The sequence below is a fragment of the Monodelphis domestica genome, chromosome 1, assembly GCF_027887165.1.
Source record: "Monodelphis domestica isolate mMonDom1 chromosome 1, mMonDom1.pri, whole genome shotgun sequence".
In the NCBI taxonomy this organism is placed as follows: Eukaryota; Metazoa; Chordata; class Mammalia; order Didelphimorphia; family Didelphidae; genus Monodelphis; species Monodelphis domestica.
The window spans coordinates 291,541,951-291,830,308 of NC_077227.1; the positions used below are offsets into that span (position 1 = coordinate 291,541,951).

Here is a 288,358-nt window from a genome sequence, read left to right on the forward strand (position 1 = left end):
GCCAGGCATATAACCAACATGCATATGGTGGAAAAGCCTTTGGGGGACGTCCTCTGGCTTACACACCTTTTGAACATCTACAGATAGATTTCATAACGATGCCAAAGGCTGGACGTTATAAATTTTGTCTAGTAATTGTAGATCAACTAAACAGATGGCCAGAATCACTTCCTGCGAACCGAGCCACGGCAGATTTTGTTGCAAAGATACTTTTAAAGGAAATTATTCCTCGTTTTGGCCTGCCAGCACGTATTGACTCCGATAGAGGGAGTCATTTTACCGATTCTGTCTTAAACCAAATATATTCTTGCTTGGGGATAACTCCAAAATTCCATGTTCCATATCACCCCCAGAGCTGAGGCCAAGTGGAGAGGATGAATAAAGAACTTAAGACTATGATTGGAAAATTATGCACTGAGACCCATTTAAAATGGCCTGAAATTCTCCCTCTGGCCCTATTTTATCTTAGAAGCAGGCCTAGAGGAGACTTACATATTTCACCATTTGAGATGCTTTTTGGACATCCGCCTATACAGGCTAAGCCTTTCTCCCCGGCATACACCTCACTATTAGGGGGAGATATTACTATTGCTTCCTATATACAGGAGTTACAGCACAAACTACGTGAACTTCATGAATCTAGAGCTGCAGCACAAGCCGGACCATTAGACTTTTCTCAGCATGACTTGAACTCAGGAGATAAAGTTTATATCAAGAATTTCAAGCAAACTGGAGCAACTCAACCTTCATGGGAAGGACCATTCCAAATATTATTAACTACTCCAACATCTATAAAGATTGGAGAAAGGGACTCTTGGATTCACTGCTCACATGTGAGGAAAGCATCTTCTGCCGAGACTGATTGACTGTATCCTATCATATGAATTGTGACTCTATCTTATCATATGAATTGGAGATAATAATCCATAGACAAATGGATGCTGTTTTTTCAAGAATATATTGAATTACTGATTTTTTCTTATTTTTCTTATTTCTTTTCTTTTTTGATCATGATATTTGAATTTTTTCTCATTTTTTGTACTGAAGGTACACATAATTAATATTAATATTATTTTTTCCTGCAGTAATACAAGTTAATATATATACTCTTGCTATAATATCAATATATGCCTAAAAGCTTTAAACTATGGGAACCTGCCATTTATTGATAAAATATTATAGGACTGTGATTAATGTTTGTGTCTGATTCCAGGAAAAGGGATAAAAACAAGGAGCACAGACTAAACCTGAATAGTGCCAATAGAGCACACAAGAAATATTAAAGTGAGACTCGAGGTTGCGACGCTTAACTTATGTTTAAGTCGTAGGACTTCCTTGTATCTACACTCTTTACGAAGTACTCAAACAAGTACAAAGCTTGACTATCATGCTGGCTCCCTATATCCCTGAGAATGAAAAAAAAAATCAGCTGAGGGAATAACATTTCCCCATCAAAATAGAATTCTAATTCTTTAGTTCTTATATTATGGCAACTTCCTGTAGTCTTGGCTACAAATGGCTAAGTGAAATATTACTGCATTCTGTCCTACATACTTGTGGGATAGAAATTACTTTAAACTGGACCTATACAAGGCCTATTTTGAATTTTTCTTATGTCTTTGATTATTTTTCTATTCTTTTGATAATTGACACATACACCCCCATAACTGAACATTGCATTTTGAGCTAAACTTGATATTTTTTAATACGTCAGGGGGGATTGTATTTTAATTTAAAATCTAAGAATTTTTGAATTTTTTTGTTTAAGATTGTATTTTTATAAAAATCCAAGAATTTTGAATTTTGTTTTAGATTGTACTTTTGTAAAAATCAAAGATTTTGATTTTAAGAATTAATACAATAGAGATACTTGGAATGACAGAACCAGGTCTTGGAAAATACAATCCACCCTACTCAGAGTAAAAGGATTTAGGAAGGGCTGCAGCAAAGGATCAAGATTTAATTATTTGAGAATATGACCTTCAACAGACATGTGCAAAGGGGCAGACCTCTGGGTGGTCCTGGGTTAAGCTAGAGCCACCATTGGCACAGGGAAGACATGGACAGTGATTGGTAGATGTGAGAACTGAGGGGAGGGAACTTAGATGGTTTCCTTAAAGATAGCGAGGTCTGAGGACTGGAGGGGTTGCAGAGGTTTTGCTCTGAGAGGTTGTGCTCTGAGAAGCTTGCTCTGAAGGAGGCTGGAGGTGGAGGCCCCTGAGACTGTTTCTCCATTTTGGTCACATGAGTGATAGGGACTGATCTCTTTTCTTTGCCTCAGCTATCTAAGGGCTTGGGCCTTTTGGCCCAGCCTAAATAGAGGGGGTATTTAAGCCCTATTCCCTTCTCTCCCCTTTCTCTCTCTCTCTCTCTCTCTCTCTCTCTCTCTCTCTCTCTCTCTCTCTCTCTCTCTCTCTCTCTCTCTCTTTCTCATACCTTTCTTCCTCCTGTTTGTAATTAAAACTCCATAGAAGGTTGACTGCTGACTTGAGTTTTCATTTAGGAATTACATAGCTGAATTCCTTGGCGACCTTAAATATATATCAGTCTTTTAAAGTGATTTCCTTGTCACAGGTGTGAGGTATTGATCCAAACCTAATCTCTCCCACAATGGCTTCCAGTTTTCCCAGCAGTTTTTGTCAAATAGTGGGTTTTTGTCCTAAAAGCTGGGGTCTTTGTGTTTATCATAGACTGTCTTGCTGAGGTCACTTACCCCAAGTCTATTCCACTGATCCTCCTTTCTGTCTCTTAGCCAGTACCAAATTGTTTTGATGACTGCTGCTTTATAATATAGTCTGAGATCTGGGACTGCAAGGCCACCTTCCTTTGTATTTTTTTTTCATTATTTCCCTGAATATCCTTGATCCTTTATTCTTCCAAATGAACTTTGTTGTTTTTTTCTAAATCAATAAAAAAAAATTTTGGAAGTTCAATGGGTATAGCACTAAATTGATAGATAAGTTTGGGTAGGATGGTCTTTTATTATATTAGCTCGCCCCACCCATGAGCAATCAATGTTTTTCCAATTGTTTAGTTCTAGTTTTAATTGTGTGGAGAATGTTTTGTAGTTGTGTTCATATAGTTCCTGTGTTTGTCTCAGCAGATAGATTCCTAAGTATTTTATATTGTCTCCGGTGACTTTAAATGGAATTTCTCTTTCTAATTCTTGCTGCTGAGCTGAGTTGGAAATATATAGAAATGCTGATGGCTTATGTGGGTTTATTTTGTATCCTGCAACTTTGCTAAAGTTGTTGATTATTTCGACTAGATTTTTGGTTGATTGTCTAGGATTTTTTAAGTAGACCATCATATCATCCACAAAGAATGATAACTTGATTTCCTCCTTGCCTATTTTGATGCCTTCAATTTCTTTTTCTCTAATTGCTAATGCTAGTGTTTCTAGTACAATGTTAAATAATAGAGGTGATAATGGGCATCCTTGTTTCACTCCTGATCTTATTGGGAATACATCTAATTTATCCCCATTGCAGATGATGTTAGCTGATGGTTTTAGATATATACTGTTTATTATTTTTAGGAACGACCCTTCTATTCCTATGCTTTCTAGTGTTTTTAATAGGAATGGGTGTTGTATTTTATCAAAGGCTTTTTCTGCGTCTATTGAGATAATCACGTGATTTTTGTTGGTTTGCTTGTTGATATGGTCAATTATGTGGATGGTTTTCCTAATATTGAACCAGCCCTGCATTCCTGGTATAAATCTTACTTGATCATTGTGAACGACCCTCCTGATCACTTGCTGGAGTCTTTTTGCTAGTATCCTATTTAAGACTTTTGCATCTATATTCATTAGGGAGATTGGTCTATAGTTTTCTTTCTCTGTTTTTGACCTGCCTGGCTTTGGAATCAGTACCATGTTTGTGTCATGAAAGGAATTTGGTAGAACTCCCTCTTTGCTTATTATGTCAAATAGTTTGTATAGTATTGGAGTTAGCTGTTCTTTGAATCTTTGATAGAATTCACTTGTGAATCCATCAGGCCCTGGGGACTTTTTCTTAGGCAATTCTTTGATGGCCTGTTGGATTTCTTTTTCTGATATGGGATTGTTTAAGAATTCTATTTCTTCTTCTGTTAGTCTAGGTAATTTATATTTTTGTAAATATTCATCCATATCGTCTAGATTGGTATATTTATTGCCATATAGTTCGGCAAAGTATTTTTTAATGATTGCCTTAATTTCCTCTTCATTGGAGGTGAGGCCCCCCTTCTCATCTTTGATGCTGTTAATTTTGCTTTTCATCTTTCCTTTTCTTAATTAGATTGACCAGTACTTTATCTATTTTGTTTGTTTTTTCAAAGTACCAGCTTCTAGTCTTATTTATTAGTCCAATAGTTCTATCACTTTTGATTTTATTAATTTCTCCCTTAATTTTTAGGATCTCTAGTTTGGTTTTCTTCTGGGGGGTTTTAATTTGTTTGCTTTCAAGTTTTTTGATTTGCATTTCCAATTCATTGATCTCTGCCCTCCCTGATTTGTTAACATATGCACTCAGGGATATGAATTTTCCTCTGAGTACTGCTTTGGCTGCATCCCATAAGTTTTGAAAGGATGTCTCACCATTGTAATTTTCCTCAATGAAATTATTAATTGTTTCTATGATTTGTTCTCTATCTAACAGATTTTGGAGTATCATATTATTTAATTTCCAATTAATTTTTGATTTGGCTCTCCATGTACCCTTACCCATTATTTTTATTGCCTTATGATCTGAAAAGGTTGCATTTATTATTTCTGCTTTTCTGAATTTGTATGCCATGTTTCTGTGACCTAGTGTATGGTCAATCTTTGTGAATGTGCCATGTGGTGCTGAGGTGTATTACTTTTTGTCCCTATTTATTTTTCTCCATATGTCTATTAATTCTAATTTTTCTAAGATTTCATTCACATCTTTTACCTCTTATTTATTTTTTTATTTGATTTATCTAAATTTGATAGTGGTTGGTTCAGGTCTCCCATTAATATGATTTTACTGTCTGTTTCCTCCTTCAATTCTCCTAGTTTCTCCATTAGAAATTTGGGTACTATACCATTTGGTGCATACACGTTGATCAGTGATATTTCCTCATTGTCTATACTCCCTTTTAACAGAATATATTTACCTTCCCTATCCCTTTTAATCTCGTCTATTTTTACTTTGGCTTTGTCAGATATCATGATTGCAACTCCTGCCTTCTTTCTATCAGTTGAGGCCCAAAAGGTCTTACTCCATCCTTTAATTCTGATCTTGTGAGTATCTACCCACCTCATGTGTGTTTCTTGAAGACAACATATGGTAGGGTTTTGAATTCTAATCCATTCTGGTATTCGTTTACGTTTTATGGGTGAGTTCATCCCATTCACGTTCAAAGTTATGATTGTCATTTGTGGATTTGCTGGCATTTTGATATCTTCCCCTAATTCTGAACTTTATTCTTTAGCTATAACCTTTTAAACCAGTGATTTACTTTAAATCAGTCCCCCTAGTCCCCTCCCTTGCTATGCTTCCCTTTCTAGCCCCTCCCTTTTTGTTCCCTTCTTGTTTGTTTGTTTTTGGGTTTGTTTTTTTTTGTTTGTTTATTTGTTTTTTTAGGGTCTGTTAACTTCCCTCCCTCCTCTCCTTCCCTCCCTTTTTATTCTCCCTCCCTCAACCCCTCCTTAATTTCCCCTTCTCTCTTACCCTGTTGGATAAGATAGAATTCAAGATCCCAGTGGATTTAGATGTCCTTCCCTCTCAGAGTTAATTTCACTGAGAGTAAGGTTTAAGTAATACAAATAAGCACTCTCTTCCTCTCCTTCTTATAGATTTCTTCCCCTCCCCTTCCTATGTTTATCTTTGTGTGAGAAAAATTTTTCTATTTAGTTTTTTTCTATTTCTTGAAGTATATCTTAGTACCATCAATGATTCCCCCCTCCCTTTTTCTTTCTCCCCCATCTCCATATCATCTTAATGTCCCACTCTTTCCCGATGCATGATTCTTATAACTACTCAAATGATGCATACAATTTTTGAGTTACACATTACATTTTCCCCACATGTTACTATATATAATTTGATATAAATGTAGTCCTTATAGAAGAGGGTTTGAATAAAAGAAAAAGATAACATTTTTCTCCTTTTCCCTTTCCTTCATATTTACTTTTTCATGTTTCTCTTGCTCTTTGTGTTTGGATGTCAAGCTTTCCACAGAGCTCTGGTATTTTCTTTACAAATACTTGGAAATCTTCTATTTTGTTGAATGCCCATACTTTCCCTTGGAAGTATATAGTCAGTTTTGATGGATAGCTGATTCTTGGTTGAAGACCCAGTTCTCTTGCCTTTCTGAATATCATGTTCCATGCCTTACGGTTGTTCAGTGTGGAAATTGCAAGGTCTTGTAAAGATTAAAATTTAGGGGAGACTGAGGCAGGTAGAAATTAGTTTCTCTCTACAAGGAGTATTATATTCTTTAGAGGTTTATTAAGGGTTAAGGATTAAAGAAAATACAGAATAAGAAAAAACACGTGCCTAGGCCAGAGGTCTAGACAAGATAACCTCACATCATGGAAGAGACACCTCTGCTCCAAAACGGAAGTCCAAAAGAGACACAAAAGCCTTTGCAATCAAGTTAAATCCCTTCTCGATCTCGGCCTACTTCTGAATTCCCGTGAGATTACAAAGCATTTTGGGGAAGTGGAGCAAGGGCTTGTGGGGATTGAAGTCCAGAGTTCGAGTCTATTTTTACATTGTGTGACCCTGATTGGCATTCCTTTATATCTAAATTGTCTTTTTCTGGCTTCTTGTAAGACTTTTTCTTTTGCTTTAAAGCTTTGGAATTTAGCAGTTACATTCCTGGGAGTTGTCTCTTGGGGATTTAGTGTGGAGGGTATTCTATGAGCTCTTTCAATGCCTATTTTGCCCCTTTGTTCTAGAATCTCCGGGCAGTTTTCTTGGATGATATCTTGTATTATGAGGTCGAGATTACTGTTTATTTCTGGCTTTTCTGGTAGACCAATGATTCTCAGATTGTCTCTCCTTCCTCTGTTTTCCAGGTCTGTCACCTTGTCAGTGAAATATTTTATGTTTTCTTCGAATTTTTTAGTCTTTTGACTTTGCTTTATTAATTCTTGCTCTTTTGCAAGGTCATTGTCTTCCAGTTACCTGATTCTGATCTTTAAAGACTGGTTTTCCTTTTCAGTTTGGTCTGTCCTGCTTTTTGAGGCTTCAAGCTGTTTCTGCAATTGCTTGTTTTCATCCTTCAGATTGCTGAGTTCCTTTTGCATTATTTCCCATTTTTTCCTGCCAGAAGGCTTCCATCTTTTTGATAACTTCCAATTTAAATTTTTGAAGACCTTGTGGACAATTTCCATTTGTTTTGGAAGGTTTTGGAGCATTTGTTTGTGTTTCCTCTTCTATTTCCTCTGTGTTCTGTATTTTCCCTCCATAAAATGTATCCAAAGTCACCCCCTTCTTCTTGCTTTTCTTGGTGTTGGGAGGCTGTACCTAGGCCTTGTTTGTCATCTCTATTGTTTTTTTTTTCTTCTCCCCTTTCCAGTCAGAAATCTGAGTGAGGAGGGCTTGCTTTCAGTGTAAGGGTCTAAAGTTCAAGGCTTTAGCCTCAGGCAAATTCTCGGTTCTCTGCAGTTGCGCTGTCTTCCTGGGGTAGCCCAGGGTCTGCCCTCCCCTGCCTGCCGGCGTTTTGGGTGTTACTGCTCTCAGGTGTAGGTCTTTGGTGGTCTTAGTTAACTCTAAAGACCTGTGGGTGCCCCTTGCTCACTTCAGGGGATCCCTTCGCGCACTCGTTGATTATAGCGCGCTAGTTCTGGGCGCCCGTGATCTGAGTTCCCCTTGCTCGCCTGCCGGGGTTTCGGGTGTTACTACTCACAGGAGTGGGTCCTCGGTGGTCTTACTCAGGTCCCCAGACCTGGGGCTGCCCGTTGTTCAGTCCTGGAGTGCCCCTCCCTCACTTGTTGATTCTGGTTGGTGCTGAATTTAACTCTGGCTCCAGATGTGTGGTGGGTGGGGGGAGGGGAATGGGTCAGCTTTTCGTTCCCTTACATTGTGGAAAATGCCAGAATCCCACCTACCTTCAGTGCTGTGCCTTAGTGTGGGGTCACTCCGATCTTATGAGGATGGTTGGGGTTTTTTTGGGGGGGGATGTCTTTTGAGGTCATGTGTCATTTCTGAGGTTTTCTGAGGAGAGGAAGCGAGCTGTGTCTACTCTGCAGCCATGCTTACCCAGAAGTACCGAGCTGAACTCTTCAATGGGGAGGAAATAACCTGGGAGGGGGTTACAAAAATTTTTCAAAGAGGGATCCTGAATGATGGTCACAGCAAGGTTTGGAAGTGGCAATGAGGAACATAAAAATATCTGGGTATACAGTGATCCCTTAACTATCGTGGGAGTTACGTTCCAGAGATCTCTGTGATACATGAAAATCCATGAAGTAGCACGTTATATTTATTTTATTGTTTGTATATATTATAAATCTTTATAAACCTTTCCCTCTCTTCTATAAACCTTTTCCACACTTATTAACCCATAATCACTGAACCAGTAAGCACCCAGGATACAGAACACAGCACTGTGCTTGGTCACCTTTCATTCTATCAGCCAATAGTGTGCCACAATGTGTAACTCTGTGATACAGAATTAGATATATATTTTTTTAAAGTGAAGCCATGTTAAGTGAACCGCAATATAGCAAGGGATGACCGCACTTTTATTTTGTTCAAGTTAAAGGAAAAGAATGAATGCTAGTATAAAAGATTCCTTAAAAGTGAAGAGGATCTAAAGCACAATTGTAATTGTAAAAAAGGAGATGAATTATGGATAGAAACAAATGAATTTCAGGTTCACGTAAAACAAATAATTTAATTAATAATCATTTTCACCATTTTAAACAATTTGCATCAACTAAGTATTTACATATTAAGGCACAGTAAATATATTAGATATAAAGTTAGGACAACGACCTGCCTGATCATGATTAATATAGTACAGAAATATAGTTCTGGAAGTTTCAAATTTTAACACAATTCTAAAGTCGCAGTGCAATTCCTAACTTTATTCAATGGGACAAACACTTGCCTACTCATGGTACTATAAGTTTAGAGGGTAGGAAAAGGTTTGGAGGGGGAGTGGTGGAAGAAATGCAGAAATGACTAGTAGGAAAATTTTAGGTAGGTTAGGTGGTATTTTAGTAATCTCTACCCTATAACTAGGACTTCAATGGAAAATTTGCTTTTGAGTGTATGAAACTGTCAAATATAAAGTTAGTCATAATCAGCTGAAAGGGAAAGTGCCACATACCTGCTAACAACATGCTTTTAAAAAATTATTCTGCTAAGGGGCTCAATAGATTGATAGCCAGGTCCAGAGACAGAAAGTCCTGGGTTCAAAATCTGACTTCAGACACTTCCTAGCTGTGTGACCCCAGCCAAGTCACTAAACCCCCATTGCCTAGTCCTTACCTCTCTTCCACCTTGAAACCAATACACAGTATTAATTCTAAGACAGAAGGTAGGGGTTTAAAAAAAGTATTCTTCCAGTAAATGGTAAAAGATTATGGGAGAGGAGGAGGACTGTTTTTAGATATTTTGATTTTCCCTCTTTAATCAATTAAAGGCTACTTTAAAAAGTTGCAAACTGAAATCAGATACAAAGATCTGATTTCTACTCTTTTTTCAAACTAACGTGAGCTTATGCTTTGTGACCAGATAGAATATAAAGGCAGGTTTTCACAACAGATGTAGTTGTTGTAAACATATATACTTATTTAAATGGAAGACTGAAGATTTGGTTAATTTTGTTTAAATGGCTTTTAACAATTATCTCTCATTTTTGAAAGCTTTGGTACCTTTTTTAGTGTGTTTCTTACTGTTTTAAAAACAGCACTTCTAAAACATTCTTCTGATTCTTCCTTGCCCCTATACTGCTTAAACTTACAAATGGCCATCACAAACAAATGTCATACCTGTACTGATTATGTACATTTAAGCTCATTAAAAATATATATATATATGCTATTTTGAAACACTTATCACACTTCATTTTATCCACTAGAAAACAAAGAATGATAAAGGCAAAAACTTCATTGCCAAAAGTAGGAATCTTTTTGAGCAATTTTTATATCTTTAATTTGAATATACTTTGTAAATTATTCAGTTGCCAACTGGATTTTTATAGCTTCTATAAAAAGGATTTTAAAAACTGAAAATGAGTAAAAATTTTATTTGGTCCCTAATCCCACTATTAAGAAAAAGTCAAGATTAAACAGGTCTAAATAAACTAAAATTAATATTACAAAATAACAGTTAATTTGAAAAGAATGGAACTGGACAATTCCATTCTTCCTATATCATTTTCCATGACTAATTGGAATACAAGTTTTTCTAAATTAACAATAAAAAATGTTGTCCATCTTTTTTTAAGACCAAATTTTAGGCACTGAGGAAAGTCATGTTAGTATCAGTCAACATAAATATGTCTACAAATTAGAAGATATTTTTAAAAATCTTATTTTGTTTTGAAAATTTAATGTCAGTTCAGTTTCATTTTTCCATATACTCACCCAGTTTTATAAACATAAAATTACATGTTCTTATATTGACTGTCATTGAGACATTTAGACAACAGATCTTTTACTGCTTTTAATATAGATCTAAGCTTTAGCTCTAGGCTTCTCATACCTGTAAGCAAGTCTTTGTTTGAAAGAAAACTGCTTTTTACTAGATAGATTTTTTACTTTAAGAGGCAACCTGAAGCTGCTGAAGGGGAATTACTCATTTCAACAAGTTTAAATACAAATAACCAATAAGTTCCACTGTAAGTTTCCCTGGATTAAAAAAAAAATACCTTGGTGTTTAAAATTTAAGTTATTTTATTCTAAGTTGTGGTTAGGCTTTGTTTATTTTCAATAGGTACTCCATCCATTTCAAAATTGAGGTTCACAAATGAACTTGATGCCAAAGTTTCTGGCTGGTCTGTCTGAATAGTGGAATCTGTCTGAAGCTTCTTCTGTTGTTCCTGATACTGTCTTTCTGCCTCTTCGGACATTCGATTTTCTTCTTCTTCCTCTTCCTCCTAAGAGGAAATATAATTAAATGCATGGAAATTTAATGGCAAGATGTTTTCTCTGAATTGTTCAACTAAGCCAAAAATAAAAATGGCTATATAGGTTATAAAGAGAAATTACTAAAGCTGGGGTTATCTGAAAGGTACTTGAGAGCAGGGAACAAGGCTTTCAAGCATTCATTCAACAATCCCTTATGACAAACTTACTTGTAAAAAACTGGGTCAGGCAATATAGACTCTATCCTCACAGAGTATATAATCCAGCCCAGGAGACATGACATCTATGCAGTCACATTTTTGTAAAAGACAAAATATGTTTTGTGAAGTCAAAAACTTCCTGACTATGTAACCTTGGGCAAGTTACTGTTGTCTTCCTCGGTTTCCCTCAAATGTAAAATGTGGATAGCATGTATCTTCCAGGATTGTTTTCAGAATCAAATGAGATATTTGTCAAGATCTTAGCAGTGCCAGGCACATAGTAGTTGATTAATAAATGTTTGTTCTCTTCCCTCCAAGGAAATTCCCAGCTTGGTTTGGGGAAACTTATGATCCACTCTAGGGCTCCCTATTGCTCCTGGTATCAGATATGAATGTTTTGCTTTTATAGGCTGACCATTTCCACTTTCATTGGACATTACTCTCCCTCTCACACTCTTTGATCTGGTCAAACTGACCTATTTTTCTAACAGGACCATGAATTCCTCTCCTTACCACAATCTCACAACTACTTTTTAGTGAGTCATTTTTTTTTTGGTGGGGGTTTGTTCTGTATGTACTAGTCTCTCCCATTAGCATATAAAGTCCTTGTGAATGGATACTGTTTAGTTCTCTGTACTCATATCCAATTCACATGCAAGTCAAGACATCACCCATTACCCATCAGAACTCACCTAGCGCCTAGCACAGAGCACGTGTTTCATTGAGGTTAAATTTGAGTCAGATGAATGATTTGTACAATTTCACAAAGAATGACATGATTAATATGAAAGGCATAAGGAAGAGAGAACTAGAAAGAACAGAGTAGTAGATTACAAAGAGCAATGAAAGCCAGACTAAGGACACTTGACTTCATCCAATATATGAGAAGTTACCAATGATGAGTTTTGAATAGAGGAAGCAGCCCAGGGTAATGTTATTGAATAGAAGTACTCTAGAAATAGCAATGGAAAGTAGGAAGGGGGGAAATTCCCGAGATAATATAGAGAATTTAGTAGAATTTGGTAAATGGCCTAATGGGATGGGTAAGGGCAGATGAATACTTGAGACATTCAAAAATACCCAAGAAATCTTGGGTATAATGTACTACATGATACGTTACATGACAGGTGCTAGAATTAGAGGAGTCAGCTTTTGTGAGATAAATTTTGAATATACTGTTGATGTTCTCATATGAATAGCAGTAGCAACATTCTAAAAGACAAGGTAAGACTGGAGATAGGAAGAGGTCGTCAGCATTGGCAATACAGAATAAGGAATCATCGGCAATCATGTTAGGTTAACTTCATGGGAAAATGAGATTGTGAAATAGACATATAGAGACAGAAGGCCACATTATGTAAGTTACCTCATTTGACCTTCACAATAGTCCTGATTGTATAGTAGGTGCTGTTTTCTTCATTTTTTAATTATTTAGTCCTGTCTGATTCTGTGTTCCTATCTGGGCTTTTCTTGGCAAAGATACTGAATACAACTAGTAAATGTCTGAAGTCAGATTTGAACTCGGGAAGATGAGTCTTCCTGATTGCATGCCCAGCACTCTATTGTGCCACCTAGCTGCCTCATCTTCATTTTATAAATGAAGAAATTGAGGTTCAGTGATGTTCCCCGAGTCACAGAGCTAGTAAGCATCTGAAATAGCATTCAAATTTGAATCATTCTGTTTCCAAATCCAACATTATCTTGCATGCCAGTAGCAGCCATTATACTTAAAGACAAAAGTGAAAGTCCCTGTCTTCAAATGCTTACACTACATTTTGGGAGGAAACATACATATATAAATAATATAAAACATACAGGCCAACTTTCCTGCCCTTCAGCCAAAGTATGCAAGACCAGGCCAGAATCAGAACACTGTACCCATCTGTGTTTATTATCAGTGCTCCTCTCAACTAATGATAACATTTTGGTAAACTCCCTCGTTTCTACTGTCCTAACAAACCCCTGCTTTCTAACCCCTGTTGCTCCTGCTCTCAGACCCATCCACCTCAACCTTTCTGTACTGTCTGAGTTGCCCCTTTCACTAGGTCCTCTGCAATTCCCAATTGACAATTGTAAGGGTTAAAATATTTGGTTGAGACTGAAAAGTCTAAATTTAAGTGGTTGCCAAGGGAAATCCCAAATAATAAAATACCCAAGTCAGCTGGAATTTTTTTTATGGTGATTTAATTGATAGTGGAGAAAATTAAGGAGGAGTAGGTTTTTTTTCTCTGCCTCTTCCCCGCCCCCCCCCCCCCACCTGATTAGTATTGGGCGGGGAGATCAGGAGATAAGGGAGTAAGGTTTTAGAGTATGAAGGAGGAAGGAATCAGCCTGACCTCCAAAGGGGCTCAGCTAAGATGACCAAACCTGAAATCAGCTCCAGGGCAAAACTCACCACCCAACTCCAAGATGTCGGAACTCTTAGCATGCTGCCAGCCAGAGTCGTTTCTCCAGGGAAAGAGGAGGAGAGAAGAAGTGACATGCCTTATATAGGCAGTTTTACATCACTTTCCTGCATCTCCTCTGTACCAATGATGACTTAGCTTGACTTAGGACAGCCCAGAGGTCTGTCCTTTTTTTGCACATATCTGTTGAAGGCCATTTTTTGAGATAATTAAATCTTGGAGTTTGATGCAGACCTTCCTAATCTTGTTAAACTAAGAAAGGTGGAGAATTTGGTTTCTAAGACCTGATTCTGTTATTCCAAATATCTCCATTGTTATTGATCAGGAAATAGCTAAATCAGATCTTCTAAAGAATGGTCTGGACCAAACTTCCTGGTAATCATGGCTGCAATCTAGACACCACACGCTTCCTCACCCCGGCACCAAACGAAATAGACTACATCAAAGGAGCATAAAAATCACCTTTGGAGGAACAGAAGGACACCCCAGTACTCCCAGTACTCCACAGAGGCGAAGGTACGTGGGGCTTGAACATTTCCACACTATAATAAGGAGGAAAAGCTTGCACAGAAAAGTGAACTGAGCCACCCTTCCCCCACCTCACCTCCCCCACCAAACCAGAGTGAGCTACCTGAGCGCTCACCGGGACAGCGAGTGAGTGGGGAACGTCTCTGTCGGGGGGGGGGGGGGGGCACTCCAGGGTCCTTGGGATCTGGGGACTGCCAGGAAAAAACGTCTCAGGGCGGTTTCACTGGAGAATCCGGCTCTGATTACGGGGGTCAGCGGAGCTGTACTTGGGGCGGCTGCGCTGAACATCTCCTAGGAGCTAAACACCAGGGGCGGACAACACCCTGATTAGCTGGGTGGAGCTGAACACCTGGGCAGTGTGGCTGTGATCAGGGACCCAGAGCTCTAAGAAACCTCAGAGGCTGGGAAGAACTAGTCTGAAGCAACCTAAATTCACAGAAAAACCACCCATATAACCCAGACCCCAGACCAAAAAGGAAAGGGGAATAAAACCACCAAAGGGATGGCTCACATGGCCCAAAATCAAGCCTCCAGGAAGAAAGGGAAAAAAGTGACTATTGAAAACTTTTATGGTGGAAGTACCCAAGGAAAAGAGGAGAATGAGGAGGAAATCCAAAAAAAAATCAGAACATGCCTCCCAAAATGGAAACTATCAACAAGCTCTGGAAGATCTCAAACTGGAACTTATCCAAAAGATGGAAACCTGGAAAGAAAAATGGGAGAAAGAGATCAGCAGTCTGACAGATAAGACTGCTCAATTGGAAAAAGAACTCGAAGCATCCAATAGAAGGGCAGACAAAGCTGAAAAGCAAAACCAGTCCCTAATGACCAGAATTATTCAACTCGAAGAAAACGAGATGATAAAACAGCAAGAATCAATAAAGCAAACCCAAAAAATTAATGAATTAGAAGAAGACATAAAATATCTCACTGAGAAAGTCACCGATCTCAAAAACAGAGGGAGAAGAGAAAACCTCCGAATTATCGGTCTCCCAGAAAAACCAGAGATAAACAATAAACTCGATATTATTCTACAGGAGATTATAAAAGAAAATTGCCCCCATGTTCTGGAGCAAGGGGGCAAAATAGAAATAAAAAGGATTCATAGAACACCTTCTATATTAAATCCCCAAAAGACAACCCCTAGGAATATAATTGCCAAATTCAAGAGCTTCCAAGAAAAGGAGAAAATCCTACAAGAAGCCAAGAAGAGGAGCTTCAGATATAAGGGGGCTCCCATAAGGATCACACACGACTTAGAGGCTAACACACTAAGAGACCGCAAAGCATGGAACACGATATTTAGAAAGGCAAGAGAGCTGGGTCTCCAACTAAGAATCAACTACCCAGCAAAACTGACTCTATACTTCCAGGGGAAAGTATGGGCATTCAACAAAATAGAAGATTTCCAAGCATTTGCTAAGAAAAGACCAGAGCTCTGTGGAAAGTTCGATATCCGAGCACAGAAAGCAAGAGAAACATGAAAAGGTAAATATGAAAGAAAGGGAAAAGGAGATAAATCTTATCTTTTTCTTTAAGCCAAACTCTCTTCTATAAGGACTACATTTACATCAAATTATATATATTAATATGTGGGGAAAATGTTTTGTGTAACTCTCATACATTGTAGCATCATAAGAGTAGTTAGAAGAAACATGCATAGGGAAAGATTGGGGCATTAAGGAGATTTGGGGAAAGTGGGGGCAAAGAAAGGAAAAGGGAGGGGGGAACCATCGATAATACTAAGATTTACTTCAAGAAATAGGGGGGGACTCAATAGAATAATCTTTCCCATATAAAGATACACATGGGAAGGGGAGGGGAAGAACTCTCATATGAGAAGGAGAGGAAGAGAGCGTGAAGTGGTATTACTTAAACCTTACTCTCAGTGAAATCAAATCTGAGAGGGAAGAACATCTAGATCCAGTGGGATCCTGAATTCTATCTTACCCATTAGGGCAAGAAAGAAAGGAAAATTAAGGAGGGGGAGGTGGGAGGGAGTATAAAAAGGGAGGGAAGGAGAGGGGGAGGGGAAAGGAGCATAAAAAGGGAGGGGCTAGAAAGGGAAGCATCTCAAGGGAGGGAACTAGGGGGACTGACCTAAAGTAAATCACTGGTTCAAAAGGAGAAAGCTAAAGAAGAAAGGTCAGAACTAGGGGAAGATATCAAAATGCCAGCAAATCCACAAATGACAATCATAACTTTGAACGTGAATGGGATGAACTCACCCATAAAACGTAGACAAATAGCAGATTGGATTAGAACCCAAAACCCTACCATATGTTGTCTTCAAGAAACACATATGAGACGGGTTGACACTCACAAGGTTAGAATTAGAAGTTGGAGTAAGACCTTTTGGGCCTCAACTGATAGAAAGAAGGCAGGAGTTGCAATCATGATATCTGACAAAGCCAAAGCACAAATAGACCTGATCAAAAGGGATACGGAAGGTAAATATATTCTGCTAAAAGGGAGTATAGACAATGAGGAAATATCACTAATCAACATGTATGCACCAAATGGTATAGCATCCAAATTTTTAAGAGAGAAACTAGGAGAATTGAAGGAGGATATAGACAGTAAAACCATATTAGTGGGAGACTTGAACCAACCACTATCAAATTTAGACAAATCAAACCAAAAAATAAACAAGAAAGAGGTAAAAGAGGTGAATGAAATCTTAGAAATATTAGAGTTAATAGACATATGGAGAAAAATAAATAGGGACAAAAAAGAATACACCTTCTTTTCAGCACCACATGGCACATTCACAAAAATAGATCATACACTAGGTCATAGAAACATGGCACTCAAATGCAGAAAAGCAGAAATAATAACTGCAGCCTTTTCAGATCACAAGGCAATAAAAATATTGATCGGCAAGGGTACATGGAGAGCCAAATCAAAAATTAATTGGAAATTAAATAACATGATACTCCAAAATCGGATAGTTAGAGAAGAAATCATAGAAACAATTAATAATTTCGTTGAAGAAAATGACAACAGCGAAACATCCTTTCAAACCTTATGGGATGCAGCCAAGGCAGTACTTAGAGGAAAATTCATATCCCTGAGTGCATATATTAACAAATTAGGGAGGACAGAGATCAAGGAATTGGAAATGCAAATCAAAAAACTTGAGAACGAACAAATTAAAAAACCCCAGAAGAAAACCATACTAGAGATCCTAAAAATTAAGGGAGAAATTATTAAAATCGAAAGTGACAGAACTATTGACCTAATAAACAAGACTAGAAGCTGGTACTTTGAAAAAACAGACAAAATAGACAAAGTACTGGTTAATCTAATTAAAAAAAGTTAAGAAGAAAGGCAAATTAACAGCATCAAGGATGATAAGAGAGATCTCACCTCCAATGAAGAGGAAATTAAGGCAATCATTAAAAACTACTTTGCCCAACTATATGGCAATAAATATACCAACCTAGGTGATATTGATGAATATTTACAAAAATATAAATTGACTAGACTAACAGAAGAAGAAATAGTTTTCTTAAATAATCCCATATCAGAAAAAGAAATCCAACAGGCCATCAAAGAACTTCCTAAGAAAAAATCCCCAGGGCCTGACGGATTCACCAGTGAATTCTATCAAACATTCAAAGAACAGCTAAGTCCAATACTATACAAACTATTTGACATAATAAGCAAAGAGGGAGTTCTACCAAACTCCTTTAATAAAACAAACATGGTACTAATTCCAAAGCCAGGCAGGCCAAAAACAGAGAAAGAAAATTATAGACCAATCTCCCTAATGAATATAGATGCAAAAATCTTAAATAGGATACTAGCAAAAAGACTCCAGCAAGTGATCAGAAGGGTCATCCACTATGATCAAGTAGAATTTATACCAGGGATGCAAGGCTGGTTCAACATTAGGAAAACTATCCACATAATTGACCACATCAACAAGCAAACCAACAAGAACCACATGATTATCTCAATAGATGCAGAAAAAGTCTTTGATAAAATACAACACCCATTCCTACTAAAAACACTAGAAAGCATAGGAATAGAAGGGTCATTCCTAAAAATAATAAACAGTACATATCTAAAACCATCAACTAATATCATCTGCAATGGGGATAAACTAAATCCATTCCCATTAAGATCGGGAGTGAAACAAGGATGCCCATTATCACCTCTATTATTTGACATTGTATTAGAAACACTAGCAGTAGCAATTAGAGAAGAAAAAGAAATTGAAGGCATCAAAATAGGCAAGGAGGAGACCAAGTTATCACTCTTTGCAGATGACATGATGGTCTACTTAAAGAATCCTAGAGATTCAACCAAAAAGCTAATCAAAATAATCAACAACTTTAGCAAAGTTGCAGGATACAAAATAAACCCACATAAGTCATCAGCATTTCTATATAATTCCAACACAGCTCAGCAGTAAGAACTAGAAAGAGAAATTCCATTTAAAGTCACCGGAGACAATATAAAATACTTAGGAATCTATCTGCCGAGACAAACACAGGATCTATATGAACACAACTACAAAACACTTTCCACACAACTAAAACTAGACTTGAACAATTGGAAGAACATTAACTGCTCATGGGTAGGACGAGCCAATATAATAAAAATGACCATCCTACCCAAACTCATCTATCTATTTAGTGCCATACCCATGGAACTTCCAAAAATTTTATTTACTGATTTAGAAAAAACCATAACAAAGTTCATTTGGAAGAACAAAAGATCAAGGATATCCAGGGAAATAATGAAAAAAAATACAAAGGAAGGGGGTCTTGCAGTCCCAGATCTCAGACTATATTATAAAGCAGCGGTTATCAAAACAATTTGGTACTGGCTAAGAGACAGAAAGGAAGATCAGTGGAATAGACTGGGGGCAAGCAACCTCAGCAAGACAGTATATGACAAACCCAAAGATCCCAGCTTTGGGGACAAAAATCCACTATTTCATAAAAACTGCTGGGAAAATTGGAGGACAGTGTGGGAAAGATTAAGTTTAGATCAACACCTCACACCCTACACCAAGATAAATTCAAAATGGGTGAATGACTTGAACATAAAGAAGGAAACTATAAGAAAATTAGGCGAACACAGAATAGTATACATGTCAGACCTTTGGGAAGGGAAAAACTTCAAAACCAAGCAAGAATTAGAAAGAGTTACAAAATGCAAAATAAATAATCTGGATTACATCAAATTAAAAAGTTTTTGTACAAACAAAACCAATGTAACCAAAATCAGAAGGGTAGCAACAAATTGGGAAACCATCTTCATAAAAACCTCTGACAAAGGTTTAATTACTCAAATTTATAAAGAACTAAATCAATTGTACAAAAAATTAAGCCATTCTCCAATTGACAAATGGGCAAGGGACATGAACAGGCAGTTCGCAGCCAAAGAAATCAAAACTATTAATAAGCACATGAAAAAGTGCTCTACATCTCTTATAATCAGAGAGATGCAAATCAAAACAACTCTGAGGTATCACCTCACAGCTAGCAGATTGGCTAACAGGACAGCTATGGAAAGTAATGAATGCTGGAGGGGATGTGGCAAAGTGGGGAAACTAATTCATTGCTGGTGGAGTTGTGAACTGATCCAGCCATTCTGGAGGGCAATTTGGAACTATGCCCAAAGGGTGATAAAAGAATGTCTGCCCTTTGATCCAGCCATAGCACTGCTGGGTTTGTACCCCAAAGAGATAATGGACAAAAAGACTTGTACAAAAATATTCATAGCTGCGCTCTTTGTGGTGGCCAAAAATTGGAAAACGAGGGGATGCCTGTCAATTGGGGAATGGCTGAACAAGTTGTGGTATATGTTGGTGATGGAATACTATTGTGCTAAAAGGAATAATAATGTAGAGGAATTCCATGGAGACTGGAACAACCTCCAGGAAGTGATGCAGAGCAAAAGGAGCAGAACCAAAAAAACATTGTACACAGAAACTGATACATTGTGGTACAATCGAAGGTGATGGACTTCTCCATTAGTATCAATGCAATGTCCCTGAACAATCTGCAGGGATCTAAAAAATACTACCCACAAGCAGAGGATAAACTGTGGGAGTAAAAACACCGATGAAAAGCAACTGCTTGACTACAGGGTTGGAGGGGATAAGACTGAGGAGGGACTCTAAATGAACACTATAATGCAAATTCCAACAACAGGGAAATGGGTTTGAGTCAAGAACACATGTGATAACCAGTGGGATCGTGCGTCGGCTATGGGAGAGGGAAGGGGGGGGGGGGGCGAGGAAAAGAAAATGATCTTTATTTCCAGTGAATAATGTATGGAAACGACCAAATAAAATAATGTTTAAAAAAGTAGCACCAAAAAATGCAAAAAAAAAAAAAAAGAATGGTCTGATTAGGGTGGAGTAGTTTTAAAATTCACCCAATTAAGAAATTTCTCTTCATTTTTTATCTCTTTCATGCCCCTTTCATCTTCTCATGGAAACCTGACTCCTCTACCTTCCATGATACTATATTCTTGTTCTCCTTTTCCAATAGCAAAAGCACCTTTCATATCACTCCCTCAGTTCCAGAAGGGGAGCAGCTAGAATGAACTTTGTTCCTCATTGCCACTTCCAGACTTCCTCGACCACCTTTACTTGACATAGTTTCCCCTCTCAAGTTCACACTCCACTCAAGTTCACTTTCCAAATTTATTACTCAGTCCAGATCTTGGTGGCTGTTATATGCTGCTCCCCAGGACATTTCCCCTCCTTTCTCAATGAGTTTGGAGCCTGGCTCAGGCTCCCTTTTTTCCATGACAACTCCTGCTGTCATACTAAGGGGACTCTTCCATCATCATCCAAGTGTTCCACTTTCATGATAAAAAATTCCTCACATCATAATCACCTATCCGTAACTCCTATTCCTTATTACTCTTACAACTATGTTTCATTCTCACTGTGATTTTCAATGCTTCTACCCTTCAGTACTTTGCTAGGTCACGATCCTGATTCTGATTATACTCATCTCTTCCCAATCTTGATCTCCTAGTGAATAAGTTAACTTGAAACTATACTCTGAAATCCCTTGCTCCCTTACTCTATGCCTTGACTAACCCCAACTCTGGCCTATTCCCACCATCTACCTCCTCTGCTCTTTATCATATACTGCTTAAGTGGAGGATGCCACAGCACTGGGGCTGAGTTCTTCACAAATTTATTCATCTTAACTAGGCCCTCATTGTAGCAATCCTTTATTCCATTCTCCACAACTGAGATTTCCAAACTTTCGCTTCTCTCCTTGTGCCTTCCAAGATACTTCCTCTCCCTCTCATCACAATTGAAGAACTAATATTTTGATAAGAAAGCTAGAAACCATTCAGTTTCTTCTCCTATGCCTAATTTCAGAGTCTTGAGATCATCTCCAATTTTTTTCCTTTTACTCTCATGAAAAGTCACATGACCCTTCTCATCAAGGTCAACCACTCCACTTATGCCTTTTATCCCATTCCCTCCCATTTTCCACAAACCCTCTCTTTCATGTTCAATATTTTCCTTCTACTGAATCCTTTCATGCTACCTACAAGTCCACATCTCTTCATCCTTAAAAAAAAAAAATCTAACAATTCCATTAGAGGGAAGGTACAGGGGATAGAGTACAGGGTCTGAAGTCAGGAAAACCTGAGTTAAAATCCAGCCTAGCTGTGTAACCCTAGGCAAGTCAACCTCTGTTTGCTCCAGTTTCATTTGTAAAATGAGCTGAAGAAGGAAATGGCAAACTACTCCAGCATCTTTGCTAAGAAAACCCTCAAAATGGGTCATGAAGAGTTGGACACAACTGAAAAATGATGAAACAATAAGACTCCATTATGTTTGATTGCTATCATCCAATCTCCTTTTCTTAAGCCAAATTTTGGGGGAGGTAGGAAGGGAAGGACTTTTCTTGTAAGTCTTAACTGCAGATCTGAACTGTGCTAAGCAATGAGGAGACATACACGCAAGACAATTTATGTTCTCAAAGAGCTTACATTCTAATGGGAGAAGACAACACATAAAGAGGAACTGAAAAGGATTAGAGGTGAAGTGGAGAGGGAAGTGGCATGACACACGGATGGCTGGGAAGGGGCATGGAAACCTGGTTCTAAGTGAGATAAAGGGAAAGTTCACTCTAGTATAGAGATGATGGAAAGATAGTCTGGATCTAGTAGCCAGAAGTGCCTTGAAGGGTTGTTCTAGGCAAAGTAAAGTGAAAGTTCATTTGATCCCAGGCTGGTTTCAAGGGCTGAGTCCATGGTTCTGGTGGGGAAGAAGTGGGAATGATGGCTGGAATGGAGGTGGCATGGTTTGAAATAGTTTTCCTCAAAGCTACCAAGAACTTAATAGCCTCTTTTAAATCCTCATCCTTAAATTCTCTATAGCCTTTCACACTGTTGAGCTGAATCTCTCTCTGCTTTGAATTTTCATAACACTGATCTCTCTCATAGTTCTCCTCTCTAATTGCATTTTCTTAGTTTCCTTTTCTGGCTCAGCATTCATGTCATGTCCACTAACTCTAGGTGTACCCAGTGGTGTGCTGGTAAATGTTTAGCAATTAGTTCTCCCAAAGGGTAAAATATACTTTTAAAAAATACCCTTAACTTCTGTCTTGGAACCAATACATAGTATTGGGGTTAAGTGACTTGCTCAGGGTCACACAGCTAGGAAGTGTCTGAGACCAGATTTGAACCTATAACCTCCTATCTGTAGGCCTGGCTCTTACTGAGCTACCCAGCTGTCCCCTAAAATATATTTTTAAATTTAATTTGCATTATCAATATTTTATCCATTGCTTTAAGCCTAGATAATCAACAAAATAATAAATCAAGTCCTTCCTTCTAGCCTTTACCTATTTCACATCGAAAATTTAACAATCAATAGCTAGTAGAAACTGTTTTCGAAGTCTGTTCCAAAGCTCTATCCCCTTTCTCTTTGTCCTCTACATTCTTTTTTGGTAACCTCATTTACTCCAGTGGATTCAATTATCATTTCTGTATGGATGATTCCCAGATTATATATCCAGCTGAGTTTTTCTTCTAAAGTCTTACATGTTTATTTATTTTACATATATGTATTTCTGTTTCCCCAATACTGTTAAGCTCCTTGAAAGAAAGAAAAGATTATTACACTATTTAGGTTTATATTTGCACTGTCCAGCATAGTGTGTCTGGCACACAGAAGGTACTTAAATAAGAACTTGTGTATGACTGATCAATTATGAACTGCCTTTGGGATTTTTCAAACCAGATGTCCCTGAGACATCTCAAACTTGAGACATCCAAAAAAGAAGTACACTTTCCCCTAAAGGCTTTTTAGACATATTGTTACCCTCTGCTTGCTCTATGGTCTATCCATACTGACCTACATGCTGGAAACACAATGCTTTATCTAGTATCTCATGTCTTTTGCACTGGAATGACTCAACAATTAAACTCCATATGAGATACTGGGGATACAGAGAAAACAATGAACTAGTCCTTTCTACTGGGAAGGAGATATCATGTACATCTATAAGTACAGGGTAATTAAGGAGAAAGAGTATAAGCAATGGAGATCAGGAAAAGCTCCTTTACCTAAGTCTTGCAAGAAATGAGTTCTATGAGGTGAAGGTGTTGAATGTATTTTAAGCATGAGGACATGACCAGAGCAAAGGCACTTAAGAAGATAAGAGACAAGTGCATGAGGAAGAGCAAGGTCAGTCTGGCCTGAAGAGTAAGGAAAGGAGAATCATGTATAATGAGGCTGGAGGCAGGTTGTGAAGGGCTTTAAAAGCCAGATTTGCTATTTAATTCTAGAGGCAACAGGGAGCCACTAAAATTTGATAAGTAGTGGAGTGATAGAGTCAGATTTAGATTTTGGCAGCTATGTGGAGGATAGACCTGCAGAATTGGGAGTGCTTGAGGAAATGAGATCAATTTAGAGGCAAATGCAATTGTCTAGACTAGAAGTATTAAGATGGTGAGTAGAGAAAATGAAATGTTGCAGACATAGAAACAACAGGATTGAGAAACTAATTGAAGGGAATTAGGATGGGGGAAAATGAAGAGTCAAGGATAATGGCAAAGTTGCTAGAATGGCAACCTTGACAAGAATGGCGATGCCCTTGAGAGAAATAATAATTCAAGGTCTGAGTGCTACCCAGGGAAGATACATAAAGTTAGGAGATGGAGTGATATTTGTTTGACAAAAAGCAAGGAAGTTAATGACATTTGAGGGGAATAAAATGCTTGAAGACTGTAAAAAGGAAGTAGGTTATGAGAGGCTTTAAAAGTGAAACAGAGGATTTTATATTTGATTATATGGGTGATAGGGAGCCACTGGAGTTTATTGAGGGGGGAGGGGAGTGATATGGTCAGACTTAGACTACAGGAAGACCAGCTTGATAATTAAGTGGAGGATTGAGAAGAATGTTACAGAAGTGTCAAAAAATATGAAGACTGAGAAAAGACCATAAGATTTGCCAATTAAGAGATTATTGGATTACACTTGGTTGATGAGGTTGGAATAAGATAACAGAAGGCTTAGAAGAGAGTGAGAGAAGTGGAGGCAATGGGTAGACAGCTTTTTCAAAGAGTTTAGCTCAAAAGAGGTGATAAACAGGCAAGAGCTTGAGGAGATGGTCTTGAGGGCCTAGTAAAATTTTTTTTAAGAATGGAGAGATTTCAACATTTTTGTTAGCAGAGAAGGAACCAGGAGATACAGAGTAAAGATTAACGGGATGGGATGGGATGGGAGGGAAGAATGAAAGTGAGGATCTCTTAAAGAACATGTAAAGGGGTTGGCCTTGACAAAGACAGACATCTTATTAATAGACATTGGAGGAAAGGAAGAAGGAACTGGGCATTTATTAAGCACTTAATATGTGTCTTGCACTGTGTTAAGCACTTTACAATTATTATCTTATTTGATCCTCACAGCAACCCATGAAGCAGGTGCTATTTTTATCCTAACTTTACAACTGAGGAAACTAAGGCAGACAGAGTTTAAGTGACTTGCCTGATGTCACACACTATTAGGTGTCTGAGGCTATATTTTAATTCAAGTTTTCCTGACTCCAGCCCCAGTGCTCTATATATTGAAGAAAGAGACATTAGAGGACATCAATTCAAGAGAACAGAAAGGAAAATGAGTGAGCTCATGGCAAGAGGCCTCAATTATCTAATTAATTCCAAAGCACTCCATTTTGGAATCTTTGGTTTCTTTTGTCTCCATCTCCCTCAGTTGCTTGTCCGTGCTGCCAAAACTTCCTTATATTTATTTCTAATATATTCTACACCTACCTATATACATTAATGTGATTTTCTTTTATTAGAGTATTGGTTCCCTGAGGGCAGAGATTATTTCATTTTGTATCCCCTGCACTTAGCAAAATGCCTAGTTGACCGAAAATAAATACAAGATAACTTAAATAGGGAAAGGATTAGCTGCTTGGGGAATCAAGGTGATACTTGAATGGGGTTCTAAAGGAAGCAAGGCCTAAGTAGGGAGAGAAAATACATATATATGAGATCAGTAGGTGTTTGCTTATATCTGTGGTTTCAGCCATCCAAGGCAGATTTTGGAATGAATTCCCTGTGGATACAGGGTCCTACTGTACATTTACTGTGAATGAAATGAAATTTATTTCAAATTTTACTTTCAACATTCACCAATATGGAAATGTGTAGAGAAGTGCAAAGAGGGAGAGAGGGGATGAAAGGCAGGATTTTTAGATTGACAATAACAACACCTAACATGTTAAAAGCATTGTTCTTATACTACTAGTACAAAAGTACTATCCTTTCCATTTTATTTATTTCAGTTGTTGTTCAATTGTTTTCAGCTGTTTTCAACCCTTTGTGACCCCATTTGAGGTTTTTTTGGCAAATATATAATATATATATATCACATATAATCATATTATATATATTATGTTATATTATATATATCCTTCTCCAGCTTATTTTATGGATTAGGAAATTGAGGCAAACAGATAGCTATGAATCCAGAAAGATAAATGTTCCTGCCTGTAGATGCAACATTCTATCCACTGCACCACTTATCTGCTCCAAAGTTATATAAACAGAAACTTAGAGATTGGCTTGCCAAAGCAAATAACAATACAGCAGAGATACAAATTCAGGTTTTCCAATACCAAGTGAATCAGAGAGGTGGCTGTGACCCATTATTGCAAAATCAAATAAGTAAACAAGAGAAGTCAGAGTAAAGGATCAGAATAACAGAGAGGTTCAAGTTCATACAATGTGGGTGAAGAATAAGTAGTATAAAAGTAGGGAGGTAATTATGGCATTCTGTGGATTTGCAAATGCAAACAAGAGAAGGAGGAGGAGGTTATAAAGCTGGCATTTATACAATGCTTTAAGGTTTACAAAGTTCTGTTCACATTATCTCATTTTATCCTTTCAATAACCCTGTTGCTATTATTCCCTCCATTTTGCCAGGGGCAAACTCAGATTGATAAATGCTTATTTACTGGGCAGGTTCAAGTGGCTTGCCAAAGTCAAACAATTGGTAAGTGTCTTCGGCTGGATTTGAACCATGGTGTTCCTGAATCCAAGTCAATCTATCTTCTGTGCCACTTAGCTGCCTATAAGATGGATAAGAAGACACAAAAGGTTTGCTATCTTCAAAACTAGAAGGCATCAGTCTATCTTGATAGCTTAGAGTCAAAGTATTCATGAAGGAAGAAACTGAGTGAGTAAAAAGTTAAACAACTTGTTCATAACTGGATTCACTGCTGACTCTCAAGTTAGTGTTCTTTGTTTTAAAAGTGTTTCATGAGCAAAATTGCAAACTTTTGGAAATGATCCTTAACCTTTTGTACTAGCTGTATAGGATTTCAGACTTTCATTGAGAAAAGAAAATATTCTGATTCCTTCCCAAAGTTTATATGTAAAATAATAATAATAACTGGCATTTATATAGCGCTTTAAGGTTTGTGAAGCACTTTGCATAATTAACTTATTTAAGTGTCACAGTAATCCTGAGAGGGAAGATAATACAGATATTCTTACCCCAATTTTACAGATGAGGAAAATGAGCTTCAGAGACACCAGTCAACAAAGCACTTTACATGTGCCAGGCACCGCGACAGGTGCTAGTGGTACAAAGACAAAAATGAAGCAGTTTCTACCCTGAAATAGCTTTCATCGTATAAGAGGATACAATATAAATGTACATATAATTATCTACAACATAAGTCCAAAATAATTAGGGGAATACTAGCAGCTAGGGAATAAGGATCAGAAAAGGTTTCCTGTATAAGGTAAACCTGAAGCTAAGTTTGAAAGTACAAGGGATGCAAAAAGCAGAGGTGAGGAAAGAGAACATTCCAGGCATGAGGGGACAACCTGTACAAAGGTACAGCTACATATATCATGGATAAGGAATAGGAAGAAAGCATAGAGGGTGGCCACTGGTTACATAACTAATAAGTATGAAAGGCAGAATTCAAATTCATGTTTTGACTCCAATGCCAGTACTCTTCTCTTCAATGTCATGCTGCTATCTTACATGTGTATCAGAAAAGGGCAAACTTCAGAAATTTCAGAGCTAGTTCCAAAGAGGAAATGGTGTGTTGTTTAAACATCTTCCAAGCTTCTGTGATATTTATAAATTACAGAATAGAGTATGAATAGTTAAGAATGAAATTAAGGTAAAAAGCACAAAAATAGGGGCAGTTCATGTGGATTAAGAGCCAGGCCCAGAGATAGGAAATGCTGGGTTCAAATGTGACTGCAAACACTTTCTAGCTGTGTGGCCCTGTGCAAGTCACTTAACCCCCATTGCCTAGCCCTTACCACTCTTTTGTCTTAGAACCAATACACCTAGTATTGATTCTAAGATGGAAGGTAAGGATTAAAAAAAAAAAGTATGAAAATACAGTAAATTTGAGTCTGAAAGAGAAATCACTAATTCTAGTCTGATATTCCTAGTGCAAATGAGATGGCTTTTTAAAAATATAGGTGAAAGTTAACTCCATATAAACCTTGAATTTCAAAAAAATATAAGCAGTAAAGAGAGACACACCTCTTTCTTCATCCGGTAATACTCATCAATGGCATATTGGTACTTTGGGGTGCTGATACCCAGAAGTGATGCAATCTTCTCTCCAAGAAAGTCACAAACTGAGGGCACAAAATTTAAAATAGTAGAAAATTCTGAATAAAAACTTGAACTTAAATTTAATTTTTAATTCAACAAACATTTTATTAGCTATTTACTGTGTACAGAGTAAGATAAAAGGGAGGTGAGGTAAAAAGTTTAAATAAGACAACTTTACCCACGTGGACTTTGTTAAGGATTTTACATCCTTAACGAAGTTAAGATATAAACATCAAAGGCATGAGAATTATGAAAGGCTCCATGGAGGAGTTGTCATTTGAGTTTTTATTTAGAGGATGAGTAAGGATTCAGTGAGGGGAGGGAGGGAGAAGAAATACTAGGTAAGGGAAACAAAATAATCAAATGTATCAATATGGGAAAATGTATATGTCTCAAGGACAACTAGCAAACCATTTTGGCTTTGGTGTTCCCTATGCAATAAGGAACAGGTTTGAGCAAAGAACTAGATTAATGTTTAAGGAAAATTTACTTTGTAGCAGTGTGTGGGATAGGTGAACTGGGAAGAGTAGAGGCAGGAAATTATGTTAAGTGGCTATTGCAGGGCAGCTAGTAGCTCAATGACTAGAAAGTCAGGACTGGGATGGGAGATCCTGGGTTCAAATATGCCCTTAGGTACTTCCTAGCTATGTGACCCTGGGCAAGTCACTTAACCCCAATTGCCTAGCCTTTACTGATCTTCTTTGGGACTGATACTTAGTATCAGTTCTAAGACAGAAGGTAAGGGTTTTTTTTAAAAAAGGCTATTACTATTAATCTAGCAGGGTGGTAGGAAATAAGGACCTGTACTAGGCTGTTAGTAGAAATAGAAAGGAAAGAGTAGATGGAGATTAATCCCATAGAGCTTTGAAACTAGAGAGGTGAGGAAAAAAACAAAGATAAGAAAAGTTTTGAGCATGGGAGACCAGATGATTAAGTAAGAAGGAAACACTTGATGAGCTATGCTGAGTTTGAGGTGTTAATAGGACAAACCATATGTAGATATGGTTTGGGGGACATATGTAGATAGTTGGAAATGTAAGCCTCCAGGGAGCTTGGGAGAGAGGTTACTGCTAGATAGTTGGGAATTATCTGCTTGAAAAGTGATGCTATGTAAAGTCAGAATAATGGATGAGATTACTAAAGGAGAAAAATATAGTGAGAGTACAAAAAGAGCCAAATACAGAACCTTGGAGAAATCTCACCTTAAAGAGTAGTAAGAGGTTGAAGAATCAGTGAAAGAAAAAGAAGAAACAGATGGAGAGATATGAACAGAACCAGAAGAATGTGTTATTTTGGAAGTCAAGGGAAATGGCCAGTTATCCATCCAGAAGGAAGAAATAGTCAGAGCTGTCAAATGCTGCAAAGTAATCAAAGAGATTTCAAAACTATAATTTTTCTAACCTTATCTTCATTTAAATGTAATGTCAATGAAATATAATAGCTGATATTAGCAAGTGCAAAGAGAATATAATTCAAATCTAGGAAGAGACAGTTTAACATAATAAAAAGAATAATAGTAAAAATCCAACAGAAAGCAGATAGGTTCATAAATGGAATGCCATATGGATGTTATAGTACTTTATTAACTCTAGAGGTTAAAACTTAAAGAAAGCAATAAAACAAGCACTTATTAAATACATACTTGTGTGCAAGGCAAGGTGCTAGTGCTAGGAATACAAAGACACAAAAAGGACATTCCTGCCCTCAAAGGACCTTTTGTACTATGGGAGACTGGGCATAGAATGTGTGTGTGTATATATATATATATATATATATATATACACAAACATATAAAGCAATAAAAAAATAATTAGAAAAAGGTAAAATTTCTAGCATATTTAGGTTCTTTTATGAGGGAGAAAAACATTTCTGGCATGAGGATCAAACAATGCAAAGGTACCATGACCAAAGATGGACTGCTATATGTGGGAAGAATAAGAAGGCATGAATAGTTAGAATGTAGATGGCTTGGAGGAGAGCAATGCAAAAAAAGTTTGGAAAAGATGCCTGGAGCCAGACTGAAAAGGGTTTAAATGCCAACTTGAGCATTATTAAAAATGTTACCCTCATAGAAACAGGAGCCACTAAAGATTCTTAGGGAGGAACAGGTTTTGGAAGTTGACAATTGGTGAATGACAGACTAGTGAGAGGAGAGATTAGAATGAGGGAGACCAATATTTATTAATAGCCTACAATGTGCCAAGCACTATGTTAGTTGCTAGATACAAAATACAAAAGTGAAATAGTCTCTGCCCTCAAAGAATTTACAGTTTATTGGCCAATTAGAATGCTACTGCGATACCCTGAAATTAAAAAACATAAAAATAGATCATGCTAGATTATCAAAATCCAGAAATATACAAAACAAGAAGCTTAATTCTTGATATAGTCAAGAACCTCAGTTAATAGATAATGTTAATAGCCTTTTTGATAAGAACTCTTAAGAAAACTAGAAAGCAAGCTGGCAGATATTACATTTAGAGCAATCACACCATATGCCACTATATATCAAAATGGTTATGTGACCTAAATATAAAGTGTCACACCATAAAAACAGAATAGAACAAGACCATGTATCTTTCATCATATAACTAGGGATAGAATCCTTAAAGTCAAGTAGTGATAGAAGATACCATAAAAGATAAAAGACATAATTTTGGCTTCATGAAATTAAAATATTTTAATAAATAATAAGATAAATGAATAAGTAGGAAAAATATCTGCAATCAAATATAGCTGATGAAACTCCAATATGAAAACTACATAAGAAAGTGACAAGAACACATCAAGAGATGTTCCCTATTAGATTAGCGGTTAAAGGATATGAAGTTTTCAAAAGAACTGCAAACTATAAAACAAGTTTCACACTAATAATAGTAAGATAAATGCAAACTAAAACAACTCTTACCTCACACCAAGCCAATTGGCAAAGATCACCAAAAAACGGCAATAATCACCACTGGAGGAGCTGTTGGAGGTGAGGAAGTCAAATGTACTCTTGGTAGAGTCTAATCATTCTAGACAATAGTTTGAAATTATGCAAAGTAATTAAACTGTCAATATGCAGCAATCTTATTATTCTATTTGGGGAGGTGCCCCAAAGAAATTAGACAAAAACAAAGATCTGATACATATCAAACTATTAACAGTAGCACTCTATGGCAGCAAAGAACTGCATATAAAATGGGTGCCAATCATATTACTAGAAATCTATGATACAACAAATGAAATGGAATATCATTATATGGTAAAAATTAGTGAATAGAAAAAATAATGAATAATAGGAAGTCAGAAAAACATGGGAAGAGTTTTCTGAAATGACAAAGTAATTAGTAGACAACCCCAAGAAAGTAATATGTTGTTGCCTGTCCAAGTACCAGAATGATGTAAATGTTCTCTAAGTCAAATTGAACTCTGCGTAACTGAAAATTTAATGAAGATCTGAGTCAGATAATGAAATAGAGGTCTCTCAAGTTTCCCATTATGGCAGAAAGGTGGAAAGGGTTAGGGCTTACTACGATATAATTCTGTATAAATTTTTAGATGTAGTCACTGCATTGGGTATACTGACTTAATTGTTTTTATTTGTCATTAAGAAAGAATTCACAGGTAATGTGTTAAGACATGGGGTAATAATAAACCATGTTTTTCCACTGAATTGAAACAAGAGGTGATAATAGCTATAAGAGTTGAGGGATGGGAGGGCAGAAGCAAAAAATACTGCAGGAGCAGAATTAACGAGATGAGACAACTGAGTAAATAGAGAGAAGTGTGGAAATGTGAAGAATGACTCCAAAAATGTGAAACTGAGTGAATAAAGGAAACAGAGAAATAAATCTATGGGAAGAGCAAGTGTAGGGAGTAGGGAAGTTAATTGATTCTGAGATGCTTATGAGATCATGTAAGTAGAGATGTCAATCAATCAACAAGCATTAAGGGCATACTATATTCCAGGCACTGGATATTCAAAGACAAAATGAAACAGTTCTTGTCTTCAGGGAATAGTGGACAGTTAGTGATGCATGACAGAACTTACGAGAAAGAACAGTATTATATATGTAGTTTGGGGAGTCAGATTCCTAGAGATAGTAACTGAACCCATGAGAGTTAATGAGATATCCAAAATATGAAGCTTGGAATTGTCAAGAGGGTCCTAAGCAGAGTCTCATTCTTTCTACGAATACATGAGAGAAAGGAACAGAATATGGATGATGATATGGCAAATTAGAATGAGAAGGAACAGGCAGAAAATTGGGAATAGGGCCAGAAGGTAACTGTCATGAAAGCCAAGAGAAGAGAAAACATTCAAGAGACAGTCAATTATGGCATAAATGGCTCAGAGAACAAAAAGAGTAAGGAGAAGCAAGGTTAGCCATTAAGATGTCATTGGTAGGTGAGGAAATGATAGGTGAGAAAGAGGTATGGTTTAGCAGGTAAAATAGGCAGAAGCTAGAGAGAGGTTGTTTCTGATTATACTCTTTCCTTTATTTTTGTCCCTGTATTATGGTTTGCTAAATCAATGTTGCTAGTCACCTGCTATTCACAGTACTTAAATATAAAGCAATACCTGAAAGGGTTGATGTGGCAGCACGAAGCATGTAAAACCATAAGTAGGGACCCCAGGTAAGTTTTGTCTGTAACAGTAAGAATTCAAAATAATTTGTAGCAACATTCAACATTGTAACATTGTTACTATATATACATGGCAGGTAAGGTCAAGTTAATCACATACTTGTTAACTGAACAGAATAAAAATCTGTCTAACATCTAAGTAAGTTTCTAAAAGCTTTTTGGAGATAATTCTAATGAGAACATTTTATAACTATAAACACTTGAAAGGAACTCAATAAACTTATTTGTACAGTATAATGCCAAAATCTCAGAGCTACCCTCTTATTAATAATGTTTCTTACATCATCATAGTTATCCAAGTAACTTGTTCCTTCTCCCCTCCCCTTCCTTTAGAGAAGGGAAAAAAATTAACAAGTTACTGCTGGATATCTGGGAATCATATTTATGGAAGTGATGCTATATGAAGTCATTAGAATGAATTTTAAATCTTGATGACTGGAAAGATGAGCTTCAAGAGAAATAGGCAAGTTAGGAAAAAGGATGTTTTTTTTTTTAAATAAGTTCTGTTTTACATATTTTGACTTTGATGTGTCTACAGGAAACTCAGTTCTAAATGTCTACTAGAGTTAGTAAAGCAGGACTGGCACTCTCGATGAGAGACAGATGTCTCTATTTGCAGAGATAACTGAACATATGGCTTCTAATAAGATTACAGACTGTAGAGAAATAAAAAATGGGTTCAAGGCAGAGGTGCCTACAGCTAAAAGGGAGGGGGAGCAATGTGTGTGCAGACATCAGAACTATTAAAGATGTTGAAAAGATAGGCCTTGTTTTCCCCAATAAGTTGAGTCATTATGTTTTTGTATTTTTCCAACCGTAAACTAACCTGCTCTTTTCCTCTTCAATTTTGACCTCATTGTCCTTTAACTATGTCTATTCAAAAAAATATGCTGATGGAGAAAACTCTATACATTGTCAATTCAACTCTATATCATTATTTGTAAATCAGACATTCTTTATCCACTTGGTTTTCCCTGTGACAATAGGCCAAATTCTTTTGAGTTATTATGAATTTTATTTAGAAGGTCCTGTAATGATTCAGACCTAATAAGATACAATCTGTGCAGTATCTTCCATAAACAAGAGCCTCAAGAAAACCTCAAGATCTCTGGAAAATACCTCTGACTTGACTTCTTCCATGAGCACTTACAAGACCACTGTGTTTCATGAGTGATAATTACCAATTACAAACATTTCCATTTTATGCCTCAATTGATGTTAATAATCAGAGGGTTGAACAAAGTTTCCTGTTATATATTTCAAAGAACTTCATATAATTTTGATAATCTTGGGACACTGGAAGAAAGATTTCAAGGCCGTACTTGACACTACTACATCAATTGCTCTTTTGTAATCAAACTACACATAATAGAGAAATTTTGTATACTCACATCTTTCAGGTAATTTTGTGATTGGTTAAGACTTACTCTACTATGCTCATTAAAGTCTGTTTTCTAATATACTTATCAAAAATAGCCTTGATGCCTGTTTGATTATCCTTGTTTAAAAAATTAATATAAGTACAAAAGTAGTTACAAAAAGGTAATTACTGATGCTTTCTTAGGCAATACTGTAATAATGTACAAATTTTTTCTCCCTCTACCTTTGGTATATACTTCTTTAACATATCTTGAGATGTCTCTTTCATAGATCTTGAGAAACAATGCCTCAATGCCCTCACAACTGTGCCACTGCCAGCACCGATTGTATATGTTTGGTTTTTACTCATCTGTTTTCTTCAGTGCCAAATTTATTTCATCATGAAGAAAATCAAGGACTATGATGTTAAGAGTTCAAACACTGAAGGAGTGGAAACAAGTTTCTGTGGGTGTGAGGGTGAAAAAAATGTTATAAAAATTTTCACGAATGGTTATTTCCCATGTTAGTTGTCCTTTTCTTCCAATTTTACCCTTAAAGGACCAGGGTATGAATGGATTTAGTTGGGCATCTTAATAAATAAAGCTTTTCTTAGCACCTAAAGGACTGGAATTTTAAAATAATCCAAAGGACCAATCTTCATCAACTGATGCAATTAAGTTTGTTTGTTCATAATCTATAGGGCAAAGAAATAGAGATAACAAGAGGAAGAGGAAGATTTTTATTTCAAAGTATAGTAATTTTTGTTTCACGTAACATACCTGGCTTAACACCTCTTCAAGTGTTAAACTTATCTTCCCTCCCTTTTTCCCTTAATATTATAAAAGGCAATGGTACTTATCACCTTCTATGACTCTTAGCATTTTATGGCAAAAGTTTATATAGAAAACCAGTGTTGCCCTTGGTTGCCATCTATGCTCGAGAATCAATTGTTCACTGCCTTAAGATGCTGATTAAGTTCTTTTGGTCTCCTTATGACAACTGACTTAGATTAGACTTTTGATTTGTGATATTACTAGAGTTAATATCCTTTTCTTCATTCATCTTCTACTTTTCAGTGTTAATTTGTTTAATTCAGTCAAGTCAATAGACCAGCCAAAAATTCCAGAGGACTGATGGTGAAGCATACAATCCAGTATCAAAGAGATTCAACATTCAGGATAAGACATGTGTTTTCATACACAGTGCGGAAATTTGTTTTGCTTGACTGTATTTGTTAAAAAGTTTGTTTTTTTTTCCTTTTTTGTCAAAGCGAATGTGAGTTGGTGGGAGAAAAAGGGAAGCTAAGTTTAGAGTTGCCAAAACAAAACAAAAAGAGTCACTGAAGCATTTTTGAATGCATAGAATAAAAGAGAATTTAATCTAGAAAGAATCACAGACAAGTAGCACAACTTTGACAGTAACACATTAAATTTATTATATACTTAAAAAGAAAAGCAAGTTCTAAATAATAAAAGACCATATCATAGTTTCATGCATAATCCATTTTCTATTCTACATCTACAAGATCCTCACCCGTGTTATGTTATGACTCCTGTCATCTGTTTCAGAGCAGAATCTGCCTGAATCACAATGTGGCTTCCGACCAGATCGCAGCACTATCGACATGGTCTTCACGGTGAGGCAAATGCAGGAAAAATGCCTTGAGCAGAACCTGAGTCTCTACATTGTCTTCACAGACCTGACAAAGGCGTTCGACACAGTGAACAGGGACACATTGTGGGTGATCCTCAGCAAGCTTGGTTGCCCATCAAAATTTGTCAAACTGATCCAGCTCTTTCATGTCGTCATGACAGGGGAAGTCCTATCTGGTGGAGAGACTTCCGACCGCTTCAACATCTCCAATGGCGTGAAACAAGGCTGTGTCCTTGCTCTGGTACTATTCAACCTATTTTTCACCCAAGTATTATGACATGCTGTGATGGATCTAGACCTGGGCATCTACATCAAATACCGACTGGATGGCTCACTATTTGACCTTCGCCGCCTGACTGCAAAAACAAAGACAACAGAGAGACTCATCCTGGAAGCTCTCTTTGCAGATGACTGTGCTCTCATGGCCTACCAAGAAAATCATCTCCAAACCATTGTGGACAGGTTCTCCACCACAACAAAACTGTTTGGCCTGACTATCAGCCTCAGCAAAACAGAGGTGCTGTTCCAACCTGCACCAGGGAGGCCAACTAACCAGCTGTGCATTACAATCGACAGCACGCAGCTTTCTAACGTCAACACTTTCAAGTACCTGGGCAGCACCATCGCCAACGACGGGTCCCTAGACCACGAGATTAATGCCAGGATCCAAAAGGCCAGCCAGGCACTGGGGCGGCTGTGCTGGAAAGTCCTCCAACACAGAGGTGTAAGCACTGCAACGAAGCTCAAAGTGTATAACGCAGTGGTCCTCAGCTTGCTCCTGTACGGTTGCGAGACATGGACACTGTACCGGAAGCACATGAAACAGCTGGAACAATTCCACCAACGCTCCCTCCGGTCAATCATGAGGATCCGATGGCAGGACCGAATCACCAATCAGGAAGTCCTCGACAGAGCCAACTCCACCAGCATCGAAGTCATGGTCCTCAAAACCCAGCTACAGTGGTCTGGACACGTCATCCACATGGACCCACAGCGAATACCAAGACAGGTATTCTATGGTGAACTGTCAGCTGGACTCAGGAAACAAGGCCAACCAAAGAAAAGATTCAAGGATCAGCTAAAGTCAAACTTGAAGTGGGCTGGCATTACACCAAAGCAACTAGAACTTGCTGCCTCTGACAGAAGCAGCTGGCGAACCCACATTAACCATGCCGCCACCACCTTTGAAGATGAACGACGTCGACGTCTTGCCACTGCATGTGAACGCCGACACCAGGCCACAACTGCACCTCCCATAACAACTGGAGTCCCATGCCCCCTCTGTGCCACAAACTCTGCGCCTCAGCCTTTGGACTCCAAAGCCACATGAGGGTACACCATAGATGAAACTGCACAAAAAACACACTCTCGATCACCGAGAGACTAATATATATATATATATATATATATATACATATATACATATATACATATATATATATGTATATATGTATATATATATGTATATATATATACACATTCTACATGTATATGAAAATATGAAAATGTCTATTTCATTTGGTCTCTGTTAAGCCAAGAATTTAAAAAAACAACACCTTTAATATTAAAAATCAAGTAAACTAAGGTGGAGTTATTATGAATTAACTCCATATCTTCTTTCATTTTTATTCTTTTCTAGTTTTGTACTGATGTTTTTCTTCTCCACAAATAGTTGTTTGTCTTACTGTGTAGACAAAAGATTCAGGTACTTTTCCACATTTAAAAAAATCATGTCTATATGTCAAAATAGAATCTACTTTAACTTTTCAATGTTGGGCTTCACCATATCTAGTGTTTTCTAATTATTTTCTTGAAAAGTTTTTGTGTATGGGCCTGAATTATCTATGTGTCAGACAAAGAGGCCTTCCCTCTTTCATCCCTTACAACTGAACTATATATGTAATGTTTCTAACATATTTTTCCTTGTATGCACACTTTACACTGGAGACTTCAAAGATCAAAGTATATATTGATTTAATTGCAGTTTTTCCAATGATGCCCTTGTCCTTCTTTTAAACATCTGTTGTTTCCCACCCAATAAATATATCCTTTGTAAAATAACTATAGTCAATCAAAACAAAATACTGGTCATGTTTGATAATACATGACTTATTCCTCACCTTGAGAAAACCATACCTCTTGCTAAGAGGCAGAGGGCATACGTCACAAAGTATTACAATGATTAGAATTTTAACAAGCTCTTTGCAGGATTTTTCTACATCTTCTACCTTTGCAAGACAAAATCATGTAAACTACAATTATTTTTATAGCACTCCTTTGAGAAATATTTACGAGAAATCATTTTGGGGTATGAGTAAGACTAGCCTCTAGGTAGTTTAGAAACAATATTAGAAAAAAATGGGACAGTGTTTTGAAGTGGGGCACTTCATAAAGTGAGTCTGAACACCCAAAAATTCAATTATTAGATCCATTATGTATTGATTAATAAAGAATCTACCAGTTGGGACAGACTTCCCTAGTGGAAGCTGCATGAGACTGACATTATAGGATAGCTTATATATGTTACAAGATACAAAGTTAATCCCTTTCAAATACAGGTTCTCATTTGACAATCAAACAAACCTTATCTCAAACACAGGTATAGTTAGAGACAATATTTAGGTTATCCAGGGGCTGCTAACTTTTACTGGCACCTTAATACACTTATCCCTAGTTTACTATGTGTTATCTTGCATTCCATCCTGACCTCTTTGATATTCCTGAAATTCCTTTGTTTCTTGCCCTTCCTAATTCTCATCCCCAAGTTAAGTAGAGTCTGGTCTGTTGCCTGCATAAGCAGCTTGACCTCCTGGGGGGAGGGAAGCCAGGTCTGTTCCCTAAAAAATGCTGTCATGGATTTATCTGCTTTATCTACTTCAATTTTACTATCCTCCCCTTTTGGGACTACTTCAGTTTAATAAATTAGTGACAATTAACAAAAGGAGAAGTACTTAATTATAGTAGAATATGCAACAAGAATAGGTATTAAGATCACTGAGTTGACTCAGCTGATCAAAACTCCCTTGCCTAAGTTGACATTCATAATCAACCAGGTAATAATCAAAGAAGGGGACTAGAATTTTTTGAGACTGTTTGTAATTAGGCAACTAGGAAGTGATACCAACAGCCTTAACTTTTAGTCTCATTTAGTCTCAACCTAATTTCAAAAATGGCCTCAATACCTTTTAGGCTAAATTAAAGGTAGCCTAATTTGCATGATAACAGTTAGGCTATTGCTCTTACCATAGCAAGGTGATATATAGAATGACTAAATGTCTCATAAAATGATGCTTTTAGTTGCCTCTTGATATATGATACAACCAGTTCTTATACTTCTTTATCTGCTTCTCCAAAGAAAAAATCTGTAAACCCACATTCCATTTAGCTAATCTAAAATGATAGTCCATGTGGTTCTTAGTACTTTCTGTCATTTCTGCCATTATCACAGCAGTAGCAAGAGGGAATCACATGAGACTGAGGGGCTTTTCATTTTTTGGCTCAGCTATCATTTCCTGAGCTGTATGTCTGTGAAAATAAATAACCTTTTATTAGCTAAATGTAGTCAGGTAAAAAAATAAACATTTTCTAGTGGTACTCAGAAAATGCTCATTTAACGAGTCAAAAAATGAAAGGAATATTACTTTGGTTGGAGGCATAGGTGACTTTTTACAAAGATCTTAAAAAGCCTTTTGGAACAGAAATTACCCAGTAAATTAACTTAATTAAAATGTATCTTCTTAATTTAGGATGGTACCTGGCACATAGTAATAATGCATTAATGTTTTTTTAATGACTTACTGACAAAATATCACTCACTGATAAGATGAGGAAATGCAGCTTTTTCTCCTTTCAGAGGTTGTATGATGGTTGTGAAACAAGGCAACTAAATTGTTATGTTGGTTAGTTTTACTTTACCATTCCCCGCCACCCCAGCTTTCTTTTTTAAATTTTTGTTACAAAGAATGATTTGTGGGAAAGTACATATATTTAGAAATTAATAAAAATATCAATAAAATATTAAAATAAGTAAAATTCCACTTATTGAATAATATTATTTAACTAATACTGACCATAAACAGTTATATTTGAAATTTTTGTCTTTAAAATAACTCAGTGATATTTAAAAAGTTACCATATTCCTAAAATCCACATTCAAAACAGCACACTTCTAAAAACATTCAGTGTTTGCATACTGTTTCAAATTAAGGAGTCATTTGCCAAATAGAGAGCCCTAAAAAATTTAAGAGATAAATTTGGGATCTTTTAGAAAACATATTTCTAACTAACCATTGTAAGGAATGATTTTTTTTAAACATATAAAATAGGGTTCAAAGAATGAAGAAATATTATAAACTTTTGTTGGTTAGTAAGCCTCTAATCTGAAGTCTGGGAAAAAAGCAATATTTCACAAACTATTTAAAGCATGTGCTCAAAGGAAAACCCTATGTATTTTAACATTTTATAACAATCACTTAAAAAGTTTGCTAATTTTATACATACCAGTTCTTGTTCCGTCAGTTCATATAAAGTGCAGAAAAGAGGGGAAAGACAAAGTAAAGATATTCATGGAATTTCCATTAAAAATTTTTTTATTTATAAATATTATAATTCACATTTATTTATATTTTTATGCAACTGAAGGTTGGCAAAGTATGTTCTTCACAATAATCCTATAAAGTAGAATCCCTTGAAAGGTTTTCCCCCATTCCTTTCAACAACCACAAAAGCAAGGGAAATAGGAACAGCATAGGCACATTCTTCTGTTCTAGAAATCTACCACAATATCAGTTTGGCTGAAAAAATCAAGAAGGTCTTAATTTGAGGCACATCACAAAAAGTCTCTCAAATAACCATTGTTAAATGTCCTGCTGACCCTTAAGTAGTGACAAGAATGAGAATCCTTGACCCTTTGATTAATCCAAGATGTTGATTAATAATTATGGCAGTTTCATAGGGTTATATAGCAAAATGAGTGTAATGTATTTAGCTGCTTTTCTTTGTAACTCCATATTAACTATAATTTCTGTAGTAAGTTCCCCTTTTTTTATAACTCATTGAAAGCCAGCATTTTGCAATAAGGTGTGGCCTCACCCAGCCTATATAGGTTAAACTGAAGGAAGTGACACATAGAGCAGCCTCCAAGTTCAAGGTTTAAAAGGAAGTCCTCTGGCTGAAGGTTTGTGCCTGGTTCCCGGCATTTGTAGACCTATACTATGAGAAGGAAGTTTTTTGGGGGCATGTGTAAGCATGCCTGCCTTCTGGAAGACAGAAGACTTACCATACAAGGCAGTTCCTCTTTACCACTTGGGCTTCCTTTTAACCTTGAATTTGGAGGAAACTGAGACAAAATCCAGAAAATGAATTAGATCCAAATTGAGTTGTTTGCTCCATTCTTTCCAAGGAGTCACTACTTAAAGTGTTTTCTACCTTATGTTATAAAGCCATTTTGTCTCCTGAATATTTTCCCCCTCAAGAACTCTAATTTCATTTTTTCTCTTGCCTTTTTTTTTACACTGATAAGAGTCCTAGAGACCAAGTCAATTATTTTGAGGCTCTACTTGTACTTCTGGAGTTCTCTTGGCTTCTCTCTAAACCTGCTGTATTTCCTTACTGTTCTTCGAGTTCTCTTCCATTTACTCACCCTCAATTCCTATATTAGGACTTTGTACTATATATATTTCGTTTTGGACTCTGCTCCTTCTACTCTTGGATTCTGTGGGTAGGCCCTCACTATTCCTGCCCCTTCTGTAATATGGATGCCACTTCCTCTGCCCCAGACTTGCCACAGTTCTGGAGCAGGTGCTGGTTCTTGCTTCTAAGTTTCAGTACCAGTTTAGAACAGGAAACTGGTCTTAGAAATGGGAATGAGTCCAGGAATTACTCTCTCCTAAAATTCCTGGTTTTTGCCTGTTTCCTGGTGGCTCAACATGGGGCTTGCTGTTTTCAGTCTGTGGCTCAACACAGTGCTGGTTTCACTATTTCTCTTTCTCACAGTCATTTACTGGGCTTATCCCTTACAGAGGTGAGGAGAGGCTTTTGGCTTCCTGGAGGATTATGAGGAACTTCTGCCTCAACCTTTTCTCTTCAAGCCTGAAGCTAGCCACTAAATAGAGACCCCATAAATTTCAGACCTTGGAGATGATCTTTATCCAATTCCTTATCCCCTATCCCCACCCTGCCTCCAGGTTATGTAGATACTGTATTGTAGAAAGCTAGCTCTGCCTCTTGAATAGCTCTAACATATAAGAAATCTTAACTTTCCCTTTTGGAAGGCTCTAAGGCAGTGTTGGTGAAACTTTTAGAGATCATGTGCCCAAACTGTACCTGCAAACTGTCTGTGAGCCCCTTGCATTACCCCAAGCAGCGAAGGGAGGAAGTACTCACATCGGGCTACTGGGTAAAGTGGTAGGGCACGTGAACACTGTCCTTAGGGGCAATGGGGAGAAGTTCCCTCTGGCATGCTGGGGCACACCTGCCATGCCTTCACCAACACCACTCTAAAGTATACATGAAAGGCTGGGGGTGGAGCTATCTAACTTCATCTTCTTTTGAGTTCTCCCAGGCCAGCAATATACAACTTGCTTCAGATTCCTTTAGTATATTCCCTCTAGTCATTTTCTTATGAAGTCCTGGTTTCACATGATTTCATATATGGATCACTGTTTCATCTGGTTATCTTTTAAAACTTTCTTAGAGATGGAAAACTACTGCTCCATAAGAAATGTTGAACAGCATGAGTTCAGAAAAACCTGGAAAGATTTATATGAACTGATGCAAAGTGAAGTGAGTCAATTCAGGAAAACAAAGTATACAGTAACAAAAATATTGTATGATGACCAACCATGAAGTACTAAACTGTTATTAGAAAAATAAAGCTCCAAGATAATACCAAGGGACTCATGATTTAAAAAATATGCTATCCACAACCAAAGAAGGAATTGTTGGAATCTGACTGCAGATCAAAGCATGCCATCCTTCACTTTATTTCCTCCATAAGTGATATGCGTCTTCAGTCACAAAATGGGGAATATGGAAATATGTACTACATGAAAGGACTAATATAATGGAGTGGGGATGAAAAAGGGATGGAAAGAGAATTTGAAATTCAAAATATCTGAAAACAATTATCAAAAATTGTTTTTATGTGTAATTGAAACAAAAAAATCTTTTCTGAAGATTTTATTCTGAAATCTGAAATCAGAATCTGAAGATTCTGAAGAATTTATAGGAGAGGCAAGTCTACAATCTTTCCCCTTATATTTATCAAAAGCCAAACTATGTTTTTGAAAGCATACTCTGGAGTAGCTAGCTAGCACAATGAATAGAAAGCCAGGTCTAGGGTCAAGAAGACCTAGGTTTAAATCTGGCCTCAGACACTTCCTAGTTGTGTAACCCTAGGCAAGTCAATTAACCTCAACTGCCTAGCCCTCAAAGCTCTTCTGCCTGGCCTTAGTACTGATTCTAAGACAAAAGGTAAGGATTTTTAAAAAGCATATGCTAGGACAGTAATGGTGAACCTTTTAGAGACTGTGTGCTGTGTCCCACTCCTCCAGACTGCATGTCATGCTCTGCCCCACTAGAGACTGAGTGCTGCACCCCTCTCCCCAGTTTTACCTTCCACCCTACCCAGGCAGGAGAGAAAGGGAGGGGAGGTGCACAAGTATTCTGCTCTGGGGAGTGCATGCTTCTACTGGACCATTGGGCAGAGGAATGGGAAGGTATGGTGGAGGGGAGGAAGGGAGAAGCATCGCTTGAGTCCTTCTGCCTTTCTAGTAACTAACTCTGGCAGGTGACAACATGTGTGCCCACAGAGCATGCTGTGTGTGCCATTTTTGGCATGGTGTCATAGGTTTGCCATCACAGCTCTAAGAAGATTACTTTTGCTAACACTATTTTTCAATACAGAACTTTGTTGGACTTCCAACATTGGAACATTCCAACATTGGACTTCCAAGTCAATAATCCTAAGATTCTATGAATGTTATTTTTTTTTTATGCTTATATCTTCATAGGCCCTAGTAAAATGCCTTTTATACTTGTTGAACTTTAATGCAGGAGAGCTATTCAGGGTAAATTTTCCTCAATAACTGCTTTTACTGACTACCTTTGTGGTTAAATTAGATGATATGATTGTGAGGTAATTCCTTGCCCTGCAAAAAGGAGTATTAATCATCTGCCAATTCCCCAGGCAACCTTCTTCATCCCTCTGGGTTTTCCCCTTCCTAACAAGAATCAGCTTCAGTTCTGAAATTCAAAATCCTCACCTTGTCTGCCTAATGCTTGTCCTGGCTCAGTTCAGATAAGAATCTTATAACCCCACCAAACTCCTGATTCTGGTGCCATCTCTTCTACCAAACCCTCAATGAACCTGACCTGTTTTCATTCTCCCTGACTATCGTTATTTTGAATATGACCCCTTAATAAAACTGGCTTGCTTTAATTTTTCTGGCTTGTTGTGTACTCCATGTTTCTTACGTTGCATTTTGGAAACTCTAAACTTGCTGAACCTACATTAAGACAAACTGATTTTCTTGTATGTTGTAAACTAGTCCTTCAAAATGATTACTTTGAAAGATAATGCTTATATGTACAAGTTCTAGTATATTTGGTTTATTATTAAAAAAAGTTACTTTATAAGTATACTTTAAATAGGTACAAAAATGATCAAATCCAACTTTGAGAAGTAAACACATGCAAGCTATATTCTTAAAAATAAAATCCTCTTATTCTCTAAAAACAGTATGATAATCATAATCATATATGTGATAAGAATAATGATATTCATACCAACATAAGCACTCCTTTCCATAGGAAACTTCTCTTCTATTTGTTCTAGCTTTCTCCCTACCCTCTCATTTCTTAGTTTTACTTATATCAAAATGCATTCTTAGGATATTATTTCCTTCCCTACAGAATGCTACTTTTTGCCTCCAATACTATACTGATTTGCTAACCAAGGCTTAGGATATCCTTACAAAATATTCTTTGCCTTTGACACAATTTTCCTACCTCCTTCAAGACCCTGAGCCATTCATCATCCCCTCTCTCTCTTCCATCTTCGATTTCTCCTCCTCTACCTACAAATTGAAATAAATTAAATTCAACATTTAATAAGAGCCTACTATTTGCAAAACACTTTGCTAGGGATTATACATAAAGACAAAGAAAAACAAAATATTTTTACCCTTAACAAAAATCTATTGGAGGTGACAAACATAGTCAACTTTTCACATCCTTAAAATTTTTTTTAATTACCTAATCTCTCAAGATTCTAAAGAATTCTCTGCTTCCCTTCACAGCCAAACTTGTAGAAAAACTGATCTATACAAAATGACTTCATTTCATTACCACCATATTCATTCCATAACCCCATATAAGTCAGTAGACTCTTTGAGAGAAGAGACTGTCTCATTTAAATTTTTTTAGCTCCTTCACTGCCTAACATATACAGTAGACATTTAATCCTTGTCTATTGTATTGTACTGTGATTGGGTTCTTTCCCACTAACAAAACAGTCAAACACTCCTTAGGATTGCTAAATTTAACGGTTTTTCTCCTTTTCTAATCCTGTGTCTCTAAAGACTCTAAAGACTTTGATACTGATAATCACATCCTCTCCAGTCTTGTGATCTTTGACTTACCTCTGATTCTCTCATGTCTTTATAACTGTCTTCTTCCTCCAGTCTCTGAAATGTAGGTATTTCCTTAAGGATTTGTTCTTGGCCTTTTTCTCTCTTCACAATTTCATATACCACCAAAGCTTCAAGTAATCATCTCAACACAAATGACTTCCACATCTATATCTCCACCCAAGACATCTATCAAACCTCATTTGCAAGTGCTTAATAATCATCTCTACCAAGATACCCAACTCAAACCTGATATGTCTAAAATAAACTCATTTTTCTTTAAATCCTGACATTTTCTCATCATGGTAACAATTTTATTGGCTCTATTTATAAACAACATATATAAATTTATAAATATGTTTCAAAATTAGACAGATCTAACTAGATGGAACAGCAAGATGCATTGAGAGGACATGGGGCAGACAAGTCAAACTATCATAACACTTCCTTTAAAGTCCCACCTGTCACCTAGCAACTGCTTCTGAGGGCACTTTTGGAATCACAATTACTGAAGACTCAGAAAAGAAAGTTCTTGCCACCATCATCAATATTATGTACACTTTATTGTTACATAGTTGCTATTATTATTATTAGATACAAACTTGCAGAGACAATAAGACCATAAAAACGTATAATCTCACTTCAAAAATATTTACAAACCAAATAATAGCATAGCATCCTCATTAGCAGGGGGTTTCATATTAACTTTTTTTTTTTAATCCTTACCTTCTGTCTTAGAATGAATGCTATGCATTGGTTCCAGGGCAGAAAAGCAGTAAGGTCTAGGCAACAGAGGTTAAGTGACGTCCCACACAGCTGAGAAGTGTCTGAGGCCATATTTAAACCCAGGACTCCTCTCTAGGCCTGGCTCACAATTCACTGAGCCACTTAGCTACCCCTGATTTCATATTAAATGACTTTCCAGTAAGGCACTGGAAAAAGAACCTTTGGTATTAATATTGCTATACACAAAATCTCCATATGATAGGAAGCACATAAACTAACCTCTCAAACAGGTAAGATAACAATAATAACTGACTTTGTGCCTCATAACAACCTTAGGAACTAAATTAGAGAGGTATTATTATCCCTATGATTCAAATAAGGAAACCAAGGCTCAGAAAGAGGTTTTGTATAAAGCTACTAAGGGTTAGAGCAGGCATCTAGTTCAGAAAGCTATTAACTGTGTCACATTGCATCTTAAAATTACATGAATAGTACATAGACCTAAGAATATTAATAATTTCATGAATATTTACAAAATAAATATGGACTAGTTTTCCTGTAAAAGACTATTCTATGATATTTATCTGGTTAAGAGAAAGGTAATAAAAAAGAATAACAAACTTACAGGATCAATAGCCGGTAAAAGGTCTCTTTTCTCTTGACCATCACTTTCATCTTCATCTGTGCTATATTCTTCCATGGTTTCACCACTGACAAAGTGAATGACTCTTCTGGGAATTTTCTTTTTTTTCCCTAGGACACCCAGCTCTACATTTTCAAAGTTTCCATCACCACTCATTTGTACCTGAAAGACATTACATTTAAAAAAAAAAAAGATGATTTTGTTTTTCCCCCCATTCTTGGAATGCACAAAAAGTTTAGTCCCAAGAAATTGGACCTAGAAGGGGCCAAGCCTTCAATCTCTCTGGACCTCAAGTTTCCTCACCTGTAAAATTAAGGGACTGAATTAGATAACCTATGAGAAAAAACATCTTGAGCCCCATATTTATGAACCTATCATCATTTCAGAGACTAAAACCTAGAAAGGTTTTGTGGTTTGCCCAAGGTAACAGAGTCAGTTAGTGCAAAAGCTAGCATTAGAAAAGGAAATTAAGTCTCATGACTCAGTCTAGGGCTTCTCCCATTCCTTTTCTCTCAATAACAGGGAGGGGAAAAAAAGAGGACAAGAGAAAAACAGAAAGTAACTTTTTAAAACTGATGCTGTATTTTTTATGTATTTTTTAGATTTGTTAAGGGTAAACAATTTGAAAAATAAACTAGAAGGCAATAGAGAAAAAATATGAATTTGAGGTCCTATTCAATCAGCATTTATTGAATGTCTACTTTGTTAGGTGCTAGAGATCCAAAGGTAAGAAGAAAAATAACCCCAACCCTCAAAGAACTTTCTACTGAGTGAGTAGGGATTTAGAGAGAGGGAAAGAACTACAACATGTAAATAAACATATATAAGGTCATTTGAGGAGGAAGAGTATACACTGCTAGACCATTCTCAGGTGGAAAAGAAATAAGAAAGGTAAGACTCATAGTCTTATATAATGCTGTTGCATTATAGATGTAGACATAGTTAGCAGTAGAGACCATAAATGAGGCCAAGGTTCTCTTGCAGGTCAAAAGATTGGAATTCAAGTCATAGCTCAGTTAGATTTACTTAATGTGTGATTCCTCATCTTTAAAATGAAGGGTTGGTCTTATACCTATAATCTATCACCTTATACATGAATGTGGTCAACAGCACAGATTCAATGGAAAGTATACTACACTTTAAAAAAGAAATTATTTTCTGAAAGTTATGCATAAATCTAGTTTTTTAAAAAATTCTTATATATCATAGATCTTAATAAGCTATAAAAGTAATTATTTTAGGGGAGTCCAATAAAGGAAATCTTTTCAAATGTAGAGAGGGTGAGGAGAATAAAGACTGAGAAAAAGACACTGGGGATTTAGCAATTAAAAGACCAATGGACTTTAGAGAGCAGTGTTGGTTGGAATGTATTAACTTTGGAGTTTCAGGTGTTGCTAAAGATCTGGTTTGTGCCAATTGAAGATGTTTTCTCATTAGTTAATATCATCAGAAAAAGAGGCCTTTTCCAAGACAGAAATAGGCGAGACTCATCCTATTCTTGCCAGGCTGAAGAGCTAATTTACACAACTCTTTCTTTAGAAGTTTCTTTTGATTTCAAAGATTACTTTTTGGGAGAGATTACATATCTTCAAAATTTACAATTTACCTCTTCCATAATTCTTCCTTTTGATACCTCCTCAGAAATATCAACAAATTTGGCTTACTCAAAGTATAGCAAATAATTTATTTATACAGCAAGATAGCAACTTAATTCAAAGAGGCTTATGATGGTGACAAAACAAAAATATGGTGAACAAATTATACAAAATTCAGAACATTCTCTTAAACATTGATCAAGTAGACAACATTAATCAATGGTACTACAAATCTGGAAGGTATAAAATGGAGCTTGAACAAACCAGATCTTGACTTTCCAAAAGGATTAGGACAATATTAAAAGAAAATGGACAATAAATATAACTTTATAAACAGGGAAGACAAAAATAAACAGGGAATGCATATTAATGTCCATTTAGGGATCAAGTTTCATGTTCTGTTGCCTTAGAATTAATTGCATACTCCGTGAAATTGAGAAACATTTTCTGTGGAAATTCTGTGTTAAAGGGTCTGTCGTAGACCACTATCCACAAATTGTCTAGTGTCATCTCTTACAATGGGATGAGTCTATGTACTTTTTTTCTGTTCTTAGGGCAGATTTGCGGAGGAGTTGCCTCTTTTGTAGATTCCCTAAGTAACACTGCTCAAACCTGCTAGTTAAAAAGACAGTATAGGGGCAGCTGGGTGGCTCAGTGGATTGAGAGCCAGGCCTAGAAAAGGGAGGTCATAGGTTCAGACACTTCCCAGCTGTGTGACCCTGGGCAAGTCACTTGACCCCATTGCCTAGCCCTTACCACTCTTCTGCCTTGGAGCCAATATACAGTATTGACTCCAAGACAGAAGGTAAGGGTTTAAAGAAAAAAAAAAGACAGTATAATGACGGCCTGACAAAACATTGGCCTTTCAGTAATTAGTTCTCAGGGTATAAACCAGTGCAAATTTTATGGAGTTAAACCTTGTAAAAAATCAGGAAGAATATCAAACCAGTGTACATGAAATTCACGTGAAAGTTTTGAGTTTCAATATTCATAAGCCATTTTTTCTTTCCACCTTGTCCAAGCCCTGAAGAGGATATTGATAATACTGCTAATAGATTAGAATAATTTTTTTTCTATTTAAATTTTTTTAAAAACATTTACGCTTTTACATTTTGAGTTCAAAATTCTCTCATTTCCTCTAGCACCCACTGAGAAGTCAAACAACATAATAATTATCCATTTGAAAAAGTAGGTTTCTGTCTTTACTCGAGTTCATTAGTTCTTTCCTGGAGGGGAATAGCATTTTTCATCATAAGTTCTTCAGAACTGTCTTGGATAATCATTGAATTGATTATAGTAGTTAATCCTTTCACAGTTGATCATCTTTACAATATTACTATTACTGTGTAAAATGTTCTCTTGGTTCTGCTCATTTCATATTGCATGACTTCATATAGTCTTCTCAGGTTTTTCTGAAACCATTCTGCTTGTCATTTCTTATAACACAATAGTATTCCATTACAATCATATACAACTTGTTCCCAATTGATGGACGTCTCCTCAATTTCCAATTCTTTGTCACCACAAAAAGAATTGCTATAAATATTTTTGTATGTATATTTTCATTTTACTCTGAAACCTACTACGGATCTTGTTGAGTCAAAGATAAGCCCTTCAGGCATTGTTCCAAATTGTTCTCCAGAATGGTTGAACTGGTTCACGATTTTGCCAATAATGCATTAGTGTCCGAAATTTTCCATTTTCCCTCAAGCATCTTTCATTTTTCTTTTCTTTCAGGTGTGAGGTGGTATCTCTGAACCATTTTAATTTGCATGTCTTTAATAACTAGCAATTTGGAGCATTCTATGACTATTAATAGCTTTGATTTCTTCTGAAAATTATTCACATTATTTTCCTTTACTGTCATAATGGCCACTCTGCTAGGTATAAGGTGGTACCTCAGAGTTGTTTTGATTTGCATTTCTTTAATCAGGAGGGATTTAAAACATTTTTTTAATTTTGATTTTGATTTCTTCATCTGAAAACTGCCTATTCATATCCCTTGGCCATTTGTCAATTGGGGAATGGCTTGGTTTCTTAAAAATTTGACTTAGTCCTTTGTATATTTGAGAAATTAGACCTTGGTCAGAGATTTTTGTTATAAAATCCCCCCCCCCCGCCCCCGTCACCCCAGTTTGTTGCTTGCCTTCTAATTTTGGTTGCATTGGTTTTGTTTGTACAAAAATCTTTTAATTTAATGAATCTAAAATTACTCATTTTACATCTTGTAATGTTCTCTATCTCTTGCTTGGTCTTAAATTTCTCCTCCATAAATCTGACAGATATAATATTCCATGTATAATATTCCATGTTCACCTAATTTACTTATAAAATCACTCTTTATGTTTAAGTCACATACCCATTTTGAACTCATTTTGGTATAGGGTGTGAGCCATTGATCTAAACTTCATGTTTAAGTATAGTATAAATTCACTTTTTTTATTCCTTAAGGTCCTAATTTTTAATGCTGAAACTTAAATTGCTACTTAAATTGTTACTCAAGACTTTCTGGTCCTAACAGGTTTTTCCTAAAACTATGATATGTAATGGCACAAACTGGGCATGTTGGCTTAGTTAGAGCCTCAGATCTAAATTAATTTTCTATCTTGTTTTCAGACTCTCTTAAGCAGATTGGCATTCAAAGTTCACTTTAAAAGTTATCAATTATCTTGGACTCAGTATCATTTTAAATGAAACTGCATAATGAGACATACACCTTTGATTGAAATAAGAGATCTGCTTCAGAAGAAGCTACTTTACTCTATTTTGTTTTATTTTTAAATCACTGTCATTTCTAGATATATTTCTCAACCCTACAAATGAACTTTTCCTCAACAATGAGAAATAGCTAAATAAAAATAACTAATAGAGTGACATCATTACCAAACTGGCACATAAGAGATGTCAGCACAGTAAAAGGAAATAAATACTGACTCTGTAGTCAAATCGAAGGGGATCAAATCCTGCCTCTGATTGTATGTAACACACTAAATTTTGCTCAATTTGCTTATCTAAAAAATGAACTAGATCGCCTCTACAGTCCCCTCTAGCAGTATGATCCTATGAATAGTATAGTTTGCTTAAATTTTAGATTTGTCTCATGCTACTCTCATGGAAGAAATGTAGGCAGAGGATAATAAAGAAGAAGAATTCTTAACTAGCTGAATAGACAACAAAGAGTAGTCATTAATGGCTTGATTTGTATATAAATTCTCATTAAATTTATCCTATATATGCTTATCTCCTGTATATATTTTGTCTCTTCTTAGAATGTAAACTCCTTGCCAGTAGGAATTATTTTACTCACTGTAATTTTATATATTATTCCTCAACAACAAACCTCTTGTTGACTCACTACAAGTTGATAGGTTTCCAGTGAAATGTCACAGAGACCTGTGTTTGGCTCTATGTTGTTCAACAGTTTTATCAATGACTTATCAATGTTTATCAGCATTTTAATCAATATACAAAGAAATACATGACATGTTTATCTGACTTGTAGATGACAGAGCTGAGAGGAATAAACACACCAAAATGCTGAGTCTGGAGCCTAAAAATTATTAACATAAAACAAATAAAATGAAATTCAAATAAATATATTATACTTGGGGTTAAAAAAATTGACCTCAAAAATACAAGATGGAAGAGGCATGCTATAGCGGTAAAAATTAGTTTCTCTGCTAGAAGTATTATATTTTATGAGGTTTATTAAAGGTTAAGAAATAAAGAAAATACAAAATAAGAAAGCACGTGCCTAGGAGGGCCAAATGGCCCATTCGCTTACACCATATCATGAGAGACTCGTCTGTTTGGAAGCGGAAATAGGAAGAGAGACCCAGTAGGCTTTACAGCCAGTTTAAATAGAAATGTTGATCTTGCCCAGGTAGGGATCTCAGTGAGATTAGAGGGCATCTCAGAAACTAGAGCAAGGACTTCTGGGGATTGAAGTCCAGGGGTCAAATCTCCATTTTTACAATGATTAGACAGTTTTTCTTAAAGAAAAAAAAAGTTCTGGAGGTTAACTGACTGACAAAAACTTTAATATAAACAAGTTAACTGTGACTTTAAGTAAGAGATGCACAGCTTTCAAGTTACAGGTTCCACTATTTGGTTGATCTCTCATCAGATTACTTCTGGAGTACTATGTTCAATTCTGGACAATTTAATTTAGGCAGGACACTAATAAGTCAGAAATGGTGAAGGGCAATCAAGTATATTAAGATCAATGGGAAGAACTGGGAATGGAGAAAAGCCTGGAGAAAAAAAATTCTTTTAATGGGAGAGGTAATAACTGCCTTCAATTATTTGAAGGGCTGTCAAGTAGAAGAGTGATTACAGACTTTTGGCTACAGAAGAGAATCAAAAACACTGGGTGAAAACAGCAATGATGAAAATTTAGTTTTGCTTACAGGAAAAACTACCTAACCAAAAGAATTGGTTGCTTTGGGATTCAGTGGGTTTTCCCTAAAAGAAGGTCTTCAAATCAATACTTAGACAGTCATTTCTAAGGTATGTTTCAATGGACATTTCCTTATATTGTAGGTTGGATTGGATGGATGTTTGGGTCTCTTCTGACTCTAAAATCCATGATTCTGGGAAACAAGTATTATGTTTACATCATAGAAAAAATAAGGCACAACCAAGTTCTAAAATTTTTTTAGAATACATTTTCAAAGTCTATCACTTAAAATATAAAAAGCAATTTTGGAATATTTGTAACCCAAAAGATAATAGCTGCTACATTATAGCAGATCTATGATATATTTCTAAGAGTCATACTCTCACATATACCCTATGTATTTATGAAAAATAAATGGCTTTTTAAAAAAAGCAATAAGAGAAAATTAGAATTCAATTACTAGGCAGTTAGGATAAAGAGTCGGGCAATCCTGGGTTCAAATTCCTTACTGCTATTGTGCTTTGGAACTAATATTTAGTATTGATTCTAAGGCAGGAGATTAAAAAAAAAGTCAATTACTGATAAACTGCAACCAAGTACCAAATGAATTAGGTGACAAGCCAGAGAAAGAAGAACAGATGATAAATTAATCTGAAATGAATCTTATGATATCAGATCTTGACAAAAAGTGACAATTGTGCCAAAGTTGGAAATATAATTAAGTATACAGCAACAATGACTACAAAGAAAGAGCTAGAGATTTATTAAGAATGGTGCTACCTGGGGGCACCTGGGCAGTTCAGTGGATTGAGAGCCAGGCCTAGAGATGGGAGGTCCTAAATTCAAATCTAATCTCAGACACTTTCCAACTGTGTGACCCCGGGCAAGTCACTTGACCCCCATTGCCTAGCCCTTACCACTCTTCTGCCTTGGAACCAATACAAAGAAAGTATTGATTGAAAGAGGGAAAGTAAGGGTTTAAAAAAAAAAAGAATGGTGCTAGCTAAAAAAAAGAGAACCTAAATAAACAATACTTCAGGAGCCAGCAGGCTAGGATGAACTTCAAAGAAAAACTCTGATATGAGGAAAAACTTCTAAACAATCATAGTCCAAATTTAGTAGTCCAAAAAGCCTTTGAAAATGGTGGATTGGGAAAGATCTTCATTGTAGGTCTTGAAACAAAGGTTTGAGTAACCTTTCTCAGCTGAATTGGATTAGATAGTAATTGATGACAACTTCAAACTTTAAAATTTTGTGATTCTGATTTAACTATCTTTCCCACAATAAATTTATACAAAACCTGCCACAACCATCCTAAAAAAGCAAAATATAACCAATGGAACTGAAAAATTTTAAAATTAAAAACATTAATGATAATTCCTATTTTAGAAATGATTCTTTCCTTTATAAAAATATGAACAAAAATGTGTTCTGTAAAATATTTAGAACTTTAAAAGAAACTGAATTTCATTTAAACGAACTGAATTCATTCAAGAAAAACAAAATCCCAATTGAATCTTTCTGGAAACTCATATAGTGCAAGCAATGTAATATATGTATCTTTATTTTACTAAGGTGGGGAATCACAACATAGGGACTCCCAGTGCCAAAGGGAGAAAATGAGGAGGCTCAATTTAATAACTCCTATTTAAAAAAACGATTCTTCTTTTTATGAAAATATGCACAGATCTGTTCTTTTAAATACTTTAAAAAAATAACTGCTCAAAATGCACTGCAGAATGAAGTGGCCCCCTAAAAGTTATCAATGATATGGCTTGAATCCTGTTTTCTGGATATTAGTAGGCAGAATTCTTACAAAATCAACTAGCCCAATTTGCTGAGTCTATCCCCTAAGGGGAAAAAACCCTTAAGGGAGAACTGTAACCGCATCTGAGCGCTCAATCCACTTAGACCACCGTCCATCTACATTTTAGTGGATTAGTCTTAATTGGTTGCTTGGGAGTAAAAAAAGCCGAACAGCCAGCAAGGTCAGAGGTCATTGAAAGTCGGGTAGGTCTGAAGTCAAACCCAGCGCTCTATCCACAGACACAGTTAATTCCAGTCATTTATGTTTTTTGGCTATGACTTATAATTAACTACAATTCACCAGGAATTTGCCGTTTTTTAAGACAAATACACTGAGTAAACGCAGGCACTAATGCTCTGAACCCATCTTTTGTCCGGTTTTCAGGAAGGGATTGTGGATAATCCACAGTTCTCAGAGAAAAAGGTTAGGAAGTTTCTTTAACGGGGGTGGGGGTGGGGTGGGAGGAAAAGTAATGTAATTTGAGGTTTTTAAAGACAAAGCGATTCTTAAAAATCCTAGTTCAATTCTCAACTACGATTCCACTTAATGTCATTTTTCCCGGTGGCTTTGCGGGTGGAAAGAGTTCCCGGGGGAAGGGAGGGGAGGCGGAACCCCGGAGTAGAGCGCTGAGACAACACCCTGGCACGGGCACCAGCCCCCCCACTCTTTCACCGACTACAGTCAAAGCAGCCAGGCCTGAGAAGCACCGGAGAGTCTAGGCGACGGGCTGGCAGAAGCGGTCAGCCTCCCCTCCCTAGCAGAGTAGGACTCCCGGAGGCGAGACTGAACAGGTTGCGAGGCCGGGGTCCGCCGCCCATCTGGGAACTAGGCTCCACTAACCTGTCCTGTCGGCTCCCCGAGTCGCGCTGCGGCAGCTGTAGCTCCCAGGGCGGATTCTCCCCTCGAAGGATCCCTGTCCATGGCGTCGGAGCTCCTGGCGTTGGTGAAATTGATCGTAATGGCAGATAAATCCGCATCCATCCTCTGCCTCCCAGAGCCTTCAGTGCCTGGGCCACTGCGGCACCTAGCAGCAGCAGCCACAGCCGGGAGCAGAGGTCCCTCGTTCCTTTGTGGGCGTGGCCAAAGGTGAGGGCGCAAGCCTGTGGGAGCAAGTACGGAAGCTGTCTTTCCCAGCGTGTCCTGAGGCTCCGCCTCTTCCGAGGTGCGTGGCGGGTCACTGCTTCTCTTCATGTGACTGACTTAATACTAATTTGTACTTTTAAAAATGCTGTTGTCTGTTTTTAATATGAATGGTGTCCATATTCTGCCCCAAAATTTCGTGGGTGTATTTGGTGGAGCAAATAGAAAATGAACCTTTGCCATAAATCCTCTCTGGGCCTATTTTTTCACAGGGGAGTCACCAGTAGTTGCATTTCTCGCCAAATTTCCATTAAATGTATGGCATTACTTTTTATTATTAAAATTTTTAAAGATCAGTTTACTATTTGCATTAACTCCCCAATTTAACAATTCATAGCTAAATGAGCTTTGTTTCCTTTCAGGGAAATGATAGTCAATATTCCATTATGCCTACAACAGTCATTTTTCTGCCATGCAAAAGGTGTCTATTTCATTCTTTTTGCCTCATCTTCCTACAAGCCATGCTTTCACATAGAATATGTTTGTGAACACTAAAAGATTAACTGTTAAAAGACATAAGAGAAATTAGATGAAGATTGAAAAATGTTTCTAAATGGCAAATTTAAAGTTAACATGGTGGAAAAGACTAGTGTAAACCTTAAAATTTCACAAACTTATATATGTTAAAAATTTTACTCCACATTGAGGAATCCTCCAATTCCCTACTTAAAATAATTCCCTACCAGATAGTGAGAACTCTACTTGAATGTGAAAACTCCTTGCTATGGGAGTATCCCTATTCCACCCCTACTTAAAACTGCTTTAGGGGAGAAAACTCCTTGCTAAACAATGAAAGTACTTGAAAACCATACTTATAAAGGAAAGGAGTTCTTTGAGCCAGGCCTGTTTTTGGAATTGATACAATGGGATGCTAGGTTCCTATAAAGGTAGGGCAACTTGTAAACTACTTAGACCTAAAAGGTGAAAACTTACTCAGAGGTTTTCTCTTAATGAAATTAGTTAACATAGCAGCATTTTTTTTCTGACTTACTAAAGAGATTAATCTACTCAACTGTGAATTCAAAATGGGCTGTCTTTTGGAAAACATCTACAGTGATTGGTAGATGGAAGAACTTAGGGGAGGTGACATAGGAGATTTTGCCCTTAAAAATAAGAGCTCAGAGAAGAGCTGGAGGTCATTCTGAAACATTCAGATGGAGGAGGGAGCTGATAAAAGCAGCTGAGATGATGCTGGCCTGGTGTCACTAGAATCCTTGCTTCGGCAGAGCTTGTGGTGAGTGTTAAAAGACTGACTGACTGATCTCTCTCTCTTAAGACTCTGGTCTAGGCCATGTTGGCTTAAGGCCCTTCATACTATTTCCTTTTTCTCTCTTTCTCTCTTTTCTTTAATTCCACATTTGTATTAATTAAAATCTCTATAAACCCAGTTGACTTGGGTATTTGAATAATTGGGAATATTTCCTTGGCGACCACCTTATATTTGATTTAAAAACCAAGACACTGTAGTGAAACATTTCTGTGGTCAAATTTACTCACCCTCTCTTATATCTATCACAATTTATATCTTCCACCATTTTAACTCACTAACAGTTTATGGGCTTCACTATTTTAAATCTCACAGTTTATGGCGACCTCACGAAGTTGGTGAGAAACCCTCCAAAGACTTCTGTGAAATCTCTTTCCTTTATCACTTGCCTATTAGTCAGTTTTGTTTTCTTTTTTAACTTGACTTCAAATTTACAGCTGCAAGAACAGGCGAGTAAAAAAAACCTTTTTGATTCTCCTTAAATTAAGCTGTTTTAGACCTTAGCAACAGGGCCCTAAGATCCTGGCTAGCAATTGCCTAAATTAGGATTAGAAAAACCTGGGAAAACTTTTTGGCCTTGTCCTGCTTCCCACATTTTTACGTTAGAAATATGGAGTCACAGACAGTTCAGAACTTAGTTAACAACTGGAGTTTCAGTAAATACTTTGTTCTTTTCTTAGTACAAACATTGGTCTGCAGCTTACTTAGCAGCTGGCTCATCAGCCCCATGACCAATCTTATAAATACAGAATTCCTTGTCTCTCTGAAAGGGCTCATCCCATGGAACTTATGACAAAATCTAATTGACATACTACTTTCCCTTGAGTTTTTGATTATTGTAATTTTAATATTGTATTTCCTTGAAGAACTCACTTCTCAGTCAAACCAACCAATTGCTCCCTCTCATATTCAACAAATTGAAGAACTAAATACTCGACAGAAGCTTATAGAGGAAGGTCAGGGAGAGATTGTAACTTTTATAAGAAGCATTAACAGAGAGTTAAGAACATTATCAGAATCTCTGTCCCACCCTGCTCTGGACACAGCTCCTCTTGCCAACTCGGCCTTACAACCCCCTGCTTCTAACCAACCTACCTCTCCCCCTGCCCCCTTGGCCTCAGAAAACTCTAATTCTAATCAACCCACTCTGAGTACACCCCACCCACACTTCCGACCCAACACAATCAACTCTAAGTTCATATCCTACCCATACTTCTGATCTTAATCCCTCTACTTCACACCTTACTGATTCCTCCAATCCAAACACCTCTGTATCCTTTCACACTTCTTCCTTGGCTCCTCCTCCTCATCCTACACAATCTACTTTAAATTCACATTCCAACCTAAATTCACACCCTACCTCTGAATTTTCTGGCACTGTGGGATTACAATAAACCCTTCCTTTTAATGTGCCCAACTCTTCTATGTCTCAGACTTACCCAATTGAAAATGGAGCAAGAAGTCTAGAAACAGGAGTACCAAATAATTTAGAAAGTTTATTTCCTTTAAGGGAAGTATCTACTTTTAATAAAAATGGAAACTTGGTGTCTGTAAGACATCATACACCTTTTACCCCTGAGGATTTAAAAAAATTGAAGGAAGATATGCCACCATTTGAGGATGAACCAATGTTAATTATAAAAAAATTAGAGAACATATTCAGAACTTTTGACCGCACTTGGATGGATGTTGAGAATTCATTAGAAGCATTATTGACAAAGAGAGAGAAAAATAATATCGTCTCTCTGGCTAATCAAAAGCGAGGTAGAAGAGGACATTATTGGCCAACTGAAGATCCACATTGGAACCCCAATGTTGAATTAGATTACACAAAACTAAACCAGGCCAGAGAAGCATTATTGACAGCCATGAGAGATTGCTCTGATAGACCTGAAAAATGGTCAAAATTTGAAAAAACCCGACAACATATTGATGAAACACCCTCCCAGTTTATGGACAGACTTATTTTAAGTAAGGAATTGGAGGATTCCTCAATGTGGAGTAAAATTTTTAACATTCATAAGTTTGTGAAATTTCAAGGTTTACACTAGGCAGAAAAAGAAAACCATAAATATCAGCATAGGGGCTACAACAAAGTATAAAAACATATAGCCAGATTAAATTTATAACAAGGATGTAGGATTAGAATAATCTAAGGAAAAATTGTCCCTAGTTTTCCTAGTGCTGATATCACTGATAACATCTTTGGACTCATATAAATTGGGTTTAAGTGAAGGAAAGTTGCACATGTAATGTTGCCTCTTAATTTTAGGTGGATGCTATTGTTGTTGATCCTTCATTTTTGAAGAGGGCCAATGATATCACTGGGTGATGACTTGATTTGTTCCAGAACTGGATTTAAGTGAGGTAGAGTTGCATGAAGTTGTCTTCCAGTCATCCTAGTCCAGTGGCAAGACAAAAATCAAGAGGGCTGGTGATGACCGAGTATGCAGTAGATGACTTTTGATGTGCTTTAAGTGCTCCACAGCAGCGGCTTGTTCTAATCCACCTATTCCACCAAGGAAAGTCTTCAGACATACTCTAGCTCATCAATGGGTTTGTGGCTCATCATTTACCCTCAACCTAGTTTAGCCCATCTGCTGAAATGGTTTACAAGGGTGTGGCTATTGTGAAAGCTTCAGAGGTGTCTAGGTGAGAATTGTCAGGTGGACACCAAAGGAGCCCTGAAAAGGATACAGCAAGCCCTAACACCAGAGATAGTGGACTTCTCTGGACATCCCATACACCCCAGCAAGGTCTCCAATCTCAATATTGGCTAGTGATTGTTGTGAAGATGGGATTAACTCTCCCCTGGTCTACTTTTAAATTTAAGCAACAGAAGTGAATACACGCATACTTAATTCTAAAGTAGGGGAAATTGACAAACTAGTTACTAAAGGGGCTATATAAACAATTACATAACTTTGCCATAGTTAAATTACAAGTTCAATTCTTGTATATCTTAAATGCCATATCCTATACAAACAGGTTTCCAAGACGCCACATCCCCTATTATAGAAGAACTTTATATATTTCCATGATCACACACTAATAATTGTATTCTTAATTAGCTCCTTAGTATTTTATATTATTATTCTAATATTGACTACTAAATTAACTCACACAAGCACTATAGATGCCCAAGAAGTAGAAACCATTTGAACCATTATACCAGCAGTTATTTTAGTCCTAATTGCTCTCCCATCACTACGAATACTTTATATAATAGATGAAATTTATAACCCCTATCTTACAGTTAAAGCAATAGGACATCAATGGTACTGAAGTTATGAATACACTGATTATGAAAACCTAACATTTAATTCCTATATGGTCCCCACCCAAGATCTTATGCCAGGACAACTTCGGTTGTTAGAAGTAGATAATAGAGTTGTTCTCCCCATAGAACTACCAATCCGAATACTAATTTCTTCAGAAGATGTTCTACACGCATGAGCAGTTCCATCCCTGGGCCTAAAAGCAGACGCTATCCCCAGGCGCCTGAATCAAGTTACTCTAACTTCATCTTGCCCTGGAGTGTTTTATGGTCAATGTTCAGAAATCTGCGGATCAAACCACAGCTTTATACCTATCGTACTAGAAATAACCTCCCTAAAATATTTCGAAAAATGATCCTCTATAATGCAATCATATTTAAGCAATTAGTTTATACTTTTGGTATACATGGGATATAATAATCTCCTTAAATAAAATGCCACAACTTGATACTTCAACATGAACCTTAACAATTACACTCATAATTATTTCACTATTTTGTATTTATCAGCTTAAAATAATGAATCAAGTAATTATTCAAATTACTCCTTCAAATGAAAAGAAAAAAACTACAAAAAGCTTCCTACCTTGACAAACAAAATGAATGAAAATTTATTTGCCCCATTCATCACACCAACAATTATAGGTATTACAACCCTACCTATTATCATTATATTCCCCTGTATTATACTATCGTCCCCCAAACTATGACTACCGAATAGAATCTAAACTTTACAAATCTGACTAATTTGCTTAATTACTAAACAAATAATGACAATGCATAACAAACAAGGACGAACTTGAACTCTAATACTAATCTCTTTAATTCTATTTATTGCCTCTACTAATCTTCTAGGACTACTCCCATACTCATTTACCCCTACAACTCAACTATCAATAAATATTGGAATAGCTATTCCACTACGAGCTGGAACAGTAATTATAGGATTCCGAAACAAACCTAAAATATCTTTAGCCCACTTCCAACCACAAGGCATTCCAACACCCCTAATTCCAATATTAATTATTATTGAAACAATCAGCTTATTCATTCAACCTCTAGCATTAGCTGTGCGGATAACCGCCAATATTACTGCAGGACATCTTCTAATTCACTTAATCGGCTCAGCCACTTTAGCCCTATCATCAATCAATACAACCCTTTCAACCATTACATTCTCAATCCTATTCCTTCTAACTATCCTTGAACTAGCAGTAGCTATAATTCAAGCTTACGTATTTACGCTTCTAGTTAGTCTATACTTACATGATAATTCATAATGACCCACCAAACCCACGCATATCACCTAGTAAATCCAAGCCCATGACCATTAACAGGAGCTCTTTCAGCTTTACTTTTAACCTCTGGGATGATTATATGATTCCATTATAACTCAATACTTCTTTTAATAGTTGGACTGATCTCGATATTTCTAACAATATATCAATGATGACGAGATGTTGTCCGTGAAGGAACATTTCAAGGACATCATACCCCCATAGTACAAAAGGGGTTACGATATGGAATAATTCTATTTATCCTATCAGAAGTTTTCTTTTTCATTGGCTTCTTCTGAGCATTTTATCACTCAAGTTTAGCCCCAAACCCATGAATTAGGAGGTTGCTGACCCCCAACTGGAATTCACCCACTCAATCCACTTGAAGTGCCACTACTAAACACGTCAATCTTACTAGCCTCAGGAGTATCAATCACATGAGCCCACCACAGCCTAATAGAAGGTAATCGAAAACAAATAATTCAAGCACTTACTATTACAATCCTTCTAGGTCTTTACCCTTCTTCAAGCTATACCTTCCAAAGCAATTGACTGCCCCCTGGGCAGTCCTAAATAAATTTAAAGACTACAATTGTTTCCCAGGAGGAATAGGAAATGACACATAGAAGGGTCTTTAAAGGTGGCTGAAACTTCATGTTAGGTTTTTTGAGCTCTTTTGAGATTGGTGGAGGACCTTCTTGAGCTTGGACCTGGGACTAGAGCATTTGTTAAGACTGCTCTTGGATCTTCCTCTTTGGACTACAATGTGGGTGAGTGAAAAAGCCAACTCCTTTTCTGACTTCTGGAGAGATTAGGTTATTCACCACCTGGTCCTCTGGCTAAATGGCCTAACAACCCTAGCCTGAGTTGAGCCAAGCACCAGAGAAACATTTAGGGTGATAAGCTAGACTGCTTACTCTACCCTCTTTCACATTTCTCTACTTTACTCTTTCTCTCAATTTTGTTATATAATATCAGTGACCACATTTCTCTTAAATTTAGTCAAACCATATTAATTTTATCCCCTACAAATTTTATTTAAGCATTTTGCTAGCCTCCTTGGACATAATTTTTTTCTAGTTCAAATATGTTTTTTGAATGTTAATCTTTTTTATACTTTTTTAAAAGGTAAGATCAAAACTACTGTGTGGCATAGGCTAAGGAAATCACTGCTTAAATAATTGTTTCTATGAGAAAAAGACTTGCACAAGTTCTATTTGCCTAGCAAAGAATGGTATCAATTTGTAACACATAATAAGATTTTTTTATTTATTAATATATTATTGCTAGAATTCCCATGTTATCAGATTTAAGTAATTAATTTTCTTTCAGATAGCAAGACTACAATATCAGAAATATCAGTGTTGTATTATTGCATCTTGTTTAATTTTGTTCCACTTGGAGATTTCTGAATTAAACAGACATTAATAGCTAAGGAAATCAAGTATAATTAAGATACTACAAAGGAAAATTTACCTAAATATCTACAAAGTATTTAAGTTTTATAGTGTTTCAAATGACATTTGTACAGAACTGTCAGATTACCATCAGTTAAAAATAAACAAACGCTTAAAGAAACATTAGAACTAGATGAGACTTGAAATAATTTCATCCAGAAGTTCCCAAACTTTTTTGGTCCTCATACACTCTGCCTACCAGTAAACCTTTTGCCCCCTTATTCAATATGAAAGTAAATTTTTCTGGAGTTATCATGCACATAAGAAATAGAGAAATTTTTCATAATGGAAATTTTATTGAATACATAATATTTTAGTAGCACAAAGTCAATATTTGAGAACAATCTAATAAATTAGTGAAATGTTTGATTCTATTTCCTGGCAATCAAAAATTTTATTCTGTGGAGTCAAATGCAGACATATTACATTCAGTCTTCAGTTTGTCTCGCTTTAGATTTTGAGAGTCCTATACCACAGAGATAAATTGTTATGAATGGAATTAAAACCTTTTAAGTTTAGTAAGAATGCTTCTCTAACAATATGCCAAAAATTTCATTTCACTAAATAGAAATCAATTTGGAATTTCTGGATATTTTGGAGATCAGTTAATCACTTACTGAACTGTTATTCATTTCTTCTAGTTCAATATGAAAAGGGGTTTAAATCTCAAAACTCAATTTACTGTGGGTCAGTAAAAATTACCGTTTCTTCAGTTATCTTTTTCAAAAATTTTAGACAACCTAAAAATTCCTTTACCAGCTTACCTTAACATACTCTCTCCAGTCTACAATTTTTCTTCACAAACAATGCTATTTTTTGAATATTTCAATAGAATAATATAGTTACTTAGTGGTCACATGAGGTAGTGAATAGTTACCCTCAAAATCCAGAAAACCTAGGTTTAAATCCCATCTCTGATATATATTGTTATGACTTTGAGCATATGATTTAAACTCTATAGACTATAATTTGCAGAAAAAAGTACCAAAGTGAGTTTCCTCATTTAGAAGTTACCTCTACCAAGAATACATGTCCAGTCCCTTTCCTGTAATAATTCCATATATCCCATGGTGGTATGATTAACTCAGGTTAGGAACCCTTGATCTAGTTCAACCCTGTCATTTTACAAAAAATGAGGAAAATGAGGTCCATCCGTTAAATGATTTCTATATGATCACAGAGTTAGTGGCATGGCCAGAATTCAAAGTTTCATCTCATTCTTAGAGGAATCTTGGCTCTTCCCTCTACAGATTATTGTTCTTTCCTCTGCAAATCCAGTTCTGCCCTCCTTGAAAAACAAAAAAATTAACTAGAAAAATCTTCATTATTCCTAAAATTTACTATGGAGAAAAGAAAAATTGGGCATTTTCCCTTCATTAATATTTTCCTGTTGTAAAAAAACATAAGGACAAAAACTTTCACAAAAATGCATACACAGAAAGGACCATACAGCTTAAATATATTTCCTCGAATTTGTTCCTTTCTTCAACATATTTGTTGTTGAACCTCTTTAAAATGCACTATATAAGGGGTGGGAGGAGGAAAAGAAAATGATTTTTTTCCCCCAATGAATAATGTTTGAAAATGACCAAATAAAATGTTTAAAAGGGAAAAAAATTTAAAAAATAAATAAAAAATGAATCCCCTCCTTAAAAAAAAAATTTTAATGCACTATATATAGGCAGACCAGCACTTGACATTGCATAGATGCATTAGCCAAAAGATTTTTCCTTCTTCCTCCTCCTTAATAAATTGAGTCTTTGTTTTGAATATCAGACTAATCCTAGTTTGAAGCTCATTAATCAAAATATGTTCAAGATCTCCATGTTATCAATATATAAGCAGGGACAAGTGAGTATAGTGATACCAAAAAAATAGCATTTAAAAACATGAAAAAATTTAAAAATATACAGAAGAGAACAGGAAGAAGTTTAGAAAAGGACACAGGCAGTTGATAAAATTGTATTTTAATAAATACCTACAAAAACTTTAAACTATATGTAAGATTCATGGTTTCATATAGAATCCTCTTTCCATTCTGTGTATATAGAAATATTCATGTTTATTAAGCTCATGATAATTTTTAAAAAGTAATGAATAGGCAAAGAAATTTTCTGATAGTCTTATCTGAATGAATGAACTGAATGAACCTCAACTGACCAAGGCAGCAATTCCAATATGGTAACCAAATGACCAATCAACTGTGTTCTAATAATATTTTGAGTACATATGTGTAACTCCAACTTAATAATTCATAAATATTTTTACACTATAAAGCATGTATTTTAGCTATTTACCTTCAAGAGTTTTATTAAAAAAGTATTGTAGTTTAAAAAAGAAACTATGGTTAAGGCTTAAAAACTAGAAGAAATCTTAGTGATTCACTGGTGTTATCTCCTATCTAATCTGGTAAATGGTCATCTATTCTGGTTTGGTTTTTTTTTGGAAACACTTTCACACAAGGACTGGTCTTTACAAGAAAAGTTAATACCAGATGACAATTATTATACTGTTTTACAACTTTATAACAACCAACACTTCACAATTATGTTATGAAGCAATTTAGTGGATAAAGCACTGATTTTCTCTGGTAAAATATGTCAGTTATCCCGTGTTACATGTAACTTTAGAAATTCATGGTTAAGGCACTGACCATCATTCCCACAAACAAGATGCATTCTTGAGGCATGGCATTAGCTCTACATTTTGTCTTTTTGCATGGCATTTTTTGAAAATTATGCTTTAAAATCATAAAGAAAGTTAACAAATCTTTTGATTACAACCACTTTAAAGTTTATTTACAGATTTTCCTTTCGACATCATGTTAACAATTGACCTAGACTGTTTACAAATATAATGGTTACCTTTTGAGACAAATAATTAAAAATTAAGTACTAAATTTTACATCATGATTTGTTTCACTTAAGTGAAATTCTGAAACAGAAATTAATGAGAGCTGTTCTCTTAAGCAAAAATATGTGATTTCCAGAAAATCCCAGAAACTCAAGAAGCTTGAAAAGAAGTTTAAAGAGATCAAACTCCCAAATATTCTTCAACCCCCTCAAAAAAAAAGTGGGGGAAAGAAGAAAAAGGGAAGGGAGAAAACATCTCTTTTGTCTTACAAAAAGGGGAGGGGAAAAAAATCTGAAATCTCAGCAAAGAGTATCACCAACTGAGTCAGTTTATATTAAAGAATCTTCTTCACATATTATTGAATCCCATCATGCCTTTCATATTTCCAGCAGCTCCTTGTTGAAACTGCCTCATCATTGACTGTAGTCCTGCCATACCTCCTAAAAATAAAGAAAGGAAGAAAGAGATGAATAAAGACTAGAAGAAAATGAAACTAGAGCCGGTATCTTTAAATAAGATACATAGCATACAGAGGATATGAAGAGGAATGGTAAAGTTTTATAAATGTACATTTTTAATAAAATAAAATTATATTTGCAAGTGTCTGTAGATACTTGTGAAGTCAAATCACTTTTATCAGGATGATAGTTCAAAGACTCAGTAACACAGAAAGTACAACATTGAAAACTTGTCTATTATAAAAAAAATATATTCATTTGTCTCTAATAGGAAGTCACTCATTAACTACTACACATGTATTCAAGAGAATCTTGGAAAAGAAGAGCCCTTATAGCTATAGGCTTTTAAAAACTTGGGATTTAGAGGGGCAGCTGGGTGGCTCAGTGGTTTGAGAGCCAAGCCTAGAGATGTGAGGTCCTAGATTCAAATCTGAACCCAGATACTTCCTAGCTGTGTGACCCTGGGCAAGTCACTTACCCCCCATTGCCTAGCCTTTACCATTCTTCTGCATTGGAACCAGTACACAGTATTGATTCTAAGATGGAAGGTTTAAAAAAAAAAGAAAAAAAACACTTGGATTTAAAAGTTCTTTGTCTCACTTCTAAACCAATTTTGTATTCTCACAATCTTTATTTCAGTCACTAATTCCACTCCATCAATTTTGTCCTGGGCTTGTTTCTCTTATATATTGTCCCCTACCCATAATCTCTTGCCCACTAATATTATCACCCACAAGTCAATGAGAAGACAAATATTTATTAACCTTCCACCTTGGGCCAGACACTGTGCCCTTAAGTACTGAGGATATAAAGAAAGGCCAAAAACAATTTCTATTCTCAAATAGCTTACAGGCTAAGGGTTCCAATTCTATGTTCATATTAAAACATATATTTTTTAAACATTCTATGTCTTCCTCTAACAACACCTAAGCCTGTTCTTCATTCTTACCAAGACTTTCAATCCCCTCACCAGCCAGTTCCTTCATAGGCCATCAACCCTGTACTGGATATGTTTCATTCCATATCTTATTTCCTCATTAAATCATTTCAAATAAATACGAATTGTCCGTTGACTCATTTGGCTCATGCCTTGCCAAACCCCAATCTTCAATTGTCCATTATGTACTGCCTTAATTCACATTCATGTGATATTGAACAGAATTGAAAGAAGTAAAAAAACTGTGCACCTATACCTGTCTGCTCCCACAGGCACCAAACTCAATATGTCCAAAATAGAACTCAGTATCTTCTTCCACCAAACCTAGCACCTTAAACTACCCTATTTTTTTTTATTGAAAATGACCATTACAAATTTATATTACATAATCTGAACTAGGTCATCATTGTACCAAGGAAACCTTTCAAGATCTTGCTATCTCTGCTAGCTATCATTTATATATATATATATATATATATATATATATGTATATATATATCCTCTCATCACAACTAAACTCCTCAAGAAAGTCTTCCTATACTCACTGCCTCTATTTTCTGTCTCTCTTGCACAGTCACTATCTTAGTGACCTCATTACCCCTCACCTGAATGTGTTGCTAGATTGTTCTGTTTCTAGTCTCTCCCCTCTCCATGAGGGCTAAAATAATCTCCATCTTTCATATGACTGCTAAAATAATCTTCTTGAGGCACATTTCAGACTATGCTACTCTTTTGTTCAAAAATCTCTTCCACTGTCTCAAGGTTAAAACACAAAACAGGGAGGTCCTAGGTTCAAATCTAGCCTCTGACACTTCCTAGCTGTGTGACCCTGGGCAAGTCACTTGACCCCCATTGCCTAGCCCTTACCACTCTTCTGCCTTGGAGCCAATACACAGTATTGATTCCAAGAGGGAAGGTAAGGGTTTAAAAAAAAATAAAAAAAATAAAAAAATAAAACAGAAAACACTTCAATTTGGCATTTAAAAGCATACACAAATCCAATCCTATCTGATTTTTCCCTTTAAGTTTTATGTCTTTTGTTTTCTCAAACATAGACACCTCTTGATACCTTCCCTCAGACCCCTAACTCCACAAACCTACTTTCTAAGAAAAACAAATACATAAGCAAATACAGCTGATTTTTGACTAAATATGAGAGCATCTGACACTCATAATTGCCCCCTTCACTACTGAGAGGAAGGCGTTTTCAATATTTGTCTATTGAAACTAATATTGATCATGGTAGTTAATTTGAGTTCAACTGTCTATTAGTATTGTTTTCAATTTCATTATTGTAGCCATCAAATATATGATTCTATTTATTGGATTTCCCTTCTTTCTTCTGCATCAATTCATGCAAATCTTTCCATGCTTTTCTGAATCCCTTAAATGCAACATTTCTCAGAGTGCACTACTCCATTATATTATGTACCAAAATTTATTTAATCATTCTCAATCAATGGATGTTTTCTTTCAGAACTTTGCTACTACATAGAATGCTAGCTGTTACGAATATTTTGGAATAAATGAAGTCTTTGGTTTGTGATTTCTTTGGTATACATATCCAGTAATGGGAATTGCTGGATCAGAAGGTTTGAATAGTTTCAAAATTTTTTATCATACAATTCTAATTTGTTTTCTAGAATGATCACACCAACTAATAGTTCTAGCAACAATACATTAATCCCACATAATGTTTTTAGAATTATTTTTGTTACTCCCTTTCATTGCAGACTACCTTTTAGTCAAAATAGCCTCCTTGCTATTTCACAAATATCATTCCATCTTCCATCTCCACATCTTTGTCTGCCCATACCTAGAATGCACTACCTCTTCATCTCTAACATAATCCTAATTTTCTTCAAAGCACAGATGCTACTTCATACACAATACCTTTCTTAATACCTACTCCCAAGTTGTTATTTTTCTCTCTTGAAATAACTTTATTTTATATATATTTTGTATTAACTTGTGTTCATATTTTATTCCTCCCTAATAAAAAAAAAACTTACAGATAGGAATTGTTTTAATTTTTGACTTTTTATCTCTAGTACTTAGCAAAATATTTTTGAACATGGTAGGGACTTAATGTGAACTAAGTGGAATAATTATATTTTGGCCATCTCCTGATTTTTCATAATAGGAAGCTCAAGACAGGAGAAGTTAATCAACTTGCCCAATTACAGAACTGGGTAGCACTAGAATACTGATAGGAAATGAAATCTCATAATTAACAGTTTAGTGTTCTTTCTACTTCCCAAGATTGCTCTATTAACAGATGCCCCCTTTCTGCTTAGTGAAATTCTATTCATTTAACAATGTAAAGTCAAAATTTATCACCAATGTCAACACTATTAACTTCATGTAAATAGCTGGAAACAGACTTAAAAATTACCCATATGATGAAGTACTCTTGGATCCATCATTTTGGCCATTTGTTGGTTTAGTTTTGCCATCTGGGATTGGCTTACATTCTTTGACATGTCACCTCCTAAAAAAGTGTAAATATTAAGTGTCTGACAGCATATATTTTTAGGTTAGATGCATTTAAGATTTATTTTATATTAAGGTTCTAAATACTTCCTAATAAAACTTATATTATAAAACCTAATAAAACTAAAAAATAAAATAAAATAAAATAAACTTCTTGCTTGTTTCAGTTGGCATCCCATTTTCACTGTTATTAATCTTAATTCTGTCTTTTTAAGAGGGACAAAAAACCAAAATAGTGACCCTCTTGTAAACTGAATGATTCAGTATTATTCTAATAAAACTAACAATGCAATGTCTGCGTACGAGAGAAAGAGAGGGAGAGAGGGAGAGAGGGAGAGAGGGAGAGAGAGAAATTAGTTGAGACTGAGTATAGGAAAAGAAAAAACTGAAACTAAGAAAAACAGGGGCCAGGACAAGAAAAGTATAAAGCAAGCAAGAGAATCATGGAATGATCCTCTTGAAGAATGCAAAAACTCTTACGATTTCTGATGAAATATATAAAATTACCTTTTTATCTTCACTAATAAAACTACTCTGATTAACATGATTCTTTTTAAGAAAAAATTTCATAAATACTTCTCATTAATTTGTAATCTCAAGTACATTAATTATAAAAATGGATGCAATTGAAAAATCAACATTTCCTTGTATAAGGCTCATTCGTTCCTTAGATTTTTAGCTTTTAATTTTACTTCTCTTCTAACCTATTCCCTTCAAACTGATAACTAAAAATCTAATGATTTTCTTAGTTTTCTTACCTTTGAAAAGTCCTTTGATACCACCCATCTTTTTTACCATTTGAGCAAACTTTGTATATTGTGTCAAAAGCTCCTGAACATCTCTTGTTGAGACACCTGATCCTCTTGCTACTCTTTGGATTCTTCCTGGTTGTTTACTGAAAACTTTTGCACCATCTGTACTGTCAAGTTCTGCAGAAAATAGTCATATAATTCTATTTTTCACATATATAATAAACATTTCATCCAGAAAGAAACAAAAAGAGTTATGTTCTTTCACATATTTCTGAATGTGTTTAAATTATTTTTTTAAATAACACTACTTGTTCTATAAAACAATTTATCTTGTATTAATTTCTAAATGCCAGGGGGCAGCTGGGTGGCTCAGTGGATTGAGAGCCAGGCCTAGAGATGGGAGGTCCTAGGTTCAAATCTGACTTCAGATACTTCCCAGCTGTGTGATTCTGGGTAAGTCATTTAACTCCCATTGCCTAGCCAGTCTTTTGCCTTGGAACCAATACATAGTATTGATTCTAAGATGGAAAGTAAGGGTTTAAAAAAAAAAGAAAGGTAGGAAGGGGCCAATTTGTGAAGAGCTTTAAATGCCCAAAAGGACATTTTATATTAATCTGGGAAGTAAGAGGTAACAACTAGAGTTTACTGAATAAAAGGAGTGACAGGGTCAGATGTTTACTTTTTCAAAGTAAAAATATACATTGCCTATAATTTACTACCTTACCTTGATCATTCATACTGTCCATTATTGTCATCAGTTTTTTTAGCCTTGCCATTGACTCTTGTTCGTTGCCTTTGCTCATAAAATCTGTTCCAAAACCAGGGATCATACCCTAAAATTGAAATATCAATTACTTTGATCTCATATGACATAAAGTAGAGTTTAACTTTTAAATATATGTGAAAGGATATTTTAATATTATCACATTTGTCTAGCTTAGGACATCAGTTTTTATTTTGATTTTAAAATAAAATGTCTATCATTCCCATACAACTCTCAAAAGCAGTTACAGCAAAGACATAATATTTAAAACATTTCTATCGATCTTAAATAAATGAAGGTAAAAGAGACTTAAGATAACTAACCAATATTTGACTGAACGGGCCCATTTTCATGATGTTTTGGAATTGTTCATACATATCTCTCAATGTAAACTGACCTGAAATAAAATTTTAAAAAGTCAGATATAATAGTTTGATAAAAACCTAAACCATAAATATGGATTATTTCTTAAGAAGAACTCAATTTCATAATGATTTATCCATTTGATTGCTATTAAGCATCTTTTATGTGCAAGGCATTGTGCTAGATGCCTTAGGAGAGGTAATAAATGAGTAAAGGTTCTCTACATTATATGAGCTCACAGGAGATGAAATAAATATGAGGCTATCTGCCTTCTAAAACTCTGTGTCATGAGTCTGCCTGCTTGTCATGGGGTCAGCAGAGAAGTTAATGCCATGATAATCAAGAAAGATAAAGGTTGGAGGTGTCAGTAAAAGAGAAACAAAAAAGAATGGGCTCTGGTCATTGGCATATGGGAATCTTGAAGCAGAGGAATGAGAGGAGTCAAGAAACTTGAAGGAAGAGGGCCAGGACAGATATCCTGCTTTCTCTACCGACCAAGCTGAGCAAGTACCTCAAGGCCAGGCTTGAAAAACTTAGAATAATCTACGAGGCAAAAAAACCAACTGCCTACTACTCTGCCCTACTCCAACCCCTGACAAAAAATTCTCCCTCACTTTTTCTTTATAGCCTGAAATACCATTAACAGGAGATAAAGTCTTTCTTTCCATAATTAGAGATAAAAGTAAATGAAAGCTGGCCTCATTTATCACTTCCTGACCCTGAACAAAAAGAAGATACAAAAAAGTACTTCATATCCTAATATGGCCAAGGCATAGATATACCTTAGCAGAATTTCTGTCTGGAAAGGGTTCAAGATTAATAATTATGTAGGACGTGCCAAGAAGTTAGGCTTTTGATAGGTGAATATTTAGACAGTAGCTTTTCAGGCAAAAAAGACAGAACAAAAAAAGGCAGAGGCCTTAATCTTCAAGGGATGATGACTAAACCACTCTAAGCAATGAGAAAAAGTTTAATTATAAGAGTAGGCTAGTAAGGCTGGAAAAGCAGAAAGGGACCATAATACTTTGCAGGTCACCCAAAGTATTAAAGCAAAAAAGAGGTTTGGCTAATAACATATTTTGGAATGATTTCTCAGGCAGGGACACATAGAAAAGAATAGAAGAGACAGAACAGTACACTATTACAATTGTGCTTCCATGAAAGAATAAGAGTCTGTTTATGGTGGCTACAGGAGAAAAGAAATGAAAGAACATATATAAGATACATAATGTATGAAAGAAAGTCCTGGTTTTGTGGCTAGGTAACCGGAAAAATAGAATTACTCAATGACAGAAATAAGGCATTCAAGAAGAACTAGCTTTGTGAAAAGGGGAAGCAAAGAGTTCAGTCGGTATAAATGCATGCAGGTAGAAAATACTCAGCTAGGAACCTAGTGCTATTACAGATATATGCTATAGAATGCTATAGAATGCATGAATTGTAAAGATCATTAAATAACCCTATCTATTTCTCTTTAAATTGTTCATATACTATGATCCAAAGATCCTATTGCTAGGACCATATCACCAAGAATTCAAAGGCCAATAGAAAGGTTAAAAATATTCTTTGGAGCACTTTTTGTATTAACAAAGAATAAGGAAAAAAGCAGGTGCCCACATTGGGGAATGGATTTTTCATGTAATAGGATAATACTGACCTACATGTAAGAAACAATGAATATGAGTTATTCATTAAAACACAGCAATACTTGAAATGATGCAAAATGAAATAAAAATCATTAAAAAGTACGTAAAGAACCAATAAAATGAAGTCAAATGTTATAAAAGATAAGGAAACAAAGGTACTACTGTACTTTCATTGGAGAAGTCGAAAACTAGTGGTGTGGAATGTCTTATATACTGCCAAACTCAGTTCCAGTGCTGACTGCTTTTGCTTATTTGGGGATTAGGAGAGAATAACTGAAAATGGTTTTCAGATTAACAATAAGAAACTATAAACATTAAAAAAAGAAAACACTCAGTTTTAAGAAATCCAAAAGAAAGTTAAAATTTATATTTCTATTTTAAGGAAAACAAATTGCAAATTATTTTTAAAGGAGGGAGGAATAAAAGAAATTTATAATTCCATAATTTCCCATAGACATAAAATACAAATTATCTCCAAAATGTTATCTAATGTTAATTTTCATAACAGTATATGACTCAGTAAAACATTCAATAAACTATATAAATGTCAAATTAATTTTTAAAGCTGGCATACCATGTTTCAGCTTTTCTATAAGTGCTTCATTGTCATCCAACTTTAATTCATTGACTTTATCTATCAATCCTTCAATATCGCCCATACCTAGAAAAACCAAAAACTATATTTAAATTCACTAAGTCTATTTATTTTCCATGTCACATAAATCTTTTATACTAACAAAAATAAGACTTTCAAACTTTGAAAGTGTCTTCTTTTCATACTTCATTATAATTTTAAGAAGTAACTCAAGTAGCTACTATTAGTCCTGATTTTATAAAAGAAAAAAACTGAAGCAAAGAAATTAAATAACCTACTAGCGATCACATTATCAATTTAATGGCAAAGTTGGAACCAGAACCCAGAGCTCCTGACTCTTAGCTCTGTGCTCTTTCCATTTTGCTTTTCCCCTTGCCCCAACACTGACCATACCAAGAAGTTTGCTGATGAAAGGCTGTGTTTTAAAAGGTTCAAAGTCATCTATATGCTCGCCAGTACCAATGAAAATTATAGGACTTTTGGTGGCAGCAACACTGCAAAGAAATACAAAACATAAGACAATTTCAAAAAAGAGAAGCAATATTAGAAATTAAGCAGTAATCTTTAACATACATCTACTAAAATATATATTATTTTATTTCAAGCAAAAATGAAGGTTATTTATAGATTAAGGTCTATTAAAAATGTACAACCCTAAACTACCACATAAAATTTTAGGCCTAATATTTAGAAAGAAAATACAATCCAGTTGGAAGGCAGACTATGTTTTTGTTTTAGGCAATACAGAAAATTCAAATGTACCACCTCAATTCAATATTCTGAACAGAAGACTGTCCATTTTCCCTATATAAAATGTATAGTTTGGGTCATTCAATCTCAAAATACTATGTTACAGTGACATAATGAATTCTTTTAAAAATTTATTCAATGATGAAAATTCTTCAGCATTTTAATCCAAATCAAAAGTTAAAAGTTAACTATGTTCTTATTATCAAAAAGGGAATAAAACATTTCATTTATTGATGAAGTTCATATTTCAATGCTACCAACTACTTCCCTTTTCTGCATAAATCTAATAACTCATGTGGATTCCTAAGAACAGGAAAGTAAAATAATGTGCTAATGAACTTTTAATATACTTAATAGAATACTATCTTTTTTTGTTTACAAAAAAAGTTTAGGAAATTTGTAAGGAGTAATATCCCTGAAACATGAATGTTCTATGTTTGAAGCTTATGTCTGGATTATGGCTATTCAGTTTAAATATGATTTGAATTTAATTATCCTTGAGTGGTAGATATACTAGTTTTTCAGAAGGAAGGAGGGAAGCAAGGATGTAAGAAGGAAAGAAGGAAGGAAATCTTGCCTGATTTAAGTCCTAAAATTTTTTGGACAAAAGTATAAAAAGGTGAGTCTATGTAATTTTTAAAACATTAAAAAATACCAACATAAGTTATAAATAACCCTAATATTAGGATTTCTAATACTTACGCACTAAGTGCACCACCACCTTTTGCATGGCCATCAAGTTTTGTCACAATTACCGAGGCTACATCTACTTTGTCTTTGAAAGCCTTAGCTTGTGCTTCACAAGCCTGACCGATGGAAGCATCCATTACATAAACGATGTTGTCAGGTTGCTAGAACATTTGAATGCAAAAATTGCAAATTTTTGTTAATCCTCCTACAGATTAAAAAATTTTAAATGACAAGTTATAAAAAAATTACCTTAAGTGAAATAATCAAAACAAAAAACCATAAAGATGCCTGTATGGTCAATATATAATCAACTAGGACAGTGATGGCAAACCTTTTAGACTTGGCATGCCAGCCCCCCCAACTGCCGTTCTGCTCCCCCCTCCCCCGACCAAATACTGTGCTCCATCCCATTGAGTTCTGGGTGGCCCTACCCCCCCCCCCTTTACCTCACTCTGGGGTGGGAGTGGTATAAAATTAAAATTATATCTTAATAAAAAATATATTTTAAGAGGTTTATTAAATGATCATTAGAAATCAAGGGAAAAAGAGGATATAAAATAAAGACCGCATGCCCATGGCTGATGCCTCCCCCACCTTATCACTGCCACCATAATTGCTGCATCATGCCAAAAAGAGAGAGCAGCAGGACTGCCCACTAGATATTTATTCCCTGACTACAGGAAGTATGTAATGCAGGAAGTCAGTGGACTCCTGGAAAATGTAGTTTTTTTTATGGTAACAGATTTTCAATTATACATTACTCCCTGAGACCCACGGAAGACTAGTCTCTCCAGTGGGTCTTGTAAACATACCAACTTTGAAATTACAGTAATTTGAGGATAAGAGGAAAAGAGAACAAAACCAATGATTGCTAGACACACTGACAAAAAGCCAGTTGGGGGCAGTCCCCTTCGGCATAAGCATATACATACAAAACAAATGCATTCAACCCCACACAGTTCAGATCACCACATCCCAAAGTTCACTCTGGATCTTTTGATGGAGTGTGTGGTCTGTAGAGGCATCTTCATGGTGCCATCTCCAAACAGTTCACTTTCTGGATTCGGAGAGGTAGCATGATTTTTAACCTAAAATTACTCTCAATTTGCAATTTAGAATAATTATATAGTGGGTACTCCTGTTGGGCTGCTGGGTGGAGGGGCAGGTGATGTTAAAAGATGTCATCAGACACAGTGGAGAGGGGGAAGGGAGCAATTCCACCAGAGTCCCTCTGCCTTTCTAGTAACAAACTCTGTAGGTGTGGCCTGGGGGGAAGGGTGACAGGCTCATGCACAGAGACATCCATGCTATAGATTTGCCATCACTGAACCAAGACATATTCCTCACATCTATCCCACCTAGATAAAACTGTAGTATGGGCAGATAATGATTCTGGGCTTTCATCAGCACCAACTTTTAAATAAAAACTGCAGTATGGCAGCATCAGTCTCATAATATCAATGCTTAACAGGGTGCTAACTTATGTTAATATGTTTATATGTAGAAAATGAATTAAAATTAATTTAGGCAAATGGACCATGTCTATCCCCATCTTATTAATCATAATCTAAAGACAAACTTAAATTAAATGCAAGGATGTTTCAAAAACCTTTTAAATTTTTCTGATAGGTAAATGCCTCTAACTATTTAAATGATTTAAAGGTTATAAAACTAAATATCAAGCCCAAATAGTTAATAAGCTATATAGAAGATAAGAAATGATCACAAAATTACATACATTTCCAAATTATGTATTTGATATGTATTATGTATATGTATTGAACTCATTTTAATTTAAGATTAGGTAGGTAAAAAATTAGGCAAACCATAATCTGTACCACAATGACAAATTAAACAACTTTTAAAAAAGGGACTTACTATAGCATTAGCTACTTGGAGCATTTCTTCAAACAAAGAATCTTCTTGTTTATGACGGCCGCTTGTATCAACAATAATAATTTCAAAGTTTTCATTTTTGAATTTTTCCACACCTTCAGAGGCAATGATCACAGGGTCCATTTCTGTATAGCTATTCAACAGGAACAAGTGAGGAAAAAAAAATCAGTCTTAGAAATATTTACTTACAAGTTTTAATTCTGAATATATCTACTCATTATAGAATTCTTTTTCAAACATGATCTACATTTTTTAAATTTTGCAGTATGATTCTTTAAATTCTTGACTTGTCTAGTTTTCCTATAAGATTTTTATTTTTTAATTCAATTTTATTGTATTTTTAGTTTCTAAAATTCTCTCATTATCATATCCCTTCCACCCTACATTGAGAAAGCAAACAAAAAAAGCTCGTTACAAATATATATATATTAAATATATTTAAGCCAAACAAATTCTCCATGTCTGAGAAACAATCGCCACAACAGAAGAAGCCTCTATCTACTGAGTCTACCACCTCTTTATTTCTTATAGCAGAGTAGTAACCCATCACATTTATATAATAATTGTTCAGCAATTTCCCAATCAATGGCCACCCTCCCTCCTCAGTTTCCAATTCTTTGCCACCACAAAAAAAAAAGAGTTGCTAAAAAGTATTTTTTGCATCTATGGGCCCTTTCACTTTCTCTTTGATCCTTTTGGAGTATAAATCTAGTTTTCTAGGTCAGAGAGGATACAGACTTTTTGGAGAGCATTCTCTGAAATTACTACTAAGAATAGTTGGACTACTATACCACTGTCAAAAGTTCACCAGTATGTTTGCCCAAAGTCACTCTAGCACTTCTCATTTTCCTTGTCAACTTTGCCAATTTAATGAGTATTTTTAAGTGGTAACTCAAGAGTTGTTTTAATTTTAATTTCTTTAATTATTAATGATTTAGAGTATTTCCCCTCCATGTGGCTACTGATACCTTAGATTTCTTTGCCCTGAATACTGCCTTTTAACATTTGTCAATGAGGAAATAGGTCTCAATCTTATAAATCTGAATCAGTTTTCTATTTACCTCTCATAAACCTCTTTATCCTTTGCTTGATCATGAACTTTTCTCCTACCCACAGATTTAAGATGCAAATAATTTCTTCTCTGTTCTTTTTACATTTTACCCTTTGTCTAAAACATATATACATTTGGATCTTGTTTGTAAAATGTGTAGAATTCTGGTCTATATCTAATTTCTGTGGGATATCTTTCCAATTTTCTCAAGTTTTTGTCAAACAGCGAGTTCTTAAGCCATAAACTCTATGAACATTTGCTTCTGAATATTATGTATATATACATATTAATCTATTCCACTGATCAACTTCTGTTTTCTGCCTAGTACCAAATTGATTTGATGATTATATGGCTCTGCTATATGGTTTGAAATCTATACTTTTAGGACTACTTCCTTTCCAATTTTTTTTCATTAATTTCTTTAAGATTCTTGACTTTTTGTTCTTCCATATAAATTTCGTTATTCATTTTTCTATCTCCATAAGCTTTGGTAGTTTAATTGGTATAACACTAAAAAAATTATCTTCAGTAATACTGTCATTTTTACAATACTGGCACAATCAACTTGTGAGCAATTATTATTTTTCTAGTGACAGATATTATTTGTGTAGTGTTTTATAATTGTGTTTATAAAATTCCTGTTTGTTTTGGCAGGTAGTCTTATAGCTATTTTATATTGTCTGTAGTAATTTTAAATAAAGTTTATCTTTTTATCTCTTCCTGCTGGATTTTGTATGGACTTATTTTACATTCAATTGCTTCAATTAGTTTTTTAGTTGTCTCTCTAGGGCTCTCTGAAACATCATATCATCAGAAAAAAAAGTGTTCATTTTGTTTCCTATTTGCTTATGCTTATTTCCCCAATTTCCATTTCTGGTGCTATAGTGAAATATAAGAGGGCAACTAGGTAGCATAGCAGATCAAACAGCAGGCCTTGAGTCAGGAGATCCTAGGTTTGAATATGGCCTCAGACACTTCCTAACTTTGTGACTCTGCAAGTCACTTAACCCCAATTGCCTAGCTCTTGCTGCTCTTCCATCTTAGAAAGAGGGAGAGAGGGAGGGAAGGAGGTGGGGAGGGGGAGAGGCGAGACGGAGGGAAATTAGGGCAGCTAGGTGGCACAACAGATAGAATTAGAGGCCTGGAGTTGGAAGGATGTAGGTTCAAATCTGACCTCATACACCTCCTAGCTACGTGACCCGGGTAGCTCATTAACCCCATTTATCAAGCCCTTGCTCTTATGTCTTAAAGGTTGTTGCTAGGACAGTAAATAAGATTTTATGATGAAAAAAAGAGGATAATGGACAGCCTGGCTTTACAGCATACAAAGCATAGACTTTGGAGTCTTTCCACTAAGATCACTCTTATTTTATGTCTTATATTGATTGTCCTGTGACTTGCTTAAGTCATAACTTTTTGTCTATACTTAGTTCATATATTCAGCAGGTCTATAATGAATTATTATAGATTCTGATTTTTGGTACTTTAATGTAAATTCTGCTATACTACTATGTATTTTAAATTTTATTCTTCCCTTACCAGTGATTCTACTTTGAAACCATATTCTATATTTCATGTAACAGGCTCAATCCCTCTCTTTGTCTCTCAGCAAAGCAGTTCATAAATTCAAAACTTCAGCCTCTTTATGGCTGAATGTATAAGCTATAGCTCTCTAATAAACACTACTAATTAAAGAGAACTCAAAGGAAACTCAAATTTCAACAAAACCTGCAAATCACGCCTGCCTGCCAAAAGTAGTCTGTTACTTCATGTAACTTCAGTCCATGAAAAACTGAATGTTATCTGTGTGGTCATTCTTAAGAGTCAGACCAAGCTGACCATGAGCTCCCATATCCTAGTAAATTTCAAATGGCCATATCTTATATCCAGGCACCTTCACATCTGATGCTTCTTTGGGTATCTATGACCTCAAAATACAGGTGGACCCTATAAATTCATAAAAGCATTCCTTATAGAAAGGGATATGTGTTTTATGCTCCTTCCTTAATATAATCAATCACAATTTCGCACCCTCAAAAAAGAGCCTTTTGGCTATTTGATGAGCTAAGAGACCTGATTCATTGGTGGGTATTGTCCCCATTAACAAAACATAACTTTGCTTGGAGATACCTGCCTCAACTTAACTTTTTCTTAAAATCTCAAATGAAACAGTATCAAAGACCAAATTTGTATCAATAGAAGGAATTTAGTAGTACCTTTAGTTTCCCTAATTTTTAGAGTGTACGTAGTATTGAAATTTGCTTGCAAATGTCCATTTGATCATATAATCCTTTTTAATTTGTGGCTTATTTAATTTTCCCCCCAAGATATTATTTAGTTATTCTCTTTCCTGTTCTGTTCATTTGGGCATTTTATATTTTTGTAAATATTCATGTATTTCATTGAGATCATCAGTTTTAAGGTATACAGCTGGGTGCAATAGCTAGTAATTTGGTTTCCTCCTTTAAAAAAAAAATCAAGTTATTAATGGCTTATCTATTCTCCCTCTCCACCAAAAACAAAAACAAAGAAAAAAAGCTTCTAAGTATTATTTACTAATTCAATGGTTTGATTTCAGTTTTGTTAACTTCTTTGATTTTGAGGCTTTCTATTCCTGTGTTTAATGGGAGTTTCTTAATTTATTGATTCTCTCTCTGCATACCTAATTTGTTGAATCTGTTCTTTCTCTTTTATTGATAGAAGTGTTTAGAGATAGAAATTTTCTCTTTGGTTATACTGCAAAAATTTTTGTATGACATTTCATTCTTATCTTTAATGAAATAATTGTTTCTATTATTTGTTTTTTAAACCAACCATTCTTAAGATTGAGTTATTAAGTTTCAATTGATTTAAAATTTTTTATATTGTCTTTTAGAATTTTTATTTCATAATGGTCAGTAAAAATGCATTAATAATAATAAGTTTTAGATGATTCTGCTGATATTTATCTGCTTTCTGTGCTCTACTTTCTCCATCTTCAAAATCAAAATGACTAATGTCCCTTCCAGCTTTATACTTATCAAGCTATATGATTATTTCTCTTTGTAGATAATACTGACTGAACTGTGCACCCTAGACTGCAATATACAGTTAGATCTGTGGAAAAGAAATGCTTTAAATTACTTCAACTTCTTAGGAGAGAAGTTTGTTATTTGTGCCCTTCAATTGTTCAAGAATTAAAATATTAAAAGAAATTAGAAATAACAAAATTAAGGGTAACAGCAGTTCCTCTTCCCAGGTGTTTGTGACATACTATTCCTGCTGAGTACGCCAAAAACATAGAAATCTCAGTTCAAGGCTGCATAAACAGTTCCAAGATCTCCCAAGAACGGGTTGACTCCCCTGTTCACATTCTGGGGAGGATAGATTGTTTCTCTCGAGAAGAGCTTTAAATCTTGTGTGCTGCATACAATAAACGTTCATTATCCCTGCTTTGATAATGTCTTTCATTTTTGCAACTCCATAGCAGTCCCCAGCACACAAAGAAGGAAATTACTTGTTAACCAAAAACACTGATTTTGGATCTTTGTTTTTTTACTTGTTGATATGGAAGGTCCTGGAAGAGTAGGTCATTTCATAACAGGGAATTAAAAATGAATTTTTAAAGTTATGGTATATGCATCAGTAGCATCCCTCTTAAAGTAACTTAAATTATTTTATGTTAATTTGAAAATAATTGCTTCTTACTGTGACTTTGTCACAATAACTTCATTATTTTCCCATTCTAGGACTTTTCTCAGCACCATCATATCTTTTTGCGCACCCTGAACATCTCTCCAGCACAAGAACCTCACTCTCCCATTGGAGAGGAAACCATCAGGGGCCTCCATTTGGACAAAGTGTCAGGCTGATCCAGTTTCATTCTCCTCCTTGTTGCACTTTCTAACAGCAGAATTTGCTATCATAGCCTCAGGCAATTTCCTTCTTTTTCTCCAACTTTTAGATTCCTTTTATGTGCTGTTTATTGCATTGGAATATAAAGTTCTTGAGGGCAAGGGCCATCTTTCATGGCATTAAGTATCTTGGCTTATAGTAAGTATTTAATAAATGATTAATACAAAATGGTTTCTACACACACATGTGCATGTGTGTATTATACATATAATAAATCAAATGAGCTAACATATGTAAAGCACTTTGAAAGCCTTACAGTGTTATATAAATATTAATGTTTTGTGGAATAGACTGGGGGCAAGTGACCTCAGCCAGATAGTATATGATAAACCCAAAGATCCCAGGTCTTGGGACAAAAATCCACTATTCGATAAGAACTGCTGGGAAAATTGGAAGACAGTGTGGGAGAGATTAGGAATTGATCAACACCTGACACCCTACACCAAGATAAATTCAAAATGGGTGAAAGACTTAAACATAAAGAAGGAAACCATAAGTAAATTGGGTAAACACAGAATAGTATACATGTCAGACCTTTGGGAAGGGAAAGACTTTAAAACCAAGCAAGACACAGAAAGAATCACAAAATGTAAAATAAATAATTTCGACTACATCAAATTAAAAACCTTTGTACAAACAAAACCAATGTAACTAAAATCAGAAGGAAAACAACAAATTGGGAAAAAATCTTCACAAAAACCTCTGACAAAGGTTTAATTACTCAAATTTATAAAGAGCTAAATCAATTGTACAAAAAATCAAGCCATTCCCCAATTGATAAATGGGCAAGGGACATGGATAGGCAGTTTTCAGATAAAGAAATCAAAACTATTAATAAGCACATGAAGAAGTGCTCCACATCTCTTATAATCAGAGAGATGCAAATCAAAACAACTCTGAGGTATCACCTCACACCTAGCAGATTGGCTAACATGACAGTTATGGAAAGTAATGAATGCTGGAGGGGATGTGGCAAAGTAGGGACATTAATTCATTGCTGGTGGAGTTGTGAATTGATCCAGCCATTCTGGAGGGCAATTTGGAACTATGCACAAAGGGCGATAAAAGAATGTCTACCCTTTGATCCAGCCATAGCACTGCTGGGTCTGTACTCCAAAGAGATAAGGGACAAAAAGACTTGTACAAAAATATTCATAGCTGCGCTCTTTGTGGTGGCCAAAAATTGGAAAACGAGGGGATGCCCATCAATTGGGGAATGGCTGAACAAATTGTGGTATATGTTGGTGATGGAATATTATTGTGCAAAAAGGAATAATAAAGTGGAGGAGTTCCATGGAGACTGAAACGACCTCCAGGAAGTGATGCAGAGCGAGAGGAGCAGAACCAGGAGAACTTTGTACACAGAGACAAACACACTGTGGTATAATCGAACGTAATGGACTTCTCCATTAGTGGCAGTGTAATGTCCCTGCACAATCTGCAGGGATCAAGGAGAAAAAACACTATCCATAAGCAGAGGACAAACTGAGGGAGTAGAAACACCAAGGAAAAGCAACTGCCTGACTACAATGGCTGAGGGGACATGACAGAGGAGAGACTCTAAATGAACACTCTAATGCAAATACTAACAACATGGCAATGGGTTCGAATCAAGAACACATGTGATACCAGTGGAATCACGCGTCGGCCACGGGGGGTGGGAGGGAGGAAAAGAAAATGATCTTTGTCTTTAATGAAAAATGCATGGAAATGATCAAATAAAATACTATTAAAAAAAAGAAATAAATAAAAAAATAAATATTAATGTTTTCACTCACACACACACACACACACACACACACACACACACACACACACACACACCTAAAAAGTTTTTGGGATCTCCAATACTTTCATTAGATCTATAACTCCTCTAAAGAAAAAAAATTGCACAGTTCATCTATTCTAATTCTTGTTCATGTCCTGCCATAAATCAAAAAGACTTCACCTAATATACAAAGTATCTTATTCTAGATTCTCTCACACTGACAGGAAGTCAGTGCAATAAGAGGGCTGTCTATCACTTATTTCTGGTATTGTTCCATGGGCATACTACACTTTTTTTCTGGTCATACGTTTCTCCGATAATATTTCTTATTCAAATTCTTCCTTCAAAATTCTTCACTGGTAATATGTTGTGGTCTCCCCACATCCACCATGCTCATCTCTAATGCCCTTTTGAGGACTTAAACACTTAATTTTGTTATTGCTATTCAGTTATTTTTAAGTTGTGTCCAATTTTTTGTGACCCTATTTTTAGTTTTCTAGGCAAAGATACTGCATTTCTTTTTCCAGCTCATTTTATGAGGAAACTGAAGCAAATAGGGTTAATTAACTTGCCCAGGGTGACACAGCTAATAAGTGTCTATTAAAGCCAGATTTAAACTCTCTCCAGGTCTAACACTCTATCCTCTATGCCACCTAGTTGCCCCTTTAATTCTTTAGAGACTGTGATATTCTCCCATTTGTAATGATACAGTATCAGTTGAAAACTATTAATATTTAAGCTAGTGAAGTTAAAAGACATCTTTCTTTCTGAGTTGAAGCTTGAATCATTAAAAACCTATAAGAATCCAGTTCTCTTCTCCTCCTGTTCAATTTAGGGACCACTCTGTTATTCATCTGGTGTCTATGCAAGACAATCTATTATATATCAATATGGACAATTATTGCTTTTTCCCATGTAGTTAAGCTGAAGTCTTTTGAACAACCATAGGAGACTCTGTAATGATCTGAAGTTTGATGCAATCAGAATGTCACAAGAATAATAGCTAACATTCATAGAGTGCCTACAAAATCTAGCACTGTGCTAAATGTTTTATAATTATTATCTCATTTAATTCTCACAACAACCTGGAGGTTAGATGCTATTATTATTGCCATTTTTAAGATAAGAAATATGGAGCAAATAGAGATTATGTGCATTGCCAAGGGTAACACAGCTAGTAAGAGCCTGAATCTGGATTTGAACAGGGATCTTCCTGACCCTAGAACCTGTGTTCTATGCATTACTCCACCTAAAGGAGCATTTTCAGAAATGTATCCTCTATATAGGCAATTCCAGTTGCTATTCAAACTTTTGCTGGATATGATCCATAATGCTGTTAATAAGCAATAGCGAATATTTATGACACCTTGTTTTGTTCCTTGCTTACTATTAATAATCAGAGGGGGCACAGAATAAAGTTCTTATTGTTGTTACATCTTTCAAAGACTTTTGTATGATACTAACATATACATAGGAAGGCAGTTTTTAAGGCTACAGTTTGACCTAGCAAATCAAATGTCTTTTTTTTATAATCAACAAAAAATAAACGGTAGAATTATGTGTTCTCTTGGAAGCAGTGGTCTGTTATACAATATTCTCTGCAAAAGTTCTCCTGTTGTCTTCTCACACATTCATCAAAGAACCTTTAATAATTATGAAATTAGTCTCAAAGACTTTGTAGAGTTAGAAATAACCATGTGCGTAATATCTATTTACATTTTCCCAGTTGTCTTTTCTCCCAAAAATAAGTGATATGATCACACACACTCTTTCTCACACACACAAAGGGTTTACATCCTCATTTCTTTCTGATAATTTAAGAATCCACTGCTTAATGTATTTAAAATTGTCTCACTTTCAACACTGCTATTCCCTGAATAAACGTGTTCTAGTCTTGCTGCTCTTCCTATCTTTTGCTTTTACTTTGTTTACTTCCTTATGCACATTGCCAGTAACTGTAAGAGTTTAAATATTTATAGGTATACATACACATACAACCAAATACCATATACCCATAAATACACATACATAAGGTAACTGGTGTGTGTGTGTTTGTGGCAAAGATATTAGTTGGGAAAATAAGATAAAATCTCACAGTGGAGCTGAATTTTGTAGGAAATAAGGAATGGCAGTTGAGAGGGAATACCCAGGTGGCATTTAAGTGGCTCAGTGGATTGAGAACTAGGCCTGGGGACAGGTGGCCCTGGGTTCAAATCTTGACTCAATTATTTCCCAGCTGTGTGACTTTGGGCAAGTCCCTTAATCCCAGTATAGTCCTTATAGCTCTGTCTGCCTTGGAATTGATACATAGTATCAATCAATTCTAAGATGGAAGATAAGGTTTTGTTTTTTTTTTAAAGGGAATACAAAGTGTCAAAGTTAAAGGACATTCTTCTTTCCTATTATAACTAACAAACTGTTTTTGTAAAATATTTTGTGTAAGGGGATATATTGTAAAGTGTTCTATCAAAACAAATTACACACACATGCCAATAGTTACATTAAAACAAAATTTCACTTCCACTGGGTTACTGCTTGAATGAATTAAGCCATCTTTATGAAGGTCTAAAATTAATTTGTTAACCCCTCAAATAGGAATTCCTAAAAGGTGTTTCTAGCAAAATTATAATTTTTTGGATTACCCATAGAGAAAAAAATTACTTATGTTAAGGGCTGTGCAGAATAACAAAGACAAAATCAAGATCCTGACCCTTCTTACGTTTACAACTTAGATGTGGATATAACCCAAAAACAACACACGAAAGGTTTCATGGAATTCATTCCTTCAAAAGACATTGTATTAAAATACAATTAAGTAAATAAGATCATATATCACAGACCTAGAGATCCAAGAAATTGAAGCCCATTGAGGGTCAAAAGAACCAGGATTTGAATATATTTCTCTACTTGTAAATACAGCATTCCTTCCATTATACTACATTATCTTCTTATGATTAAACAAAACAAATTTAATATATCATCATAATACTACCTCTTATTGGAACATATGAAATGGTTAAAATTCAAGAATGGAATCAAGAAGGGTGATACCTGGATGAACTCAACCAACAATATGTCAACAGAGAAGCACTGCAAAAATAGTTGAAATAAGTGGACTTGCTGGAAATGGAAGAATTTATGATAAAAATTCAGGATAGACTTACTGCTACCAGAAAGTACAGAATACTTGTTTTTAAAAAGCTCGGACTCAGTGATAAATGTAGATTATGGAGGCAGTATTGGAAAATGTTCAGCATATCACTGCATATATAAAAATTTAGCATCAACCAAATATTTATTAGTAAGATAAGACTAGGTAGCTAGCATTGAGCCACACCAAATTTAATCATTGTTATGCTACTGTTCTCCCAAAATCCCTGGACACAAAAGTAACCCCTAAAACCTTAAGAACAGAATTTTAAATAAATGTTATACCAAATACACAATCTCTAAACTTACAGGGAACAAGAAAATTTCAAGACCTATCAGAGGAGAACAAAATCAAATAGAAACAGGATGAGACAGAAAGGAGGATCAGTGGAATAGACTTGGGGCAAGTGACCTCAGCAAGACAATATATGATAAACCCAAAGATCCCAGCATTTGGGTCAAAAATCCACTATTCGATAAAAACTGCTGGGAAAATTGGAAGACAGTGTGGGAGAGATTAGGATTAGATCAACACCTCACACCCTATACCAAGATAAATTCAAAATGGGTGAATGACATGAACATAAAGAAGGAAACTATAAGCAATCAGGTAAACACAGAATAGTATACATGTCAGACCTTTGGGAGGGGAAAGACTTTAAAACCAAGCAAGACATAGAAAGAGTCACAAAATGTAAAATAAATAAGTTTGACTACATCAAATTAAAAAGCTTTTGTACAAACAAAACCAATGTAACCAAAATCAGAAGGAAAGCAACAAACTGGGAAGCAATCTTCATAAAAACCTCTGACAAAGGTTTAATTACTCAAATTTACAAAGAGCTAAATCAATTGTACAAAAAATCAAGCCATTCTCCAATTGATAAATGGGCAAGGGACACGAACAGGCAGTTCTCATCCAAAGAAATCAAAACTATTAATAAGCACATGAAAAAGTGCTCTACATCTCTTATAATCAGAGAGATGCAAATCAAAACAACTCTGAGGTATCACCTCACACCTAGCAGATTGGCTAACATGACAGCTATGGAAAGAATGCTGGAGGGGATGCGGCAAAGTAGGGACATTAATTCATTGCTGGTGGAGTTGTGAACTGATCCAACCATTCTGGAGGGCAATTTGGAACTATGACCAAAGGGCGATAAAAGACTATCTGCCCTTTGATCCAGCCATAGCACTGCTGGGTTTGTACCCCAAAGAGATAATAAGGAAAAAGACTTGTACAGGAATATTCATAGCTGTGCTCTTTGTGGTGGCCAAAAATTGGAAAATGAGGGGATGCCCTTCAATTGGGGAATGGCTGAACACATTGTGGTATATGTTGGTGATGGAATACTATTGTGCTAAAAGGAATAATAAAGTGGAGGAATTCCACAGAGACTGGAACAACTTCCAGGAAGTGATGCAGAGTGAAAGGAGCAGAACCAGGAAAACACTGTACACAGAGACTGACACACTGTGGTACAATTGAAGGTAATGGACTCCTCCACTAGGGACAATGCAATGTCGCTGCAGGGATCTAAAAAACACTATCCATAAGCAGAGGATAAACTGTGGGAGTAAAAACACCGATGAAAAGCAACTGCTTGACTACAGGGGCTGAGAGGAAATGACTGAGGAGAGACTCTAAATGAACACTCTAGTGCAAATACCAACAACATGGAAATGGGTTCGAACCAAGAACACATGTGAAACCCAGTGGAATTGTGCGCTGGCTATGGGAGAAGTGATGGGAGGGGGGCGGGGGGAGGAAAAGATAATGATCATTGTTTCCAATGAATAATGTTTGTAAATAACCAAATAAAATAATGTTTAAAAAGTCAAAAAAGAAAAAAAAAAGAACTCTAATTCTCAATAAAAATCTTTATTGAAGAAAAAAAAAAGAAACAGGATGACAGGACCATCATCCTTGCTGAACCATCTGCTTCTAAGGTTGTGGTTAAGAATAAGCTGACAGTCTAATATTTTAATCAAGTATAAAAAGCAGGCATTTTATCTGCATGCTATTAATAGTTCACAGAACATTAAATATAAAAGGATAATAGCAAAGATAACAACTTGTTCCAGCATCATTTCTATCTAAATTCCACTGAACAAGATGGAAATGATGATGAGCAGTGTGCTACAACAAAATCACCAATACTACTAACATAATAAAAAGTAAAGGAGTAATAATCAGATAGCCTCTTAAAACCTAAGCTGGTTCTTAAAAAGTATAAGAAAATATTCTAGGAAGGAACAGTATGAGCAAAAGTTTAAGTAAAATGTGTACATATAACAACAGGCTAGAGAGGAGGGACATTTAACCAGGGACAGAACTTAATAAGTATGCAAAAAGAAAAACCATACAAACAAAACCAGAAACATACCTTCCATAGAATGGAATTCTTGCTTTTGTAGCATTCTGTTTTAGCTGGTCAAAAGCTCCTATGAGATAAGGAATTAATGAATCTTTTGAAATATGGATATATAATATATAAAAATTAATTTGAAATGGTGACATATTACCTGCTCTGAATGTGTCTGCACATATCAAACAAGTCTTCCAACCTTTTCTCTGGTAATAATACGCTAACTGTCAAAAGGAGAGTCAAAACATGTAATACTATCACCTAGTTTTAGATTTAAATAACATTCTAGTTTCTATCAGAAAATTAGTAAAGTGAAATCAGATTAAGGAAACTGCATTTTGTTCTTAAAAATTAGATCAGTGATCTATGAATACTGGTCTTCTCCTAAATAAGTTCCACTACTTATTCATATTATCTTAGAGACAAATAAGTGGGCCAGTGGATAATACAAAAACTTGGAATCAGGAAGACCAAAGTTCAAATTCTGCTTCAGACACCTGCCAGCTGTGTGACTCTGGGAAAGTCACTTAATGTCTGCTTGCTTCTTTTCCTGATTTGTGAAATGGGGATAATAATAGCACCTAGATCTCAGGGTAGTTATGAGGATCAAATAAAGTTGACATAAGTAAAGTGTTTTGCAAACCTTAAAATGCTATTTAAATGCTAGTGATTATTACTAGCATTACTAGTATCACTGTATTTTATGGTTTACAAAGAATTTTACACATTATCTCAAAATGATTTTTCATAACAATAATGCAATATAGGTATTACGATAACACAATATTGGAGTTGTCAAAAACATTTAGCATTTATACAGTGTTTTATGACTTGCAGTAGATTTTACACATATCTTAATTTAACCTCACAACAACCTGGGAGGTAGATGCTATTATTATCCCCATTTTACATATAAGGAACCTGAAACAGACAATTCAATAGTTAAATGTCTTGGTCACACAGCTAATAAGTGTCTGAAGTCAGATTTGAATTCAGATTCTCCTGACTCTGGCTTTAGCACTTTGTCTCCAATGCACCATCTAATTGCCTTTGAACATTATGATTACTTACATTTATATGTGCTTTATCTTATAAATATTTTCTTCAACCACTCTGTAAGTTAGGTATGAAAATTATATCCCATTTTACAAAAATGGATACAAAGAATCAAAGAAGTCAATTAACTCTGACTATGATCACACTGCTACTAACAGACAAAGCAGATACTCAAATCCATCAAGTCTTCTAATTCCAAATCCAGTGCTTTTATACGCCCCCCCTCCCCACCCAATCACAATCCCTTTAAAGGCAAAAAGTGATAGGTAAGGCCTTTTATTATAAAAGTAAGATATTTAAATAAAAACCCAAATTTTTGTCCTTTGAGACAAGCAAATTGGAGTTCTGGTAAAAGAAAAGATCAATAGAGGCATTATTGCTGGAGGAAAAAAAGAGTTAAGAGGAAACTCAGCGAAAGATAAGTGAATAAGTGCATAGAAGAAGACATCTGGTATCCATGAAATAATAAATATTTTTGTGAGAATGATTTGATATTTCCTTTAAGGAGGCTGAACTTATAGTAAATTTGAAGTATTGTTATTTATATAAAGCCCTTCATGATTTTGTGGGAATGAAGGAAAATACCACTCATTAATGTAGACCATAACCTTTCCAACATCTCAGTAGATAATCTTTAATGAATCCCTTCTTTTCTGGACATTTTTTGATAAGTTTCTCCCAATTTGGGGGCCTGCTCATTGGGTGAGAAACACAGAGATTATCACTAAATATTTCTAGCTTAGTATCTTCTAAACCTTGTGTTCTATTGGTAAGATTTTCAAACCAGGATTAGCTTCACATCAAAAAGAAATCTCAAAGTAAGAATAACAACATCAAAACTATCAATTGTATCCATGACTGACCAGGGGATTATATATTACTCTCCATGCTAATTTTCAATTGTTATTTGAAACAAAAACAGAAATTTTAGGAAAATGATCAAATTTATCACAAGCTAGACAAGCATTCCTATATAAAGTAAGTCATCTGAGAAACTATGAAATTCTTATTTCCTATATTGTACAACTTAAGGAAACAGAATTGACACATAAAAACATACAAGGCAAATAGTTGAATTGCAGAAATACAAATTAATAGGTGAAAATAATGTCTAGCTTTCATAAAAAACTATTTTTAGAACATCACTCTAGATGGCAGTTTAAAAGTATTTGGTATAATTTACCTTAGAACATGTTGTGGTTTTACCACTACCCTGCAACCCAACAAACATAATAACATTTGGTTTCCCTTTGGTTGGTGTCCAGGCTTTAACTCCAGGGTCTACAAGCTGCATAAAGAAAAGAGCAGATTAAGACATGATGAAATGAAAAAATTACAAAGGGCACAAGTGTTACAATTAATCTTAAATATCTTCTCTTTCTTTAAATGTGAGGGTTAAACTCTTCAAAAAGAAATCTACTAGCTTGCTCAATATGGTTTCTGAGTTGATTAGTAGATTATCAAGCTTTTGCTTATACATAAGATTATACGAATAAAAACTGTTCAAACTATTTCATATTTATAAAGCATGACTCCAAAAGTTTTATGTTCTAATTATCCAAAATAAAAATAAGTTTAATATTCATTCAATCAATCAATCAATTAATATTAATCACTATTCTAGGAGCTTGTGATACAAAGAACAAAATAGTCCCTACTAGCAGAGAGCTTACATTCTAACAAGGGAGACAAATGTATGTAAAAGATAATTATAACTTATTTATTTTATTAAGTACAAATGAATATAAAGCAGTTAAAATCAGGAAGAATTTGAGTAGTTAAGCAGCTTAGGAAAGATTTCATGAATGAGATGATGCTTGAACTGCAACTTAAAAGAAGGGCTTCTATGAAGCAGAGATTAAGAAGGAAGTGCATTTCAGGCCTGGGGGAGAACAAATGAAAAATTATAGAGATGAGAAATAGTTTTCTATGAGAGCAACAAAGAGAAGGCCAATTTGATTGGAAGGAATTTATATTTGATCCTAAAGGCAAAAGGTAAACAATGAAATTGATAGAATATATGGTCTGAGCTAAACTTGAGGAAAAGGAACTCAAATGATACAAGAATTAAGGCAATAAAACTAATTAGGAGGTAGTTATAACAATCTAGGGAAGGAATGATGAGAGCCTGAATTGAAGCACTGTGAAAAGAGGGAAGAGACAAGTTTTGAAAGTAGATTTGAAGTGAAGTGATGATTTGAGTAGCAAGATTTGAGTACTAACTGAATATGTAGGGTGAAGAAAAATGAGGCATCTGGTATGTTGCTAAGATTACAAACCTGGAAGATTTGAAGAACCCTGGTATCCCTAACAAAAATAGAGAAATTTGACAGGGGATACTGTAGGTTGGGGTGGAAATGAACCTTTTTTAAAGACGTGCTTGAGTTTGAAGTAGTTCTGGAAAATGTCCAAATCTAAAATATCCAAGAGAGAGCTGGTAATGTGGAGTAGAGTAGAGCTCTAAAAAAACTAGGGCCTGATATGTAGTTTCGAAGTCATCTGCATAGAAATAATTAAATCCATGGGAAAGGATGAAGTCACCACTAATGAGAATAGAAAAAGAAGATAGAGGGGCCAAGATAGAAGAGGTCAAGAAATACAAAGTCTGAGAAAGCCATGAGAGTCTAGAGATTTAGTAATTTATTGAAATTTGGTGTCAGCAATTTGGTAATTACTGGTAATCTCATAGTGAGCAATTCTGGTTGAGTGATAAGGCCAAAGGCTAGTTTTGAAGAATCAAGTGAATAAAAGGGGAGGAAATGAAATCTGTTTAGAAAACGTTTTTCAAGGATTAATGAAATAGAATGATAACTTGAGAAGATGATAATGAAACTCTTTTAAGGGTAGTGGAGACCCGGGCATGTTTGAAGGCAGTAGATAAAGAATTTGTTTATAGGGAAAGATTAAAAATTCAAAAGGGATTAAGGATGAGGGAGGGTGCAATCTACTGGGAAGATGGATATGATCAAAGGCAATGTAAAGGAGTTAGTCTTGACAAAGTGAAGGGTTACCTTATTGACAAAGACAGGGGAAAAGAAGAGGCTAGCTAAGGAATCAAGTGAACCTATTCAAACAGACTTTTCTCATTTCCAGACACTCAGCTCCTCCCTTCAGTCAGTTATATTAAAGTTCAGTGGTAGTGGGGATTCTATTATCCAGTCTGCTCAAAATCTTATCAATGAGGCATGCTATCCTTATCAAGTTCTACCAGTGACTTAATTCTCTATTACTAATTTGCTTTAATGAAACTCTGAAAAACTTTGTATTTTTTTACAAAACTTGTATCTTCTTACCATTTGAACCTAAGTTCCCTAAGGGCAGGGGCTATTTTACTTTATCTTTGCATCTCCAATGTCTAGCACACAGTAAGAGCTTAAGAAATACTGGATAAATTAAATCTTTCTCACACACCCCTCCCCCATTGTGACTTAATCAGTCTGAAGAACTCCAAGTGTCAGGGACGTTGATCAGAAAAACTCATCTGCAACTTACAGCTTGGTGACTTCAAGGCAAAGTCACCTTGTACATATGGTCATAGATCTAGGCTATATCAGAAGCATAGCTTGAACCCAGTCTTTCCTCACTCTAAGACTAGCTTTCATACTACCTCTCTTTATGAAAATTAGTGAGCTAATAAGATTCAACAACTTACAAGTTAAGTTATATTCCAAAAATGTATTTTTTTAAGTTGGTTGTTTGGAATTTTAAAAATAATTTCTTGAAGAAACAACATTATAGATGGTGATTAAGTTCTAATTTGATCCAAAAAATTCCATTTAACTCATGATGCCTATGAACTATGGCACTGGCCTGAGTTTTGGATCCAGGAATTCTGGAGCTAAACAGTAGACGAGAAAAAGAAGAATCTTCTACAATACTAGGCAAAAGTTGTCAAAAGGCAGTTTTATATCTGACATCCTTTAAGAAGCTCTCTTCCACATCCTTTCTCTCCTAAGTCTATAGAACTTCTTTAAGTTTGCCCCACTAACCCCCCAAATTCCACTACTATGAATAGCAAGTATTTCAGTGTTAGTTATGTCCCCCCAAAATTCCCATTACTTTGTACAGATGATTTCAGGCAGGTGGTAGAAGAAAAGCAACCTAAACTCCAGAGGCCCTTATTAAGTCTAGGATCAAATATAAAATCCCATTTTCCTTTTACAACCTGGCTCCTGTCCAGGCTTCTTACATTTTATTATGATTCAACTATATTGGATTCTTCTCTGGTATTCCTCCCAGCCATCATGCCATCTTTTGAACTCATGCTTTTTCAATGGCTATCTTGAATTCCTAGAATGCTCTCCCTCCTCATCACCATCTCCTGGCTTCCTTCAAATCTTAACTAAAATCTCACCTTCTATAAGAACCTTTCTGGGTCTCTACCAATGCATTTCCCTTCTTTTTCCAATGACCATATACTTACCCCAGAACTAGTTGTCTACATATTGTCTTCCCCAGTAGAATGTGAGAGAGACTGGGGTTTTTTGCCTTTCTTGTGATCTTCAGTGCTTAGTAAAATGTCTAATATATAGTAAGTAATTAGTAATTATAATTTGACCTCTCCTATTCATGTATGTATAGCCCACCATTGAATTTACAAGTTTAACAGTTTAACAAAAGTAAAAAATTTCAGGCAGTGCAAAGGAAAATATTTTCAAACAGGGAGTTAGGAGGGAATTATTTCCCTCCAAACTGCTCTTAATTTTCTATTCTTCTTCTACTTCTAAACTCAATAAAGTTTTTTAAACTTCCAAGTTCTTCTGTGGAAATAGAAATGCAAAAGAAAAACATGGTTGATCACATGGTCTGATGGGGATATCAGTGGGGTTTTGACTTTAAAGGATCACTTTACTGCAAATATGAATATAGAAATGGGTTTTGAACATGTATATACATGTATAACCCAGTGGAATTGCTTGTCAGCCCCAGAAGGGGGACAAAAGAGGGGTGGAAAAGATCATGAATCATGTAACCATGAAAAATATTCTAAATTAATTAATTAATTAAAACAATAAACTTCAAGTTCTTAATAGCTCCCATGGGATAGCAATATAAATTTGGGATAGCCTGTATTTCACTGGCAGAATTTATCATAATGTAGAGAGAAGGTGGGATGATGTTTCAGAACGCAAAGGAAAAAAAGCATTTGATAAATTAATAACCAATTTAGACAAAAATGGAATAAAGAACTATTTCCTTCCTTTAAAAATATCTATTTCTAAATACTTCAGAAATACTCATTTAGATACAAAAGCAAGATAGGTACTAAGTAGCATCTATTTAATACCCTCCTAGTTACTTGAACTACACAAAAGGCAATAAAAATGTATTTTTCTAATATTCCATGATTTAACTGCATTCTCCATCAGTCTGAATTAGTGAAGTTTTAACTTTAATGAATACAATTTGTCTTCACAGACAACTTATTCAGGACTATTTCTGTTCTATAATGTTAAGGGACATGTAGATTCACAATAATCTGTATTTCAGAATGTTCAATGGCTAAAATGGTTCTTTTAAAGAGTGAACGGCTTTGGTAGAATGTCTTAAATAAATGATTTATACTATGCAACTATTGCTCTAGTTGGTAACACCAATTCATGTTCAGACAATCTGTACAAAGAATCACAGTATAAAATTAATATCGTTTTACCTTCACAAGTTCCTTAAATACAGCATGCTGAATCATTTTTCTTTTGTTTAGACCTGATGCCATTTCTTCAAGATCAATTGCAGACCTAAACAATAGTGGCATTTGAGATTTTTTTAATAAAAGAAAAAATTGCCATTCCTGCCTTCCCCAAAATGTGTTCACAATAAAGAAGGTCTGTGTATTTAAATATCTGGAAAAATTTAATCCTTTTGAATTTCCAAATATGAACCTCAATTTTAAAGTTGGATAATTTAAAAGGTCTAAGATACTATTATAGAAAATGTACCTGATACCTAATTGCCTTAACTATTAATGATATTCCATTTTTGCCTGAAGGCAGGATTATGTTTCTTGAAATCTCTATCTGCTCTAAGAGGTATGATTCTATATCTGAATAGACATTAGAGAGTTTTACTAAAAGACAGCAGAAGAAAATGGTATTATTATTTTTCAACCTTTTAAACCAAAAGTTCAAATATCTGTTTTGTTCTCATGACAACCATTCTTCTAATATGCAAAAGAAGTCTGGAAGTGTGTGGCTTCAAATTTTTTCATTCAGAGAATAGGAATAAATACTTTAGATGAGAGAAAAGTATTATAAACTCATGTATACACTATGCCAGTTACTCAAGTCTAAACAGTAATAGCCTGACCATGGAAAGGAATAGTGTTGGTTATGGTATAATGATTCCATGTTCCATTTGCTTTGCTTTGCTCTGCCAGAGTTACTTTTTTGGGGTGTGTTATAATTATTAAGATCAGATGGCTTGCTTTACTTCCCTACAACAAATAAACTAGGGGTGGCTTAAAGGGAGAGGATGTTGGACTCATTCTTCATTATAGAAGATGCTTAGCTGGATGTTTTCACATCCTCTGGGAAAGATAACAAAGCCTAAAATTTCTAAGAAAATTCTCACAACCAGAATACTAACAAGAAAATTCAAGTTAAAAGAAGGACTTGGCTCTGTGCTCACAGAATGATCATCTATTTTCTTTGAATAGCAAAAATTAATATTTATACAGGACATATATGCATTAGTAATCTAAGCCTCCCAATAACTCTGTGAGGTAGCAGTATTATCTTTATTTGACCATATCAAAAGGTATTATTGAACCAGATTTTGAACATTATAAATTTTTTCCCCAAATTCCTTTTGCACATGATTGATTTCTGTAGTTTCTAGGTAATTTATCACTATAGCATAAACACAACAAATATTGGTTTATCTAACTTCATTATAACTTACTTGACATTTTCTCGGAGCTGCTTCACCAGCTTAATATTAACATCTGCTTCCAATAAGGCTGTGCATACTTCTTTTAGCATAGCATTTAAAACCTAAAAAATGAAACCTTGGTATTAGAAATCATCATTTTTTCATTTCAAATATGATCATAAAAACAATGGTCATTCAATCACTTTAAATTATTAGTAAAGCAATACCCTATTTTGTTACAAAGTATAGGAAGGTGAGAGAATCAATACCCTTTAGGATTATTTTAAATTTATTGATACATTTAAGTACATCATTTAACAAATGCCTGTTCACTCCCAAAACAAAGCACTTTTATCAGTTTATCAATTGTTGAAAGAAAGGAGATGCATCTTTTAACCCTGACAATCTGACAAGCACTGCTTCTCAATGTGAACTTTATTTACATTGTTATGGTCATTATATATATTGTAGTTTTAGCTGTTGCTTCAATTTGTATCACTTCATATAAACATTTTCAAAATTTTATTTGAATTCTTCATATTTTTATTCCTTACAGGGTATTAAGATTCCATTATAACCATAATTTATTAAAATATTCTTATTCTTCCACCCAATCACTAGGCACATACTTTGTTTATAACTTTTTAGTCACAAATACTATTGCAATGGGCCTAAAGTTAGGAAAACATGAATTCAAATCTAGCCTCAGACACTTACTAGCCATGTAAACCTGGGCAAGTCACTTAACTCTGCATGCCTCAGTTCCCTCATTTGTAAAATGAGCTGAAGAAGGAAATGGTAAACCAGTCCAGTATCTTTGTCAAGAAAACACTCAAGGGGGACATCTAGGTAGCTCAGTGGATTGAGAGCCAGGCCCAGAGATGAGAGGTCCTGTGTTCAAATCTGGCCTCAGAACCTTCCTACCTATGTGACCCCTGGGCAAGTCACTTAACCCCCATTGCCTAGCCCTTACCACTCTTCCCCCTTAGAACCAATATACAGTATTAATTCTAAGACAGAAGGTAAGAGTATTAAAAAAAAATTGGGATAGACACTTTCGATTATATTAAGGGAAAATCCTGTTATTATTAATCACTATTCTTTAAAAGCCTACAGACAAGAGAATCTATTTTCATTCTACATTGAATTAACTAGCATCATTTCATGACTCAATTTCAATTTAATAGTTTAGAGGACAAATAAGTTTGAAATTCTCAGGATTTTTGGATATATTTTATAGTTAAAAATGTTCATATCATAAAACAACTCTCGCTGTACAATTATACAAGAAATTATAGAAGAATATATAGGGTATCATGTGGGAGTCAAGTTATATGACTGCTGCTTTGCATTTATACTAAATTACATGTATATTTTTTTGGAGGACAGAAAATGTTTTACTATTATATATATTATATTATAGTATATAATGTAACAAAAAAAAAATCAACTGAAATTTTCCCACTCCCCCAAAATTGCAGAACCTGGGACTTCTTTCCATAAACACATCAATGACCTATAAGTAATTCAGAAAAACAATAAAATTAAATAACTTATGCAAATTAACAACATGAAGTATTCACTTAGATTAATATTTTCAAATCCTTTTATTGTCCTTCCAAAAATAATGCACACAAGGTAAGACATTAGCCTTTACATGAGCCCTATATTCATTTTATAGATAAGGAAAGTATTACTGAAAAAAAATGAGCATCTTGTGCAGGAAATTAGCTTAATTTCTCATTAATATTATGACGGATTTATTAAGAATCAAAAAAGATAATGGGTCCAAATTAGAGTAGGGAAAACTTTTTATTTTTAAGACTAATGAGGTTTAAAAATTCTTTTACAACAACAAATGTGCATTCCTTATTTTTAACTAAGCATGTTCTCCTAAAGGCCTATGAAGCTCCTTTCATATTAATAGAGAATGGGCTGTAGTGGAAATGGCCTTCCCCTTCTATTCCAGGTGTTCCCTCTTAGGGCTAGAAGAATGAATCTGTGTACACCAGGCAAGGATAGAAATTAGTATTTCTCATATGTTTCTATTCACGAGAAGTTTTACCATCATTTTATATAAAAAAAAAAAACTATGTATCACAACAAATAGAACTTTTTAATATAAAAATTTGTGTATTTTTAAAAGTATCCTTCATTATACCTTATATAACACACCCGTAGTGTCCAGATTTTGTTATCTATCACTCAATAGAGAAGGAGAAATAGAGAAACAGACCACTCAGTATTTATCATTCTGTTTCCTATCAGGTACTCCTCTAACTTCAATTTTCCTTTTCATTCACACCAAGAGAACAGAAAGTTTTATAAGATGTGACAGTCCAAGTGCTACCAGAATTATATGTTATTTGCCAATATCCATAGTAAGGAAACATTAGGAAGCTTATTAATTATTCTTTTATTTAGACTTAATTCTAAAAGCTAAATAATAATTAAAATAATTATATATGTCCTGAGGAGTAGTAATAACATATTAAAGTATAGAATGAGTGTGGCTCCCTGATGCAATATTAAATATTTTAAAAATTGAAAAAATACTTGAAAAAATTAATTAATTTCATTTGCTAAAAGTTAACTGTTATGTATAATTCAGGCACACACACAATGTGAGCAAATCAATTTACTTGTTTGCATGAAGGATACATGATAAAATAATTTGTGAGAATGCTAATTATTCCTCCCTTTGCTATATATTAGTTATGAATATTTTATGTTACAAAAATGTTCTCTCCTCTCCAAAAGTAGAGAAAGAATACATTACAATGAAAATAGTAAAACCAAAAATAAGGACATTTACAGATTCTGGTAATATCAGCTTTTAATAATTCCAATAGAATAAGGGAACTTCTAAAGGAAATGAAATGCAGTGCCATCATCATTAACAAAAAAAGATGAGCTCAACAAGGGCCTAAGATTAAAGAATGTACAAAAGAATATATTTTAAAACTTAAAGTGTTATTGAAGGAAGAATCAAGGTGTCAAATTAAGGAAGGCTTAATAGGTCAAAATAAGACAACAATAGTAGATCTAAGTTACTGTCAAAAGAGAATATTGCCTAATTTTGTGTGTACCAAAGTTTTATTTAAAGTAATAATTCCGGGGGCGGAGTCAAGATGGTGGTGTAGAGGCAGTAAAAGTTCAGACTTCTGAAAACCCTTCCTTACAAATTAGAAACTAAATATACCTAGGGGACTGAAAATCAAACCTAACAACAAGAAAGAGTCACGGAACCCCTCCTCCTGGACTCAATTCAAAAGGTATGCCCTCCCCAAAAGGCAGAATTCAATAACAGTCGAGTTTAAGGGGAAGGAAGAAGGAAGGTCCCAGTACTCCTCCCCCACCTAGAGCGCGCTAAGCCTCCAGAGGCAGTGGAAACCTCTGGGCGGGCAAAGGCACTGGTCTGCTGGGAGTACCTTGTGGGCAGGGCTGTGCCAGACTCAAAAAGTTGAACACAGGCAGTGGGGAAAGAGCTGGAGAGGGAGCTCAGAGCAGGCAGCCTGGACATAGCAGCAAAGACCCTCCATATTACTCCAGCCTTCCAGGAGGTTCTGGTCTCGGGGCACATCCAGTCCAACTCAGCTGAACTTAATCCCATCAAAAGTCTTCAGAGGTCAGGAAGCTCAAGTTCCAACACCCCTCCCCCACAGACTACACTGAGAGATCTCCGGACAAAGCTCCAAGAGGGGAGACAGACAGAAAATCCCAAAACCAAAAAAAAATAAAAATAAGAAAAATGAGAGGAGCAAGAACACAGAGAACTGCAAGGAGCAAAGAAGGGGGTAAATATGAGCAAACAACAGAAAAAGAAAAAAGAAATTATAATCGACAACTTTTAAATGGGCAATGAACAAAGAGAAACTGGAACAGAGAAGGATGAGAGAACATCAAGCAATAAAACAGAAATTCCAGTGAATTGGGGATTCAATTCAAAATGCAATTCAAAACACTATTAAGAAACACTGAAGACAATTAGGAAAAGAACTTAAAAACTAAGATAAGTCATCTGGAAAAAGAAAATAGTGTCTTAAAAGCCAAAATCAAACAGCTTGAAAATGAGGTAAAGGAGATGAAAGATGAAGCAAAGAAGACGAAACATGAAGCAGAGGAGATGAAAGATGAGGTAAAGAGGATGAAAGATGAGGCAAAGGAGATGAGAGATGAGGTAAAGATGATCTCCAAAGAAAACCAGACCAGAAGGAGGATGACCAAAAAGCCACGGATGAAATCCAGTCTTTAAGAACCATACAACAACTAGAATTAAATGACCTCACAAGGCAGCCGGGCACTATAAAACAAAATTTACTGAATGAAAAAAGTGAGGAAAATATGAAGCATCTCATTCACAAAACAGAAGATTTAGAAAATCGTTCCAGGAGAGACAACTTAAGAATCATTGGCCTACCAGAAGACCATGACAAGAGGAAAAGTCTGGACATCATACTACAGGAAATTATCGAAGAAAACTGCCCTGATATACTAGAACAAGAGGTAAAAGTGGAGATTTAAAGAATCCATAGATACCCTCCTGTGCTTAATCCCCAATTGACAACACCCAGGAATGTTATAGCCAAATTCAAGAACGATCAGACCAAGGAAAAAATATTACAAGCTGCCAAGAAGAAGTCATTCAGATACCATGAAACCACAGTGAGGATAACACACTGGCTTCATCTTCACCTCTTTCTCTTTTTTCTCCTTAATTCCTTCCCTCTATATTAATTAAAATCGCCATAAATTTCCAGCTGACTTGGGTATTTTATTTGGGATATTCCCATGCGACCAAAATTAATTTAGATTAAGTCAAAATCCTAAAAATCCTCCTTACAGTCTGGATATACACGAAGGGTGTGACAAGGATGCCCAAATTTTCTTTGAAATCTCGTTCCTTTCTCTGGAGTCAGCTTTTAATACCTTATTTTAAACAGCTGTAGAGGTAAGTAAATTTGGATTTTTTCCCTCTGTCCTTAAATTAGATAGAACACAGCTGTTTTAATTTTAGCAACAGGGCCCTAAGGTCCTGGCTGAGAGAGCTGTTTCTAAATCTCCCTTGCCTTAGGGAACAAACAATCCAATTAGTCAATCCTCACTGGCAATACTAACTGACTGAGTGTTCTTAAGAAGCTGTGAGAAAACCTGGAGAAAAGCCCTGCTAGAGAGAGTGATTGTATGAAGTTTTAGCCTTGTCTTGTTCTGACCTTTTCACACAAAAGACTTAACTGGATTGAAACTTTAAAAAGAACCACACACAAACACCTAAAAAAATGTGGCTATAGCTAGCACACAACTTAGCTAACAATTGGCTTTTTAGGCTTTTCAGTAAAATGACCAAAATTGTACAAACACTGTTCTTTGTCTATTTCATAATCCCAGGGTATGTATGGCAATAGCTATACTCCATACTGCTCCTGGTTGGAATTTTAATTTTTGGAGCTATAATATTGTATCTGTTTTTGTTTTAAGAGAAACCTGGAAAATACCATACATAAACTAGAGAAGCAGATAAGAGATTCAGGTCAGTCTCCTCTTGAAAAACCCATTTCTCAGTAAAACTGACCAATTGTTCCTTCTACTACTCAACAATATGTGGAACTAAATACTCGGATTGAGCTTGTTCAGGAAAGTTTGGGGGAGCTCATAGCTTCTATAAAAAGCATTAAAAGAGATTTAATAACATTCCAGAATTGGAGTGTCTTTATCTCTCAATACTTCCTCATTATCAGAATGTCTGTCCCACCCTGCCCTGGACAATATAGCTCCTAGTTCACAAATGAGCCCCTCCCACAACCAATGTACTACTACCCAACCCATTCCTCCCCCCACCCATACCAACCAACCCACTCCCTCCACCCTAATTTCACACCCTGCCTCTGCCTCCTACCTGAGCCCCTTTACCCTAAGTTCACACCCTGCCCATGCCTCCTGCCCCAATCCCTCTGCATCCTTTCCCCAAGCTACTGACCCTTCTTCCTTTGCCCCTCTTTTCCACCCTGTCCAATTAATTTCCCATTCTGCTCCTACCTCTCATCCTTCTGGCACTATGGGACAACAAACCCTTTCCTTCAGTGTGTCCAACCCTTCCCTTTCTCATACCTACACCATTGAGAATGGAGCAAGAAGCCTAGAGACAGAAACACAAGAAAATTCAGATAGAAATTTATTCCCTTTAAGGGAAATTGCAACTTTCAATAAAAAGGGGAACTTAATATCTATAAGACAACATACACCTTTCAGTCCTGAGGAAATTCATGGAAGACCTTCCATCATTTGAGGAAGAACCAATGTTAATTATTAAAAAAATTGGAGAACATATTCAGAATGTTTGACCCCACTTGAATTGATGTTGAAAATTTATTAGAAAAATTTCTGACAAAGAGAGAGAAAAATAATGTCAGCTCTCTGGCTAATCAGAAGCGAGGTAAGAGAGGAAATAATTGGCCAAATGAAGATCCAAATTGGAACCCCAATGTTGAACCAGATTACACAAAACTAAACCAGGCCAGAGAAGCATTATTGACAGCCATGAGAGCTTGCTCTGCTAGATCTGAAAAATGTTCAAAATTTGAAAGAACCCGACAAGAAATTGAGACCCTCTCCCAGTTTATGGACAGATTTAATGATGTAGGAAATACATATATGGACCTTGATTTGTCCAGAGAAAGGGGCATTAGGCAAATACGTAGCCAATTCATTGAGAATTGTTGTTCAGTGGTAAAAGACTACTTTAAAACTAGCTGTCCTAATTGGGACTCAATGGACTTCAAAGAATTGAGGAGAATAGCAGCCTATATTTATAGGGGTCATGCAGAAAGACATGAGGAACACAATACGCCAGTGGAAGACTTAAAGAAATTGAAATATTAAAAGGACAATGGAAAAATCAGGGAGAGACCATAGCCACTTTGCAGGAATCCACAGATAAATCATTAACATGCCTTTACTGTGGGAAGAGAGGCCATGTAATGATGGTCTGTAGGAGCTGACTATGGGAAAAAAGAAAAAATAGCAACTTTAGAAATAATAACTATAGGAATCGTAATGCCAATCAAAATAATGACAGTGTTCCAAATGAGGAAAATGATAATACTCAACATAATACCCAACTACAATATATAAAATATGGAGCTCGTCTACGCTATACTCTGGGTGAGAATCCCCATCAGTGTGGGGGATCCCAGAAAACTGCCCAAGTACCTTCATGAAGGTGTGAACGGGGGTTTGAGGGCATTGGAATCAAAGAATAAAAACTTTAATTTTCCAGACCCTGATATTTTAAATGCCAATAATCCCTATACACCCCCCCCCCACACACACACACAGGAAAATCATGTCACTTTAAAGGTGGGAAATTCATACTATGATTGTCTTTTGGACACTGGGGCATCTAGGTCAGTTTTGGTAAGCAAACCAGATGCAAAATGTGACTCTACTAGCTCTCTAAATGTAGTAGGTATATCAGGAACACCTTTAAAGGTCCCAAAACTTTCTCCTCACATGGTATGCATGGGACCCCTAAGTGTTGAACATTCTTTTCTTTTAATGCCTGGATCCCCCACAAACTTGCTGGGGAGGGATTTACTATGCAAACTATGAGCTACAATAATCTGCACCCCAGATGGTTCTATGTCCTTGGAAATACCTGAGAAATCTTTAAAATTACTCCCTGTACTTCTCTCAGAGTCAGGAAGGGAAAAAGCATCCCACCTTTATAATACATGCAGATATAACGGATTCTCTTTGGGCCACATCTTCTTCTGATGTAGGATTACTTAAATCAGCTGTTCCTGTGCAGATAAAAACTAAATCTAGCCCACCTCCTTCCATTCCTCAGTATCCCCTCTCAAAAGAGGCAATTGAGGGTATTACCCCAGTAATTAACTCACTAATTGCACAAGGAACCTTGTAAATCTGAATACAACATGCCCATCCTGCCCGTTAAAAAAACAAAAAGGGGGCTTGATGGCAAGCACCTCTATAGATTCACACAGGATCTGAGGGCTGTGAACAACCATGTTATAAAGAGACACTCTGTAGTTTCCAACATACATACGATTATTTCTTCTATTCCTAGCACAGCTACATACTTTACAGTAGTAGACTTGTGCTCAGCCTTCTTTTCCATACCCATACATAAGAATTCCAGGCATATCTTTGCGGAGACGTCTGCCACAAGGGTTCACGGAAAACCCGAGTTTATCTGCACACATTTTGAGCCAAGACACAGATAATTTAACATTTAAAATTATCAAATTAATCAACTATGTAGATGATCTACTCTTGGCTTCGACACAGAAGCATGTCAGGAAGATAGTAAACACCTTCTCTTGGAATTTCACAAAAGAGGATATAAAATCTCGAAGGATAAAGTTCCCAAAGGGCGATAAAAGATTGTCTGCCCTTTGATCCAGCCATAGCACTGCTGAGTTTGTACCCCAAAGAGATAAGGAAAAATACATGTACAAAAATTCATAGCTGCACTCTTTTTGGTGGCAAAAAATTGGAAAGTGAGGGGATGCCCTTCAATTGAAGAATGGCTAAACAAATTGTGGTATATGTTGGTGAAGGAATACTATTGTGCTCAAAAGAATAATAAAGTGGAGGAATTCCATGAGAACTGCAACAACCTCCAGGAATTGTTGAAGAGTTAGAGGAGCAGAACCAGGAGAACATTATACACAGAGACTGATATACTGTGGTATAATTGAATGTAATTGACTTCTCCATTAGTGGCAATGCAGTGATCCTGAACAACTTGGAGGAATCTACGAGAAAAAACACTAATACCTGGGTTAAGGGGATATGGTTGGGGATGTAGTCTCTAAATGAACATCTTAATGCAAACACCAACAACATGGAAATAGGTTCTGATTAAGGACACAAGTAATACCCAATGAAATTGGGCGTTGGCTGTGGGAAGTGTGGGTGGAAGGGAGGGAGGGAAATAATGTGATTATTGTAACCAAGGAATAATATTCTAAATTGAATAAATTAATTAATTAAAAAAATAGAAAAAATAAAGTAATAACTCCTAGGAAAGTGAGGTTAATAAACTGAAAGTTTAACAAAATAATCCTATATACTATACTTGGCTTTTGGATTTTTTCTGACAAGTAAATCTTATAAAAATAAATATGAGCAAAAGTAGTACCAGAGTTAGTGCTCCTTGTTCACCTCAGAAGAGTAATTAAGAGTATAAGTGATGACCTAGACCAGCGGTGTCAAACATGTCAAACAGCCCACAGGCTGAATGAAGTCCATAACACTTCCACGGACCTCTAGAACCAGATTAAAAAATAACTGGGAAACACTTAAGAAAATAAGTTAAAATGCAATAAAACACAGATAAGACACGGTTTTCTAAGTCAATGTGTGGTCTACAGGGATCTTATGACTGTTTTATTAGTCTCTGTTTCTATTTGAGTTTGATACCACTATGTAAATTTTTGGTTTTAACAAATACATACCTCTTCATTGATAATGGTGGCATTGCTCAATGAGCGTAGTGCTGAGGTTATTTTTCTTCCAAGATCTGCTAACACCATCTTGACAGTTTAATACAATCTTAAAAGGTAAGATCTGAAAAAGCAATACAAACAAAAAATTTAAAAAACATTAAGAAGAAAAAGTTGAAGCAGTAAGTATTAAAAGTATAAACAATTTCCATTCAGGCTTTCCAGTCAATTTCTAATAATTATTAAAAATTGGATTTGGAGAGATTGGTTTTGTCAGTTGCAATAGATTTGATTTTAGAAAGGCATCTTGGCACAAGTGGATACCATGCTGGCCTTGGAGTCAGGAAGCCCTGGGCTACATAACACCTCAGATGATATTAGCTCTGTGGCTCCAGGCAAGTTACTTAACCTCTTTTGGACTTTAATTTCCTCATCTATAAAATAAGGTAGTAGGACTTGATGGTACTGAAAATCCTTTCAGGCTCTTAATCTAATCATCTTAATCATCTAATTGATCTATGATTTTATGAAGGAAAAAAATAAAGCACCATGTCTTAAGACTCTTTGTAACACCTTATAAAAAAGAGATACTAAAATATGCATCTATCCCATCATACCAAAAAAAAATATTCTAGATTTTACTTGACATAATTTTTAAAAGGCAAAACTAGCAAAAAAATACTAATTTGGAAAAAACAGATCATCCACAGTACTTATTTTTCATAATTACAGTCACCTATATAGCAACTTATTATTGCATATTCTTTCTGCTATTTTACTCATCAAAAGTGATCATTCTTTAATGGCAGCTTGATTGACAAAGAAGTAGTTTTAAGATTGTTGCTCCCACATTGAAGTTTAAATACTAAGAAAGTTATCTAAATCCACCTGTCACCTCTATGAAGAACACACCTGGACATTTTTCACAAAGTAATTATAAAAGTTTATTTTGACTAAATTATACCAAGTGAATATATATACACACATACACACAAACACACACACATATATTTAATACAAAACACTAACAATTTTTCTCCAATCTGTTTCAGTTGTGTTCACAGTTTTCCTTGCTTTTTCTTTCACCCTTTTTTCAATCATCAGGATTGTGTAGGCCTGGGAAGAGGAGTGCAGAGTGGAGGAAGAACAATCAAGAGTCTATCTAGAACGAGTCCAGTAGAATACTTTTAGCTACTAAGATTTAAGAAATACCAGGAGAACTTCATCTTACAAGCCTTTTATAATTAGACCAAGACGAAAGGAGATAGCAGTGGGCTTATAGTTTCCAGGTGGAAAAATAAGAAAAGGATAAAGCCACAGTTGTTGATAGCAACAGTTACAAATACTCTCCCTCCCTCCCTCCATACTCTGTGAGTCTTTTGGGTAGTAAGAATTTCTTTTTGGCATCTGTTTATTGACTGACTAAATGATGAAGAAACTAGTCATCCTATACTTAATATCTACTGCTGTTTATCTGAATCTTTCATCAATTTTAAACTGTTATTATTTCCACCTGTAGTTCCTTCCTCTTCAAATCCTTGTCAGCTCACAGAACATAGTCTCTACTGCATCAAATGATGCTTTAAATATATGTGTGCACATATGTGTATGTATATCTAAAATTTACTCTGAAATAAAAATTTTCATCCCACTTTATTTTCTTTGTTGTGTGGGGGAGGGGAAAACTATTATGAAAATTGACACACCTTGGACCTAAAAGCTATTCTTAAATTTTAGTTCATCTAGGTCCATGATGACATACCTATGGCACGTGTGGTCCCCGGTTTGGCCATCTGGGAGGATGGCTCTGCTCCCAAATGCAGCATTCTTGCCTTTTTCCACTGTTGCAGGGACTGAGCAAGCCATGCTTGGCTGAGCAGGGCTTGGCTGAAGTGGCTGGGCTGAACCCCCTGGTGTGGCTGCTCCCCTCCCCCCTACCCCCAGGAGCAGAGCAGAGGCAGTGGGCAAGCTATAGGCTCTAAGCAAAGCAGTTGCTTAGGGCACTCCCCTCAGATTGATAGATTCTACCCACCAATCACCAAGGAAAAGGTAGAATCCCTTACTGGGTGAATAGAACAGGTAACAGTCCTGCTTTTGTAAGCAAAGAATAGATTGGGTCCAGGTCTTCCCAGATCACAGGGCCCCTAATTAAAATAACCCCCTGAGCAAATCTAGGGCTAAATCCCATTTACCAAACCCTAAGGGAATATGCTAATCAGATCTTCACAAATCTTTCAAAGGAGGAGAGAGAAATTACACAAGGAGCTCAGCTAACACCTCATTGGGAGGGTTCCCCCATCAACCATCCTATCCAACCCAATACCTGGATTCACAACTCTCCCATTAATTAAACCCATTATCACCCCAGAAAGAGCTGGTGGTCTTCTCTTGGATTTGTAAAGAAAAGGGAAGAAAATTTCAGCCTGAGGCTTTGGTTCTAGCCTCAGCCTTTCACTTTTACTAAATATCCCCAGGCCCACCTGAATAAGTGCTTTGCAAAGGGTAGGGTCACTGACCCTTTTCCTTTTAATTTGACTCATGAATTGTGTAGAAATTGCCTTGGGAACCCAGTCACTTCCAGGACCAGAATGATGATGTTTTCCTCAAATTGTACATACAGATATCCTCAGCAGCAGCCCCCCACCCCACCTCCCACGCAGTCAGGGGGCGGGGCATGGCATGGGGTCCCTAAAAAGTTCCAAAAGGTTGTCCGTCTAGGTTCATGGTAGCTTATTTAATAGGCATTTAAATGGTCAACTATTTTCCCTATTCCTCAGAAATCCTTTATCAAAACACACTTGCCCAAGTAGAAAGTTATATTCTGGGATCAGTAAGACACTTCTATCACCTTTCATAACTTATATGTTAGTTTCTTTTGTTCAAGGCCTTCCTACGGTTTTTTGTTTTGTTTTGCCAGTGATCTTAAGAAATGGATACCTGAATTTCAGGTATGTCACTAGTAAAACTAGGATTTTGAACAAATCAAATTTTCTGGGCTTAAGTTTTAAAATGTAGATATTATAACAACTATGAAGCTAAAATTGTCAGAGCAACTAAAAAAGGGATCTTTTAATCATCTATAAAAATTAGATCCAAACCTGTTACTATATAGATGGGAAAGCCGAAGGCCCAAAGAAGGGGAGTAGACATGGTTAGAATCCATGACAGCAAGTTAGCTACAAAAAACAATCAAAACCAGAAGCCAAGGTCCCTTCCTACAAGATTACTGTCCATTTTACGCCCTCATACAATTTTTACAAGGACAAAATAAATAGGAAACTTTGAAAATATTGATGACAAAATGATAAAAGAGAGCATGATATTATTGTTTCAACATCCAAATATAGTATGTGGAAGTAAAACACCAGAGGATAAAGCTCCTGATATTGTTCTGAGGCCTCCTTTCTTAGAGAAAAACCAGAGAAGAGAAAGCAACTCTGTAGTTTGGATATAGGTCTCAGGGTTTAAAAGGAAGCCTGTTGTTATAGCTAAAGTCCTGGCCTGGGAATCAGAAGATCCCCAATGTTTAATGATCTCTTAAAGCTCTAACATTCATATTCTAAATAAACCTAGAGAGAGAGAGAAAAAAAAAAGCCTTATTGTTCCTCTGATGAGATAAAAGGTAATTTCATACCATCCTAATTATAAAAGGAAAATTAGCAGTCAGTGAAAGGTCATTAAGAAACAAGTTTCACCCTCCCAAAGAGCAAGTCCTTATGACAAAGAAGTTGCTCAAAATTAACCCTAAAATATCAAAACAGTCAGACATTATATGTAATGAACCACACACACAGTCTCTGAAAATAAAATGGGGAGGTAATTTTGCCTATCTCTTCTTTGGGGACATGCCTGGCCATAACTATTCGATTTTGATCAATGAATTACCTTTTTTCATTTACAATGTTGCAGTCAGTGTGTATTCTATTTTTCCTGGTTCTGCTTACTTCACTTTGCATCAGTTCATATGTCTTCCTCTGCATAATCACTATTTCTTAAAAACATGTTTCATTATATTCATGTACTACAATTTGCCATTTATCAACCAATGAATCTCAACTTCGTTTCTAGTTCTTTGCTACTACAAAAGTATTACTATAAATATTTTGAAGTACTGTATGACATTTTGGGGTCACTTTCTTTGTATAATTATAAATTGCCTTTCAGAATGGCTGGACCAATTCATTCATCAAATTATTAGTGTGCTCCTCTCTCCAACAATCTCTCCAATACTATTCCCATCTTATGTCATCTTTGACAATTTTCTGGGGGCAAAGTGAAATCTCAAAGTTGTTTTTAATTTACATTTCTCTTATTAATAGTTATTTGAAGTGGGGCAGCTGGGTAGCTCAGTGGATTGAGAGCCAGGCCTAGAGACAGGAGGTCCTAGGTTCAAATCTGACCTCAGACAATTCCCAGCTGTGTGACCATGGGCAAGTCACTTAACCCCCATTGCCTAGCTCTTACCACTCTTCTGCCTTGGAACCAAAACACAATATTGATTCCAAAATGGAAGGTAACGGTTTAAAAAAGTAATAATAATAATAATGAAAATAACAATTATTATTATTTGAAACAATCTTCCATAGGACTGTTGAAACTTTACAATTCTTTTGTGAGCTACTTGTTCACATCCTCTAGAGAACAGCTTTTGATTTTATATTTAGTTTCCCAAGTAATGTAGATTTGAATTGCAGAGAAGATGTATACCCATATTGGTATGGAGAGTTTCTTCATCCTAGAGTTTCCCATAATTAACAATTCTATCTATTTTCTGTGGAAAGCTAACTGGTTATTTTGATATTACTATTCTAATTTCAAAAATACATTTACTTTTAATATTCAGGTAATATACATTTTGGGGTTATTATGATCTACTATTATCATTTGAGTTTAATAAGGTGGTATATTATTTGATCTAAGCCTAACTTCCTGTTTTCCTAGCAATGCTTATCAAACAGGAACATGTTATTTCATGTAATTTATATTCTTAGGTTTGTTTAGTAAATTTTAAATGAGGTTTTTTTTTTTTTGGTGAAATCTTTCTAAATAGTTACCTAGAGGGGGCAGCTGGGTGGCTCAGTGGATTGAGTCAGGCCTAGAGATAGGAAGTGAGGTCCTAGTTTCGAATCTGGCCTCAGATCCTTCAAGCTGTGTGACCCTGGGCAAGTCACTTAACCCCCATTGCCTAGCCCTTACTACTCTTCTGCCTTAGATACAATACATAATATTGATTCTAAGATGGAAGGTAAGGGTTTAAAAAAAATTAAATAGCTACCTGGAAAATGTATTCTCTTAAGGTGAATGGGGAAAAAAGTATTCCAGTAGAGTAAAAAAGAAAGAGAATATATAAGAATATATAAGTTAAAAAAAAAACACATCTGGGAGAGAGTAAATAAAACAATCTGGACAAAATAAGAGACATTTGAAAAGATACAACAAGCATTTATAAAACACATTTTTATGTACCAGACATTGTGCTAGGAAAAGGAGATACAAAGACAAAGCAAGCATACACAACTGAATTTCTTCCAAATATGAGTATCACAGATCTAGACATGGGAATGGAGCTTTTTGGTCATTTACTGAAACCCCATAATTTTAAAGATGAATTAACTGAGGTTCAGAAAAGTTAAAACGACTTGCCCAATGGTTACACAAGTAGTTAATTTCAGAACTGGGAGTTGTACACAGGTCCTCTGACTTCAAATCTATTTCCACTATACCACACTCCCCTACTTTCTTATAAATGCAACGTAGGTGCAGGGAATGACTTGAAGAAAACTGAAAGAATCTCTAATAATGAAGACAAAATAAGACTAAGTCATAGTCTATAATATTTTTGGTCTGAGTTTAGAAGCATCTACTTACCATAAAGTTGTAATACATTCATGTTAGCAATTTGAAAGCATGCTTACTTCACAGGAAATGAGTAAAACATTGTTATTTGTCCAACTCTATTACTAAACTATTATTGTTTATGTAACTACTCTGCTTGTAAGTAAAAGGTAGAGATAGATTTCTTCTCTAGTTGCCTTGTCACAACCATGTTTGTGACACCACAATTTAACTATCTTAGAAATCATGTCATAAACAAATTATTCTATATTCTAAAGAAGCTAAATTCCTGGATGGCCTTTCTTTGCATCAGTCAGTGTCTTATACCATCTACCCTGACAGACTTCATGGTTTCTGTTGTTATTGATATATGAATGTATCTGTAGAAGTGGTGCATTACATCTATATTATCATATATAGTATAGTATAAATGCAAGTGCAACTCCTTCTTGGGAGACACTCTTCCTCTTTTCTTCTTGCCTAGATTATTATAACGGACTACAAATTTGGTCTTTCTGCTTCAAATCTCTCCCTACTCCAGACTGTCTTCCAAAGAGCTGCCAAAATAATTTCCTAATGAGCAAATCTGACCATGTCTCTATTTAAAAACTAAAACTCCTATGATTAGTTTTTTAAAATCCCTTCTGAACCTGGAACCAACCTATTGCTCCAGTTTTAGTGCATACTCTAGAATCCAGCCAAATTGGTCTTCTCTCTATTCCTCAAACAAGATGTATCATCTATTTATTTCTTTTCATAGTCCCTCAAGTCTGGAATGCATATTGCCTCTTCTCTTCCACTCACAGAATCCCATTCCTCCTTCAAGATATATAGCTCAAGTTATCACTGACCTTCTATATGAAGATTTTTACGAATTCATTCCCAACCATTAGTGCCCTCTCATCAGAGACCATTTCAGAGAAACCTGGGAAAAATTGTATGAATTGATGCAAAGTGAACTAACCAGAACCAGAAGATTTATTTATATAATGATAACAGCACTGTAAAGTCAAATATAAAAAAAGGCTTTGAGCAAAGCAATGGTCAACCACCATTCTTAAGATATCTGATAGAGAGATCAAGATAAAGAATGAAACATGTTTTGGGACATGCTCCATGTTGGGATTTGTCTTGCTTGGTGGCATATTTGTTACAAGGATTTTGTGTAGAATGGTGTGAGGAACCCAGAAGAATAGTTATGGATAGCAGAGTGTGGGAAGGACTAATATCCAATGATGCTGGAAAGATAAGTAAGGACAAAGGCTATAAAGGTCTTAAAAAAGATGAAAAAAGCGAGGGCAGGTGAGTGGATTGAGGGCCAGGCCTAGAGACGGGAGATCCTAGGTTCAAATCTAGCCTCATACACTTCCTAGCTAGGTGACCCTGGACGAGTCACTTGACCCCCATTGCCTAGCCCTTAGCACTCATCTGCTTTGGAACCAATACACAGTATTGAATCTAAGACAAGGTAAGGGTTTAAAAAAAAAAGGACTTCTATTTTAGTGTAGAGATATAAGGATCCACTAAAGTACATTAAATGTGGAAGTGACATGATCAGATCTGTGCTTGAGAAAAACCATTTTGGTAGTTATACAGAAGATAGTTTGAAGTAGAGAAAAACTTGAAGGAAATCAAGTAGAAGACTGTTCCAGAAATCCAGGTGAGAGGAACTAAAGTGGTGGTTGGTAGACAGAAGGGGAATGGGGAAAAGGGTTGCATAAGATAGATGTTGTGGATTTAGAAAAAGCAAAGTTTGGATATATCACAAGTCTATCTCTTTAAAAATCTACACTCAGTGGGGTCAGGGAAGCCACATCACATCTTTTTATTCTTTCCAATTTGACTAGTATTACCCCGTTCCCAGTGGTTGTTCCAAGCCACTGCCTATATCATCTGCTTCCTCCTTACTCTCAGCAGAAAACCTTATGACTTAATTTAACATAAAAATAGCAGATTTGTTGTGAGTTCTTTTCCCCCTTTACCTCAAAATCTCTTGACATCACCCCCAATTCTTTGTATTTTTACATATTCCACTTCACACAAATAGGTGGAAGCTCTTCTTTTCAATGAGGTCAAACTTCTACCTGTGCCTTTAATGTCTATTGCAGGAACTTGACCTTTAATCACTCTTACTTCCCCTTATCTTCCATTTTTCTTTATACATTGTCTATAAACAGGCACAGGTTTCTTCTCAACCCACTATCCTTAAAAACAATAACAAAAAAAATTTAAGTCTACCATTTCATCCTCCTCCTATCATCCTCTTCTTCTGACAGTCAAAACTTCTGACAAAAGCCATCTTAAACTTGCTGTTTCCAATTGTCTCACCATCTATTGACTTCTATCTTCAAAACTTCATTCAAATGATTTTATTCTTTCCAAGGTTACCAAGGTTTATGACCAGTAAAGTGACAGGTTCTTGAAGATGGGGAGTGTACCATTTTTTTCTTTGTATCCCCGTCTAACATGCAGTCGATGCTTTAAAAAACGTCTGAATACTTGCTCTGGAATCAAAGGAGTTGGATTCAAATTCCAATTATAATTTTTATTAACTATGTGAGCTCAGGTGAGTCATTTAACCCACTTTGGGTTCCTAGTTCCCTCATCTATAAAATGAAGGAGTTTGACTAGATGACCTCAAGGTCTCTTTTCAGCTCAATAATTTCTGGTCCTAAGATTCAATTGATTTTAGTATATATGCTGCCAAAGTGAGCACACCTACAATTCAATTGAGACTAACAATCCTTTAATTGATAAATTTGAAGGTTTTTATTTTTAGATCTTATTTAGCTTAGTCTCTCTCTATGGCTTCTGACACTGCACCTCCCTGGATATCCTCTTCAACATTGAATTCTAACACTGCTCTCTCTTAGCTAACTTACATGTCCCTATAATCTGGGGTTCTTATCCTAGGGCCTGTGATTGTGTTTTAATATTTTGATATCTGTATTTAAATATATTTGATTGACTTTGTGATCCAATGTATTATATTTAAAAGACAATGCTCTGCCATATTCCAAAGAGATCAAAGAAAACAGAAAAGGATCTATATTCATAGTAGCTCATTTTGTGGTAGCAAAGAACTGAAAACTGATGCCCATCAATTGGGAATGGCTGAACAAAGTGTGGTATATGATGGTAATGGAATACTATTATGCTATAATAAGTGATGAGCAGGATGGTTTCAGAAAAACCTGGTAAAAACTGATGCAAAATTAAGTGAGCACTGTGAATTTCAAAACTACTCTCCCTCTAATACTTTCTTCCTCCTGTTGTAATTAAAAACACCATAAAAATTTGGCAGCTAACTTGAGTGTTTCATTTGGGAATTACATAAGTGAATTCTTTGGCAACCTTAAATTAATATATATCAGTCTTTTAATGTGATTTCAGTATCAATCAGGGGGAACATTGAACATAGTAACAGCAATATTGTAATGATGACCAAATATGAAAGACTGAGCTACTCTGATGAATATAATGATCTATGACAAATCCAAAGGATTGGTAATGGAAAGTTCTACCACCTTCAAAGAACCTGATGAACAGAGTGCAGATCAATACTTACTTCATTTTTCTTTGTTTCCGGTTATTTATTTATCTAGCTATCTACTTATCTGCAGTATGGGGAATATGGAAATGTGTTGGATAACTTTACATGTCATTTGTTATCACATTGCTTGCCCTCTCAATGTATGGGAAAGGGGTAAAATGCAAATTTTAAAAAATGTCACAAATAATAACTTAACATTAATTTTTAAAATTACTCAGAGGGCAGAGCCAGGATATCAGAGAAAAGGGAGGGATTCACCTAAGTCCCCAAATTCTCCACTAGCCAACTTTAAAATAATGCCTCAAAATGAATTCTGTAGTAGTAGAAGCCACAAAAGGATAAGGTGAAATAACTTTCCAACACAAAACAATCTATAAGTTTGGCAGGAAGGTCTACTGCACTAGGGTGAGAGTAGAGCAGTATAGCACAGGTCAATGGCTAACAAGAAAGCAGCAAGTGAGTCTGGCAAGTCAGCAGATCCTTAGGGACCACTGAATCATCAGATTCTGGAGCTCTTCGCCCACAGATAGTAAGGGGACCAAAGAACTGCTTAGAAAGAAATTACTAGGGACCCTCTGCTGGCTCTGTTTTACTGTCCATATACAGAACTTGGTGGGGATTCTGGGTTATAGGTCCAGGGAGAAGAAGGGCAGTAGCACTCCAGAGCTTGTAGGAGTGGAGATCCTGGTTACAGTTCCAGAGCAGAAAAGAGTGCATGTCGTTGCTAAAAAACTAGAGTACAGGCCAGGAGTGGTAAACACATCTCTCTTTAGATAATACTACATTGAAAGAATTGAAAACGTCAAAGACTCTCAGCAAGAGCTCTTAAAAAAAAAACCTGAGCGAAAGTCCTGACGCTTAGGAAAGAGATTCTTCCATAGTTAAAAACTCAATAAATAAGCTCGGAAAATTAGTCAATAACAACAAAAAAAGAGCCTGACCATAAAAAGTTACTTTGGTAACAGAGAATATCAAAACAGAAACTCAAGAAGATAACAAAGTCAAAACTGCTACATCCAAAATTTCAAAGAAAAATGTAAATTGGTCTCAGATCCAAAAACAATTTCTAGAAGAGTTCCAAAAGGGCTTTAAAAATTAAATAAGTATAGGAAAATTGGGAAAAGGAAAGAGAATGATGCAAGGAAATCATGAAAAAAGAGTCAACAGCTTAGCAAAATGAGCACCAAAAAAGACACCTTAAAAAATAGAATATGGCAAATGACAAAAGAAACTAGAGTACACTAAAGAGAATTCCTTTAAAAAACAGAATTGGTCACACACACACAAAATGAACAAAAGCTCCTTAAATAATAATTTCTTAAAAATTAGAATTGACTTTTGAGAACCACCATAGAAGATTAAAGAAGATATGCACTGAGCTCACCTCCAAAGAAATATAAAAAACTAAGCAAAATGTTTTGGAGAGGCAGAGTCAACAAAAGACTGTAGAGTTGGGGTGAAGATGGGGGAGAAGACAATCAATTGAAGATAATGTGCAAAAGCAGAAGGAAAGAACAATCTCACTGGGTAAGACAGGAGTGCAATTCAAAAGGCTTATACCAAAGAAGCAGAAAAATATGGGGGCAGCTAGATGGTTCTGAGGATAGAGGGCTAAGCCTGGAGACTAGGGGATCCTGGGTTCAACTCTAGCCTTAGACACTTCTTGGCAAGTCAATTAATATTCTTTGCCTAGTGTTTGCCACTCTTCTGCCTTACAACAAATTCACAGTATTGATTTTAAGGCAGAAAGTAAGGGTTTTTAAAAAAAAAAAGGAAAGAAAAAGAATAGACTAATAAATTGAGTGTGTTTTTAAAAAAAAACTAGAAAAATAAAATTTAAATTCCTAGCTAAACAGCAAATTGGAATTCCCAAAAACTAAAGATGAGATTAATAAAATTGAATGTAAGAAACCAATTAATACATAAAACTAGGAGTTGGTTTTATGAAAATAAAAGAACAAAGTAATAAATCATCAGTTAATATGATTAAAAAAAGGGAAAAAACCCAAATCAAAAATGAAAAGGGTAAATATACTACTAATGAAGAAATCAAAGCAATTATTAGGAGTTATTTTGCTGAACTACATACCAATGAATTTAACAATGTAAGCAAACAGAAGAATACTTACACAAAAATAAACTGCTTAGACTAAAAGTGGAGGAAATACAATATCTAACTATACTTATTTTAGAAAAAGAAATTAAATAGGTCATAAATGGACAACATAAAAAAAGCATCAGGATCAAATGGATTTACAAGTGAATCTTACACAATATTTAAAAATTAGTTCATTCTAATATAAATTAAACATTCAGAATAATAAATAAAGAACAAGTCCTACAAAACTCCTTTTATAAAGTACATATGATGCTGATGCCTAAACCAAAAAGAGCAAAAACAGAGAAAGAAAATGATAGACCAATTCCATTAATGAATATGAATGCAAAAATCCTAAGTGAAATATTATCTAGGAAACTACAATATATCACAAAAATTATACATTGTGTCCAAACACAATTTATGCCAGGAATGCACAGTTGGTTTAATATGAGAAAAACTATTAAATAACAAAAGTAACAAAAATCATATAATTACATCAATAGATGCAGAAAAAGTTTTTGATAAAATGCAACATTAAAAATTAAAATTAAAAAATTAAATTAAAAATAACCATAGCTATAAATGGATTTTTCTTAATATGAGTAGAAGCATCTAGCTAAAACCATCAGAAAGCATTATTTGGAACAGAGATAAAGTTTCCAATGCCTTTCCAATGAGATCAGGACTGAAAGAAGCATGCTCATTATCACCAATATTATTCAATATAGTATTAGAAATGCTAGCAATAGAATTAAAGAAAATAGAATCAGAATGAGTAGAAAAGTAAAAAAAATATATATTTTTGCAAATAACATGATGGAATATGTAGAAAGTCCTAGAGATTCAACTAAAAAATTAGTTGAAACAATAACCTTAGTTAAAGTAGCAGGATATAAAACACACACACACAAACCATCAGCATTTCTATATACTATTAACAAAGTCCTACAAGAAGAGATAAACGATACCCCATTTAAAATAACCACAGAGAGAATAAAATACTTGGCCATATAACTGCCAAAACACAACCAGAAACTATATGACCATACTTATAAAACACTTTTTATATAGTCATATTTAAAATGGAGAAATATTAATTATTCATTGGTAGATGAAGTCAATATAATTAAAGTGACAATCATACCTAATCTACTTAGTCAATGCTATTCAAATTACATTCGTAAAAATTATTTTATTGAGCTCCTAAAAAAAATTCATTTGGAAGAACAAACCGTAAAGACAATCAAAGGAATTAATAGGAAAAACTATAAAGGAAGAGGGTCTAATAGTACCAGATTTTAAACTGTATTATAAAGCTTAATTATCAAAATTATTTGAGACTGGCTAAGAAATAAAAAGAGTGATAAGTGGAACAGGACAAGTACAGACATAAGAAAAAATGGTAAAATATTACAATAACCTTATGTTTAATAAAAAGTAAAGATCAAAGCTTTGGGAATAAGAATTTACTATTTGGTAAAAATTGCTGGGAAACTTGGAAAGCAGTCTGGAAAACCTAGGTATAGGCCAAGGAGAAAAGACTGCAAGAAGCCAGAAACAATTCCAATACCTTAGAGCTGAAATAAGTGAGTAACATAGATGGTATGTTATGTGTTAGTGATTGTATCAAGGTTCTGATACACCACTGAGAGGGTAGGTCTGTCAGGCTAGACCCAGAACGCTGACTCTTTAACCAAGGTTAAAAAATATCAAGATAGGTTTTCTTATTATCCAAATGAAGGAGGATGGGAGGATTTGAAACAAAGGAAATCCTATTTCTAAGAAGACTGAATACTCCTCTCCCCTTTATACGGATTCTGCAGAGAACCATCTTCAATGTCTTCCCGCTGCCAATCTCTACTCTCTGTCTAGGAACCCAACTATATAGTGTGAATTTCAAAACTACTCCACCCTGTTCAGACCATTCTTTGGAGGATGGGCTTTAGCTATTTCCTGATCAATGACAATGGAGATACTTGGAGTAACAGAGTCAGGTCTTGGAAACTGCAATCTCCACCCTACTCAGGTAGAGATTAGGAAGAGCTGCAGCAAAAAGCTCAAGATTTAATTATTTGAGAATATGGCCCTCAACAGACATGTGCAGAAAAGGACAGACCTCTGGGCAGTCCTAGGTCAAGCTAGAGCCACCATTGGCACTTGTGAAGCCCAGGAAGTGAGGTAGGGAAGAGCCTCTGGAATTCGCTCACTTCCTGTGGATGGGTCGAGAGGACAGTTGCTGCGAGGAGCTTGAGCAGAGAGGAGGCCCGCAGACAGCTTCTTTCAGATGGGTCACGTAAGTCAAGGACTGATTCCCTTCTTTACCTTGGACTTCCAGGCCTAAAAACTCCCTCTGACTCTATCAGAAGGTTGAGTTAACCTCTTTCCCTTTCCTCCTCTCTACTTCTCTCCCTCTCCCTTTTCTTACTCCTGTTGTGATTAAACCACCATAAACTCCATTCTGACTTGAGTGTTTCATTTAGGGAATTACATAGCTGATTTCCCTGGCAACCATAAATTAATATTTTAACAACCTTTAAAGGTGATTTTCACCACAACAATAGCTACCTGATCTAACAAATCCACCCAAATAAAGTCTGGATAAGTTTATAGTTCCTCAGAGTAGCAGGTTTTGAACTCTAGGTGAATTCAACCCTCTTAGGCCTAAGCCCAAGATGGCTGAAGGCCTTTCTCACAGAGAGGTTTACTGGGCTACCCTCAGATCTCTCCACAGACTCAGGAACCACGATTAGAGCTCAGCAACTCAAGTAGATGATAAAATTTGGAGACAGAGTTGATAGGATCTCACACCAGGATACAAGGACCCCAGGACAGGTAGGTTTGATTCCAAAGGGAATAGGTCAACAAACTTCCAGTTCAGTTCTCACACACAAACCACAGGAAATTGCCTCTCCAAGCTCTCCCAAGGATAGGAACCAATGACCCCCAACTGTCTTACTGTGTCCTTTCTTATCTCTTCCCTAGACTCTAGAAGAGTTCTATGGCATGCGACAAAGTCCCCCTTTGCAAACTCCTCCTTTGCTATTTCTTTGCAAACTCAGTTCCTTCTTTTCCTTCCTATAGAGCCAAAGTCAAGATTACATAGGATCTAGAAGCTTCTACATTAAAAGGATCAGAAAGTCTGGAATATGATCATCTGAAATGCAGAGGAGGTGAGCTTTATAACTAAATAAAACCTTACAACGTACCCAGCTAACCAACTGTGATCCTTCAGGAGCAAAAAAATGACTATATAATGATATAGAATGAAATACTCAAATGGGTAGCTAGGTGTTACCCTGGTTAGAGCACTGGGCTTGAAATCAGGATGCTTCATTTTTTCTAAGTTCAAATCCAGTCTCAGATACTTACTAACTGTGTGATCCTGGGCAAGTCACTTAATCTTATCTACCTCAGTTCCTCACTTGTAAAATGAGTTAGAGAAGGAAAAGGGGAAATCACTTCAGAATTTTTACCAGGAAACTGAAATGGGTTCATGGAAAGTTGGACAAGACTCATATGCCTAATAAAAAGACAAGAGCTAAATAGGAAATATAATATTTAAATGTAAGACTCAAGAGAAGTGTTTAAAGATAATCATAAAAGAGAAAATTTAAGGGATTCAATAAAATTAAATGGTTTACATTCCTACACAGGAAAATGTAACTCTTGTAATTCTAAGAACTTTATCACTATTAGGGCAGTTACACGGAGTATATAAAAACAGAGGAAATAAGTATAATGTGATAGGAGGATTAAACCCCCCCCAACAAATTAGGGACAGGTAGGTGGCTCAGTGGATTGAGAGCCAGGTCTAGAGATGGAGGTCCAAGGTTCAAATCTGGCCTCAGATACTTCCTAGCTTGTGTGACCTTGGACAAGTCACTTAAGCCCAATTGCCTAGCCCTTACCTCTCCTCTGCCTTGGAACCAATAAACAGTACTGATTCTAAGAAGGAAGGTAAGGGTTTAAAAAAAAAATTAAGGTGTAAGAGAGAGGAATGCACTGAGAGGAGGGAAGAAGAATATGAAAGGAGAAAATTAACTAACATGAGGGGCCATGGAAGTTAATCCACTAGGTGGGGAAATAGGGAGTGTGTTGAACAATGCACAAACTTTTTTTTTTATTTAAACCTTTACCCTTCTGTCTTGGAACCAATACTGTATATTGGTTCCAAGGCAGAAGAGTGGTAAGGGCTAGGCAATGGAGGTTGAGTGACTTGCCCAGGGTCACACAGCTGAAAAGTGCCTGAGGTCAGATTTGAACCTAGGACCTCCCAACTCTAGGCCTGGCTCTCAATCCACTGAGCTATCCGGCTGCCCCAGCCATGAACCTTATTATCATCAAAACTGGCTCAAAGAAGAATAACACCCGATTACTGGAATCTATCTATGAAGAAGTAGGAAGAGAGAGGAAATAAGGGAAGCAGGGGGACTAATAGATTGGCAGGACAAACTGGAGGAGGCTATGATCAGAAAGAAAAACACTTAAGAGCAAAGAAAATCTGAAAGGAGAGAAAAGGATAAACCAGAGAAAAAGAAGACGGAAGGAAATATACAATTAGTAAATTGTAACTGTGAACGTGAATGGGAAGAACTCACTAAAAAAACCTAACCATATGAATAACAAAACCAACAAAAATCATGATTATCTTAATAGATGCAGAAGAGCTTTTGACAAAATACAACACCCAGTCCTATTAAAAAACATTAGGCAACCCAAAGACAATCAGGCTTACCACAAGAACCAAAGAAGGCTACACTGGAAGTTTGGTATAGAACTCCCTCAATCCCAGAAACAAAGCAGAACCTCAAAAGATAGATCATGTAATGAGGGGCAAAATAATGACTAAAAAATGAGCAAAAGGGATTTCTGGTTAAACATGGTGGCAGTCTAAATGCAAGACTCTTCCTCTCCTCAGCACCCACTGATATAGACTTCACCTCAAAAGACCAAAAAAAAACAAAAACAAAAAAAACCAAAAAAAAAAAACCCAAAAACAAATTCATGAGAACAAAGGGACTCTACAGTAGGGCACAGCATTGAAGATATGTGGGTTTTGGGCATTTCCACACTATAAGGGGGTGAAAAAGCTCCCACCAAAATGCGAGCTGATCTACCTTCCCCCACCCCACCTACGGAGCCAGGCAGGGCCAGTGCGTTCCAGAATCAGCAAGTGAGAGAGGGGTACCTCTAGGTCCTTGGGAGTTGACTAAGACCACCAAAGACCTACCCGTGAGAGCAGCTACACCTGAAACCACAGCAGACTGAAGAGTGCGGACCATGAGAGCTCGCGGGAAGATAGCACAGAGAAGGGCAACAAACAGTCGAAGCTGCAGAGGTTCAAGAGCTTGTCTTAGGCAAAATGGGGGGGGGGGGGAAAGGAGGCCCACCACCCTGAAAAATTTTTACAGAAGAAAAGCCCAGGCTACAGAGGAAATTAAAATAAACCCAAAACCTTCCCCCCAAAATGGAAATTGTCCACAAGCTCTTGAAGAATTTAAATTGAAGCTTATTAAAAAGATGGAAGCCTTCTGGCAAGAAAAGTGGGAAATAGTTCAAAGAGAAAATAACAGTTTAAAGGACAAGAACTGCCAATTGGAGAAACAGCTAGAAGCCACAAAAAGCAGGATAGACCAAACTGAAAAGGAAAACCGGTCTTTAAAGACCAGAATTTGGCATTTGGCAGAAAATGATCTTGCAAAACGGCAAGAATTCATAAAGCAAAGTCAAAAGACTGACAAAATAGAAGAAAACATACACTATCTCACTGAGATGACAGATAAGGAAAAGAGAGCAAGGAGAGACAATCTGAGATCACTGGTCTACCTGAAAAGCCAGAAAGAGACAGAAATCTTGACATCATACTACAAGAAATCATCCAAGAAAACTGCCCTGATATTCTTGAACAAGGGGGAAAAATAGACATGGAAAGAGTTCACAGAACACCCTCTACACTAAATCCTCAAAAGACAACTCCCAGGAATGTAACTGCCAAATTCATGAGCTTTCAAGCTAAGGAGAAAATTCTACAAGAAGCCAAAAAGAGACAATTCAGATACCAAGGAGCACCAATCAGGATCACACAAGACCTGGCAGCTTCTACACTAAAGGACCGCAAGGCTTGGAACATGATATTCAGAAAGGCAAGAGAATTGGGTCTTCAACCAAGGATCACCTATCCATCAAAACTGACTATATACTACCAGGTGAAAGTATGGGCATTCAACAAAATAGAAGATTTCCAAGTTTTTGTAAAGAAAAGACCAGAACTAAGTGGAAAGTTTGATATCCAAACACAAAGATCAAGAGAAACATGAAAAGGTAAATAAGAGAGGGAAAAGGGGAAAAATGTTTTGTTTTGTTTTTTAATTCAAACTTCCTTCTTTAAGGTCTACAATTAGATCAAATTATATGTGTAAATATATGGGGAAAATATCATTTGTAACTCTCAAAATTATATTCACTAATATAGTAATTAGAAGAATCATTCACAGGGAGAGATTGGGGTAATAAGTGGTATAAGATGATATGCAAAAGAAAATGGGAGGGGGGGGAATAGAAAAGGATACCAAGAGATACTTGAAATAAAATAGGATAATACTTGAATAAAATAGGATAATCCTTAAACAAATGAACAAACAAACAAAAAACACTAGGCAACATAATAAATGGAGCTCTCCTTAAAAGTTAGTAGTATCTATCCAAAACCATCAGGAAGCATTATCTTTGCAATGAAGAAAAGTTAAAAGTGTTCTCAATAAGATCAGGGATGAAGCAAAGATGACTACAAAGTCCTCTAATGTTTAATTTTATACCAAAAATGTTAGCTATAGCAATAAAAGAAAATAAATTAAAGGAATTAAAATCAGAAATGAGAAAACAAAACTGTTCCTCTTTGCAGATGATATGATGGTATGCTTCAACGAGAGAAGTTGAAGTAATCAAAAAAATTTTTTTAAAGGCGGGAATAGGTAGAGCCAAGAGGGTGGAGCCAAGATAGTAATGGAATAATCCCTGAGCAGCTTTGTTCCCACCATGAGAATCCTCTCCAACTAAGATTCAAATATTGCCACAAAACGAATAAGGGAGTAAAAGAACCAACAAGGAGACAGAGTGAAGCAATCTTCAAGAAAAGAAAAACTCAAAAGCTCAGAGCAGAGTTCCAAGACAGGACAAACAAGGTGTGCCTGATTTGATCAAGGACACAGTCCTTAACATGATCAAGATCACAGTGAGATCAAAAGCTTACACCTAAATCTTTAAGGTTTCAGCAGCTTAAGGGTCAATTGAATCAGCAGGGTGAGAGGGCTCTCAGAGCTCTCAGCCCTCAGACCATCACATCATCTACCCCAAGCTTACCTATAATTAGAAAGGGAAAATGAGCAAACAACTAAAAATCACCTAATTCTAAAGAATTTTTATGGAGACAAAGAACAAGGTACAGACACAGAAGGGGGACTGTGAAAGCAAAGGAAACACACATGCAAAGTCCAAAAGAAAAATGTGGGCTCAAGAACCAATTAAGAAAGCCAGAGTAAAAATGGGAAAGAGAAACAAAAATGATGCAAGAAATGGGCCAATTGAAAAAAGAGAACCAAAAACTGACAGAGGAAAATCAGGTCTTAAAATTAGAAATGATCATCTAGTAACGAATGGTATCACGAGAAATCATGAAACAATAAAGCAGAATCCGAGGAATGAAAAAAGAGGAAAATATGAAATATCCTACTGAAAATATAACTGACCTAGAAAATAGATCTAGGAGAGACAATTTGAGAATTATTGAACTATCTGAAAGCCATGATCAAGAAAAAACCTTAGACATCATATTACAAGAAATTATCAAACGTAACTGCCCAGAGATTCTTGAATAAGAAAATAAAATTGAAATTGACAAAATTCACAGATCACCTCCAGAAAGAAATTCTCAACTAACAACTTGCCAGATTATAACAACAAAATTCAAGAGCCACCAAGCCAAGGAAAAAATATTTCAAACAGCCATAAAGAAACCATTCAAATACCATGGAGCTACAATCAGGATCACACAGGACCTAGTGACTTCTACATTAAGGGATCAAAAGGCATGGAATGTGATATTCAGGAAGGCAATAGATTTGGGGTTAAAACCCAGAGCCACCTATCCAGCAAAACTGAGTATATTCTTTCAGGGAAAAAATGGATATTCAATAAGATAGAAGACTTCCAAGCATTTGTGAGGAATAAGCCAGACCTAAACAAAAAATTTTAAGTCCAAACCTGAGATACGAGAGAAGCCAAAGAAAGTAAATAAGAAAGAGAAAATTTAAGGGACTGATTAATGTAAAAATGTTTATATATCTGCCAGAAAAGGAGATCTCAGTAGGAGAGAAGATAGAAAGAATTTACTCAGAAAGAGGGTGGAGAAGCTGATTATGATGATATGATATATAAGCAAATGTGATGACACAGAATGATATGTATATATATGTATGCATATGAATATGCAAAAAATCAATCAAAGACTGAAAGAGAGGGTTGCACTGAAAGAAAAGAGAAGGGAGAGATAGAATGGGGGTAAATTATATAACATAAAGAGACGTGAAAATCATTATAGAGAGGGAAGGCTAAGGGTGGTGGTAGGTAATGCTTAAACTTTACTCTTATCATAACTGGCTCAGAGAGGGTAAAACAAGTATACTCAGCAGGGTATAGAAATTCTATCTTACCCCTAATCAGTAGGGTACACAATTCTATCTCACCCCACAGAGAAGTAGAAGGGGAATAATACAAGGGAAGAGGGAGGCAACTGGAGGAAAGGGGAAGTGGGGTGCGGGAGGGGATGACAAAAGCAAAATATTGAAGAGGAGGAACAAAGAGAAAGGGAATAGAGCAGATTTAAAGGAGATAATATGATTGACGGCAATACACAGTTAATAATCCTAGCACTGAATGTGAATGGGATGAACTCACCAATTCAATGGAAGCAGATAGCAGAGTGGATTAAAAAACAGAATGGTACTATATGTTGTTTACAAGAAACACATTTGAGGCAAGGTGACACACAGAGTCAAGGTAAAAGGCTGGAGGAGAATTTATTATGCATCATCTAAAGTTAAAAAACAAACAAACAAACAAAACTAAAACTTAGAGTGGGAATCATGATACCAGAGAAAGTCAAAGTAGAAATTGATCTGATTAAAAGGGAAAAGGAAGAAATTACATCCTGCTAAAGGATATTATAAACAATGAAATAATATCATTACTAAACATTTATGCACCAAATGGTATAACATCTAGATTTCTAAAGGAAATCAAACTACCCAAAAATTATTTCATAGAGTTAGAAAAAAATAACAAAACTCACTGGAAGAACAAAAAAGGTCAAGAATATCAAGAGAATTAATGGGGAAAAGTGTGAAGCAAAGTGGTCTACCTATACCAGACTGAAACTGTTTTATAAGCTGCAATCATCAAAACAATTTGGGACTAAGAAATAAGAGTGGTGGATCAGGGAATAGATTTAGGTACACAACACACAGTAGTAAATGACCATCATAACAGTGTTTGATAAAACTCAAAGATCCCACCTTTTGGAACAAAAATTTACTATTTAACAAAAACTTCGGAGAAAAATCAGAAAACAGTATAGCAAAAACTAGGTATAGAACATCTCATATGTATACCAAGATAAGCTCAAAATGAGTACATGATTTAAACATAAAGAGTCCTACCTTAAGCAAATTAGGAAAGTATGGAATAGTTTACCTATCACAACTATGGATCAGAGAAGAATTTATGATCAAATAAGTGATAGAGAGCATTAAGAGATAAAATGGAGAACTTTGATTACACAAACAAAATTAGAAGTAAAACAGAAAACTGGGAAAATTTTTAAAAGATATTTTATTTTACCAATTACATGTAATAACAATTTTCCAAACATATTTTCTGAAGTGATAAGATCCAAATTATCTCTGTCCTTCCCTTCTATCCTTCTTCCCACAGATGGTAAGCAATTTGATATGTTTATACATGTATGATCATGCAAAACATATTTCTATACTGTTCCCTGTTGTAAGAGAAAACTCTCATAAAGACAAAACCCCAAATAAAAAAACAAGCAAACTAAAGTGAAAAATCACTTATTGATCTTAGAAATGCTAATTAAAACAACTGAGGTACCACCTCAAATTGTTATCAAATTGGCTATCATGACATGACATCAATAGAGGACAAGGGTGTGAGCTGAATATGACAAGATGATAACTAAAATAATACACTTAAGGGGTGAGAAAGAAGAATGCAGTGCGAGGAGGAAGAGAAAGCTGAATGGGGTAAATTATCTCACAAAAAAGTGATGCAAAAGAGATTTCACAGTGAAGGGAAAGATGGGCATGGGAACTAGCATTTGAATCTTACTCTCAAGAGAACTGGCTCAAAGAGGGAATAACATACAGTCAGCTACAGGAATCTTTCTTGGCCTATCAGAAAGTAGGAGAAGAAGAGGATTAAAAGAAAGGGTTGGGCTGATAGAAGGAAGGGGCTGACTGATGGTATTCAGAAGCAAAATACTTTTGAGGCTGGACAAGGTGAAAGGAGAGAGATAGTATGATAAATAGTAGGAAAACAGAATAGAAAGAAATACAGGATAACCACAAAGGTGGAAAAATTTTACATCAAATTCCTATGATAAAGACCTCATTTCTCAAATATATATAGATACAAGTCAAATTTATAAGATGTCATTTTTCAATTGATAAATGGTCAAAGAATAATTTTTTCTGACAAAGTAATCAGCTATCTATAGTTAAATGAAAAAATACTCTAAAACAACTGATTTCAGAAATGCAAATTAAAACAACTCTGAGGTCACACTTCATGCCTATCAAATTGGCTAAAATGACAAATGTTAGAGAAGATGAGGGAAAATTGGGACACTAATGTACTCTTGGTGAAATTGTGAGAACTGATTGAATCATTCTGGAGAGCAATTTGAATCTATGCACAAAGGGATATAAAAGCGTACATACCTCTTTGACCCAGAAATACAACTATAAGGTCTGTATCCCAAAGAGACCAAAAAGAAAAAAAGAAAAGAAAAGGACTTATTTGTACAAAAATATTCCTAGCATCTTTTTGTGTGGTGACAACTGAAAATCGATGGGATCTCTATCATATGGGTAATGGCTGAACAAGAGAAAAATTCATAAACAAAGTGAAGAATGGTATGCTTAACTCTGCATTTGGATTCTGTTCCCTCTGTGGTGGTGGATATCCTTTTTTGCAGAGTCCCTTGAAGTTGTCTTGGATCCTTGCTTTGTTGATAATAGTTAAGTCATTCACAGTTGATCATCATACACTACTGTTTCTGTGTAAAACGTTCTCCAGATTCTGCTTACTTCACTGTGATCATCTTGATTGTTGTTTCTAATGGCACATAGTATTCCAGTACAATCATATATCACAACTTGTTCAACCATTTCCCAATTGTTGGACCTGCCTTCAGTATCTTGTTCTTTACCACCACAAAAAGAGCTCCTATAAATATTTTTGTACAAGTACTTCCTTTCTCCCTATCTTTAATCTCTTTGGGTTACAGACCTAGAGGTGGTATGCTGAATCAAAGGGTATTTATGGCCCTCTGAGCATGGTTCCAGATAGCTCTCTAGAATGGTTGTATCAGTTCACAGCTCCACCAATAGCATATTAGTGTCCCAATTTTTTTATGGCATATGATTGTAATGGAATACTACTTGCTATAAAAAATGATGAGCAGGAAGATTTCAGAAAATCCTGGAAAGGCTTATATGAACAGATGCAGAGTGAAGTGAACTAAATAAGAACATTGTACACAGTAATAGCAAAAATGTAAGATGATCAACTGTGAATGACTTAGTCATTCTCAGAAATACAAAGATTGAAAAAATTCTGAAGGACTTGATAATAAATAAATAATCATATTGGGGGGAGTAATTTATGTTCTTTCATAACATGACTAACATGGAAATATATTTAGCATGACTGTTCATGTATAATCTATATCAAATTGCATGCTTTCTAGCAAGGGAGTGGGAATTGGAATTAAATATTTTAAAAAATAATGTTAAAAATTGTCAAGGCTGCTAAAGGGCCCTGTGATACAATACCTTAAAACCAACTTGCTGTAAATGGTCTGTTGGCTGGTGCTAATACTTTTTTGCTTCTGACAAAAATAATTTCTTACTCAAAATTTAGAAGCATATAAATAGGTTAAAAAATAGGAGGGACTTTCTCCATCACTTAGCAATTATTTTAAAGATAATGAAAATGTCCCAGAAAGGCCATGTATTCATCACCATCCTGCTAAAAAAAAATCACAATTCTTTTGAATTATCCCAGTTTTGGTGGTGGTAGTGTTTGGTTTAGTTTGTTTGGGCAAGATCCTCATCTCTCCCCAATTTTCATTTTGCTGCTTGCCTCAACTTGAACCACTGGCTTTCCTCTGTTTCTACTAATGAGGCTGCACAGAGTACTAGAACTGGAGCCATAAAAACCTAGGTTCAAATCTTGCTCAGATACTTAGTATGTGACCTTTTAGGCCAGTCACTTAACATCTCTTGGTCTCAAGTTCTTTATCTGAAAAATAGGAGTGACTGGAGTCTTTTTCAGACTTAAATCTATGAGCCTGGGGAATGGGATAAGAGAATGTATAAAATATAAGGATGGGGTAGATGATTCATTGAGTCTTCTGTCTCACTTATAGTCCAAAAGTTGATAAAACTTAAGAACTATTGTTCCAGATCAAATTATAGAATTTCATCATTTTACTACTCATATAATAGATTTGAACACCCAAAAAATCTTTGTACTCTCTTTCTCAAAGTACAAAACTAAAACAACTAGAGTTCAAAAATCTATATAATTAGCATTCTCTAAAGCAGCATTGGTGAACCTTTTAGAGATCACATGCTCAAACTGCAACTTCAAGCTGCCTATGAGTCCCCTGCATTACCCCAGACAGTGGAGAGAGGATGTATTCATAATGGGCTACTGGGCAGAGGGGCAGCGCATGTGAAAACTGTCCTCTTAACTACCATAGTGATGAAGAATAGAGCAGCCCCACCAGCATGCCAGGGCACACGTGCCATGCCTTCATCAACACAGCTCTAAAGGGTGAATATAAGTATTAACCCCCAACATTATGAAAACATACTGTACAAGAAACCCACATGCTTACTCTGCAGTTCATTTGTCTGATAATCATTGGTTGATTGGTATAATTTGGAACACATTAAAATTTTTTTTTAAATCTGCTATAATATGGAGGCAAGTTTCCAGGGTAGAGATAAACAATATCCAGTTCTAAAGGATAGTAAGAATTTAAGATGTTACTGATAATTCTAAGGCACAGAAAGATGAAAAAGAAACTGTTAAAGAGTGGAGGAAATAAAAAGGAAAAACCAAGCATATATTCATATAGTCATGTTATCTTTTGCCTGTTGTCATTCTATATGTTTATACTTTGATGGATGCCAGTTCATATCATTGTGAGCATTCTTTCCAGGGATACTACCCACAATCCATCAATGTCTTATTGGATGCACTGTGTTATTCTCTATTATCCTTTGTAAAGAATATATCCAACATGCTGGAGGTATTCCTTCAGACTTTTTGTCATTTGTAATTGCCAGGCTGTTGTAATTTTGCTTTTGACATATGCCTGGCTCAATTTCTCTATTAAGTCATGTGTTGCTTGGATAAAAAGCTTTATGTCACTTCTGTGCAAATCTTCATTGGTAATGCTATAGCCTTTTTACTCTCCCCATATTTCTCTCTATTCCCTTTTTAAAAAGCAAAGCACCTACAATTTTAATTCCTTGATGACTGTGGTGCTGCATGATTTGCAGTCATATAACTTCAACAGAAGAAAAATGGTATTAAAAAATATATATATGGGTGAACCATCTAACCCAAATATGTATTCCACACAGGCCCCCGCCTAGAGTGCAATGAAAAGGCTTCAGAAATTTCCAAGTACAATTTAAACTGTTTTCTTCCTCCTTTATAATTCCACATTTAGTTAACTGTCCATCTGTGGCTCCTCTTCAACATACATGTAGTACCACAATATATTGCCTAGTCTAACTGTATTCTATAATATGAATAATATTTACTGGTTATTCCCCCCCCTCCCCCAATTGAAAATTCTAACATCTCAAGTTATTTTCCTATTGCTATACGGTGAAACTCCTGGGGGAAAGGGGTATATACTCATTGCCATTCATATGTTCATGATATCTCTTGCATCCAGCCTTTATTCTCTATTCACATAGCTACCACTTAAATTTTGGCCTTCACCTCTTGCCAAGATTATTATAATAGTATCTTAAGTGTTTCCCCACTTTAATTCATCTTCCATATAGTTGAGAAAATGATTTATTTAAGCACAGGTCTGGCTATGTCATTCCCTTTAGTAAAACTCCAGTGGCTCTTTTTTTCAGCTTTTAGAGCCCTTCACAAACTGGCTCTAACCTATCTTTCTGGGCTTATTCTTTTGCTTACCCTTTTAAATTCTGCAATTTAGCTTTCCCTCTGTTTATGACAAACCATCTCCTTTCTTGGTACTATACTGGAATGGACTTCTTTCTTTCCCTAACTCACTGAATCTATCTTTTCATTCCAGATACAATTCAAGCATCATCTTCTACATGAAACTTTGAACCCTTAATATGGGTACCCTTTCACCCTTTCTATCCAGATCTCCTTTATGTGTTGTCTTGGTGGTTAATTGGGAAAATAATCTTTGTTATCAATTATCTTTGGTAAAGATCAGATATTTAGGAAACTAACATCAATTAAATCCAAAAACCATTTCCTAATAGATAACTGTACATAGGATATGAATAAATAATTCTGAAATAAAATGCAAACTATTAACAACCACATGAAAAACTGCCAAAAAAATCACTAAGACAAATGCAAAACAACACAAAATAATGCTAGAGTCTTATTTCACATTCAAATTGTCGATGATGCATTGGAGGGATTATAGAAAACAGGCATAAAACACACTTTTGGTAGAGCTGTGATTAATATAACTCTTCTGGGACATAATATGGAATTATGTAAAGAAAATGACTACAGTGCCCATAAGTTTTGACCCAAAGATTCCACTACTAGATATATACCTAAAAAGGTCAATAACCAAAAGAAAGGTCTCATCCACATACACCAAAGTATAATAGCAGTTCTTGTAGTAAAAAAGAACTAGAAACAAAGTAGAAGCCCTGCAAATGGGGAACTACAAAACAAATTGTGGTATGTTGATGTAATGGAATATTATTGTGTATTAAGAAATAGTGACTATAAGACACAGAAGCAGGGGAAAACATGAATGGATGCAATGTGAAGTAGTCAGAAACAGGAAAATAGGTTACACTTTACAGAAACTGGAAATAAGTGACAATAACAAATCAAAGGTAAATGATGTGAAATGATAATGGCCAAATTTTTCAGTTTGGGGAAACCATGCATCCTCTTATATATGTCAAGATTTTTTTATATGGTTCATTTTGCTGAACTGTCCTTTTGTTTTCTTTTTTAAAAATACTTTTAAAAGTTCATTGATAGGGGAACTTCCGGTCAAGATGGCGGCTTAGAAGCAGTGAAAGTTTAGACCTCAGAAACCATTCCTTACAAACAGAGTGCTCCTAGGCCACCGAACAACAATAGGATAGACCTGGGGAAACCTCCTCCTGGACCTGGATCAAAAGGTACCTCACCCCAAAAGCCAGAACCCTAGATCACTCGGATCTAAGGGGTAGACAGAAAGAAGGTCCCAGGACCCTCCCCCTCAACCCAGAGTGCTGAGCCCACGGCAGCAGCGGGAACCTCAGGGCTCTGAGGACTCACCTTGAAAACAACCTGAGCCAGTCTCCGGGGCGCCCAACACAGATGGCAAGGAAACATAGAGAGAAGGGGGAAGCCGGAAGCCCCCTGGCTGGGTCCTTCCATCTGAGTCTCAAGGGAGGTCCCAGCTTTAGGGCACCAGCTGAACCCAATCCCATCAGGAGCCCTCAGAGCTACTGAAAGGACAGAAAACTCAGGGCTGGCAAAGGGGTTGCTCCGAAGAGCTTACCTTGAAAGTAACCTGGGCCAGTCTCCAGGCATTCAACACAGACTGTGGAAGAGGAGGTTGCTGCTTTTTTTTTTCTTCCTTTTTTTGGCTCGGGGATCATCCAGCCCACACCACCTGAACCTAATCCCATCAGGAGCCCTCAGAGCTTCTGAAAGAACAAAAACCTCAGGGCTACTGAAGGACTTACCTTGAAAACAACCTTGAAGACAACAGTCTCCAGGCATTCAACACAGACTGTGGTGGAGGAGGCTTATTGCATCAGGGCTCATTAGACCCAAACCAGGTGAACCTAATCCCATCAGGAGCCCTGAGAGCCCAGGCAAGCCACGATCCCTCCCCCCTTAGAGAGCAGGGTCTTCTGGAAGAACCAGCTGAACCTAATCCCATCAAGAGCCCTCAGAGCCCAGAGAGGCCAGGCATCTCCCACCTTAGAGAGCAGGGTCTTCTGAAAAAAAAAAAAAAAAAACAGAAACCAAGAGGCGAAGTCAAGATGGCAGTCTAGAAGGAGCATAGACCTGGCGGCCTGGCCAGAGCTTTGGAGATCCTCCATATCTGCTCCAGCCGTCCAGGAAGTGCGAAGTTTAAAACTCAGAGTAAACCCAGCCCAACTAAACTGAACTCAATCCCATCAAAAGTCTCCAGAACACAGAGAAGCCCAGGTTCCCCATCTATCCTCATCGATTGCTGGACTTTAAGCCAATCAAAACCCTCCAGAGGACAGGAAAGCTCAAACCCCCAACAACCATCCCCCAGAGATTACACCAAGAGATCCTCTGTTAAAGCTCCAAGAGGGGAGACTGATATAAGTCCCCCAAAAACAAAAAAATGAGAGGAACAAGAGCACAGACAAATACAGGGAGGAAAGAAGGGGTGAATTTGAACAAACAACAGAAAGAGAAGAAAGAAACTACAATAGACAGCTACTACTCAGCAAATGGAACAGAGGGGGAGAAATCATCAAACGATAAACCAGAAATCCCAGCGAATTGGATACAGGCTGTGGAAGAACTCAAAACACAACTAAGAGAGGCTGAAGACAATTGGGAAAAGAACTTAAAAATTAAGATAAGTCATCTGGAAACAGAGGCACTTGAACTAAAACAAGAAAATATTGTCCTGAAAGCCAAAATCATCCAGCTGGAAAATGAGGCAAAGGAGATGAAAGATGAGGCAAAGGAGATGAAAGACGAGATAAAGAGGATGAAAGACGATCTTCAAAGAAAATCAGACCAGAAGGAAAAAGACAACCAAAAAGCCTGAGATGAAATCCAATCTTTAAGAACCAGAGTAAAACAACTAGAATCAAGTGACATCACAAGGCAGAAGGACACTATAAAACAAAACAAAAAGAATGAAAAAATTGAGGAAAATGTGAAGCATCTCATTCACAAAACAGACAATTTAGAAAATCGTTCAAGAAGAGACAATTTAAGAATAATTGGACTACCAGAAGACCACGACAAAAGAAAAAGCCTGGACATAATACTAGAGGAAATTATCCAGGAAAACTGACCAGAGATCCTAGAACAAGAGGGAAAGTGGAGATTGAAAGAATCCACAGATCACCCCCTGTATTTAATCCCCAAATGACAACACCAAGAAATGTTATAGCCAAATTCAAAAACAATCAGATGAAATAATAGGTATTACAAGCTGCCAAGAAGAAGCCATTCAGAAACCATGGAAACACGGTGAGGATAACACAGGATCTGTCTGCATCCACACTGAAGGACTGAAAGGCGTGGAATACGATATTCCGGAAAGCAAGGGAACTAGGCCTACAGCCAAGAATAACATACCCATCAAAACTGACTATATTCTTACAGGGGAAAGTATGGTCATTTAACACAACAGAAGAGTTCCAAGCATTCATAAATAAAAGACCAGACCTGAACAGAAAATTTGAAGTCCAACCACAGAACTCAAGAGAATCATCAAAAGGTAATTAAAAAGGAGGGGGAAAACAACAACAACAACAACAAAAATTTTTAAGAGACTCAATAAGTTAAAATGATATGTATCCCTATAAGAAAAGAGGTCATTGGCAACTCTTAAAAACTGTTGCTATCACCTAAGCAGCTAGAAGAACTACACTCAGAGGGAACAGTGACAAACTGTATAGGATGAAAGGACAAGACATAAATAGGTATATAGATATATGCATGCATAAATACATATACATGTGTATGTATATACATATATATATACACACACATACACATGACTAAGGCTAAAAAAGAAAAGAGGTTATGACTAAAAGAAATGGGAAAAGAAACAAATTGGGGTAAATTTATATGTCACAAAGAAGCTCATGGAGGGAAGGGGGAGAACATCGATACACTGGAAGGGTAAAGAGGTTGGAGATAGGAAATACTCAACTCTTACATACTTTGAAACTGACCCAAAGAGGAAAGAACAATCCAATCCATTGGGGAAGAGAATAGATTTGCGCCCTATAGGGGAGTAGAAGGGTAAAAAACATACTGGTGGGGAGGGAAGCAGTACAGGGGAGGGAGAGGGTGGGTGGGTTAATTTTAAAAAGACTACAGAGGAAAATAAGGGAGGGAATAAGAAGTGAGGGGGGTAGAAAGGGAAATACAAGGGGGACTGATTTAAAGTAAATCACTGGACTAAAAGGTAGAGCTGAAGAAGAAAGGTTAGAATTAGGGAAGGATATCAAAATGCCAGAGAGTCCACAAGTGACAGTCATAACGTTGAACGTGAATGGGATGAACTCACCCATAAAACATAGACGAATAGAAGAATGGATTAGAATCCAAAACCCTACCATATGGTGTCTCCAAGAAACACACATGAGGCGGGTAGACACCCACAAGGTCAGAATTAAAGGATGGAGTAAGACCTTCTGGGCCTCAACTGACAAAAAGAAGGCAGGAGTGGCAATCATGATATCTGATAAAGCCAAAGCAAAAATAGACCTGATCAAAAGGGATAGGGAAGGTAATTATATTTTCTTAAAAGGGACTTTAGACAATGAGGAAATATCACTAATCAACATGTATGCACCAAATAATATAGCACCCAAATTTCTAATGGAGAAACTAGGAGAATTGAATGAAGAAATAGACAGTAAAACCATATTAGTGGGAGACTTGAACCAACCATTATCAAATTTAGATAAATCAAATCAAAAAATAAATAAGAAAGAGGTAAAAGTAAATGAAATCTTAAGAAAAATTAGAATTAATAGACATATGGAGAAAAATAAATAGGGACAAAAAGAAATAAACCTTCTTCTCAGCACCACATGGCACATTCACAAAGACTGACCATACATTAGGTCACAGAAACATGGCACACAAATGCAGAAAAGCAGAAATAATAAATGCAGCCTTTTCAGACTACAAGGCAATAAAAATAAAGATCAGTAATGGTACATGGAAAACTAAATCAAAAACTAATTGGAAACTAAACAATATGATACTCCAAAATCGTTTAGTTAGAGAAGAAATCATAGAAACAATTAATAATTTCATCGAGGAAAATGACAATGGCAATACATCCTTTCAAACCTTTTGGGATGCAGCCAAAGCAGTAATCAGAGGTAAATTCATATCCCTGAGTGAATATATTAACAAACTAGGGAGAGCAGAGATCAATCAATTGGAAATGCAAATAAAAAAACCTGAAAGAGACCAAATTAAAAACCCCCAGCAGAAAACCAAACTAGAAATCCTAAAAATTAAGGGAGAAATTAATAAAATCAAAAGTGATAGAACTATTGATTTAATAAATAAGACAAGAAGCTGGTACTTTGAAAAAACAAACAAAATAGACAAAGTACTGGTCAATCTAATTAAAAAGAAGGAAGAAAAGCAAATTAACAGCATCAAAGATGAAAAGGGGGACATCACCTCTGATGAAGAGGAAATTAAGGCAATCATTAAAAATTACTTTGCCCAATTATATGGCAATAAATACACCAATTTAAGTGATATGGATGAATATATACAAAAATACAAACTGCCTAGACTAACAGAAGAAGAAATAGAATTCTTAAATAATCCCATATCAGAAAATGAAATCCAACAGGCCATCAAAGAACTTCCTAAGAAAAAATCTCCAGGGCCTGATGGATTCACCAGTGAATTCTATCAAACATTCAAAGAACAGTTAATCCCAATACTATACAAACTATTTGACATAATAAGCAAAGAGGGAGTTCTACCAAACTCCTTTTATGACACAAACATGGTACTGATTCCAAAACCAGGCAGGTCAAAAACAGAGAAAGAAAACTATGACCAATCTCCCTAATGAATATAGATGCAAAAATCTTAAATAGGATACTAGCAAAACTCCAGCAAGTGATCAGAAGGGTCATCCACCATGCTCAAGTAGGATTTATACCAGGGATGCAGGGCTGGTTCAATATTAGGAAAACCATCCACATAATTGACCACATCAACAAGCAAACCAACAAGAACCACATGATTATCTCAATAGACGCAGAAAAAGCCTTTGATAAAATACAACACCCATTCCTATTAAAAACACTAGAAAGCATAGGAATAGAAGGGTTGTTCCTAAAAATAATAAACAGTATATATCTAAAACCATCAGCTAATATCTGCAATGGGGATAAACTAGATGCATTCCCAATAAGATCAGGAGTGAAACAAGGATGCCCATTATCACCTCTATTATTTGACACTGTACTAGAAACACTAGCAGTAGCAATTAGAGAAGAAAAAGAAATTGAAGGCATCAAAATAGGCAAGGAGGAGACCAAGTTATCATTCTTTGCAGATGACATGATGCTCTACTTAAAGAATCCAAGAGATTCAACCAAAAAGCTAATTGAAATAATCAACAACTTTAGCAAAGTTGCAGGATACAAAATAAACCCACATAAGTCATCAGCTTTTCTATATATCTCCAACACAGCTCAGCAGCAAAAACTAGAAAGAGGAATCCCATTCAAAATCACCTTAGACAAAATAAAATACCTAGGAATCTATCTCCCAAGACAAACACAGGAACTATATGAACATAACTACAAAACACTCTCCACACAACTAAAACTAGACTTGAGCAATTGGAAAAACATTAACTGCTCATGGATAGGACGAGCCAATATAATAAAAATGACCATCGTACCCAAACTTATATATCTACTTAGTGCCATACCCATGGAACTCCCAAAAAATTTCTTTACTGATTTAGAAAAAAACCATAACAAAGTTCATTTCGAATAACAAGGATCAAGGATATCAAGGGAAATAATGAAAAAAAACACAAATGAGGGGGGCCTTGCAGTCCCAGACCTCAAACTATATTACAAAGCAGCAGTCATCAAAACAATTTGGTACTGGCTAAGAGACAGAAAGGAGGATCACTGGAATAGACTGGGGGCAAGTGACCTCAGCAAGACAGTATACGATAAACCCAAAGATCCCAGGTTTTGGGACAAAAATACACTATTCGATAAAAAGTGCTGGGAAAATTGGAAGACAGTGTGGGAGAGATTAGGAATTGATCAACACCTCACACCCTACACCAAGATAAACTCAGAATGGGTGAATGACTTGAACATAAAGAAGGAAATTATAAGTAAATTAGGGGAACACAGAATAGTATACATGTCAGACCTTTGGGAAGGGAAAGACTTTAAAACCAAGCAAGACATAGAATCACAAAATGTAAAATAAATAATTTTGACTACATCAAATTAAAAAGCTTTTGTACAAATAAAACCAATGTAACTAAAATCAGAAGGAAAACAACAAACTGGGAAGCAATCTTCATAAAAACCTCTGACAAAGGTTTAATTACTCAAATTTATAAAGAGCTAAATCAATTGTACAAAAAATCAAGCCATTCCCCAATTGATAAATGGGCAAGGGACATGGATAGGCAGTTTTCAGATAAAGAAATCAAAACTATTAATAAGCACATGAAGAAGTGTTCTAAATCTCTTATAATCAGAGAGATGCAAATCAAAACAACTCTGAGGTATCACCTCACACCTAGCAGATTGGCTAACATGACAGCTATAGAAAGTAATGAATGCTGGAGGGGATGTGTCAAAGTTGGGACATTAATTCATTGCTGGTGGAGTTGTGAATTGATCCAACCATTCTGAAGGGCAATTTGGAACTATGCCCAAGGGGCGATAAAAGACTGTCTGCCCTTTGATCCAGCCATAGCACTGCTGGGTCTGTACCCCAAAGAGATAATGGACAAAAAGACTTGTACAAAAATATTCATAGCTGCGCTCTTTGTGGTGGCCAAAAATTGGAAAACGAGGGGATGCCCATCAATTGGGGAATGGCTGAACAAATTGTGGTATATGTTGGTGATGGAATACTATTGTGCAAAAAGGAATAATAAAGTGGAGGAATTCCATGGAGACTGGAACGACCTCCAGGAAGTGATGCAGAGTGAGAGGAGTAGAACCAGGAGAACATTGTACACAGAGACAAACACACTGTGGTATAATCGAACGTAATGGATTTCTCCATTAGTGGCGGGGTAATGTCCCTGAACAATCTGCAGGGATCTAGGAGAAAAAACACTATCCATAAGCAAAGGACAAACTGTGGGAGTAGAAACACCGAGGAAAAGCAACTGCCTGACTACAGCGGTTGAGGGGACATGACAGAGGAGAGACTCTAAATGAACACTCTAATGCAAATATTAACAACATGGCAATGGGTTCAAAGCAAGAACACATGTGATACCCAGTGGAATCACGAGTCGGCTACGGGGGGTGGGGGGGAGGAAAAGAAAATGATCTTTGTCTTTAATGAATAATGCATGGAAATAATCAAATAAAATACTATAAAATTAAAAAAAAAAAGTTCATTGATATAAAAGAGCTGGTTTGGGGCAGCTAGGTAGTTCAGTGGAGAGAGAACCAGGCCTAGAGACATTAGGTCCTGGTTGTTTAAACTGGCCTCAAAAGTAAATTAGGTGAACACAGAATAGTATACATGTCAGACCTTTGGGAAGGGAAAGATTTTAAAACCAAGCAAGTCTTAGAAAGAATCACAAAATGTAAAATAAATAATTTCGACTACATCAAATTTAAGTTTTTGTACAAACAAAACCAATGTAACTAAGAAGGGAAGTAACAAATTGGGAAACAATCTTCATAAAAACCTCTGACAAAGGTTTAATTACTCAAATTTACAAAGAGCTAAATCAATTGTACAAAAAATCAAGCCATTCTCCAATTGATAAATGGGCAAGGGACATGAACAGGCAGTTCTCAGCCAAAGAAATCAAAACTATTAATAAGCACATGAAAAAGTGTTCTACATCTCTTATAATCAGAGAGATGCAAATCAAATCAACTCTAAGGTATCACCTCACACCTAGCAGATTGACTAACATGACAGCAAAGGAAAATAATGAATGCTGAAGGAGATGTGGCAAAGTGGGGACATTAATTCATTGCTGGTAGAGTTGTGATTTGATCCAACCATTCTGGAGGGCAATTTGGAACTATGCCCAAAGGGCAATAAAGGACTGTAGGCCCTTTGATCCAGCCATAGCACTGCTGGGTTTGTACCCCAAAGAGACAATAAGGAAAAAGACTTGTACAAGAATATTCATAGCTGCGCTCCTTGTGGTGGCCAAAAATTGGAAAATGAGGGGATGCCCTTCAATTGGGGAATAGCTGAACAAATTGTGGTATATGTTGGTGATGGAATACTATTGTGCTAAAAGGATTAAAAAAGTGGAGGAATTCCATGGGACTGGAACAACCTCCAGGAAGTGATGCAGAGCAAAAGGAGCAGAACCAGGAAAACATTGTACACAGAGATTAATACACTGTGGTACAATCGAAGGTAATGGACTTCTCTATTGGTGTCAATGCAGTATTCCTGAACAATCTGCAGGGATCTAAAAAGCACTATCCACAAGCAGAGGATAAACTGTGGGAGTAAAAACGCTGATGAAAAGCAACTGCTTGGCTGCAGGGGTGGAAGGGATATGACTGAAGAGAGACTCTAAATGAACACTCTAATGCAGATACCAACAACATGGAAATGGGTTTGAATCAAGAACACATGTGATACCCAATGAAATCGCACATTGGCTATGGGGGCAGGGGGGGGGGTGGGGGTAGGGGGGGAGAAAAGAAAATGATCTTTGTTTCCAATGAATAATGTTTGGAAATGACCAAATAAAATAATGCTTAAAAAAAGGAAAGAAAGAAAAAAATAAAATAAAATAAAATAAACTGGCCTCAAGCACATTCTAGTTGTATGACCCTGGGCAAGTGACTTTAACCCCAGCTGCCTAGCCCTTACCACTCTTCTGCCTTATAACCACTTCTAAGACAGAAGGTAAGAGTATAAAAAAATTAAATAACAAATTTGAAAAAAACAAACAAGAGTTCTTTCCTATCTTTCTTAACTAATTTCAACTAAGCCCTACCTATGTTCCATACAAGCTAACCTACTAGCTGTTCCTGATACATCATATTCCATTTCCTGTCTTCATGACTAAAAGTTGTGCCTTATGCCTTGAATAATCTCCCTTCTCACCTCTATCTCTTAGAATCCCTATCTTCAAGATTGCTACAAGAGGTCTTTTCCACAGTAGTTCTTCCTAATCTCCCCAAGTATAGTTCATTTCTGCCTCCTGAATGTAAGCAACTTATAAGGGCAGGAGGACCTTTTTTGTCTTTATATCTTCAGGACTTGACACAAGGAGGTCCTTAATAACTGCTTATTGACAGAAGGGAGAGAATTTGGAACTCAAAAGTTTAAAAAAAAACAAAGATGAAAACTTTTTTTTACATAGAAGGGAAAAATATTTTTCATCTTTGTTTTTTAATGAATAATGCAAGGAAATGATCAAATAAAATACTATAAAATTAAAAAAAAGAAAGAAAAAATAAAATATTATCTAAAAATTGCTTATTGAATGCTTGAATGATTATTAATCTCCTTTGAATGATTATGAATGAAATAATTTATTAAGGATTAACTATATGCCAGGCATTGGGAATATAAAGACTTAAAAAAAAAAGTGATAGGTCCTGATATCAAGGAATTTACATTCTAACACGAGATAACAACATAGGAAGGGACGAAATGATCAGGAAAGGGAGTTTTGTTCCAGGGTGGAGGGAAAAAAGTGATAGATAGGAGTATATTAGCAAGCAGAAGGTAAGATAGCCAAGATGGATGGCTGGATGAGAGAGGGAGCTGAAAGTCTGGTGCCTAGAGCCAGTCATAATCCATGTTTCTGTGAAGAACATGCCAACTTATTGTTCTATGGCTACAACCAAAATCCCAAGTCATCAGCTGCCTTGGTCAAAACTTCCTTAACAACCTCCTTTTCCTCATATTTATCTATGTCAGTCACAGTCCTCTGATAATTCTGTTTGACCCTAGTAGATGGGTCCTACTCCTGAAAAGTTCTTTCTCTACATATTTATTACTTAGTTGAAAGATATTTAATACACCCTATTTTCACGGTTTCCCTCACCTTCTGAAAACTTAAACCCCGTAAGGACAAGAACTTTCAATTTTTGTCTTTCTATTGTCAGTGCCTAGCACAGTACGTGATACTGGTAATAAATGCTTGTTGGTTGAACTGATTGATGCTGAGTTCCAGCTTCCATACTTCCATCCTCCATAGCGTCTCTAATCAAGCTCAGTTTAGTGCATGCCGGGCACCCTTCGTTTCCCCAGGCCTCCCTTCAATGGACAGAGGAACGAGGAGAACGGACACTGACCTGGAAAGGCGAGTGAACGCCACAGCCTCCGAAGTCGCCCCGCTCCACTAGAGAAGAGACACTTGGAGAGAGGAACGGGCAGATACGGGACAATGAGCGCCCGAATTCCTAACAGCGAATATGGGAATGAGACCTCAGCTCCTCGGACTAGAACCCACACAATTTGAACCAGCTGGAACACCAGTAACCACCACGGAACCTTCCGGCTAACGAAGAAACGTCATCACTCCCTGTAACCCCCTCCCCCTTCCGGCAAAGTTTACTTCCGCTGCCGGGGCAATACCACCTCTCTCTTCCTTCTCACTCTTCCGGGCAAAGTCTAGGAGGGGACCTGGATTGTTTACCTTCCGGGTAGGGATCTGGAATGTTTCTCAGGCTCTAAAAGTGACAGCGGTTCTTTTCTCGATAAATAGGAGGCCAATAAGGAGTTCACTGGATTTCGGAAGGCGACAAGAGAGAGGGAGGAAGGAAGGAAGGAAGGAAGGAAGGACGGACGGACAGGTTAAGGTACCCCAAAGCTAACACGTTGGCGCCCGTGGCGGATGAGGTCTCGGGGGCGGAGACACTGGGGCCTCGGGGAACTCTCGTTTACTAGCCGCGGGGGCGGGCTTCCGGGGGGGAGGGATGGCGGCGTAGGGGCGGGATTTGAGAACCTCCCAGACCCCGCCTTTTCCCTCCACTCTCTCTTTTCTCGAGCACTTTCTTCTTCCTTACTGCAGCTCCTTCAGTCTACTTGGAGAGCCCCTGGCGGTTTCCTCAGATGGATCTAGCCTCGGCGCAGCACGCGGTGCTACAGCTCCTTGGAGCTGTGTCTACCTCGGACCTTGCTGCGCTTCTAGACTGGATGCGAACTACGCGTAAGCGAACCCATTTGAGCGGTTGGGACCGGGGCCTATTAGCGTCCTCCTCCCTAGAAGATCCCCTAAAGAAGCGCTCCCGGCGCGGGCCTGGTGGGGCATCTCCTCCTTCTAGCGGGAAGATGGGCTGGACTGGCTGGGGCCTGTTAATAGCTGCAGGCCTGAGCTCAACTTCGGGAAAAATATTCTGGATGCAGTTTATAGTTTTTCTCACTCACTTTGGATGAGCCCCACGAACTCCTTGTATCCTCACTTCATTTTTGTCTGTACATATTCAGTTTTGCAAACACTTTATGCAATACTTTAATGCTATCTCTGTGCAATCGGATGGTTACAATCAGTATAAAGAAAAGAAGCATAAGTGCTGAGGACCGGAAGTACTGGCAAAGTGTTAGTCTGGAGGCAAAAAACCCGAAGGCGAGGTGGGAGAGATTACTTTTGCCAATAGACTTTAAGGAAGAATTGTGTAAAAGTGAGGCCCATAGTTGGACCATGAATTGGAAGGGAGAGGAAAACTCTTTTTTTTGGGAGGTTCTATGGCAAAGATTCAGTCAGGAAAGTTCTTGGAAGGTCCAGAATGGCCATTAGTCATAATTTAATGTAGAAGACAGGGAGGGTAGTATGCAACTACATAAATCTTTAGTATGTGCAAAACTCTGAAAAAGTTCCCTGAGATAGTATTGGAACATTTGGTTGGAATTACTTTGTATATATTCATTGTATCTTCTGGAAAAACCTGCACAGATTTTTCTGTTATCCCCATTTTACAGATGAGAAACCTGAGAGGCAGCTAAGTGATAGAAGTAGAGCACTGGGCCTGGAGTCAAGAAGATATGAGTGAAAATAGGGTCTTGGACACTTAAGGGGCTTTTTATGACCGTAGGCAAATCACTTAATCCTGTTTGCCTCAGTTTCCTTATCTGTAAAAAGAGCTGGAGAAGGAAATGGCAAACTACTCTAGTATCTTTGCCAAAAAAACCCACCACTAAATAAACTCATAAAGATTTGGAAAGGACTGAACATTAAATTTATTAAATTAAATATAAATAAAAAATTAAATGACTCCCCCTGGGTCACAAAGTAATACCTAAGGTAGGATTTGAACTTTGATCTGACTGGCTTCAAGTCTAGAATTCTCTCCACTACGCCATCTATTTCTTAGCAGTGTATTTCCCTTTTCTTGCTGAATAAATAAAATAATACCTGGTTCTTAAATTCAAGACTTTTTGTTCTTTAGTTCCAATTTCCTTTTCCAGATTTAAATCATAACACTCCTTTTCATGTATAATTCTTTATCCTTTATTCTGGTCTTACCCTCTTTTATCTCCTAGATGAATTCCCTCTCTTCATCCCTACCTCCAACTATTTAAGTCTTTCTCTGAAGGCAATGTAGCAATCTTCACATTTTTCATATAATTTAGCTTAAAACTCTCCTTTGCATTTATCTTATAGTCTGCCTTATTATCACTTGTTTATGTATCTCCCCACACTCCTTAGACCCATAGCCTCTAAAGAAATTCTGTCCTTATAGTCTTATCATATAATAGTACCTTGCCCCTCAGAGTTGCTAAAAACTTGTTGAAGATCACTTAGAAAACAGTTATACAAGTTGAGATAAAGGGAAAACTCCTTAAGGGTTATCAAACTTAACCCTCTCAAGAAGAAATAGAAAAGGAATATTAGGCTCCAAGAGGTTAATTGACTTGCTCAGAATTACAAGATACATTAACAGATGGCCAGAACTAAGTGTTTGCAATGGAAATTGAATTGTATGAAAAGAAATTTGTCATAGATGATGGATGGATAGATAGAAGAAAAATATTTAATGAATCTGCTATTTGACATCTAAGTTGTAGGTAGGTGGCCTGTATTTAGGAGGACATGTGTTCAAAACCAGATTTAGGTACTTACTAGCTATTCTAAAGATAATTTTAGGGTTGTGACTTAAAATCTAAATTAATTGGTCACCAGGGAAAAATCCCAAATAAAATACCCAAGTCAGTCTGGAATTTTATGGTAATTTTAATATATATATAGGGAAGGATTTAAGGAGAAGAGGGAAGAGGATATAGAATTTCTCCCACCTGGCCTGTGCCAGAGGGAGTTCAAGATCTCCGCTGCTGGGTCTCTGAAGGAAATTAGAGGCTTCTAAATGGATAAAGTTTGGAAGTAAAGGAGGGAAAACTCAGCCAGAAACTCACCACTGAACCGGACAATAGCTTGTAGCCACACCAAGATGCCGAAAGGCCCAGCATGCTGCCACCAGCCAACTCTCAGCCGCTAAAGATACCGGGAGAGAGGAAGTGAGCCAAATATATAGATCTTTTACTCTTGTGTCCCCTCCTCTAAATGCCCATTCTTTAGTTCTCATCTTCTTTGATTAGATTATATCTTTTGAGTTACTTAACACTTCTTTGTTAAGTTCACCTTTTGTTATTTGACCTTTCTGTGATTAATTTAACCTTTATAGTTACTTAACACCTTTTTGTATTAATATCTAAAAATATATTTAGCTTAAAGTTCTAGCTTCACTATAAAGTAAGAATTAAGTACCTTCATTGTTCAATCAGGAGATTACAATTTCATCTTCACCATAAAGTAAGATCTAAGCAGGGTGGAGTAATCTAAAGTTCACACTATGTGACCCTAAGTAAGTCACTTACATGCCTTTGTTACTCAATTTCTTCATATAAAATGGGAATGATAATAGCACCTACCTTTTAGGGTTATTGCGAAGATAAAATGAAATTATATTTGTAAAGTATATAGCACAGTGTTTAGTATATACTAGGTGCTTAATAACTACATATTCCCTTTTTGTTCTCTTTCAGGTTTGTGCTAAGTGCAGGAAATAGAGACACAAGAAATAAGATGATCCCTACTGAGGGATCTTACAATCTAGTATATAAAGGCAAATCTTAAAGTGGAATTGGAAAGGAAGTCTGGAGAGGGCACTAAAGCAATCCAGAGAGTGAATTTTACTGAGAGTTTAGTGAGTGACTTTATTGGGTTTCCTTAAAAATGTTGATCCAGACCAGGGACTGTGATTTTTAGAATTTCTCCATTTTGCTTAGTCTAGCACCTAGGAATGTTCACACCCACACTACACTGGCATGTGCCAGCAAGTGACAAATCAGAAACAACTGACTATCCCCTGGGCTATCCAAACTTGAGCCACCATTGGCACATATGAAATGCAGGAAGTGTTGTAGAGAACTGCCTTTGGAGTTCTTGTGACTTCCTGTGGAGAGGCTGGGCACCAGTTCAATCCTGGAACTCGAGCCTGGAGGAGCTCCCTCAGACAGCTTCCTTGAGATGTTAACGTGGTGAGTGATAAGACTGATTCCCCTTTCCCTTCACTCTCAGGGGAGGCCCCCTTGGCCAGCCTGGCTCAGCCTGAGCCGGAGCAGTTTACATTAACTCATCTCTCTTTCTCTCTCTCTCCCTCTCTCTCTCTCTCTCTCCCTACCTCTCTCTCCCCCTCCCTCTCTCCCCCTCCCTCCCTCTCTCCCTCTCTCCCTCTCTCCCTCCTGAGTGCTTTATTTGGGATTTAAGAAATTCAATCCCTATTGACCAATAATTTTTATATTCAGTCTCAATCCTAAATTTACCCTTTACATTCTTCACCAATCAATTATCGAGGCCCAGTGTGAACAGTTTACCAATTGACTAGATTAGGGAAAAGAGAAAGAGGGATGAAACCGAGATGACTCCATGATGTCAATCTGGGAAGACTGAAGTGGCTTTACCTCTTGTTCAAGTGATCAAATTCCATTCCATCAACTCCAACAGATTGCCACTTCTGTCATCCTCAGGTTTTCACTTATTTTCCATCTCTTGTATACTGATTCACTTCCTACTGTTTAAAAACATTCATGTGTCTTCCCTCAACTTTAAAAAACTCATTTGATGTTTCTATCCCCGCTAACTATTGTCCTCTATCTTTTCTGCACATTGTAGCTAAATTCCTTGAAAAGGTCTCTAAAATAAGTGCTTCCACTTCCACTCTATTATTAAAGTCAGGCCACCAAAACTGCTTTCTACAATGTTACTAATGGCCTTTTCTTAGTCTTAATTCTCCTTGACCTCTCCACAGCTTTTGACACAGTTCACTCCTACTAGGTTTTCAGAACACTGTTCTCTCCTAATTCTACTACCTATATGACTGCTCTTTCTTTGGCTTCTTTGCTGGATCCTCTTCAGATCAGGCCTCCTAACCATAGAGGTCCCTTTGGGTTCTGTCCTGGGCTTTCTTCTTCCTGTCTATTATACTTTTTGATGTCAATCAGCTCTATCTCTATGCTAATAACTTTCAAATATACCTTTCCTGCCCCAGTCTCTGCTGACCTCCAATTTAGTACCTCCAATCGTGAACTAGTTGTTCAGTAGACATTTTAAATTCAGTATGTGCAAAGGGGATGTGTTATGATGAAATTGTACTTAATGTAATTGATCTAGAAGTGTTTAATCTAGAAAAGAGAAGCCAATGCACAAACAACAAAAGGAAGCTCAGAAGGGTTCTCTTATCTAAGAATTATAGGTCTGACAAAAACATGGTCAATTTTAAAGTCCAAACAACATTCTAAATGAAACAGTACAAGCAGACTGGTTAGAAGTTTTGAAAACAAAGTACTGGTTGATAGACTCCACAGATTGCTAACTAAGAAATCAATCATCAAAAGCAGGGCAGTTTTGATACTATGTACTTAAATTTAATATACACTTATAAATAGCTACCTTTAAGAACTGGATGAGCTATCAGTAACAAGAGGAAAGACTATAAACACCTGGAGATTCTGATGGGTGGCTTCAAGGAGCCACGGTTCTGTTTTTATTTTTCATTTGATTTAATGAATTAGTCTTAGTCTTGTCCTTGTGGAGGAAAGGGAAAGTGTGGGGGTGGGGGTGAGGGAAGAGGTTCAGTCCCTCTTCTCCCCAGTCTACCACTTATTGCCCTTTATAGGAGTACTACTTACTTTATTATATAATTTTTTTAAAAACCCTATTGGTTCTAAGGCAGAAGAGTGGTATGGGCTAAGCAATGGGGGTTAAGTGAATTGCCCAGGGTCACACAGCTGAGAAATGTCTGGGGTCACATGTGAACCTAGGACCTCCCATCTCTAGGCCTGGTTCTCAATCCATTGAGCCACTCAGCTGCCCCCTATTATATAATTTTTATTTTGAACTTAAACTCAAAAAAAATCATGTGAAAATTTCCATCTTCAAAATAGAATACAAGGAGAGACATCTTCTTAAACCTCTCATTTGAAACCACAACTCTTTATTCCTTACTTTTTAAAAACTAGATAATAAATAAAATTGGTTACGTTAAAATTTTTCTTGCTTATTTGTGCCTTACTTTTAAAATTTTTCAGTATTTTTTTTGGCATCAGCACCCCCACCTACCCTTTCTTACCCCAATTATCTTTTCCCCCAATTAAAAACTGGTGGTGGGGAGGGAACTTGTGTAAAATACCCAAGCAAAATGAATCCTTAAAATGTTTGTGACCAAAAATGTATCTTTTTGTACTTACTTATAAAGGTCCATCATCAACGCTTAATCATGAGATGGATTAGGTACTGTATCAAAAGAGGACTTTTGGTAGAGAGGTACTCTACTTTGATCAAACTTCATAGTTGCCCCTTTGCCACATTTATTACCACTATACAAATTGCCTTCCTATTAATTAAATTGAGGTGGAGGGACCAACATTTGGTACTCCATCTTACTTATCAGTTGTTCATCAGATTTTGCTCCCTTCACTGTCACATCAGGACAGACCTTTAAAGGGATGGTTAGAGAATGCCAAGAAAGGGAACAGTGGTTTCATCATTTTCTTCCTGGCTGCTCACCTGATCTTCACTATAGTCTCAAGAAACTAATCTTCCTAAAAGTTCATACCAGCTTGTAAATACCCACTACCCTTTTCCCTCTTACCTCCCTTTTGATTTGAGATTGTCGGGGGTGGACATAGAACTTCTGCCCCTCGGTCAGGAACCTGCCCTTTCTCCCTCCTTGGAGCTTCTTTTTGTGTGTTCTCTCTCCCTATTAGATGTGAACTCTCAGGGCATGGGCAATTCTTACCTTTCTTGGTATCCCCAACTCTCAAGACCATGCCTGGCATAGGATAAGCATTTAATAAATATTTATTGAGTAAGACTAAAAAGAGATCATGGAGTTGTCAAGATCAGATCATGCCAAATTAATCTGATTTCTTGTTTTGGGTAACAAGGTTATCAAACTAGTAGATCATAGAAATACTGTAGATAAAGCTTACTTAAATTTTAGCAAAATGGTAAAATATCTCATCCTTATTTGTGGATAGAGAAGTGTATGCAGAATAGTAGTACTTGGTTGGCCAAATTAAAAAAGTGAAGTTATTCACAGATGCAACAGGCAGTGATATGGCAAGAAAGTTGAACCTAGAGTCAAGGACCCTAGACATATCTTCATATCTCTCAGCCTCAGTTCTTTTTGTCTAAAATGGAGATAATACATACCTCCCAGGTTATAGATAAAATCTATAATCCATAAAACACAATTTAAATGCAAGCCATTTTTATTAGTTGCTATTATTAATGGTTTGATATCAGCATTGCAGGAGTTTCTGGGGGAGTACCCTAAGGTTCCATTCTTTGCTGTATGCTATTTAACATTTTTTATAAATAACATAGATAAAAGCATAGGTATCATGCTCCTTATCCTTGTAGAGCACACCAAACCAAAAAGGTTAACATGTTAGACATCAAAGTCAGATTACAAAAAGATTTTGAAAATTTGGAGCCCTGAGCTTTAATCTAATAAGGTGAAAATTTCTAGGTATAAGTACAAAGACAGACTTTTAAGTGCCTAATCTGCAAATCACCATACTAACAGTTGAACAAGATAAAATTTTAGGCAAAGTCATCCCCATATTCTTGTGTAGTTTATAGGATAGCAGAAACCAAAGAAAGTGAGTAGAAAGCTCATAAGACGGAAGAAATCTTATGTCCTTTGTGGAAAGGAAGGTGAAATACCTAATAGTGAGCCATAAAGTATGGGATGCTATGGGATATAGCATATAGCATATGGGAAGCTAAAACCCATTTTGTTTCATGATATTCCTATTATTTATCCAATCCTGCCTTTTCAAATTGGGCAGTTCATAGTACTTTTTCTTTCATAGTACCTTCTGACTACATCACTACAAAAAATTATTTCAAAAGTAATCCCAATCCCTTAACTGCTATATCCAATATCATCAGCCCTCATTATTTTTTAAAATTAGAATAGAAATTAAGTCAAAAATCAGAGTTCTGAAAGCAGAAACAATATTAACATTAGTCTATGAATTTGAAACACATGACAGAGATTCAAAGCAGGGCAGGCTAGGAGAAAGAAAATAAATTCCAAATGCCAAAATAAAATCGACAGCAATAAAAAAATTTTTTTTAAATTACCTGACTGTAAGCCATGTGTTAACTTTGAACACAGAATTTAGGAATCATAGCTCTGAGAAAAACATGATAAATTTAAAAGTCTCATATTCTGTGGGAAACTATACAAGCACACTTCCTATAAGTTTTGAAAACAGCAAAGTAGTGGTTGATAGAATCCACAGATAGCGAATTAAGAAATCTCAACAATCATTTAATATCTAGTATGAGCCAGCTGGTATTATCAGGCTTATGAAGAAAACAATGTCTCCAATATATACCTTTACTCGTGATGTCCCAAACTGAACTTGTTATCTTTCCTTCCAAACTTCCCTATTACTTTTGAGCCACCACTGTTTAGTCAGGAACCAAGATTCACAACCTAGGTATTTTCTTATATTCTTATATTCTTCTCTTTCCTTCCCTTATACTTTTGAAACATCTCTCACATATGACTCCATCTTTCCTCTGACATTGCTATCACCTCATCCCTTGACTATTGCAATAACTTTCTGGTTCTTCTGCAAGCCATAAGTCCCTCCCTACTCCAGTCCGTCCTTTATTCAACTTACAGTGATCTTATAAAGTAAAGGTCTTACCGTGTTACTCTCTAAAGAGTCTAGTGGCTCCCTGTCACTTCCAGGATTAACTAGAAAATTCTCTGCCATTCAAAGCCTTCATAACTGCCACTTCTACCTTTCTGGTATTCTTAGTCTTTCCACCCCCTATATATTCAGTAGATCCAGTGTTACATCTTTTTCCTATTCTTCAAATAAGACACTCCCTTTCCTTACTTAGGACATTTTTAATGGTTGTTTTTTAGCTTGGAATGCTCTTTATCCTTATCTCCATTTCCTGAACTCTTTGGCTTCCTTCAAACCAGCCATAGCTAAAATCTCACCTACAGGGCATTTCATGTTCTCAGACTCAACCAACTTGCAGTGGGGGAAGACAAAGTAGCATAAAACACTTCTCAAACTCAAAAAGTGCTCTATAAATGTGCCGGCTATTATTTTTACTGACTGTATTTGGCTCACCAAACAGTATTTATAATGATATGTATATATATATGTTTGCATTTTAAACCAATTTGAACTACTTCTAAATATAATATCTGGGTAAATTATGCAGCATAATAACATGATTTTTAGAAAGGTTACTATAGCAAATAATAATAGTTCATATTTTTATAGAGCTTAAGATTTATAAAACCTTACATGTATTAATTCATTTAATCCTCGTAACTACCCTGTGAGATCATGGTTACTAAATATCTTCAGTGGTGAAGTTAACTCTTCCTAACTCCAGGATCACAACTTAACACTACCTCTTTATACAGTTTGTTTCAACTGTTTACCTCATTATTTAGTGGATGACAATCTTTAATGATATAAGTATAGGTCAAATTAGAGTTGATAGTCGGATGGCATCTGTAACCTGACTAAAAGCTTAAATGCTACACTGTAGAGAAAAATAATGTTCTCTGGCTAGGAGCAGATTTACTGATACTTATTCCTGTTTGGGTTATATTGCTTCTGTTTTAGCTAGAGCTCACATTCTACTAATTGGCAATAGGAAAACTTGTTTATTTACATATGTATCCATTCATCTCCATTTGGCTATCCTAAACAAAGAGGGGAAAGAGCCTATTTCATTGGCCTAGAGCAGTGATGGCAAATTTTTTCGCCATTTTAGAGATGGAGTGCCATGCCCCTCCCTGCCACATGCTAGGTATTGTAACCCCCCCTCCCCCTTACCCCACACAGAGGAAGGAGAAATCACTCCCATTGGGCTGCTGGCCAGAGAGGCTGGTGAAGTGAGGAATGTCCTCAGTGGTTATAGAGAGGGGGAAGGGAGTGGCTTAAGCCCTCTGCTTCCCTGTAACTCTGCTGCCTGTAAACCACTCACCTTACCCCTATGTGTTCCCATTGGTCTGCTGGCCAGAAGGGTGTGTAATATGAAAAATGTCATCAGACATAGTAGAGAGGTGGAAGGAGGCAGTTCTGCCTGAGTGCCTCTGCCTTTGCTGAAACAAACTCTGGGGATGGGGGGTGGGGAGGGAAGGTGGCTGAGTGACCACAGAGAGTGCTCTATCTTTGACACCCATGCCATAGGTTCACCATCATTGGTCTAGAGAGATAGTTTCATTTTGCAATTACTAAATAAATAAATAAAATAAGTGGAAGTATGCAGGCTGAGCAATGGACCTCATGCAGAATAACCATTAACCACTGAGATAAATGTTCTGGATACCTCTTTCTCCATGCAATTAATAAAAGTAGACAATAAAAGGGAATTGGGTTATTCAGCCATCACTGTTGTCCTACATGGTGGAGAATTCTGGTTGAATGAGCCTGCTATATACTACTGTATTTGGAAGACTAGAATAAAGTATAACTGGCTGATGAGGTGTGATTTCTTGGATGTCTTTTCTCAAATATCTACCATTAAGTCATTCAAACTTTTAGTTGCATATGCCAAGTAGTTTTCTCCCTTAAACCCAGAAAAGATCATTTAGATTGATAGGGAGTTCTTAACCATTTATCAATTCTGCTTTTTGATTGCTCTTAAGTTCTAAAGTCTAATTCAAAGAAGTTTTATCACCTGTACATAAATTCTATTCCCTCTCTATCTAATGGGGATCTAATTCTTACCAGAAACAAAGTAATGAAAATACCACATTCAGGGTACTAAAAGACCTATGATACTTTGATGTTTTAATTCAGTAGACTAAATTAAGCTTAACTATGATAGGGCCAATAGAATTATATATGTGTTATGTCTTTTGAGTATGAAAATAAGTTAGGATTTTGTAAAGGGACCAAGCATTTTAAATGGTGTTAGACTTAACTCTTTCCTTTAATACTGCAAGTTGGAAAAACTGAAGTAAAAAAGTCTAGTTGTAGCATTAATTGCAGATGAAAGACTATATAACTATTAACTCAGATATGCCTGTAAATTAAAATTAATGTTTCTACTTCTTTTTTAGGAGATTTTGATGAATTCATTCATGATAATAATGATATTATATTGAAAAACATTGCAGAAGATCTTCGGAATTGTTTACCCCTGGAAACCATGCTTTCCTCGGAGCAAGTAGCCATTCAGAAAGTAAATTTTTGTTTTTTTCAATTGCTACTTAAGGATTCTAGTTAAATTAAAAGTAATGGGATTGGTTAAATGAAAGTTGTATGCTTAAAAGCAAAATGTGTGTGGTTCCTATTTTCATACATAGAACTAGAAGGGACCTTGAAGGTCATCTGGTCCTAAACTCTCTATTTTATAGAACAGGAAGATAAGACTCAAGAAGTTTAACTGATTTGCCCAGGTATTTAAACCCAATTTCTTCATTCTCTTCTTTTCTCTGGGTTACTTCCCTGCTACATATAAACATGTCCAAATATCCTACATCCTAGAATATCCTCACTTATATGCCACTATCCATGCCATCTATCACCCTGTATTCTCCTTTTTCAGCCAAACTTCTTGAAAAAGCCTTCCTTACCCGATGCCACCACTTCCTGGTCTCTCCCTCTCTCTACTAAATCCCTCGCAATCTAACTTCTAACTTCATCAATTCAATGAAACTGTTCTCACCAAAATTATCAGTGTTATCTTAATTATTAGCTTTGATGGCTTCTTCTCAGTCCTCATCCCACTTGACCTTTGCAGCATCTGAAAATATTAATTACTAAGCGCTGTTAAAATCCCAGGTCCTTCAGATTTGGGATATATGGTTTACAAAACACTTTCCTCAGAACACCCCTATGTGGTAGGTAATGCAAGTATTCCCATTTTACCAGTGATAAAACTGAGACTTATAAAATTCAAGTGAATTGACCATGGTCGCATAGCTAATAACTTTCAGGGCCAGTATTTAAGATCATAATTAGCTGCTCCCAGAATTTTTGACATAGAAGGAGAATAGCTATCAAAAGTAAACCACAAATTGGAAATCAAGATTATACCATATGTCTCTTCAGATTTTCTCTTATAGTTGCTACATAGTAATTGGCAGGAGCAATCATGTATGGAAAACTTCAGGAATGAGGAAGTCATATTGAAAGAAGTAGATAGCAGGGAGTGTTAATCTTTGTTCCAGGTAGCAGATACTAGATATTATGGACCAGAAATAGGAGTCAGATCCAAAGGTATAGTGGCAGCAAGACCTATAGCTTGGTACTTTTTATTAGCCCTCAGTCATCTCTTAATATGTCACAAAACTCTTAGCAGTCTGTACTGAAGAATACAAAAAGAGGCAAAAGGCAACTCTTTCATTCAAGGAACTTAAAATCCAATGAGGGGAAAGGGTTGGGAGTAGGGAGCAACAAGCAAGCAAATATGTACAAATAAGCTACATACAAGATAATTAAGAAACAAAGAGTAAGAAAACAACAATTATTATTTTGTGCACTTACTCAGTATTAATTCAGATTGGCCTTTGAGGGGAGCAAACTAGTGAATAACTTTTTAAAGCAGAATGAAAGCATTTAGCACTGATTTTAATATTAAATTTATATCCTTTAAATAGTCTTTAATCATACCAGTGTGTGTGAGAAAAGTACTTTTCTACTGTATTAGTTACCCAGTGTTGATAAGGAACAGCTGATTGTAGGCAAATTCTAATACTATTTTGTGAAAGGGAATTTCTTAACTTAATCAAGTACTTTGGAGTGCCCCACCTTTTAACTCAGTCAGGAACTTGTGAATCCTTTTGATATGAGTTCATACCCTCAGAAGACAGGAGGTGGATGGTACATTGGATTGACATGGAAAATTTGCTCCAAGCTTTTTTAACAGAAAGAAAGAAAAATAAAATCATCTGTCTTGTTAATCAGACCCAAGGAAGGAGAGAAATTCATTGGCCCCAGAAAGACCCAAAATGGAACTCCAACAATGAACAAGGCTATTTAAAACTATGCCGGGCTAGAGAGGCATAGCAAGCAAATATGAGCTTAGAGCTTGTTCTGATATGCCTGGTACATGGACAAAATTCGAAAATCTTAAAAGCAGGATAGAAGCCCCTCTCAGTTTATAAATAGACTTATTGTTCTGGGAAGTAGATATGGATCTACTTGGATCTTTCCAGAGAAAGGGATGTCAGGCAGATAAGAAGACAGTTTGTAGAAAACTGTTATAAAGTGGTCAAAGATTATTTTTTAAGACCAACTGCCCAAACTGTGCTAATATGGATCTTGAAGAATTAAGGAGAATAGCAGTTTATATCTTTATTGTCCATGAAAAGAAAGATGAAAATAACAGTGACTTAGTAAAGGCATTAAGGAAAGAAATAAAAATTTTAAATGAGGAAATTAGAAAAGAAAATCCAATCAAGCAGTGGCCATATCCCCTTTGCAAGAATCCACAAGTCAAACACTAACATGTCACTTATGTGGAAAAAGGGGTCATGTAATGTTAAGCTGTAGGAAGTAGAATCAAGTATTCAATAATAGAAATTTTAGAAATAATAGAAACAATTATAGAAATAATCCAAATCATAACCCACAACAAAACACTCAAAATGGGGTTCATCCACACTATACTCAACGTGGAAATCCCCCTCAGGGGGACCCCAGAGGCATGACCAAAGAAATCTAAATGAATGATGGTACTCAGGAGGGGAAGGAACCTCCAAGAGTCTGGAGGTGAATTTTAAACCTTTTCAGACTCCATTTCCTTATTGATGATTAACTGTTTCAGTCTGTTCCCCTCCCAATAGTGAAGAAGCTCCTGAAATGCAATTGTTTTTTATTTGTACTCCTCCTATGATTGGACCAGAGATAATACCATCATAAAAGTTCATAGACAAGTTGCACACTGTTTTGAGTGACACATTGTCATAGAATGTGAACTATAAATTTTTTACTTTTAAAAATTTTATTGTTTTTCATTTGTAATAGGATATTTGTTTTTATTAGCCCTAATATTAATGCATACCAAAGCTTTATACTATAAAAACCTGCCATTAATTGTTAAATATAATGGGACCTTGACTAATAATTATGTCTGATTTCAGAAGAAGGGATCACAAAAGAACCATTGTACAGTGCTAAAAAACACAAGGTCAAGGAGATGAACAATCTCGTGGGATTGATAAAATCTGCTTTAAGACAAAGGACTTGTTTTGAGGTCCAAGGAAGCAGCTGTTTGACAATGTCAGACACTGGACTCCCCCATGCCAGATTTCTGACAAGTACCTCAGTTTGGCTGCCATTTTGGCTCCACTATCCCTATGATTAAAGATAAAATCAGACCAAGGAATAACATACTTCCCTTTTACTTCAAAATCTAGTCCCTTTTCCCTCTCTTATAGTATGGCAATTTTCTGTTGTCCTGGGTACCAATAGGTAAGTGCTATAGTGTTATAATTGTCCTATGGGCTTGTGGGACATAAATCACTTATATTCTTGGTTACTCAGAAATTTTATGTACATAGATTTTGATATATTAATTTTTTTCTCCCCAAAATTTAATTTTTCTCATCTATTTGGTTTTTTTATGTTTTGATTTTTCTTTTGGTAATTGATTCATATACCCTATAATTCAAACATGTATCCTGAGTTGATCAGGGTATTGATCAACACCCTCCTCCAGGGGAATTGTATAATTTTCATAAAATCCAAGATTTAAAATTTTTTGAGAGAAATTTGTTTGCTAACTCCTCAAATCAAGAAAGTGAACTGTTTGGAGAAAGTGCCATAAAGAAACCTGCAAAAACCACACACTGCATCAAAGATCCAGAATGAACTTTGGATATAATTAATTGAACTGAAGGGTGTTGAACACATTTATTTTGAATGTAAACTCTTATGCCAATAGAGATTGCCCCCTAATTAGCTTTTTGTCAGTGCGCCTACTAATCATTGGTTTTGTTCTCTCTTTTATTTCCCTCTTATTTCCAACTATTGTAACTTCTTCTTAGAAAGTGCAATATTGTATGCACCTCTAGCTAGAAAAATCTTTAGAGATATAAGCTAGTTATGTGAAATGATTCATTAGGGAGACTAGGCGTAAATCAGGGAGATTTCAACATACTCGTCTCCCAATAGAATCACAGAGGGGGATTGGGAAAGGGAGTTTCTTTATCTTAACTTAATCAAGTACTTTGGAGTACTCCACCCTTTTAAACTCAATCAGTCAGGAACTTATGAATCCTTTTTATGAGTTCACACCCTTAGAGGACAGGAGATATAGATCCCACAAACACTGCCTCTTAGGCAGTGCTAGGCAATTTGGGAGGTCGTGATTGGTTCCTGTGAAGTGGGAGAGATACAGGAAGTGATGTGGAAAAAGGACTAAAAAAGACAAGACCAAAATTCATTCCTTGGCTCTTTGAGGAGACTCTGCTGGTTAAGGAGGATTCTGCATGATTCTGCACTGGAGGCTTTCTGGGTAGATGACTGGATCTGAAGGAAGAAACTTATACTGGTGAAACTCATATTGAAGAGGTTATCAGACTTCCATGTCGAGATTGGGACCTGGGACCTGAGGTAGTTTCTGTTGGAGTTGAGCTGAATTTCTTCAGATTGGCAATTATAGAGTATTTAGCTAGGAAATATTTTTTTCTTCCCTCTTACATTTCTCTCTTTTGCTGTATGTATATTACATTAAATTATTAAGAGCTACTAACAGATTTTTTTGACTTAAGAAGTTAATTATTTTTATAAAAAGCAATTACAATCTCACTTTTATAACTCTCATATTGGGTCAAAAACCAATTTTAAATTTTACAATTTTGTGAATTTTGCTTTTAAGGAAAGTAAAGAAGGAAAGAAGTATTTATTAATCTCTTACTATTATATGCTAGATATTGTACTAAACACTTTACAATTATTATCTCATTTAATCTTTGCAATAATCCTGAGAGACAGGAGCTATTATTGTCCCCATTTTAAAGATGAAGAAACTGAGACAAATAGAAGTTAAGTGATTTATCCAGAGTCACACAGCAGTTAAGTGAGGCTGGACTTGAGCTTCTTTCTCCAAGCCCAGAACTTTATCTACTGTGCCACCTAGCTGCCCCAGTATTTTTAAATATCACTACATTTGCTAGATTTTTGTTACACATCAAAGTAAAAAGTTGCAAGGCAGGAGTAGCTGGGTGGCTTATTTGATAGAGAGCCAGGCTTGGAGATGGAAGGTCTGATTTCGGTTCAAATTTGGCCTCAGATACTTCCTAGGTGGTTGCTCTGAGCAAGTCATTTAACCCAGTTGCCTCTTTCTTATTGCTCTTCTGCTTTGTAACTGATACTTAGTATTAATTCTAAGACAAAAGTTTTGTTTTTTTAAGTTGCTTGGTAATTTAATTTATTTAGTAAGAAAATTATCAAATAAAATAGCTATAAACATGAATAAGTTCATCTCATTTTTCAAAAATTAGATTTCCTTATTTTGCAGTTAAAATATAAATATATCTTTGTGCTTTGTTTTTCTAATCACTTTTCAGATAAAGCAGCAACCAGAACCCATAATTCATATTGATGCATTCCTTTATGATGATGACTTTATTGATTCATTGTGTGAGAAAGGAAGAATGAGTAGGAACTACTGTACGGTGTGCGGGTCACACCAGACTGCACCTTTAAGTAGGTAGACACTGAAATACATAAACTATATTGCTGTAATGCATATTCATTTTTCTTAGAGTGTGTGTGTGTGTGTGTGTGTGTGTGTGTGTGTGTGTGTGTGTGTGTGTGTGTGCATGTGTGTGTATGCAGCTGATCCATTTTGCTTTTTTTTTTTAAAGAAATAAACTGGATTTTATAACATAAAGGCTCCATTTTCAAGCATTGCTTAAATTGAATTTAAAACAAAGGGGAGAGGAGAAAATACAGTGAGAGCAACATGTTCTCCTTCATTACTTCTTCCTTGATGTATAAACAGCCAAAGAATAATGGTAAAAGGAGAAAGAACTAAGGAAAAAAGGTAAAAAGAGAATTAATAGCTTAGTAAAGCTAAAGGTACAAACCCTTACTGAAAAAAAATGAATGAAGAAAAGTTCCTTAAAAATTGGAATTGGCCAGATGGAATAAATGGCTCAATGAGAAATCAAGAAATAACAAAACAAATTTAAAAGGTTGAAAAACAAATGAAAATGTGAAATACCACAGGAAGCACAACTGACTTGGGAAACAGATCAAGGAAAGATAATTTAAGAATCATTCAAGAACTGGAAAGCTATGAACAACAACAAAAAAGAGCCCACTCAAGTAACATAGTACCAAGGGGAAATTTGACATTGAAAGAGCCCACTAATCACCTTCTGAAAGAAACTGAAAAATGAAAATTCTCGGGAATTTAAAAACCCAAATCCAGAGCTTCCAGATTCTGCAATAATTCTGCAAGAATCCAGGAAGAAAATTTAGATAACAAGGAACCAAATTCAACATTATATACAATTTAACAGCCACCACTCTAAAAGTGAAAAATGTAAAATAAATATTCCAGAAGTAAAAGATCAAAGTTTATAATCGAAAATAAACTGACCAGTAAGATGGAATATAATTCAGTAAGGGAGAAAATGGCTTTTTAACAAAATAAAAGACTTTGAAGTACTCCTGATGAAAAAACTAGAACTGAGAAGAAAATTTGACAAACATGGGAGTTAAAGAGAAGTGTTAAAGAGTAAACATAGGCAAGCAATAGTTAGGGACTCAATAAGATTAAACTGTTTATATTATTATAGAAAAGTTGATATATTTAGGAAGTACTAGACCTAAGGTTAAGAAGGCTTGAGTTCATATTCAGACCTGAAGTTAAAATCTGATTTCCAATTTGGCCTCAAACTAACTATGTGATCATGGGCAAGTCAAATAACTCTTAAATGCCTAATCCTTATCTGTAAAATTGTGATGATAATAGCACTCCTCTCCTAGGATTATTTACGGATCAAATGAGATAATTGTAGAGCTTAATGGAGTGCCTGACACTACATTAAGTGCTAGTTATTCTATCACTTATTGTTATAAATTTGTTCAGGACTCATGATTGCTCACAGAGGGATCTCAAAAGAAGAATGAAAATGATAGAGAAGAGGAATATACTGGGAGAGAGGGAAAAGGAAAAGATTGCCAGAAACTGTCTCACGTCACAGTGTTTTGTAAAATGTTCATACATTAGGGACAGCTATGTGGCTCAATGGATTTAGAGCCAGGCCCAGAGACAGGAGGTCCTGGATTCAAATCTGGCCTCAGATACTTCTAGCTGTGTGTCTCAGGGCAAGTCACTTAATACCCATTGCCTAGCCCGTACCACTTTTCTGCCTTGGAAACAATAAACAGTATTGATTCTGAGACAGAAGGTAAGGGTTTAAAAGAAAAAGTTCATAGTCAAGGAGGAGGTTATGCATGGGAGCAAATGACACTTGAACCTCACTCTCATCTGAACTAGTAAAAAGAGGAAAAAATATACATGTACACAATTAGGTAAGGAAAAATATCTTTACCAACAAGAAAATAGGACAAAAAGTGATTAAGGGATAGGAGGAAAGTAAGAGAGGATAGAGTAAGAAGGCATTAGGCAGAAGCAGTAGAGTAGAGGCAGGGGAAAAAAAGAAGAAAAAGAATAAGAGAATAGGGTAGAGAAATATGCACAGTCACAACTGTGAATGTCAATTTGACTAACTCAGCCATAAAATGGAAGAGGATAGCAGGATATCCAACCATATATTGTTTATAGGAAATAGGAAACTTGAGTAACTGTCTTAGAAAAGGAAATGCCATAAGTGAAATCTGAAAGTAAAAAAACCCAGAACAAGAGGGATTTACAAATAAATTTTATCATTAATTCTACTATTTGGAAAAAAAAATGTAAAAAATGATTCCTCCCAAATTCCTTGATTCCTCAACCAATTACAATCAAAGCAGAAAGAATACTAAAAAAAAGTCTCCAATATATGTTGATGCAAAAATTTTATTTTTTTTAATTAAATTAAATTTTCTTCTTTATTTTGTTCCAGTGACATATTTACACGTTTTCCAAGGTTACATGATTCGTGTTGTCTTCCTCCCCTCTTCCAAGACCAAAACACCAAATAACAAGTGATAAAGCATATGTTTTCTTCTGCATTTTCTATTCCAACAGTTCTTTCTCTAGATGTGGATAGCATTCCTTTTCATAAGTCCTTCGGCATTGTCCTGGATCATTTTTTGTTGTTAGTAGCAAAGTCTATTACATTTGATCATCCCACAGTGTTACAGTTACTATTTATAATGTTCTCCTGGTTCTGCTCATTTCAATCCAAATTATTCATGTAAGTTTTTCCAGTTCTTAAAGAAATCATCCCATTCATCATTCCTTATAGCACAATAATACTTCATCACCATCATATACTACAAATTTGTTAGCCATTCCCCAATCAAGGGACATCCCTTCATTTTCCAATTTTTTGACACCACAAAAAGCACAGCTATAAATATATTTGTATAAACAGATCCTTTCCCATTTTTTTAAATCTCTTTGGGATACAAACCTAGTATTGGTATTGCTGGATCAAAGGACATACATTCTTTTAAAGGCCTTTGAGCATAATTCCAAATTGCCTTCAAGTGCTGTTGCTTCAATCCACAACTCCATCATTAGTGTCCCAATTTTGCCATATCCCCTCCAATATATATTATTTTCCTTTACTGGCATATTGGCCAATCTATTAGATGTAAGGTAGTACCTCAGAGTTGTTTTTGCATTTCTCTAAGAGAAATTTAGAATATTTTAAAATATGATTATTGATGGCTTTGATCTCTTCCTCTGAAGACTGCATAGTCATATCATTTGACCATTTGTCAGTTGGGGAATGGCTTGGTTTATGCATTTGACTTAGTTCTTTATATATTTGAAACATTAGACCTTTATCAGAGAAATTTTTTATAAAAAATTTTTCACAGTTTGTTGCTTCCCTTCTAATCTTGGTTGCATTGGTTTCTTTTATATAAAGCATTTTAAATTTAATATAATCAATTATTTATTTTACATCTTGTAATGTTCTCTTTCTCTTGCTTTGTCTTAAACTCTTCATAAATCTTACAGGTAAACTTCTATTTTAACCTAATTTTAACCTAATTAACCTAAGTAATAATATCACTCTTTATGTTTAAGTCTTATACCCATTTTGAACTTATCTTGTGTGATATGTAAGGTGTGAGATGCTGGTCTAATCCTAATTTTTGCCATACCGTTTTCCAATTTTTTCAGCAGTTTTTGTTAAATAATTCTTATCCCCAAAGCTGGGACCTTTGAGTTTGCTGAGTTTATTTACCCCTAGTCTATTCCATTGATCCCCCTTCTATCTCTTAGTACCAGATTGTTTTGATGATCATTGCTTTATAGTACAGTTTAAGATCTGCTGAGCCACTATCGTTCACATTTTTTTCATTAGTTTTCTTGATATTCTTGATCTTTTGTTCTTCGAAGTGAATCTTGTTTTTATTTTTTCTAATTTCTTTTTCTGAGATGGGATTATTTAAGTATTCTATTTCCTTTTCTGTTAGAAGCAGGAAAAAGCCATTCCCCAACTGAGAAATGTTCACAGGATATGAAGTTAGTTTTCAGAGGAAGAAACATAAGGTACTAGTAGCCATATGAAGAAATGCTCTAACTCATGATAATCAGAGAAATGCAAAGTAACATAGCTATATATATACATATATATATATATATATATATATATATATATATATATATATATATATTATCACCTTATAACATCCATTTGGCAAAGCTTACCAAAAAGAAAATGGCAAATGCTTCAGGGACAATGGGAAAATAAGGGCATTAAATCACTTTTAGTAGAACTGTGAACTGGTATGACTATTCTGGATGGCAATTTAGAAGTCTACCCAAAAAAGCTATTAAATTGTGCATACTCTTTTACTCTGTAATACTATTTGGCATATACCTTAAAAAGATCAAAATATGTGAAAAAGATCCAAATGGAGAAAAAAATGTATAGAGGTACTTTTTGTGGTAAAAAAGAATTGGAAATGGGTTCCCATCAGTTTGGGAATGATGGAAATATGGTAGGATAATCAACTTTGAAAGACTTAGAGCTCTGAGTGATACAATAACCAACCACTATTCCAAAGGACTCATAATGGAACTTACTATTTCCAAATCGAGAGCTAGTGAACTTAAAATGTAAATTATGTATACTAAAGCATATTTTTCTCTTCTTCCTTTTTTTGGCATATCTAATGAGATCATTTGTTTTTCATGACTATATATATTTATAGAATTTTGTTTTTCTTGCCTTCTCTGTCTGGCAGAAAAGAGATTAAGGGAAGAGGAAGGAACAAAATTCAGAACTGAAAATAAAATGTTTGTTTGGTTTTTTTAAGAAAAGAAACAAATTGTTTTTGAAATTAAATTCTTTTATTTCAGCAAAATTAAGCATACATGGAGCAGCTGGATAGCACAGTGGATTAAAAGCCAGGCCAAGAGATGGGAGGTCCTAGGTTCAAATCTGGCCTTAGACACTTCCTAGCTTGTGTGACCCTAGACAAGTCATTTAATTCCCATTGCCTAGCCCTTACCACTCTTCTGCCTGGTTCCAAGACAGAAGGTATGGGTTTATTAAAAAAAAAAAATTAAGCATACAAAGTGGTTGTATATTAAGTACTAATATAATAAAACTATGATTCTTACATAATGAGCAGAATTACATAAGACTTCAATTTTGTTTAGCTCAATGAATGTACCTGAATAATTGATTTATATTGATTTCACAAGAAATATTTACAGATTTCTTTAATTTTTATAGAATTATCCTTGAAGAAAATCTGTTTAAATCTATTTTTATTACAAATTAAATTTAAAATGACATATTAGAATTTCAGAGATATTTTTATCACCTAATTTTTTGATTGATCTTCATGTGATATCTCTTCCATTTGAATGTAAACTCATTTGGGACAGATGTTTAATTCTTTGTATTTATTTCCTCAGTGGTTACCACATAATTGAAGTTAAATACATACTTGTTAAATGATTGATTGGTAGTTCCCCAAATGAACCATTATTACTATTTTTTGGTCAAATTATGCCAAATTTTGTCAAATTATATCTGTATACAAGAACTTTTATATAGCAGGTAACTGCTTTTATATGTCTAATAATCTTTTTATAACATATATAATTACTTCCACCTTAATTTTTCTGTTTCCTAAATTGTTATTTTTGTATTGAGAATTCTTAAAGAAGGGCAAACCTTAACTGTTTTTTAGTATCACATATTCTATTAGGGGAAATGATGTCAAAATAAATCTGTGATGAAGAGAAACCAAAGCACAAAAGTTCAAGCACAATCTATTGGAAAGACTAGCAATTACCAAAAATAAAGGCCAGTGGCCCCTTAGTAATTACATTAAGATATATTGGTGCCAACTAAACTAAGATTGTAATTGGTCCATCATTACATTGACTTGCAAAAGGGATCTTTCAGAAGGGAAATACAGAGTTAGTCAACATCCTTTGGAAAGTCCCCAACCCAACACTCCTCTGTACCATAGATACCCTCTGTTAGGAAAAACATCTCATAACCAGGTCGAATCATCCTCCATTTATCTTTATTTCCCTCAAGTGTTAGAAATTACATACAGTCACATATCAAAGATTATACTATCAATAGTTATATAGAAGAGTTCTGAATATAAGCCATTAGAAATCCATTATAATGGTTTTGTTGTGATTAATAAAATTAACTATCAATCATTAATCTATTCCACATGTTAAGTATGTTATATTAAGCTATTCATTACCTTGAACAACTTAATGGAAACAGGATTATATGAAAATTCTTGGTACTAAGATCAGAAAATGAATTGATATTTTCCACTGTTATTTGAAAAATGACACTGATTTTGACTAATTTGAATATTCTCAGTGCTCACATGATAGAATCATAGATTTAGAGCTGGAAGAAAACTGAGAGGTCATTTAGTTCAGTCCTTTTATTTTAAAGTAAGGGGAACTGAGGCCCAGAGAATTTAAGGATGAGAGAGGAAGGGACAGGGGCAAGATTTTGAATCCACTTTCAATGCCTGCATCCTTAATTCTAATTCAACATTCATGTCTGTGCCTTTCCATTATATGTTTTTAAAATTTTTCTTCCCCTAAAACTTGAGTAAGAATTGGAACACTTTAGAATGGTAAACCAAAACACACAGATGAATTCTATCTTATTAGCATTCCAGTATTTAGAGTCACTGAAGATAAAAATGGATTATCATTCAGAAAATATATGTATTTGGAGAGAATCAGGATAATCAAAGGTACTCACTTGACATTTTCATTTTCCCTTGAGAAGTATAATTGTTTTAATGATAGCTAATATTTATACAGCACATTTTATGCCAAGCACTATGCTTTATAATTATTCAATCCTCAAAACAGTCCTGGAAAGTAGGTGCTATTATTATTTCCTTTTTGCATTTGAGGAAACAAATTAAGTCATTTGCTCAGGGTTACATAGCTAAAAAGTGCCTCTGGCTGGATTTGAACTGAGGTTATCCTGACTTGAGGCCCAGTGCTCTAGCCAACTGACTCTTGAAAAAACTACTAGGTTCAAACCTAGTTCAAAAGAAACCTGAATTTTTAACTCCAGTCCTTACTAGTTGCATGACTAGGTAATTTCGAAGTCCCAATTTCCTTATCTGTAAAATGGGAAGAATAATCCCTTACAAGATTGTACTAAGGAATAAGTGGAATGATATATTTAATGCACTTTGTAAGCCTTTAGAGTACCATAGAAATGTCAGCTTTTTTTTTTTTTTAATCCTTACCTTCTTGCTTAGAATCAGTACTGTATATTGGTTCTAAGTGGTATGAGAGTGATTAAAGGCCAGGCAGTGGGGGTTAGTGACTTGCTTAGGGTCACACAGCTAGGAAGTGTCTGAGGCCAAATTTGGACCTCTCATCTCTAGGCCTGCCTCACAAACCACTGAGTCACCTAACTGCTTCCAGCTGCTTTTATTAATTTTCTTTCTCCAACAAAAGTTGAGGGATGAAAGTGAAGTTAACCTGACTTTTTTCCTCATTTATCTTCTGTCATAGGTAGATTAAGAAATATCCCTTATAAATATAAGTAGAAGAACTATAAATTCATTGATTTGTTGTAAATACCTCAAAGTAATACAATACTTCTTTTGTTTTTATTATGTTTTAATTCTTCAGGATTTATTTCTCATTCCTTCTCCCCTTTGGAACTGAAGTTCATTTATCAGCATGTGCTCCCGGATCTGTCTGGAAAGGTCTTGGTTGATGTTGGTTCCAGGCTTGGCCCAGTCCTTTTTGTGGTAAAGTCCAGTACAGAAACATCTTCAAAGTTTATAATTGAATTTTTTATGCCAACAGTTAACTTTGCCTACTACCATCCAAAAATCTACAAACTTCTAACAAATATTTTAGGCAGGCTATTATTTTCTCTTGAAACTTCCATTGTGTCTTGACAGGTAAAAGCTTTAATACTAAAAAATAAATCCACTGTGAAAAAGTCGATATTTATTCCTCTAAAGGCACTTCAAGAAACTAATATTTCGGGCTCTATTGCTCCTGAGCATATGTTTAAACAACATTGGCAGAAACAATAAACACTTGATTTAGTGAATAAGACCTAGGGAATTAACTGAGACACAGAAATTTAAATTGCTTGTTTGTAATTTATAATCTTAGCATCAACTAAGATACCAGAAGGTTTAATGATTTGCCAAGGATCAACATAATATGTATCAGACCGGACCTGAACCCAGATTTTCTGGCAAAGAAGATATGGAGTTGGAGTTCAGCTCTCTATTCACTGTGCCAGAGCAATTCTCTTCTTAATAGTTTTGTAACAAAGTATAATTATGTTAGTAAATCTTTGCAAAGAAAAGTCACATCAAAATTGTAATACATTCCAAAGTAAAATATAGAGTTGCTTTTATTATTTACTATATGTATAATCAAGGTTTTCTAGGCTTTATTCAGCATGTTATTCTTAGAAATTTTTCCTTATTTTAGGTAAATTTCCTTTTTATTCAAAGATAATGTCTTCTGAAGCTGGCAAAAGTTCATCTAACTATCAATTATTACATTTCCATTTATTTTAGGGTTATCTTTACAGTTCAGCATTGCAACTACATGGAGTAGAAATGAATCAAGATTTTTGCCAGTTGCAAGAAATGATCATTGCCAAATACAAGTTTATGGATAGAATAAAGGTAACTCATTGTTATTTTAGTCAACAAGCATTCATTAAACTCTGAGAAAATGAAGGTGTTCTCAACAATAATATGAGCATTTGGAAAAGGTCTGGGTTTCAGGAGAAAGATGGTGAGTTGCTTTAGACATGTTGAATTTGAGACGATTTGTCACTGGCCTTAAAATATCTATTATGATGAAAGCCTAAAGTTCAGAAAAGAGACTAGGCCTTGATTTAGAATAACTGACCTCATGAAAAGCTCATGGATGTAGTGGGGAAGGTATGGCCAGCAGTATCACATGCTACAGAAAAGTATAGAAAGAGAAAGATTTAGAAGAGACCATTAGGTAAGATAATGAACTGCAGAACAGTCCAGATTCCCAAACAAATATTCTACTGGGACTTAGATTATATGCCACTTGGGGGGAAAAAAAGGAAAAATAGGCACCTCTAGTCTCAACTTAATAAAGGATCCAGTGAGGGACCCTAAGAGTCCTGAGACCCAGGAATAGAGAGTGTGGAGTATATAAAGCAGTACAGAGCCAGACCTAGGGGACTTTGAGTGGTCTGTTGCCTGAACAGTCTCTCTGAACTGTACGCATGGTTGTAGGAGTTCAGACGGAACTGCTTTTCAGAACTTTCTGGGCAGGTCCAGCATGAGCCCTACTGACCAGAACCCAGCTGCTAAAGAGAGATCCCATGGAAAATTCAGCCAGAGCATTCCCTTAATCACTTTATGGGATTCTATTTTTTGTAAGAGTAGTTCCTGGGCCCAGTAGCACATGGGAAAAACCCCAGACAGACCCTACAGGAAGGACTAGTCTAGTGGAAAGAGGGATCTCAGCAGCAAAGTGGTTCCTTTGCAGGAGGGGCCTGGTCCAAATCACTTCACTCAATATCAGAACAGGTCCTACCCACCCAATTTACTTGTGGAGCTTGGTCTAAATATAGACCTCAGCCTAGTTATTAAGGCAAGATAAGATAAACAAACCCAAGAAAACTGAGTTTGAAAGATGCCCAGGGGCAAATCTCTAGAAAAATAACAACTCCAGGTAAATTTTTAGAGGAAAAAAATGCCCTGGCCACTGCAGAGAACCTTGAAGAGATAAAATGATACTCAGAATAGAAAGGCTAAAGAGGAAAAAAAATGACAAGGAAAACTTACAGCTTAAGCCACAACAGTAGAAAACTTGACTGAGGAACTGAATGCCCTGAACATGAGAATGGACCAGACAAAACCATGGCTCAGTATAAGAAATATTGGAACAAAACTAAAAATTTGAAAAAAAACAAACAGAAGAAAATATAAAAAAAAATTAATATCAAAAACAGGTCAGAGGTAATCTAATAATTACTAAATTATTTTAAAACCATGATCCTATAAAGAGTCTGGATAGATAATTTACAAAATTATAAATGAAAATTGTCCAAAATTATTAGAACCAGATGGCAAAGTGAAAATAGAAAGAATCCACAGGCTCTTTCCAGAAAGAAACCCCTGAATGAAAACTGAGAGAGCTAGGGGAGATACTGGACCTCATCTTCCTGAGTTCAAATCTAGCCTCAGATACTTATTGGCAGCGTGTGACCTTGGGCAAGTCATTTAATGCTGTCTGCCTCAATTTCTTCATCTGTATAATGAACCAGAGAAAGAAATAGCAAACCAATATCTTTGCTAAGAAAACCCCAAAAGTGAGGTCACAAAGGGTCAGGCATGACTGGGTGGGGAACCCCCCAAATTTCCAGGAACATTATAATCAAAGTGAACTTCTAGGTAAAATGTGGATTCTTTCATTTATAGAATCAAAAGTTTCAGGCAAATTCCCTCTCTACCTTCTTATTTGTAAAGAGATGGGTTAGGGTAAAAAAAGGAAAAATTATAAGAAGACAGGAAATGCACAACAATCATAACTGTCAATGTGTGTATGATAAATTTAACTATAAAATGAAAAAGATAAAAATAGATTTTAAAACAGTTCAGTAATATGTTAATAACCAGATCCAATACACTGTACATTGTTCCACCTTGAAACACAAAAATTCAAATAGAGATAAAATACAGAACTTCAGCTAACTTCAAATAAGAGTAGCAATCATAATTGCACTTAAGGCTGCAGTAAATGTAGATATGAGATAAGTAGGAAAATTACATTATGCTCAAAGGTACTGTAGATAACATTAGTATTTAACATATATGCAACTAATAAAAAGAACATTAAATATTAAAAAGGACCAAATTAGACAAAGGAATGGTAAAACTTTAATAGTGGGAGGGGGAAGGGGCTTAATGTATCCCCTTTCAGATTCAGACATGTCCTTCCAAAAATTAAACAGGAAAGACATTAAAGACCTAAATAGAACTTTTTTTTTTTTAATTTGGTCAATTTCAACATTATTCCTTGGTTACAAAAATCCGATTCTATTCCTTCCTCCCCTCCCCCCGCCCTTCCTGTAGCTGATGCACAATTCCACTGGGTATTAAAATTACATGTGTCCTTGATCTGAACCTATTCCTGTGCTGTTGATGTTTGCACTAGGTTGTACATTTAGAGTCTATATCCCCAATCATATCCCCCTCGACTCATGTAATCAAGCAGTTTTTCTTCGGTGTTTTTACTCCCACGGTTTTTCCTCTGAATGTGGATAGTGTTCGTTCTCATAGATCCTTCCTTGTTGTTCAGGATCATTGCATTGCCTCTAATGGAGAAGTTCATTACATTCAATTGTACCACAGTGTATCAATCTCTGTGTACAATGTTCTCTTGGTTCTGCTCCATTCACTCTGCATCAATTCCTCGAGGTCATTCCAGTTCCCATGGAATCCCTCGACTTTATTATTCCTTTGAGCATAATAGTATTTCATCACCAACATATACCACAATTTGTTCAGCCATTCCCCCATTGAAGGGCATCCTCTCATTTTCCAATTTTTTGCCACCACATAGGGTGCAGCTATGAATATTTTTCTACATGTCTTTTTCCTTATTATCTCCTTGGGGTACAAACCCAGTAGTGCTATGGCTGGATCAAAGGGCAGACAGTCTTTTAGTGCCCTTTGGTCATAGTTCCAAATTGCCCTCCAGAATGGTTGGATCAATTCACAACTCCACCAGCAATGCATGTGAATTTTAAAACTATTCCACCCTAATCAGACTGTACTTTAGAAGATCTGATTTAGCTATTTCCTGATCAGTAACAATGGAGATACTTGTAATAACAGAATCAGGTCTTGGAAACTCTCCACCCTTCTTAGTTTAACAAGATTAGGAAGGTCTGCATCAAACTCAAGATTTAATTATCTGAGGAAATGTCCTTCAACAGACATATGCAGAAAAATGGACAGACCCCTGGGCTGTCCTAAGGCAAGCTAAGCAATCATTGGTACAGATGAGACACAGGAAAGTGACGTAAAACAGTCCATATAAGGCACGTCACTTTCTCTCTCTTCTTTCCCTGGAGAGGCTACTCTGGCTGAGAGTATGCTAGGTATTTCGACATCTTGGAGTGTTGGTGGTGAGTTTTGCCCTTGAGCTGATTCAGGTTTGGGCATATTGGCTGAGCCCCTTTGGACATCAGGCTGATTCTTTCCTCTTTCACACTCAAAACCTTACTTTCTAGATCTCCTAATCTTCCCGCCTGGGACTAGGCCCTCCCTACTTTCTTCTTCTTAATCTCCTCCACTATATCAATTAAATCACCATAAAATTTCCATCTGAATTTGGGGGTTTCATTAGGATTTTATAAATAAAACCCTTGGCGACCAAATATAATTATTACATTCAATCTCAACCATAATTTTAACCTTTACATGATGCATTAATGTCCCAACTTTGCCACATCCCCTCCAGCATTCATTACTTTCCTTTGCTGCCATGTTAGCCAGTCTGCTAGGCCTGAGGTAATACCTCAGAGTTGATTTGATTTGCATCTCTGATTATAAGGGATTTAGAACACTTTTTCATGTCTTATTAATAGTTTTGATTTCTTTGACTGAAAATTGCCGATTCATGTTCCTTGCCCATTTATCAATTGGAGAAGGGCTTGATTTTTTGTACAATTGATTTAGTTCTTTATAAATTTGAGTAATTAGACCTTTGTCAGAGGTTTTTGTTATGAAGATTGTTTCCCAATTTGTTAGTTCCCTTCTCATTTTGGTTACATTGGTTTTGTTTATACAAAACCTTTTTAATTTGATATAATCAAAATTATTTATTTTACGTTTTGTGACTTTTTCTAAGACTTGCTTGGTTTTTAAATCTTTTCTTTCCCAAAGGTCTGATATGTATACTATTCTGTGTTCACATAATTTACTGATAGTTATATTCTTTATGTTCAAGTCATTCACCCACTCTGTTTATCTTGGTGTAGGGTGTGAGGTGTTGATCCAAACCTAATCTCTCCCACATGGTTTTCCAATTTTCCCAGCAGTTTTTATTAAATAATGGATTTTTGTCCCAAAAGCTGGGATCTTTGGGTTTATCATATACTGTCTTGCTGAGGTCACTTATCCCAAGTCTGTTCTATTGATCCTCTTTTCTGTCTCTTAGCCAGTACCAAATTGTTTTGATTACCACTGCTTTATAGTATAGTTTGAGATCTGGGACTGCAAGGCCACCTTCCTTTTCATTTATTTTCATTATTTCCATGGATATCTTTGATCTTTGTTCTTCCAAATGAACTTTGTTATGGTTTTTTCTAATTCAGTAAAAAGTTTTTTGGTAGTTCGATGGGTATGGCATTAAATAAGTAAATAATTTTGGGTAGGATGGTCATTTTTATTATGTTAGCTCATCCTACCCATGAACAATTAATGTTTTTCCAATTCTTTAGATCTAGTTTTAATTGTGTGAAGAATGTTTTGTAGTTATGTTCATATATTTCCTGTGTTTGTCTCGGGAGATAGATTCCTAAGTATTTTATATTGTCTAGGGTGATTTTAAATGGAATTTCTCTTTCTAATTCTTGCTGCTGATATGGGTTGGAGATATATAGAAATGCTGATGACTTATGCAAGTTTATTTTGTATCCTGCAACTTTGCTAAAGTTGTTGATTATTTCAACTAGCTTTTTGGTCGATTCTCTAGGATTCTTTAAGTAGACCATCATATCATCTGCAAAGAGTGATAGCTTGGTCTCCTCATTGCCAATTTTAATACATTCAATTTCTTTTTTCTGCTCTAAATGCTACTGCTAGTGTTTCTAGTACAATGTTAAATAATGGTGCTGATAATGGGCATCCTTGTTTCACTCTTGATCTTATTGGGAAGGTTTCTAGTTTATCCCCATTGCAGATGATGTTGGCTGATGGTTTTAGATAATTACTGTTTATTATTTTTAGGAAAGACCCTTCTATTCCTATACTTTCTAGTGTTTTCAATAGGAATGAGTGTTGTATTTTGTCAAAGGCTTGCTGCGTCTGTAGTTTTCTTTTTCCGTTTTTGACCTGCCTGGCTTTGGCATCAGTGCCATATTTGTGTCAAAAAGTAATTTGGTAGAACTCACTCTTTGCTTATTATGTCAAATAGTTTGTGTAGAATTGGGATTAGCTGTTTTTTGAATGTTTGATAGAATTCACTTGTGAATCCAACAGGCCCTGGGGATTTTTTCTTAGGGAGTTCTTTGATGGCTTATTCAATTTCTTTTTCTGATATGGGATTATTTAAGAATTCTATTTCTTCTTCTGTTAATCTAGGCAATTTATATTTTTGTAAATATTCATCCATATAATTTGTATTGGCATATTTATTGCCATATAATTGGGCAAAATAATTTTTAATGATGTCCTTACTTTCTTCTTCATTAGAGGTGAGGTCTCCCTTTTCATCTATGATACTGTTAATTTGGTTTTCTTTTTTCCTTTTTTTTACTAGATTGACCAGTACTTTGTCTATTTTGTTTGTTTTTTCAAAATACCAGCTTCTAGTCTTATTTATTAGTTTAGTAGTTCTTTCATTTTCAATTTTATTAATTTCTCCCTTCAATTTTAGGATCTCTAATTTAGTTTTCTTCTGGGGGTTTTTTAATTTGTTCTCTTTCATGTTTTTTGATTTGCATGTCCAATTCATTGACCTTTGCCCTCCCTAATTTGGTAATATATGAACTCAAGGATATAAATTTCTCCCTGAGTACTGCTTTGGCTGCATCCCATAGATTTTGAAAAGATATCTTATCATTGTCATTTTCTTCAATGAAATTATTAATTTTTTCTATGATTTGTTCTCTTAACCGTTTTTGGAGAATCATCTTATTTAATTTCAAATTAATTTTTGATTTGGCTCTCCGTGTACCCTTACTGATCATTATTTTTGTTGTGTTATGATCTGAAAAGGCTGCATTTATTATTTCTGCTTTTCTGCATTTGTTTGCCATGTTTTTATGCCCTAGTACATGGTCAGTCTTCGTGAATGTACCATGTACTGCTAAAAAGAAGGTGTATTCCTTTTTTTCCCTATTTATTTTTCTCCGTATATCTATTAACTCTAATTTTTCTAAGATTTCATTCACATCTTTTACCTCTTTCTTATTTATTTTTTTATTTGATTTATCTAAATTTGATAGTGGTGAGTTCAGGTCTCCCACTAGTATATAGTTTTTCTATCTATTTCCTCCTTCAATTCTACTAGTTTCTCCTTTAGAAATTTGGGTGCTATACCATTTGGTGCATACATGTTGATTACTGATATTTCTTCATTGTCTATACTCCCTTTTATCAGGATGTATTTACCTTCCCTATCCCTTTTAATTAGATCTATTTTTACTTTGGTTTTGTCAGATATCATGATTGCAACTCCTGTCATCATATCAGTTGAAGCCCAATAGGTTTTGCTCCAACCTTTAATTCTAACCTTGTGAGTATCTACCCACCTTAGGTGTGTTTCTTGTAGACAACATATGGTAGGTTTTTGGATTCTAATCTACTCTATTTGTTTTCATTTTATAGGTGAGTTCATCCCATTCACGTTCAAAGTTATGATTGTCACTTTTGTATTCCCCAGCATTTTGATATCCTCTCCTAGTTCTGTCCTTTCATCTTTTGCTATATCCTTTTAAACCAGTGGTTTACTTTTAATCAATACCCCTAATCCCCTCCCTTAATATGCTTCCCTTTTTGGCCCCTCCCTTTTTGTTTCCTTCTTGTCTTTTTAGGGTCTGTTTAGTTCTCTCCCCCCTCTTTTTCCCTCCCTTTTTGTACTCCCTCTCCCCTAGCCCCCTTAGTTTTCCCTTCTAACTTTCCCTGTAGGATAAGATAGAATTCAAGACCTCAGTGGATCTAGATGCTCTTCCCTCTCAGAATTGATGCTACTGAGAGTAAGGTTTAAGTATTACCTATTAGCACTATCTTCCTCTCCTCCTTATTAAGAGTGTTCTCCCCCCTCCCCTTCCCATGCGTATCTTTGTGTTATATTTTATTTTATTTCTTCAAGTATCTCTTGGTGCCATCTTTGATTCCCTCTCCTTTTTTCTTTTTTTGCATATCATCTTATAGAACTCATTCCCCCAATCTCTCCCTGTGAATGATTCTTCTAATTAACATAATAGTGAATATAATTTGTGAGAATTACAAATAACATTCTCCCCATATATTTACACATATAATTTGATCTAATTGTAGACCTTAAAGAAGGAAGTTTGAATAAAAAAAAAACATATTTTCCCTCTCTTTCTTATTTACCTTTTCATGTTTCTCTTGATCTTTGTGTTTGGATATCAAACTTTCTACTTAGTTCTGGTCTTTTCTTTACAAAAACTTGGAAATCTTCTATTTTGTTGAATGCCCATACTTTCACCTGGTAGTATATAGTCAGTTTTGATGGATAGGTGATCCTTGGTTGAAGACCCAATTCTCTTGCCTTTCTGAATATCATGTTCCAAGCCTTGCGGTCCTTTAGTGTAGAAGCTGCCAGGTCTTGTGTGATCCTGATTGGTGCTCCTTGGTATCTGAATTGTCTCTTTTTGGCTTCTTGTAGAATTTTCTCCTTAGCTTGAAAGCTCATGAATTTGGCAGTTACATTCCTGGGAGTTGTCTTTTGAGGATTTAGTGTAGAGGGTGTTCTGTGAACTCTTTCCATGTCTATTTTTCCCTCTTGTTCAAGAATATCAGGGCAGTTTTCTTGGATGATTTCTTGTAGTATGATGTCAAGATTTCTGTCTCTTTCTGGCTTTTCAGGTAGACCAGTGATCTCAGATTGTCTCTCCTTGCTCTCTTTTCCTGATCTGTCATCTCAGTGAGATAGTATATGTTTTCTTCTATTTTGTCAGTCTTTTGACTTTGCTTTATTAATTCTTACTTTTTTGCAAGGTCATTTCCTGCCAATTGCCAAATTCTGGACTTTAAAGACCGGTTTTCCTTTTCAGTTTGGTCTATCCTGCTTTTTGTGGCTTCTAGCTGTTTCTCCAATTGGCAGTTCTTGTCCTTTAAACTGTTATTTTCTCTTTGAACTATTTCCCACTTTTCTTGCCAGAAGGCTTCCATCTTTTTGATAAGCTCCAATTTAAATTCTTCAAGAGCTTGTGACAATTTCCATTTTGGGGAAAGGTTTTGGGTTTAATTTAATTTCCTCTGTAGCCTGGGCTTTTCCTCTGTAAAAATTTTCCAGGGTCAATGCCTTCTTCTTTAATTTATTTTTTTTTGGTGATGGGCTATTTTTGTTCCTGGGCATAATTTGCCATCACTGTGCAGGTTTTTCCTTGCCTTTTTAGTCAGAAATCTGAGTGAGATGGGCAGACTCTCTGTCATTGGAGCTAAGGAACAAGGATTTTGCCTGAGGCAAGCTCTGGAATCTCTGTAGCTTCTACTATTCGCTGCCCTTCTCTGTTCTATCTTCCTGCAAGCGCCCATGGTCTGCGCTCTTCAGTCTGCTGGGGTTTCAGGTGTAGCTGCTCTCAGGGGTAGGTCTTTGGTGGTCTTAGTGAGTTCCTAAGGACCTAGAGCTGCCCCTCCCTCCCTCTAGAGTTGTTGCTCGTTCACTCACTGGTTCTAGAATGTGCTGGCTCTGACCCTGGCTCCGTAAGTGGGGTGGTGGAGAGTAGATCAACTCACGTTTTGTTGGGAGCTTTTTTACCCCCTTATAGTGTGGAAATGCCCAAATCCCATGTACCTTCAATGCTGTGCCCTACTATAGAGTCCCTTCTTTTTTATGAATTTGGGGTTGGGTTTTTTTTGTCTTTTGAGGTAGTCTATATCAGTGGGTGCTGAGGAGAGGACGAGTCTTGCATATAGAATGCCACCATGTTTACCCGGAAAGCTGAATAGAACTTAGAAAAATTAGAGATAATAGATGTCTGGCAAGAACTCAGATCAATACTTAAGTGAATACTTTTTCATTTATTTAACTTGGAAAGGTCATGAATCAAAAGGATAATTTGTAATCTATTGTCATTTATGTAACACGTAAGTTATTCTCTTGTAATAAATGTATTGTATTTTATGAAGTTTATTAAGGATTATTAGAATTAGGAAATAAAATACAAAATAAGAATAGCACGTGCCTAGGGCACATTAGCCCATTCACATTTCACTTGCTACATCTTGAATGTCCAGTAGAGAGACGCATGTGCTTAGAAGTGGAAGAAGTGAGAGTCTTGGGAGGCAGAGAGCTCTTTAAATACTAAATTGTGTTCTCACACTCAGTTGAGGACTCAGGTGAGATTATAAGGAATTCTGGGAAGTACCCAGGACTTCTGGGGATTGAAGTCCAGGGTTCAAATCTCCATTTTACATACTCCCCTGTGATCTTATGTGGGAAACCAGTTTCCTCAAAAGGATCATGGAAACATAATCAACTTAAAGATTTCAATAGTTTGAGGATAAGAGGAAAAGAGAACAAAACTAATAATTGCTAGGCGCATTGACAAAAAGTCAGTTAGGGGGCAGTCCCCTTTGGCATAAAAGTATACATACAAATTAAATGTTCAATCAACCACAACCAAAGTTCATTCTTGGTCTTTCTCGTGCAACTTGTGGTCTGTGGAGGCATCTTTATGGTATCTTCTCCAAACAGTTCACTTTTTGGATTTGGAGAGGTAGCATGTTTCTTAACCTAAAATTTCTCTCTCAAGGAATTTAAACTTTGCAAATTAAAATAATAATAATTATACATTCCCCCCCTGAAGAGGGTGATTGAAAAGCACAACAATCACTTAAGGATGCATGCCTGAGTTATGAGGTATATGAATCAATTGGTAAGAGAAATCAAAAAACATTTTTAAAAATCCAAATAAAAAAAAAGATAATTTCTGGATGAAATATAGACTATCAAAATCTTATGTGTAAAAATTCCAAATAAAGGAAAAGTAAATTTATAACAGGTCCTTGAATCAGGGACCAATTAAAATGATATGAGCAATTTAGCATTTACCCAGTCAGTAGCCAAGACTACAGAAAGTTGGCACATTATGAAAGACAGGAAAGGGACAAGATTAAAGGAACCAGGTAGGAGCCAAATTTGAGATACTTGACTGTACGTATTTTCTTTTTTTTTTAAACCCTTATCTTCCATCTTGGAGTCAATACTGTGTATTGGCTCCAAGGCAGAAGAGTAGTAAGGGCTAGGCAATGGGGGTCAAGTGACTTACCCAGGGTCACATAGCTGGGAAGTATCTGAGGCCAGATTTAAACCTAGGACCTCTTGTCTCTAGGCCTGGCTCTTAATCCACTGAGCCACCTAGCTTCCCCCTCTGTAAGTATTTTCTAGAAGAGTGTGGATACAAGGAAGACCTACGAATTAACATATGTCAAGAATCACCACCTCGAATCCACATTAATATTTCCTGTGGGCTCTTTTTGGCATTATTCAGGTTCAGCTTTGTGCTTCTTTGGCCCTGTGCAATGGCTCTTTTGTGTATCTTGCCTGGAATTGGAGAGAATCATTAAGCAAAGTCCCATAATTTTTTTTTATACAATTAGTGGCATCATTTTTATAGTCTCAAGCTTTTGGGGCAATCATTGACATTATAGCAAATGTATTTTAAACTTATTACTACTAAGTCAAAAAAATTTTAAAAAATCTTAATACTGGTGACATGTGCTTCAAATATAAAACGGAGAGAAAAAATAAAAAAACTGAAATAATATTGCACATGCAAGAAAAATAGAATAATAAAAGTTTTAAAATTTAAAATATAGCTTATAATCATTGACACACTGTTTCAGCTAAGGAAATATAGAATACAAGGCTTTCTCACCAAAAACGAGATCCATTTCCTCTTCATACCTGGCCATGATCCACTGTGAGTACAAATAAATTAATTTCACAAGGAAACAGTTTTTTATAAAGAACAGTAGTACAAATATGTAGGTATCATTATCCCCAAAATTCTCAATAGCCCAGTTAATTACAATAGCAAAAAAACACACTATCATTTTTTATATGAGTCTGCTGTGTGACATTTAAAAGAACCTATGAACTGATGGATATTTGTCACAATTTTTATAGGCATAGCAATATTTCAACCTTGGCAAACATATTTTTAAACAAAGTAAAACTTACTTGGGTCTAGAACATCATCAAGAAATCTAGATATCATTAAAAAAATGTGGGAGTGGAGTCTAGGAAAAACTCAACCCTCTGTACTGTTGATGTTTGGTAAAGTGAGCTGAAGAGTTATAAATGAGAGATGCTCCTCTTTTGAGAGTCATCCAGGGGCACCATGCCCTGGGATTAACTTCCCAGCTATGTTGGTATGAGACTGTGATATCCCATCCATTCATATTTTTATAAATGCGGGAGGTGTCCCTGTTAGGGGCAGGCAAAATGACCAGAGTTGATGGAAAAAAATATAAAAATCACGTCTAAAAGACCCCTTAAAATCAATTTGAGATATTTAGCTCATTAAATTTTCTAAAGGTTGTCACACAATTGTAGCAATGTTCTGATGGAGTCCATCTATCTATGTGATAATTTACAAAGTCAAAACAGAAAAAAGGCTGTTTTTATATAGGCTTATTCAATAATATTTGTTCAGTATAGTTATAGGGGAAAAGCAACAGAATATAACAGTAGTTAAAAGCCAGTATATTAATATGATTCAGTGTAACCGAATAGTAGTGAATGCATTAGTATATGAACTTAAAATCAACAAAATTAAACCTTAAACAAAACTATCAGTAAAATGCAATAAAATACAGAGATTTTTATAAAACATTGGAGTCCAATATGCCTTAAAAATATAACCTCCAGTCTCTTTAATATTCCTTGGTTTGTTTTTTTTTAATTATCCATTTAGATGCCTATTGTCAGAAGGCAGAAGATTGGTGAGGGCTAGGTAGTGTGGGTCAAGTGCCTTACCCAGGGTCACACAGCCAGGAAGTGTCTGAGGCCAGATTTTAATACAGGACCTCCCGTCTCTAGGCCTGGCTCTCAATCCGCTGAGCCACTGAGCTGCCTCCCCATAATAAGGATAGGTTTTTAGAATCTCAGATTGGGCCAAAGAATTGCAGGGACATGAATTTACCCCCTGAATCTCAGGAGATATAAATAACAGAATCAGTGCACTCAAAAGATACCCTTTTAAATAAGCCATGCTTGTAACTTCCTGTTTGGAAAAATCTCTTCCTTCTCTTTCTCCCCTCCTATGGTCCCCTGTCCCCTGCCCCCTGCCACGTGGAGGCTAAGGAAAGAACAACCCCGTTTTTACCAGCTGGTTTTTGATCCTAAAGAAATTGGGTCTGCTACCAGCAGCCTGGGACGATCTTTGATCGGGCTCAGAGACCAGATTTTCTGGAGTTGGGTCTGGAGCCGGGCAGATCAGGATCATCGGGAGGGCAATATGGGTCTGGATTACAGGAGCACAGAAGCAGGAAGGCAGCAGCCGGGCATGTAGGGCCAGGACCACGTGAGTGGCAAGCAGGCAGGAGTGAACTAAGTCAAGAGGGTACGGAGCAGATGGCTTGGACAAGCTGAATCAGCAACAGCTTTGCGAGGGTAAAAAACCTTGGCCCAAAAAACGTAACTTAAAAAAATAATTATCTAGGCTATCTATTTTTTTTAATTTGAGAAGTTCTCATCCAATCTAGTGGTTGCCATTAACTTTAACACTTAAATTAGTCTCTTGTAATAAAAGTATTATATTTTATGAAGTTTATTAAGAATTATTAGAATTAAGAAATAAAGAAAATACAAAATAAGAAAAGCACGTGCCTAGGGCACATTAGCCCATTCACATTTCACTTACTATATCTTGCATGCCCAGTAGAGAGACTCATGTGCTTAGAAGCAAAAGAGAGAATCTTGGGAGGCAGAGAGCTCTTTAAATACTAAATTGTGTTCTCGCATTCAGGTGAGGACTCAGGTGAGATTATAGGGAATTCTGGGAAGTACCCAGGACTTCTGGGGATTGAAGTCCAGGGTTCAAATCTCCATTTTACACTTAGGGTTTTTTTTTTTTAACACTTTAATACTTCACTGTCTAGCACTGTATCTTGATACCTCCTAGGCCCTTAATAAACACTTATTGATTAGTTGATTCTGAGTACTTTCTCTAAAGGTACAGATTTCAGTTTATGCACTCATCCTTTTGCTCATCTCTTGTTCATGTCCTTCCTTGACCTTCAGAGCATCCATTTAGTATGATCTACATTTCTTTAAAAAGAGAGCGCCATGTGAGCAGTCTATCTGCTCTCCATCATGCCTTTATATCCTAACTTCACTTTCCAGCCACAGATCTTTTTTTTTTATTTTGTCCCAGTACATTATTGGTAATGTGATGCAACCTGTTTGTGCTAACTATATATGAGGCAGTCCCTCTTTTGGGTGACCCACAATTTTGATTTTTTTTTTAGGCTGTGAAATTCCATTATGCTTAGCCATTAACATTATTGAAAGAATAGGCCAATAAATATGTGGTCTCATTAGTATGGATACTTTCTCCACTAAGGCAAATGTAACCCATATATTGCCCATCTTATGGGACTGTTTCCATGTCCTACCATAATTCTTCTCTAGGGGAGCCATCAACATACTATAGAACTTCCTTTAGATCTTTTCTTTGTGTGGAATACCAGTATAGAATGGAGGTCTCTGTTAAATCTCACTCTTATCATATGACTGACCTGTATTTTTTTCCCCAAGCACACAGTCCTTCTTTTCTCCTGCATATCATTTCCCCTTTTGTAATGTATTGAATGAATATTGTTAATAATGGTAATAATAACTGATTCAATATATATTACATATATAGAAATGAAATTAGTTGATCTGTCAAATTCTTACCACTTGATATTTTAGCTTCTATAGATTTATTCTTCCCATTTGTATTAAAATCATTATACATTGGGGCAGCTGGGTAGCTCAGTGGATTGAGAGCCATTCCTAGAGATGGGAGGTCCTAAATTCAAATCTGGCCTCAGACACTTCCCAGCTGTGTGACCCTGGGCAAGTCACTTGACCCCCATTGCCTAGCCCTTACCACCCTTCTGCCTTGAAGCCAATACAGAGTATTGGCTCCAAGATGGAAGGTAAGGGTTTAGAAATAAAAATCATTATACATTTCCATGTGATGCAATTAGCATACTGCCCACTTTCATCAATCCATCAAATGGCTATTGCCATTTCAGTTGCTATCTTGTGTTTTTCTTTTGTGTTCTTACATGAACTCATTCTTCTTCAGGTACATCATGCAGATATATGTACTCAAGCTTCACTTCTTCAAAATGCTGATGTTGTTATCATGAACAATGTCTTTGAATATTTTCTTGATAGATCAGAACAGTCCAGGTATGTTATATAGCCTTAAAAAATCAGTTTGTTCTTACGTTATGTTTAGTTTTCAGTTTATAAAATATCTACATTCAGTATTTTTCTTGGCCTATTATTTTTTTAAGATAGCTTGAATATATCTACATTAATAGAATAATGTTTTCTGAAAACAAACTTTACCTATATATAGTTTTTAATATGTTACATTTAAAGTACAATAAATCAGGATGGTTAGGTGGCTCAGTGGAGAGAAAGCAAGGCCCTACCACAACCCCATTAAAAAATTAATTTCCACACTTAAAAAAAAAGAATATAGAAAAGCACTCAAAGATCAAAGTTGGAAAAGAAGCATTTTAATCACATGCTAAAAAGAGTACAAAGTCAGAAAAGTTATTTTAGTCACTGAAGTATCTTGTGATTTCCAAGTATGAAGTATTATTAAGCCTTTGCCTTTTAAAACTTAATGATAGGTAGCCAAACCATTACATCATTCCTTAAGAATAAAAAATTACAGGGTTCATATTGTACAGGAATTTGATAGGAGTCAGGGTTCTTAGAAGAAACTTTAAATCTTGAATCAATGTTGATGAAATGTATAAGTAATATGGCAGTGTCAATAATGAGGTCTGGATCATTTTTTACATTTCTGACATTCTTGCGATTATATTGTAAAAAAGTATACATGATAACAAAACAAACAAAGTAGGTCCCTATTGCCCCAAGACAATCCTTTTACACTCATTAGTTTACTTTCTCACTTACCACAGTAGCTATTCTAAATCATTTCATCCCTTCTAAAGCCTCCCATGACACCTCCTTTCAGCTAAAGCCCTCATCTCATACTTCAGTCAAAAAATTAAGACCCTGTACCAAGGTGTTCTTGTCTCCTTCCCAGTTTATTTCACTCGGACTTCTTCCTCTATCTCCTCCTTTATATCTGTCTCAAATGAAGAGATGACCTTTCTACTTGCAAACACTTCTGCATGCACTGTTATCACATCACATTACTTCTCCAACAGATTGTCCCTTTTATCATTCCTGTTCTCTTTATTTTTTTAAAAAAATTTTCCCATGGTTACATGATTCTTATTGTCTCCTTCCCCTCTTCCCACCCCCCTGGAGTTGACAAGGAATTTCACTGGATTATACATATGTTATCACTCAAGTGCTATTTCCATAATATTCATTTTTGTAATAATCTTTTAAAACCAAAACCCTATAAATGACTGTCTGCCATTTGATCCAGCCATTCCCCAATCAAAGGACACCCCCTTATTTTCCACATTTTTTGCCACTATGAGAAGCATGGCTATAAATATTTTTGTACAAACAGAACCTTTGCCGTTTTTAAAAAATCTCTTTGGGATAAAAACCTAGCAGTGATATAGATGCGACAGAGAGCATGCATTCTTTTAAAGCCCTTTGGGCATAATTCGGAATTGCCTTTTAAAATAGTTGCATCAATTCACAACTAACTACCAGAAATACATTAATGTCCCTGTTTTGCCACAGCCCCACCAACATTTATTATTTTCCTTTACTGTCATAAATAGCCACTCTGTTAGTATATGGTGGTACCTCAGAGTTGTTTTGATTTGCATTTCTCTAATCAGAAGGGATTTAGAACATTTTAAAAATTTGATGTCTTCATCTGAAAACTGCCTATTTGTATCCCTTAACCATTTGTTAATTGGAGAATGGCTTGGTTTCTTACAAATTTGACTTAGTTCTTTGTATATTTGAGAACTTAGATCGGAGATTTTTGAGATGGAATACCTTGACCAGTTCTCCTACCAAACCACTCTGGGTGTACATAGATCAGGTTTGATCCTGACCAATCTCTAAGGAGTTTTTTTTTATCTTGATTCATTGTCCCTACCTATATTTTACTCCAGAAAAATCTCCAAATATTGTTTAAATAAAGCATATGCTCTAAATTTCTCTAAATGTGGGTAACAGCTCATCTTCAGTCCTCTGGAGCCAGTATTAGTCATTACAATTCATTTGAATTCAACTGTATTCTTCTTTTTTTTATTTGCATTATTACGTTCATTGTTCCCTCATTTTTTCCTTATTCACTTTGCACCAGTTCATATCTCTTTTCATATTACTGAGTTATTCATATTCATTATGTCATGTGATAACATATAACATTTCATATGCTATAATTTGTTTAGACATTCTCCATTCAGTGGTCACCAATATTTTTATAACTTTTGGTTAACCACAAATATTTTATATAAGCTCCTTATTTTCCAGTAGAGCAAATTGAGTCCCTTGAAGGTTAAGCACTTTACCAAAAAAAAACAAAACACCTCAAAGTTCTGACCACAATCAAATTCTCTAGTTTCTTTCCACTCGACCTTCTTTATTAGTCTTGTGCTTCTTGAGAGTAGACATGCAGTCTTATATAAACTTTTTGTCTTATATATGACCTAGCATTATGAACTAGGTGTCAGAAGGATATAAATGAATGAATATTGAGTGAATAAGTTTGTTTGTTTTTTAAACTATTATTAGGAGAAAAAGGAAGATCAAAGAAGAGATAGAGCCTTTCCTTGTGGTAGAGAAAGTGAAATAACTATCAATAGAGGAAAGGCAGTGCTTCAAAAGCCTTATTTTGCTTTTATTCCTTTGCCAAGAATTATCTTTACATTGATTATCATAGAACAGATAATTAAGGAGATAAGATAGTAGGAGAGTATTTCATTACCCTTGATAAATTTACATCACTTATACCAAATGAAAGTCAGACTTGAATAGAGAAAAAATGGCAGATATAATTTCTGTGCCTCAGTAGTATTTTAAATTTTTTTTCTTATTCAAGAAGCAAATTTTTAGAATTAACCTGTCCATCCCACTACTCTTCACCACTATTAAGAATTTTTTTAAATTACCAGGTTTTTAAAATATATATCTACATATAATCTGGCAAAGCAAGTTCCTATATTAGCCATGTCTGAAAATTGGTTTTTCCCATAATTTAAGCTCATCACTTCTCTTTCAGGAGGTCAATAGTATATTTCTCTTCATTCTTTTGTTCTATGTTTTATTATCATATTAAGTAGAGTTCTAAAATTTTTCAAAGTTCTTTTTCTCTATAATGTTACTGAATAACATTTCCTGAATTACTGAATAAACTTTCCTAGTTCTAGTCACATCAATTTATAAAGGTCCAACTAGTTTTCTTTGAAATTTTCCATTCCGTTATGACATTATTCTGAACTGGACCAAACGAAATGGACATGTATGTGTGTTTGCACATGCATGCTTGCTTAAACATATGCTCACAGAAGCTCGTGTGTACATGTGCACACACACACACAATGAAAGCCCTATTAACAGTTTTATGGTTTGGACATCCTGTATATAGTAGAACAGAAAATTGGATTGTACACAAAACCCCTAATCTATTATGTTTAATTTCTTTTAAAAATATAATAAATTCAACATGTAACATGTAAGCTGTCCTGAATGTCTGTGATTCCATCCAGCCTTTATATTCTTTTCTGTCCATGTAAAAAATGCTTCAATGATAGCACTTTTCCTTTTTATTTTTATTTTTTATTTTTTCTTTCTTTTTTTAGGGGGGGTAGGGAGGAGAAAGATGGAGAGACAACTATATACTCCCTCCAGCATCTATAGTTTCCTTTTCTGTTATGTTAGCCAGTCTCTGAAGTGGTACTAATTTCTTCCATGCACTCATAATTTGTTGTTAATGTCACCTTCTATGTCTAAATTATGTATCCATTCAGAGCTTGTATTGCTGTATGGCATAAAGGTTTGGACAGGTTTCTTTCTGCCTGCCTACTTTCTTGGTTTTCTTGTTTTTTCATTTGCATGCTAAAATGGTTGGTCTGCTTTTTCTATCTTTGATTAATGAAATCATTTAAGTTGAAATTTCCCCTAAGTATTGCTTTTAAATATATCCCATGAATTTTCATGTTTTCTAATTGTCATTATCTTAATGAAATTATTGTTCCTGTGATTTCTTCTTGGAGCTTAAATTATTCAGTTTCTAGTTAATTGTTATTTACTTTTTAGGCCCTTTATTGAATGTAATTTTTATTGCATTATGGTCCATAAAGGATGTGATAAATGTTACTGCTTTTCCACATTTGATATCTCTGCCTTTTTTTTCTTACTAGAACTTAAGCTTATTAAATTCTGCTCCATCCTCCTTTTAAAAAATTCTTTGTATATTAGTTTCAAGTCTCATTCTTGGAAACAACATATTATCAACTTTAGTTTCCAATTCATTTTTCTTCCTACACATTGATGGGTGAATTAATTCCATCTATATTTACACTTGTGTGGTTATTAACTGTGAATTTCCCTCCATCTTATTCTTTAATACTCTTTGTGTCCCACTATCTCTGTTCTGCTTTTTTGACTAATCTCTTTCTTAGTCTTAGAGTCAATACTGTGTATTGGCTCCAAGGCAGAAGAGTGGTATGGGCTAGGCAATGGGGGTCAAGTGACTTGCCCAAGGTCACACAGCTGGGAAGTGTCTGAGGCCAGATTTTGAACCTAGGACCTTCCATCTCTAGGCCTGGCTCTCAATCCACTGAGCTACCCAGCTGCCCCCTCTGACAATATAGTTCTGAGGGGATATATGTGTCATCTCCCTACTTAAGAATATAAATGACTTAACCTTATTGAGTCCCTTACATTCACTCTCATGTTTCCCTTTTTATGATTCTCTTGACTCTTGTATTTCACTGTCAGATTTTCTAATAACAAGACTAGTAACTAATATTTATATAACACTTACCTGTATCCTGTATCTAGTACTTTGCTAGCACTTTACAATTATTGTCATTTGAACCTCATAACTCTGAGAGGTAAGTGCTTTTAATATCCCCACCTTAGAGATGAGGATACTAAGTCAAACAGGATAATTGGGTTGTCCAGAGTCACAGAATTAATAAGTATTTGAGCTGGATTTGAACTTGGGTCTTCCAGATTCCAGGCACAGCACTCTGTCCACTGTGCCACCTACCTGCCTCTGTGTAGCTTTTAACATTTCATCAGAAATACTCTATTTCATTAAAGCTTCATTTGTTCCTCTTTAGAATTATACTCAGTTTTTGGTTTGATATTCTTGATTGTAATCTTACCTCTTTGGTCTTCTGGAATACGATATTTCATTTCATTTTGTTTAGTTTTTTTCAGGAGATGATCATTTGGTTTTTCTAATTTTTGCTTTTCTGAGTCTAAGAGATCTAGGCATTTTCTCTTATGATTTCTTGAAATAAGTTATCTAGCATCTTTTTGTACTCCTGATGTTCAGTAAATTCAACGATTCTTTAACTCTCTTTCCTCATTTTGTTTTCCAGGACAGTTTTTTTTGTTTGTTTTGCTTAAGATAGCTTACATTTTCTTCTAATTTTTTAGTTTTATTTTATTTTAATATTTCTTAATGCCCCATGAAGTCATTAGCTTTTCTTTGCTCTGTCCTTAATTTTCTTGGAGTTATTTTCTTGGTTTTTTGTTGCTGTTTTTTTCTGTGTCTCTTATTCCAAGTTAATTCTCTTTCCATATCATTCCTCCATAGCTCTCATTTCTTTTCTCACTTTTTCTCTACCATTCTCATATGTTTCTTAATTATATTTTATTTTTTCAATCCACAAAACTATATCTCTCCCACCAAGCACCAGATCTCCCCTTCCCCTAAGAACTAAGGAAATGTAAAATCCTTGTTAGGAGCATGTATAGTCAAATAAAACAAATTTCCACATTTGTCATATCCAAAAAAAAGTCCTTCATTTCTCTTAACAAGAGATTGAAAGCATTATTAGTCTTCTAGAATTATAGTTGTTGTTTATATTGAATAGACTATTAATTCTTTCAAATTTTGTTTGTCTTTACTAATTTCTTGATTTAAATTGTATTCCTGTTTGTTTCACGCTGCATCAGTTCATGTGTCATCCCAGATTTCTCTGAGTCCATCCCCTTCATCATTTCTTATAGCACTCTGGTTATTATATCATGTTTGTGTGCCATAAGTTGTTTAGCCATTTTCTAGTTTATGGACAACCCCTTATTTTTCCCTTTAGATTTCTTTGTGACCTCAAAAAGAACCATAAACATTTTCATAAATTCTTAGGTTTTGTTTTGCTTAGAACTCATCCTTCCCCTTAAATTATTTTCCAACTAATTCTGCCTTCTCCATTCTCCTATTTCTCGGTAATGTAGAATTTATTTCTTTTACTAAATGTGTGTGTATTCCTTCCTCCTCTGACCAGTCCAGATGAATGAGGTTTACTTTCCAACCACCCCGCTCCATATCCTCTTCCTTGTTATATGGGTATCTATTTGTTTTTTCTGCTTTTCTCTATGCCCAGCGTATTCCTCTTTCTTCCCAATTCCATTCTTCTCTTAAGATTGTCAAGGCAAAACAACCACTCTCAGGCTTTTTTCTAATTAAACTTCCTCTATGACCCCTGATGATGATAGAATTCATAAAGAACACATTCATTATCTCCTCATATTAGAATTAAAATCAGTTTTTCCCCTTTACAACATTATGCTCAGTTTTGTTGAATAAATTATCTGGAATATGCTATTCTAAGCTTTTTGTGTCTTCATAGTAGTGACTGCTAAATTATATATGATCCTGACTAATTCCTGGAATTCTTTATTTCTGGCTGCTTGAAGTACTCTTTCTTTGACCTAAGAGGTTTGGATTTTGGCTTTGATGTTCTTGAGAGTTTTCATTTTAGTTTCTTTCAGGAGGTGACCAGTGGAATTTTTTTTATATAATGCTCCAACTTTTGTTTTGGTCATGCTGTTTAGGTCATCCAGTGATCCTTTAATTAATTCTTGATCTGTTTTCTTGTTCAGTTGTTTTTGCAATGATATAATTGACATTTTCTTCTATCATTTGTTTTTGTTTTCATTTTTTTAAACTTTCTTTATTTCTGCAATTAATTCTGCTTGGTCTTGGATCTGAGCTGTAATTTCCTTTGAGGAAGATCCAGCAATGAAACAGAGATGGAGCAGTTAGATAGGAGGGAGAATCAGGAGAAAATGGTATTCTAAATACCTAGAGAAAAGAAATTATGAAGCAGGAAATAGTGATCAACTATGTCAAAGACAGTAGAGAAGTTGAGAAGGAAGACTGAGAAAAAGCCACTGGATTTGGCAATTAAGAGATCATTAATAATTTTGGAGAATAATAACAGTGAAATAATATAGTCAGATGCTAGATTGTAAGGGGATTAAGAAGAGAGAAATAGGAGGTACCTATTACAGATGACCTTTACAAAAAGCTAAACTACAAAGATGAGCAAAAAATCCTCTCTTTAGCATTCAAAGTTCTTCATAATTTGATTTCTCCTTCACACCTTTCAAGTCTTCACTGGCTTTAAAAAAATTTTTTATTGTCATGTAAAAGACACTTCCATATTGGTCATTGTTGCAAGAACAAAGTCTTTTTTACATAAGCAAAACTCCAAATTAAAACCATAAAACCATAAATGCAACTGATGTGAAAGATGACTCGCAACAGTTCTTTCTCTGAGGGTGGTTAGTATTCTCAGTCAGGATTGTCCCAGATCATTGCATTACTGAGAGTAGCCAAGTTTTCACAAACAATTATCATACAATATTGCTTTTATTGTGTTTTAAAATATTTATTGACTATCTTAATAGAAAACAAAGTAAATAATACAATAATAAAGTAAAAATTTATGTATTTCTTGTTGAAAAAATAAATTTAAAGTGTACTATGAACATATAAAGTAATTCAAGGCTTGGTCCCTACATTTTTTGTATTTATACTTTCTGTTGTAATGTTTTCCATTGATCACTAGTCTAATGTCCTTTTTTATAGGAGAAAAATTTTTTTAATATGTTTCAGAGCCTGGGAATATATCAGTCATAATGTAAGGAAAAAAGGAACATTATTAGTAACAGTCCCAAGTCTTAAAGAATGTCTCTCAAATCTACAGGTTTGTCATCATTTTGTTTTTAAATACTAATTGCTTATTTTTTATATAATAATAATTTCAAAATCCTATTTATGTTCAGTCTTAAAATAGTGACAGATCAATATATAATATATAATTAAAATTGTTTTCTTTGAAGGGAGTTTTAACAATTGGTGGGAAAAGATTATCAGAGAGAATTTGGGCTTTTGGTGCTTCTGTAAGAGGGAAAAGGGGTGTTTTGTTGTTTGTTTTTTTTTTATAAAAGCTTGGGCTGGATTATTTTAAAATAGGGTCACCAGGAATTTAATTTATTCCAAAGAGATTTATTTACAATTTATTTACAAAATATAGAAAGAGTGCAGTTAGAAAATCAGGGGATAGGGTAAGATATCTAGCTTAAGCACTAAGTTTTTTGCTTCAACCTCTGGCTCAAAAAACAGGCAGGGGACAACTAAAACTAGATTTGAGTAATTGGAAAAACACTAACTGCTCATGGGTAGGACAAGCTAACATAATGAAAATGACCATCCTACCCAAACTTATCTATCTATTTAGTGCCATACCCATTGAACTTCCAAAAAACTTTTTTACTGACTTAGAAAAAACCATAACAAAGTTCATTTGGAAGAACAAAGGGTCAAGGATATCCAGGGAAATAATGAAAAAAAAGATACAAAGGAAGGTGGCCTTGCAGTCCCAGATCTCAAACTATACTATAAAGCAGTGGTCATCAAAATAATTTGGTACTGGCTAAGAGACAGAAAGGAGGATCAGTGGAATAGACTTGGGGTAAGTGACCTCAGCAAGACAGTCTATGACAAACCCAAAGACCCCAGCTTTTGGGACAAAAATCCACTATTTGGTAAAAACTGCTGGGAAAATTGAAAGACAGTGTGGGAGAGATTAGATTTGGATCAACACCTCACACCCTACACCAAGATAAACTCAGAATGGGTGAATGACTTGAACATAAAGAAGGAAACAATAAATAAATTATGTGAACACAGAATAGTATACACGTCAGACCTTTGGGAAGGGAAAGATTTTAAAACCAAGCAAGACTTAGAAAGAGTCACAAAATGTAAAATAATTTTGACTACATCAAATTAAAAAGGTTTTATACAAACAAAACCAATGTAACCAAAATTAGAAGGGAAATAACAAACTGGGAAACAATCTTCATAACACAAACTTCTGACAGAGGTCTAATTACTCAAATTTACAAAGAGCTAAATCAATTGTACAAAAAATCAAGCCATTCTCCAATTGATAAATGGGCAAGGGACATGAACAGGCAGTTCTCAGTTAAAGAAATCAAAACTATTAATAAGCACATGAAAAGGTGTTCTAAATCTCAGATAATCAGAGAGATGCAAATCAAAACAACTCTGAGGTATCACCTCACACCTAGAAGATTGGCTAATATGACAGCAAAGGAAAGTAATGAATGCTGGAGGGGATGTGTCAAAGTCGGGACATTAATTCATTGCTGGTGGAGTTGTGAATTGAACTAACCATTCTGGAGGGAAATTTGGAACTATACCCTAGGACGCTAAAAGACTGCCTACCTTTGGACCCAGCCATAGCACTGCTGGGATTGTACCCCAAAGAGATAATAAGGAAAAAGACTTGTACAGGAATATTCATAGCTGTGCTCTTTGTGGTGGCCAAAAATTGGAAAATGAGGGGATGCCCTTCAATTGGGGAATAGCTGAACAAATTGTGGTATATGTTGGTGATGGAATACTAATAAAGTGGAGGAATTCCATGGAGACTGGAACAACCTCCAGGAATCGATGCAGATTGAGAGGAGCAGAACCAGGAGAACATTGTACACAGAGACTGACACATTGTGGTACGGTCGTACGTAATGGACTTCACACTATTAGTGTCAAGGCAATGTCCCTGAACAATCTGCTGGGATCTATGAGAAAAAACACTATCCACATGCAGAGGAAAAACTGTGGGAGTAAAAACACCAAGGAAAGGCAACTGCTTGACTACAGGAGCCGAGGGGATATGATTGGGGATATAGACTCTAAATGAACATCCCAGTGCAAATACCAACAACATGGAAATGGGTTCGGACCAAGGATACAAGTGATACCCAGTGGAATCGCACGTCGGCTAAGGGAGGGGTGGCAGGAGAGGAGGGAGGAAAAGAAAATTATTTTTGTATCCAAGAAATAATGTTTGAAATTGGCCAAATAAAATAATGTTTAAGGAAAAAAAAACAGGCAGGGGAATTTAGTCCTTAACCAGAGAGGCCTTGGCCTTTGTAGCCAAGGACCTGGGGATACAGAGAGCCTCTATCAAGAGGATATATTTCTCCTGAGGCTAGTCTCTTCAGAAAATCCAGGAAATGAGTCAGCCTTTTTCACTCAACACGTGTTAGTCCAAAGGGGAGAGATTCAAGGACAGTCTCACCACATACAGGGTCTTAGGTCCAGTCATTAGATTCTTCACCAGCTTCCATCTCAAACTCAGAACTTCCAGAAGAAGTCGAAGTTCTCTCTGAAGATCTCAGACAAAGATATTGGACAAATCTCAGACGATTCTCCTCCACAGGAAGGTGTAACTTCCTTTTACAGACACTTTCTTTTGCATCACTTCCTATGCCTTCCTCCAATTTTTACGTCTACCAATTACTGTTGAAACTTTGTTTAGGACTGCTCAGGGGGCAGTCAGTTTGATTCTGATTCCTCACCCACTGTTGCATACATGGGTCACAGACCTCCCCCACTCAAGTGTGAATGGGGTGTTTACACCTTTAGTGATTAAATCTAAAAATGGGCAGTGGAGTTAATTTAATCTTCTCACTCCTAAGCCTCCATCTTGGCTCCTCATTCCCTAGGTTCAAATCTCAATATAGCCTTGTGACTGAAGCATTACTTTGAGGTTGATATGGTCTCAGAAACTCCTAAATAATAATTCCAACTTTAATTTAATTGACATAATTAACATAAACAAATCATAATTTTGCATAGTATCACAGAAGATACAGAAGAGATTAGTGGCATTAGAGTAGACTGGACTGTGCCACTTTATAATACTTCTTTTTACCTCAGTTGTATATGTATAAGAAAAGAATGATATTTAACAGTAGATTCAACCCACAACATGTTGTTTAATAGTTGTAAAGGCTTTTGAGATGCTTGGATGAAAGACACTGTTGTATGCTAATACAGAGAACTATCATTCTTATAATTTTTTCTAGCAATATCTTCACCATATATTTGCATTGCCAATTTTCAAAATTACTTTGAGGCAGTACGATATAGGACAGAAGCATCAAAGGAACAAAATTCCTGAGTATACCAGAACCAGATTAAAATGTAATTGGGAGATGTTTAACAAAACAAATATATAGCACATTAATTGTGGCTTTCAGTACCTCAGACAACTCTTTAAGAATAAAAATATCAGAGAAGTTAAAGATCTTTGGTAGAGAGATTTCCTTCGTTTGTGAGCTCTCTATGCAGATAAAATCAAGTTGTCATGTTAAAATAAAAAGCCATTTAGTGGTATCCTCACTTTATGACATCTATCAGAAATCCATAAAATCCAAAAATGACTTATTTGAAATAATGAAGTAAACTATATATACAATTTGATTGCTACTTCCAAACAGTTCAATTAAAAAAAAATTTAGCTCCTACTATGTGCAAGGCACTGGGCTATAGGCTATTACTACAAGAACAAAACAAAATAGTTCCTGCCCTCAAGGAACTTACATTCTATTAAGGGGTGATAAAATATGTACACAGATAAATAAAAATATTTTCAAGTTTGAGAATGCTAACAATTGCAAAACTCAAGACAGTCTTCATAGGAGAGATGCCTCCTAAATTGTAGCACACAAATATTTAAACCATTCAAATTTGGTTTAATACATTTGGGGTTTTTTGTTTATTCTAAGTATTTTAATTTTTCGTTGTTTTGTTCTCATGATAGTTCTAAAAATAATGATTTTAACTCAAGCTTATTTCTACCAGATACCTTAATGAAGGTAGGCATATAAATTCTTTCAAGATATTAATGTATATAAAAGCTGATTTAAACTTATAATGTGATTGATCTGTTGTTTTCAATTTCTTCATTTTAAGTTCTTAAAATTCTATGAACAAGATTTTTCTTTTAAAGTTTGCATTTATACAGCTTTGTTTCTCTGTTATTATTTTAGGTGGCTATACATCTGAACCAGTGGGTTGAAGAAGTGCAGTTGAACTATAATATATACGCAGAAAAAGACATTGATAGAGAAGCACTTGAACAAATTCATTTATATAAGATTGTTTAGAATTAAGATTGACTTTAATTTTTTAATATATGTGATAATTAAAACATTTATTTACAGTTTGACTTCCTTTAATCTGATAAAAATATATGCAGTCTCTTTAGCAGCTAATTCTATAGGCCCAGTTAAAATTTGAGAAAATGACCATTATAAACTCAAATTTTACAATTTGTGACATATAGAAATGAAATACATGATATCCTGAAAGTCTTTTTTTTTTTAAACCCTTCCGTCTTGAAATCAATACTGTGTATTGGTTCCAAGGCAGAAGAGTAGTAAGGGCTAGGCAATGGGGGTTAAGTGACTTGCCCAGGGTCACACAACTGGGAAGTGTCTGAGGCCAGATTTGAACCTAGGACCTCCCATCTCTAGGCCTGGTTCTCAATCCATTGAGCTACCCAGCTGCCCCCCGCCCCCCGAAAGTCTTAATGAAGCTTGGTTTATTTGAGCCCCAGTATCCCTTTTTAAAGTCTAAACATTAAGATTTTTAATATGTCCTCTATGGTTCCTATTTAAAAAAAAAACACTTTAATTATGCACATAATTTACAGTTAGGTCTCAATCAGTGCAAATAATGAGCTTGTGAAGTTATCGCTGTCATATTTTTCAGATTTACATTACATTTTTGTAACTGGAACCAGCTATCATATTTTATGTAGTTATACTTTTGAATATAATTTATTATTTTCACTAATTAGGACCCAGTTTTGTATAATGTTTCTTGACCTGGTATAACTATAATATCACTGTATGATCCATGGCACATAAAATGAATAAAGAGTTCTTTGATCATAAAACTCAAAAAATTTTTAACTAATGTATGAAACATGTAGGAGTATGATTGATAGAGCATGGACCTGTGATTTTATCAGTGCAGGGAACTCCTAGTGAGGAAATTACTAAAGGTGATCAAAAAGTATTCAGTCAGTATCAGTGCTAAGGATCACATAGCTAGTATATATCAATAACAGAACTTTTAAGACCTACTCTCTACATGATTGCATACTCAGGAGATGTTTCATTTAAATTATTTGAAAAGGAGTTAATTAACTATATTTTTTAATTTGCTGAGCTTCTGAAGATTGCCTTTCAAATGAGAATCATCCAGGTTCTGAAAATAAGCCCTCAGAAAGCTTGGTGGTTCCATCTTAGTTTACAAAACAGAGGAAGAACCACCACTGCCCCCAAAAGTTGAAATTAGACACAACACTTAGAATATTCAACCAGATGCCAATTGACAGTGCATCTTCTTCCTGGGCCATATACTGCTATTCCAGCATTAGTGATTAAAAGTACAAGAAAAGAGTTATAATAGGTTATTGCTGGAAATGATCTAAGAAATCATCTATTCCACTTCCCTATTTTTATAGATGAGGAAACTGAGACCTGGGAAGCACTAGGAATGATCCTGTCAAAGATTCTTCCTAACAAACTCAAATCTTACCTGTCCTAAATAATATTTTTCCCTAAATGGATCCCTCTTCTTTATTTTCTTATTTCTATTGAGAGCACCACCATTCTTCCAGTCACATAGTTTTGCAACCAAGGAGTGATAAATTCTTCACCCCATTACTCCCTCCCTCATGTCTAAAGAACTGCCATATCTTGTCATTTCTATTTCCTCAACCTTTCACACATCTGCCCTCTACTCATTTGGTAGGGAGAGTCCATCCCAAAGTCCTGGAGTCAGAAAGACCCAATTTCAGAGATGGCCTTAGGCACTAAGTTTGTGACCATGAGCAAGTCACTTCTAATTTAGTTTCCTTAAGTGTAAAATGGGGATCATAAGCACCTATTTCTCAAGGTTGTTGTGAGAATCAAATGATATAGTAAAGTGCTTAGCACAATGCCTGGCTTAATAACTGCTTTTTTCCTTTCCTCTTAAAATCTTCCTCCACCATCACCATAACCATTGAGTGGAATAGTCCTAATCAAGAAGGAACCCACTGAGCATTATCATGAGTTTAGGTCATAGCCTATGTCTGTGTCTGAGAGCTGACTACTGTGCAACTACTACCAGGGTTAAGCTTTCAGTTGTTATCCAGATCCAAACCAAACTTTGAGGATCTGCAGAAGTCAAACCAGGAAAAGAACAATCAGACTGTGCCCTAGCACTTAGAACACACTGAAACTTTCCTGGCCTGAGTTTCTTCTGATATCCTTGAAGGATGCAGGTATAGCCCAGCTAATACAGATTAAGGCCAAACAAGGCCCTGCCATCCTCTCCAGAAGTATGTCTTATCTCAATTCAAGAATTAAAGCTGGAATAATAAGTAAACAAAAAAGACACCCACAATAAGAATGATTAAGATTGGGTACCAGTGGCACCCAATGCAACCTCAGAGAAAAGAATAACTCCACAATACCATTAAGCCAAACCTCAAAAAAGATGATCACAGTCGACTAGAATTCCTGAAAGAGATGAAACAAATCAAAAATGGTACTATAAATTAAATGAGAGCCTGATGATATAGACTTGGAAGGAGAATTATTTGCTTAGTACAAGAGATGCAAAACCTTACCCAAAAATTAGAATGAACTAAACAGAAGTTCTTAACTCAAATTCTGAAGTCATATGACCAATAAGATGTAGAACGTTTTCTCCAATCCTCACAAACTTGAAAATTCCCCAAAATAAGAATAATTTGCACGAAGTAAAGTGATTGCAATTGTCTCAGCCAATATTGCAAGAAGTTTAACAAAGTAAGAAACAAATTAATAGCAGAGAAGGCAAATCCCTACTACCTAATGTGCTCTCTTTTTATCTCTCATCATCAATCCCCAGGCTCTTACAGGGCAACACAACCCAAAACAAAGGTTTGTACTTTGGATTCCATTCATCAATTTCCTTGTAGCTAGTATCTACCCTGCCTCTGGGGAGCAAGACCTTAACTATATCTGTCCCCCTCTCCTAAACAGAATTCTAACCTGCCTGGAGGAAGAGTATGCACTCACCCAGAAAACTAAACACAGCATTGGTGAGCATGTGCTAGAGCCAGCTTGTACCAACTCTGGAAAACTGATTGTTAAATTTTCAACATGAACGTTTATACCTTAAAAATTATGAAATATTCAGGCCTCAATGTATTATTTGTTGATTGTCTAGACTTATGAAAGGAAAGAGGAAAATATTTATAATACAAGTTAAACTTAAGTCTGCTGTGCATATTTTTATTTTCTGGGGAGCTAGTTGTTAAACCTTTACCAACACATCCCTGCATCTGATGAAGAATGCCAGCACATGTGTGGGGCTACAGCAGGCCTGAAGGATTCTGTCCTCAGAAATCATTTTGGTTAGGGATTGAGACAAGTGCCTAGCACATACTAGTCATTTAATAAATACTTGTTTCTTTACTCCCCCTCTCATAAAGTATTTTTAAAGGAGGAACAAAGACGTATAAGCACCATGAGTCAAATAATAGAAGTTTAGACAAGATAGAAAGGAAAGAAGGTAAAGAATCCTTTTTAGGCAAAAAAAAATTTTTTTTAGCAAAAGAAATTGAAGGAGGAAGGGAGATTTTGCACAATTGTTTTACTGAAAAATAGCAGAAGAAATGGATAATTAAATAAAAGGAGGCAATAAAAAGGAATAAGTTACAACTCCAAAATTAAGAAAGAGTAGTAGAAGGTGGTGGGGGGACTTAGTGGTGTAGGGAGGGGAGCCTGTGGAATTTATTTGCCTTAAAGTAGAAAATACTGTCTTTAGAATAGAAGAGGAATGGGGGCAGCTGGGTAGCTCAGTGTGTTGAGAGCTAGGCCTAGAGACGGGAGGTCCTAGGTTCAAATCTGGCCTCAGACACTTCCCAGTTGTGTGACCCTGGGCAAGTCACTTGACCCCCATTGCCTAGCCCTTATCACTCTTCTGCCTTGAGCCAATACACAGTATGGACTCCCAAGACGGAAGGTAAGAGTTTAAAAAAAAAAAAGAATAGAAGAGGAACAAAAGAAAATGCTAATTCAGAAAAAATGCTAAAGATAGGTGGAAGAAAATATAAATTTAACTCATAACTTTAAATGAATAGATTAAGCAATCCAATAAAACAAAAGAGTGACAAATTGGATAAGAAAATAAAATGCTATAATCCATTGCTTTAAAAAAAGCACATTTAAAAAGCAGACATACATAGAATAAAAATGTGAGGTTGGAACAAATTTGCTGTGCTCCAAATGAATGCAAGAAACAAACATTCACAACATAAACAGAAAAATTACATTATACTAAAAGGAAGCTTAAACAAAAAACATTAAGTTAATATACTGCAAATACCTTGGCCTTTAAATTGAAAGGGGGAAAATTAACAACACGAGGAGGCAGGCAATAATACAATAATAGCAAGGGATGTTTATGTCACTCAGTTTTGGACAAATCTAAAAAAAATTAAGGAAAATAAGAGTTAAAAAAAATAAAATAAATGCTTATTGACCAAAATAAGCACAAAAGAGGGAAAAGATGGAAATTATACTGGTACCTAGGTACTTGTCATTAATTTATTCCAGAAGACAGATCAAGTGCCAAAAAGGCTAAGTACCAAATTAATTTTTCCTATAAGGAATCATGTAAATTGAGTTAATCTGTTCCAGACATCCAGAAAAGCCAGATTTTATAAGGCATATGCACTAATGCAGTTATATATATATACTTATATATATATATATATAAGAATTAAATTAATATTTCTACCCAGATATATATTTTATAAAGTTTATTAGAAAGGGTAGACAACTGCTGAGACAAACAGAAACTATATGAACACAACTACAAAACACTCTCCACACAATTAAAACTAGATCTAAACAATTGGAAAAACATTGATTGCTCATGGGCTAGCTAACATAATAAAAAAGACAATCCTACCCAAATTAATTTACTTATTTAGTGCCATATCATTGAACAACCAAAAAACTTTTTTACTGAATTAGAAAAAACCATAACAAAGTTCATTTGGAAGAACAAAAGATTAAGGATATCCAGGGAAATCATGAAAAAAAATGTGAAGAAGAAGAAAGGTGGCCTTGCAGTCCCAGATCTCAAACTATACTATAAAGCAGTAGTCATCAAAACAATTTGGTACTGGCTAAGAGACAGAAAGGAGGATCAGTAGAACAGACCTCAGCAAGACAGTCTATGATAAGCCCAAAGATCCCAGCTTTGGGGACCAAAATCCACTATTTGATAAAAACTGCTGGGAAAATTAGAAGACAGTATGATTAGGTTTGGATCAACATCTCACACCCTACACCAAGATAAACTCAGAATTGGTGAATGACTTGAATATAAAGAAGGAAACCATAAGCAAATTAGGTGAACACAGATGTCAGATCTTTGGGAAAGGAAAGACTTTAGAACCAAGAAGAGCTAGAAAAAATCACAAAATGTAAAATCAATTATTTTGATTACATCAAATTAAAAAGTTTTTATAGAAACAAAATTAGAAGGGAAGCAACAAATTGGGAAACAATCTTCATAACAAAAACCTTTGACAAAGGTCTAATTACTCAAATTAACAAAGAGCTAAATCAATTGTACAAAAAAATCAAGCCATTCTCCAATTGATAAATGGACATGGGAAATAAAACGGCTATTTTCAGTTAAAGAAATCAAAACTATTAATAAGCACATGAAAAGGTGTTCCAAATTTCTTATAATCTTAAATGCAAATAAAAACAACTCTGAGGTATCACCTCACACCTAGCAGATTGGCTAACATGGCAGCAAAGGAAAGTAATGAATGTTGGAGGGGATGTGACAAAGTCAGGACATTCATGCGTTGCTGGTGGAGTTGTGAATTGATCCAACTATTCTGGAGGGCAATTTGGAGCTATGCCCAAAGGACACTAAAAGACTGTCTGCCCTTTGATCCAGCCATAGCACTGCTGGGTTTGTACCCCAAAAGATAAAAAGGAAAAAGGCATGTATAAAAATATTCATAGCTGCGCTCTATGTGGTGGCAAAAAATTGGAAAATGAGGGGATGCCCTTCAATGCGGGATTGGCTGAACAAATTGTGGTATATGTTGGTGATGGAATACTACTGTGCTCAAAGGAATAATGAACTGGAGGAATTCCATGGGAACTAGAATGACCTCCAGGAATTGATGCAGAACAAACGGAGCAGAACCAGGGGAACATTGTACACAGAGATTGATTGTACAATCTAATATAATAAACTTTTCCATTAGAGGCAATGCAGTGATCCTGAACAACATGGATGGATCTACGAGAAAAAACTATCCACATTCAGAGGAAAAACTGTGGGAGTAGCAACACTGAAGAAAAACAACTGCTTGATTACATGGGTCAAGGGGATATGGATGGGGATGTAGTCTCTAAATGAACATCCTAATGCAAATACCAACAACATGGAAATAAGTTTTGATCAAGGACACATGTAATACCTAGTGAAATTGCTCATCAGCTACAGGAAGGGTGGAGGTAGGGGAGGGAGGGAAATAATATGATTCTTGTAACCAAGGAATAATGTTCTAAATTGACTAAACAAATTAAATTTTTTAAAAAAGGAATACTATTTTAAAAAGAAAGAAAAAAATACTATTTTGTTACCTGGGATGACTCTTGAGAGGAAGAGGGGAAAGAATACTGGAGATAATTTAAGGAAGATAAACTATCAGTAAAAATTTATTTAAAACTTAAAAAAAATAGGGTAGACAATCATAGTTTTGAATCTCATTATTCCTCTAAACAACCTGACCACGAGTTGCCTAGCCTGCCAGTCCCTTCCTCTTTCCCCCTCACCTGCCTGCTCTGTTCTTGTGTTCATTCAAAAGCCCAGAAAAGACCTGCCCCCTCCCTCTTATTGACATTGTGAATCTTGAAATTTCTCAGACTTGTGAATGTTTAAAAATTCCCCATTGGGAACATTCCCCATTGGGACCATTCCCCACTTGGGCAGTGAAGCTACTTAGACCAGGAATGTGAGAACTCTACTTAGATCAGGAATGTGAAGACCTCTATTCCACCCGTACTTAAGCCTGCTTTAGGAAAAAAAAAAAAACTCCTTGCTGAACAATGAAAGATACTTAAACCCATACTTATAGTAAGACAAAAATTCTTAAGCTGTGCCTGTTTTTAGATATAATACAAAGGGGTGCTAAGTACCTATAAAGGTCAGGCAACTTGTGAACTTACAAGGAGTAAAGAGGTGGAAACTTACTCAGAGCTTTCCTGGTGTAAATTACTCAAAAGTTCACGCCTTCTTAGGTGTGAACTAAGAATGGTCTGTCCTTTGAAAAATGTCTACTGTGATTGGTAGATGTAAGAATTTAGGGGAGGTGACAAAGAAGAAAATGCCCTTTAAAAAGAGACGAAAAGCTCTCTCTGGAGGGAGTCACCTGGGAAAGGCTGCCTTGAAGGGTCTCTCTCGAGACTCTCTCAGGGACTTTTCAGAGGATTGATTGAGCTGGTGAAGTCAGCTGAGATGGAACTAGCCTGGTGTCACTAGAATCCTTGCTTGGACAGATCTTGTGGTGAGTGATTAAGGACTGACTGATCTTTTATCAAAAAGCTTAGGCCTGGGTTGGCCAGGACTGGCCAAGGGCCGGCTTATCCCTTTCTCATTATTCACCCTTTTTCTCTCTTTCTCTCCTTTTCTTTAATTCCTCATTTGTATTAATTAAAATCTCTATAAAACCCAGCTGACTTGGGTATATTTGAATAATTGGGAATATTTCCCTGGTGACCACCTTATATTTGATTTTAAAACAAGACACTGTAGTGAAAACATATTTTCTGCGGTCACAATTTACTCATCCACTCTTATATCTACTACAATTTATATCTTCCACTATTTTAACTCACTACAGTTTATAACCTCAACCATTTTAATTATTACAACGTACAGCCCATAATGGACGCAAACCTGGCATAACTGTGTTATATGAGGAATGTTGACTGATGGGTCAGATTACTCAGGAGGGGGAAGGGATGAGATCCCCTTGGTACGAGATCCCCTTGGTACAATCTCCCTGTGATCCTTTGGGAGACCAGTCTCCCCAATGGATTATTTAAACAGTCCTATTTTAAACTTTTAAATACCTTCTAGCTAAATACATAAAATATTACATTTTCTAAGAGGAAGTTACAAAAGTTAGAGATGAGGGAAATATGAGAGGAAAAATACAAAAACTGATTGTTAAACACATTGACAAAATGCCAATTAGGGGGCAGTTCCCTTGGGCATAAGAGTTACATTCAGAACAAGTATGTTCAACCCCCTTCAATTTAGTTCATTATATCCCAAAGTTCATTCTGGATCTTTTGATTCAGTATGTGGCTTCTTCAGGCATCTTTACAGAACCTTCTCCAAAAGGATCTGCTTTCTTGATTCAGGAGTGTATTCAAAATAATTATCAAAAGAAAAACAAAAGCCATCCAAAAAAAATATCAAAATAAAAAACAAAAATTCTGTATAAAAATAATAAGTGCAGAAATGATAAAAAAAATAAAAAGCTTACATGTATAAAATACTGAGTAAAAATTAAACCTGTAACAGGTTCTTGAATCACAGCAAGGCTCTATTAAAATGACATGTCCCACAAGCCTGTAGGACAATAGCAGCAATACAGCACTTTACCCATTTGCAGCTAGGACTACCAAAAATTGCCAAACTATAAGAAAGGACTATGTTTTAGCAGCAAATGGGAAAAATCATTCCCTGGTCTGATTGTACCTTCACTGTCAGAGATAGAGGGAGCCAGGATGATAGCCAAATTGAGGTACTTAACTCAGAATACTGCACATGAAGTTTTGTACAAGGGAGTCCTGCATCTTAACATATATCAAGCACCGTAACCTTGATTCTCAACTAGGTTCAAGTCCTTTCATATTGGCATAGAAGTTCAATACTTTATAGAATAATAATACATGATATCAAAATTTTAAAGCAATAATTAGATTAAACCAATTTTAACTTTTACCTGTTCTGAGAAGAGTTCATGACCTAAAGCAGTGATAGTAAACCTTTTAGAGACCATGTGCAGTTCCCCACCCCCCAGAGACCAGGCGCCATGCTTTTCTTGCCCCAGGGCCAGGCACTCCCCATCCCCTTACTCCACACAGGAAAAGAAGAAAGAGTTCCCACTGGGCTGCTTGGCAAAAATGTGGGTGAAAGTGAGGAATGTCTTCAGAAAGTGTAGAGAGGGAGAGGGGAGTGAGTGACCCAAGTACTCTGCTCCCCTCCAGCTCTGCTGCCTGTGAGCCTCCCAGGGGAAGGAGGAAGTTCTTCCATTAGGCTGTTGTGTAGAGGGGCTGGTGAAGTGGAAAAATGTCCTCAGTGTAGGTGAAGAAGGGAAGAAGAGTAGCCTGAGTGCTCTACTCCCCTCCAGATCTGTGGCCTGTGAGCTGCCCACCTTACCCCCTATGCACTGTCATTGGGCTGCTAGACAGAGGGATAGGGAGGCACAGAGAAAGGGAAGGGAGCAACTCCATCTGAGTCCCTCTGCTTTTCTAGTAATGAACTCTGGAGGGGAGAATGGGGTGGTGTACATAACCAATGAGAGCACTCCACATGCCATATTTGACACATGTGCCATAGGTTTGCAATCACTTAAAGGAATGGTGGGAAGGAAAAATGTTACTGTCTGAAAGAGGAGTGCCTGTAGTGCCTGTCCATAATATCTGAGGACAGTTGCCCATCTGGAGTTCTTTCTCTTTCTTTCTTCTGTCCCTTATCACTCCTGAACCCTGCTTGAGATTCACCAGGTATAAGCTTCATAAGAAACCTATCCAATAATGTTTATTTTTGTCTGCATTTCAAAATTGCTCTAAAGTGGTAAATGATCTCATCATTTAACAAATATACAATTCTGTTTATTAAAGCTTTATCAGGATGATATTTTTCAAGAAAGTTTTGCACTCCCACCCATTTTACATACATTTCCCCAATTAAGGAAATGAGAACCTTCTTTTTTGTCTCCTCCTTACCTGAAGAAAATTAGCTGTTGCTGCTCCTTTTGAAGTTCTGGCAGCTACTCAGTGTTTAGCTTTTCTATATGCAGAAGAATTCCAACCAATAGTAACTGCACAAGAAAAAGCAAACACAATCATTATTATGCCATCCTTAAGTCTCCATGATAATGCAATTCCATTGCAAACTGATGATGGATTGCAAAATGAATGTTCAAAGCAACAAGAAAAGTCTGTAGCTGAAGAACAAAACTGGGATTTGAACAAAATAGAAATATATGCACCTATGGTCTAGTATGCCAACAAAATGAGAACACAGAACCAAGGGTCATGATAAAAGTGGGTAATGAGATTTACCCAGCTCTAATTGATACAGGGGCAACTAAATCTGTTTTAAAAACACCTCCTGAAGATAGCCAAATCACAAGTTATGTACAAATAATGGGGGCTACAGAGAAAAAAAAAACAGAGAGTACTAAAACTAAAATCAAAAATGGTAACTCTAGGACCTCTAACAACAGAACCCATATTCTTGCTAATCCCAGAATGCCCAATCAACCTTCTTGAGAGATTTTTTTGTGTAAAATTGGAGCAACCATTCAATGTAATAAATAGGGGGAAATCTATATCTACCCAAAGACTCTTTAAAACATTATCAATTGCAGTTCATGGGGCAAGTGGATGATGAACAAGTTCAGAATGAAAGTACAATATTTGAAATACCAAGTGATATACTAAAAGAACTTTGGGCTACACATTCTACAGATGTAGGGATTCTAATGTCAGCAACACCAGTAAAAGTAGAAGTTAAAAAAGGGACACCACCAAAGATGCCACAATACAAACTAAGTAAAGAAGCCATAGATGGAATCAACCCAATTATCCAAAGCTTGTTGGATCATAATATAATATACCAATAATACCCATAAAGAAAATGAAATGTGACTCTGAAGGAAAAGTTCAATGAAAACTGGTCCAAGATTTAAGAGCAGTAAATAGCTTTGTAAAAAAAGTTCCATGCAATCATTCCAAGCTCATCTAAAATAATTTCAGAAATTCCATGTAAATCTAGATATTATACTGTCGTTAATCTGTGTAGTGCTTATTTTAGCATTCCAATTGCAAAGGAAAGCCAAAAAATCTTTGCTTTCACTTGGAATGGGTCTCAGATGACATGGGGAAGATTACCAGTGGAATTCTGTGATAGCCCAACAGCATTTTGCCAAATCTCGCAACAAGATTTAAAGAACATTCAATTCAAAGAAAGCAAAATCATGCACTATGTGGATGACATTCTTCTTGCATCCCCGTCTGCTAAAGTTTGTTACCAGGACAGTAAAAAACTCCTCCTGCTATATAAGAAAGGCCACAAAGTTTCCAAATCAAAGCTACAGTGGGTTATGCCTAAAGTGGAATACCTAGGATTTATCTTGGAAAAGGGGACGAGAAAGATTTCCAAGAAAAGAGTAGAGGACATACAGAAGCTCACCATGCCCGAAACTAAAAAACAACTGAGAGCCATTTTAGGAGTGACAGGTTTCTGTAAACAATGGATCCAGGCTATAGCCAAATAATAAAATGCCTTATGGACTTAACCAAAAACACAGTGACAGAACCTTTGAAACTAACAAAAGAGCATCTCCAAGTCTTGGCACAGCTCAAAGAAGCAATCATAACAGCTCCAGCCTTAGGTATTCCAGACAACAACAAAGAATTCCATCTCTTTATACATGAAGCAAGAGGTATAGCTTCTGGAGTGGTTGTCCAAACTTTGGGACCCAATTTTAGGCCAATGGTATATTAGAGTACACAGCTGGATATAATTGAGAAAGGAATGATTACCCATTTGAGAGCAATCACAGCCACAGCAACCATGATTCAAAAGTCATCTGATTTGGTATTAGGATCAAACTTAATGTCTCCTCTTCACACCAATTAGAATCCATATTAAAGAAATGTCATTTACAAGTTTTGCACACAGCAAAGACTTTCTCAATATGAAATTGTGTTACTAAACAATGAAAACATCACTTTAAAACATTGCCAACCATTGAATCTGGCATCCTTGATTCCAGATCTTCTGTTTGAAGGGGAACCCATATGTAATTGCCAGGAAACAATATCATTAGTAGAAAAACCAAGAAATGATTTAAAAGACTACCTGGAACAACCTGACATTGAAATGCATACAGATGGTTCAAGCATAATAGTTAACGGAGAAAGGTACACTGGAGTGGCAGTAGTATCCCAAACAGAGACATTATGGTATGCATCCTTACCAAAGCACATGAGCACTCAAGGGGCAGAGCTAGTTGCTTTATTAAATGCTTTGCAAATTGGAAAAGACAAACAAGTCAATATTTACACAGATTCCCAGGATGCATTCTCAGTAATTCATGGCACAGCAGAAATTTGGAAACATAGAGGATTTTTGACAAGTGCAGGCAAAGAGATCGTATATGCCAAAGTCATAATGCAACTTCTTAAGACCATACAACTGCCCAAGGAAGTGGCAATAATCCACTATAGATCACACACAGGGGCTAATGAACCTGTGTCCTTAGGAAACCATAGAGCTGACATTACAGCAAAATTTGGAACTAGAGAAGAACCTCTACATGTATTGAATTTCGCAATAGTTGTACAGAACAATTGAACTAATGCCTACAATGAACAGGAAATTCAATCATGGATAAAGAACTTAGGGGTGAAACAAATAAGAGGTATATGGTTTTCTCAACTAGGCAAGCCCATTCTGCCTAGAGCGTTATTTTATCATGTGTGCAATGCAATACATACACAAGGATACTATGGAACCCAAGCCATGATCGATTCATTGAGACGATTTTGGACTGCACCAGGAATATCCTCATATGCCATAAGAGTTTGTCAAAAATGTAAAATTTGTATGTAGTTCAATCAGGGAGTATACAAGACCAAAGGTGAGGAGGTCGTTCCTTAGCATATACTCCATTTGAATGCATACAGATAGATTTTATCAATATGCCAAAAGACAAAGGGTTTAAGTATTGCCTTGTCATCATAGACAGACTGACTAGATGACCCGAAGTTTTTCCTGCCAAAAAGAACAACGAGGCATTTGTGGTCAAAATCCTATTAAAAGAAATCATACCTAGATTTGGGATTCCCACAAAATTGGACTCAGACTGGAAGTCATTTTACTCAATCAGTATTAAATGAAATTTATAAAAATCTAGGAATATACTGTTTCATCCCCAAAGTTCAGGGCAAGTGGAGAGATTAAATAAAGACATCAAACATTGATAGGAAAATTTTGTGCAGAAACACACCAAAAATGGACAGCTAAGAACTTTGAACTTTGTAAATTTGTTTATATAAGAAGAGGACAGATGGAAAATGAGACTTATATGTAAGACTGAGTGTGTTGAAATAATAAAACAAAAGTAGTTTCACATATTAGGGAAATAGCATGCATCCCTACATAATTTGGAAGAAAGAAGAGATCCATCAGTCAACATGAGAAGTGGAAATCTAAAGAAACTTGATTAAGTATTAATTCAACACAACACTATTAGACACAAAATAAAAAATCAAACTGACATTGTAAAAATAGACTTCAATCCAGGACTTCAATCCCCAGAAGTCCGTGCTCCACTTCCCCAGAATGCTTTATAATCTCACTGAATTCTCACCTGGGCTGAGAGCAAAATCATTATTTAAAGGGTCTCCACCCATGGCGGGCCCTGTTCTCTTCCTTGCTCTGCTGGCAAACAGACATGTCTCATGATGTGAGTGAAACTTGGGTGGGCCTCATGGCCACCTAGCATGTGCTTCTCTTGCTTGTATTTTCTTTAACCCTTGACCTTTAATAAACCTCATAAAATAATACTCCTTACAGAGAGAAACTAATTTCTACCTGCCTCAGTATCCCCAAAATTTTAATCTTTACACATATTGAGAGACCTTGTTTAAATAAACAAGTGTCTGAAATTGTATTTATGCAAAATGTAAATATGTATATACTTAGTTCCATAAGGTCTTAGGCAAATAGAAGGATCAATAGATACTTCTATTTGACTAATGTCAGGATGTGGAACAATGTATATTATTGTATTATATGTAAATAATCTCTATAAATGATGTATATACTATAATTAGGCTAGTAACATAGTGATAGCATCTGTAAATATTTAGCATAGCATTTTTATATGTTGTACATAAGATTAGGTTATAGATTAGACTAGAGACTTAGATAATAGTTATAATAAGTAGGGAATAGATTAGGAGTAAGTTAAGTTAAACATAGCATAGACAATTAGTTATACATAGGAATAGACTTAAGCTGCATTTGCAGATAGCTAGTAAACTTTTAATTGTTTATTGTAAAGCTGATGCTGAAATTGTGTTTAATGGAAATATATATAGATAAGACAGTCTGCAAATAATAATAATAATTATATATATTGTGAATCTTAAAAATTCTCAGACCCTACTTCAGAAGATTTGGTTAAGACCATTCCCCATTTAAAACATTGAAGGGACTTAGTCAGGAATGTATGTGAGAACTTTACATTACTCCACCTATACTTAGACAGTGCCTTAGGGGGAGATAAAGTTGTAAACTCTTTACTGAACAATGAAAAAGCACTTAACTCATACTTATAGTGAAGCAAAAGCCTTAAGCTAAGTCTATTTTTAGGAAGGTGCTAAGTACCTATGAAGGTCAGGCAACTTTGGAAGGTCACAACAAAAAAAATGGGGGACAATTGTGGAAAGGAAACTAAAATAAGTTCTGAACTTTCTGCCACTGAGTTGGAACAAGCAACAGTGGGAATATTAGAGAGAGAAGAAATTGACAAGACTGACAGTTGGTGGGGGAAGGGGCAACTTGGAGTGGCAGTTGGTCTTGTGACTTGCTAGTCCTTCCTTGCTGACCTGGGAAGTGAGAGGAGTTTTTCTTATTCGTCTCTGGATAGAAGTGCCTCTATTTTCTTTAGCCCAAAGAGACAGGCCCAACCAGCTCCGAAAGTCAGAACTTTTCTTGTTGCTTGCTGTCTACTGCTAAGATTTTGAAATTAATAAAACTAGCACAGATATAGCGTAGACAGGAATAAGAGATACCTTCCACCAGCCTGTGAGGCCTGGCCTCATCTGCAAAGCTGAGAGAGTCTCAAATCTTTTCTAGGGCGATCCCTCTTCCCTCATACCTCTCCAATCTGAACTGGTTATTAAAATTTATCTTATTTGAATATCACAGTCAGATAAGAGAACTATCTTTTCAGGGGGCATAGAGGGAGCTAAGCTTCAGGACAGACATTCAACTACAAATAGTCCTTATCAGACTCCTGCTGGGTGACTAAAGTCTAGGGAAAGGCTTATCTCTCAGGAAGGTCCATGTTTACCTGCTCTGGGGCATCTTTGGCATGAATCCATAAAAAAGACATCCCCTCAGGCTGGCCCATTTCTGAGACACCCTAGTTTGTTAAAAAATAGCCTCTTGGGGCCGGAACCTTTAAATTCCCGGGGCCAGCTCGGGCGTCTTGCAATTCTAGGGACCGTGAGATGGAAGTGGCTGCTGCATAAGAGGGAAGCACGAAGGTAGAAGCCGCCGCCCGCGTCCAGTCCATTCCGAGACCATCTCCGCTGCTGCAGTGCGGCCCTATAGGAGCGTCCGGCCCCGCCGTCCCCCGGTATAATCATGTTTGAAATTAAGAAGATCTGTTGCATTGGAGCAGGTTTTGTTGGAGGACCCACGTGTAGTGTCATTGCACACATGTGCCCTGAAATTAGGGTCACAGTTGTTGATGTTAACGAATCTAGAATCAATGCATGGAATTCGGCCACACTCCCAATTTATGAGCCAGGACTAAAAGAAGTGGTTGAATCTTGTCGGGGAACGAATCTCTTTTTTTCTACCGATATTGATGCTGCCATCAAAGAGGCTGATCTTGTGTTTATTTCTGTTAATACACCAACAAAAACTTACGGAATGGGAAAAGGTCGTGCAGCAGATCTGAAGTATATTGAAGCTTGTGCTAGACGGATTGTACAGAACTCAAATGGGTACAAAATTGTGACTGAGAAAAGCACTGTCCCAGTTAGAGCAGCAGAAAGTATACGGAGGATATTTGATGCAAACACAAAACCCAACTTGAACTTACAGGTGCTCTCCAACCCTGAATTCTTAGCAGAGGGCACAGCAATCAAAGACCTAAAGAACCCTGACTGGGTACTAATTGGTGGCGATGAAACCCCAGAGGGACAGAAAGCTGTCTGTGCCCTGTCTGCTGTATATGAACACTGGGTCCCCAAAGAAAAGATCCTCACAACCAATACTTGGTCTTCAGAGCTTTCTAAATTGGCAGCTAATGCTTTTCTTGCCCAGAGAATCAGTAGCATTAATTCTATCAGTGCCCTGTGTGAAGCAACAGGAGCTGATGTAGAAGAGGTTGCAACGGCCATTGGGATGGACCAGAGAATTGGAAATAAGTTCCTGAAGGCCACTGTTGGCTTTGGTGGGAGCTGTTTTCAGAAAGATGTTTTAAATTTAGTTTATCTCTGTGAAGCTCTGAATTTGCCTGAAGTAGCACGTTATTGGCAGCAGGTAATAGACATGAATGACTACCAGAGAAGGAGGTTTGCATCTCGGATTATTGATAGTCTGTTTAATACGGTTACTGATAAGAAGATAGCTATTTTGGGATTTGCATTCAAAAAGGACACTGGAGACACAAGAGAATCCTCTAGTATCTACATAAGCAAATACTTGATGGATGAAGGGGCACATCTCCATATTTATGATCCTAAAGTACCAAGGGAACAAATAGTTGTAGATCTCTCTCATCCTGGTGTTTCAGAGGATGACCAAGTGTCCCGATTGGTGACCATCACAAAGGATCCATATGAAGCATGCGATGGAGCCCATGCTGTTGTCATTTGTACTGAATGGGACGTGTTTAAGGAATTGGATTATGAACGTATTCATAAAAAAATGTTGAAACCAGCCTTTATCTTTGATGGTCGACGTGTCCTAGATGACCTTCACAGTGAATTGCAAACCATTGGCTTCCAGATTGAAACAATTGGCAAGAAGGTATCTTCAAAGAGAATTCCATATGCGCCTTCTTCTGAAATTCCAAAGTTTAGTCTACAGGACCCGCCAAATAAGAAGCCAAGAGTATAAGCATTATCAGTTTTGTATTTTAAGTATAGAAGAATCATGAATACTCATTATATTAAATAGCAACCAATGACATGTTTTTAAGGAAACAAAAGTTATTTTTTTAGTGAATTAAATCAACTTTTTAAAAGCTACATGGCTGGTAGCATACCTAGTTATCTTAAATCTGGAATCTATTTTCTCTATATTTTTATAATATTTTATCAGTTGTCGAATGAGCAAATAGAAAATAATCATGATGATTTTGATGGTATCAATTTTTGTAAAATTAAAGTTCAAATATCTTTTACTTTAAAAAAAAAATAGCCTCTTGGCAGGAGGCATCTCTCTCTTTTTGCCTCACCAGCAGCCATATTCCCTCTCTCCCTTCAACTCCTCCATTCCCTGCTATAAACCTTCTGTATCTCCTGTTCTTGATATCTACCCACCTTTCCCTATAAATATTACACTCCTGAACTAACATGTGATCCTTTGTTTTGGCTGGAACAAGGCCTACAAGTTCTAGCAAGCCTGTTGAGTGCCAAGCAAACATCAAATATTGTGACAAATTTTTGTCAAAATGCATTTAATACCAAATTTGAAGAGTTCCAAAATAGTCAGGTTTGACAGTAAAAGAGAAATAGATAAATTAGAAATCAAAAAGATTATGGAAATGATAAAATTAAAACCTGATTCTTTGAAAAAAACTAACAAAATTGATAAACATTAAAAGATGACAGAAATTTTATTTTTTAAAAGATGATAGAAAATGAAACCAACAAAATAGAAACTGAATAACGTTAATTGCAACACAACCAAAAGAAAAAGAAAAGAAGGAACTATCAGAACCTACTATGAATCACAATATGCTAACAAAATTGAGAACATAAAAGAAATGGAATTCCTTAAAAAATGTAAAATATCCAAACCAACAGAAGACTAAATAGAAGTCTTAAATAAACTACCAAAGAAAAAAATTCTGGGAACTAAGATGGCAGAGTAAGGATCAACCTGAGCTCACCCAAACCCTCTACAAATAAAAAACACCTAAAAACCAAGAAAAGTGGGAAGGACCAGTCTCACTGAAGTAAGAAGGGAGAATATCCCAACAAGTACATCACCTAGGGCATCAACAGCATAGGGACCAACCCAATAGGCAAGACACCAAGACACCAAGGGAACTAGGAGCAGGAGAAATGGAATTCAGGTGGACAAAACAACTGCAAAACAGTAAGCCAGCCAGGCCATCCCCTCAAAGTGCATACTATGAAACTCAGACAACAGGGCTTACCCAAAACACCAAAGCAAATCATACTGTAAACATGAAACTGTGATTCCTCTATGAGGATTGAACATAAATCTGTACCCCCCTTTCCTTTTTAAAAGGAAAGTTTTGAGAATCCATTTCGGTCTCAACCCCCACACTCAGACTGGGTTATGAACAAGACCTGAAGTCTGTCTGTATAAGAAGGAAGCCTCCTGACTCCCTAGTGTCTCAAAAGATATTTGCCTCCTGTCCTAGCTGGAAGACTAGTCTCTGATCTGGACTAAGGTCAAGTCTGTCCAACCAGGAAGACTCATAAAAAGTGACGCCATTGGGAGTATAAGAGAAATTTGTGGCCTCTTTCCTAGTGAAAGCAGACCCAAGGTAAATATTAAACTCAGGTTAGCCACACAACCAGCCACATGATTATGTGCCTTTTCTTTCGGTAACACACTTTTTAAATATAAGTTCAAGTTCTGGGTACTTGAGAAGCTGAAATCAAGGAGAAACTTTGGGTAAGATGGGGTGTGTGTGTGTGTGTGTGTGTGTGTGTGTGTGTGTGTGTGTGTGTGTGTGTGTTTCCAATTATTTTTGTCTCTTTTTGGTTGAGGAGTGCTGCAAAAAAAAATAGGTTGGAAGAGCAAAGCAAGCAAATAATAACCAGAAACTGATGTTAGAAAAGGAAAAAGCATTAGACTAGTGCTAAAGATATAGGAATAAGTAAGAGATGACCTTTAATTTTTTCTCTATTTTTCTTTAATCCTCATGTTTTAAAAAGAAAAACCACAAATTAAACTCTTCTTAGGTGGTACAATACAGCCACTTGGTCTTTAAGGAGAGGTCCAAGGTGGTGATTCAAGCAGTAACCTAATCATTTTCGCCGGGCTTGGTTTGAAAAGAATCCTATCCCAAGAGGGTCTCCTTTACATAGACTGCTCATCTCAAAGGAAAAAGAACTACTGCCAATAGAGCCAGGAATGACAAAAACCAAAAACCAAGCCATTAGCTTTTGTAAGAAATGGTTTTAGACTAACTACTCCAACTGGGGCACTCCTTTGGCCCTGTTTTTGGGACTTTTAAGGTGTTAAAATTACCTACCGGAAATAAAAACCCCAGAGAATTAAATTATTGATACATTTGGGTCCATGTTGCTTGATGAATATACAAAGGTTCAGCCAAGTAACCAAATTTTAAACGAGTTTTCTACTGCTTTTTCATATCTTTCAATTGTTCCTTTCTGCCCTCTGCCGTTGTCTCAGCCTGTCCCCGTTCTATCTTTTGGGGGACCCTCCCTGCTCCTTCCTCTCTGGTCTCTCTCCCATTGCCTCATCCAGCTCCCCTTTCCCTCTTTTCAAGGACCATTTAAAAAATTTCCTTTGCTCTTCCCTCTCTTCCACATTGTTTTTGCCCACATCCAGCCCCATTCTCTATTTCTTTAATGTTCTGGCCTTCACTCTACCCTGTCCCCTGAGGCTCTTACCATTTCTGGACCTTTCCACTCTACCCCATCCCTGAAGAATCTAGTATTTCCATTTCCCTCCCTCCCTCCAGGTGAAACCAACCTTCTCTGACTGCATCCCTTCACTCTCTCTGCTCCTGCTTCAGCCTCTCCATCCCTCCTCTACCCCATCACTCTACACCAGCCTCAGCCTCCCTGCCCTCTCTCTGTACCCCTCTACCTCATCTTCTCTACTTAGTCTCCACACAGACTTTAGACTTAGATAATGGAAAAAATTACCCCCTTAAGGGCATGTTCCCTCTGAGGGAAGTTGTGGCACATGACCATAGAGTCAACTTGGTGATGTTAAGAAATTATGCCATGTTCTCTCCCTCAGCTCTTAGCATGTAGGTGAAGGACACAACCAGCTTTGATTGTGAACTCTTAATTGTTTTCAGAAGGTTTAAGGCCATTTTGGGAGATTTCAATTCAAACTGGGGTGATGTAATGCATGCCTTACTCACTGAAGGAGACAAAAATTTTGAGATCTCCAAAAATCCTTAAAATGAATATGGGAAATAGTGGCTATTACAGGACCCAGAATGGGACCACTATAATCCTGACTACTATGTGAGATCATGTGATGTCAGGGAGGCACTGTTAAAAGAAATGAGGGCCTGTTCTACTCACCCAGAAAATTGGCAAAATCAGTTAATCAGAAAATGAGCAAATTTGACATTCAAGAGAAGCATAAAAAGATAACAAAATTGAAAATGTAAGAGATTCATCAGATTAAACTGATTATGTTCCTATATGAGAAATTGATAATTAAGATACTTAAGATAGCTATGATACTTGAAATACTTAAGGTACTTAAATTACTCAAGATATTTAAGGTACTTGAAGTACTTAAGATAGTTAAGAATTTTATCACTTTTAGGGCAGTGAGAAGGAACATATATAATCAGAAGGAAGGGAGTAAGTTGAATAGGATGGGAAGATATAAAACAATTAGGGGATAAGGAAGAGGAGCACATGGGAAAAAAAGAAAAGGAGAGATAGAAAGTGGTAAATGATCTCATGTGAAAAGGTGTCTTCTTAGACTGTCAATACAGTGGAGAAGATGGGTGAGGGAAATTGGCAGTCGAAGCTTGAACCTTACTCTCAACAGAATTAGATCAAAGTGGATGAATAACATCCACCCTCATTTGGCTATAGAAATCCACCTTACCTCAGAAGGAAGTAGGAGGGGAAGGAGAGTAAGAAAAAGGATGGTAGATAAAAGGGAGGGTGAATTGTGGGAATTGGTGGTCAGAAGTAAAACATTTCTGAATAGGGGAAGGCAGAAAGGAGAGAAGGGTTAAACAGAGGGAAAATAAGATGGAGGGAAACATACAATAATTATAACTATGAATAGGAATGGGATGAACTCACCAATAGAATGAAAAAAGGTGACAGAATGGATTAAAAACCAAAATCCCAAAATATGCCCTCTACAAGAAATATATTTAAAACAGGGAGACACATGGAATAAAGGAAGGGGCTGGAACAGAATCTATTATATCTCAGCTAAAGTAAAAAAGGCAAAGATAAGGGCCAGCTTGGTGGCTGAGTGGATTGAGAGTCAGGCCCAGATATGGGAGGTCCTGGGTTCAAATCTGGATTCAGACACTTCCAAGCTGTGTGACCCTGGGCAAGTCATTTAACCCCCATTGCCTAGCCCTTACCACTCCTTCTGCCTTGGAACCATTATACAATATTGATTCCAAGACAGAAGTAAGGGTTTAAAAAAAAGAAGCAAGGATAACAGTTATCATTTGAGACAAAAACAAAAGCAAAAATTGATCCAGTCAAGAGATAAGGAAGGTTATTACATTTTAATAAAAGGTACAATTGACAAGAAACCATATCAATACTAAATATATGCACAACAGATGGCATAGCATCCAAATTCCTAAAGGAGAAGTTAAATGAATTACAGGAAGAAATAGAAAGTAAAACTGTACTAGGGGTACCTCAGCCTTCACCTCTCAGAATTAGATATATCCAATGAAAAAAAATAAACAAGAAAGAAAATGAGATAAATAGAATTTTAGAAAAGTTTAGAGATGATAGATAAGGAGAAAACTGAATGGGAATAGAAAAGAACATACCTTTTTCTCAGCAATACATTCACACACACAAAAATATAATAGGGCATAAAAACTTCACAAACAAATATAAGAAAGCAAAAAATTAAATGCATCATTTTCAGACCAGAATGTAACCCCAATTAAGCACCAAACTGGAAATCCTGAAAATCAATGGAGAGATGAATAAAACTGAAAATAAGAAAAGCACCAAACTAAAAAATACCACAATAAGACAAGGAGCTGGTTTTAAGGGGAAAAAAACAATAAAATAGATAAACATTGGTTAATTTGATTTTTTTAAAGCACAACCAAATTACCAGTATTAAAAATGACATGGGTAAATTCACCCACAATGAAGAGGAAAATAAATCAGTTATTAAGTGTAATTTTGCCAAATTATATGATAATTTTAGTGAAATAGATGAATATTTCTAGAAATATAACTTGCCTAGATAAACAAAAGAGGAAATAGAATACTTAAATTTTAAAGGATTTACACAAATAAAACCAATACAACCAAATTAGACAGAAAACAGAAAGCTAGAGGAAAATTTTACAGCAAGTATCTCTGACAAAAAGTCGCATTTCTCAAGTATATAAAGGACTGAGTCAAATTTATAAGAACACGTCTTTTCCCAATTGATAAATGATCAAATTATTTTTAATTAATTGATTAATTTAGAATATTTTTCCATGGTTACATGATTCATGTTCTCTCCCTCCCCTACTTCTACTCCCCCTCCCAGAGCTGATGAGCAATTCCACTGGGTTCCACATATATCATTATTCAAAACCTATTTCTATATTTTTCATATTTGCAATAGAGTGATCTTTTTAAGCCCAAACCCCAATAATATATCCATCAAACCATGTAATGGATCATATGTTTTTCTTCTGCCTTTCCACTCTCACAGTTCTTTCTCAGGATGTGGATAGCTTTCTTTCTCAAAAGTCCCTTGGGATTGTCCTGGATCATTGAATTGCTACTAGTTGCAAAGTCTGTTACATTTGATTGTACCACAATATTTCAGTTTCTTTGTACAATGTTCTCCTGGTTCTGCTCATTTCTGGAGGACTTTCTACTTCTTCTAGAAATCCTCCAGGTCATCATTCCTTACATCACAATATTAATCTATCACCATTAAATACCTTAATTTGTTCAGCCATTTCCCAATCAAGGAGCACTTTCTTATTTTCTACTTTTTGGCCACTATAAAAAGCACAGCTATAAATCTTTTTGGGATACAAACCTAATAGTGGTATCTGCTGGATCAAATTGTCTTCCAAAATGGCTGAATCAATTCACAACTCCACCATCAATGCATTAGTATCCCAATTTTGCTATATCACCTCCAACATTTATTATTTTCCTTTGCTGTCATATTGGTCAATCTGCTAGGTGTGAGGTGGTACCTCAGAATTATTTTGATTTGCATTTCTCTAATCAGGAGGGATTTTGAACACTTTTTCATGTGATTATTGATAGTTTTGATTTCTGCATCTGAAAACTGCCTATTCATATCCCTTGACCATTTGTCAATTGGGGAATGGTTCGATATTTTGTAAATTTAACTTATTTCCTTATATATTTGGGAAATTAAACCTTTGTCATAGTTTTGTTATAAAAATTTTCCCCCACTTTGTTGCTTTCCCTCTGCATTTTTAATTTAACAAAATCAAAATCATTCCATTTACATTTTGTAATGTTCTCTGACTCTTGCTTGGTATTAAAATTCCTTCCTTTCCCATAGATATGACAGGTATATCATTCTATGTTCACCTAATTTATTGATGATTTCACTCTTTATATTTAAGTCATTTATCCATTTTGAATTTATCTTTGGTGAGATGTTGATCTAAACCCAAATTTTCCCATACTGCTTTCCAATTTTTCTAGCATTTTTTGCCAAGTAGTGAGTTCTTGTCCCAAAAGCTGGGATCTTTGGGTTTATCAGACACTAGCTTGCTGAGGTCATTTACTCCTAATCTATTCCATTGATCCACCTTTCTGTCTCTTAGCCAGTATCATATTGTTTTGATGACTACTGTTTTATTGTACAGTTTAAGATCTGGTACTGCTAGGCCACCATCCTTCACATTTTTTTTCATAATTTCCCTTGATAGTCTTGATCTTTTGTTCTTCCAGATGAACTCTATTATAGTTTTTTTCTAATTCTAATAAAATTTCTTGGTAGTTTGATAAGTATGGAACTAAATAAGTGGATTACTTTGGGTAGGATTGTCATTTTTATTATATTAGCTCATTTTGCCCATGAACAATTAATGTTTTTCCAATTATTTAGATTGAGTTTTAATTGTGTGAAAAGTGTTTTGTAGTTGTGTTCATATAATTCTTGTGTTTGCCTTGGCAGATAGATTCCTAAATATTTTATGTTCTCTAGTGTAAAAATTAAATTATATATCTAATATATATCTAATAATAAAAGTATTATATTTTATGAGGTTTATTAAGGATCATTAGAAATCAAGGAATAAATAAGATACAAAATAAAAGCCACATGCCCAAAGCTGATGAGCCCATTTAAATTCCCCGCACTTAGCTTACCACTATACTTGCTACATCATTGCAAAGGAAGAGAAGAGGGAGTGGGAGGCATTACTGCCAGTTAAATACCAATTGTGATCTCACCAACATGGAGACTCAGGAGAGATTATAGGGAATTCTGGGAAATACCAAGGACTTCTGGGGAATGAAGTCTAGGGTTCAGAAATCTCCATTTATATATTATCCCCCCTGAGACCTGAGGAAGACTAGTTTCTCTGATGGGTCTTGTAAACATACCAGCTAGGAATTTACGATAATTTGAGTATAAGAGGAAAAGAGAACAAAACTAATAATTGCTAGGTGCATTGACAATAAGCCAATTAGGGGGTAGTCCCCTTTTGCATAAGAGTATACAGACAAAACAAATGCATTCAACCCCATCATGGTAGATGTGAACATTTAGAGGAGGAGATACAATGATGAAAGATCTATATATTTGAGATTTTTTGTCCCTCAAGGACTCTCTCTCTCTCTCTCTCTTTCTTCTCCTGATTGACGGTGAAGAGTTAGTTGAGAGCTGCGTGCTGAGCCTTTCAGCATCTTACCATGGCTAAAAGCTATTGTCCAGTTCAGTGGTTAGTTTCTGGCTGAATTTTCCTCCTTTACTTTCCAACTTTTTCCTCTCAGAAACCTCTAATCTTCTTCAGAGACCTAGAGGCAGGGAGTTTAAAACTATCCCTGGCATAGGCTAGGTAGGAGAAATCCTATATCCTCTTTCCTCCTTCTCCTTCAATTCCTTTCCTCTATATTAATTAAATTACCATAAATTTCCAGACAGACTTGGGAATTTTATTTGACAAAAATTTAAATCTAGATTTAAAGCCACAACCCTCAAATTATTTGACAGGTCTAGAACATCATCAAGAAATCTAGATTGTTCTGGTGGAAGTAAAGTGAGCTGAATAGTTACAAATAAGAGATGTTCCCTTTTTGGGAGCCATCCAGGGGTACCATGCCCTGGGATTAACTTCCCAGCTCCTTTGGTATGAGACTGTGATGTCCCATCCATTCACATTTTTATAAATGTGGGAGGTGGGGATTATAATTGTATTTTACTTCAGCTACTAAAATGGACCTTACCTCCTGTTAGAGGCAGGCAAAATGATCAGAGTTGTTGAAAAAACAAATCTAAAAATCATGTATAAAAAACCCTTAAAATCAATTTGAGACATTTAGCTCATTAAATTTTCCAAAGGTTGTTATACAATTTTAACCAGTTTTGATGAAGTCCATCCATCCTCTATGTGACGATTTACAAAGACAAAATGGAAAAAAAGGCTGTTTTTTTATATGGGCTTATTCAATATTTGTTCCATATAGTTATAGGGAAAAAGCAACAGAATATAACACTAGTTAAAACCCAGTACATTAAAATGATTCAATGTAACAGAATAGTATCGAATATATTAATAAATGAACTTAAAACCAACAAAATTAAATCTTAAACAAAACAATCAGCAAAATGCAATAAAATACAGAGATTTTTTATAAGACATTGAAGTCTCAAAAGCCTTAAAAATATAACCTCCAGTCTCTTTAAAGTTCTTTTTTTCCCATTGAGATTCCATTTGTCAGTACTGTGGGATTTCCCATAGGGAGGGTGAACATGGGTTTGAGGAATCTCAAATTGGGTAGGCCCAAATGGCAAAGAGTTGCAGGGAGATGGATTTCTCTCCTGAATCTCAGGTAATATAAGTAAAAGGATCAGTGCACTCAAAAAACATCCTTTGGAATAGGCAATGCACTGCTCTCTCATAGAATATACCATGCTTGTAATCAACTTCCTGTTTAGAAAAGTCTCCTTGTTCTCCCCCCTGAGGTCTCTAGCCATGTGGAGGCTAATTGTAGCTTAAGGAAAGAACACCCCAGTTTTTACCAGGTGATTTGTGATTCTGAAGACACAGGGGCAGCTACCTGGAGATCAGGAATTGAGTTCTTGGGCCTGAGGCTGGGGCTGGGGCTGGGTGAGCGATCTGGGTCAATAATGTCAGGAGCAGATGGCTGGAGGCAGGAGCAGGCAGTAGGAGGGAGTTGAAGCACCCTTTGCAAGGGTGGGTGGGCTGGGCAAAAATCCTTGGCAGGAGAAATGTGACTAAAAAAATTATCTAGGCTATCTTAAAATAAAACATTGAGAAGTTTTTGTCCAACCAGTGGTTGCCATAAACTGTAAAAATTAAATTATATCTAATAATAAAATATATTTTATGAGGTTTATTAAGGATCACTAGAAATCAAGGAATAAAGAAGATACAAAATAAAAACCACATGCCCATGACTGATGAGCCCATTTAAATACCCTGTACTTAGCTTACCACTATACTTGCTACAAAGGAACTATACTTGCAAAGGAAGAGAAGAGAGAGTGGGAGGCATTACTGCCAGTTAAATACCAATTGTGATCTCACCAACATGGAGACTCAGGAGAGATTATAGGGAATTCTGGGAAATACCAAGGACTTCTGGGGAATGAAGTCTCTAACTCTTGCTGCTGAGTTTGTTTGGAGATATATAGAAATGCTGATGATTTTTGTGCTTTTATTTTGTATTGTTATAAGTAAGAGATTATAAGTACGAGAGGAGGGTCTGCAGGGGACAGATGCAGAGGATGGAGGCAGGATCTAATGTCTCTTTACAGAGTTGGTAGTTCTGCACTATACCTCTCCTCACTGATCTAAAACTCCCAATCCCTGTTCTAGCTAATCCTGTTCTAAACTCCTCCTTAGTAAGTATTGAAGGATGTTGGTCTGTGGCAAGATTAGCAGGGCCAAGGGGAAAGATCCCAAATCCAAATGGACTTAGATCTCACTCACAGCAGCTGCACTTGCAGGATGTTGAGTCAGACTAGTTGTAGTTCAAGGATTTTCTTTGTGGGAATCATAGGTCTTAATAGGAAGGACAGGTAAAAGTAATCCACAAAGTAGGTTGCCAGCAAAACTTCACAGATGCTTGCAGTCAACAAACCACCAGAGATACTCTAACTGCTTCCCAGTTTTTGAACTAAACCCTCTTTTCAAAATTCCAGAATTCTTTTCCTGCCTCCATCCTCTGCATCTGTCCCCTGCAGACCCTCCTCTCATGCCTATAACCTCTCATTTATAACAGTATCCTGCAACTTTGCTAAATTTTTTTATTATTTCCCCTAGATTTTTAGTTGATTTTCTAAGATTCTTTAAGTACACATCATATCATCTGCAAAGAGTAATAATTTAGTTTCCTCATTGCCTACTTTAATACCTCTGATTTCTTTTTTCTTCTCTAATTGCTACCACTAGAGTTTCTTATACAATATTAAATAATAGAGGTGATAATGAATGCCCTTACTTTATTCCTGATCTCATTAGGAAGGCTTCTTACTTGTTCCCATTGCAGATGATACTTGCTGATGGTTTTAAACATATACTGTTTATTATTTTGAGGAGAGGCCCAGCTAGTCCTATACTTTCTAATGTTTTCAATAGGGATGGGTGTTGTATTTTGTCAAAGACTTTTTCTGCATCTATTGAGAAAATCATGTGATTTCTGCTGGTTTGGTTATTGATTGCTCAATTATGTAGATGGTTTTCCTAATATTAAACAATCCTTGCATTCTTGGTATAAATCCCAACTGACCATAGTTAATAATCCTTGTGATAACTTGTTGTAGTCTCTTTGCTAGTATTTTATTTAAGATTTTTGCATCTATGTTCATTAAGGAAATTGGTCTGTGGTTTTATTTTTCTGTTTTTGGTTGGCTTTGCTTGGCTTTGGAATCAGTACCATATTTGTGCCACAAAAAGAATTTAGTAAGAATCCTTCTTTGCCTATTTTGTCAAATAGTTTGTGTAGTATTGGGGTTAGTTGTTCCTTTAATGTTTGACAGAATTCACTTGTGAATCCATCTGTCCCTGGGGATTTTTTCATAGGGAGTTCCTTAATGGCTTATTCAAATTATTTTTCTTTCTCAGATGGAATTGTTTAAGTATTCTATATCCTCTTTTGTTAATCTAATCAGTTTATAGTTTTGTAAATATTCATTAATTTCACCTAGATTATAATATTTTTGCCATGTAATTGGGCAAAATAGCTCTAATAAATATTTTAGTTTTCTCTTCATTAAAGGTAATATCAACTTTTTCATCTTTGATACTGTTAATTTGATTCTCTTCTTTCTTTTTTAAAATTAGATTAACCAGTACTTTATCTATTTTATTTTTTTTAAATACCAGCTCCTAGTCTTATTCATTAATTCAATAGCTCTTTCACTTTTACTATTATTAACTTCTCTTTTGATTTTTAGAATTCCCAATCTAGCTTTTATCTGGGGATTTTTAATTTGTTCTTTTTCTTGTTTTTTAAGTTGCATGCCCAATTCATTAATCTCCTCCCTCTCTATTTTGTTGATATAGGCACTCAGGGATATAAAATTTCCACTGTGTATTGCTTTGGCTATGTCTCACAGATTTTGATATGTTGTCTCCTCATTGTCATTCTCATCAATGAAATCAGTAATTTTTTTCTATGATTTGTTCTTTGACCCACCAGTTCTGAAGAATTGGATTATTTAGTTAATTTAAAATTTGCCTTTCCATTAGCCTTTATTAATTATGATTTTTATCACATTATGATCTGAAAAATTGCATATAAGTTTCTGCTTTCCTACATTTTTTTTGCAATAGTTTTATGCCCTAGTACATGGTCAATCTTTGCAAATGTGCCATGTGCTGCTGAAAAGAAGATATATTCCTTTTTATTCCTATTAAATTTTCTCCAGATATTTATTAGCTCTAATTTTTCTAACATTTCATTTCACTTCCCTTACTTATTTCTTATTTATTTTTTGGTTAAATTTATCTAGTTCTGATAGGGGAAGGTTGAGGTTCCCTACTAAAATGGTTTTATTATCCCTTTTCTCCTTGAGCTCCTTTAGATTCTCCTTTAAAAATCTGGAAGCTATACCATTTGGTGCATATATGATGAGTACTTACATTTCTTCATTATTTATACTGCCTTTTATCAAAATTTAATTACCTTCTGTATCTTCCTCTCTTTTTTTAACCCTTACTTTTCATCTTAGTTTAATACTATTATATTATATAAATATACAATTAATACTATGTATTGGTTCCAAGGTAGAAGAGCAGTAAGGGCTAGGCAATGGGGGTTAAGAGACTTGCTCAGGGGCACACAGCTAGGAAGTGTCTGAGGCCAGATTTTAACTAAGCACCTCCCGGCCAGATTTGAACTAAGCACCTCCCATCTCTAGGTCTGGCTCTCAATCCATTGAGCTACCCCAGATGCCCCTTCTTATCTCTTTTAATCTAATCTATTTTTACTTTAGCTTTGTCTGAGATCATAATTGCTACTCCTGCCTTCTTTGTCTCAGTTGCAGTCCAATATATTCTGTCTACCTGCCTCAAGTGTGTTTCTTGTAGACAACATATGGTAGGATTCTGGTTTTTAATCCATTCTCCTATCCACTTCCATTTTATGACTGAATTAATCCCATTCACCTTCACAGTTATGATTACCATCTGTGTCTTCCCTTCCATTTTGACTTTCTCCTTTAATCCTACTTTTTCTCTTTTCCCTCTTACCCTCCCCTTCAGCATTTTGCTCTTAGTCAGTCTCCCCACTTTCCCCTCCCTTATTTTATTCACCTTCCCACCCCCTTCCTTCTTATCATTCCCCTCTTACTATAGGGCCTTTTGAATATCACCCCCAGCTCTCCTTCCCTTGTATTACTTTTCTCACCACCACCCTATTTCTTATTACCATTCTACTTCTCTTTAGGACAAGATACAATTCTCTACCACAATGGATCTAACTGTTCTTTCCTCTCTAGGTCAATTCCAGTGAGCGTAAGACTTAAGCATTACCTGTTGCCAACCTCTTCTTACCTTCCATTATATTGGTCTTCTCTCCACCCCCACATACTTCTTTATGAAATATATAATTTTATCACATTTTACCTCTTTTCCCATTTCTCTTAGTGTTATCCTTTTTTTTCCACCCCTAGTTTTTTTAATGTATATTTTTTTGACATATCATCCTGTGCAGTGTAAGGTTTAAATAAGGAGTTTTGACTAAATAAGAGAGCACCTTTTAGTAATTTAAGTTTTAATGAGAATATAGTAGAGTTGTAAATTAATATTATCCCTTTAAGGCAGAGAAAACAAAACTAGCAGCTTTTTAACAATTAACAATTTAGTTTAATTAAAATAGAGATAGTAAAAGAATATAGTAAATATAGGAAAGAGGTAGAGAAAGAAAATTTCCTAATGTCTATACTAGTTATCCTATAACTACCTATAATTACTACCTAAAACTGCCTATTTTCCAGGTCAGTTTTTTTCTTCTCAGTGAGGTATCTCATATTATCTTCAATTTTTTCCATTCTTTTGATTTTGTTTTATTGTTTCTTGTTATCTTGTAAAGTCATTAGCTTTAAATTGCCCAATTATAATTTTAAAGAATGACCTTTTAATTCTCCTTACCACTCTTCTACCATGGAAACAATACTTAATATTGATTCTAAGAAAAAAAGGTAAGGGTTTTTTAGAAAAAGTAGAAAAGCTGGGAGAGGACCAGAATAAAATAATATATGAAAACCCTGGGAGAGGAGGATATCCAAGAGGTAGACTACTCAGAGCCTTAAGTTTCAGATAAAAAAATTGCATTATGAACACATATTCAGTGATCTTCTGGTAAAAATAACATGCAATGAGGTAAAAGCATCCCTGAAAAAGGTTGTATAAAATCTCAGAAGCCTTTGTACACTCCTTGCTCAAAGACCCCACAGATAGAGTTTAGATAAATCTACTTGGGAACAAAGTTAACCAAAACTTTTATCTATTCTATAGTAACAGGGCTCCCAATAGCTTTTAGTTGGTGGTATGGTAGTGAGGATGGAGTCACTTAAACTTTTCTTTTGCTATTTAGTGGTATGAAGGATAGAGGAAGAGTATGAGGTTGTCAACTTCATTAATGCAACTTTGTCTATTCTTATAGCTACACTGGTCAAAAGCAGTTTGCTTTAACCTAGTAAGGAGGCCAGTATACTTTTGTCATCCTGCCCCAGAACTCTGCTTCATTCTGTCATAGTCTAGTAAAGATTCTGAGAATTGTTGCCTTACTTGAGTCATCAACAATTCTGCTCGCTGCAAGAGGTATAAGCAACTGGTTCTAGGGTCATTAATTGGGAGTCAAGAGACATCCTTCATGATGGAGGTCCTTCTTGGTGGGCTGAGTTTTGAGCTGAATCTTTTTTTTTAAAACCCTTACCTTCTGTTTTAGAGTCAATATTGTCTATTGGTTTCAAGGCAGAAAAGTGGTAAGGGCTAGCAAATGAAATTAATTGACTTGCCCAGGATCACATAGCTAAGAAGTTCCTGAAGTCAATTTGAAATCAGGATCTCTCATTTCTAGACCTACTAGTCTAACCACTGAGCAACCTAGCTGCCCTGGAGCTGAGAGAATCTTGAGAGATGAAGCAGGTAAGATCTCTTTCACACTGATTTGTGGATGGTGGTCATGGATGGTCTTGGGACTAGAAGAAACAGCACTGAAGAATTAAAGGTCCTTCCCTTTGGGGTCAAGACAAATGAAGAAATTTTTACCAATGGATCACCCAGCATATAAGTATTTGTGGCACATGCCATCACCCATCAGAAACACCATATTCCTTCTGTTGAATTGAAAAACTAGCTAGAAATCCTTATGCAGATAGCAGAAGTATATCTGCTGCCACTCAGTATCAAAAAGTATGATGCTATGTTGTGTTGACTACTGGAACATGTCATTTTCCCTAAATGGTCAGTCAGTCAATAAGCAAAAAGTCAAGAGGCTGATGGGTGGCTCAGTGGATTGAGAGTCAGGTGTACAGTTGGGAAGTCTTAGGTTCAAATCTGGCCTCAAACACTTCCTAGCTGTGTGACCTAGCAAGTCACTTAACCCTCATTGCCTAGCCTGTACCATTCTTCTGCCTTGGAACCAATACATAGTATTGTAAGAGTAAAATTAATATCCAATAACTCCAAGTATTATATTTTATAATATTTATTAATGATCACTTGAAGTAGAAGAAATAAAAGGACAAAAGTAAGAGCCCGAGTAAAGAAAAGTTTTCCCAGCCCTGTTTGTAGGAAAAGAGAGAGAGGGGCAGAGTCACACACAAACTTGATCTCCAAAATGTAAGGGCGTAATGTGAGAACGAAAATGGGATGCTGATGGGGGCATCTGGGTGGCTCAATGGATTTAGAGTCAGGCCTAGAAATGGAAGGTCCTAGGTTCAAATCTGGCCTCAGACACTTCCCAGCTATGTGACTCTGGGCAAGTCACTTGAACCCCACTGCCTAGCCCTTACTGCTCTTCTGCCTTGGAGCCAATACACAGTATTGACTCTAAGATAGAAGGTAAGGGTTTAAAAAAAAATGGGATGCTGGGATTTAGAGTCCTAAGGAGCAGATCCTAATTACACAGTATTGATCCTAAGATGGCAGATAAACCTTTTTAAAAAAGAAGTCAATCAGTTGACATTGTTGTCTGACTGTCTGACTGTTGGGAATCAGACCACAATATTTCCTTTAACTAAGGATGCTTTTACCCAGTGGAGCTCCTCAGGCCAACTGGAGTGCCTCTCTCTTCTCAGAGCCAAGTGTTCTGTCTGCCAGAAGCCATGACTATGATAAATTATTAATATCCTAGGAAAAGGGAAGGACATTTGATCTGGTGGTTTGTTGGATTTTTCCACAAGGAAGACAGTCAAAAAGTATAGATTGCTTCTTAGACATAGTTCCAGATGGCCATCTCTAGCCATTTTTTTATTCTGTTTCTAGTGTAGTCATCCATTGAGGACCCTATATTACCTATAGTATTGCAAATACCTTGGGAAAATGGCTCAGGTATCCCTTGTTTGGCAGGTATCCTTTTCCCTAGCATAATTTAAAGAATTACTCAGAAAGGGCTCATGATACCAAGAAATGTAAATGTTGCCAGATGCCTTACCTTCCAATTAAATAGGGGTAGTAAAACTATCTTTTATATAACTGTCATTGAGGTATACATATTTATCTAGAAAAAACGGGGATCCCAACTTGGTGGCTATCATGGGTCTCAGGATGAAGGTCAGGGATTGTCCTTGCCCAGACTTCAAGCAGAAAGGGGGAATCGCCTTAATGGAGGGAATTCTAAAAGGGAATCCCTCAGCAAAAGATTAGAATCTTTGGTAACATACCCTTAAACCTCCACCACGTTTCTAGGGAGGGAAAGTTCTTGGCTGATAGGCCAATGAATGGGTGATGGCACCAGGCAGGTCTTGATAGTAATCCTAGCACCAGAAAAGGCTACATTCAAGAGAATTATAATTTCTTACCTATAGAACTACAAAAATCCCTGACCTGTAATGTGGATTGTCAATTGTGCCAGAAGTAATATTATTTGCACTTTGGTCCTGGAGTTCTTCCTGGTGATATTCTTGCTCATCATCATCCCCTCATTTCATTTGAAGATTCATTGTATGCAATAATCCAGGATAATTCTGAGAGACCTATAAGAAAGAACACCATCCACATTCAGAGGAAGAATTGTGGAAATAGAAACACAGAAGAAAAACAACTCCTTGATCACATGAGTTGATGGGGATATGATTGGGGATATAGACTCTAAATGATCATGCTAGTGCAAATATCAATAACATGGAAATAGTTCTTGATCAATGACACATGTAAAACCCAGTGGAATTGTGCATCAGCTATGGCAGAGAGTTGGGGGTAGAGGAGAAAAAGAACAAGAATCTTGTAACCATGAAAAAATATTCTAAATTAATTAATTAAATAAAATTTTCCAAAACTGAAAAAAAAAATGAAGATTCATTGTAAATTTCGAATATTTGGCATTATCTCCTCACTATCTTTTTATTCTGGGACTTGGATTTTCTAAAACTAAGAGTCAAAGCCTGGAATTTCTGGTCTTCATTTTCTCCATTCTTATTCTCTCCTTCATTTTAATATGCTTTTACATTGATTATTGTCTTTTTTTGATGTCTTTCTATTTTCATCACTGTTTTTTTTTTTACCAGCTCTGTTTTTAATTCTTTTAGTGTTGCCTGCACCAACTTTCTCTCATCTCTGAGGTTAGGGTTATCCACTAATAGTCATAAAGCCATTTAAGTGGGCCTTTAAAAGACTTTTAGGGCCCTGCCACCAAGGGGTAGGATTTGTTATGAGGTCTCTGTCATTAAGACTGATCTTTTTCTCTAAAAGATAGGGAAGTTATCCTCAAGACTTGATTGATAAAGGACACTGAAGATCAAGCCTTTGATATCCCTTCCTGGTTGCCTAAGGTATAAATGGTCTTATCCAGGAGGAATCAGAGTCCCTCAGACTTGATGAATATTCTAATGCTGTCATATACTCTTCTGACCAAACACATCTTATGAAAATAAGAAGGGTCTTATCTGCCCAAACCATTGCTATATTTCTGCTGGGTATCCTTTGTAGCTGGTTGGTGTAGTAGATAGAGCATTTGACTTGTAGTCAGGAAAACTTGACGCAAATCCAGCCTCAGACACTCTACTAGTCCTTTAACCTATCTTAACCTCATTTTTCTCATCTGTAAAATGGTCGTAACCAATGGCATCTATTGCATAAGCTTGTGAGGAACAAATGAGATAACATAAATAAAATGTTTTGCAAACCTTAAAGTAGTAACTGTTATTATAAGTAAAATTCCTTTATGCCTTATGTTACAAGTTCTATAAGTTCTTGTTTCATTCTGTCCCAAAGCCTGAACCACTATCCCTGCTTAAAAATATGTTTCAGTAGATTCTCCAGAAAAATGATGGGTTAGTCAATGTATCCCTTATCATTCATAAATTTAGATAGTCTCATGGTGCAATGGCCAGGATTTTCCCCTTTGCTATGCATCCACCCTATTGTCCATTGGTTCTGGTTGCCAGAGCCTCAAATTACAGACACTAAAATTCGACTAACTTCATGAATCAAGAGAAGACAAAAAGGATGAAATAATCTCTTGAAAGTGATGGCTTCACTTACAGTATGTGGTACCTAGTGAGGGAACCAGTGCAACTTGCATACCTCAGAATTAGTGGAAGCTTTCTCTCAATTATATCTTTCCAAACAATTACTTCCAGCACTAGGGAACCTTTTAAGGGAAGAGGGTATTGTGTTGGTTCATCTTTTCATAGTTGCGGTGGAGGAAGGAAAGAGAACACATGGCTTTAGTTTGAGCTGATTCCTTGCTTGAAACAACCTGTCAGTTACTGATTGTTAAAGGTAAATTTAAAACTCTTGGTTCTAAGTTTCCATGGAGTTTATTTATATTCAAGTTTATATTCAGAGAAAGTAGATAGATATTAAAGCCTATTTCTAATCTTGCCACGTGGTGCTCTGCCTCATTGCTCCTAGACTGCATCCTGCAACGTGTAAAAATGGAGATTTGAACCCTAGACTTCAATCCCCAGAAGTCCTTGGTATTTCCCAGAATTCTCTATAATCTCTCCTGAGTCTCCACCTGGGGGAGATCACAATTAGTATTTTAACTGGCAGTAACGCCTACCTCTCTCTTCTATGCTCTGCTCCTCCATTGCAATGATGTAGTAAGTAAGCTTTGAATGGGCTAATCAGCCCTGGGCACGTGTTTTCTTATTTTGTATTTTTTTTTATTCCTTGATTTCTGATAATCCTTAATAAACCTCATAAAAATATAATATTTTATTACTAGATACTAATTTAATTTTTACAAATGCCACCATCCAAGGGAATAGAGAGAGCACACCCCCTCATACCCCCTTTTTTATCCTTTCTTTTGGCTCGGGTGCATCACCTGTGTGTTCACATGTTGTTCATTCACACAGTGCAGGGACACAGGTCAGACGATCCCAGGGGGAAGGGGTTCCCTTTACACATGATGCTTCCTGTTTCTTCTCTCTCATAGTGCTTTCTAGAATTACACTATGCATATCTCCTTCTGCCTTTAGACTTTCTTCCCTAGGGACTTCCTGTCTAGCTGTCTGGATCGTCTGACTTTGTGGATTCCTAGATCTGGTTTTTTTTCTGGCTTTCTTTTTACCTGGTTAGGTTTTTTGTTTGGATTACATAGTTCTATCTTCTCCCAGGTGTGACCCCCTCCTCACAGGCCTATTTAACTACCGTATATAAATAGCAATTATCTAACTAACTAGCATTCCCGTTCCCTTACTCCCTCTGTTCCTATAGTTGCCAGAAATCTGAAAGGGAAACTATTCAGCTAGAAGCTCATTTAAGAAAAAAGGAAAACAGGGCTGGCTATATATATATATATATATATATATATATATATATATATATATATATATATGTATATATATATATATATATGTATATATATATATATATATATATATATATACATATATATACATGCACACAAGACAGAGTATATAACAAACTATCTTAGACTCATTCTCTCTGTATCTAAAACTCTTTCCTGGCCTTAGAACTTTATTGATCCAGTGGTAACAACTCGTGATTCTGATCTAGATCCCCAATTGTTTATTTTTTTCCCCTTGTGTTAGATCATCACCCATTTCTTTTCCCTAGGAGTGCCTCAGTTCAAAAGCATTATGTCACACACAGGTAGTGGGTGACATTGAAGAGTATTGTATGAGATTCTTATAAATTTTGAGTTCATTTGCGTACCTCTGGACACTGTTTCTGAGAGATCCCTTCAGACAGTGCGCTCTCTCTCTCTGTCTCTCTGCTCCTCCTTCCTAAACAAAGCCGCATTTTCTCCTTCAACATCTAAGTCTCCTTTCTGCTCATTAGAGTGATTTCTGGGAGTGCAAGATTCCCCAAAATTACACTCCACACAATTAGATCCCAGGGTTTCAATTATCATCTTTATATAGATAACTTCCAAATCTACAAAGTCAGCCCTCATTTCTCTTCAGTTCTGTATTTCTGACTACTTGCTATCATTGGCATTTTAAACATGTCCAGAATAAAAATCTTTATCTTTCTCACCAAACTTACCCCTCATAATAAGTCTCTCTGAATTTTCTTGAGTCTTGTATTGCTAAGAATGGCTAAGTCATTCACAGTTGATCATTATATAATGTCACAATTACTGTGCACAATATTCTCCTGATTCTGCTCATTTCATTTTGTATTAATATTCACATAAGTCTTCCCAGAAAGATTTGCTCATCATTTCTTCTAACACAATAGTACTCTATCACAATCATATGTCACAACTTATTTAGCCATTTCCTAATTAAAAAGCATCCCTTCAATTTTTTTTCCATAATTAAGAGAGCTGCTATAAATATACACACGTGCTTTTTTGATCTCTTTGAGATACAGACCTAGTACTGGAATTGCCAGACCCAAGGGTATGCGTAGTTTTATAGCCCTTTGGGCATAGCACCAAATTGTTTTCCAGAATGATTAGATCAATTCCCAACTCCACTAACAGTTTCTCAATTTTCCCACATCCCCTTTGATGTTTTAGAATTTTCCTTTTCTGTCATATTAGCCAATCTATGAGGTAGTTCTTCAGAATTGTTTTAATTTGCATCTCTAATCAATAGTGATTTGGAGCACTTTTTCATATAACTAGTGATATCTTTGACTTCTTCCCCATTATTCTGAGTTCTTGAATTTTTTATTTCTCTATGTGATTTTAATTATTATTTTATGTAATTCTACAAATATAGAGACTCTTGGGAGTTTGCTTGATATAGCACAAAAATGTAAATGAATTTAGGTAACATCATTATTTTCATTATATAGGAGATTCCTTTTCCTACTGATCTTCTCTGTTCTCTTTATTCCTTAAACTATAGTTGTCTCTCTTGGAAATAAAGAAGAAAATGTTCTTATTCCTTATTTTAAAATTGGCTACAGAAATGTGAAGTATTCATACTTTTGAGTATCATAATTAAAATGAGGAAACATGCCACTTTCTGGTGCTTTGGATCATCATTTTTAAGACACTTTGAAGTCAGAAGAGGTGGAAAAAAAGGAAGCAAAGGAGAAGGGCAATACTCCTCTTCTAATGTTTCTTCAGTAATTATTTAGGAGATTCATACTATGGTTTTTCTTCCAATATTTAATGAAAAAACTAATTACTTCCTATGCCATTAAGAGCAAAAAAGGAAACCTAACAAATCTAATTTCTTTTCACTATAGGAAGGCTTCCTAGATTTAGAACTACTCATCAGCACAAGTTTTCTCTTTATGTTTAGCACCTATCAGAACAGAAAGATAAGAATAAATACAAGAGAAGCTAGAAAGAAATATTCCCAAAAGGACCTTATTATAATTTATATATCCTGGCATTTAACTCCATTGTTGATTGCATCCTATTTGATAAGGTTGATGGATAGAGGATATTAAAAAAGGACAAATTTTAACCTAATAGCTCCTTTCATTATCCAGAAATATGTTTTTTCTAAGAAAAAGTATATATTTAAAAACAAAACTTTTATATTCTCTTAATTTACAACGTAATTGTATTAATATGGCTACATATATTTCATTTTCATCTGTGATGCTAATTGTTATCAGCTTTCTAGAATGTTGGGATTCTAGTGCTGTTTTCCCACTGGCTACTCTACTGGTTTTTAACTGCTGGAAAGAAACCAGTAGAATAAATAGAATTCCACATCCATAGCAATATGAAGTTCAGCCTATAACTTTTCAACACCAAAAAAAAAAGGTAATCATTTCAATATTTATTTGTTTTTTGCCATTTTCATGATAACATAGCAGCAATCATTTTTTCTTATTCAAATGCCAATCTGTAAGCTATTAGTTGTGTTAATTGTTCCCTATGACTCTTAATTAGGAGTGACACTAAACAATATGGAGAAATTTGTCTTCATTGCCACTTCATCTGCTTTTCTGTCGTACTTACCCTACTCATACATACCCAGTATTGCCGCCATCATTATCTCTCATGTTTCTATAACATTTTACAACTTACAAAGTGCTTTACTTATTATTCCCTAATGTAGTGCAAATTCTTTCTCAAATTTAAAATGAAGAAACTGAAGCTCAGAGGTAGTGTCCATGACTAGTGTGTGTAGTGGAATCTAGGGGGTCTGTAACCCAAAGTCTCTCTACTGAGCAGACAGGAGGCTTGATAATATGCTGGCAGAAAAATATGGCCTTTATAAGAGAAAGGAGAGAGGACAGGGGCACTGTTCTGAGTAGCCAACTTGAAAACAGTGTCCAAGGGACTCAGAATTTATAGAAAATTAGCACTATGCTTCTCTTTTAGTCACCTACCACCTGTGTATGACACAATGTCTGTGTATGTTATATTTTTCTTTATCTTGTCCTACCCTCCTTAAGTTTCCCAGTTTTCTTGAACTCATGGGAGCATTCCTCAAGTTTGCAATTTTTGAGCTAAGTCAAAGTTGAGACATGGCCAAGGTCTTTCAAACTGGAACATTTGAGATAGGGAGTTAAGATTGTAACTTTGGGTTCAGGAACCTTTGGAACTGTAATTTTCAATCACCACCTAGCTTCTAACTTCTGTAACCTATTGAATGCTGACTGTCAGAGCTATTAGATATCCATAATAAGAAAAGGGAAGAAGGGGAGGGGTTGGCCACATAAGCTTCTTGGGAAGGGGGATTTCTTTACTCTTCCAAAGGAAAGATTGGCATCTCTTTTGAAGGGCACCTAACTTTTGCCAGTTTTCTATGGGAAGTTGCCATCTAAGATTACTAATACTAGCTAATATATGCTAGAGAATAAATACATGATTTCAACCCACACACACTAGTAAGTGGAAAAATCAGAAGTCCAAACCATATCTTCCAAATGCAAATTCAGAATTTGCACTCCTATCTTGAACTTCCCAAGATCACATCCTACCCTCATGACAATTTCCCAATTCCTGATCTTTTCTCGTTTTCCCCTATTAACTTTGATATATCCTCCTTCTCATTTCCTATTAATCCTACAATCTTATAAGAAACAGAAAAGCTCATATAAGTTAAGTTTATGTGTTGTCCCTCTTGGTTAAATTTGCATATTAACTGTTGCCTTCAGTTATAATATGGAGGAATCTGGGAAAAAGATTTCTGGACTTGAATCCACTCCCTCACCCCATCCTCAGATCCCTGTGTTCTGACTCTTTCTCATCTTTAATAGTAGGTAATAATTTCCTAGATGAAGTGTTATTCTTCAAACATGAAGTTCTTGCTTCTCAATATAAGATTATATACTATGAAAGAGAAACTTTTAGTATAATCTAGTAGAGTAATTCTGAAACAGAATGAGAAACTTAACTATATTTCAAGTTTAATGCCAGTAGGTATACTTAATTAATGATTGTATGACATAAATTCAAAGCAGGAAATTAATCATAAAGATCTAATTTGGTATGCTATTAATATAACTAGTTATAGGAACCTATATTTGTATATTATTATTTGTATGTTATTCATTTCTAGCAGAACTTTACCTTCTACATTAAACAGATGCAAATTTGACCTCATAATCACTGCAATTTTAGTAATGTATAAAATGACAAGTTCATATAAAAAGATATCAGATCAGATTGATAAATAACATAAAAAACTTTGTTATATATAACACCTATATTTGTATATTTACTATATGTTAATTTAAGCAAAATAGTTATGTAATTTTGTTTTTTCTAAAAAAGGTTGTCTGACACCTATTGATCTTAAAGAAATGGTTATGATTTCCAGTTTGAGATATATATGTATATATATTCATAGCTTCTAATTATGGACAATAGAAATTACATTTAATTTTTAAATTAAGAGATGTATTTTAGGTTCCTATAAATATTAGCCAAAAAATGGGCACACACTTTTGGAAATAAGATTTTTTAAAAGTTGTTGCCATGGAAATTCTTTAAATTAATCATAACTGAGATGATTTTATTAACCTCAGTATTTTATGGATACTTTGAATATTCTACATTTTTCCTAGAATCAAAGAATCATAAATTTGGAACTAGAAATGGTCTAATTTTACAGATGTGAAAACCTTGGCCCAATGAGGTTAAGTAACTTGCTTGGAGCAGAGATTTGAATCCCTCTCCTCTAACTTCCAAACCAGAACATTTTCCACTGCAGTATCACAGAAGACATTCCCTCATTTCAGGATTCTACAGATGTGGGCTCATAAGAAAGCATTTGATGACGAGTCTATGATGGTGCTTGTAAAACTATACAGAGAAATTTAGCATCATGGGCAATTGGAATCCTTCAGTGCTGTCTAAACCTAAAGTATCATCTAAAGCCATTTAGAGTTCTAGGGATGCTGATTATAGAAGGCATATTATGGAGGAAGGGACTATCATGAATATCTCTGCAGGTCCTTTAAGCAACCTCTATGCAAGTTTATATGGAAATGTCCAAATGGAAACTCTCAGAGTTGCCCAAACCATCTCATTTATTTAATAAATAAATATGGAGTACCTAGAAAGGTAAAAGATTTTTCTTCTCTAGTGACAGAGACAAGTGTACTAGTAAGTCACATTATTTTGTTGTACCAACTCCCTTTAAAATAATCCTTTGTGGAATATGAGGAAGACAGATGGCACTTGGCAGTTTATAGTGACCCATAGGGAGATGAACAAAGACATCTTTTCCATAACTACAAGTATTTCTGACCTAGTTAACTGCTAGGCCCAGCATGAATTATATGAAATCATTGACCTCATCAATTTTCCTCTTATGCCTGTGACCGAGACTAGTCAGAAGCAATTTGTTTGCACCTGGAAAGGAGCTCATTATATGTTCACTAGACTTCCCCAGGGTTATTTGAACATCATACTGCCACATTTTGTTAGTCAGAGACCTGAAGGAATCTTTTCTTCTTGAGAGCACAGAGGTATGTCACTAAATTGATAATATAATGTAGACTGGCTAGATGAAACCATGCAGCTGAGGTCCTACATTGGATAGTGACCCATATGTGGAATAAGAGGTAGGAAATAAACCCTAAGAAATCCAGGTTCTAGACTACTCAGTCAAATTTTGAGTGTAAAAAATCCAAAGGATTTTCTAGAATCCAGAATAAGCTACTGATACTTACTCCCCCATAAATTCAGAAGAAAGTCTAGATACTTATTAGACTCTGGATTTTTGATAAGCTAGATTTTTCATCTTCTATATTTTGATTCTCCTATTTACTGACCTACCCACAAGTCTCTTTCAAGTGGTTCTTAGAATAGGCTCTATCCCTCAAAGATTTGTAGCTGGTCATCCAACCGACTCCCCCCTTGGGCCCTTATGACCCTAGAGGGCCCATGGTTTTGGAGTTTGGGGAGTTCTCTATCCATAAAGATGAAGCTGAGAGGAGTCTTCATTAGACATTCATTAGACAGAGAATAGCCAGGATAAGCAACCAATTAGTCTTCTGGACTTCCAAACTTCTCAAAATGATCCGTTTTCTATGCCACTTTCAAAAAGCAATTATTCTCCTGTTATTGGGTCCTATAACTTTTATTCAAAATACCTGTCTTGAATTGGGTGATATGGCCCCTCTAAGAGATGGACTCTATTATTAAGTGGAAATGGTCCATTTGAAAAAAGCATTTGGCCAGGTCCCTCAGGTGCTAATGCTTTTCACAACTATGCCATGATTATGCCAGAGGTTGAGACCTAAAATACTGCCTTCTCTGGTAGCCCAATGTGTTCTCATCTATATGATCTTGGCTTCTGAAGCATATTGTTTTGCCTGGTTTACCTAGAATCCTTGTGCTATGAAAGAGCCATATACAACTGGACTTCTGCAGCCACTAGTTTGATAAGAAGATATCTTAAGACATGAGGGTTCTGACAAATCCTCCCAGTTACCTGAGCTTACAGCTATGTTGCTATCATAGGAAAGAGCCTTGAGAAATGGGGAAGAAAAGACCTTCATCTCTACTGACTCCTGGGAAGTAGCTGTGGGGCTGGCCAAATGGTAAGGGACCTAGAAAGAACAAGGATTATTCAAAGGATATTCTCTTTTGGGATCAGGACAAATAAAGAATTTTGCAAATGCTTTGCATTACATATGGCTCTTTGTGGGGCATGTTAGGACCTATCAAAGGCATCATATATTTTCTGCTGAACTAAACAACCAAGTTGGAGCAGATACAAGAACAGCAAAGGTTGGGGTGTGTATCAGTTACCAATCTAGATATAAGTGGTGAAGCCACGTTGTGCTAAGTATTGTACCATATTATATAATTAACTAAGGATAAGAGAACTATTCCTGCCCAACTGAGATTTTGGGTCAGTCAGAGCCCCTACTTAACCCAAGTAGCCTTCAACCTGTCCATAAATGCTTAGGGCAAAAAGTTTTCTCCTACTAGGCAATTACTGCATCATTATGCAAATAACTGCCCAGGTTAGATGTTGTAAAAATAATCAATGAAGAGTTATAAAAATAAAATACTTATTTTCTAATATCATCCTGACAATGTTCACCCTCAAAGGAGATAAGACTGATGAATCAGCCACACTAAAAAAAAGAACCAAGAGTTCTGTTGTTTCTTGGATCCAGTCTTCAGGATGATTTAACATAACAGTGATAACAGTGGACTGCTTTTGGACATATTTCTGACTGATTTGGCACAGAGTCAATAGGCCCTCAGGGCATCGTCCCTTCAGAATGCTCTATACATCCTGGTAAAATAGCTCAGGTCCCCCTCAATTGTCTTTCTTGTGGAATAGTTGACTTCTTCCTGAAAAGGGTTTAGGAAACTAAAGGATAGTGTTGTTGGGGAATGACTTTTTTTAAAAACACCTTTGGAGAAAAACATAAAGAGATAAAATTATGTTGAATGTGTATTTACTTGGAAGAAAGAGGATCCTCTAGCTCCAGATGATCTAGTGATAATCTTGAGAACCTGGATCAAGGTCAGGGAGAGTCCTTATTTTAGCCTCTGTGTTGGAAATAGGCAGCCACTTCAAAGAAACCTCTAAAAGGATAAAGATTTGGTGTAATCTTGAATTGGCTTTCAAGAACGGGGGGTTTTGACAAGTGAGCTGAGGAATACTGAAGGAGTTGATGCATGGGGAAACTCTCAGTATCAACCTAGATCCCAGAGAAGGCTGCATACAAGAAATTTATGACTTCTTAGTCACTTTGCAGATGTTCCTGATGTATAATAAAGAAGATATGACTGAGTTGGAGGAGTTGTTATCTGTAATATCATGTTCTAGCATTTGTTTGTTGAGATGTAGGACTCCTGAAGGGAGGTGTATTTCTGTTCTTCATTCTCTTCCACATTTTTGGTCACTTTTTCAGGGAATCATTACATTTTGTTGCTGTGGGTCTATTTTGTTTTTGATATCTTTTTTATTTATTTATTTTTATCTTGCCCTCTCATATTGATCATGCCAAGTTCCTTCCATATATGATATTAGGATTATTAATAGCCCTAAAGCCACTTAAGTAGTGGAGAATCTTTTAAAAGACTTTAAGAACTTTACTACCAATAGGTAAAATGTGGTGGGAGCAATATCTTGATCCTTTCCTCCATACTAGTTAGATTAGTTTTTTACTGAAAGTCAATAATATAATGATGGAAACTTGATTGGTACTGAAGACTAAGCCTCAAGCTGTACCCTTGACACACTTCCTGGTAGACTCTGGCTATATTGACTTGGCTTCCTAGTCACATGAAAGCATAAAAAGGCTCAGCCATATTAGAGTTGGGACACTTCAGACTTTATACATAATCCTTCACATGCTGTTCTATTAACCAAATACTTATTCTCCATATATGAGGGAGGCTACATCTATCAAAATCAAGTGCCAAAGTATCCTTGTTGAATGTTTTCTATTCATTGGCTAACTAAATTTCCATCTATTTACTCTCAGACCATTCTACTATCAAACTTGACATGATACTAGTCTGAATCAGGTCTTCCCTTAATAGGAAGCTAGACTAGATAACCTCTGAGGTCCCTTTCTGCTCCAGATCTATAATCTTATGAACAAAATATCATTCAAAAACAGGAAAATCTAGAGGATTTTGCCATCTATAAGAAATATCTCTTCTATTTGGACCTTGTATAGGACAACCACCAAGACAGCAATGAATATCTCTGGCAAACACATATCTCTTTGTGGTTTCACATAAAAGAATCATGTGGGGGAAGCTGGGTGGCTCAGTGAATTGAGAGTCAAGCCTAGGGACAGGAGGTCCTACGTTCAAATCTGGCATGACACTTCCTAGCTGTGTGATCCTGAGCAAGTTACTTGACCCCCATTGCCTAGCCCTTACTGTACTTCTGCCTTGGAACCATTGGTTCCAAGATGGAAGGTAAGGATTTAAAAAAGAAAAGAATCATGTATATCACTAATATATGCATAAGAGAGTCCTTGTTGAAGAACCTTTGGGATTCTGTTTTGTTCTATGAATCAAATGCTTTTTTGTAATCCACAAATAAATTTAGCAGGAATTTATATGTTGTGCATCTCTAATTGAATGAATGAAGATGTCATCTATTGTAGAAAATCATGAATGAAAGCTTGCCTGTTCTCACAACTTTATCAAAAATGCCCTTGATATAGGACATTAATGCATTGCTGGTGGAGTTGTGAATTGATCCAACCATTCTGGATGGCAATTTGGAACTATGCCCAAAGGGCTTTAAAAGACTTCCTGCCCTTTGATCCAGACATACCACTGCTGGGTTTATACCCAAAGGAGATAATAAATAAGGAAAAAGACTTGTACAAGAATATTTATAGCCACACTCTTTGTGGTAGCAAAAAAATTGGAAAATGAGGGGATGCCCTTCAATTGGGGAATGGCTGAACAAATTGTGGTATCTGTTAGTGATAGAATACTTTTGTACTCAAAGGAATAATGAACTGGAGGAATTCCATGGGAACTGGAATGACCTCCAGGAATTGATGCAGAGTGAAAGGAGCAGAACCAAGAGAACATTGTACACAGAGACTGATACACTGTGGCACAATCGAATGTAATGGACTTCTCTACAAGCATCAATGCAATGATCCAGGACAATTCAGAGGGACTTATGAGAAAGAACACTATTCACATCCAGAGAAAGAACTGTGGGAGTAGAAACAGAAGAAAAACAACTGTTTGATCACATGAGTCGATGGGGATATGATTGGGGATGTAGACTCTAAATGATCACCCTAGTATAACTATCAATAATATGGAAATAGATCTTGATCAATGACACATATTAAAACCCAGTGGAATTGAGTGTTGGCTATGGGAAGGGGATGGGCGGAGGGGAGGAAAGGAACATGAATCACGTAACCATGGAAAAATTTTCTTATTAATCAATTAAATAAATTTTTTAATGCCCTAGATCATTGTCATAAAGATTTTCATAAAGATTTAATTACCATGAAAAAGTAGATATACAGTTTATTTGTCCTCTCGATTACCTTTTTGGATAATCATGCTGTCCATAATCTTTTCTATTCTTTTAGTTTCTTTTTCTTCTTGACATATCTTATAAAATAATCTCCAAATATTTTAAGAACATGTATATGTTAAATATTGTGCACACAGATTATATAAACACAAAAAGTAGAGCTTTGTAATAATTTCTAATCTCAAGGGCTATATTACAGTATTCTAATGTAATTACATAAAATGCCTCATAGTGATATGAAGCTGATCCTAAAATTATGTCAATGAAACACAAGCTCTAGGAACTCCTACTGAGTTGCAAAGATTTTAAGTACATATGGCAACAAATTTATATGTTTGTATCCTAAGACTAACTTGCCTAGATTTGTAGAACTGGACATCAGCTAATATACATTTTCAGTGAGAGCCATTCATAAGAATCTACTAAAAACATAGAGGAGCGAGATGTATCCCAGTTCAAAATCCTCTTCCCTACATCTTCCTCCCCTTCAAAGGCACAATAAATAAGTAAATGTTCTTTTAGAAGGTAGTATTAGGTACTGTAACAAGCACAGAATTTGGTATCAGAGGAAATGGACCTAACTTTTGGTTCCACTACTTACTATTTGGGAGACCTCTAGGTCTGTTTCTTTCTTTATAAAATGAAGAGGTTGGATTAGATGATGCCAAAGATTCTGTCCAAATTCTCAGATATACATAGCACTGACAGTGTGAGCTAGAATTAAACTGGTAATTATGATCCATATCAATGAAAATATTATGTGGATAAAAATGTTGGCACCTATTTTTATCTTTTTCCAACATTACCAGAATTGATAAATAATTTTAGAGAAAACAGTTTTCCTGTGATAGTTTTCTATTTTATTCATCCCTTTCCTCTTTCTATTTCAGTCCATGAGGTAATGAAATATGAACTACCATTAAATACAAAATCCCTTCAGCTACATAGCTGAGGCTCCTGTAGATGCAATGTAATGATTTAGGATAATCTTATTAACAAAGTGATAGTTGATGATAAATATCTAAGAAGAAAAGTTCAGTGGCAAATAATTTACCAAAAATAATTAACAAAAGCACAGTACTTAAAACCTAGATGATTTACTTTTTAAATTTACTTATTTATTTTTCACATTCTCTTATTTCTAAATTTTGAGTTCTATAGTATCTTCCTCCTCTTACCCCTCCCCTACCCATTGAGAAAGCACACAATTTGACATCAATGACATGTGAAATCATGTAACACAAATTTCCATATTAGCCAAATTGCCAAGGAAAAAAATAAAACAAGAAGATTATACTGCAATATGCTCTCAGTGTTCATCAGTTTTCTCTCTGGAAATGGCAAGTATTTTTTTCATCATGTATCCTTTGGAATTGCCTGGATTTTTATATTGATTAAAGTAGCCAAGTCTCACAATTATTATTACAACATTGCTGTTATATACACACAATAATCTCCTAGTTCTTCTTACTTCACTTTGAATTAGTTCATATAGGTCTTGCCATATTTTTTCTGAATGACCCTCTTGTCATTTTTATAGCATAATTACAATAACATAACACAACTTATTCAACCATCCCTCAATTGATTGATATGCCCTCAACTTCCAATTCTTTGCTACTACACAAAGAGCTACTATAGTATTCTTGTACAAATAGGTTCTTTTCCTTTTTCTTTGATCTCTTTGGGATAGGAACCTGGTAAAGATAGTTAGGTCAAAGGGTATGCAGAATTCTATTACCCTTTGGGCAAACTTCCAGGTTGTTGTCCAGAATGACTGAGTTTACTACTAAATCAATAGTTCATTTGTTTACCTATTTTCCCTTGTCCCTTCTAGCATTTTTCATTTTTGATAGATATGAGATGATACCTAAGAGTTGTTTTAATTTGCATTTTTCTAATCGATAGTGATTTAGAGCATTTTTTCATATGACCATAAATAGCTTTTTTTTAACCCTATTTTCTGTCTTTTTTTGTTGTTGTTGTTCTAAGACAGAAGAAAGATAAGGACTAGGCAGCTGGGGTTAAATGACTTGCCCAGGATCATCCAACTAGGAAGGATCTGAGGCCAGATTTGAACCTAGCACCTCCTACCTTCAGGTCTGGATTTCTATCTACTGAATCACCTAACTGCCCTTTAAGATAGGATTGGACTAGATGGCTTAAAAAAAAAAAAAACGCTTACCAAGAAAAATCCCATTGAAAATCACCTTAGACATAATAAAATACTTAGGAATCTATCTCCTGAAACAAACACAGGAACTATATGAACACAACTACAAAACACTCTCCACACAACTAAAACTAGACTTGAGCAATTGGAAAAATATTAACTGCTCATGGGTAGGACGAGCCAATATAATAAAAATGACCATCCTACCCAAGCTTATTTATCTATTTAGTGCTATACCCATTGAACTTCCAAAAAAATTTTTTACTGACTTAGAAAAAACCATAACAAAGTTCATTTGGAAGAACAAAGGGTCAAGGATATCCAGGGAAATAATGGAAAAAAAATACAAAGGAATGTGGCCTTGCAGTCCCAGATTTCAAACTCTATTATAAAGCAGTAGTCATCAAAACAATTTGGTAACTGGCTAAGAGACAGAAAGGAGGATCAGTGGAATAGATTTGGGGTAAGTAATCCCAGTAAGACAGTATATGACAAACCCAAAGAGCCCAGCTTCTGGAACAAAAACCCATTATTTGACAAAAACTGCTGGGAAAACTGGAAGACAGTGTGGGAGAGATTAGGTTTGGATCAACACCTCACACCCTACACCAAGATAAACTCAGAATGGGTGAATGACTTGAACATAAAGAAGGAAATTATAAGTAAATTAGGGGATAGTATACATGTCAGAATAGTATACATGTCAGAATAGTATACATGTCAGACCTGTGGGAAGGGAAAGACTTTAAAATCAAGCAAGACATAGAAAGTCACAAAATGTAAAATAAACAATTTTGATCACATCAAATTAAAAAGGTTTTGTACAAACAAAACCAATGTAACCAAATTGAGAAGGGAAGCAACAAATTGGGAAACAATTTTCATAACAAAATCCTCTGACAAAGGTCTAATTACTCAAATTTACAAAGAGCTAAATCAATTGTACAAAAAATCAAGCCATTCTCCAATTGATAAATGGACAAGGGACATGAACAGGCAGTTTTCAGCCAAAGAAATCAAAACTATTAATAAGCACATGAAAAAGTGCTCTAAATCTCTTATAATCAGAGATGCAAATCAAAACACCTCTGAGGTGTCACCTCACACCTAGCAGATTGGCTAACATGACAGCAAAGGAAAGTAATGAATGCTGGAGGGGATGTGGCAAAGTTGGGACATTAATTCATTGCTGGTGGAGTTGTGAATTGATCCAACAATTCTGGAGGGCAATTTGGAACTATGCCCAAAGGGCGATAAAAGACTGCCCTATGATCCAGCCATAGAACTGCTGGGCTTGTACCCCAAAGAGATAATAAGGGAAAAGACATGTACAAGAATATTCATAGCTGCACTCTTTGTGGTGGCCAAAAATTGGAAAATGAGGGGATGCCCTTCAATTGGGGAATGGCTTAACAAATTGTGGTATATGTTGGTGATGGAATACTACTGTGCTAAAAGGAATAATAAAGTGGAGGAATTCCATGGAGACTGGAACAACCTCCAGGAAGTGATGCAGAGCGAAAGGAGCAGAACCAGGAAAACATTGTACACATAGACTAAAACATTGTGGTACAAGAGAACGTAATGGACTTCTCTATTGGTGTAAACACAATGTCCCTGAACATTCTGCAGGGATCTAGGAGAAAAAAACACTATCCACAAGCAAAGGACAAATTGTGGGAGTAAAAACAATGAAGAAAAGCAACTGTTTGACTACAGGGATTGAAGGGACATGAATGAGGAGAGGCTCCAAATGAATACCTTAATACAAATACCAACAACATGGAAATGGGTTTGAATCAAGGACACACGTGCTACCCAGTGGAATCGTGCGATGGCTAGGGGAGGGGTGGTGGGAAGGGCAGGAAAAGAAAAGGATCTTTGTTTTCAAGGAATATTGTTTGAAAATGACCAAATAAAATAATGTTTAAATTGGAAAAAAAATAAAAGAAAGAGAGCCAAATAAGGTATTAAGAAAGAACTGAACTTGAATTTCTTTTGACACTTAATTACTATGTGATTATAAACTTATCCTATGTGATCCACTGTTCCTTCACCTTTAAAATGGTTATAATGACACCGTTAGTGACTGTTACAGGCTGTTATGAAAATAAAATATAATAATACATGTAAAGTGCTTTATAAGAATTTATATACTTAAGAATTATATATTAAAAAAACCCTTACCTTCTGTCTTAGTATCAATTCTAAGGCAAAAGAACAGTAAGGACTAGGGAATAAGGCTTAGTGTCTTGTCCAGGGTCACATAGCTGGGAAGTGTCTGAGGCCAGATTTGAACCTAGGACATCCTGACTTCAGGTCTGGAGCTCTATCTAAATGGGCTACATAGCTGTCCAAAGCTCTGATTTCTTCTTTTGAATACAGCATAGCTCTTGTTTTTATAAATTTGACTCCATTCCCTATAATATGAAAAATAAGTCCTTTATCAGAGAAATATGTTGTAAATTTTTTTTGATATTGCTTTATTGTTTATGGTACTATTTAGCATAATGTTGTTTTCCTGAGAATCTCATTTAATTAGGCCTATTTTTTCTTTTCTTTTGTTTGTCTGAGATCATGATTGCTATCCCAGCCTTTTTTTTTACTTCAGCTGATACATAATAGACTGCTCCAGAACTTCTTAACTGTGTATGATTTTCTGTTTCAAGTGTGTCTCTTGTAAACAATATATTGGTTTCTAGTCCATTCTGCTATCTACTTCCATTTTATAGGTGAGCCCATCCTATTTGCATTCATAGTCATGGTTATTACTAACTATATTTCCCTCCATCCTATTTCTTTCTATTTATCTCTCTTCCTCTTTTCGTCTTGTCCCTTCTCCAAAATCTGTTTTGCTTCTCACCACCCTCCCTTATATTCCTTTATCTGTTGCCCCTACTATTTCCTTCTTGAGTAAGTTCCATATTTATACATAAATGAGTGTGTATGTATATTCTTCCCTCTTCCTTTGTGTGTCTCTTTTATGTGAGAAAATATTCCTCATTCTACCTCTCCCTTACTCCTTCCAGTGCATCCCCCTTTTTCACTCTTTTTTTTTTCTGGCAATCATCCCAATATAATTAATTTACACTCATGCCCTCTGTCTATGTAAACTTCTTAGAAGATATCATCTTCCCATATGGGAATATAAACAATTTAACTTTATTGTGTCCCTTATGACTACTCTTTCATATAAATGAATGTTTCTCTTGAATATTATGTTTGTCAGACTTTCTAGTCAGTTCTGGACTTTTCATCAGAAATGCTTGAAAGCTTTCTATTTCATGAAATACTCATCTTTTTTCCTCTGAAGGAATATACTCAGTTTTGCTGGGTAGGTTATTCCTGATTGTAATCCCAGCTCCTTTGCCTTCTGGAATATAATGCTCAAAGTCTTTAACTCTTTTAAGTTGCTAAATCTTGTGTGTCCTTGACTGTGGCTCCATCATATTCAAATTGTTTCTTTCTGGCTGTTTGTAATATATTTTTCCTTGACCTGGGAGCTCTGGAATTTGGCTATAATATTTCTGGGAGTTTTCATCTGGGAATTTTTGTGGATTCTTTCAAATTCTATTTTACCCTATGGATCTAAAATATTAAACAGTTTTCTTTGATAATTTCTTGAAATATGATATCTAGACTCTTTTTGCTCATCGCTTTCAGTTAATACAGTAATTCTTAAATTAGCTCTCTTTGATTTAGTTTCTAGTTTAGTTGTTTATCCAAGGACATATTTTATATTTTCTTCTATTTTTCATTCTTCTGACTTTGTTTTGTTGTTTCTCATGGAGTCATTAGTTTCCACTTGGCCAATTCTAATTTTAAAGAAATTTTTTTCTTCAGTGAGTTTTTGTACCATTTCCCCCCATTTTGCCTATTCTGATTTTTTTTAAGTTATTTTTTCCCTGAATTTTTGTGTCTCTTTAACCATTAGGGCAATTTTATTTTTTTAAGGTGTTACTTCAGTAGTTGTTTTTTTTTGGGGGGGGGTATGCTTATTAATCAGAAAATGATTGAACAAGTTATGCATTAATATAATGAAATATTATTGCACCTTTATTCTCTTTCCCCCCTGCTCTAATCTTCCTATTCTATCTCCTCTACTCTGGTTTCACTTGGATCAATTCCTTTCTTGACTCTCTAGGCTGCCACTTTCACTCACTACTATTCTGAAGTCATGGGATTCCTAACTCCACTGAATAAGAATTTCACAACTAAAAAGAACTTTAAAATACAATCCAAACCCCAAACAAAATTCCCTCTATAATATAACTTCTACAAAATCCCTTAGTTCCCAGTAATAAGGCACTTGTCTTCTGCCTCTATTCCACTTTGTGATAAGGATTCCCCTCCCCCTTTATACCACATCAAAGTCTAACTTTCTTTCTATTTCTGCCCTTTGGTTCCAAGAAAGACAAGCATAACATTTGTTTCAAGAATTCTTGTGGCAATATGACAGCAAAGGAAAGTGATAAATGTTGGCGGGGATGTGGCAAAATTGGGACTCTAAAACACTGCTGGTGGAGTTGTGAATTGGTCCAACCATTCTGAAGGGCAATTTGGAACTATGCCCAAAGGGCTTTAAATGAATCTCTGCCCTTTGACCCAGCCATACCACAGCTAGGTTTGTACCCCAAAGAGATAATAAGGGGGGAAAAGTGTACAAAAATATTTATAGCCATACTCTTTGTGATGGCAAAAAAAAATTGGAAAACGAGGGGGTGACCATCAACTGGGGAATGGCTGAAGAAATTGATGATGATGGAATATTATTGTGCTGAAAGGAATAATGAACTGGAATGTGAACTGGAATGACCTCCAGGAATTGATGCAGAGGAAAAGGAGCAGAACCAGAAAAACATTGTACACAGAGACATTATGGAGCAGCAATGCAATGACCCAGGACAATCTAGAAGAACTTGTGAGAAAGAATGCTACACCAAGAGAAAGAATTGTGGAACCAGAAATGCATTAGAAAAATATATGCTGATCAGGTAGTGCGTTAGGGATCTAATTAGGGTTTTTGTTGTTAAAGGATTACTCTACCGCAAATATGAGTAACATAGAAATATGTTTTGAACAATGATATATGTATAACCAAGTAGAACTGCTTGTCAGCTTTGAGAGAGGGGAGGAGAGAGAGTGGGGAATTGGGGGGGGGGGGACTATGCATCTTTTGTAACTGTGAGAAAATATTCTAAAAAAAAATTCTTGTGTTATGGGAACACATTAGGGTTTTCTGTTTTGTTTTGCTTTGTTTCCTGGGTCATGACCCTTATCTGGAAAACTTGAGACAGACACAGTGTTCACAATATACATGAGAATCTTTACTGAAACACAGAAAACATAATTTAAAATTTTAAATAGTTTTATTATTTTCTTTCTTTTTGCAAACACAATACCTTTACTCTAAGCATCCTTTTATGAAAAATCTATAAACCGGTCCAGTGAAGATTCCAAACACTCGGGGTACTCTCCCTCTTCAGTTTTCCTGCGCCCCCGACAGGGTTCTCCAGGCATCCTTGCCACTTCCCGAGGTCCTCCGCAGGATCCCCACACAATTCCTCTTCCTCCTCTCTCTCTGTCTCTCTCTGTCTCTCTCTGTCTCTCTCTCTGTCTCTCTCTCTGTCTCTCTCTCTGTCTCTCTCTCTCTGTCTCTCTCTCTCTCTGTCTCTCTCTGTCTCTCTCTGTCTCTCTGTCTCTCTCTGTCTCTGTCTCTCTCTGTCTCTCTCTGTCTCTCTCTCTCTCTCTCTCTCTCTCTCTCTCTCTCTCTCTCTCTCTCTCTCTCTCTCTCTCTCTCTCTCTCTCTCTCTCTCTCTCTCTCTCTCTCTCTCTCTCTCTCTCTCTCTCTCTCTCTCTCTCTCTCTCTCTCTCTCTCTCTCTCCCTCCCCCCATAGACTGAAGGCCTGGCATGGACTGAAAGCCCTTGGTCCAAGTACAGCTTGCATAGTCCGGAAGCGCAGGCGACACTGCCGAGGAGCCTAAAGGGGCTTCTTCACATGCCAGCAACCGGGGCTTTCCGCGCGTCGTCGTCGTCGTCGTCGTCGTCACCTACGCGTCGCGTGGGCGCCAGACTGGACCGAAGCCTCCCTCCGCTACTGGCTTGTGGCTTCCCCGACCTGGGAGAAGCCCAACAGAGGTATAGAGTCGCTGTCCTTTTCTAGTGTTGGGACCTGCTGCTGACAGCTGCCCTGCTTCTCTTCCCCTCTCCCTTTACCTGCTTAAGCGGGAACCTCTGTCTCACCTTGGGTAGATCATTCGCCCCTTGGAAGGGTTAGAGCAAGCTAATGGGGTGTTGGTACTGTAGCGGAGGTCATCAATGGCCCTTCAGATCTAAATTGCCTCTGAACCTTCGAAACTCAAAACTGAGGAACTCTTCTCCCCACCAGCTTTTTGATGCTTAAAGGGTGAATAGCCACTGCTAGGTTGTGCAGAGGTGGTAGCAGCTGGGCTTTGGGCTGATTACTGCCCCCTACGCCCACCCCGCCCTGGTGGTCTCTCGCGAAGGCAACAAGGACTTGTACCAGGAAGAGTTGGGAGTTATGCTGCCTGAGAGGTGGAAGTTCCCGGAGTACGCACCATGAGGGAACAGAAGCGCCAAAACAATGATTTATGTTGCAGGAATGTTATGTCCTGTGAAAAATTGTTTCAACCTAGCATCACACTGACATACTCAGCACAATCGGTCAATTTACATTAAGTGCCTGCTATGTGCCAAGGATTGTGATAAGCTTTGGGGAGTCAAATGAAGGCAAAAGACTGACTCTATCCCCAAGGAGTTCCCAGGCTAATGAGGGAGACAGCATGAAAATAAATATGTACAAACAAACTAATAATCAACTGAAGGAAGGCACCAGAATTCAAAGGGATTAGAAAAAGCATGTTGTAGAAGGTGGGATTTCAGGTGGATTTAAAGCCAGGAGGCAGGATTGAGGAAGGAAAGCATTCCAGGAAATGGGGGAGGGGCATCCAGAAAAAAAGACCAAGAGTTGGGAATGTCTTGTGTGAGGAATAGCAAGGGGACCAGTGCCACTGAAATGAAGACTATGTGGAACACAGGGGCAACTTGAAAGAAAACTGGAAAGAGGAGTTAAGAGATAGTTATGAAGGACTTTGAACATTAAATAGGGGGTTTTATATTTGATCCTAGAAGTGACAGGGAGTATTGGAGATTATTGAGTAAGAGAGGGAAGATAATTTTGGCAGCAGAGAGGAAGATGATTGGTTTCCGGAAAGATTTATATTATTGGGCTGGCCCACCAGTAGATTATTGATAAATGCCTGCACCCTGCACCAGGGTGGTGGCAGTATCCGAGGAAAAAAGAGTTAAAAGAGTTTATTTGAGAGAGGTTACAAAGGTGAAAACAACAGGTTTTTGGCAACAAATTAGGTATTAAGGGTGAGAGTGAGGAATCAAAGAGGACACATGGGTTTTGACCCTGAAGGACTGGGAGGATCACGGTATACTTGACAGAAATAGGGAAGTTTGGAAGCAAAAAGAATTTGGAAAGGTCAGCAATTCTGCACAGAATTTGGGGCTAGATAGATATTTGAGAATTATAAGCATTAGAGATATGGATAATTTAATCCATGGAAGCCAATAGGATCACCAAGTGAAATGATATATAGGGAAAAAAAAGGTCCAGGACAGAGGCATGTGGGGTAATCTGAATGTAGATCCAGCAAAGTATGCTGAGAAGAAATGGCCAGATAGGTAGGAAGTGAAGTAGGACAAAGTAATGTCACAAAAACCTTAGAGAAAAGAATGTATCAAGAAGAGAATGATCAACAATGTCAAAGAGGTCAAGAAGGTTGAGGAATGAGAAAAGTCCATTAGATTTGTTAGTTAAGAGAGCATTAGTAACTTTAATGAGAATAGTTTTGGTTGAATGATGATGTTAGAAGCCAGACTGTAGAGTAAGAGGATAGAAAGTAGTGAAGCCTATTGTACATAGCCATTTTAGGAATAGTACAGTAACGTCAAATGGAGTTGTCTTAGCAGAAGAGATAAGGGTTATCTTAGACTTGTGTGATTCCTACCACGTGCCTCTCTGCTACTATTATACTTTATGTGTGTGCTCATTCTTCCCACTATGTGTCTGTGGGAACGTGCACCTCTTATAGGGAAATGTTTCATTACTTTAGTTCATAAGCTGCTATTTTAGGGGCTTCTAAACTAATTTTTCCACTGGCTCTCTTGAAGATAAATAAAATGAAGATCTATAGTTTTAATATTAGAGACCCACAAAATATTCTGAACCTAGAAAAGTTATTTCTAAGATAATTTAACCCTTACTTTCAGCCTGGAAAAAAAGATTCTAAAGTGGTTCCACATAGTATATTACATTACCATATTGAAGAAACCAACAAGAAGGTTCAACGGCTAAGATGGCTACACAGCAAAAGCACTGTGGAGTGCTTAGGGCGTGTTGGAGCACAAAAGACAACACGGCCATCCAATGCAACTGAGGAAGTCTCCAGGTGTAACGACTTTTCGTACCACTGGACCCAGGCTTCCAACGCCGAGAGAGTGAGACTGTCTCTGTTCATCAACTCTTCCACTTAAATCTCCCTCACGCACAAGTGTCTTTGTGCACACTCATCTATACACCATAGATGAAAATGCACAAAGAGACTACTACTACTACTACTACCAGAAATTATTTAGTTATCCTCCAATCAATGGGCACCTGCTTTGTTTCCAATTCTTTACTACTGCAAATGGTGCTGCTGTGATTATTCAGCTATTCAGCAAACTGGTAAAGATAACAAAAAAAAATGTCACTGTTGGAGGGGTGGTGAAAAAGCAAGAACTCTAATTCATTGTTGACAGAAGTCTGAATTAATATAATCATCCTGGAAATATATTTAGAACTGTACAAATAGAATAGCTAAATCTCTAAAGCTAACCCTTTTACCTGAGATTTCATTGCTAGGCATATATCCTGGAGTGATTATTGACAAAAAGATGAGCTCCATTCATGCCAAAATGTGTATAACAGTAATTTTTTGTGGTAGCAAAGTCTGGAAAACAAAGCAAATATCCATCAATTGGGAAATGACTAAACAAATTACCCTAAAAAGCCTAATGGAGTGGCAGCCCCAGGTGTGGAGTAGCAGCTCCATAGCCCTGGGCTGATGGATTGGCCTCTGAAATAGTGGAGTTGCCAAAGCTCTGGAGCTGATGGAATAGCAGCCCTGGAGCTGAAGGGAGTAGCAGTTCTCCAGGGTGATGGAGTAGCCCTTGGAGTTGATGGAGTAGTCCTTGGGGTTGATGGAATAGGTAATGGAGTAGCAGCTCCAGGTATAGAGTTACAACCTGAGTTGTGGATCAGGGATTGCACATTTATTAGGGACTGGGGATTAAATTGTAGTAGATATAAGAGTGGGTGAGTAAATTGTGACCACAGAAAATATGTTTTCACTACAGTGTCTTGTTTTAAATCAAATATAAGGTGGTCGCCAGGGAAATATTCCCAATTATGAATATACCCAAGTCAACTGGGTTTTATAGAGAATTTAATTAATAATACAATGAGGAATCAAAGAAAGAGAGAGAGAGAGAGAAAGGAAATAAATGAGAAAAGAATAGGCCGGCCCAGGCAGCCCTGGCCAACCCAGGCCTAAGCCCTAAAAGAAAAGATCAGTCAGTCCTTAATCACTCACCATAAGATCTGTTCAAGCGAGGATTCAAGGGGACAGAGTCTCCCCAGAGGGAGTTCCAGCCAGAGTCAGCCTCCCTTGAGAGACCTCCTTAGAGATTGTCCTTCTCTCAACAACCTCCTTAGAGATTGTCTTTTGAGAGCTCCAGAGATCCCTGTTTTTCAGCTTTTCCTTTCCTTATAAAGGGAAATTTTCCTTTGTCATCTCCCCTAAATTCTTACATCTACCAATCACAGTAGACGTTTTTCAAAGGACAGACCATTCTTAGTCCACACCTAAGAAGGTGTGGATTTTTGAGTAATTCACACCAGGAAAGCTCTGAGTAAGTTTTTTTCCTCTTTGCTCCTTGTAAGTTCACAAGTTGCCTGACCTTTATAGGTACTTAGCACCTCTTTGTATTAATTCTAAAAATAGGCATGGCTTAAGTATGGGTGTAAGTATTTTTCATTGTTCAGCAAGGAGTTTTCTCCCCTAAAGCAGGCTTAAGTACGGGTGGAGTAGAGGTCTTCACATTTCTGATCTAAGTAGAGTTCTCACATTTTAGATCTAAGTAGCTGAAGCTGTTTAAAATGGGGAATAGTCCCAATAGGGAATTGTCCCAATGAAAAATTCCCCAATGGGGAATTTTTTAACATTCACAAGTCTTGAGAAATTTCAAGATTCACAATCCCCCCCTGATTGTCATTGGGAGACTAGTCTCCCCATTGATCATTTAACATAATCAATTTGTAATCCTAAATGCACTTCTAACTATGGATATACACAGTATTCCAATTTCTAAGAGGAAAATAGAGTAGTGAGGAAGGAAATAGAAAAGAAAGAAAGCATAACCAATGTTTTGCTGGGCGCATTGCCAGAAAGCCAAATTAGGGGCAGTCCCTTTTGGCATAAATGTGTACATTTACAATAAATGTTCAATCAAAGTTCAGTTCAATCAACCATATCCAAAGTTCATTCTTGATCTTCTTGATGTAATGTGGATTTTCCTGCATCTTTCTGCAACAGTTCATTGTCTGGATATAGAAGTTTCAAGCTTCTTCCTTGAAGATCTTTTCTCGAACAAAATCAAAATCTTGGATTTTTATGTAAAAATACAATCTCAAACAAAAAATCAAAATTCTTAGATTTTAAATTAAAATACAATCCCCCCTGAAGTAGGTGTTAAAAAACATCCAGTTCATCTCAGAATGCAATGTTAAGTTATGGGGGTGTATGAGTCAATTATCAAAACAAGAGAAATATAATCAAAAACATAAGGAGAAAAAATTCAAAATAGGCCCTTGTATAGGTCCAATTTAAAATGATTTCTATCCCATAAGTCTGTAGGACAGAATGCAGTAATATTTTATTTATCTATTTGCAGCCAAGACCTCAAGAAGTTGCCATAATATAAGAAGAAAAAGTAACTAGAATTCTATTTTGATAGGGAAGCGTCATTCCCTCGTCTGACTTTCTTGTCATTCTCAGAGATATAGGGAGCCAGCATGATAGTCAAATTTTGTACTGGTATGAGTACTTCACAAAGAGTGTAGATACAAGGAAGTCCTACGACTTAACATATGTCAAGCATCGCAACCTCGAGTCTCACATTAGTATTTCATGTGTACTCTTTTTGGCACTTTTCAGGTTAAGACTATGCTCCTTGTTTTTTATCCCTTTTTCTGGAATCATACATAAATCATAGTACCATAATATTTTATCAATAAATGGCAGGTTCCCATAGTTTAAAGCTTTTGGGTATATATTGATATTATAGCAAGAATATATATATTAACTTGTATTACTGCAGAAAAATATTAATTATGTGTACCTTTTGTACAAGAAATGAGAAAAAATCAAATATTCTGATCAAAATAAAGAAAAGCAATAATGAAAATTCAGGAAAAAATCAGTAATTCAATGTGTCTCTCGAAAAACAGCATCCATTTGTCTATGGATTATTATCTTCAATTCATGTGATAGGGTAGAGTCAATCAGTCTCAGCAGAAAATGCTTTCTTCACACGTGAGCAGTGAATCCAAGAGTCCTTTTCTCCAATCTTTATAGATGTTGGAGTAGTTAATAATATTTGGAATGGTCCTTCCCACGAAGGTTGAGTTGCTCCAGTTCGCTTGAAATTCTTAATATAACCTTTATCTCCTGGGTTCAGGTCATGCAGAGAAAAGTCTAGTGATCCGGCTTGTACTACAGTTCCGGATTCATGAAGTTCACGCAGTTTGTGCTGTAATTCCTGTATATAGGAAGCAATAGTAGTATCTCCCCCAATAGTGAGGTATGTGCAGGGGAAAAAGGGTTAGCCTGTATAGGCAGATGTCCAAAAAGCATCTCAAATGGTGAGATGTGTAAGTCTCCTCTAGGCCTGCTTCTGAGATAAAATAGGGCCAGAGGGAGAATTTCAGGCCATTTTAAATGTGTCTCAGTGCATAATTTTCCAATCATAGTCTTAAGTTCTTTGTTCATTCTTTCCTACTATTTGGAGTGGAGACAAAACTGAAAAAGGTTAATTAACATCAACAAAATCAATACAATCTAAGAAGAACCACCTTCATTATATTTGGGAAGTTCCTTGGGCACCCTCCTGAAGGGCACCTCTCTGAGGGTCATTAGCACCTCGAGTATGTTTTGGACAAGCTCCATTTCTTATATTTTGTTGTTGGGTATTATCATTATAATTTTCTTCATTTTGAGCATTGTCATTATTTTCCCAATTCCTATTTCTATAATTTTGGTTTCTAAAGTTCTTATTTCTATATTCATTATAGTTAATTCTACTTGATAGTAGTTGTAGTCATGAAGGGAGGGTTATAAATGTGTACCTCTAAAAAGTACATATGAATAGTAGAATGGAGTTCAGAAGGGAACACATATGAAAAGGACAATGTTGGAACTCTATGTTGAATTTAATATATGACTAAAAAAATCCAAGTTATTCATAATAGAGTTTCATGGGAGGTGGAGTCAAGATGGCGACTTAGGAGCAGCAATAGCTCAGACTTCTGAAAACCCTTCCTTACTGATCACAAACGAAATGTTCCTAGGGGACTGAAAATCAAACCTAACAACAAGACAGAGCCGGGGAACCCTCCTGCCGGACTCAATTCAAAAGCCGAAATCTGAAAACACTTGGATTTAGGGGAAAGACAGAGGGAAGGTCCCAGGACCCATTTCCCCCACCTAGAGTGCAAAGCCTCCAGCGGAACCGGGAACCTCTGAGCAGGCACTGGTCTGGAGGGTGTACCTTGTAGGCAGGGCAGTGCCAGACTCAGAGCATTGAACACAGGCAGCTGGGAAGCAGCTGGAGAGGGTGAGAAGAGCTGGCAGCCTGGATAGGAGGGCTGACACCATTCATATTGCTCTAGCCTTCCAGGAGGTTTTGGCCTCAGAGCACATCCAACCTAACCCAGCTGAACTTAATCCCATCAAATGTCTTCAGAGCTCAGGGAAGCCAGGACCCCCATTTCTAGTACAATGTTAAATAATAGAGTAATAGATAATTGTTTCACTCCTGATCTTATTGGGAAGGCTTCTAACCTATCCTCATTGCAGATGATACTTGCTGATGGCTTTAGATATATAGTTTATTATTTTTAGGAGTTTATATCTTTTTAAGAAAGAAAGAATCAGAATCTGAGAAGGTGCACAGAAATTGAGGCATAGATGAACAAATTTATGGTATGTGATGAAATATTGTTTTGTAAGAAGTGATCAAGGAGATGACTTCAGAAAACCCTTGGAAGACTTTTTTTTCATTTATTGTATTTTATTTTAAAAATTTATTTGGTCAATTTCAAAGTATTTCTTGGTTACAAAAATACATTAGCAAAGAAATTATATAATATTATGTTTAAAAGATTGTGTAGCAAGAATATGAGTTTGGTTCAATATTAGTTATACTATAAACATAATAGACCACATTAATTTAAAAATTACATTATAAAAATTATAGATGCAAGAAAGGCTTGTAACAAGGGAATCACTTTAAAAGACTGATATATATTAATTTAAGGTCGCCAAGGAATCAGCTATGTAATTCCTAAATGAAAAACTCAAGTCAGCCGTCAGCCTTTTTTGGAGTTTAATTACAATAGGAGTAAGAAAGGAATTAGAGATAGAGAGAGAGAAAAAGGGAGAGAAGGGAATAGGGCTTAAATACCCCTTCTGTTTAGGCTGGGCCAAAAGGCCCAAGCCCTTAGATAGCTGGAGCAAAGAAAAGAGACCAGTCCCTATTACTCACGTGTCCAAAATGGAGAAACAGTCTCAGGGACCCCCACCTTCAGCTTCCTTCAGAGCAAGCCTTCTCAGAGCCCAGGAACCACACCGACCAAAACCTCAACCACCTCCTTCAGCTTCAGACCCTCCTATCTTTAAGGAAACCATCCAAGTTCCTCCTCCCAGTTCTCCCATCTACCAATCACTCTTCATCAATTTCCCTATGCCAATGGAGGCTCTAGCTTAACCCAGGACCGCCCAGAGGTTTCTGGCTTTTGCACATGTCTGTTGAAGGTCATATTTTCAAATGATTAAATCTTTACTCCTTTGCTACAGCCCTTTCTAAATCCTGTTAACTTGAGTATGGTAGAGATTGGAATAATTAAATTTTGATCTAGGCTGCAGCCCTTACTCAATCCTATTAGGACTGAATAGGGTGGAGATTTATTCCAAGTATCTCCATTGTATCAATTCTAAAATCAATCAAGACTCAAAGAAATTCCTGTTCTATGCTTAAGCATAGGTCAAAGTCCTTTCCATTGTTCAGCAAAGGGTTTCTGTCCTAAAGTAATCTTAAGAAGGGAAGAGAAAGAACCTCCCATGCCAATGGGGTTCCCATTCCAATAGACTATCAGTAAGAAATTTTCCAAGTATGAAATATCCCAATGGTGAAATTTCCAACATTTATAAGTCTAAGGAAATTTGAGGTTTACAGGCTTCTGAGAAAATGCTATAACCTTTATATCAAAAATATTTTAAAATACAGGAATAAATAAACCTTTTTTTAACATGTTAAATAGTGTCAATCTAAAATAAAAAGGTAACATTATAAGTAATAGCAAAATGCTAGACATCATTACAAAAAGGACAAGGTGTAAAAGATAGACTCGAATACAGGACTACAATCCCCACAAGCCTTTGCTCCACTTCCCCAGAATGCCTTGTAATCTCACCTGGGCCAAGATCTTGAAGGTATTTAAGCTGATTCAAAGGCTTTTGAGAGGGCTCTCTTGGACTTCCATTTGGGGCAGATGTGGCTCTTTCCATAATGTAGGTGAGGTTGTGTCTAGGCCTCTCTGTGGCCTGTGTGTTTTCTTATCCTGTATTTTCTTTAATCCTTAACTTTTAATAAACCTCTTAAAAAATATAATACTCCTTGCAGAGAGAAACTAATTTCTACCTGCCTCAGTCTCCCCCATATTCCCTAAATTTTAATCTTTACAGTTTTGGCGACCACTAGATTGGCTGAGAACTTCTCAAATTTTTTAGCCTAGATAATGATTTTTTTAAAGCCACGGTTCTCCAAGATGCTCTTTAGAAAACCATCTTGATCAGCTCCTGCCTGCCCTCTCCGGCTCCTGCTTCTGGTCCTGGCCTCTCACCTGAGCTGCGCTCCGGCTCCCTGCCCGACCCACCCCAGCGGTCTGTTCCTCACCCATCTGGCCTCCAACCCAGAAGGCTCATCACCCTAGCCCCAGACCCAGGAGCATGACCCCAGCCAGCTCATCACCCAGATCCTTGGAGCAGATTGCTGAGGACTCATTGCGACCAGCTGGTAACAGTATTGGCCACATGGGCGGAGGGGAGAGATGAGAGGGAAAGGAGAATGGGTAATTTTCCCTTAGGCTAAGCCTCCACGTGGATGGTGGTATTGGCCACAGGGGTATCAGAGCAGGGGAGAGAGAAAAGGGAGAGGAGAAGAAACAGATTTTTCAAAGAGAAACTTAATAGCAATGGGCTGTTTAAAAGGATACCTTTTGACTGTTCTGGTAATTTCATTGATTTCACCTGCGTGCCAGAAGAAATATTCAGCCCAAAGATTCAACTTTGAATTTCCAAATGGGTGGCTCAGGGCACTGAGAGCATGGTCCTGGGTTAAAATCTGGCCTCAGATTCTCCCCAGCTGTGGGGCTCCGAGCAGATCGATAGCCTTTACTACTCTACCTTCGGACAATAGACATTTAAATGGATAATTAAAAACAAACAAACAAAAAAAAAACCCACCCAAGGAACTTTGAAGAGACTAAAGGCTATATTTTGAGGCATTTCAAACTCCAATGGTTTATAAAAATCTCTGTATTCTATTGCATTTTTTGTTTAAGGTTTAACTTTGTGATTTTAAGTTCATATATTACTGGATTCAATATTATTCTGCTTGAACTGAAGGTTGATTGAATTTATTTTGAATGTACTGAGTTTTGAAATTCTGTTGTTTTTCCCCTATAACTGTGTTGAACAAATATTATTGTGAATAAGCCCATATATGAAAAAACAGCGTTTTTCTATTTTGCTGAGGATAGATGGACTTCAGAACTGGTTATAATTGTATTAACAGCCTTGGAAATTTTAATGTGCTAAATACCTCAAATGATATGATTTTAAGGGTTTTTAAAATATGATTTTTGGAATTTTTTTTAACAATCTGGTTATTTTTGCCTGCCCCTAGCCAATTGTAGCTGAAGTGAAATTCATTTTATAACCCCCAACCTTCCCACATGTGAATGGAAGTTGGGCAGTTAATCTCAGGGCATTTGTATCCCTAAAAGCCTCCAAAAAAGGAGCACCCCTTTATTTATACTCTTCAGCTCACTATTTTACTTCTACCAGAATGATATATAGATTTCTTGATTATGTTCTTAACCCAAGATGAGTTTTACTTTGTTTAAAAATATGTTTATTACCAAGGTTGAAAGATTGCTATGTTTGTAAAAATTGTGACAAATGTCCATCAATTCATAGCCTTTAAAAAAATGCCATATAGCAACTTATGTGAAATATGAAAGTGTGTTTGTTTGCTATTGTAATTAATTGAGCTATTGAGAATTTTGGGGATATTGATATCTACATAGTTGTACTACTGTATTTTTAAAAATGAAAAATTGTTACCTTGTTCAATTCATTTCCCTTCTACTCACAGTGATCATGGCCAGATATTAAGAGGAAATGGATCTCATTTTTGATGAGAAAGCCTTGCATTTTATATTTTCTTAACTGACACAGAGTGTCAATGATTATAAGCTATATTTTTGAATTTTTTAAAGCTCTTTTATTATTATATTTTTCTTGCATGTGCAATATACTTTTTCAGGTTTTTTTTATTATTTTTTCTCTCCTTTTTATATTTGAAGCACATGTCACCAGCATTAAGATTTTCTTTAACTTTTTGACTTTTCAGTGCTACAAGTTTGAAATACATTTGTAATGCATGCCCTAAAAAGCTTGGGACTGTAAAAATGATGCCACTAATTATTTAAATAAATTATGGGACTTTGCTTAATGATTCTGTCTGATTCCAGGACAAGATATACACACAAGAGCCATTTCACAAAGCCAAAGAAAAGCCAATCCAGGATGGATTGATGCACTTCTAGGCCAATACAAAGGTCTTGAACCTAGTGTGAAGACTCGAGGTTACTATGTTTAACATGTGTTAAGACATAGGCTTTCCTTGTGTCCACACTCACTCTGAAGATACTCACAGATGAGTATCCCCAAACTTGGCTCCTACTTGGCTTCTATGATCTGGTCCCTTTCTTTTCTGCCTTTTATAGTGTGGTACCTTTCTGTAGTCCTGGCCACTGACTGGGTAAATGCATCATTGCTTAGATCATTTTGATTGGGCCCTGATTGAAGGACCTGTTATAGATTTATTTTTCTTTTACTTGGAATTTTTACACATGAGACTTTGATAGTCTATATTTTCATCCAGAAATGTTTTCTTTTCTTTTGGATTTTTCTGATGTTTTTTTTTAAATTTCTCTTGCCAATTGATTCATATACCTCATACCTCAGCCATACATCCCTAAGTGATTCTGTATTTGTCAATCACCCTCTTAATGGGGGGGAATGTAAAAAAATATTATTATTTAAATTGCAAAGTCTAAATTCCTTTTGAGAAGAATTTTAGGTAAAGAAGATGCTACCTCTCTGAATCCAGAACTGAACTGTTGGAGAAGCCACCATGAAGAAGCCTCCAGACCACAAGTGCACAAAATTGAACTTTGGGTGTGGTTGATTGAACATTTATTTGTATGTATACTTTCATGCCAAAGGGGACTGCCCCCTAACGGGCTTTTTGTCAATGTGTTCAGCAATTATTGGTTTTATTCTTTTGTTTCTCTTATCCTCAAATTATTGTAATCTTTAAATTGATTATGTTTTCATGATCCTTTGGAAAAAAATTAATTTTTTTCAAACGATCAAACGGGGGAAATGTAAAAAATAGACTCGAATACAGGACTACAATCCCCACAAGCCTTTGCTCCACTTCCCCAGAATGCCTTATAATCTCACCTGGGCCAAGATCTTGAAGGTATTTAAGCTGATTCAAGGGCTTTTGAGAGGGCTCTCTTGGACTTCCATTTGGGGCAGATGTGGCTCTTGCCTGGACACGTGTTTTCTTATCCTGTATTTTCTTTAATCCTTAACTTTTAATAAACCTCTTAAAAAATATAATACTCCTTGCAGAGAGAAACTAATTTCTACCTGCCTCAGTCTCCCCCATATTCCCTAAATTTTAATCTTTACAAGGACAAAACAATAATGTTCATTCATTACCACTATAATTTGCTACAATGCTAGAAATACTAGCTATAAGAAGACAAGAAAAAGAAGATGAGGAAATATACATAGGCAAAAAGGAAACAAAATGTTTATTTTCTGTAGATGTCATGCCATGATATTTAGGAAACCCTAAAAAATAAACTTAAAAGTTTATTGAAATACCTTCAAGTAAAGTAGCTGACTATAAAATAAAGCCTCCCCAAAAGATTTCTGTTCATTACCACAATTCAGCATACAGAGATAAAAAAGAAATATCTTGAGGTAGCTAGGTGGCTTAGTGGACAGAGAGCTTGGCCTAGAGTTAGGAGGAGCTGGATTTAAATCTGGCCTCAAACACTTCCTAAGCCCTCTGACCCTGAACAAATCACTTAAACCCAATTGCCTAGCCCTTACTGCTCTTCTGCCTTAGAAGCAATACTCAAAATTCTGAGACAGAAGATAAAGGTTTAAAAAAATTACAAAATGTATTTCAAAATAAATGCATAATGATGGATTAAATCCACATGCTCAGAGATAAAGAGGAATTACAAAACACTGTCTACTGATAAAATTAATAAATGGAAAGATAGTAATTACTCACGGTTAGGCAGAATCAATATAATTTTGCCACATCCCCTCCAACATTTATCACTTTCCTTTGCTGCCATATTGGCCAGTCTACTATATGTAAGCCGGTGTCGGGTGATACTGACAAACATTAGGGGGTCTCGAAGGGGTGAGGAGAATGAGACGTGGTGAGAAGGATGGCACATGTCAGGAGGGCCACTGAAGTAATCAGAGGTGAGGCTTATTGATCACAGCTAGTATTTTATGGAGAAAGTGATGTAGGCTAAGGTATTAGGTAAGTTTTTACATGGACAATGGTTAGTAATGATTTACAATTTTCATACACTGACTTAGTTTACCTCACCAAAGTTTAGACAGACTTTTCATAATAAATCACAGGTAAAAATGTTACCATCTAACCAAGCTTCTCATAGAGTTCCTACATCAGTAATTTCATGGAAGAACATACAGTTTCTCCAAAGTACAACAGGGAGGGGTAGAAAGAAGTGGTTTTGGGGGCCTCATGTGAGAAGTGATTCTGGCCAGACCACGGTTTTGATTTTACTGGGATCTACTCTCATTACTAAGTGCTACAAGGTGGTACCTCAGGGTTGTTTTTATTTGCATTTCTCTAATCAGGAGGCATTTAGAACATTTTTCATGTACTTATAGGTGATTTTGATTTCTTCAAGTGAAAACTGCCTATTCATGTCCCTTGACTATTTGTCAATTGAGGAATGGCTTGATTTTTTTTCATAAATTTGTCTTAGTTCCTTATATATTTTGGAAATTAAAGCTTTGTCAGAGAGTTTTGTTATAAAAATGTTCTCCCAGTTTGTTGCCCCCCTTAATTTTGGTTGCACTGGTTTTGTTTGTACAAAACCTTTTTAATTTGATGTAATCAAAGTCATTCATTTTGCAATGTTTGAAAGGAAGACCTTTTGATTGGATGTAGCGTCATTCAAAAAAGTTCTGTAAGCTTCATTTTCCTCTTTGCCCAAATTCACATCTGAGGGATCTCAGTGACTTCTTCATTCATAGTATACAGTGAAGAGAATACAGTCTTTAGTCTTGAGAGTTACAAAATGTTGGTCAGAATTCTGGTCAAGAGACCAAGCCACAGAAATCCAGGAATCTAAATCCAAGCCCAATTCTTTAGCAGTGGTAGCATCAGTGTTCCAGGGAATAAGGAACAATCTTTGAAGTGACTTTTAGAGTTCTAGCCCAGAAGAAGAATTCAGCTACCAATCATTTAGCAAAACCAATGCTATGTAAAAACTGTATTAAATTGTGAGTCTAATGCTTCTCAGAACATAAGATGATATGGGGGCAGCTGAGTTTGGATTGAGAGCCAGGCCTAGAGACAGAAAGTCCTAGATTCGAATCTGGCCTCAGCCACTTCCTAGCTGTGTGACCCTGGGCAAGTCACTTGACTCCCATTGCCTAGCCCTTACCACTCTTCTGCCTTGGAGCCAATACACAGTATTGATTCCAAGATGGAAGGTAAGGGTTTTAAAAAAAAAAAAGATGATGATGATATGAATGGGATTAAGCCCCTGAGGTACTGGAGGAAAATATTTCTTCTTGTTCTTGCTACATATTTGAAGCAAATATCCCTTTTTAAAAACTTATGAATATTAAGTGGAACTAGAATGTTATCATTTTGCAGGAAAGAAAAAAGACACCTTAATCCACTCAATATAGTTGAGAACCCTGCATGGGAAATATAACAGGCCTGGCATTGAGAGAATGGAGCCAGAAAGAATCCATTTTACATAATAAAGAAGGGAGAAAAGAAAAAATAAATAATCCAATAAACACTAATAATCTTCAGTTGAAGTGGTCTGCTCTTCTCTTTACCAAATCCATAACCCAAACATTAGTTTGTATATTTTATCTTTTTTAATCTTCCCTTTATGACTAACCCTCCCAGGTCAAAGGTTGTTTGGCTTGTGACTATTCCCCCCAACTCTAGTCTCATATCAGCTCTCTCCTATTTAACTTTCTTCATATGAATCTTTATTAAGTTTGATATATTTATATGTAAAACTCTTTGTGTATTTGTTAATACTCCTTTATTAGGTTTAGAGTGGCCATCATGTGATGCTATCCCCCCTCCATCTTTATATAGTCTTCTGCACTCCAGTTCTGAGACTAAATTCCTAGGGGGCAGACGGGTGGCACAGTGAACCAGGTCTCTCTATGTTCTTGTAGTTCTCATTACCAAGATATTTTTTTCTCTGTAGCTCTGTTTCTTGAGGTTGCCTCTTGAAGTTCTCCTTTTAAAAATGTTAAATAGAAATCAACAAAACATTAACATTTCTAGATATCAAGAAGGCTGGGGGGAAAAGTATTTTACATAAAATATATGCAGTCTTCTGTTAATTTACATAACATTCATCTCTTGATTAATCTCCATCCCCCCTTCTTGTATTTATATTTCTGGGTTTGATCCTCAGAGAGTTCTTATATATTCTTAGATTTAAGGTATACTCCTTGGGATCAAGGGCATAATATTTCCTTTCTATAATGGAGTGTTTCTCTAATCTCTACTGGATGTATGTCCTTTGGTAGGATTACTTCCCTTCAAAGTCATATGGTTGATGGGTGTTGGAGAAAGAGAAATTTCTTCCCCTCACATTGTAAGAGTCTTTTCCATAGACAGGTCCTGGAATGTGTTCCTCTGAACCCCTGGAGTTTTTTTTTTAAGTGCTTACCTCTTTAAAGGCCTACAAAAGATATGTCAAGTAAGGTCTGGCAAAGATGTCAAGTTTTTGCTGGTCCAGATGAGATTTCTCAAAGTTTCTCATTTCATAACAGAACCAGCAGTGTTAGACACAGACACAGACACATAGACACAAACACATGCAGACACATCTTACATTTGACCTGGTATTTACCAATATTATCTGCATATTTGTATCTCTTCTGAATTTACTTCTCTCATATTTTTTTAAGTGTTTTGTTATTACCCTCCCCCTCTTCTTCCTTCAATGCATTTCTACTTCTTCCCTCTTCTTCCACTAAGAACAAGGAAGCTAGGAATTATGCTTAATAATAAATCTTCTGAAATCTTGACTGGTCACTGTATTGATTGGAGTTTTTCAAAGGTGCTTTCATTGATGATGTTGTCATGGTCATTGTATAAATATTTTAGTTCTGCTTCATTCTTCATTAGTTAACATAAGTTTTCTTTATATATAAGTTTTTTATATTCTATCATTCCTTTCATAATTTACTATTGTGTAATACTACATTCATATACAATAATTTGTTCTTTCTTTTTCCTTTAAAAATTATTTTTATATTTCAAACATTTGTTTTTTCTCCCTGCTACCTCCTCCAACCCTCTAAAAAATGTCAATACAAAACCCTTGAAACAGATAATTTCATTATTAAGCAAAGTAAATTCTCATATTGGTCATGCTCAAAAATATGTCTCTTCTGCTCCTCGAATTCATCACTTCTTCATGAGTGAAGAGTATGGGTAGCTTTATTGATTGATTGATTGAAAATTACATCTTTTTTATTAATCATCAAATTCCACTTTCTCACTTTCCCACCCAAATTCCTCTACCCTCCCTCCCCAATTGAGAATTTTTTAAAAATCCTTTAAATGTATAAACAATTAAAATAAATTTTTACATTGGCCATGTCCAAAAAAATGTTATCTTGTTCAGTACCCTTTAAGTTTTCATCTTTATATCAGGAGGTTGGTGGCACATTTCACTACTAGTCTTTCAGAATTATGGTTGGTCATAATTGTTGATAACAGTTCCTAATTCTTTCAAAGTGGTTTGCCTTCACCACATTGTTGTCATTATATAAATTGTTTCCCTGGTCTGCATCAAAAAGTCTTCCAAGACTGGAACAACCTCCAGGAAGTGATGCAGAGCAAAAGGAGCAGAACCAGGAAAACATTGTACATAGAGACTGATACACTGTGGTACAATCGAACGTAATGGACTTCTCCATTAGTGCCAACACAATGTCCCTGAATAATCTGCAGGGATCTAGGAGAAAAAACACTATCCACATTCAGAGGAAAAACTGTGGGAGTAAAAATACCAAAGAAAAACAACTGCTTGATTACATGAGTCGAGGGGGTTACATGAGTCGATTGTGGATATAGACCCTAGATGAACATCCTAGTGCAAACATCAACAGCATGGAAATAGGTTCTGATCAAGGACACATGCAATACCCAGTGGAATTGCATGTTAGCTACAGGAAGGACAGGGGAAGGGGAGGGAGGAATAGAATATGATTTTTGTAACCAAGAAATAATGTTTGAAATTGACCAAATAAAATTTTAAAATAAAATAAAATAAATGAAAAAAGTCTTCCAAGGTTTTTCTGAAGTCATCTCCTTGATCACTTCTTACAAAACAATAATATTTCATCACATTTCTATACCGTAAATTTGTTCATCTATGCCTCAATTTCTGTGCACCTGATTCTTTGTTTCTTAAAAAGATATAAACTCCTAAAAATAATAAACAATATATCTAAAATCATCAGCAAGTATCATCTGCAATGAGGATAGGTTAGAAGCCTTCCCAATAAGATCAGGAGTGAAGCAATTTATCACCTCTATTATTTAACATTGTACTAGAAACACTAGCAGTAGCAATTTAAGAGAAGAAAAAGAAATTGAAGGGATTAAAATTGGCAGTGAGGAAACCAAGCTATCACTTTTGCAGATGATATGATGGTCTATTTAAAGAATCCTAGAGAATCAACTAAAAAGCTAGTGGAAATAACAACCTTTATGTTCTTTTTATTTTTCTCCTTTTTAATTTAGAATATTTTTCCATAATCAACAACTTTAGCAAAGTTGCAGGATACAAAATAAGCCCACACAAATCATCAACATTTCTATATATTTCCAACAAAACTCAGCAGGAAGAGTTAAAAAAGAGAAATTCCATTTAAAATCACCCTAGACAACATAAAATATTTAGGAATCTATTTGCTAAGACAAACACAGGAATTACATGAACACAACTACAAAATGTTTTCCACACAATTAAAACTAGATGTAAATCATTGGAAAAACATTAATTGCTCATGGGTAGGATGAGCTACCATAATAAAAATGACAATCCTACCCAAATTAATTTACTTATTCAGTGCCATACCTATCAAACTACCAAGAAACTTTTTAATTGAATTAGAAAAAATTATAACAGAGTTAATTTGGAAGAACAAAAGATCAAGAATATCAAGGGAAATAATTTTTTAAAAAATGTGAAGAGGGGGCGCTCAGTGGATTGAGAGCCAGGCCTAGAGACGGGAGGTCCTAGGTTCAAATCTGCCCTCAGACACTTCCCAACTATGTGACCCTGGGCAAGTCACTTGACCCCCATTGCCTAGTCCTTACCACTCTTCTGCCTTGGAACCAATACACAGTATTGATTCCAAGACAGAAGGTAAGGGTTTAAAAAAAAATGTGAAGGATGGGTGCCTAGAAGTACCAGATCTTAAACTGTACTACAAAGCAGTAGTCATCAAAATAATATGATACTGGCTAAGAGACAGAAAGGTGGATCAATAAAATCGACTTGGGGTAAATGTTCTCAGCAAGATAGTATACGATAAACCCAAAGATCCCAGCTTTTGGGACAAGAACCCACTGTTTGACAAAAACTGCTAGGAAAATTGTGAAACATTATGGGAGAGATTAGGTCTAGATCAACCCTATGCCAAGATAAATTCAGAATGGGTAAATAAATGATTTAAGTATAAAGAAGAAAACTGTAAGTAAGTAAGGTGAACATGGAATAGTATACCTGTCAGATAAATGATGTGAAGATTAAATTCATTTTAAACCCTGGTACCCATGCAGTTTCTCCTAAGCGCATTGAAAATATCCAAAAATTGAGTGCTCCTACCACTAAAAAGCAAGCGATTCTTGGAGGAACAGGATTTTTTCAGCAGTGGGTCCCTTGTTATGGGGAAATCACTAAGCCCCTCATATCACTTACAAAAAACTCGGTCCCTGTACCACTTAAATTAGAAACAGAACACCTAATAGCTCTTTCAAATTTAAAACAGGCTATCCTATCTGCCATTGCTCTAAGCATCCCAAATTATGATAAATCCTTTACCCTATATATACACATGAACAGAAAGGGGTAGCTTCAGGTGTTCTAACTCAATTTTGGGGACCTGCTCAATGCCCAATAGCCTATTATCTGGCCAAGCTGGACCCAGTAGCTGCCAGAGCACCACCATGCCTTAGAGGAGTAGCTGCCCATGGCTTTAATAGTAACCAAATCAGCCAGTCTGGTATTGGAATGCCCTCTGACCATAATGTGCCCACATGAGCATTGTTATTAAGACATTGGACACAGGCATTTACTGACCAAAGGATTACTAGGTGTGAGATAACATATTACACTAAAATGCTGTGGAGTATTTAATCCTGCAACCTTGCTTCCCAATTTGCCAACCTTTACACGATTGTACATCTTTAGTGTCCATTGCTGATAAACCTTGTAATGATTTACTGGATCATTCCAAGTCCTATTAACTACACCAACAGCTATTAAAATTGGGGAGAGGGATTCAGATTAATTGTAGCCATGTAAAATGAATACGCTCCGTTGATAATGAATAATTTACTATATTAATTATATTAACTATTGACTATAAGATTTTCCTATTGATGGATCTGTACTATTTTGTTGCACTTTTTTTTGTGCCGTACAGTATTTGATTTTTCTCTCATTTTTTGCATTTAAAGCACATCACCAGTATTGAGAAGATTTTCTTTTAACAATTTTTTAGAGGAGCAGAACTAGGAAAACATTGTACACAGAGACTGATACACTGTGGTACAATCGAATATAATAGACTTCCATATGTGGCAATGCAATGACCCTGAACAACTTGGAGGGATCTACGAGAAAAACCACTAACCACATTCAGAGGAAACAATGTGGGAGTAAAAACACTGAAGAAAAACAACTGCTTGAATACATGGGTCAAAGGGTTATGGTTGGGAATATAGACTCTAAATGAAGTCTTAGTGCAAACAACATGATATAAGTTCTGATCAAGGAAACAAGTAATACCCAATGAAATTGTGCTTTGGCTGCGGGAAGGGTGGTTGGAGGGGAGGGAGGGAAATAAAGTGAACATTGTAACAAAAAATAAAATAAAATACATTTAACAAAAAAATTTTTAAACCACAATTTTTTATTTTTGCAGTAGAATAAGCTAAGATATCCATTTGCTTTGCATATAAATGCATACCCAAGAGCTTTAGACTATGGAAATTTGCCATTTATTGATGAATGTTATGGGACTGTGATTAATGTTTGTGTTTGATTTTAGGAAATGGGATCAAAAAAAGGAACACAGACTTTATCTACATAGTGCCATAGAAGCATGAATTTAACCTGAATAACATCAAAAAGAGCACACAGGTCAAAAAAGAAACCAATCCATGTGGGATTGATGAACTTCTATGCCAATACAAAAGGACTTGAACCTAGTGTGAGACTCAAGGTTGTGGAGCTTGACATATGTTAAGACACAGGAATCCTTGAGAAATAATTTCTATGAAAATATCTAACAGTTGGCTGTTCTGGTTACCCTATATCTGAGAAATGATGAAAAATCAGACCAGGGAATGACCCTTCCTTTTTACACAAAAATCCAGTCCTTTTTTCTCTGTTATAGTATGGCAACTTCCTGTAGTCCTGACTTATAATGGGTGAATACAATATTAATGGATTTTTCCCCCTACACATTTGTAGAAGAGAAATTTACTTTAATTGGACCCTAAAAAAGGACCTGTTGTGAATTTATTCTTGTTTTATTCAGAAATTTTATATGCATAGTTTTTGATATTTTGATTCTGAATTTTAACTTTTTGTTTCTCCAAAAGTTTAATTTTTCTTCTATTTATTTTTCTTTGTATGTTTTTGCTTTTCTTTTGATAATTGACTCATACACCCCATAACTCAACCATGTATTGAGTTGATCCAGGTGTTGGCGAACACCCTTTTCAGAGTGGATTGTATTGTTGTTGTTTTTTCATAAAAATTAAAGATTTAAAATTTTGTTTGAGAAAATTTTCAGAAAAAAAGCTTGCTAAAAACTCCTTGAATCCAGAGAATGAAATGTTTGAATAAAAATGCCTGCAGAAACCTAAACTGTATCAAGAAAACCCAGAATGAACTTTTGGGTGCAATTGATTGAACTAACGGGTGTTGAACATTTATTGTAAATGTACACTTTTATGCCAAAGGGGATTGCTCCCAATTGGCCTTTTGTGCCTAGCAAAACATTGGTTTTGCTTTCTCTCTTTTCTCTTTCCCTTGTATCTCTAACTATTGTAGTTTCCTCTTAGAAGGTAAACTATTGTATATATCTGTAGTTAGGAATTTTTAGGAGTACAAGATGATTATGTTAAATGATCACTGGGGAGACTAGTCTCCTAATGATCACCAGGGAGGATTGTGAAGATTAAATTTAATTCTCCCCTGATTATAACAATGAAAATATTTAACTCTCTCCAGATTGTGAAGATTAAATTGTAACCCCTGACTATTTTTAGATTTAATCCCCAGAAGTGTAAACATGGTACTTAAAAGTTAAGTATGAAGATCTGCCCATTTAGATCTAATCACCAAAAGTACAAATATCCCACTTAATCATGAAGTAGGAGGTCTGTGACCCACATGTGCAATAGTGGATGACAAATCAGAATCAACTGACTACCTTCTGGGCAGTCCTAGAGCAGAGCATCAACTGTGATTGGTAGACATAGAATTAGGGGAAGGCACAGGAAGTGACACAAGAGAAAGTGTCTTTAAAAGAAGATGTTACTTCCTGTGAGAATTCAATTCTTCATGCTTTCAAGTTGATGCTGGTGATGAGGGGCAGAAGCATCTGCTGACTGGACTAACACGTGGTGAGTGAAAAAGCTGACTCTTAATTGTTGCCTTTTCTCTGAAGAGACCGGCCTCAGGAAAGACCTATCCTTGAGAGACACTTCCCAGGTCCTCAGCTTTGCCAAGGCTGACTGAAACTAATTCTCCCTGCCCGGAGGGGCCAGGAGTAAATTACTTAGTGCCTAGGCTAGATATCTTACCCTATCCTCTCTCTGATTTTCTTCTTCATTCTTTCTATATTTTGTAAATAAATCTCTTTGGAATTAATTGAATTCCTGGCAACCACTCTTAAATATTCAAGTCCAACCCTTTAAAAAACAACTCCTTTCCCCTCCTCTTACAAAGGGAAAGGAAAGAAGTTAAGACCAAACAAGAAATAGAGAATATGACAAGAAATAGAGAATATGACAAAATGTAAAATGAATAATTTTGATTACATTAAATTAAAAAGGATTTGTACAAACAAAACCAATGCAACCAAAATTAGAAGGGAAGCAACAAATTAGGAAAAAATCTTTATAACCAAAACCTATGACAAAGGTCTAATTTCTCAAATATATAAGGAACTAAATCAATTATACAAAAAAATCAAGCCATTTCACAATTAATAATGGGCAAGGGACATGAATAGGAAGTTTTCAGAAAAAGAAATCAATACTATCAATGAGCACATGAAAAAATGTTCTAAATCTCTTATAATTAGAAAAATTCAAATCAAAACAACTCTGAGGTACCACCTCATACCTAGCAGATTGGCTAAAATGACAGCAATGGAAAGTAATAGATGTTGGAAAGAATGTGGCAAAATTGGGACACTAATTCATTGCTGGTGGAGTTGTGAATTGATCCAGCCATTCTGGAAGGCAATTTGAAATTATGCCCAAATACCTTTAAATGACGGCCTACCCTTTGATCCAGCCATACCACTGCTGGGTTTGTACCCCAAAAAGATAATAAGGAAAAATATATGTACAAAAATATTTATAGCCACACTCTTTGTGGTGGCAAAAAAAAAATTGGAAAATTCAATTGAGGAATGGCTGAAGAAATTGTGGTATCTGTTGGTGATGGAACACTATTGTGCCCAAAGGAATAATGAACTGGAAGAAGTCCATGTGAACTGGAATGACCTCCATTAATTAATGCAGAGTGAAAGGAGCACAACCAGGAGAACCTTATACACAGAGATTGATACACTGTGGTACAATTGAAATGTAATGGACTTCTCTACTAGCAGCAATGCAGTGATCCAGGACAATTCTGAGGGACTTATGAGAAAGAACTCTATCCACATCCAGAGAAAAAATTGTGGGAGTAGAAACACAGAAGAAAAACATTTACTTGATCACATAATTTGATAGGGATATGATCTGGGATGTATACTCTAAACAATCACTCTATTGCAAATATTAATAATATGGAAATAGGTCTTGATGAATGATACATGTAAAACCCAGTTGAATTGCTTGTTGGGAGAGAGAGGAGGGGAGGGAAATAATATGAATCATGTAACCATGAAAAAGTATTCCTAATTAATTCTTAATTAATTATTATTCTTAATTAAAATTTTAAAAAGAGATGCAACCATTCTTGTACATCTTTAGAGTTTATTTTGCTTAAGAATATTACATCCCATAAAGTATCCTCCCTAAAATTCCTCTACCTCCATATCCCTTTAATCTCCTATTTCCCTGATCAGTGAAATATATTTCTTTACCAACTCTGTGTTATTATTCTTTCTTCCTTTAGCTAATTCAGATGAAAGTTATGTTGAAGTGTCAATAGTTCCTCATACCTCCTCCTCTGTGTCTATTTGTACATCTTAATTATGTTATATAATTTCACCTAGCCTTTGTTTCCTTTTCCCTACTGCTCATTATATTCTTCTTCTCCTCTTTTTCAGTTCTTTTCTTAATTAAGACATAACAGGCCTTGTCTAACTGAATTTCCTCTGTGACCCCTGGTGTTCATAGGGTTCTGAGGAGACATGTATTATCTCCCCATATTTGAATGTAGTTTATCAATATTTAGTCTCTTATCATTATTCATTTATATTTAACTTTTTAAAATTTCTAAATTAAAGGTGCACTCTTTTCTAAGGAGTATTTTGCCCAGTTTTATTAAAATAACTTTGCCAGCACGTTATAATTGGTTATAAGTTCAACTTCTTTATCATCTGGAATACCGTTTCTTAGCTCTCCTTTATGGGACATCTAGGTGACACAATGGATAGAGTCCTGGCCATGGAAAATAGGAAGACATTTTCCAAAGTCTAAATCTGGCTGCAGACACTTAGTAGTTATGTGAACCTAGGCAAAGTATTTTATTTACCCATATTTGCCTCAGTTTTATCATCTGTCAAATGAAAGAGGCAAACTATTCCAGTTCTTTTCCAAGGAAATCCTAAATAGAGTCAACAAAGTGCTGGACATGAGTGAAAAAACAAGTGAATGACAAAGTCTCCTTTATAATGATGTGATCTACTTCTTGATTCTTCAATCCTTTCTTTCTGGCTGCTTGAATATTTTTTTCCTTGGCCTGGAAGCTCTGAATTTGGGCTATAATATTCTTAGGAATACACATTTTGTGACTTCTTTCAGAAGGTAATCTGTGGAATATTTCTATTTCTGTCTTGCCCTCTGGTTCTAAGAGATCTAAACAGTCTTTTTTTATTATTTATTATAATATAATGTCTAGGCTTCTTTTTTTAATCATGGGATTCAGATAGTCTACATTTTTTCCCCTTGATCTGTTTTCCAGGTCAGTCATTTTAGATGTTTTTAAATTTTTTTTTTACCTCATGGAGTCATTATCTTCTATTTGGTTTATTCTAATTTTTACATAGTTTCTTGCCTCTTCTATCAAATATGTTAATTCTCATTCCAAATCTTTCTTCCAAAGTTTTCATTTCTTCTCCATTGAAAACAAAAGAGTTTTAATTTTTTTTTAAACTCTTACATCATCTCTTTTAGGAATTTTAGTTGAGTTTGTGTTTAAGCCGTGTTTTTCTCTGAAGCATCACTTTTGTTATTTTGGAGTTATCCTCTTCAAGGTTTGTGTCTTGAGTTTCCCTGTTGCTGTAATAGCTCTTTTGGTGAGATATTATTTCTCTTTCTCCTCCTCATCTCTTCCTCCTGTTGGAGCAGGAAGAAAGAGATCTCTTTTCTTTATCTTTCACCAAACTATGAGGTGTTGAGTAATTAATTTTCACCAATAAGTAGAGAATCCTATGCAATTGGTCATTTAAGCCAAGGGTTATTATAATATAAAGCTACTACACAGAATTTTTGAGTTAGAATATTTTAGAAATTCTTAGTTGTCTCATTTTAAAATATGAAGAACTTGTAGCTCCAAGGAGCTAATAAAATATAAAATAATAAAATATCAAAATAATGTGACTGGAACTAGAAATTGTTGTAATTCCTAGTTCAGTTCTATATCACACCATTTTTTTTTGTTATTTAAGTGTTAAAAGAACAAAACCTACATTCATTTATAGTCTTCTTCAAAATCTAGGAAATATATAAAATGATTTCAAGTTTCTATATCATTTTCACAAAATAGAAGAGGTCAAACTATATGATGACTGGCCTAGGGTTAATGCCATATGAGAACTGCTGGAAGAAAGTAGAGTTTCTTAGCTTGGAGAGAACACTTGGGAGACAGAAAAGCTATTTTCATATACTTGAATGACTATCATGTAGAAGAAGGATTAGACTTGTTCTGTTTGGCTCCAGAGGGAAGAACTAGGAATAATGGCCAGAAGATTGCAAATAAGAAAATTTAGGCTTGGTTTCAGTAGATACTCCTTAGTGATTTGATCTATCCCAAAGTGAAATGGATTGCTTGAATGGAGAGGATGGAGTAAAAGCTTCTTCCTCCTTGCAGATTTTTAAGCAAAAACGGGATAACCACCTGGGAGCATGATAGCTGAGATTCTTCTTGGGTATGTATTAGACAAGTTTGCCTGAGTAGGCCTTTCTAATTCTGTAATGGATAGAAAAAATGAATATAATTGCCTGTATATTGGTCTACTAGAAGTAAAAATTCCTCCAAATACTTTCTGGAGGAGGTGTTTTATAGTCTGATGAAGATTTCCAGGCTCATGTGAACTTCTTACAATGTTTTTGTTTAATTTAAATGAAAGTTAGTTTCTTCAGTTAACAATTACTTTCTCTAGTCTTTGGTATTCCAAGCTCTGTATTGTCTTGTTCACAAGTGGTTTTTCTTCATAGCAAGATTTAGCATTAAAAAAACTAGTTGTCTTTTTTTTAATCCTTACCTTTTGTCTTAGAATTGATAAATGTCCATTCTAACGCTGAAGAGAAGTAAGGGGTAGGCAATGGGGGTAAAATGGCTTGCACAAGGTCACAGTTAGGAAGTGCCTGAGGCCAGATTTGAACCCAGATCCTACTGACTAGGAATGGCACTCTATCTACTATACTACCTAGCTGTCTCTTACCTAGTCTTCTAGTTCTTCCAATTTTAAGAAATGTATGTTGTATCATAGAGAATCAGTAAAAATCCCTCCAGTCTCTGGGGCTCTCTGAAAATCTTTGCTTCTTTTCTAAGAATTAAGTAAACTAATTCACAGGAGTGGTTCCATTTTTCTTTCTTTTGTTAAAATTCAAAGATAGTTTATTTTCCCAATTACATTTAATAACAATTTTCAACATATATTTCTTCCTTCCTTCCTTCCCTATCTCTCTCTCTTGCTTCTCTTTCTCTTTCTTTCTTTTCTTTCTTTCTTTTCTTTCTTTTCTTTCTTTCTTTCTTTTCTTTCTTTTCTTTCTTTCTTTCTTTCTTTCTTTTCTTTCTTTTCTTTCTTTCTTTCTTTCTTTCTTTCTTTCTTTCTTTCTTTCTTTCTTTCTTTCTTTCTTTCTTTCTTTCTTTCTTTCTTTCTTTCTTTCTTTCTTTCTTTCTTTCTTTCTCTTTCTCTCTCTCTCTTTCTCTCATGCGCGAGCGTGCACATTCTCTTCCTGTCAAACTGTAAATATAAGTTAGTCAAAACATAAAGTATATAAAACAAAAACAAAGAAAATTTGAATGATTTCATCATTCATTCTTCTAGTTATTCAATGATGGTTTTTTTTAATATCACATCTTATGTGATATAAATGATATTAACTAATGATATTAACTGTTGCCAGATTCATCATGTTATTGGAAGTTAGGCTGACCCAGTTACCCATTGTTCCCAGCCCTATTTGTCAGTATTGGGGGGAGGCTCTGTTGGGGAAGGCCACATGGAGCTTCCAGCTTCTTGTACTACCTGCTCATTGTCACATACCTCCACCTGTTTATACCTGGAAATTGTCACTTAGCTTCTAACATGGGATGGCATGAACCTATCTAAATTGTCTTTAGTTCATTATGGAAGTTATTGATAAAGGCTGGCCCCATCTTCAAATCACTGCTGCTCTCCAGTGATCAGTCTGCCTTTACTTTAACATACTTGTAATAAAATCCTTTTAATTCTCCTTGGCCTGAGTTTTATCTTCTTAATTTGGGTGAAAGCCCAAACAAAGTATTTTCCTTTGAACAATGTCATGACTAGTGATTTAATTTTTTCATCAAGAGAAGAATAGCAGATTTAGTTACAATCTCATAGGCAGTCTTGTTAAACCTCTTTTTTATAACCATGGGTAGGGGGTGGGGCTGCCTGGCCATTGGAAAATAAATAACCTAGGGGAGGGGTGAAATGTAACATTTAGGTCTTGGGAGCTAAGGTAGACAATGTTACAAATGAATGAATGAAAAAGCATTTATTAAATACTTATTATATGCAATAAAACATAGGCATTGTTAATGTTTTTATAAGTCAGTATGATCTTTATTGATCCAAAGGGATCCTTATGTAGTTTCTATTTGACTTTGACACCACTCTTTTAGCCACACCTGAATCTGATTAAAAAATTATTATTTGCCTAAGGGTAAAAAGAATAATGAAGTTGCTGGTTCTATATCTGCTACTTAGATGCTTGTAAGAGTTGTTAATAATAAAAATTTAAAATTCTTACACATTCTTCTGCCTAGGAAGGCAAGTTAGACATTTTTTTAAAATTTCATTTTATTGATTAAGAAAATTTTTCCATGGTTACATGATTCAAGTTCTTTCCTTCTCCTCCTCCCACCTCCCTCCCATAGCTAATGCACAATTTCACTTGGATAGACAATTTTCTTACCTATTTTTGTTCTTCTATACCAAATTAGTCACTAGGCTTCCTCCATTGCCCTTCCCTTTGTACTTAATTATTAATTTGCTGACATGTATCATAAAGAAGATATGAATAAACATAGTTTTTTAATATGAAAGAAAACTAGGAAATAAAAACAACGTAATAATAGATAAGATAACATAGAAAGCAATCTGCATAAAGGGTGCTCCCCTTCGTTGCCCAAGGAATGACCATGCCAGCAATGTTAGTCAATTCCAGTCAATTCCCTTTCTCTCCTTCCAGCCAATGATCATATTTCTTCATCTTTGGCTCAGTCGCTGAATCTGTGAGAGTACAGCTAAGTGGCAAGGCCTAAGCTAAGGGCACTGGGCCTAGAGTCAGAAAGACTTATCTTCCTAAATTCAAATCTGGCCTCATGCTTTTTAATAGCTGTGTGAACCCAGGCAAGTCACTTATTCCTGTTTGCCTGAGTTTCTTTATCTATAAAATGAGTTGGAGAAGGAAATGACAAGTATCCACTCCGATATCTTTGCCAAGAAAATCCCAAATGGGGTCATGAAGAGTTTGACACAACTGAATAACAACTGTACCTGTATTGTCCAGAAGTCATTCTCTCTCTGATCAGCATCACTACCACTGAAGTTGCTGCTTTCAATCCCTTAGTGAACCACTTCAATTCCACACTGTCCTTTCCTCTCCAAGCCCTTATTTTTCCTGTCAGTGATCATGACTTGTCAAACCCTAATCTTGAATTACTGCCATTTTCTACATCCTTTACTCATTCATGTGCTGTTAAACGAAGCTGGAGAAAGTCACAAAAACACACTAGTGGGATCCAAAACAAATTTAAAGAACATATTTTCAGCCAGGCCCTCACTAAAGCAAGGCAATCAGTTTATAGCTCTCTAATCAGTTTGCTGTTTCACTAACCTCATTGGCTATTTCACACTTTTCTATTACTAATCAACCATCCCATAACAACCATTCCTCTTGCCCTTTCAGCTGAGGACCCCATCTAGTCAGTGCTTCACTTAAAAAAGTTGAAGTCATTTACAAAAAATTCTTATCTCCTCCTAATTTCATAGCAGATGTCTTTATAATAACTTTTTTATTTGTTTTAGCGAAGAATTGAAAATTTAGGGGACACCCATTAATTAGGGAAATGGTTGCTGTATGGTTGTCATGGAGTATTATTGTGCTATAATGCCTGGAAGAGAGTGAAGCTGACAACTTTGATCAATTCTGTTTCTCTTAAATCCAATTCATTCACAAGTCAAGACATCATTATGTGATGTCATCAGTCCTCTTTGAAAGTAAAGAATCAACAACAACAACAGGCTTTGACACAATTGAGCATCCATTTCTCCTGGATACTGTTTTCCTCTCAAGGTTTTCATAACATTGCTCTTTCTGGTTCTCCTACCTGTCTGACTGATAATTCTTTGCCAATTCTTCATCCATATCTACTAACAATTGATGTCTTCTAAGGCTTTGACCTGGGATCTCTTTTTATTTCCACCTCTTCTTGTTTCTATCATGAAGAAGCTAAGCTGACAGCTTAAAAAATAAGTTAGTTAAGAGTATCAGAAACTATAGACATACTAAGGAGAATAAAGATTGGAAAAAACTACTGGATTTAGATATGTCAGCCCATTAAACTATGAGCTTCTTGTACAGCTCCTGGCATATTAGTAGGCTTTTAATAAATGCTTGTTGACTGAAAAAATAATTGGCAACAATTCAGAGCATTTCATTTGTGGGCAATCAGTGATTAAATATTAAGTGCAAAGAGGCAACAGGATAGTCCTTGCCTTCCCCCAAACTCACAATCTAATGGGGGAGACAACAAGCAAACAAATATGGAAAACCAAGCTATATGCAAGATAAATAGGAAGAGAGTAGGCTGTAGAATTCAAAAGGGTTAGAAAAAGCTTCCTGTAGAAAATGATGTTTTAGTTGAGATTTAAATGAAGCTAGAGAAGTCAGTAGGCAGATAGGTGGGAGAACCTTCCATGAAAGGGGGACAGCCAGAGAAAATGCCTAGAGCCAAGAGAGTATCTGAGCCTGAGGAACTGGGAAAATGGTGTCTGTTCAGGAGAGTTTAGAGGGGAAATAAATCATGAGTTCTCTTTTAAACATGTTGAATTGAAGATACTATGGGACATCTGATTTGGGAAGTGTGAAAAGCAGTTTGTAGATTAGCCGTCAGCTGAGAGGTTAGGGCAGGATGGGGGAATCATCAGCATAGAGATGGTAATTAAACTCTTTGGGAGCTGATAAGATTGCCAAGTGAAATAGTATTAAGGGAGAAGTGAAGAAGGCCCAGAATAGAACTCTGTGGGACACTTCTGATTAGAAGATGTGCTCTGGATGAAGATCCAGGAAGGAAGAATGAGTAGTCAGGTTGAAAAATAATCTAGACTAGATAGAATCTAGAATTCAGTGTAGCAACAGAGAGCCATAATTAGAGGGTTTTCTTCTAGGTATCAACATGCCAGGGCATGTACCCCCTTAAACGAGATTATTGAGAAAGGGTGGGTAAAAGGGAAGTTTGGAAGGAGGAGCAATACTTTTTTTTTCTATTTTAATAACAAATTTCCACATAAGTTTTTCTGAAGTTATATGATCCAAATTGTCTCCCTTCTTTCTTCTCTCCCCCCTCCAAGAGCCAACAAGCAATTCAATCTGGGTTATACATATATTATCATACAAAACATATTTCCTTATTATTCATTTTTGTAAGTGAATAATCTTATAAAAAAACCAAAACCCTGAAACATACACAAACCCAAACAAACAAATGACAAATCGTATGCTTCCATCTGTATTCTTACTTCAACAATTCTTTCTCTGGAAGTAGATAGCATTCTTTTTCATAAGTCCCTCAGAATTGTCTCACTGGACTGTTAGTGGCAAAGGCTATTATCACATTTGATTCTTCCATAATACTGCAGTTAGTATGTATAATGTTCTCCTGGTTCTAATTATTTCACTCTGTATCAGTTCATGTAGGTCTTTCCACTCTTTCTGAAATCATCCTGTACATCATTCCTTATAGCATTCCATCAGCATCATATATCACAATTTGTTCAGCCATTCCCCAATTAAGGGACATCCCTTCAGTTTACAAATCTTTGCCACCACAAAAAGAACAGCTATAAATATTTTTCCCATTAAAAAAATGTCTTTGGGATAAAGACCTAGTAGTGATATTTCTGGATCAAAAGGTTTTTATAGCCCTTTCATCATAATTCCAAATTGTCCTCCAGAATAGTTAGATCAGTTAACAACTCTACCAGCAATGCATTAGTTTCCCAATTTTGCTACATCCACTCCAACATTTACTATTTTTCTTTATTGTTATATTGGCCAAGCTGATAGGTATGAGGTGACACTTCAGAGTTGTTTTAATTTGCATTTCTTTAGTCATGAAGGATTTAAAACATTTTTAATATGATTATTGATAGCTTTGATTTCTTCATCTGAAAACTGCCTATTCATATCCTTTGATCAGTTGGAGAATGACTTGGATTCTTATAAATTTGACTTGATTCTTTATATATTTGAGAAGTGAGACCTTTGTCAGAGAAATTTATTATAATTCCCCACCCCCCCCCCCAGTTAGTTGGTTTCCTTCTAATCTTGGTTGCTTTGGTTTTGTTTTGTACAAAACCTTTTTAATTTAATATAATCAAAATTATTCATTTTACATCTTATAATGTTCTCTGTCTCTTGTTTGTTCATAGATTCTTCTCTTCTCCATAGATCTGACAGGTAAATTATTCTATGCTCCCCTAATTTACTTATAATTTCACTCTTCATGTTTAAATCATATACCCATTTTGACCGTATCTTGGTATAGGGTGTGAGATACAGATAACCTAGTTTTTGCCATACTGTTTTCCAATTTCCTGAGGAGGTATACTTCTTAACAGAACTGGTCCATAGAATAGTCATTCTAGTGCTTCATACCTTGTAGTGCTCTACTGGCCTATGTCACACAAAAGTTAGGGAGCAGTAGAAATTGCAGAAGAGGACAGGCTATCCTTTCTACTCATAGGCAGACTGTGCCACTTTTCTCACACAATGTATCTTCCATGTTTTCCCATACCCCACTTTTTTTGGCTTCTGGGACATGGACTTGTCCAATCCCTTTTGAGAACTTCATTAGTATAAGAAAGGTAGAAACAAGATGATAGCTGCAGGATAAATGAAAGTTTTTCCATTTCAGGAGGGAACTGTACATTTTTTAAGGATAATAGGAAGGAAATAGTGGTGAAGAAGAGAGCAAATATATTAAAGAGAAGTGATAATAGAATGCATAAAATGGGGGTTAGGGCATAATATAGAATTAAGAATCTGGCTGAAGGGGTAGTAAGAGGGAAAATTTTTCCTTTGAAGTAGGAGGGAGAAAAGAGGACAAGTCTACACAGTTAAAAAAATTGAGACAATAGAATGGCTGAGGCTTTCAAGCATGAAAGGAGGTGATGTCATTCTAAAAGACTATTTGAAGGTTGAAAGAAATGAATGTAGGGCATATAAAAAGGGGAAAAAATGGTTTTCTTAAAGCTATAAAAAGCTCATGTATCGGTTTCCTTCCTAACTGGCCACAATTAGAAGCTTATTTACAAATTATTTTCACATCATTATAAATGATTATTTTATATGCAAAATAAGATGAGTATAAGTTAAATCTAATTTCATCATTTATCCTTCAAAGATGTTGACATATGCAAATAACATATAGAACTCCTTAATATGTACAATCACAATATGTGCAAAGTGGTAGTAAATATCTTTAATTTGTTACCCTTAAAGAACAGTTTTGTTGTTCAGTTGTGTCCAACTATTCTTGAACTAACTTGGAATTTTCTTGGCAAATATATTGGAGTGGCTTGTTATTTCCTTTTCCAACTCATTTTATAGATGAGGAAGCTGAAGCAAAAAGGTTAAATGACTTGCCCAAGGGTCAGTCACGTCGCTAATAGGTGTAAGTGTCTGAGGCCAGATTTGAGCTCAGAAAGATGAGTTCTTAACTTCAGGCCTGGCTCTCTATCCATTCTGGTAACACAAACTAAAAAATCTAAATAGTTTCAAGAAAGGGCATCAATCAATCATTGATGACAGATTTGTAATGAAGGGAAGTTTTAGGGCAGGGTTGGCAAACCTTTTAGAGATTGTGTGCCCAAACTATATCTTCAGGCTGCCTGTGAGTTCCTCACATTACCCCAGAGACTGAAGGGAGGAAATGCTCACATTAGCTTGCTGGACAAAAGGGTAAGGTATGCAAAAAATGCCCTCAGGTGAGGTGGAGGTGGGGGGAACCCCTCTGACACACATATCATACCTTTGCCAACACAGTTTTAGGGTATAGCTCTAATCTAGCTGTGTTGTCAGGCTTGATAGCATTGATCTGATCCATTATTTGCATTTTTTATATTTCTGAGGTGTGTGTGTGTGTGTGTGTGTGTGTGTGTGTGTGAGAGAGAGAGAGAGAGAGAGAGAGAGAGAGAGAGAGAGAGAGAGAGAGAGAGAGAGAGAGAGAGAGAGATACAATATTTTTTAAAGTATGTAGGAGAGATGTAAACCTCAAAATTTCTTGGACTTATAAATGTTGGAAATTTCACCATTGGGAAATTTCATACTTGAAAAATTCCCTATTGATAGTGGGTCTTGGCTATTGGAATGTGAACCCCTTTGGCATGAGAGTTTCCCCCTCCTCCCTTCTTAAGATTACTTTAGGACAGAAACCTTTTGCTGAACAATGGAAAGGACTTTGACCTATGCTTAAGCATAGAACAGGAATTTCTTTGAGTCATGATTGATTTTAGAATTGATACAATGGAGATACTTGGAATCAATCTCCACCCTACTCAGTCCTAACAGGATTGAGGAAGGGCTGCAGCATAGATCAAAATTTAATTATTCCAATCTCTACCCTACTCAGGTTAACAGGATTTAGGAAGGGCTGTAGCAAAGGATCAAAGATTTAATTATTTGAAAATATGACCTTCAACAGACATGTGCAAAGCCAGAGACCTCTGGGCGGTCCTGGGTTAAGCTAGAGCCTCCATTGGCACAGGGAAATTGATGGACAGCGATTGGTAGATGTGAGAACTGAGGGGAGGCAACTTGGATGGTTTCCTTAAAGAGAGAGGGGTCTGAAGACTGAGGGGGGGCAGGGTTTTAGGAGTTTGTCAGAGTGGTTGCGGAGTGCTCTGAGAAGCTTGCTCTGAAGGAAGCTGAAGGTGGGAGCTCTGAGACTGTTTCTCCATTTTGGTCACGTGAGTAATAGGGACTGATCTCCTTTCTTTGCCCCAGCTATCTAAGGGCTTGGGCCTTTTGGCCCAGCCTAAACAGAAGGGGTATTTAAGCCCTATTCCCTTCTCTCCCCTTTCTCTCTACCTCTATCTCTCTATCTCTAATTCTTTTCTTCCTCCTGTTTGTAATTAAAACTCCATAAAAGGTTGACTTGAGTTTTCATTTAGGAATTACATAGCTGAATTCCTTGGCGACCTTAAATTAATATATATCAGTCTTTTAAAAGTGATTTCCTTGTCACAGAGAGCAGCTAGGTGGCCCAGTGAGAGAGCCAGGCCTAGAGATGGGAATTCCTATGTTCAAATCTGAACTCAGATACTTCAAAGTTGTGTGACCCAGGGTGATTCAATTAACCTTTCATTGCCTCATCCTTTCCACTTTTCTGCCTTATAACCAATATACAGTATTGCTTCAAGGATGGAAGTTAAGGTTGGGAGTTTTTTTAAGTATGTAGAAATAAATTTGTTTCATTGTAACAAAGTATCTTTAGATGCTAAGCAGGAGGTTATTTGCAAGAGCCTATAATTTTGTCTTAATTTCATAAAAATAATTAAAAATTTGTGAAGATTTTGTAAAATTTGGCTACAAAAATGAATTTTTAATTTAAAATCTTGACCAGTTTAGACCTCACAACCTGATTTCACAGCCTATCTTTTTTTTCTTTACAACTATTTGTTATAACTGTCATTTCTGCTAGAAAGTCCTAAAACACATCCAACAATTTTGCAAAGGGAGATTATATGTTTCTTAATTCTGACATTTTGAAGTATATCATATTCTTATAGTTATATGCCTTCCAATTAAATTAAATTAAACTTAATTTTTCATTTCTAATGCTAACATCTACATATTTCGCCCTAGATGTTGTCTAAGATTCTTCACATATAAATTTAATGAATATAATTGCTATATTATGCACCGCAGAAAAATCTTGCTATATGACTAAGAAATAATCATCATGTGATATCAGTAAATGTATGTAGTTTTCTTTACTTAGATATAAGTTAATGAAAAGTAAGTCTATATTCTTCAGAAACATTATTTCTTACAGTTACTTGTTTTCTAAATAACCACAACTGAAAACATTTCTCGATTTATTTGAAAATCATTCATAGTATTTCTTTTTTTTTAAATACTGAGTTTTTCCTCCAATAGCTTGAATCTTTGGATTTATTGCACACTAGGTTACTACAGACATTAAATACTGGGTGTTGATCTCCTAAGCTATTTCTTAGTACCAGTTTTTGTTTAGATGTTTTGGTGATTACTGCTTTATAATTTGGTTGGGATCTAGTATGGCTATAGTATAGTTTGAGATCTTGTAGGTTTCTTCCTTCATATTTTTGTTCATCAATTACCTTGATATTCTTGACCTTTTGTTCTTCTAGATGAATTCTGTTATTTTTTCTAGCTATAAGAAGTAATTTTAGGGTTGTTTGATTGGTATGGCAATGAATAGGTAAATTAATTTAGGTAGAATTGTCATTTTAATTATATTGACTTGGCCTACTCATGAGTAATTACTATCTTCTCAATTGTTTATTATTAAGTATTGCATATAGTTGCTAGGTTTTTGTTTTGTTTTGTTAAGAATACTCCTAGGTACTTTATATTGTTTACAGTTATTTTAAATGGAAATTTCTTTTTTTTAATCTCTTGCTGTTGAATTGTGTTGGTGATAAATAGAAATGCTGATGATTTATGTGGGTTTATTTTGCATCCTGCAATTTTGCTAAACTTGTTAATTGTTTCTGTTAGTTTTTTGGTTGATTCTCTGGGGTTCTCTATGTTTATCATCATGTCATCTGCAATGAGTGATAATTTCATTTCTTCATTGTGTATTCTAATTCCTTCAATTATTTCTTCTGCATTTTAACTACAATATTAAATATTAGTGGTGATAATGGGCATCCTTGTTTCACCCCTCATCTTAATGGGAAGGATTCTTCTTTATTTCCATTATAGATAATGCTTGCTGATTTTAGATAGATGCCCTTAAACACTTAAGGAAAGCTCCTTTTTTTGTTGTTATTTTTATAAGGAATGGGCATTTTTGGATCCTTTGAAATAATCATATTTAGCTTCCAATTAGTTTTTAGTCTTTCTGCTGCCTTTTGTTGAATGTAATTTTTGTTTAATTATCGGTCTGAAAAGGAAGCATTTAATATTTCTGCTTTTCGAGATTTGATTGTGAAGTTTTTATGTCCTATTTTGTGAAGCTGCTGCATACTACTGATAAAAGGGCATATTTCTTTCTATTCCTACCTAGTTTTCTCCAAAGATCTATCATATCTAACTTTACTAAAGTTTTAT

At 36.0% G+C, this 288,358-nt stretch overlaps 3 protein-coding genes across 10 annotated transcripts; 2 read left to right on the forward strand and 1 right to left on the reverse strand.

The window, feature by feature from the left end:
* Window positions 1–8,826: 8,826 nt before the first annotated feature.
* Window positions 8,827–144,748, reverse strand: SRP54 (signal recognition particle 54). 7 transcript variants are annotated; one of them, XM_056811040.1, is made up of 17 exons: window positions 144,273–144,521; window positions 106,979–107,090; window positions 97,530–97,621; window positions 96,283–96,367; window positions 91,813–91,917; window positions 89,731–89,797; window positions 89,592–89,649; window positions 77,321–77,471; window positions 75,455–75,603; window positions 74,396–74,496; window positions 73,982–74,068; window positions 71,722–71,795; window positions 71,360–71,468; window positions 70,642–70,812; window positions 69,786–69,881; window positions 28,207–28,304; window positions 8,827–11,064 (listed from the first exon to the last, which is right to left on the reverse strand). In XM_056811040.1, the coding sequence occupies exons 2-17, from the start codon at window positions 107,054–107,056 to the stop codon at window positions 10,867–10,869; spliced, it is 1,719 nt and encodes a 572-aa protein (XP_056667018.1). In that variant the 5' UTR covers window positions 107,057–107,090; window positions 144,273–144,521; the 3' UTR covers window positions 8,827–10,866. The 7 variants fall into 7 exon arrangements, with proteins under 7 accessions (XP_056667018.1, XP_056667016.1, XP_056667015.1 ...); XM_056811038.1 differs by lacking the exons at window positions 8,827–11,064; window positions 28,207–28,304; window positions 144,273–144,521 and adding exons at window positions 65,913–66,435; window positions 107,996–108,082; window positions 144,617–144,732; XM_056811037.1 differs by lacking the exons at window positions 8,827–11,064; window positions 28,207–28,304 and adding exons at window positions 65,913–66,435; window positions 107,996–108,082 and having other exon boundaries at window positions 144,273–144,501.
* LOC100011572 (uncharacterized) lies at window positions 144,641–197,448 on the forward strand. Of its 2 annotated transcripts, none has more exons than XM_056811041.1 (9): window positions 144,641–144,779; window positions 144,992–145,129; window positions 155,535–155,656; window positions 160,992–161,130; window positions 168,710–168,831; window positions 169,624–169,734; window positions 184,323–184,429; window positions 192,249–192,366; window positions 196,529–197,448. In XM_056811041.1, exons 2-9 carry the CDS (start codon window positions 145,033–145,035, stop codon window positions 196,643–196,645), a joined length of 933 nt encoding a protein of 310 aa, XP_056667019.1. In that variant the 5' UTR covers window positions 144,641–144,779; window positions 144,992–145,032; the 3' UTR covers window positions 196,646–197,448. The 2 variants fall into 2 exon arrangements, with proteins under 2 accessions (XP_056667019.1, XP_007473309.1); XM_007473247.3 differs by having other exon boundaries at window positions 192,276–192,366.
* A 14,629-nt stretch (window positions 197,449–212,077) lies between these two features.
* On the forward strand, window positions 212,078–214,010 carry LOC100010848 (UDP-glucose 6-dehydrogenase-like). The gene has a single exon (XM_056811042.1). It carries the CDS (start codon window positions 212,244–212,246, stop codon window positions 213,726–213,728), a length of 1,485 nt encoding a protein of 494 aa, XP_056667020.1. The 5' UTR covers window positions 212,078–212,243; the 3' UTR covers window positions 213,729–214,010.
* The last annotated feature ends 74,348 nt before the right edge of the window (window positions 214,011–288,358 follow it).

Coding starts and splice junctions, on each gene's coding strand:
- LOC100011572 (XM_056811041.1), top strand. CDS start 145,033: ATGGATCTAGCCTCGGCGCAGCACGCGGTGCTACAGCTCCTTGGAGCT. Junction 168,832..169,623: donor TTGGCCCAGTCCTTTTTGTG/GTAAAGTCCAGT, acceptor CATTTATTTTAG/GGTTATCTTTACAGTTCAGC. Junction 169,735..184,322: donor AGTTTATGGATAGAATAAAG/GTAACTCATTGT, acceptor ATTCTTCTTCAG/GTACATCATGCAGATATATG.
- LOC100010848 (XM_056811042.1), top strand. CDS start 212,244: ATGTTTGAAATTAAGAAGATCTGTTGCATTGGAGCAGGTTTTGTTGGA.
- SRP54 (XM_056811040.1), bottom strand. CDS start 107,056: ATGGTGTTAGCAGATCTTGGAAGAAAAATAACCTCAGCACTACGCTCA. Junction 89,650..89,730: donor TGCAGACACATTCAGAGCAG/GTAATATGTCAC, acceptor CTTATCTCATAG/GAGCTTTTGACCAGCTAAAA. Junction 28,305..69,785: donor AAGAGTACTTCATCATATGG/GTAATTTTTAAG, acceptor TTGTGCCCTCAG/TTTGTGACTTTCTTGGAGAG.